Source organism: Oncorhynchus keta, chromosome 28, assembly GCF_023373465.1.
Source record: "Oncorhynchus keta strain PuntledgeMale-10-30-2019 chromosome 28, Oket_V2, whole genome shotgun sequence".
Taxonomy (NCBI): Eukaryota; Metazoa; Chordata; class Actinopteri; order Salmoniformes; family Salmonidae; genus Oncorhynchus; species Oncorhynchus keta.
This window is the reverse complement of record NC_068448.1, coordinates 47,350,949-47,620,528: the sequence shown is the minus strand read 5'-3', so window position 1 is coordinate 47,620,528 and position 269,580 is coordinate 47,350,949. Positions and strand designations below refer to the sequence as shown.

Genomic DNA, 269,580 nt, shown 5'->3' with positions numbered 1-269,580 from the left:
TTAATGGTGCTCTACAACTCGATAAATTACTTTGCAATGACCCAGTGTCACAAATGGCTTCTATTGATTGTGCAGCATGGCCTTGGATGTATTATGGCAGGGCACATTGGTAAACTAATGTTAGCTAGCCTTGCTGCCTCGTGCTAGTTGTCTTAAACCAAGCTATAGATTTCTTTCATTACTGGTAGCTAACATGTTTTATCTAACAGTGAACATTGCTTTGGTGATTGATTTGATGGGTAGTCATGGATACAGCACTCTACTGATTACACAACCAATGACGTGTGCCTCACCATGCAATAATTGCTCCAAATGCATTTTTATTAGTCTGTTGGAAATGGGATTTTCCTCCCATCCATTTTACAGTAAACAAGGGATTTATTGATGACGTGTTTCTTATCGTGAAAAAAAGTGGATTCACAGAAGGAGTACTAGTATTGAGGAAAACTTGCAAAGGAATCGATTTCTAGCTATTTAAGCAAAGTAAGTGTTTTTTGTGTGTGAACATCACAACTCATTAGCACGGACTGTTTAGCTAATACTGTTTTAGTCCCCGTTTCTGCAATTACGTGGTGATAATGGAAGCTTGAAGCAACAAGCCATACCTCCACTTTAGCATGTTTATCAGTAATTACAAATCAAAGCTCTTCCTCTATATAGACAGCTAGCTATCTACTTGGGACAAGCTAGCTACCGCCAAGAAGAGGATGAAGACCATTTGTGCCTATATGACATTCATTAGGAAAACGCTCATTATCTAGTGCACTCGTCCTAAACAAAGTAATCTCTATAAACAATTAGGTAAGTCAAGTCTACCAAACTTAGTGCACTCTGTTTGTTATAGATTCTAGTTTTGGAAACAGAAAACTGTATGTGTAACGAATGTGAAAGGGCTAGTTTAGTTAGCGGTGTGCGCTAAATAGCGTTTCAATCGGTTACGTCACTTGCTCTGAGACCTTGAAGTAGTAGTTCCCCTTGCTTTGCAAGGGCCGCGGCTTTCGTGGAGCGAAGGGTAACGATGCTTCGAGGATGACTGTTGTCGATGTGTGCAGAATGTCCCTGGTTTGCGCCCGGGTATGGGCGAGGGGACGGTTTAAAATTATACTGTTAATTATACTGTTACATATGGAGATCATTGATGAGAAAATTAGCAGAATGTCAGCCAAAATCCATCTAGCTCAATGTTCTCCCATTGCCGGCAAACGGGCTTTCTCTCACTACCATATTTGGTAGTGAGAGGAAACTCTAACCGGATGTCTCAAATGTATACATCCGGTGAAATATCTGTCTCATCTAGCTGTGATTCAACTTTGGAAAAGTAAACAGCGACATGGAATCGGAGAAAGAAGTGCAATCAATAGGTAAAAGACAAACGGTGTCTCAAGTAAATCGATACAACTCATCGAACAAAACGTATTAAGATAAGGTTATCGATAGTTCACTGGAGGTTAACAGTAACAACATCGCTAACGTAAGTTAAATAACGTTAGTGGCTAGCTAGTTTGGTTAACTATGCAGTTTAAACTAACTCTGAGCCGAACGTGACACGTTTCACTTAACTAGCTAGTTTACTGCTTCAGACCGGTTCACTATGAGTCAAATGTTAGAATAACTCGGCTGATACAAAGCAAGATCCGGTTTCAACCATAGCCACACAGGAGATGAGCTGGCTGGATTTGAATGTTGACACGAACGAATGAAAGTGATACAGTAACTAACTACTCATTGATATCAATGCAGAAAGGCAGGCTATGACTCGTTTATACACTGGCTTTATTAAAGGGATTTGAACTTGATAAAAATGATTATGCAACTAAAGATTCTGTAGCTAAACTGCGTGGTTCACTTACGGTATGGTTGTAAAGTTTCTAGCCTATAAAAATGTTGCCAGTAGTGTGACCTTAATTGGCATGTCAGTGTAATTAGTCTATCTATTTAGTTAGTAACGAACATAGTTGCCAATATTGTCTATACAGCGGGAGAGCTTTGATATGTAATTACTGATAAACATGCTAAAGTGTAGGTATGGCTTGTTGCTACAAGTTTCCTTTATCAAAACGTAATTGCAGAAACGGGGACTAAAACAGTATTAGCTAAAAAGTCCTTGCTAGTGAGTTGTGATGTTTGTACTCCCAGGAGATGTCCCTGACCCAGAGGAGGAAGAGAAGAGGCTGGCGGCAGCAGCCCGGGAAGCCAACCATCTAACTGAGTTGAGGCTGGTGCTGTTGGGCTGGAGGTGGCCTGGGAAGAGCCTGACAGGCAACACCATACTGGGCCACGAGGAGTTCCGCCTGGAGCGGGCGGCTGAATTCTGCGTCAAGCGTCAGACTGAGGTGGAGGGGCGCCAGGTGACGGTAATAGACACGCCGGGCTGGTTCTCAACACAGTCCACGCCACCAGTCTACCAGCAGGAGATGGTGCGGGGCGCCTCCATGTGCGGGCCCCTGGGCCCCCACGCTTTCTTGCTGGTCATCCCTGTGGGCATGTTTACCGAGGTGGACCGGGCCCGCATCGAGGAGCACTTGGCTCTGTTCGGGGAGCGTGTGTGGAGGCATACCATCGTGGTGTTCACCTGGGCAGATGTGCTGAGGAACATGTCCATCGAGAGGCACATCAAGCGAGAGGGGAAGGATCTGCAGTGGGTGCTGGAAAAGTGCAAGATGCGGTACTTTGTCATCAGCAACTACATATTTGGGGAGCACCCCCAGCTGCGGCAACTTATGGAGAAGATAGAGAAGGTGGTGGCGGAGGAGGGCATCTATAACCCAGAGGATGTGGAGGAGAAGAAACCTCTGGGCCAGAATCAGAACCAAACCCAGAACCGGGAGCTTGGAGCAAGGCCCAAAGTGAATTCTGCCGTAGGATTGGCCAAAATGGACATGGACCCGCCCCACAGTGAGTGACAGCTTTACTGACAACTCAGATATAGTCTTGTACCAGGTAACAGCAGTCTCATAGGCTAAACCTCACACGGGGTGAAATTTATAATCCTTGCTCTTCTCTGCAAAACTTGTACTTGCATTACTGTTGTATTATTCCACTTAGGGTAACTATTTGAATTACTCATGTGGTAGTTATGTACATTGTACCAAGTACATCCTCTCCCCCTCCTTACATTTCTTCCTTCATTTTCTTTCCCAACTATCTCTCCTCTTTATCTCGTGTCTGCTGCTTGGGAATAGAGAAGAATCCATGATGATTGTCCAGGACAAGGCAATATTCCTCTATAGTAATATCAATACTTCAATGAACGAGTCTTTAACAAGATAGTTTCACATAGATGTGAAGACAATGATAGTTATACCAATGATATTACTAGGGATGCACAATATATCGGAATTGGCTGATGTTAGCTAAAAATGGCAACATCGGTATCGACCCGATATCAAGTTTAACACTGATTGTTTTTTAACAATCAGTGTTAAACTTGATAATGTCAAAGCTACTATGCATACCTATATAATGTAGGTACATGGCGTGATAACGCCACGTAAAATGTTGCACTACACGTTCAACACAGCATTCCTAACCTTGCCCACACAATGTCTGCTGTGTGGATTGAGCAGTCAACAAGTCGAGCAGTCATTTGAAAGAGTAAGAACATTTCAACTCAAAGGCGAAATCCATGAAAGCCAAGATAATGGATTTCATTGCCTTTGACAGTCAACTGTTCTCTGTCATGGGTGCTGTTGGCTTTCGCCGACTGGTCGAGCACCGGTACACAATACCAAGTGTGCTATATTTCAGATGTTGCCCTACCTACCGGAGTTACACAGTAATAGCGTCACTGCTATTAGCTTCACGACATACATACTATGGAATGCCGTTTGGGTTTTTGCGTGTCAAAAAATATACAGTAGCACTCAAAGCTGTACAAAATAGTGTGCTAACACCGGCCACAAACGATGTGTTTACAATAGAGGTCGACCGATTAATCAGAATGGCCGATTTAATTAGGGACGATTTCAAGTTTTCATAACAATCGGAAATCGGTATTTTTGGGCGGCACTTTTTAATTTTTTTTAATGTATTTTTATTTTTACATTTTATTTATTTTAATTTTATATACATTTATTTAACTAGGCAAGTCAGTTAACACATTCTTATTTTCAATGACGGCCTAGGAACGGTGGGTTAACTGCCTTGTTCAGGGGCAGAATGACAGATTTTCACCTTGTCAGCTCGGGGGATCCAATCTTGCAACCTTACAGTTAACTAGTCCAACGCATTAATGATCTGCCTCTCTCTCGTTGCACTCCACAAGGAGACTGTTACGCGAATGCAGTAAGCCAAGGTAAGTTGCTAGTTAGCATTTAACTTATCTTATAAAAAACAATCAATCATAATCACTAGTTAACTACACATGGTTGATGATATTACTAGATATTATCTAGCGTGTCCTGCGTTGTGTATAATCTGACTGAGCATACAAGCATACAAGGATCTGACTGAGCGGTGGTAGGCAGAAGCAGGTGCGTAAGCATTAATTCAAACAGCACTTTTGTGCGTTTTGCCAGCAGCTCTTCGTTGTGCATCAAGCATTGTGCTGTTTATGACTTCAAGCCTATCAACTCCCCCGACATGAGGCTGGTGTAGCCGAAGTGAAATGGCTAGCTAGTTAGCGGGCTAATAGCGTTTCAAATGTCACTCGCTCTGAGCTTTCTATTAGTTGTTCCCCTTGCTCTGCATGGGTAACGCTGCTTTGATGGTGGCTGTTGTCGTTGTGTTGCTGGTTCGTGTCCAGGGAGGAGCGAGGAGAGGGTTGGAAGCTATACTGTTACACTGGCAATACTAAAGTACCTATAAGAACATCCAATAGTCAAAGGTTAATGAAATACAAATGGTATAGAGGGAAATAGTCCTATAATAACTACAACCTAAAACTTCTTAGCTGGGAATATTGAAGACTCATGTTCATGTTAAAAGGAACCACCAGCTTTCATATGTTCTCAGGTTCTGAGCAAGGAACTGAAATGTTAGCTTTTTTACATGGCACATGTTGCTCTTTTAATTTCTTCTCCAACACTTTGTTTTTGCATTATTTAAAACAAATTGAACATGTTTCACTATTTATTTGAGGCTAAATATATTTTATTGATGTATTATATTAAGTTAAAATAAGTGTTCATTCAGTATTGTTGTAATTGTCATTATTACAAAGACATTTTTAAATCGGCCGATTAATCGGTATTGGCATTTTTGGTCCTCCAATCATCGGCATCGGCGTTGAAAAATCATAATCGGTAGGCCTCTAGTTTACAATACCGCATTGGTAATAAAGCATAATTTGTTCGACCGCAACTTCCGAGGTAGCTAGCTTTAGCTTGGTACCTAGCTAGCACCAATACAACCAGCCTGAAAACAATGACGAGTTGAAACTGCAGACATTTTCATTATTCTTAGCAATGGTTTAGGAACCCTCTTAAGTATTAGCTAGGTTGCCACTTTTTGTTCGCCTATTGAAATTGAAGTTCAGTACATAAAAATAAATAGCTAGCCAGCTACTTAACCCTATTGCCCAAAGCTAGCGTTATAAGCAGCTAGCTAGCTTCATCTTGCTAGTGGCTCGACCGGACCAAGTAATGTGTTGTGAAGCTAGTCACTAATGATTAGGCACAATAGTGGAATTTCCCGTTTACCTTCAAAATAAAACTGTCATTGACAGTGATGCAAATGAATACAAATAGTAGAATTATGCCATACTTTTATTTTGAATGCTAGTGCACGATTGTGGCTAATCCTTATTGTGGCTAGCTTCACATAGATGGGTTCCGACCACCATTAATCAAGTAAGAACTGTGTTATAAATTAGGGTTATTTTAGATGATGACACCTAGCTATATAGTTAGCTTGCTACTGAAACAGATTGTCATTATTTGACACGTCAAATATTGTTATTTGACACGTCAAATATTGTTATTTGACGTGTATCTTTTTTTGACAAGCAAAAACCCAAACGACGTTCCATAGAAATCCTGGTTGAGAATGAAACGACTCAACAAATGAACAATGAACAGCACAGCAAGTAAGTGAAATAAATAGGTTTTGATTATGTTTTGCTGGTAATGGGGACATACGTAAATGCCCCAAAAAAATAACTTTTTGGTCAGTGTGGTGTGTGTGTAACTAGGCAAGTTAGTTAAAAACAAATTCTTATTTACAATGACGTCCTGGATGACGCTGGGCCAATTGTGCGCCGTACTAGAATGCTTAAAAGGCCGCAAAAATGTCAAATATCTGTATCGGGTTTTGTTTTTGCAAGGAAAATATTGGTATCGGCCAAAAATGTCACATCATTAGATATTACATATACAGTAACAGTCAAACGTTTGGACACACCTACTCATTCCAGGGTTTTTCTTTATTTGGACTATTTTCTACATTGTAGAATAATAGTGAAGACATCAAAACTTTGAAATAACAGATATGGAATCATGTAGTAACCAAAAAAGTGTTAAACAACTCAAAATATACTTTATTTTTTAGATTCATCAAAGTAGCCACCCTTTGCCTTGACAACCTTTGCACACTGTTGCCCTTCTTTCAACCAGCTTTACCTAGAATGCTTTTCCAAGGGGAGTTCCCACATATGCGGAGCACTTGTTGGCTGCTTGTCCTTCACTCTGCAGTCCAACTCATCTCAAACCATCTCAATTGGGTTGAGGTCAGGTGATTGTGGAGGCCAGGTCATCTGATGTAGCTCTTGATAATTCTCCTTAGTCAAATAGCCCTTACATAGCCTGGAGGTGTGTTGGGACATTGTCCTGTCAAAAAACAAATGATAGTCCCACTAAGCACAAACCAGGTGGGATGTGTATCACTGCAGAATTCTGTGGTAGCCATGCTGGTTAAGTGTGCCTTGAATTCCAAATGAATCACTGATAGTGTCACCAGCAAAGCACCCCCACACCATTACACCTCCTCCGTGCTTCACAGTGAGAAACACACATGTGGAGATCATCTGTTCACCTACACTGTGTCTCACAAAGACATGGCGGTTGGAACCAAACATTTCAAATTTGTACTCATCAGACCAAAAGACAGATTTCCACTGGTCTAATGTCCATTGCGTGTGTTTTTTTGTCCCAAACAAGTCTCTTCTTCTTATTGGTGTCCTTTAGTAGTGGTTTCTTTGCAGCAATTTTACCATAAAGGCCTGATTTACACAGTCCGCTCTGAACAGTTGATGTTGAGATATGTCTGTTACTGTAACTCTGTGAAGCATTTATTTGGGCTGCAATTTCTGAGGCTGGTAACTCTAATGAACTTATCCTCTTCAGCAGAGGTAACTCTGGTTCTTCCTTTCCTGTGGTGGTCCTTGTGAGCGCCAGTTTCATCCTAGCGCTTGATGGTTTTTGTGATTGCACTTGAATAAACGTTAAATGTTCTTGAAATTTTGACTGACCTACATGTCTTAGAGTAATGATAGACTGTCGTTTCTCTTTGTTTATTTGAGCTGTTCTTGCCATATTATGGACTTGGTCTTTTACCAAATAGGGCTATCTTCTGTATACCACTCCTACCTTGTCACAACACAACTTATTGGCTCAAATGCATTCACAAGGAAAAATTGTAGAATGTAGTGAAAATAAAGAAAAACCCTTGAATGTGTGTGTCCAAACTTTTTGACTGGTAATGTACATCTGAAGTAAACCTTGTCTGTTATTATGTGTCCATTTTCAGATTCAGTGGATGGACTGACTGACTGACTGACTGAAGGAGAGCTGGTGAGCCACCGCAGTACTGATTTCAGAGCTCTATGTCCATACGTTACCCCAACCTCAGGGCCTGTATTCGTAAAGCGTCTTCGAGTAGGAATGTTGATCTACGATCAGTTCCCCTTTTAGATCATAATGAATGAGACGGGGGGGGCATGATCCTAGATCAGTACTCCTACTCTGAGATGCTTTATGAATACAGACCCAGGTTCTTTTAAACCTTTAAGACTTAATCTCTACCATTTTATATAAATAATAGTTATCTGTAACTGGATGTGGGCTAACATGATCAGGGGTCACGTTAATGCGGAATTCTGCGTTTTATCACACCACAGGGGGGGAAAAAATATAAAACCCATAAATATCTTGCTGCATTTTGTAAACACAGATCTAAAATGCTTCTTGTAATTGCTGCTCGGCATCAGGCTTTTTTTTTTTTTTTTTGCTTCAGTTGCAATTCTACACTCCAATGAGAATTCACGAATGGGCATTCTATCAGAAGACAGCACTCTGACTGATATGTAGCTACTTTTCTTCAGTACATTTTATCGGTGTAGCCTGCTTTTCTCTGGTCAAATGTACCATTAACTTCAAGCAAAACCTAAGTAAACGATGTGGCTGCCGGCCAAATAGCATTTTACTTCTGTTGTCATCTGATGATAATGAAGCTATTTTCTGCTGAATGTGTTGCACTAATATATTTTATGTGAAGGAAAACTACAGTTGCATGTCCCTGATCACTCTTAAAGCAACAAAAGAAAACTTTTAATATAAAATAGTTAGAAACCTTGATTTTGTGATTGTCTGCGTTTTGAAAATGTAGATTTCTGAACTCTAGCGAGATCCCTGATGATGCTGTTCTTGCTTTTTGAGACTGTTAGGTCTACCTCGTACCTATGACAGTTCTGATGCAATGTATATATTTGGGGATTTTATTGTATCTGATTTGCACATGAAGTAAGAAGCAAATCACATTACGGTACCAGTCAAAAGTTTGGAGTCAACTCATTCTAGGATTTTCCTTTATTTTTTACTGTTTTCTACATTGTAGAATAATAGTGAAGACGTCAAAACTAAACTATGAAATAACACATGGAATAATGTAGTCACCAAAAAAGTGTTAAAACAAATGAAAATATATTTGAGATTCTTCATAGTAGCCACCTTGACAGCTTTGCACACTCTTGGCATTCTCTCAACCAGCTGCATGAGTTAGTCACCTGGAATGCATTTCAATTAACAGGTGTTCCTTGTTTAAAGTTAATTTGTGGAATTTCTTTCCTCCTTAATGCGTTTGAGCCAATCAGTTGTGTTGTGACCAAGGTAGAGGTGGTATACAAGAACAGCTCAAATAAGCAAAGAGAAACAACAGTCCATCATTACTTTAATACATGAAGGTCAGTCATTCTGGAAAATGTCAAAAACAAAAGTTTCTTCAAGTGCAGTCGCAAAAACTATCAAGTGCTATGATGAAACTGGCTCTCATGAAGACCGCCACAGGAAAGGAAGTACCAGAGTTACCTCTGCTGCAGAGGATGAGTTCATTAGGATACGATAAGGTTCCCGCAGTGAAGCATGGAGATGTGATGGTGTGGGGGTGCTTGCTGGTGACACTGCCAGTGATTTATTTAGAATTCTTGACACACTTAACCAGCATAGATACCATGCTGCGATACGCCATCCCATCTGGTTCGTGTTTAGTGGGACTATCATTTGTTTTTCAACAGGACAATGACCCAAAACACATCTCCAGACTGTGTAAGGGCTATTTGAACAAGAAGGATTTGATACATTGAAAGAATGCAAGTGTGCAAAGCTGTCATAAAGGTGGCTACTTTGAAGAATCTAAAATATAAAGTATATTTTGATTTGTTTAACACTTTTTTTTTTTGGTTTCTATATATGATTCCATATCTGTTATTTCATAGTTTTGATGTCTTCACTATTATTCTACGATGTAGAACATAGTAAAAATAAAGAAAAACCCTGGAATGAGTAGGTGTGTCCAAACTTTTGACTGGTACTGTACATTTATACAAGATTGAAAAAAGCCTGACTTTAGAGGTCAAATGTGTACCAATGTAGGCCCTGTATATCTACCGTTTTCTTCATGAAGTGAGGATCATGGGGAAAACTACTGTACATGACAGGTCTCTAAGGCTGGGACAGAGACAAGGAAGTCCCTTAACCTGGTGTGTACAGCACATGCTAGATTGCGCTATTATGTTTTTTACATTTTTAATAAACGTTAATGTTAAGGAAAACTTTGTTAAAAGCTACCCCAATTGTGACCAAAAAGTTGTGTAGTGTTTTATCAAGCACTTGAAGTGCAGGTACTGTTTTACTCTACTAGTAGAGAATATATACATATCTTTGTCTGGGTTTTGTATATGGGTGTGAAATGATAAATTATGCATTTTCATTTATCAGGCTCATGTATCTGTATGTATCAAACCCTACCTTCTTTGCAAGGGAATAGCTGCTGAAAATGTGTTTTTAAATGCAAGTTGGATAATGATAAATCAATGGCACATTGCATTTTAATATTATTTTGTGGCAGCTATATGCTTCCGGTGTCTTAATTATTCAGATTAGTAATTTTATTGAATAGGTTTCTTGTTTTGAAAATGGCTTATTTCTGTGGGTTGGGTTTATTTTAATCCTGCCCATATGCCTACAGCTGGCAGCACCCCAAAAATCATCCATTTGGAGCACAGCTGAATGCGACCTCATCATAATGCCAATCCTCAATTTGGTTTGACATTTTATATTCCTAAAGGGCTAGTTAGGGATCATCAGTAAATTACACAATGTACATGGGACAATATTTTTTAAAGTAAATGGCTTTAAACTTCAATGACTTAACCTCAAACCAAATATAAATTGTAGAAATGCATATACAACTATTGAATGCATTTCAGACCACTAAAAGATGTGCAACATGAAAATATTGTCCCATTTACATAGTCATATATTGTATGGTCCCTAACTATCCCCCAGAGGTAGGCTATCCAAAGTCAAACCAATTTTGCCACTGTCACACACCAACCCGGCTGAAGCTACAGTAATTGGTGAAATAATTTGTCTAACTCATCACACCTGCAAACACACGAGACACCCACATCAATCCACCCCCCGAAACCAACTCAGGTTTGAATTCAGTCATGGCTGCTAAGCATTTCTTAAATGAACCAAATCTAAATTGAAGCCAAATCAAGAAGTGCAGTTGCCCTTTACTACTGTGAATAAAGGTGGAAAAGATGTCTATTATTATGTCCTTATTGTAATCATTATAATTATGATATCCCTTTACTCTTTATAATTGCTTCCTATACTGAGAAGCAATACTACTAGTAGTAGTAGTAGCTCCATTCACTAACATCCAATGATGGGTATAACACTGACTGTTTTCTATGTTGATATGGTATACAAACTATTTTACAAACATATTCATATTGGTGATTTGTCTTGCTGTTACATTGTATTCTGTGAGTTACACTTTCGTGTAAGGGTTCTGAGTCAATAAAATAGATATGTGGTAGAAGGTGTCTTCTCTAGTCAGTGCAACTTAAGTTGTCTTTTGTTTCCATATAATTGTTTTGTTTGTTTGTGTTGTCTTTTGCTGTAGTAGACAAGTCATTTTTTTTTAAATGTAACTAAATAAAGTTCATATTTTGATGAAATGTAAGATAACTTTTGACCTGCAGTAGTTTGTTATTGTTTAGTATCTGAAGCAAAAATGTACCCGCATTGGTCATGAAAAACAGCCACAGGCTCTTTCTCAATCTTTTCTCAATTCCTTGCAATTCCTCTCTCCTCCTGAAACCCATTGGAAAAAGGTCATGGGGAAGAGACCATAGATCTTCTCTTCCAACACAGTTAAGGAGATAGGATTCGAGGAATCACATATAACTAATTGAGACAGAGGCACATGCTGATGATGGCGCGTTGTTTCAAGACTGACATCTCCTGGTCAATGTGTGGACTACAAATGTAGGGCCTGCTCGTGATTCAGCATTTTCCTCAGTACAATTTTCCAAGTATAGGTTCTCTTTTCCTTTAGTCTATTGAATTATCCATTTGTCAATCTAAGTAACAAAAACATCCTCATCAAAATCGCTCCATGATTTCCTTAAAAAAAAAAATCGAATAGTTTGTCTAATTTTAGTTTGTGACCGAACAAGCGCACGTATAGTGTAGAGAGTCATTGTACCATCTAAACCGCTGTGAAATATATTTTCCATAACTGAAAATATTGTATTTTCAGCTGTTTGAGGCTGGTATACAAAACTGAAAAAAATGACACTTAAGAATAGGAAGCATAGAAATAGCGCACAGAACAGATCTTCCGCTTTATAGAAATGCTTTCAATGAGAATGACAGATGTATAACTCACATGTTTATGTGAATTTGGTTGAGTTACCCAAAATGTTTCATAGTGCATCTTTAAAGCTGCAATAATGTATAAATCGCTCCGCCATTTCCTGGTTGCAAAAATGTGAATAGTTTGCCTAATTTCAGTTTGACGAAACGAGCAAGTGTAGTGTAGAGAATCATTATACCATCTAAACCGCTGTGGAATATCTTTGCCATATCCATATTTTCAACTGTTTCAATCTACGAAAGTAAAAGACTTAAGAACGGGAAGCATAGAAAACACATCTACCACTTCTCAGATTAGCTTTTTTTTTTTTACACATTGCAGTTTAAATTATAGATGTTTTTTTTTTTTTTTTACATGGGTGGCGTGTGAATCCACCGCATGGCGTATGTCAGCCTTCCGCATCTGTGGTGGGAGGTGGCCGAGCTACAACGGTGTTTGTGAGACCAAGAGGCATCCCGAAATTCAGTCTTCTCAAGAAATCGTCTGTAGGGTCCGAACAGTTTGGCCTTATTCTAAAATTGATACTTTTTTTTAAATCAATCTATACACAATACCCTATAATGACGTAGCGAAAACAGGTTTTTAGAGATTGTATCAAATGTATTAAGAATAAAAAACAGATACCTTATTTACGTAGGTATTCAGACCCTTTGCTATGAGACATGAAATTGAGCTCAGGTGCATCCTGTTTCCATTGATCATCCTTGATGTTTCTACAACTTGCTTGGAGTCCACCTATGATAAATTCAACTGATTGGGCATGATTTGGAAAGGCACACATCTGTCTATATAAGGGCCCACAGTTGACAGTGCTTGTCAGAGCAAAAACCAAGCCATGAGGTCGAAGGAATTGTCTGCAGAGCTCTGAGACAGGGTTGTGTCGAGGGACAGATCTGGGGAAGGGTACCAAAAAAATGTCTGCAGCATTGAAGGTCCCTAAGGACACAGTGGCCTCCATCATTCTATAAATGGAAGAAGTTTTGAACCACCAAGACTCTTCCTAGAGCTGGCCAAACTGAGCAATCGGGGGAGAAGGGCCTTGGTCTGGGAGGTGACCAAGGAGGTGACCAATGGTCTGGGAGGTGACCAATGGTCACTCTGACAGAGCTCCAGAGTTCCTCTGTTGGACATGTGAGAAGCTTCCAGAAGGACAGCCATCTCTGCAGCACTCTACCAAACAGGCCTTTATGGTAGAGTGGCCAGACGGAAGCCACTTCTCAGTAAAAGGCACATGACAGCCACTTGGAGTTTGCCAAAAGGCACCTAAAGGACTCTCAGACCATGAGAAACAAGATTATCAGGTCTGATGAAATCAAGATTAAAGTCTTTAGCCTGAATGCCAAGCGTCACGTCTGGAGGAAACCTGGCACCATCCTTACGGTGAAGCATGGTGGTGGCAGCATAATGCTGTAGGGATATTTTTCAGTGTCAGGGACTGGGAGACTAGTCAGGATCGAGGGAAAGATAAATTTAGCAAAGTACAGCGAGATCCTTGAAGAAAACCTGTTCAGGACCTCAGACTGAGGCGAAGGTTCACCTTCCAACAGGACAACGACCCTAAGCACACAGCAAAGACAACACAGGAGTGGCTTCGGGACAAGTCTGAATATCTTTGAGTGGCCAAGTCAGAGCCTGGACTTGAACCCAATCTAGCATCTCTGGAGAGACCTGACAATAACTATGCAGTGACGCTCCCCATCCTACCTGACAGAGCTTGAGAGGATCTGCAGAGAAGAATGGGAGAAACTCCCCAAATACAGGTGTCCCAAGGTTGTAGCGTCATACCCAAGAAGACTCGAGTCTGTAATATCTGTTAAAGGTTCTTCAACAAAGTACTGAGTAAATGGTCTGAATACTTATACAGTATAAAGGTAATATTTTGTTTTTTTTAAATTATTATACATTTGCAAACATTTCTAACCCTGTTTTTGCTTTGTCATTATGGGGTATTGCGTGTAGATTAATGATGAAAAAATCCCCACTTTAATCCATTTTAGAATAAGGCTGTTAACGTAACAAAATGTGGAAAAAGTCAAGGAGTCTTCCGAGTATTTTCCGAATGCACTGTATCTCTTAAATGTAGGACAGACACCCCTCCCCCAACAGCTTAGACATTGAGCTTAAGTGGTCCTTGCCTAGACTTTGAGGTTAAGTGGAGCCCTTGGAGTATCGGTCAATGTGGAGTGTTTGTCAAGAGTAATTGAAGTCAATCATGACTGATTAGCGATACCTCCAAAATTAACAGGCAGGTTGACTAATGACAAGTTGAATTTGTTATGGAAACCATGATACACTACTTGACCAAACGTATGTGGACACCTGCTCGTCGAACATCTCATGCCAAAATCATGGGCAGTAATGTGGAGTTGCTATGAAATGCTTACTTACAAGCTCTTAACCAACAATGCAGTTTTAAGAAAAAATATTTCCTAAATAAACTAAAGAAAACAAGTAACAATAAAATAACAATAATGAGGCTATGGGTACCAAGTCAATGTGCTCGGGGTAATTTGTACATACGGATAAAGTGACTATGCATAGATAATAAGTCGGTCCCGTTTTGTGAGCTTGTGCAGCCTACCACTTTGTGGCTGAACCGTTGTTGCTCCTAGACGTTTCCACTTCACAGTTGACCGGGGCGACTCTAGCGGGGCAGAAATGTGACAAACTGACTTATTGAAAAGGTGGCATCTTATGACGGTGCCACGTTGAAGGTCAGTGAGCTCTTCGGTAAGGCCATTCTACTGCCAATGTTTCTCTATGGAGATTGCATGTCTATGTGCTCGATTTTATACACCCGTCAGCAACAAATTTGGTGGGGTTGCTGAGCTATTTGTCTCCAAAACACTGTGAAGTCAATTCCAACACTAAAAACCTGTAGAGAGATTTGTTGAAGAGTCATCCTGTGAAGTCCCCCGCAAAATTACTGTGACAAAGTCATTCAAAACTTGGCATGGTAAATAATTGTATATTTGGAGAAGGTGCTTTTAAGCTGAAATGCTACTGACAAAAAAGCCACTGAAAAGCTAATAAAATGGCCTCCATTTGGGTAGTTCTATCTAGACTATCATATGAATTCAAATGTCATCCTATTCCAAATGCAGTCTCAAACCAGACCCTAGGCAACTGTGGCGTTTGGAAATTGTGGGAGGCAAGGCAGATGTCTTGAGACGATTCCAAATACACTTCTTTTCCATGAGTACCACTCACTACCACTAGATGGCAATAAGACATCATATGTGCACTTGCTGATAACACTCAGTGGACCATCCATTCCTACTGTTCTGCTCATTTTGGAGGGGTGATTGCCAGGCGGGTTTTACCAGATTATTATGCTTACGGGCATGTTATACTATAATATACTATAATACTACTATACTATATGTATAATATACACTACACTGTTGGACTGGCCACTGACTCCACTACAAAACCACTGACAGTATAGAGAAATCCTCTTGGCAGTGCACATCTCCATTCCCGCCGTTACCTAAACCCCAGTGCTCTCCTCCAGTGGCCCACCTGAGGTGAGATATGGAGAAATGGACAATGTTATTGTTTCAGAGTCCCTGGTGCTTTCTTCTGCATGTCTCTCAACCCCTTCGTGGTGTGTTACTCCAGTCTAGTGTATTCCTTCAGGGGTAGACTCGTGTTTGTTTGAATCACGCTCTGGTGACAGGCTTCTTTCTGGCTTGGTGAAGTTTCCTTTCTTTTGGCTCTTCTTACTGTTTTCCCTGAGGACGGTTACAAAGTGCTTCTAAAACAAGTATGCGCTTGCTGTTATTTGTTGTACCACATGGTTTAGCAGGGAGAATGGGATAACAATTGTGTGTGTGTGTATGTTTGTGCATGCGTGTGTTTGTGTGGTCCACACTCTGTGTGGTCCAATCCCCCCTGGCCCTGGCTAACACACTCCACCGGTCTATCGCTGTAGGTGCTAATCCTAAAAACACACACTTGTGTTCCTTGAACAAGTGTAGCAGCAGTGAATTCCCCAGTCAAGCCTGCCAGGCTGACGGAGAGTAAAACAGTCCCTCTAATCTCCCAACATCTGCTCAATGAAACCTGCTTTCAATTTACACCAAAGATCTGTCACGTTCAGAGAAGGAACAGCAACACAAACTCCTGTTTACAGTGAGAAGCATCCAGGTAGACACACACATGCTGCTGCGCCATGTGTAGTCTAGCTGTCAGACACTGGGCTGCCGAGCTCATTTGAAATCTTGGAATCAAATGTTATTTGTCACATGCTTTGTAGACCAACAGTGAAATGCTTTCTTATGGGCCCTTCCCAACAATGCAGAGAGAGAGGAAGTAATAGAAATTGATAACACAATAATAAATATACAATGAGTAATGATAACTTGGCTATATACACGGGTACCAGTACCGAGTCGATGTGCAGGTGTACCAGGTAATTGAAGAAGATACAGTGCATTTGGAAAGTATTCAGATTGCTTGACTTTTTCCACATCTTGTTACGTTAATCTTATTCTAAAAATGTATAATATCTTCTTTTTTTCATCAATCTACACACAATATCCCATAATTACTCCAATTTTATATTAAAACCCCCCAGAAATATCACATTTATATAAGTATTTAGAGTCTAAATTTTAGACCCTTTACTCAGTACTTTGTTGAAGCACCTTTGGTAGCGATTACAGCATCGAGTCTTCTAAGGTATGACGTGACAAGCTTGACACACCTGTATTTGGGGAGTTTCTCCCATTCTTCTCTTCAGATCCTCTCAAGCTCTGTCAGGTATTTTCTAGTCTCTCCAGAGATGTTTAATTGTGTTCAAGTCTGAGCTCTGGCTGGGCTACTCAAAGACATTCAGAGACTTGTCCCGAAGCCACTCCTGCATTGTCTTGACTGTGTGCTTAGGGTCGTTGTCCTGTTGGAAAGTGAACATTTGCCCCAGTCTGAGGCCCTGAGTGCTCTATAGAAGGTTTTCATCAAGGATCTCTCTGTACTTTGCTCCGTTCATCTTTCCCTCAATCATGACTAGTCTCCCAGTTCCTGCCATTGAAAAACATCCCCACAGCATGATACCACTACCACCATGCTTCACCATAGGAATGGTGCCATGTTTCCTCCAGATATGACACTTGGCTATTTGGTTAACTATTTAACTATTTAGCAGCCTTATGGCTTGTGGGTACAAGCTTTTCAGGGTACTGTTGGTTCCAAACATATTACATCGGTAATGCTTGCTTTGTGGTAGCAGAGAGAAAAGGGTATTACTTGGGAGGCTGGAGTCTTTGACCATTTTTAGGGCCCCTTCCTCTGACACTGCCTGGTGTAGAGACATCTTGGATGGCAGAGAGCTCGGGCCCAGTGATGTACTGGGGGCATGCTCAGCCCTCCGATTCCTGTCATCTAAGATCAACTCCTTAGTTTTGCTGGCGTTGACGGAGAGGTTGTTGTCCAGGCACTACACTGCCAGGTGTATGACCTCCCTATAGGCTGTCTCATCGTCATCGGTGATCAGGCTTACAACCGTCATGTCATCAGCAAACGTAATGAAGGTGTTGGAGTCGTGCTCGGCCACGCAGTCGTGGGTGAACAGGGAGTACAGGAGGGGACTAAGCACACACCCCTGAGGGGTCCCAAGCACGCACCCCTGAGGGGCCCCCGTGTTGAGGGTCAGCATGGCGGATGTGATGTTGCCTACCATCACCACCTGGCGGCGGGACATCAGGAAGTCCAGGATCCAGTTGCAGAAGGTGGTGTTCAGTCCCAGGGTCCTTAGCATAATGTTGTGCTTGGAGGGCACTATGGTGTTGAACACAGATCTGTCAATAAACAGCATTCTTGCTTGTGTTCCTCTTGTCGAGGAAGAGGGAGAGGGTAGAGATTTTGTCATCTGTGGATCTGTTAGGGCGGTATGGAATTGGAGTGGGTCCAGGGTGTTTTGATTTGTTTTGATTTTGTTGAGTTTGTGGTGTGATATTTCAATGAACCATCTCTGTTATGGGTTCTAGTGGCTTGGGGGTACAGAATAGTAATGTTTACTACAAGCCTCTCTGTCTGTCTGTGTGTCTGTGTGTCTGTGTGTCTGTGTCTGTGTGTGTGTGTGTGTGTGTGTGTGTGTGTGTGTGTGTGTGTGTGTGTGTGTGTGTGTGTGTGTGTGTGTGTGTGTGTGTGTGTGTGTGCGCGCACCATTCATGTATTAATCCACAAAAGCAGGGAAATAGGATAGTCAACAGTGAATTTGGGTTGGATGGGACAGTTTTTGCTGATGCTAGGAGGGTGTTTGCCAGTGAATAATTCGGACCAAACTTTGTGTTTGAATGATAGTATAGACTACCACCAGAATATTTCCTCTTAGCGCTTATCGGAAACTCAATTTCCGGGGAGATTGCAGTCACTGCTTTGGCTGAATTGCAATGCAAACACATTGATGGAGAGGCTAAATCCAGCAGACTACACTACTTTACCCAGCCATAGTCATTTCATCTTTCCCTTTTTTAAAAACGTATTTGACATCAATGCTCCAAGAAGGAACAGAATGAACAGCTGATGAAATACTGGCTACCCTAACACTCCACTGAGTGGTTTGTTTGTTTACTAGAATCATTGCCATCGATGGGGAACGGCCCAGTAAAATACTGTCCCCGCTGAGAGATGGAGAGCTGTCAGCACTCACACAGCAGGAAGAACCAACAGAGTTCAAAGGTGGAAGAAGAAGAAGAAGAGGGACTCTGCTGGAGGGAATGAAAACACACGTCAGGGGGAGGAGAATAAAGAGACAGACCGAGAGGGGCAGCATGGCATGGGCACCAGGGCAGTCTCTTTTGTGTTGCTACTTAAGTTTAAATGATTCATTATATTTGTACTGTGCCATTCCCCAATGTCACAACAGTAACTAAGGTTAGATGTGGACAACATAGTGGAAATGTGATTTAAACAACTTTATTATTTAAAATGCAATCAAAATGACAGTAGTTACAGAAATTACAGGCTGCTAGGGTATTGTGTGATTTTTTTTTAGGCTCTAATGTCGAGTCATCATTTCCATACAGAATTTTCCAATGAGATCGGAACAAAACAGGGTCACAGTTTAGAAGAAATTTGAATCCTCTGTCCTCCATTTTGAGATCAGGCAAACACTGTTGAGTTACATCGTTCGTTTCACCTCATTTGTCTGGAAAAAAGAGTAACAGCACTCTGCAGTAGAGTGCACCCTATCTCAACAACAGCACAATGTTGCTTTTCTCAATCTAAAAAAGCATGTCAAGAGCAAGTTGGGTGAAAGCAATCAGTGTGAGATTAGTGATGCAAGTGATTACTGGATAAACACAAATAGCTTTCTTATCACAGACCAGCTAGTTTGAAAGTGTTGCAATCGCTCTGTGTAACATAGACTGAACGCTCAGGCCTACTGAATGACAACCTTTTCCCTATATAGAACACTGCTTTTGACCAGAGCCCTATGGCTCCTGGCTGGTCTAACTAGCACACTAAATAAGGAATAGAGTGCCATTTGGGACACAGATTTGGAGTGGCTATAAAAACATTAGCAGTTTGTAGAGAATAGGGTAACATGTGGGACTTAGATGAAGATGTCTGTAGGCATGGAAAAGCCATTTTGGGGTTGTCACCAAATACTCCGTCCCATCTGCTCTTTAACACCGTTTTGGAAAATAATCAGATATTATAGGGCGTCATGAAAGGGTGGCTCTCGTGCAGGAGGCTTGAAAGCCCTTGGGTCCTACAGTAGAGTGGAGTAGTGGGTCGCTGTGCTCAGTCACTCAACCTCTGTAGATTGGACTAGTTATGAATAAAGCAGGAGTTGAGTTCTGGAGTGTGTGTGTGTGTGTGTGTGTGTGTGTGTGTGTGTGTGTGTGTGTGTGTGTGTGTGTGTGTGTGTGTGTGTGTGTGTGTGTGTGTGTGTGTGTGTGTGTGTGTGTGTGAATATAGGTCTGAGGTGGTGTGTTCAAAGTGGTGACTGCCATAGGAGATGCAGTGGTTTGGTTCAACGTTAAGTGGTGGGATATCATTTGGCTGGTGGGGAGTGGAGTGAGAGATTGGGAACATTGGGACCCAGAGAAGCTCTCACGGTACAGGGTAGAGAACATTTTAGTATGCAGACAAAATAAACAGTGTGATGGGTCTTTGGTCTCAGTGCAATGGGGGATTCATTCAAAATAGATGACGTAACCCTAAATAATTCCATCTATGATATCACTAAACCTTTGAATAATGAAACTAGATGAATGTTATATTTCACATTGGGATAATTTTCTGTAGAATCCACTTCTTTGTAATTGTAAATAGTACAGTGTTTACTATTGTAACCCGAGGCATATTTCTTAGATCAATCTACAATTTATGTTGAAATACTTTTTATTTTGTTTGTTTGGTTGGTCTTGCTATAGTATATACAGTACCAGTCAAAGGTTTGGACACACATACTCCTTCCAGGATTTTTCTTTATTTGTCTTATTACATTGTAGAATAATAGTGAAGGCATCAAAACTATGAAATAACACATATGGAATTATGTAGGAACCAAAAAGTGTTAAACAAATCAAAATATATTTGAGATTCTTCAAAATAGCCACACTGCCTTGATTACAGCTTTGTACACTCTTGGCATTCTCTCAGCCAGCTTAATGAGGTAGTCACCTGGAATGCATTTCAATTAACAGGTGTGCCTTGTTAAAAGTTAATTTGTGGAATTTATTTCCTTCTTAATGCAGTTGAGCCAATCAGTTGTGTTGTGACAATGTAGGGGTGGCATACAGAAGATAGTCCTATTTGGTAATAAAAAAAAAGAGAAAGTCAATCTAGAACATTTCAAGAACTTTGAATGTTTCTTCAAGTGCAGTTGCAAAAACCATCCAGCGCTATGATGAAACTGGCTCTCATGAGGACCGGCACAGGAAAGGAAGACCCAGAGTTACCTCTGTTGCAAAGGATACGTTCATTACAGTTAACTGCATCTCAGATTGCAGCCCAAATAAATGCTTCACAGAGTTCAAGTAACATTCACTCAACTCAACATCAACTGTTTAGAGGAGATTGTGTGAATCAGGCCTTCATGGTCGAATTGCTGCAAAGAAACCACTACTAAAGGACACCAATAAGAAGAGACTTGCTTGGGCCAAGAAACATGAGCAGTGGACATTAGACCGGTGGAAATCTGTCCTTTGGTCTGATGAGTCCAAATTTGCGATTTTTAGTTCCAACTACCGTGTCTTAGTGAGACGCAGAGTAGGTGACCAGATGATCTCCGCATGTGTGGTTCCCACCGTGTAGCATGGAGGAGGAGGTGTGATGGTGTGGGGATGCTTTGCTGGTGGCACTGTCAGTGATTTATTTAGAATTCAAGGCACACTTAACCAGCATGGCTACCACAGCATTCTGCAGCGATACGGCATCCCACCTGGTTTGCACTTAGTGGGACTATCATTTGTTTTTCAATAGGACAATGACCAGAAACACACCTCCAGGCTATGTAAGGGCTATTTGACCAAGGAGAGTGATGGAGTGCTGCATCAGATGACCTGGCCTCCACAACACCCGACCTCAACCCAGTTGAGATGGTTTAGGATGAGTTGGACTGCAGTGAAGGAAAAGCAGCCAACAAGTGCTCAGCATATGTGGGAACTCCTTCAAGACTGATGGAAAAGCATTCCTCATGAAGCTGGTTGAGAGAATGCCAAGAGTGTGCAAAGCTTTCATGAAGGCAAAGGGTGGCTACTTTGAAGAATCTAAAATATAAAGTGTACAGTTGAAGTTGGAAGTTTACATACACCTTAGCCAAATACATTAAAACTCATTTTTCACAATTCCTGACATTTAATCCTAGTAAGAATTCCCAGTCTTAAGTCAGTTAGGATCACCACTTTATTTAATGAATGTGAAATGTCAGAATAATAGTAGAGAGAATGATTTATTTCAGGTTTTATTTCTTTCATCATATTCCGAGTCGATCCGAAGTTTACATACACTCAATTAATATTTGGTCGCATTGCTCCCAAGGATGAACCAGACTTGTGGAGGTGTACAAAAATTTTTTTTGAGGTCTTGGCTGATTTCTTTTTATTTTCCCATGATGTCAAGCAAAGAGGCACTACGTTTGAAGGTAGGCCATGAAATACATCCACAGGTACACCTCCAGTTGACTCAAATTATGTCAATTAGCCTATCAGAAGCTTCTAAAGCCATGGCATAATTTTCTCGAATTGTCCAAGCTGTTTAAAGGCACAGTCAACTTAGTGTATGTAAACTTCTGACCCACTGGAATTGTGATACAGTGAATTATGAGTGAAATAATCTGTCTGTAAACAATTGTTGGAAAAATTACTTGTCATGCACATAGTAGATGTCCTAACCAACTTGCCAAAACTATGTATGGAGTGGTTGAAAAATGAGTGTTAATTTACTTTCTTGGGATCGGTGTCCCTTCCATGGGACGGTTGAGCTAACGTAGGCTAATGCGATTGCATGAGGTTGTAAGTAACAAGAAAATGACCCAGGACATAGACATGTCTGATATTGTCAGAAAGCTTAAATTCTTGTTCATCTAACTGCACTGTCCAATTTACAGTAGCTGTTACAGTGAAAAAATACCTTTCTATGTTTTGAGGAGAGTGCACAATTTTGAACATGAAAAGTTATTAACCTGTTAGACCTATAGGGGCAGTATTTCATTTTTGGATAAAAAGACGTGCCCGTTTTTAGCGCAATATTTTGTCACGAAAAGATGCTTGACTATGCTTGGAATTGATAGTTTTGGAAAGAAGACACTCTGACGTTTCCAGAACTGCAAAGATTTTCACCGTGAGTGCCATAGAACAAAATAGAACAGGCAAAACCAAGATGTTTGAGTGACCAGGAAATCAACAGGATTTCTGGAGGCACGTTTTCCATGATCTCCTTATATGGCTGTGAATGCGACAGGAATGAACGGACACTTCCTATCGTTTCCCCCAGGTGTCTGCAGCATTGTGACGTATTTGTAGGCATATCATTGGAAGATTGACCATAAGAGCCTACAATTACCAAGTGTCCCTTGGTCGGTGTCTGCGTGGAAATTGGTGCGCAAAAGTCAGGTACCAGTATTTTTCCATCCAAATCAGAGAAGAATGCAGGCTTCCAGGGACGGCATTTCAATGAAGAGATATATGACAAAACACCTTGAGGATTGATTCAAACAACGTTTTCCATGTTTCAGTCGATATTATGGAGTTAATTCGGAAAAAAGTTCGACGTTTAGGTGACTGAATTTTCGGTTAGTTTCGGTAGCCAAATGCATAGTAACAAAACGGAACGTTGTGTCCTACACAAGCATCTTTCAGGAAAAACTGGACATCTGCTATGTAACTGAGAGTCTCCTCATTGAAACATCTGAAGTTCTTCAAAGGTAAATTATTTTATTTGATCCCTTTGCTGGTTTTTGTGAATGTTGCGTGCTAAATGCTAACGCTAAATGCTAAGCTAGCTATCACCACTCTTACACAAATTATTGATTTTCTCTGGTTCTAAAGCATATTTTGAAAATCTGAGACGACAGGATTGTTAAGAAAATGATAAGCTTGAGGGCAGGCATATTTATTTCATTTCATTTGCAATTTTCAGAAATCGCTAATGTTGCGTTATGGTAATGAGCTTGAGGCTGTAGTCACGATCCCGCATGCGGGATGGGGCGGCCTAAGAGGTTTTAATAAACAAATTAGTCCCATTTGGGCAGTCCTGATACAACATTTTAAACAGAAAGCCAATGGTTCATTGGATCAGTCAAACTTTTCACATACACTGATGCCATCTACTGGCCAAAATCTAAATTGCACCTGGGCTGGAATAATACATTATGGCCTTTCTCTTGCATTTCAAAGATGATGGTACAAAAAAAATACAAAAGAACGGTTAGTTTTTTCTTTTGTATTGTCTTTTACAAGATCTATTGTGTTATATTCAACTACATTCCTTTCACATTTCCATGAACTTCCACGTGTTTGTTTTCAAATGGTCCCAAGAATATGCATATCCATGCTTCAGGTTCTGAGCTACAGGCAGTTAGATTTGTCATTTTAGGTGAAAATTGAAAAAAAGGGGCTAATCCTTAAGAGGTTTTAATGACTCAAACCTAACTCTATGTAAACTTCCCACTTCAACTGTATTTTGATTAGTTTGAAACTCTTTTGGTTACTACATGATTCCATATGTGTTATTTCATAGTATTGATGTTTTCACTATTCTTCCACAATGTAGAAAATAGTAAAAATAACGAAAACCTCTTGAATGAGTAGGTGTGTCCAAACTTTTGACTGATACTGTAAATCATAAGTATGAAGCAACAAAAAAAAATCATTTTTGTTTGATTTGATCAATGCGTGAAAGCCTTGTCCTGTATATCGATCAGCAACAGCAGATATGTAATGATTGATTCATTATTTCACATTTGAATAAAAAAAGAGGTCACTCAAAAAGAAAGACAAAATAGTAACAATCTAACATGTAATATGCAAGATTTTTCATTCATAACCTGAATCTGTACATGTTTTGAGGCAATCTACAAAGGTTTAAGCCCCTGTTTATACAGGGCCTTCAGAAAGTATCCATACCACTTGACTTATTCCACATTTTGTAGTTACAGCCTAAATTCAAAATGCTTTAAATAATGTTTTTCTCTCTCACGCAGCTACACACATACCCCATAATGACAATGTAAAAACATGTTTAAGAAACTTTAGCAAATTTATTCAAAATGAATGACAGAAATATCACATTTACATACAGTACCAGTCAAAAGTTTGGACACACCTACTAATTTCAGGGTTTTTAGTTATTCTTACTATTTTCTACATTGTATAATAATAGTGAAGATATCAACACTATGAAATAACACATATGGAATCATGTAGTAATCAAAAAAGTGTTAAACAATTCAAAAATATATTTTACATTTGACATTCTTCAAAGTAGCCACCCTTTGCCTTGATGGCAGCTTTGCACACTCTTGGCATTCTCTATTTGGTAAAAGACCAAGTCCATATTATGACAAGAACAGCTCAAATAAGCAAAGATAAACAACAGTCCATCATTACTTTAAGACATGAAGGTCAGTCAATCTGTCAAGTTTCAAGAACTTTGAAAGTGCAGTCGCAAAAACCATCAAGCGCTATGATGAAACTGGCTCTCATGAGGATCGCCACAGGAAAGGAAGTACCAGAGTTACCTCTGCTGCAGAGGATACATTCATTAGAGTTACCAGCCTCAGAAATCTGCAATTAATTACACCTCAGATTGCAGCCCAAATAAATGCTTCACAGAGTTCAAGTAACATTCACTCAACTCAACATCAACTGTTTAGAGGAGATTGTGTGAATCAGGCCTTCATGGTCGAATTGCTGCAAAGAAAGCACTACTAAAGGACACCAATAAGAAGAAGAGAGTTGCTTGGGCCAAGAAACACGAGCAAAGGACATTAGACCGGTGGAAATCTATTCTTTGGTCTGATGAGTCCAAATTTGAGATTTGTGGTTCCAACCAGCGTGTCTTTGTGAGACGCAAAGTAGGTGAACGGATGATCTCCGCATGTGTGGTTCCCACCGTGAAGCATGGAGGAGTTTGTGTTATGGTGTGGGGGTGCTTTGCTGGTGACACTGTCAGTGATTTATTTAGAATTCAAGGCAATCTTAACCAGCATGGCTACCACAGCATTCTGCAGCAATACAGCATCCCATCTGGTTTGTGTTAGTGGGACTATCATTTGTTTTTCAATAGGACAATAACCCAAAACACACCTCCAGGCTGTGTAAGGGCTATTTGACCAAGAAGGAGAGTGGTGGAGTGCTGCTTCAGATGGCCTGGCCTCCACAATCATCCGAACTCAACCCAATTGAGATGGTTTAGGATGAGTTGGTCTGCAATGCCAAGGCAGCAGCTACTCTTACTGGGTTCCAGCAGTTTATACAATTTTAAAAACATTACAATACATTCACAGGTTTCACAACACACTGTGTGCCTATGTGCATATGTGTGTATGTTGGACTGCAGAGTGAAGGAAAAGCAGCCAACAAGTGCTCAGCATGTGAGACTGTTGAAAAGCATTCCATGTGACTACCTCATGAAGCTGGTTGAGAGAATGCCAATAGTGTGCAAAGCTTTCATCAAGGCAAAGAGTGGCTACTTTGAAGAATCTCAAATATAAAATATATTTTGATTTGTTTAACACTTTTTTGGTTACTACATGATTCCATATCTGTTGTTTCATAGTTTTGAGGTATTCACTATTATTCTACTATGTAGAAAATAGTCAAATAAAAAATAAACCCTTGAATGAATAGGTGTGTCCAAACCTTTGACTGGTACTCTATATACTTCACACCCCTGAGTCAATACATGTTAAACCCCTACAACTCATCCAGAACGCCGCAGCCCGTCTGGTGTTCAACCTTCCCAAGTTCTCTCACGTCACCCCGCTCCTCCGCTCTCTCCACTGGCTTCCAGTTGAAGCTCGCATCCGCTACAAGACCATGGTGCTTGCCTACGGAGCTGTGAGGGGAACGGCACCTCAGTACCTCCAGGCTCTGATCAGGCCCTACACCCAAACAAGGGCACTGCGTTCATCCACCTCTGGCCTGCTCGTCTCCCTACCACTGAGGAAGTACAGTTCCCGCTCAGCCCAGTCAAAACTGTTCGCTGCTCTGGCTCCCCAATGGTGGAACACACCCCTCACGACGCCAGGACAGCGGAGTCATTCACCACCTTCCGGAGACACCTGAAACCCCACCTCTTTAAGGAATACCTAGGATAGGATAAAGTAATCCTTCTCACCCCCCTTAAAAGATTTAGATGCACTATTGTAAAGTGGCTGTTCCACTGGATGTCATAAGGTGAATGCACCAATTTGTAAGTCGCTCTGGATAAGAGCGTCTGCTAAATGACTTAAATGTAAATGTAAATGTTAGAATCACCTTTTGGCAGTGATTACAGCTGGATTGTACCATTTCTGTGCATTACTCTTCAAGCTTTGTCAAGTTTGCTGTTTATCAATGCTAGACAGTCATTTTCAAGTCTTGCCATAGATGTTCAATCCGATTTAAGACAAAACTATAACTAAGCCACTCAGGATCATTCAATTACATCTTGGTAAGCAACTCCAGAGTATATTTGGCCTTTTGTTTTGGGTTATTGTCCTGCTGAAAGGTGAATTTGTCTTCCAGTGTCTGTTTGATAGCAGACAGCACCAGGTTTTCCTTTAGGATTCAGCCTGTGCTTAGCTCTATTTCATTTATTTTTATCCTAAGAAAAACTCCCTAGTCCTTGTCGATGACAAGCATACTTATAACATGATGCAGCCACCACCATGCTTGAACATATGAGAGTGGTACTCAGTGATGTGTTGGATTTGTCCCAAACATAATGCTTTGTAGTCAGGACAGACATGAAGTTTATTTATTTGCCACATTTTTTGCAGTTTTACTTTAGTACTTTATTTTTATATTTTGGAATATTTGTATTGTGTACAGGCTTCCTTCTTTTCACTCTGTCATTTAGGTTAGTATTGTGGAGAAACTACAATGTTGTTGATCCATCCTCAGTTTTCTCCTATCACTCTAACTGTTTTAAAATCACCACTGGCCTCATGGTGAAATCCCTGAGCGGTTTCCTTCCTCTCCGGCATCTGAATTAGGAAAGACACCTGTATCTTTGTAGTGACTGGTGTATTGATTCACCATCCGAAGTGTAATTAATAACTTCAAAGGGATAATCAACATTATTTTATTTTTTCATCTACCAATAGGTGATCTTTTTTGCGAGGTATTGGAAAACTTCTATGGTCTCTGGGGTTGAATCTGTGTTTGAAATTCACTGCTCGATTGAAGGACCTTACAGATAATTGTATGTGTGGGGTACAGAGATGAGGTAGTCATTAAATCCTATTATTGCACAAAGTGTGAGTCCATGCAACTTATTATTTGACTTCTTAAGCACATTTTTACTCCTGAACTTATTTAGGCTTGCCATAACAAAAGGGGTTGAATACTTATTGACTCAAAACATTTCAGCTTTTCATTTTTTATTCATTTGTAATTACATTTCGAAAAACATATTTCCAACTTTGACATTATGGGGTATTGTGTCTAGGCCAGTGACCCAACATCTCAATTGAATACATTTTAAATTTAGGCTGAAACACAACAAAATGTGGAAAAAGTCAAGGCGTGTGAATGCTTTATGAAGGCACTATGCTATGCTAGGGTTAAATGACATCCATTAATATAGAACAAGAGCTGGAACAGTATGGGGTTAGATATCTGCCAAAAAATCTCCCCAAAGTGATTTACGATTCTAATGTTACATTCGTTTAACATTTTGGCAGATTTCTCACTCCATATTCTCCAGTCCTGTACAAGATCCGATTCAGCAGCAGGTCAAACCAGGGTCATCATTTCAGCTTTTTACATTTTTTATTTAACTCGGCAAGTCCGTTAAGAACAAATTCGTATTTACAATGACGGCCTAGCCCGGGCAAACCCTCCCCTAACCCGGACGGCGCTGGGCAAATTGTTCGCCACCCTATGGGACTCCCTATCATGAATGGTTGTGATATAGCCTGGGATCGAACTAGGGTATGGCAAAGTGACGGGGAGAGGGTGATTCCAAGCAATTTTCATACATTTTTAAGCTTACTTAATGTATTTCTACACAATTTAAAAAGTACGAAATGCTATTTGGAGAACAGCAAAAATGAAATTTACCTCAAACTCGTCATACAGCAATTAGCTGCGATGCCCTAGCTTAGATGTGGGATTAAAAACTAATTTCATTCCAAGTCAAACGACAGTTACCTAGCATCTTAGCCATCTACAGCAATCTTCTACCTCTACACTGTTTTAAAATGAATGTTGTGCTGTTCACCATCCCATTCCGATGGATGTTTGGTCCTAAAGCCACCCCGCTAATACTGCTAAACTGCATTTGTCTTGTAAATCGGGATTGGAATGATTTTAGTAGCCTATTTTAACTTGTTAGTATTGAGCTAGGGTATGGGGACTGCCATACCCAATTGACGCCCTTAGGTCAAACTACTTGAAAACCACATTGTACACATAAAATCAAAACCCAGGCAAACTCAAGCCAGGTATGTAAAAGTACCTCTGGTCAACCACTCAGCATCAATTACACAGACCCACCTATAAGCAGGTTGATATCCAATCACACAAAAACCACACACACACACACACACACACACACACACACACACACACACACACACACACACACACACACACACACACACACACACACACACACACACACACACACACACACACACTCACAAAGCGCCTGTCTCGCAATTTTGCAATTGTACCAAATGAAATAAAGATGTATGTGCATGAACAACTTTGTGCAAAGAATGTTGAGCAAACTCCAGTCAGGGAAAGAATGTTGAGCAAACTCCAGTCAGGGAAAGAATGTTGAGCAAACTCCAGTCAGGGAAAGAATGGCACGGCAATCAATGTTAAAAAAAAAAAAAACGTTTAAAAAAATGAAACAAACTTTATGTAAAAAAAAGAGATACCAACAAAAGCCTGCGACTCCTGGGTGGGATGAGGGGCAGTAGCAGGAGCATATCACACTATTGAACCACGCTATGAAGTAAAAAGCTACGATAAAGAAGCCTTATTATGGTAGTGGAAAGCAAGACAAAATCCCCTCACTGATTAGGAATAATAAAACCCCAGTTAAAAAAGCAACAGAAAGAAACCCAACATGGAACAGTAAATTAGCAAAACCTCAAAGGATATATAAAGGCCTATATAGCCTCACCAACATTTAAAGTCAAGATCTCTGTTCACATACTCTGTATTCTTTCTGAAAAATATACTGTATAATTCTTCCTACTTTACTCCCCCCCTCACATCACACACCACCAGTGTAGGGCAGTCACACTGTACAACCCACTCAATGACACCGTTACGTTCACTCTGTCCCCAAGAAGTCAGTCACGTTCACCACCGTGTGTGTGAAGTGTTCGAAGACTTTGGGCTTGGACTGAAGAACGGACTTGAGATCAGTTTAATGTTTCCCCACAGCACAGTCCCTCTGGCAGTGACCCTCCCTCAGCAGCTCTCAGGTCAGCTCTCTGTTGAACAAGCCAGGTTTGAAGGTTCACCGTGGTAGTCCACCAAACACAAGGCCTTACTCTCAGACCACCAGAAAAAAAGCATGGGGATTTCAAAGTGACACCACCACGATTTTCTCATCTCATTTCACAATATTGACAGTGAACGTTGAATCGACAAAACAAGAGACCAGCGTCAATCAGTCGCATTGGGGGGGGGGGAGCGGTGCATGCCCCTTAGCACTGCTCAGACTCAATAAAGCCCTCCTTCTCCTGGCCCACGGGCTCCACCTCCGCGTAGGCCGGGTGACCCGACCCTCGACGGAACTTCATGGCCGGCCACCTGCTGGGACGTCTCTGGAGAAGGGGAGAGGGATTAGAGGTCATTGAGGTGACAGACTAGGGTCAAAGGCCAAAGGTCTGCAATGCCACTGACCTGTGCCCAGGGTTAGGTCACTGAGCTGAGCTCTCTCTGTAGCTATCACGTTCTTCTTGTTTCCCCTAAACACTGATCCTGGGTTAGTTTAGCATTTCCCCCACTAATGGTTAAGGTTAGGATTAGGGGAGGAGGAAGCTGATCCTAGATCTGTACCTAGGGAAAACTTCCCCCCGGAGCTACATATGGATGTATAGCGGTAGAAATAAGCGAGCACATTGTATTACAGACAGCGAAATATAATATATGACATTTCCAGAGTTTAATAACCTCTTAGGTATGCGTGATTGAAACAGATGTATTGGGAGTGAATGTTATGACATTAATTGACACGCTCTCACCGTTTGATATATGCCATGTACTAAACCACTCAGTGAGTGATGAGAGCTCCGAGGGAGAAGCATTTGAATTCTTTCAGAGAAAATTGTTCCTTGATGAGGGATTGGCTCGTTGTGCGATAATGACCTTGAAGATTACGCATTTGTCATTTATTTTTCTCAATGTTTAAACATCAATCAGTCTCATTACGACCTCCAAACGGTACAAATGAAACCAAAACCAATTCATTGCCAAAGCTTTCGTAGGCATTTATCATCAAAGAACCATGTGGAGCCTTGTTTCACTGCCTGCGCCCTGTGAAAGTAATCATGCATATTTATGAGTTGGAGAAACAGGGATAAAGTGTAATGAACGCTGACCAGATTATGACTTCTTTTTTTGGGGGGGAGGGTCTGACAGAGCTTTGGTCCCAAATGGCATCCTATTCCCTATATAGTGCCCTAATTTTGACCAGAGCCCTGTCGACAAAGTAGTGCACTAAATAGGGAATAGGGTGTAATTAAGGATGCATGCAGAGAAACACAGTGGGAGTAGTTTGTTATTCCACTCTGACATACGGGCGTCTAGTGGTTGGCAGACATATTGCCTGACCTTGGAAGGAAGTATCTGCTGGGGTAGGTTAGGAAAGCACACATCATAATCAAACCAGAGAGAGAGAGAGAGAGAGAGAGAGAGAGAGAGAGAGACACACGCTCTTCTTTCATATTTTGCATGCTTTATGGACAGACATATGAGACACCATTAGAGACTGGCGAAGAGGAGATTCAGGGAGAAGGGAGCACACGGGGATTGAACAGCACACCGTTCGAATGTTGAGATAGCCACATAGTGGTACAGACTCACCTCGATGAAGAAGAGGCTTGCGGCTGATGTAGGGTGGTGGTAGATGTAGACAGTGACCAGGACTGCGGCTGCCATGATGAGCAAGACCACGAGAATGCCCAGGATCAGGCCAGTGTGCAGTGGGTGTGTGTCCTTCCTCTCCGCAGCACTCTCCTTTGGCATCGCTAGAGTAACACAGGAAAACTCACTTTAGAATCTCTCTCTTGAGCACAGGCCTTCCCTGCATTTCTACTATTGAACAGTAGGGGACACTCGTCATTCATGGGTGCTGCTGGTCTCTGTTTCTTCTGTTGTCACTAGGGCTTCTGTCTTAATAAACACGCCTGGCGCTTGTGATCAAGAAATGAAGTTGACCAAATGTCATGATGCACGGCCTTGTTCAGCCTCAGTCTAATCATACTTACTCTGATGGCAATTACCGTTCAACCATTTAACCATGCAAGAAACAAAAAGGGACAGGTTCAAGTTCAACCCCCCCAGAAAAGTTAATTGTGTTTTCCTATTGTCCCAAAAACAAAGCAAACCTTCAATATTATCCTTTAATCCTTACCGTCAACTAACATGAGATTCTCTTTCTTTCTGAAAACAATGGAACATTCCGGATCCGGCTCAGCCGTTAGCCGACACTGCGGTTGAATGCCTGCGTGCGTGTGCACGTGCGTGCGTGCGAGTGTCTGGAAGGAGATTAGCATTGTTGTGGCATAACCTGTTTAGCTATTCATGAGCAACGTGCTACAGCTGAGGCACAAGAGATAATCCCAAACCAAGGTTAGCTCATAGTGTTGTTGGATAGGAGGAGAGATGCATCTATGGAAGTTATCAGGCACTCTTCAGTAATGACAGTCCAGTTTGATAAGATGGATGTACGGAGAGGAGACTCCATAATGATTGGCTGTCCTCCAGAGAGCCTTAAGGAATGTGCACTGTCATCTTGAAGGCCAAGCCTAATTGGCTACCAGTAAATTCATGTGTTCTGAATCACTAAAGCCTTGTTCACATTGGCAGTTTGTATCTCAAATCACATTTTTTTGCATATCTGATTCGAATCTGTTCTTTCCCTGCAGACTGAACTGACAAAAAGCACATGGAATCGGATATTTCAAGCCACATTTCAAACCACCTTATTGGGTGGTTTGAAGTCGGACACAAATCTGATTCCTGGCCATGGGACTTGTTTCTGAATGGTCAAATCTAGTTTATTTTATCCTCAAGTGGTTTTTAGACTGTTATTTGGCATATCTTGTTTCTTGCTAGCTACTCTGTTGACAGTTTGACAAGAACATGTGGTAGCTAAGTAGCTACAACAAATTAGTGAATGACTGTGCTTGACATCTAAACTGCCAACTAGCTAGCTAGGTCACTGCTGTGGCTAGCCAAAAATGACTCGTTTTTAAAAAATCTTATCCTTTGAGGCTATAAAGGTGTTCTTACTCTGTTTTTTAACATTCAAAGTAACTAGAAAACATCCCATGGCAGGCATTGCTGTCACTGTAACTTGCCACATAACGTCTGAGTGATAGGAAGCACACGCACCACCAATCAGCCTAGACCCCTGCGCACACACCTGTCGTTACTATGTCAGCAAATGACTGCTGTCGTATCACACACAAATCTGATTTGGTCACTTGTAACTTGTTGTTTGGACAGTCAGTATTCCAAAACGTATTTGAAAAATAAGACTGATTTTAGCGTTAAGGCCTGCAGAGTGAGCGGTTAGCACATTTGGTTGCTTGGAAGTTGTGAGAATGTACAGCATTTTGGTTTCACATTGGTTGAGGGAATGAAGGCATAAGTTTCGTGACCGGTAAAACTAAACGTTTTTTAAACGTGCTGATAACAGAAGTGAACGCTTCTTATTTGGGGCGGCAGGGTAGCCTAGTGGTTAGAGCGTTGGACTAGTAACCGAAAGGTTGCAAGTTCGAATCCCTGAGCTGACAAGATACAAATCTGTTGTTCCTAGGCCGTCATTGAATATAAGAATTTGTTCTTAACTGACTTGCCTAGTAAAATAAAGGTAAAATAAATACACTTGGTTGCAGGGAGGTTCTGAAAACAATTTACTCTGGTCCTTAAGTTTTCCTGGGAGGTTTTATTCATGTTCCCGAGAATGGAAATGATAGATTATTTGGAAGTTTTCAAATAACTTTCTTAAAACTTTCACAACTCTAAGCACAGAAGGGACACATTGGAAATTTCCTCAGACATTAATCATGCAAACACATGTCTTGTTTATTGAGACACGGCATCAATGACTTATGATCAATCAATTCAAACCTCTAGATCTTCGGTTCTCTATCCATGGAATTAGTCCACTGTGCCACCAGGATGGAGCGAGCATGTCATGTTTTTTTATGTATACAAAGCTGTTCATTTTAGTCTATTCAAACAGACCCCATTTTCAAAAGAAACAAACATTCATTAAGAACAGCTGTGGCCAATTTTCTCAGTGCGGTCAACACACCTGAACACACTTAACAAGCTAGAGGAAAGTGAGAGTTTTGTTGACGCTGAGAACGGACTGTATATGCTTTTATTAAATAACCTTCTTAGAACATTATCTGAATGTTTCCTTTTCTTGTGTTTTTTATAGAAAGTTTTCTTCGTGTTCCGAGAACATCATTTTGAGCTTAATGATGTTAATGTGTACAATTACGTTTTTTGGAACATTCCCGGAATATTGCCAAGAACTGATATACAGTGCCTATAAAAAGTTTACACAGCCTTGAACCTTTTTTGCGCATTTTGTTGTGTCAGTGCCTCAGAGTTTCATCCATTTAAAGGATTTTCCACTTATCTACACACCATACTCCGCTTATAATTCATTGTTTTGTGAAAAATTATATTAAGAATACAAAAATGAAATATCATAATTGGATAAATCTCCAACCCCCTGAATTAATACTTGGTGGAAGCACCTTTGGCAGCAATTACAGCAATGAGTCTGTTATGATAGGTCTCTACCAACTCTGCACACCTAGATTTGGCAATATTTGACCATTCTTCTTTACACAACTGTTCCAAGCCCTACCCAGGGAGAGAGCAAATGTTCTATGCCAGGTGAAATCGCGCATCATTTGCTCATTTTTATGGATCCACAATGAATCACTAGAAAACAGCTTTAAACAAACGCAAATGCAGCTGCTTTGCTGTTATTTTGACTGCACTGTTTGACGTGACTGTGTTAGCCAAAGTTGGCTAGCTAGCAAGCAAGGGATGAGAATGTTGCCAGCCACCACGGCAACGGAACATTTAGAACGAACGACTGGGTCGCGCTCATAGATTTGGAACAAAAACACTTAACGAATGTGTTGTGTCTCTGGCCATCGAACCGATAGAATGAACGACTGACAAGCCAGTTTATAGGTAGCAATCCCTAGATTTGTGTTGAGACTATGTCTCGTGGAAGGATGAAATCATATGAATAAATTAATGCAAATTCAGTTTTTATTTGAATATGTTGGTAACCCATTGTATAAAAGTGGTAATGCCCTCGAAGCTGGTGTTTGGAGGATATAGTGACATGGTTTGACTTAAACTCGGGCCTAAGAACACACATGCCAATATATCCTGCACTAAGTACTACTACAACTACTACTCTACAACAACTACTACTACTACCACTAACCTGATAATAAGATAGCATTGGCAAGCAGTTCACTCAGTCACAGCATCACATGGCAATGGAACAAGTACATTGGAACACCCTGTTCTATATTCTTATGTCTGATTCCCGTGTGTGTGAGAGAGAAAGAGTCGCAGTGGCTGTCCCATCGATCATAGCAGGAGTGAGCAAATGAAATGATGGCTACAGCTTTGATCTCTCATCTCCCACAGATTTATGGCAACATTCCTTCCTGGATCTTTTTATTGATTGAGTTTGTATATTTTTACAGTATTTTTCTTATTTTCTTTTCAGTTCTCTTTCTTGGTTTAATTAGTGACTAGCCACTCATGAGTGCCCCAGCCAGCTTCCTTCTCTCATGGCTCTCTGCATTATTGATCTGCATAATTGCACAGGAAAACAGGGAGGTCCAGAGTGCTAATCACACCTGTTTGCTAAAGCGTGGCCAATCATTGATTATTAGCATACACTGTAAAAAAAAAAATGAAAATCACCCACAAATGTAGTTGTTTCAACTAATTATTATTAAGTAACTGGTTACACAGCCTTTTTTTTTTAGTTTACTCATCTTTTCGGTCAAACTGTTACCCGAATTTAACATTTTTAGTTGGCCCAAACTTAGCATGAGAAAGTGTGTGTGTGTAACCAGTTCCACTGCCTTTTTTCTTTCTTTTTTAAGGTAAGATGCCAAAATAATCCTTTCTAGTTGACAAGTCATGTTTTGCCTACGTTGAGTTGTGTTGGAGCAATGTCTGGGCCAACAAAAAAGTTCAGGTAACACACGGAAAGTTGAGTAAACAAAAGAAGATCTGTAACCTGTAATCACATTCAACCATGCAATGACCATAAAGTGCCAGGTTTAGGGCTGAGAGCAAAAGGAAAACTAAGTGCTACAGGTATCAAGATAACGTAATTGCAAAAGAGTATCTCTTAGTCATACAGACCAACAACAAAAAATCTATCTTATTTGCATTCTGAATTATCTGATAGTACATCGTCCACAGTGTTGCTGTATTTGTCTTTTTTATGTAGTCAAAGCAACTGGTAGTGCCAGCAAATAACATAATTTCCATTGAGGGATATGTGTAATGGGTGCGTGCTAGTGGCAGGGAAGTCAGACGCAGGAGAGTGAACTTGGTAGAAAAGGAACAGTTTAATAAATGCTAAAGAAACTCCAAAAACCAATATATACAAAAATAACATAAAAGGGTACAAAACCCGTCGCACACCAGAACATGACTTGCACAAAACATACAACAAACAATCACCGACAAAGACATGAGGGGAAACAGAGGGATAAATACACAACATGTAATTGATGGGATTGAAACCAGGTGTGATGGAAGACAAGACAAAACCAATGGAAAATGATAAATGGATCAGTGACGGCTAGAAGGTCGGTGACGTCGACTGCCGATCACCGCCCGGACAAGGAGAGGGACCAACTTCGGCGGAAGTCGTGACAATATGGAGTGGGATTAAGTCTTGGAAAAAGTTATATTTTGAAATAGAGCTAATCTCTTCAATTTTGAGAGTTATTTGACAATCCTCAGAATATGTTCTTTCTGATACTACACGGAACACAAATGTAAAAGTTAATATATTAGGAAATCAGTCAATTGAAATAAATGTATTAGGCCCTAATCTATGGATTTCACATGACTGGGAATAAAGATATGCATATATTCGTCACAGATACCTTTAAAAAAAAGTAGGGGCGTGGATCAGAAAACCAGTCAGTATCTGGTGTGACATCAAACCGCTTGCCCACATTGCGCCTTTGACGGGATTCATCTGTGAAGAGCACACTTCTCCAGTGTGCCAGTGGCCATCGAAGGTGAGCATTTGCCCACTGAAGTCAGATACGACACCGAACTGCAGTCAGGTCAAGATCCTGGTGAGGAGCTTCTCTGAGACGGTTTCTGGCAGTTTATGTAGAAATTCTTCAGTTGTGCAAAACCACAGTTTCATCAGGTGTCAGGGTGGCTGGTCTCAGACGATCCCGCTGGTGAAGAAGTAGGATATGGAGGTTCTAGGCTTGCGTGGACACACATGGTCTGTGGTTGTGAGGCCGGTTCTCGAAAACGACTGAGGCGGCTTATGGTAGAGAAATTTACATCAAATTATCTGGCAACAGAGCTGCAGTCAGCATTCCAATTGCACGCTCCCTCAAAACTTGAGACATCTGTGGCATTGTGTTGTGTGACAAAACTACACATTTTGGAGTGGCCTTTTATTGTCCCCAGCACAAGGTGGACCTGTGTAATGATCATACTGTTTAATCAGCTTCTTGATATGTCACACCTGTCACGCCTGCTCCCGCTTCCATGCTGCATCACATCCGACCGTGATTAGGAGTCCCATAGAGCGGTGCACAATTGGCCCAGCGGCGTCCCGGTTTGACCCGGGTAGGCCGTCATTGTAAATAAGAATTAGTTCTTAACTGACTTGCCTAGTTAAATAAAAGGTTAAATAGAATTTAAAAAATTCCCCTCTGCGCCAGGCTGCCCTTCATTACTCACACCTGTCACCATCATTATGTGCATCTGCGCTCATTGAACTCACTTGGACTCCTTCACGTTTTGATTGCCTTCCCTATATCTGTCTGTTTCCTCTGTTTCGTCCCCGTGTTAGCAGTAATGTCGTTTTGTTTTCCCCTGTCCAGACGCTGTCCGTATTCTGTTTCTGTCTGTGTTTCATTAAATGTTCACTCCCTGTGCTTGCTTCTCGTCTCCACCGTCTGTCCTCACCGAATGCTGATGCCCATATTCAAAGCTTCAAAGCGGTTTTAGTTTTTTGTTTTGTTGGGGACGTCGGGTCCAGGTGCCGCTGCCGTAGGAACCAGGGGGTGCCTCAGCTGGCTCGTCGGGCTTCCATGCCTTTGCTGGCTCGAGAGTTTTCCTTGCCTCGGTTGGCTCGGCAGGCTCCCATCCCACGTCATGCCTCAGGTTCCGCTGCCGTAGGAACAAGGGGGTGCCTCAGCTAGCTCCTCAGGCTCCCACGCCTCAGCCGGCTCATCGGGCTCCCGCGCCTCCGCCGGCTCATTCGGCTTCCGCGCCTTGGCCAGCCCATTAGGCTCACCCAGGTGCTAGAGGGGGGTACTGTCACGCCTGCTCCCACTTCTCTTCTTCTTCTCTGGTGCTCGAGGGCTTCAAGCTGCCCTTCATTACGCACACCTCTCACCATCATTATGTGCATCTGCGCTCATTGGACTCACTTGGACTCCTTCACGTTTTGATTGTCCGTGTTTCATTAAATGTCCACTCCCTGTACTTGCTTCTCGACACCAGCGTCTGTCCTCACAACACCTGTCAGGTGGATGGATTATTTTGGCAAAGGAGAAATGCTCACTAACAGGGATGTAAACAAATGAATGTACAAAATTTGAGAGGAATAAGATTGTTTCTGGGATTTCTGGGATCTTTTATTTCAGCTCATGAAACAAACACTTTCGATGTTGTGTTTATATATATTTTTTTGTTCAGTATAAATGGAAATCAAAACGTCTTACCTGGTATGTGACCTGTATGTGATCTGTATTTTTACATGTCCTCTTAAAACTTCTTAGAACACAAATTCTGCTTGTGATATCAAAATTCTAACAACTAACATGTGAAATAGACTTCCTTAGGAAAAGTCAAGGAGGGAGGGGGTGCATGACTAAAAATGAAGAGATATTTCAATGTTAAATTCATGATGGGTCAAAATGACTCACTTCGCCTTTCTACACTCTTAGAAAAAAAGGTGCTATCTAAAACCTGAAAGGGTTATTCAGCTATCTCCGTAGGAGAACCCTTTGAAGAACCCTTTTTGGTTCCAGGTAGAACCCTTTTGAGATGCATGTAGAACCCTTTACACAGAAGATTCTACTTGGATCTCAACAGGGTTCTACCTGGAACCAAAAAGGGTTCGACCCGGAACCAAAAAGGGTTCGACCCGGAACCAAAAAGGGTTCTCCTTTGGGGACAGCCGAAGAACCCCTTTGGATGTGGTGTTAAATGGGTCAATTGTGATTGTACAGGGATTTATGGTGCTGTTCACACCACTGCCCCGACCATCCAAACCCACTATTTATTTAGGACTATGCTAGCCTTATAGAACACCAAAACAAAAGCAGGTAGCCTACTGTACATTAACAGAAACTGTACTCAATGTATATGTGTAATGTATATGTTCCTAGGATTAGGACTTTTATCGTGTGTGGATGGATAAGTGTGTGTGCGTGTGAGTGTGCGTGTATGCATGAGAGAGAGCTTGAGACTCAGTGTTTGTGTGAGCCCTTTGTCTCAGAGCATAACGATTTCACCCCCACCACAGCACTACTCAAAATCTCTCCTTACAAAATTTCTTAGCCACTGTGTTAGAATGAATCGGGCAAATCCTTCATCAGTCCCTCATTGACTCATTTCGCATTCATCCTCTTCTCATTAGCAGGAGGTGTATGACCCATTTGGCTCAAGCAAAAATCCTCTTTCAACTACGTCATAAACCCTAAACTGTCTAGAAATTTTAACTGACACCCAATAAATACCACCAGCAGTGAAACTAGAGCTGGAAAGCCCCTTTCTTTTCTCACTTTTTTCCCTGGAAGGCAATTTGTCTGTGTTTGGGAGAAAAGTACAGAGTCCAACTGCCAAGCCTCACACAGTTGGAGGCAGCTGCTCCACAGTAGCAGCTAGGCTAGGCTGTTGGTCTGAAGTGTTTGCAGGGGTCTCCAGCCCAGTGCTCAGAGTGAGAAGGGAAGAGAAATCAACAGCCCAGCGTGGCTAACCAACAACCCCATAACAACCTCACAGACCAGTCTACTGCTGTGGAAACCACATTGTATCCCAAATGGCACCCTATATAGTGCACTACGCTTGACCAGGGCCCATAGGGGCATTTCACAGGGCTCTGGTCAAAAGTAGTGCACTATATAGGGAGCAGGGTGCTCTTTGGGACACAGACCCAGGATTCATCTGACTGACAGGTTAATCTGGTCTCATCTGTAGGAGGGGTGGAGGGAGATTTCCTTGGGTGTGGGTAAGCGAGAGGCACATCTAAGCCATTTGGCTGCAGAGACAGGGGTGTGAATGAATCCACATTATTCACATTGGGTCACACAGCTGAAAGCTGGCAAAAACAATAGCCTGAAAACATAGTCACAGTGTCTCGATCATGAAAGTGGATGACTATGCCTTCTTATGGCTGGAGGCAGTATTGAGAAGCTTGGATGAATAAGGTGTCCAGGTTAAACTGCCCGCTACTCAGGGCCAGTTGCTAATATATGCATATTATTAGTAGATTTGGATAGAAAAACCTCTGAAGTTTCTAAAACAGTTTGAATGATGTCTGTGAGTATAACAGAACTCATATGGCAGGCAAAAACCTGAGAGGAAGTGGGAAATCTGAGGTTTGTAGTTTTTCAAGTCATTGCCTATCAAATATACAGTGTCTATGGGGTCATATTGCACTTCCTAAGGCTTCCACTAGATGTCAACAGTCAACAACAGAACCTTGTTTGATGCTTCTACTGTGAAGGAGGGGGGAATGGGACCTGAATGAGTCAGAGGTCTGCCAGAGTGGCATGAGCTGATCACGCGTGTTCACGTGAGAGTTAGCTTGCGTTCCATTGCATTTCTACAGACAAAGGAATTCTCCGGTTGGAACATTATTGAAGATTTATGATAAAAACATCCTAAAGATCGATTCTATACTTCGTTTGACATTTTTCTCGCTAGACTGTAATATGACTTTTCGTCTGAACTTTCACCTGGACTTGCCCGTGTGAAAAATATTTATTTGGACATATTATAATATTTGGACATAAATTATGTACTTTATTGAACAAATCAAACATTTATTGTGGAACTGGGATTCCTGGGAGGGCATTCTGATGAAGATCATCAAAGGTAAGTGAATATTTATAATGCTATTTCTGACTTTGTTGACTCGACAACATGGCGGATATCTGTATGGCTTGTTTTGTTGTCTGAGCACTGTACTCAGATTATTGCATGGTGTGCTTTTTCGGTAAAGCTTTTTTGAAATCGGACACAGCGGTTGCATTAAGGAGAAGTTTATCTTCTTATGTCTTGAATCCCGCTAACGGGATCGATATGACAACAGCCAGTGAAAGTGCAGGGCGCCAAATTCAAAACAACAGAAATCTCATAATTAAAATTCCTCAAACATAGAAGTATTTTACACCATTTTTAGGATAATCTTGTTGTTAATCCCATTTCAAAAAGGCTTTACGACGAAAGCACACCAAACGATTATGTTAGGTCAGTACCTAGTCACAGAAAAACACAGTCATTTTTCCAGCCAAAGAGAGGAGTCACAAAAAGCAGAAATAGAGATAAAATTAATCACTAACCTTTGATGAACTTCATCAGATGACACTCATAGGACTTCATGTTACACAATACATGTATGTTTTGTTCGATAAAGTTCATATTTATATTATATTATTATATTTCTCAGTTTACATTGGCGCATTACGTTCAGTAATGTTTTGCTTCCAAAACATCCGGTGATTTTGCAGAGAACCACATCAATTTACAGAAATACTCATAATAAACATTGATGAAAGATACAACTGTTATGCATGGAACATTAGATATTGTGAACACTGCAGGCATGGCTTTGAAAGGTATGGGCCGTGTTCCAAGTGACACCTTATTTGTTCTATTTATAGCCCCATAGGGCTCTGGTCAAAAGTAGTGCACTATATAGGAGTGCTATTTGCAAAGCAGACATTGAAATTAAGGTTACATTGGTTTCTGCAGTATAACGAAGCAAAGTCACATCAGGACACAGCTACATGAATGGGACTGGGACTGCGGAGGTCATGGCTGGAGTTCGAACCATCTCCCTATGATCAACCAATCAGCATTCTCCTCATAAACGCTCTCGGCACATAAACCTGCTGTACTTACCGAGCCTTCAGACAGCGAAACACAGAGCCTGGGCAGGGGAGATGAACTGAATGGCCGCGTGGACCCAGACCACGCTGCGCTTTTAGCGCCACGTTACTGACAGCACAAGTGTCACGGGGCCACAGCCATCCTCTCATCCTGGCTAACGTGCCTAGTGAAGCTCGTCGACACATAGTCTCCCAAATGGCAACGGATTCACTGTATAGCCCTGCTTTTGGCCCAGGGAGAATAGTGACCGATACAGTGCACGGGTTGCCTTATGGAGACGCAACCCAAAAGGGAGAGATGACTTTGTCTCATCGCGCTCGGAGGATAAGGGGTGCCCTGTCGTCCTCGCGTAGCCTCTGCAGTGAGACAGTAGGGTGTGTCCCGGTTGTCCCTCATCTTACCACTCGGGCCAAGGCTAATCGCATTAGCGTTTTCCTGCCGTGCTCCGTGTTTCCCAAGGTGAAAGGACACGCACACCGCTGGATCTGATAGAAATCCCACTGGAATGTGAACGTGTGTCCAAGCCCAAAGCAGAGTGGAGCGGATAAGATGCACCAGATATCAAATTCTAAATCCACAGCTCACGTTGCTTGACGCACTGTATGTCTGCTGTGTAGTATTTTCAAATGCTATTGAACAGCCGGTGAGAGTGGATGACAGTGGGAAAAGCTAGAGGCTGTGTAGACCGGTTGCCAACTTATGCTGTTCGGCGTAGACGCGTGTTGGAGTCTGCGGCATTAGCGCTACACCAGCCAAGCCATGGCCACCATTACTTTAGACATCCTCTCCCTATAGTCACATGGCTGGTTTGTGGTTGTAATCAGTCACGTGCAGTGTGCACCTAAAGACATGGTGTGGTTTGGGCTGCAGCAACCTTCAGCTCTGTGGTTTCAGTGTGATCACACTGGCTCATTCCCTCCATCCCTTTTGGCTTTCACCTTAGGCCCAAATCCCTTCCCAGCACGCTTCCCACACAGTGACTAGGTCCCGAATGGCACCATATTCCCTGCATAGTGCACTACATTTGACCAGAGCCTATGAGCCCTGGTCAAAAGTAGTGCACGCCACAGAGCAAAGGGTGCGATTTGGGACGCATCCCGTGAAACAGGTCCGGTTTCTCCCAAATGAAAATGGGCACGCAGAGATTTTGTCTTGTCTGACATCTGGGAAGAGGCTGTGCCACGAGCCAGCGAGTGAGATAGGCAATGTTTGGGTAAGGACGATAAGAGACACAGATTTCCAATTTCTCTCTGGGAGGAAATTAAATATTTGTGTGGTTTACTCACGAAGTGATGGAGTTGAGACTAATTTTGGAATTCAAATGTCAGTCTAACACTCTTGCTCTCTCTCTCTCTCTCTCTCACACACACACAGAGTGGGTGTAACTAATCAGCAGAAAATGTTATTTAAACAGTTCATTTTGTTAAATAGATACCCTGCTGTGTTGAGGTGTGTGCGTAGCAGAGTCGACCATATAACCGGTAGTACCTACATCCTGTTGAAATGGAAATGTGTGTGAGATTGTTGACCACACCCACCATACTGGAATCCCCCTCAAATTCCTGATGACATTGAGTTCATTTGTCAAGGGTCCGCACTCCAAATTGTGTTTTTTCACAGTGCTATTTATTTAATTTGGAGGCAACCCACAAAGGCCGCATCCAAAATGGCACCCTGTTCCCTATGTAGTGGACTACTATGGGCCCTGGTCAAAAGTAGTGCACTATGAAGGGAATGGGTTGCCATTTGGGGGACACACGTAGACACCATGATTGATCAGTCCAATCCCCAAACTTGGTACAGTTAGCCATTTCAAATCAGCCTCTGGATGAGGTGCTTCAACACGGCTTCAATGAGCCGCTCCTTCCCTTGGCCTGTCCTCCCCAGAAAGCAGAGCAATCTGTCAGCGGTAAATACACAGACAGCAGCCTTGGATGTAAACAGAGCCGCAGATATAAACACAACATGCATCTACACAGAAAAACACAACCACTGAATAGTCAAAGGAACAGGGAAAGGGGGAAAACAGAGGCTTACCTCCATTGTCTTTAAGATGCAGAGCAATCTTGGTGTCATCTAGAGAGAGAGAGAGAGAGAGAGCGAGAGAGAGAGAGAGACCATTATGACCTCTGTTTTGTCTGTGGTTTGTGAATATCCCCACAGCCAGAGAATTACGTACAGAATCCCTATGTCTATTATATGAATTATAGGATCTCTTTGCCCACAGCTCAGAGCTGCCTGACAACAACAACTACTATTAACCTCAATACTGGTAAAGAATGTGAATCAGATATTCAGAAATAATCATTAGCGGTCATTACACAGGTTTATAGACAAATGTAACTTTTATTTTCCAGTTTATATTTCATTACTAGATCATCTTCATTTGAAAAGTGAATTTACTCAATGTCTGTTTGGAGGGGATATAATGCTCTCCCATGCATAATGCAAGAGCAAGAAGCAGTCTGGGTTTAAGCAACTATGAAACATTTAAATTCACTGTGAGAGGTGTGATATGAATTTACACACCCCATAGGATTCACATTATGCAAATGTACCACATACTGTACATGAGCCGGGATAATGCTATGGGTGCCATTGCACCATCTCAAAACGGGTCTCAACTAAGTAAATGTATTTCAATTTCCAAGATCAAAGATAGTTTAATGCATGCAACCATTTCCTAGAATAATTTCCTAGTCTAAGAAATGCCACGGTCTATGAGATAAGGTTTATGACAGCGAGGTAGGAAATCAAACTCGATAACCAATCCTGTGCCAGTGTCATGAATTTGAACAATTATCATAGGATGACATTAAACTGTGACAGTGAAGATTCCTCAAAGCCGCATCACACAGTATCTGAACTCATACAGGATACAGTATTAAAGAATGAACAGTGGGAGGGAACAAGAGAGCTGCCCACACCCCACCATTGCCTCCCAGTATCCAGCCTGACTTGACCTTGGACCTTACAGCTGAGGAGACTGGGGCGGATCAGAAAACTGATCCTCCGTGCTTGTCAAGAAGTGTGAGGCTCTTTCTGTGAGTCAGCTTCACTGCACATACCACAGACAGACAGACCTCCTGGATTTTTCATGCTAACACACGCGCACACACACGCACACACACACACACACACACACACACACACACACACACACACACACACACACACACACACACACACACACACACACACACACACACACACACACACACACACACACACTCTCTCTCTCTCTCTCACACACACACAAACACTCTCTGTTCACAGCTCACACCCCTGCTCCTCAGCGTGTCTGACCTCCAGTATCGTTGGGGTTTGTTTTCGTCTCTCAGCTGGACCTCTCTCACACTCCTCTCCACCTCTCTCCAGCATTCAAGGCATCTATGCTCATATCAGTCTTTAAAAGGGGGAAACTGGGATTGGTACATCCATTTGGGGATGTTTATATGAATGATAAATAGCAATTGATTTTTGAAGAATATCATTTAGAGATGCCTCATGAGCTTTGTTGTTTTTCATATCCCAGATTGCCTCTAACATTGTCTGAGAGAAGTTATATCTACCAAGGAGAGCATAAGAGGGTAAAGGTCAAGGACTGAAACAATAAACATAAGACAGAGATTAGGAGAATGAAACGAAACCCTGCCCTCAGATCCATGAAATGAAAACCTGCCCTCGCAGTGGAAAGCCATACAGAATCCTAGGACAAAATCCTAAAATGATTACTTTAGAACAGTGAAAAGTATAGCTGGATGTCATTGGAGTTTGTGTAGAGTGGGGTACTGAGAGCCAAAACGTTGGGCATCTGCTTTAGAGATCATCACCGACTGGAGCCGGATCTAGAACCCAGAACTCACAGGCAGAAACCCTACTGTAACTCACCACTCCAACCACATTTAAACACCACTCTGCAATAACAAAACATGCAGTCTGTCTACAGGTTTAGCCTTCATTGTTTCATCAATTCCACAAGTCTGGGAAACCAAAGAGCACCTTACCATATCAACTATTTTTCATGTCAGAGAGCACACTGAATTCTTCTGCTTTTACCACTCTAAATTAAACTACTACCCTCTTAGAAAAAAGGGTTATTTGGCTGTCCCCATAGGAGAACCCTTTTTGGCTCCAGGCAGAACCCTTTTTGAGTTCCATGTAGAATCCTCTGTAGAAAGGGTTCAACATGGAGCCCAAAAGGGTTCTACCTGCAACCAAAAACGGTTCTTCAAAGGGTTCTCCCATGGGGACAGTCAACAAATCCTTCAAGGTTCTAGATAGCACCTTTTTTTTGTAAGAGTGTATGTATGTATGTATGTATGTATGTATGTATGTATGTATGTATGTATGTATGTATGTATGTATGTATGTATGTATGTATGTATGTATGTATGTATGTATGTATGTATGTATGTATGTATGTATGTATGTATGTATGTATGTATAGGGTGCCATATGTACAATATGTCATTTGGGACCTACATCCCTCAATCTAACCTTCCTCATTGTGGTTGCATATTCCTACAATGGTGCATTCCTATAATACATCATCAGTCACCCGCACCCGTAGACAATGCAAAGCTGTTACATATCATAATGAATGCGACATAATTAGCTGTCTACACCTCTTTCTCTCTGGCGTTAGCAAGAGTGGATACTTGAGATGATAAGTTGTCCATTAGCACAGTGTAGGCTTTGTGTATCTCCCAGGCATCCCAACCCATAACACATTAGTCAATGATCAACTTCAGGATGTACCAGTTACCGGACAGAAAATACACCCTGCATAGGCTTTTAGTCATGATTAAAGTGCATAATGTGATTGTGCAGAGAGTGACAGGGGCATTAAGTTGAACATAATACTTTTCATGAGGAAGATGAATGGTACAGTTGAAGTGAATTACAGACATCTAACATTCGAGTCAATACCGTGTGTGGGTAATATGTGAAGCTGATGAAGATGAATTAGCTATTTGTTTCAATACATACGTGGCTTGACGTTTTAATTTCCCTTGACATCAGGGCTATGAAGTGTAAATGGCTGTAATCAATTCAGAATGTGCCTCAAATAGCACCCTATTCCCGATGGGCCTTGGTCAATGGTAGTGCACAACATAGGGAACAGGGTGCCATTTGGGATGCATTTTCAGCTCTAATTAGCTCAAGTTTCTCTGGGGGAGTTTTTTTAACCTTTATTTAACTAGGAAAGTCAGTTAAGAACAAATTCTTATTTACAATGACGGCCTACACCGGCCAAACCTGGATGACGCTGGGACAATTGTGAGCCGCCCTATGGGACTCCCAATCACAGCCGGTTGTGATACAGCCTGGAATCGAACCAAGGTGTCTGTAGTGACGCTTTTAGTACTGAGATACAGTGCCTTAGAACGCAGCGCAACAAGAAAGAATGATCATGATTATTTTTCTGTGTGGATGCATGTCTTTAAGATTTTAGAGATGTTTTCCTAATTCAATCTGCAATGTTTCGTTGGGTAAAACACAGCTTGCATGCCTTGCACCATTTGTTACCATCTAGTGTGCATTTGGAGCTCAAGGAAAACAATCCGGATAGTTCTATTACTGAAGAAACAGTGAAAGAGGCGGAGAAGTTATACAGAGCATTCGGGAAGGATTCAGACCCCTTGACTTTTTCCACATATGAGTATCATACCCATTGTTCCTCAACTGTAGTGTAAGTAATTCTGCTTTGAATGTTGATAAACCTCCCTTTTGAGAAAATGGCCCTTGAATGTTTTGGTACCTACTGGAGAGCTCTTCTTTGTCTACACCCATTCAGCATTGTTCACACCCTCTTAAGCTTTAGTCCCACCCAGCTCTTTAAGGATTCACATGTGAGGCCATGTACTAAACAACCAAAGATTCCAAGATTAAAGGCTGGTTTATACTACGGGTGTGTTCGTAAATTCAATCTGGAGTGCCATAATGTGCGCAGAGTGCACTCTGGGTGTTTGTAAAATCAGAGCGTTGTCAGATTGTCCGTTCGTAAATGTTGAGCATTTCGCTCTAGGGGGGTGTTCTGAGCGCACACTGGACGCTCTGGGCGAGGAGTCAGGTTGATCTGACCTAACAACAGCAGTCAAGAACCCAAGCTAACTGGCTAATGTTGGCTAGCTTGCTAGCTACTTCCAAACTCGCTCGAACCATTTTACTCGCAGTCAAGCACCCAAGCTAACTGGCTAACGTTGGCTAGCTACTTCCATACTCAAATCTGAGAATACCTCACTCTGACCATTTACTCTCCCTAACAGAGCAGGTTAGGCTGTTTTTTTGTTATCCAGAGCATTGGTGACTGCAACTGTGCTATTGGCAACAATTTAATTACGCTTTTTTGCCAACGTTTTCTGACAAAGGCCATACTAAACGGGAGCTGAGCGTTTGTAAATTTCATCAGTTATTCTGCGCTCTGGCACACAGACAAGTAATCGGAGCACTCGTCTGAAAAAAGGTTCCTTTCTTTTTCTGTGGCTTAACCAACTAGGCTCGTAATGACAAAGCAAAAACCGGTTTTTAGAAATGTTTGAACATTTATCAAAATGGAAATATTACATTTACATAAGAAATCAGATCCTTTACTCAGTACTTTGTTTAAGCACCTTTGGCAGCGATTACAGCCTTGCGTCATATTGGGCATGACGCTTCAAGCTTGGCTCAGGCTGGGCTACTCAAGGATATTCAGAGACTTGTCCCGAAGCCACTCCTGCATTGTCTTGGCTGTGTGCTTAGGGTCATTGTCCTGTTGGAAGGTGAACCTTCGCCCCAGTCTGAGGTCCTTAGCGCTCTGGAGCAGGTTTTCATCAAGGATCTCTCTGTCCTTTGCTCCGTTCATCTTTCCCACGATCCTGACTAGTCTCCCAGTCCTTACCTCTGAAAAACATCCCCACAGTATGACGCTGCATCCACCATGCTCTACCGTACAAATAGTGCCAGGTTTCTTCCAGATGTGACGCTTGGCATTCAGGTCAAGAGTTCAATCTTGGTTTCATCAGACCAGAGAATCTTGTTTCTCGTGGTCCTTCTGTGGCTCAGTTGGTAGAGCATGGCGCTTGTAACGCCAGGGTAGTGGGTTCAATTCCCGGGACCACCCATACGTAGAATGTATGCACACATGACTGTAAGTCGCTTTGGATAAAAGCGTCAGCTAAATGGCATATATTATTATTATTATTATTATTATTAGGTGCCTTTTGTCAAATTCCAAGCGGGCTGTCATGTGCCTTTTACTGAGGAGTGGCTGAGAAAATGTACTGGGTACTTTGTTTTACTTAACGTCCCAACAGCACATCCATCAAATCTTCTTAGCCTACCCTTCTGTTCGAAGGTAGTCTCAGGATTAAGACTCACTGTAGAAAAACATTTGCATCGGAAAACAAGCTTTACTCATTGGACAATTTCAGATATTGTGACTCCATTTATGTTAGTTTTATACAACGGCTGGTTTGGAATTCCCATTGTCAGAGTCTATCCTGCCCAGAATTACACTAGACAACATACACATGGCCAGCACATTCATAAGAAGTGCCATTGTTACCTAGCAACGCAGTACCACCATCACCATATCCCACCGCTGCCACTTTGTCCCATAGTAGTGAACAGGTCAGGATGAGACAGACAGGCAGCTTTTCTTAGCCACTCGAATTCATGAATCAGCCTAATTTTTTATGAATATACACTATATATACAAAGATATGTGGACACCCTTTCAAATGAGTGGATTCGGCTAGTTCAGCCACACCCGTTGCTGACGAGTGTATAAAATCGAGCGCACAGCCATGTGATCACCATAGACAAATATTGGAATACCACCTTTCCAAATAGTCAGTTTTTCAAATTTCTGCCCTGCTAGAGCTTCCCCAGTCAGCTGTAAGTGTTGTTATTGTGACGTGGAAACGTCTAGGAGCAACAACTGCTCAGCCACACAAGCTCACAGAACGGGACCGCCGAATGCTGAAGCGCTGGGGGGGAGTTAAGCTCGCCGCCATTGGACTCTGGAGCAGTGGAAACATGTTCTCTGGAGTGATGAATAATGCTTCATCATCTGGCAGTCTGATGGACGAATCTGGATTTGGCTGGTGCCAGGGGAACGCTACCTGCACAAATGCATAGTGCCAAATGTAAAGTTTGGTGGAGGAGGAATAAGGGTCTGGGCCTGTTTTTCATACAATGGCATTCTAGACAATCCTGTGCTTCCAACTTTGTGGCAATGTTTCAGCATGAAAATTCCCCCTGTGCACAAAGCAATGTTCATACAGATATGGTTTGTTGAGATTGGTGTGGAAGAACTTTTACTGGCCTGCACAGAGCCCTGACCTCAACACCATCGACCACCTTTAGGATTAATTGGAACGCTGACTGCGAACCAGGCCTAATGACCCAACATCAGTGCCTGACCTCACTAATGCTCTTGTGGTTGAATGGAAACAAGTCCCAGCAGCAATGTTTCAAGTGGAAAGCTTTCCCAGAAGATTGGAGGCTGTTATAGCAGCAAAGGGGGGACTAACTCCATATTAATTCCCATGATTTTGTAATGAGATGTTCGACGAGCAAGTGTCAACATACTTCTGGCCATGTAGTGTATATACTGAACAAAAATATAAATATAAAAGTTTTGGTCCCATTTTTCATGAGCTAAAAGAAAAGATTCCAGAAATGTTCCATATGCACAAAAAGCTTATTTCTCTCAAATGTTCTGCACAAACTTGTTTACATCCCTGTTAGTGAGCATTTCCCCTTTACCAAGATAATCCAGCCACCTGACAGGTGTGGCATATCAAGACGATGATTAAACAGCATGATCATTACACAGGTGCATCTTGTGCTGGGGACAATAAAAGGCCACTGTAGGTTTTGTCACACAACACAATGCCACAGATGTCTCAAGTTTTGAGGGAGTGTGCAATTGGCATGCTGACTGCAGGAATGTCCACCAGAGCTGTCCACCAAGGGTCTTGACCTCAAATCAAATCAAAGTTTATTTGTCATGTGCGCCGAATACAGCAGGTGTAGGTAGACCTTACAGTGAAATACTTACTTACAGGATCTAACCAATAGCGCAAAAAAATGTATTAAGTGAGCAATAAGGTAGGTAAAGAAAAACAACAGTAAAAAGACAGGCTATATACAGTAGCGAGGCTATAAAAGTTGTGAGGCTACATACAGACACCGGTTAGTCTGGCTGTACATGAGTGTATAGTTATAGTGACTATGCATATATGATAAACAGAAAGTAGCAGCATGGTAAAAAGAGGGGTTGCGGGGCTCACAATGCAAATAGTCCGGGTAGCCATTTCATTACCTGTTGAGGAGTCTTATGGCTTGGGGGTAAAAACTGTTGAGAAGCCTTTTTGTCCTAGACTTGGTACTCCGGTACCGCTTGCCATGCCAAACTGAATTAATCGTAACCAACCTCAGTGGGCAAATGCTCACCTTCGATGGCCACTTATTAGTTGGAGAAGTGTACTCTTCACGGCTGAATCCCAGGTTCAACTGTACTGGGCAGATGGCAGACAGCGTTTGGCACTTTAACTCTACGTACATGTACATATTACCTCAATTACCTTGACTAACCAGTGCCCCTGTACATTGACTCTGTACCCTCTCGCTATTGTTATTTTACTGCTGCTCTTAACTGATTTGTTCCTGTTACTGTTATCTAATTTTTTACTTAATACTTATTTTTTCTTAACGCTGCATTGTTAGTTAAGGGATTTTTAAGCATTTCACTGTTGTATTCAGAGGACGTGATTGGATGTGATTTGATGGTGCGTTTATATTTTTGTTCAGTGTACAAAGAAATGTCAATAGAAAAATAGGTAAAACAAAACAAAATCCATCTAGTTTTCTGTCTTTCCAGCTTCAGTCTGAAGTGATTGTGTTTGCTGTAAGAGGGTAAGAGCCTCCATAGCAACCATTTTTTTTGCCATAGCAACCTGAAAAGTTCTGTAACTATCAACCAGTGCTGGGGTAGTTTTACTTTACATGGCAGTCAATATGAATAAAACTAACGACCAGAGAATGCCTAAAATTGCACTTGACAACCAATTCTGGTAACCTGTTGTATAAAAGCAATAATACACTTGAGTCCATGTGTTATGACATTTTATAATGGCTTTGGTGTTCTAACCACGTCACAGCCATGATAAAAATGTCCTAACACATGGCCTCATGTAGGGCAATATGGCCAAAATATCATATCACAATACTTTTGACATTTTTGACGGTATTTTATGTTTTTGAATAATACAAGTTCTAAGTTTGCTTTATGAGTAGTTCATGACCCTAGGGTGGCAACATATAAATGATAAGTGATTTTAATCGGGATTTCTGATACTGTTTCAATCCAATCATGGAAATAGAATGAATGATTCTAATTCTATAATTGGAATATCGTGGGCAGCCCCTTGAATTCATTGTTGTTTGACATGACAACGAATGAATAAGCCAGGGAGGAATTATTGGCAGGGTCAGAACCAAAGTGTTGGTCAGTGTTTCCAGGTGACCCTAATTAGACTGTACATTGCATGTTTTCTTACCTCATGTAGCTTCGCCTATTCCTCTCTGTTTTAGAAGATACTGTTGCACAAACAACATGCGTATCTAGGCCTACACCAGCACAGGTACCAGGCTGTATTAACTAGCTAGCTATATTTGCTCTGACTCTTAGTTCATTTAGCAAGCTAGCTAGCCAGCTAACTAGCAATTGATTAGAATTAGCGACTAACACAATTTATTTTATCATCAACTTGCTAAGAAAAGACAAAATAACAGACCGTAGTTGTAGACAGTAAGATATACAAACTAATAGCGTAATTATAGAAACGCTTGTGGAAATCAGCATGTCACCAACATCTTGTTGCATCCATCTGAACATGCAGAGTGAACGGCAAGAAAGTGCCGTCGGGCAACTGCTCTTTCCTTGAGTGACATAGGAAAGGGCTTGGTGTAGTTAGTGGCACACAGCAGGAGGAGAGGGAGAAAGATGACTCAAGTAGCAAATGGAGTAAACTATAAAAATGGACATTGCACGCGCCAGAGTTGCGTATCACATTTAACAAACTAAACATTGAAATACCATTATCAAACAGAGTCACCGCCCAGCACTAGTCTCATGTATTGTTGCTTAATTATATATAAAACCCTCTTAGGCCTTACTCCCCCCCTATCTGAGATACCTACTGCAGCCCTCATCCTCCACATACAACACCTGTTCTGCAAAGTCACACTCTGTTAAAGGTCCCCAAAGCACACATATCCCTGGGTCGCTGCTCTTTTCAGTTCGCTGCAGCTAGTGACTAGAACGGGCTGTAAAAAACACTCAAACTGGACAGTTTTATCTCAATCTCTTCATTCAAAGACTCAATCATGGACAATCTTACTGACAGCTGTAGCTGCTTTGCGTGATGTATTGTTGTCTCTACCTTCTTGCCCCTTGCGCTGTTGTGCCCAATAATATTTGTACCATATGTTGTGCTGCTGCCATGTTGTGTTGCCACCATGTTGTTGTTATGTTGGGTTGCTGCCATGTTGTGTTGCCACCATGTTGTTGTTATGTTGGGTTGCTGCCATGCTATGTTGTCGTCTTCGGCCTATCTTTATTTAGTGTTGTGTCGTCTCTCTTGTCGTGATGTGTGTTTTGTTTTGTTTTATATTTTATTTTAAATCCCAGCCCACGTCCCCGCTGGAGGCCTTTTGCCTTTTGGTAGGCCGTCATTGTAAATACAAATTTGTTCTAAACTGACTTGCCTAGTGAAAGAAAGATTACATTTCAAAAATAACAAAAACGTTTTTTTGTGCCAACTGAGCAAGACACTGTTTTTCCTGACCATGTGACCTGACCAGTACTCAAGACACTGGTTGGAGTTGTCTGCTTTGGGGCATATGTTAGTTGTCTTACCTTCAGTGGGGACGCTGGTTGGGGGTCGGGATGTGGACGAGGAGGCTCCGGCTGTGGTGGTCTCTCCTCGGCTTCTGCTCTGGCCTGTTGTTTTGGCAACTAACGTGGTGATGAATGGACCGAGTTGTGTGGTGCTGATGATATCACAGCTTTTGTCTTTGGTCTGCAAGACAGCATACAAGAGTCCTCTTTCTCACGCAAGGTAGAAATACTGGTACTTTTCAAATAAGAGAGAGTGAGAGATGGATAGTTAGTTAGTTAGTTAGTTAGTTAGTTAGATAGTTAGATTGTTAGATCGTGAGATGAGTAACTGAGGCATCCCTTTCCCCCTGCATGTAGCAGACCAGAGCACCCATCAACCTGGCAGCCACACAGAAAAAAACATTACAGCAGATTCACGCGCACACACACACGCACGCACACATCCCACCATATACCCACTCACTCGCTATTCATAATAGAAATCTAGTCATTTCCATCAGCCAGGATGATATTCACCTCATCAGGACAGCTGTTATCAACCCAGTCCTGCCGATGGCGGTCAAACCCACTGGAACACCTGAAACCAGATGAGAGGATATTCTGAAAGAGCTTAGGAACATGAACACTAGACATGCATCACTAAAAAGGATAAACCGCAATCAAAGATGGATTGGATAAATTATACTAACAGATACATCCAGCTCTGTAGACCTGCAGATGTTACATGAAACCAAAATAATCCAATCAGACCCCCCCCACCTTTCTGGGATTCCAAAATACAGTAAGTCCAAAGGGGGAACAGCACATGATTATTAGAATATGGGTGGGATTTGTGAAGAGGAAGTTCACCGGGTCAAACTGCTCAGAGTACAGGGGTTGGTGGAGGGGGTGAAAGGAAATGGGAAAGGGAAAAGGTGGATGACGGAGAATAGGTCATGCCTGTGTCACGCCTCCCAACCCGAGGCGACGAATAAACTCTGTGGGCTAGCCTTTGATCAGGGGCAACTACTCATTCTTCATCTTGTTCACAGATCATAATGACTAATATCTCCCCCTTCCCTATCACTCTCTTTTCTTCTCCTCTCTTCTCCTCTCTCTTTCTCTTTCCTCTCTCTTTCTTTCTCTTTTCTTTCTCCTCTTCCCTCTCTGACATTATTTCGATTTTGACACAGAGGGAAAGTTGGTTCTCTCTCTCACTCTCTCTCTCTCCCGTCTGATACTCTGAAGTCAGAGAAAGATGTCTGCTCACCCATATCACCCAATGGAGGAGGTGGTAAGCCAATTTCATACACCTCACAAAAACCTGCAAGACTACAAACACAATAGCATAAACCCACCAAATCTAATCGACATGGAGCAGTGGCGGCTGGTTGGTGGAGATATCACACGATGGGCTCATAACGCCTGGAATGGAATAGATGGGAAGGTACTTAAGTTTCCATGTGTTTGATACCGTTTCATTTATTACAAATCTCCACCCACAAGCTACCATTGCCAGGCAGGCAGACAGGCCAAGTTATCATCCATCCTTATTCTCATCAGATCCTATAACTCCCATTAGCCCTGCATGGTGGATATTATTATGGCAAAGCTCTCTGTGTGGAGGAAGAAGAGGAGTCCATTTCCATCTCTCTCTGCTCTCTAATCAGCCCACGCTCCCCGGATTTCACAGTTTTGGCTGTTAAAATCATCTGTCCAATCAGTCGAGACAGATTCCTCCGGTAAATCCACCTCGTTTTCCCTATGTTTTCCTGGGAGAAGCGAAAGGAGAGAGGGAGAGAGTCGGAGACAGGATATCACAACAACACAGGTCCAGCCAGTCCCTCCAGATCCTTCCCCATGTAGGTTTAACCTCAATGCCATCCAGCCTCTGACACCAACTGCATCCCAAATGGCAACCCATTCCCCTATGGGTCCTAATAAAAAGTAGGGCACTATATAGGGTTCCATTTGGAATGCATACCAGACCTTCCTTCCAACATCCACTCAGACACCACACTGCTAATTAAAAATGGGTTGAGATGCCTCATTTGAATAGAAATGTATACATCTGGAAAATATTTTAGTTTGGTCTTCGTCCCCCCCCTCTTTCACGGTACAGAGGATGCATTTCTATACTGTGTTTAAAAGACTCATTGGTTTCTCTTGAACACTACAAAAATGAGTCTTTGGATCAGCCTCAACTGGTAACAAGGAAATTAGTTAGATTTTCTCAATTGAAAAATACTACATTTGTTGAAACCAAATACACTAAGGGTAAAAAACATTAGGAACACTTCCCTGGTATTGAATTGCACCCCCTTTTGCCCTCAGAACAGCCTCAATTCGTCCGGGCATGGACTACAAGGCGTCGAAGCGGTCCACATGGATGCTGGCCCATGTTGACTCCAATGTTTGCCACAGTTGTGTCAAATTGGCTGGATGTCCTTTGGGTGGTGGACACTTGCTGTTACACATGGGAAGCGTACAAAACCCAGCACAGTTGCAGTGCTTGACCCAAACCGGTGCGCCTGGCACCTACTACCATACCCTGTTCAAAGACACTGTTGTCTTGCCCTTTCACCCTCTGAATGGAACACATACACAATCCATGTCTCAATTGTCTCAAGGCATAGAAATCCTTCTTTAATCTATCTCCTCCTCTTCATCTACACTGATTGAAGTGGATTTAACAACTGACCACAATAAGGGATCATAGATTTCACCTCGATTCACCTGGTCAGTCATTCATTGAAAGAGCAGGTGTTCCTAATGTTTTGTACACTCAGTGTATACGATTCAATGCCAAATGTTTTTTGATTATTATCAAACCTATATTTCAAATTGGATTTTCAGTTAACTTCTCTGGGATATGTGGGACGGTAGCATCCCACCTCGCCAACAGCCAGTGAAATTGAAGGGCACCAAATTCAAAACAACAGAAATCCCATAATTAAAATTCCTCAAACATACAAGTATTATACACCATTTTAAAGATAAACATAATTTGAAATTGGTGTGTTATGTTCAGAAATGCATTGTCTCAAACAAACATCCGGTGAAAGTGCAGAGAGCCACATCAAATTACAAAAATACTCATAATAAACATTGATACATGTTACAATGATACAAGTGTTTAGCATGGAATTATAGATAAACTTATCCTTAATGCAACCGCTGTGTCAGATTTCAAAAAGGCTTTACGGCGAAAGCACACCTTGCTTGCATGTTAGGTCTGTACCTAGCCACAAAAAAAGGAGAGGTGTCAGAAAAGTCAGATATAGCGTTATAAATATTCACTTAATTTTGATGATCTTGATCGGAATGCATTCCCAGGAATCCCAATTCCACAATAAATGTTTGTTTTGCTCGATAAAGTCCATAATTTATGTGCAAATACCTCCTTTTGTTCACGCATTTAGCCCAGTAATCCAAATGCTCAATGCGTGATCGCTTAGTTCCAACAAAAAGTTAAAAAAGTTATATGCTCCAGGTCATCTACAAGTCCATGCTAGGTAAAGCTCCACCTTATCTCAGTTCACTGGTCACGATGTCAACACCCACCCGTAACACGCGCTCCAGCAGGTGTATCTCACTAATCATCCCTAACGCCAACACCTCATTTGGCCACCTTTCGTTCCAGTTCTCTGCTGCCTGTGACTGGAACTAATTGCAAAAATCGCTGAAGTTGGAGACTTTTATCTCCCTCACCAACTTCAAACATCTGCTATCTGAGCAGCTAACCGATCGCTGCCGCTGTACATAGTCTATCGGTAAATAGCCCACCCATTTTTACCTACCTCATCCCCATACTGTTTTTATTTATTTTCTTTTCTGCTCTTTTGCACACCAATATCTCTTCCTGTACATGACCATCTGATCATTTATCACTCCAGTGTTAATCTGCAAAATTGTAATTATTCGCCTACCTCCTCATGCCTTTTGCACACAATGTATATAGACTCTCCTTTTTTCTACTGTATTATTGACTTGTTAATTGTTTACTCCATGTGTAACTCTGTGTTGTCTGTTCACACTGCTATGCTTTATCTTGGCCAGGACGCAGTTGCAAATGAGAACTTGTTCTCAACTAGCCTACCTGGTTAAATAAAGATGAAATTAAAAATGTAAACATTAAAAATATTACAGTTCGTCGAAACATGTCAAACGATGTGTAGAATCAATCTTTAGGATGTTTTTATCATAAATAATCAGTAATGTTTCAACCGGACAATTCCTTTGTCTTTAGAAATGAAAAGGAACGCAGCTCCCTCTCACAGCCATGCGAATGATTTAGCTCATGGCATTCTACCAGACACCTGACTCAAACAGCTCTCATTCGCTCCGCCTTCACAGTAGAAGCCTGAAACAAGGTTCTAAAGACTGTTGACATCTAGTGGAAGCTTTAGGAATTGCAATATGACACCATAGACACTGTATATTGGATAGGCAAAGACTTGAAAACCTAAAAACCTCAGATTTCCAACTTCCTGGTTGGATTTTTTCCTGCCATTATGTTATACTCACAGACATTATTCAAACAGTTTTAGAAACTTCAGAGTGTTTTCTATCAAAATCTATTATTATCCAAGCTACTCAATACTGCCCCCCAGTCCCAAAGACTGCTTTTTTTCCATTGAAAATTAAACCTTTTTCAAAATATCGCCCTTTCTTAAACAAAGGTGGTGGCAATTTCAATTTCAACCTCCAGAAAAGACAGAACAAATATTACAACAAATAATATGTTTACATTCAAATATAGTAATCGATCATAAAAAAAACATTCTTTATGGGAACATTTGTTTCTTTTTTTTTCTTTGTTTGCCCTATCCAAAATTACAACCAACTGATTGCGGCATTACACCAAAAAAATGGAGGAGGCAAGTGAAGAAGGTAGAGAACTTGTTTGTCTGCCCTTTTTTAAATCCCCCCCCACAGAAAAATTATAATTATATATACATCTGTTTTACTTGAGGACCAAACTTTGACTGTGGCGCCATACAGGTTGCAAAATAGTGGGGAAAAGATTTTCGATATGCTGATTCCGGACTGGTCAAACGCACTTCAGGACGATTGCGGGGAGCAGGCACAGGACGTACCGGACTGGGGAGGCGCACTGGAGGCCTGGTGCATGGAGCCGGCACAGGAGGCACCGGACTAGTGACACGCACCTCAGGGCGAGTGCGGGGAGCAGGCACAGGACGTACCGGACTGGAGAGGCGCACTGGAGGCCTGATGCGTGGGGCCGGTACTGGTGGCACCGGACTGGGGACACGGCCCTTCAGGGCGAGTGCGGGGGGTAGGCACAGGACATACCGGACTGGGGAGGCGCACTGGAGGCCTGGTCCGTGGAGCTGGCACAGGTGGTACCGGACTGGTGACACGCACCTTATGACAATTGCGGAGAGCAGGCACAGGACGTACTGGGCTGTGGAGGCGTACATCAGGGCGAGGAGCAGGCACAGGACATCACGGACTAGGGACACGCACTTCAGGGCGAGTGAAAGGAGGAGACACAGGACGTACCGGACTAGGGAGGCGCACTGGAGGCCTGATGCGTGGGTCCGGCACAGATTGCACCGGACTGGTGACACGCTCCTCCAAACGCCTGCGTTGCCGCATTCTCCTCGCCAACTCCATTCTCCGGTATCCTTCCTCGCACTGTTCCATCGACTCCCAGGCGGGCTCTGGTACTCTCGACCACCTCTCTATCTCCTCCCAGGTTGTCTCTGGTTCACTCCTCGGTGCCGCCGACCACCCCGTATGCCTCCCCCACAAAAAACGAATTGGGCTGTCTTTTGGGCTCTCCTTGTGGCCTCGAACCCCGGGGTCGTCGCTGTCCTCCCTTCTCTCATTGCGTCTGCCGCAAAGGAAGGCGATCCTGTCCTGCCAGGATTTCCTCCCAAGTCCAGGATCCCTTCCCATCCAATATCTAATCCCAAGTCCAGGATACCCTCTCCTCCTGGGCATAATGCTTTTTCCTGTTGTGGTGTGATCTTCTGTCACGGCTGTGTGGAGAGATGGTCTAAGTTTGAAAAAGTTTGAAATATCCAATAAATGTCGTTCCACTTCATGATTGTGTCCCACTTGTTGTTGATTCTTCACAAAAAAATACAGTTTTATATCTTTATGTTTGAAGCCTGAAATGTGGCAAAAGGTCGCAAAGTTCAAGGGGGCCGAATACTTTCGCAATGCACTGTACATAGGATAAACAAACGTACAGTCAATAACACAATAGAAAAGTCTATATACAGTGTGTGAAAATGCAGTAAGATTAGGGAGGTAAGGCAATAAATAGGCCATAGTGGCGAAATAATTACAATTTAGCAATTAAACACTGGAATGGTAGATGTGCAGAAGACAAGAAGAAGAATGTGCAAGTAGAGATACTGGGGTGCAAAGGAGCAAAAAATAAATAACAAAATGGAGAGGAGGTAGTTGGTTGGGCAATTTACAGATGGGCTGTGTACATGTGCAATGATCGGATAGCTGCTCTGACAGCTGATGCTTAAAGTTAGTGAGGGAGATATAAGACTCCAGCTTCAGTGATTTTGCAATTCGTTCCAGCAATTGGCAGCAGGAAGGAAAGGAGGCCAAAGAAGGAGTTGGCTTTGGGGATGACCTGTGAAATATACAGTGGGGCAAAAAAGTATTTAGTCAGCCACCAATTGTGCAAGTTCTCCCACTTAAAAAAGATGAGAGAGGCCTGTAATTTTCATCATAGGTACACTTCATTTATGAAAAAAATCCAGAAAATCACATTGTAGGATTTTTTATGAATTTATTTGCAAATTATGGTGGAAAATAAGTATTTGGTCAATAACAAAAGTTTATCTCAATACTTTGTTAAATACCCTTTGTTGGCAATGACAGAGGTCAAACGTTTTCTGTAAGTCTTCACAAGGTTTTCATACATTGTTGCTGGTATTTTGGCCCATTCCTCCATGCAGATCTCTAGAGCAGTGATGTTTTGGGGCTGTTGCTGGGCAACATGGACTTTCAACTCCCTCCAAAGATTTTCTATGGGGTTGAGATCTGGAGACTGGCTAGGTCACTTCAGGACCTTGAAATGCTTCTTACGAAGCCACTCCTTCGTTGCCCGGGCGGTGTGTTTGGGATCATTGTCATGCTAAAAGACCCAGCCACGTTTCATCTTCAATGCCCTTGCTGATGGAAGGAGGTTTTCACTCAAAATCTCACGCCCCATTCATTCTTTCCTTTACACGGATCAGTCGTCCTGGTCCCTTTGCAGAAAAACAGCCCCAACGCATTATGTTTCCACCCCCATGCTTCACAGTAGGTATGGTGTTCTTTGGATGCAACTCAGCATTCTTTGTCCTCCAAACACGAAGAGTTGAGTTTTTACCAAAAAGTAATATTTTGGTTTCATCTGACCATATGACATTCTCCCAATCTTCTTCTGGATCATCTAAATGCTCTCTAGCAAACTTCAGACGGGCCTGGACATGAACTGGCTTAAGCAGGGGGACACGTCTGGCACTGCCGGATTTGAGTTCCTGGCGGCGTAGTGTGTTACTGATGGTAGGCTTTGTCACTTTGGTCCCAGATCTCTGCAGGTCATTCACTAGGTCCCCCTGTGTGGTTCTGGGATTTTTGCTCACCGTTCTTGTGATCATTTTGACCCCACGGGGTGAGATCTTGCGTGGAGCCCCAGATCGAGGGAGATTATCAGTGGTCTTGTATGTCTTCCATTTCCTAATAATTGCTCCCACAGTTGATTTCTTCAAACCAAGCTGCTTACCTATTGCAGATTCAGTCTTCCCAGCCTGGTGCAGGTCTACAATTTTGTTTCTGGTGTCCTTTGACAGCTCTTTGGTCTTGGCCATAGTGGAGTTTGGAGTGTGACTGTTTGAGGTTGTGGACAGGTGTCTTTTATACTTATAACAAGTTCAAACAGGTGCCATTAATACAGGTAATGAGTGGAGGACAGAGGAGCCTCTTAAGAGCGTCTGCTAAATGACTTAAATGTAAATGTAAATGTAAGTTACAGGTCTGTGAGAGCCAGAAATCTTGCTTGTTTGTAGGTGACCAAATACCTATTTTCCACCATCATTTTCAAATAAATTAATTAAAAATCCTACAATGTGATTTTCTGGATTTTTTTTCTTCTAATTTTGTCTGTCATAGTTGAAGTGTACCTATGATGAAAATTACAGGCCTCTCTCATCTTTTTAAGTGGGAGAACTTGCACAATTGGTGGCTGACTAAATATTTTTTTGCCCCACTGTACCTGCTGGAGCGCTTGCTTCGGGTGGGTGCTGCTAGGGTGACCAGTGAGCTGAGGTAAGGCATAGTAAAGACTTATAGATGACCTGGAGCCAGTGGGTTTGGCGACAAAAAATGAAGCGAGGGCCAGCCAACGAGAGCATACATGTCGCAGTGGTGGGTAGTATATGGGACTTTGGTGACAAAAAGGATGGCACTGTGATAGAATACATCTAATTTGCTGAGTAGAGTATTGGAGGCTATTTTGTAAATTACATTGCTGAAGTCAAGGATCGGTAGGATGGTCAGTTTTACGAGGGTATGTTTGGCAGAATGAGGGAGGATGCTTTTTTTGCGAAATAGGAAGCCGATTCTAGATTCAATTTTGCTTTCCAATCTTTAGGGATCTCAGACGACACGAAAGAGAGGTTGAACAGGCTAGTAATAGGGGTTGCAACAATTGTGGCAAATAATTTAAGAAAGAGAGGGTCCAGATTGTCTAGCCCAGCTGATTTGTAGAGTCCAGATTTTGCAGCTCTTTCAGAACATCCGCTACAGTATATCAATAAAATAAAATGCTGAAAAACAAAGTGTATTTTTATCCTCCGAAGAGGTGGTGGTGGATGGAGCCCCAAAAATATAAAAAGGAAATACAAAAATAAAATAGAAATTAAGATTTCACTCTGTTTTGGGCCAGTTGCAGCTTAACTAAGTCTTTCTTCGCAGCACTTGACCATATGACTGGGCAATATTCAAGATAAGATCAAGCTGAAGAACTTGCATTGTGGAGTGTGATGTCAAAAACGCAGAGCATCTCTTTATCACAGACAGACCTCTCCCCATCTTTACAACTATCGAATCAATGTGTTTTGACCGTGACAATTTACAATCTCAGGTAACACCAAGTCCTCAACTTATTTATTTATTTCAATTGACTGATTTCCTCATATGAACTGTAACTCAGTAAAATCTTTGAAATTGTTGCATGTTGCGTTTATATTTTTGGTCACCATAATTTGTTTACAGAGAAATAGCAGTGTATTTGGTCAAACACAATTTTTCCCAACAGTTTACTAACAGCTGGCAGCAAGCTGATACGTCAGCTGTTAGAACCAGTGAAGGCCACTTTACCATTCTTTGGTTAACGGAATGACTTTGGCTTCCCTCCAGGACTGAGGACTAACACTTTCCTCTAGGTTCAGATTAAAAGCTTTGACATATAAGAGTGGCTATAGAGTCAGCTAACATCCTCAGAAGCGATAGCAATATTTAGATATATTTACTTATTTCACCTCTCCCAAACTAAACAAAATTCTAACTTACAATGCTTTTCTGTCATTATTCGTTTTTTTTTTAATGCATAAATACGTTTGCTCACTGTTCGTTTGTTGGCATTTCCTACGTAAGTTTGCCCAGTTTGCCAATGAAGTAATCGTTCAAATAATTGGCAACAGCAAATGGTTTTGTGACGAATAAGCCATCTGATTAAATGAAAGATGGAGTTGAATTTGTCTACCTGCCCATAATTTAATTTAAAGTAATCCATTATTCTTTATATCATTGATCTTGGCTTCGTAATACAGTTTCTTCTTCATTTTGTTGAGTCTAGTCACATAATTTCTCAATTCGCAGTAAGTCGGGCAGCCAGATGTGCAGCCAGACTTATTAGCCCCCCCCAATCTCCTTCAACCATACAGTTTTTCAATTCCTATGCAAGCTGGGCGAGCTAGATCAAGTTGGGCGAGCTATGCAAGCTAGAGCTACTTATCTGAGTGTGTAGGAATGGTGAGACCATCATTACACTCTTGGCACGGCACACAATCTATCTCCCACAAACGATGCAATGTGATTGAATAAAATACAGTGTGGCCACAACTGTATTTTAAAAAGCAACACTCTTCGTCTTTGGAGCCTCTTCCACCTTTGATGTGGTGGCAGTCATTTTGATATTACTGTAAACAAATCCCGCACCGATCGCCTCTTCTCACCAAATTAGCGCTCAGCAATATGGGCAACCAGAGCCAGTCGCTGGTCCATAGCAATGCCTTGCATGCTTTATTAGCTCCAACACGCCTTTTTATTTTCCAACCCAGCCCAGCACTCAGCTTGCATTCATCAGAGGCAGCAACAAGCTGATTTAGCCTGAAACGCAATGGGGGAGAAAGAACCCAGCATTCACCTCTCCAGAGAGTGGGGGAGCGAGAGAAAGGGAGCGAGAGGGGAGAGAATCAGAAAGGCAGATAAAAAAGAAAGAGAGTAAAGCCAGGGAGAGGGAGATATAGTTCATTACAGGCGTTCTCTAAAATCATAGGTGTCTCTCTTTCATGAACCCGCGGCCCAACAATGCTGCAACGCATTTAAATTGGCTTGTTCAAACTGTGCATTCGTTTGCCTTTTCGATTGAAGTTTTTTGTTGAGGGATACCAAGGATGGAGCGAGCCCCAACCGCGTGATGCAGCACGCGCACATTTCTATCTCATTAAAAGGCAGCATAATTAGGCCATTATAATTCAGATGTAGATTGTTTCCGCAGCTCTGCGGGATACAGAATACATGTAGATTGTGGTCCTGTATGGCTCAATTGGTAGAGCATTGCGCTCACAGTGCCAGGATTATGGGTTTGATTCCCAGGGCCACCAGTATGTAAAATGTAAATACACATGACTGTATTATTAGTAGAGGTATAGTTTGATGGAGAGAGGAGACGGAGGAAAAAGCTAAACCCTGACGTTTTGGCACCTCATAAATTCCCAGAGGCCCTTGTAGGGATGAATGATATGTTTAAAATAACTGTGGGGTCATTCAATAATGGGTGCATAAGCCACTTAAAGGCTTCTTCACAAATGGCACCCTTTTTGACAAAAGTAGCGCACTATGTGGGGAATAGGAAGTGGTCAAAGTGTAGAGACATACAGTATGAGAAGGGGAGTAATAGTAGTCCAACTGAGCACATCATTTCCGCTAACTCCGCAGACATTTTCCAAGAACTGAGGCCCAGAACTGTTCAGTGCACTTGATAACTAATGGCTTGTAACTTGGATCAAACGCTGAAACAACGCCCCAACAGCACTCCCACAATGTTGTCCAAACGTACATCGTTCACATCACACAAGGCAGGAAATACACCATTTGTGAAATAACATTTTACACGGTCTCCAATATTTAACTTTTTGTGCGAGGGTGTGAAAGAGAAACACAAATGGTTGATGGGAAGGGGGAAGAGAAGGGAGAGGGGGGGGGGGGACAGAGTAGGTGTGAGAGAGCGGATGTCTAGGTCGCAAAAACAAGAATAATGGGTGGAATATCATGCTTTTCTCTCTCTCTGCTAATCCAACCTGCCTTTCCTTTGCACATCATCAGGAAGAGAAACCAACAGAGCATCACCAGGACTCACTGACTTCGTCCCAACTGGCACATGATCCCCTTAATAGTGCACTATATTTATGACCAGGGATTATTGTCGAAAGTAGCACGCTATATAGGGAATAGGTTGCCATTCCGGATGCCGTAATTGAGCTCAGAGGGAATAGTCCACTGGAAGGGAAGGGTCAGACTCCATATGATAGCCAGATGCGATACATACACCTCACACTCAGTAGCTAGCTAGCATGTCAGGGGTACTGAGTGACGAGAGGTAATAGCAACATTGGAAGGAGGGAGAGGGAGGACAGAGGGACTGAGCGCGCGACGGAGAATGAGGGGAAGATAAACAGAAAGATTTAGTGTTGGATGGAAGAGAGAAAAAGACATTGGCCCGTGTCCCAAATGGCCCTGGTCAAAAGTAGCGCGTCACATAGGTAGTAGGGTGCCATTTGAGAGGGAGACAAAGACAAGAGGGGTATAGAGGGGTGTCTGACCTGCGAAGGAGGTGGCACCAGCTGCAGTTGAAGTTGATCTGGGAGGAGATGCAGCTGTCACAGCTGGTGAACTGGAGACACGCTAGGGAGGGAAAATGACACACACACACGTTACAACACACACGTTGCAACACACCTGTTGTATTCGGGCGCATGTGACAAATGCATCTTTATTTGTTTTTGACATGTTACAACACACACATCACAACACACACATCACAACACACATATGTTACAACACACATATGTTACAACACACCCATGTCTGCTGACTCACAACACTGGTCCGGAGCTCTTAACAAGTAAAAATTCTACTTAGAATGTTATATTTGATGATGCAAAACCGGGCCATATTGCTGATCCAGGATCAGGTCTCCCTTGTCCATGTTATCTTGTGCATTGTGATCTAAAAGGCTAAACAACTGACGTGAAATTAGAAAACCAACTCTGAGACGCCTGATACATATGGGCCCAGAGCTGAACAAGTCAAAACCAACATAGAAATCCATATGTGGATAATTAGAAAGTTGTAGTTTGCTAATGCAAACAGATCATTCTCAAAAGAGAGGAGTTTGACACACAGGTGTCCCTGAAATGATGGGATACAGTCTGAGGAAAAATCTATTAGGCAGACATTGAACAGACCCCTCTATATTTCACCTATGACAAGGTCTAGAATCTAGACTAGTTCATGGGGGTCTACTTGTGTTGTCATCATCATATATCATATCGTGAGCCATGTCTATTGAGAGGAATCCATCTTACTCGGTAGAGGCATCATCTCCACTGCTGTAGAGTTGGTGATTTTGGTCTTTGTCAGCTCCACACGATGGTACTCATAGATCGTTCTCCGACGAACATCTGGATGTGGTGAGGGAGAGAAGGAAGGAGAGAGAGAGAGAGAGAGAGAGAGAGACAGAGAGAGAGAGAGAGAGAGAGAGAGAGAGAGAGAGAGAGAGAGAGAGAGAGAGAGAGAGAGAGAAAACACCTGTCACAAATCTTCCTCAGAGAGCTGAAACTAGGACAAATTGTCCCCAAAGAAGGGAGTGAGAGAGCGAGAGAAAAATAAGAAGAGAACAGAGAGGCAGAATCAGGCCATAAGGGAAGAGAGCTACCACAGCATTTATTTATTATTTATTTTTCCATCTCTCGGTTTGTGTCCAACAGAGAGCCTGCCACTTGGCAATTGGGTGGGAAGCAATGTCCCACTAGAGCTGATATCAATCAGAGTCCCTGTTGAAAGCCCCCAGTTCCTCCAGGCAACTTCCCAAATGGCACACTATTCCCTATATAGTGCACTACTTTTGACCATGGCCCACTTTGGTTAAAAGTAGTGCACTATGTAGAGAATAGGGTGCTATTTGGGGTGCAGGCCAGTGACTAGAGTCATCTGCAGAAGGAGACACCAGGCAAGGTAAGCGGAAGAACAGCAGTCCCTCCCTGGACCCTATAACTCAAACGCTTTTTCAATCCCACTGTAAAATGGCCCACTTGGTTTTGCAGTACACTATGCATAGGGAGAAAGGCTCAAAGTATTATATATTCATGTAAAGGCATACTGTAGCTCTACCATTGTAATCTCATAAATGTAACAGATTTGCTAGTTTATACCTGAATTCTAGTAATTTATCTGGTGTGGCTAAATCAATGTTAAGTGAATGAAATTCCTGGAATACAATGGGACGTTTATACAGTAAATCAGTGAGAATAATTATTTTATAAAGCCATATGACATTGTTCGATATATTACACATTCTATAATACACACATTTTCATCGAGCTGAGCGAGCTGGAAAATGTCAATTCAATACACAGCGCCGTGATTGTCGAACATATACAACAATAAGTTTGACTCCTAGCGACCCCCATTCATCATATGCACTTACTGTATACACACTTACATCAATGACCAATATGAAATGGACACATTTTGCCTGCTTGGATTAGTTTTGATCTAAGAGGAAAGACATGTATCCTTTTGCGTGCATTAAGATACTGCCAATGTAATGTTAAAACCACTAAATCCCCTATTCTATTCTGTCTGTCTTATGATGTTATCCATCTGCAGATGCAGAAACCTGTAGGAAATGTTGTGTTGAAATACTTGTTTCTTAAAGTTCTCTGAACAATTCGAGAACAATCCCAATGTCAAACAAGTTGGATTATTTTTTTCAACTTTTACGAAACATTCTGGTAAAGTAATGAAATACTACAAAAAGTATGTTTTTTGTTGTTAAATTTCGTCACACCAACCTTCGCTTTGGCTGCCCCTCCTATCTAGCTCAGGTGTTTGCAGTTGACGGCCTTCTAGCTGCTGGACTTGCCTCGTCATCATTACACACACCTGGTTCCAATCCCCACTCTATCACTGTATTTTTACTCCTTCTGCCATTTGTCTTTGTCGGTCATTGTAAATGTTACTTGTTTTCCTGAGAGGAATCTCTCCTACTATTTCCTGAGTACTTTATATTTTTCACTTTGGGTTCGCCCTGTGCCTTTTTGTTTATGAAGATATATTTTGAGCAAGACAACATTTGGGTTTTGTCCCACTTTGATCTATAGTGCTTACTAGGAAGATGGCTATGCTCTCTGACGAACCATCAAACAGGACTAAGATGGAATCGTACTACACCGGCTCCGACGCTCATTGGATGTTGCAGGGCTTGCAAACTATTACAGACTACAAAGGGAAGCACAGCCGAGAGCTGGTCAGTGATACGAGCCACCCAGATGAGCTAAATAACTCCTATGCTCGCTTCGAGGCAAGTAACACTGAAACATGCATGAGAGCATCAGATGTTCCAGACGACTGTGTGATCACACTCTCCGCTACCGATGTGAGTAAGACCTTTAAAGAGGTCAACATTCACAAGGCCGCTGGGCCAGATGGATTACCAGCATGTGTACTCCGAGCATGCGCTGACCAACTGGCAAGTGTCTCACTGACATTTTCAACCTCTCTCTCCCTGTCTGAGTCTGTAATTCCAACATGTTTCAAGCAGACCACCATAGTCCTTGTGCCCAAGAACACTAAGGTAACCTGCCTGAATGACTACCGACCTGTAGCACTCACGTCTGCAGCCATGAAATTCTTTGAAAGGCTGGTCATGGCTCACATCAACACCATTATCCCAGAAACCCTAGACCCACTCCAATTTACATACCACCCCAACAGATCCACAGATGACACAATCTCTATTGTACTCCACTCTGCCCTTTCACACCTGGACAGCGAGTAGTGCTTACGGCCCAGTACATCACCGGGGCCAAGCTTCCTGCCATCTAGGACTTCTATACCAGTCGGTGTGCCCTAAAAATGGCCAAAGAATCCAGCCACCTTAGTCATAGACTGTTCCCTCTGCTACCACATGTTAAGTGGTACCGGAGCGCCAAGTCTAGGTCTAAAAGGCTTCTAAACAGCTTTTACCCCAAGCCATCAGACTCCTGAACATCTAATCAAACGGCTATGCAGACGATTTGCAATGCATTATATAGGGAATAAGGTGCCATTTGAGACATTCCATGAATATTCATTGTTCTAATATAGGTGAGAATACAGAACTATAGAGACATTATGCCCTATTAAAAATGTGTGAAAAACAGTCAGTGTGTATGTTTCTTGTTTTGTTTCGGCACCAAAAACATCTGAAGGTACCGTCAGTAAGTCTAGCTGGCTACTGTATCAGCTGTCTTTACCCTGAATACCACCCCTCTCCTTGCCTTCCCTATGGCTGGCTTCCTCTTGCCCCAGGCAGTGGGATTATAAAGTGTGTAATGATAGCATGGATGGGCGGAGGGGAGGTCTCTCACTGTCTGCCTGCCTGGGAATGCTCCTCTGTGGGCAGGCTGTCTAGACTCTGTGGCCTGGCTCGGTTTTCCTCCAGGCGATGGGAAGAGGTTATATTGCCCCTAGACGCTGATCTTGGATTTCCCTCAAACAGTTAAGGATTAGGATTGGGGGAGGGAAAACTGATCCTAGATCTGCAAGTTGGGAAAACTTCACCCCATAGCCTGGGAGGGAGGAAGCTTTAATTTACAGCAAATACAGGCCGTCTCAGCCTGAGCATCAACAAGCGGTAATGAAGATTTAGCTGCCCTGCTCCGATACATCAAACAAAAGGAGCTTTGCAGAAGTGTAACATCAATTATGAACACAAAGATCAATTAGGCCATAATCTAATTAAAAGCACAGACGAAATAATGCACTGGCCCAGTCAATATCTCACCAGATGGAAAATACAATGGATAATAGGCTACTGGTCTGGTACACATCTACACTCCTAGAAAAAGGGGTTAGAAAAGGGTTCTTTAGCTGTCCCTATATGAGAACCCTTTTTGGTTCCATGTAGAACCCTCTGTGGAAAGGGTTCTACATTGAACTCAAAAGGGTGCTACCTAGAACCAAAAGGCTTCTACTTGATACCAAAAGGGTTCTCCTATGGGGACAGCCAAAGAACCCTTTTGGGTTCTAGATAGCACATTTTCTTCTAAGAAGACTCCTTTATAACAATGATCTATTATGAAAATCGGAATACCAGACCAGGAAATGATTTCTTATTCATTCACCCTTGCAAGTTGGATGCAGATCAATGGAAATGTGACATGGAGACCTTGTGCAATGAGTTAAAAACCACCGAGGGGATGAGGTAATCTAAATTCAGAATAGTGCTTTATTGCCAGAGCCTGTGTGCCTATAGGAACAATGGAGTCCAAAACTGCCGGGGGGAAGAAAATAATCGATGCGCAGGTAGATTTTCATTACACATACTGTTCCAACAGCACAGTGATAATAATAATTACTGTCTGGAACAGAATAGCACATAGGACCCTGACAGTGAGGTTAGTTCCCTATTCTTTTCCTACTCACTCAGCCGATAGAAAAGCTACAGTTCCGTGCCAGTGTATTTCCTGCCATCAACATAACAATCATGCAGCTTTCATTTCACCGTCTCATTAATTCAGAATCCTCGCTACAATACGGCGAGATCTCTAGCTTTGAGCAGATTACCTCCAATATCTGTTCCCTGAAATCTACGTAATCACCCCAAAATACAATACAAATACAGACATTGGATATGGAAATTCAGCAATATCATAAAATGAATGGATATGATGAAAACGCAAGGACCTCTATCTGAGCTCTGACTGTATAATAATGAGGTGAGCAAATTGTGGGCCGGCTATTGTACCACAGCTTCCGCAGTGAATTAGCAAAAGAAAACACAGTCTGATAAGACTTAAGAGTGCACGTCAGCAGGCAGACAGGTATTAAAATGACTGAGGCACTTCTGGTTTTGATAACCTCATCAGAATAATGCATGAGGGTGACTGGGAGTCTGGCTGTCCGTGCATCTGGCTGCCCAGGTGGCTAAATAAAAGCCTAGCACCTGACCTGCTAAATATCTTGTCTGTACAAGCATATCTTCCCCCTGCTTACCGCCAGTACAGCACAGGCCAGGCCCAAACGCCATGGCCTGGGGATAGCTAGCTAGCAGCATAGAATATTACATTTCACAACTTGAGCGTGGCTTAAGGAGAGGGTTAGAGGGATCCTCTCCGGCTGCACTAGCTGTGTGTGCTCAGCCCAATATTGTCATGCCCTGACCTTGGTATTCTTTGTTTTCTTTATTATTTTGGTTAGGTCAGGGTGTGACATGGGTGATTATATGTGTTTGTCCTGTCTAGGGCTTTTGTATGTTGATGGGGTTGCTACCAGTCTAGGGATTTTGTATGTCTATGGTTGCCTAGATTGGTTCTCAATTAGAGGCAGATGTTTACTGTTGTCTCTGATTGGGAACCATATCTACGCAGCTATATTCCTCAGGGTGATTATCTATGTCTATGGATGTTGCACTCTGTGTTGATAGCGGTCATGTTCATTTTGTTTGTTTCGTGTACTTTGTGTTATTTCATCTTACATTAAAAGAATGTATTCACATCACGCTGCGCTTTGGTCCTCCGATCCTTACTACTCCTCCTCGTCAGAGAAAGAAGAGCATGACAAATATGTGTTAATTGGCAGCAGAAACACTTATTGACTCGCATGAGTTCCCCCCTCAACACTGATTACTCAGCCCTCCAGCTGCCTGGGCTCTTCTTAACTTCTTCGAGATAGGGGGCGCTCTTTTAATTTTTGGATAGAAAACGTTCCCGTTTTAAACAAGATATTTTGTCACAAAAAGATGCTCGACTATGCATGTAATTGACAGCTTTGGAAAGACAAAACTCTGACGTTTCCAAAACTGCAAAGATATTATCTGTGAGTGCCCCAGAACTAATGCTACAGGCGAAACCAAGATGAAGTTTCATACAGGAAATGTCCCAGATTCTGAAGGCGCTGTGTTCCAATGTCTCCTTATATGATTGTGAATGCGCCAGGAATGAGCCTGCCCTTTCTGTCATTTCTCCAAGGTGTCTGCAGCATTGTGACGTATTTGTAGGCATATCATTGGAAGATTGACCATAAGAGACTACATTTACCAGGTGTCCGCCCTGTGTCCTGTGTCAAAATTATTGCGTAATCTCTAGGTCCATGCGCGTTCCATTTCTTCAGAAGAGAAAGTCAACTGCCACGAAGGATTTATCATCGATAGATATGTGAAAACACCTTGAGGATTGATTCTAAACATCGTTTGCCATGTTTCTGTCGATATTATGGAGTTAATTTGGAGAAAAAAATTGCGTTTTAATGACTTAATTTTCGTTTTTTTCTTACCCAAACGTGACGCAGAAAACGGAGCGATTTGTCAACACAAATAATCTTTTTGTAAAAACTGAACATTTGCTATCTAACTGAGAGTCTCCTCATTGAAAACATCTGAAGTTCTTCAAAAGTAAATTATTTTATTTGAATGCTTTTCTGTTTTTTGTGAAAATGTTGCCTGCTGAATGCTAACGCTAAATGCGGACCTGGCATCCTTTCGCTCCCGCCTCTCTACATTTTCCTCCTCTGTCTCTGCTGCTAAAGCCACTTTCTACCACTCTAAATTCCAAGCATCTGCCTCTAACCCTAGGAAGCTCTTTGCCACCTTCTCCTCCCTCCTGAATCCTCCTCCCCCTCCCCCCTCCTCCCTCTCTGCAGATGACTTCGTCAACCATTTTGAAAAGAAGGTCGACGACATCCGATCCTCGTTTGCTAAGTCAAACGACACCGCTGGTTCTGCTCACACTGCCCTACCCTGTGCTCTGACCTCTTTCTCCCCTCTCTCTCCAGATGAAATCTCGCGTCTTGTGACGGCCGGCCGCCCAACAACCTGCCCGCTCGACCCTATCCCCTCCTCTCTTCTCCAGACCATTTCCGGAGACCTTCTCCCTTACCTCACCTCGCTCATCAACTGATCCCTGACCGCTGGCTACGTCCCTTCCGTCTTCAAGAGAGCGAGAGTTGCACCCCTTCTGAAAAAACCTACACTCGATCCCTCCGATGTCAACAACTACAGACCAGTATCCCTTCTTTCTTTTCTCTCCAAAACTCTTGAACATGCCGTCCTTGGCCAGCTCTCCCGCTATCTCTCTCAGAATGACCTTCTTGATCCAAATCAGTCAGGTTTCAAGACTAGTCATTCAACTGAGACTGCTCTTCTCTGTATCACGGAGGCGCTCCGCACTGCTAAAGCTAACTCTCTCTCCTCTGCTCTCATCCTTCTAGACCTATCGGCTGCCTTCGATACTGTGAACCATCAGATCCTCCTCTCCACCCTCTCCGAGTTGGGCATCTCCGGCGCGGCCCACGCTTGGATTGCGTCCTACCTGACAGGTCGCTCCTACCAGGTGGCATGGCGAGTATCTGTCTCCTCACCACGCGCTCTCACCACTGGTGTCCCCCAGGGCTCTGTTATAGGCCCTCTCCTATTCTCGCTATACACCAAGTCACTTGGCTCTGTCATAACCTCACATGGTCTCTCCTATCATTGCTATGCAGACGACACACAATTAATCTTCTCCTTTCCCCCTTCTGATGACCAGGTGGCGAATCGCATCTCTGCATGTCTGGCAGACATATCAGTGTGGATGACGGATCACCACCTCAAGCTGAACCTCGGCAAGACGGAGCTGATCTTCCTCCCGGGGAAGGACTGCCCGTTCCATGATCTCGCCATCACGGTTGACAACTCCATTGTGTCCTCCTCCCAGAGCGCTAAGAACCTTGGCGTGATCCTGGACAACACCCTGTCGTTCTCAACTAACATCAAGGCGGTGGCCCGTTCCTGTAGGTTCATGCTCTACAACATCCGCAGAGTACGACCCTGCCTCACACAGGAAGCGGCGCAGGTCCTAATCCAGGCACTTGTCATCTCCCGTCTGGATTACTGCAACTCGCTGTTGGCTGGGCTCCCTGCCTGTGCCATTAAACCCCTACAACTCATCCAGAACGCCGCAGCCCGTCTGGTGTTCAACCTTCCCAAGTTCTCTCACGTCACCCCGCTCCTCCGCTCTCTCCACTGGCTTCCAGTTGAAGCTCGCATCCGCTACAAGACCATGGTGCTTGCCTACGGAGCTGTGAGGGGAACGGCACCTCAGTACCTCCAGGCTCTGATCAGGCCCTACACCCAAACAAGGGCACTGCGTTCATCCACCTCTGGCCTGCTCGCCTCCCTACCACTGAGGAAATACAGTTCCCGCTCAGCCCAGTCAAAACTGTTCGCTGCTCTGGCTCCCCAATGGTGGAACACACTCCCTTACGACGCCAGGACAGCGGAGTCAATCACCACCTTCCGGAGACACCTGAAACCCCACCTCTTTAAGGAATACCTAGGATAGGATAAAGTAATCCTTCTCACCCCCCCCCTTAAAAGATTTAGATGCACTATTGTAAAGTGGCTGTTCCACTGGATGTCATAAGGTGAATGCACCAATTTGTAAGTCGCTCTGGATAAGAGCGTCTGCTAAATGACTTAAATGTAAATGTAAATGTAAATGCTACGCTAGCTATCAATAGCTATCAATATTACACAAATGCTTGTTTTGCTATGGTTGAGAAGCATATTTTGAAAATCTGAGATGACAGTGTTGTTAACAAAAGGCTAAGCTTGAGAGCTAGCATATTGATTTCATTTCATTTGCGATTTTCATGAATAGTTAACGTTGCGTTATGGTAATGGGCTTGAGGCTGTAGTCACGATCTCGGATCCGGGATGGCTCGACGCAAGAAGTTAAAATAGTGCACTCTATATGGGAATAGGGTGCCATTTGGGATTACCTATGTTACGCTCTGAGACCTGGATGCTAAAGCAACCAAGCAATCACTCTGGTCTAAATACACAACTTATTTTTCTTAACACTACAAGAAACCGCAGTGAAGATTTTAGACATGATCAATACTAACTGTGAAAAAAAGAACCAGTCCTTAAAGTTAATCTACATTTAAAAGACATACTTTTTTGCCAGAGAATAACAAATGAGTTCCATGCAGTGGTGGGGATTGGGATATCACAGCAGGAATTCAGCTCAACGTAGCCATCTGAACCAGATCCCCCTGTGCTGTTGCAGATTTAGGCTACATCCCAAATGGCATCCTATCCCCTATACAGTTCCTTGCAAAAGTACTCATTCACCTTGCCATTTTTCCCATTTTGTTGCATTGCAACCTGTAATTTAAATGGATGTGTATTTGGATTTCATGTAATGGACATACACAAAATAGTCCAAATTGGTGAAGTGAAATTAAAAAAAAAAACTTGTTTCAAAACATTCTAAAAAATAAAAAATGTAATACATAGGTATTCACCTCCTTTGCTATGAAGCCCCTATTGGTGCAACCAATTACCTTCAGAAGTCACATAATTAGTTAAATAAAATCCACCTGTTTGCAATCGAAGTGTCACATGATCTGTCACATGATCTCAGTATATATGCACCTGTTCTGAAAGGAGTCTACTGTCTACTTTGAGCTGAATTCCTGCTGTGATATCCCAATCCCCACCACTGCATGGAACTCATTTGTTATTCTCTGGCAAAAAGTATGTATATTTAAATGTCCTTAGTGTAGTCAAAATGGCATTGAATGAGGGCAGTGGCTAGCACTCTCATGGAGTCCTTATCAAGCAGCTTGGATTTTCTAGCCAAAAACTTAGACCTGGCATTAACATTCCCTAGCACTTCAGTGGCAATGCTCACACCTCCCAACCTTCCATCAAGGATGCAACCCAGGTAGCTAACAGAGGTTTTAGTAGTCAGTACTTCACCCCCGAGCTCCAGTCTGATTTCAGAGGAACCTACACAATTTAGCTTTGGAGCCAAAAATAGTTGCCTCAGTTTTACCTAAGTGCAGGCTTATTATTATCGGGCGGCAGCGTAGCCTAGTGGTTAGAGTGTTGGACTAGTAACCGCAAAGGTTGCAGTGTTCAAATCCCGCTGTTCCTAGGCCGTCATTAAAAATAAGAATTTGTTCTTAAGTGACTTGCCTAGTTAAATAAAGGTAAAATAAAAATATCTCCAATCCATTTGCTAATGTTAGTCAGCTCTGTGCTAAGTATGCTCTCCAACATAGTTTTACTTTTATTAGTCACCAGAAGTGTAGAGTCCTCTGCATAAAGGAAAAGATGGCAAGAAAAAGCATCTTTCATATTGTTTTATATATAGTAAAAACAATAGAGGCCCAAGCACGCTCCTCTGCGGAATGCCACAACTCATTGATTTTGCCTGAGACAGTGAACCACTAACCTCTACTACTTACTCCCTAATAGGACTTTACCCAGCTTAGAGGGGTACTGCTTAACCCCAGTGCCTCCAGTTTGGAGATTAGGAGACAGTGGTTAACTGTATCAAAGGCCTTCTGTAGGTCAAGCAGTACCATTCCACACAGATTTCCCTCATCAATCTATTTTCCTGATGAAGTCAGTCAAGTGAAGTAGACATGAATCAGTGGAGTATGTTTTTCTAAAACCCGACTGAAAATCATAGAGTAGACTTTGTTTGTTGACATATTCTTAACTTTGATCTTTGATGTCATAATGGAGATAGACACAGGCCTGTAATTCCCAGGGTCAGACTTTATCCCCTTCTTATACAGAGGTATAACTTTAGCTTGTTTCATGTCCCTGGGAAAGGTGCCTTGTTCAAGAGAGCAATATGTTTATGTTTATGTATCCAGGCCTGTGGCTTTGTAGCATTTAAACTCTGCCAGCATACTGGCTATTTTTGCTGATTCTACCTTTGCAAAATAAAAAAAAGTTACAACAATCAAATTCAGTACAGCTGTGATTCTTCTCACAACACTGCACTGTAAAATGTGTAAACAAACCTGTAGCTTCAGATGCGCTCAAATATATTGGCACCCTTGCACTTTACAATGGAGCAGAATGTTCAATTTTTTGTTTTCAAAACAGGTTGAAGGGATATTTTTACCCTGTAGGCATCGCAGCTTACCACAGGTCAGAAAAATTACACAGTAAATGCAAAGCATTGCCTCCAACCAAATTAATTCGCATTTTGAAATCACGTTGTCCAGCCATACTTTAAAGTATTAAATCTCAATTTCAGTTTAGATTTTATGTCTGGGTCCTGTGCAGTTGTAAATCAAACAAATACACGTGTAAACACGCAACAGCCCTTTTGACCGACAGAAGCCCCAAGATGCTAATCCTGACCTTTCTCGACAGACAGACAGAGATATAACAAATGCTCACCCACCGAACGTCAACCTGCTCTCTCCTCTCCATACCTATCACATTCGCCACCATTCACTAGGTATATGAGATATATGATACAAATGTGTCAAACCATGTTTTTTTCCCAGGCATGGATACTGTCCAACAAGAACAGTCAGTCTTCACAACCAATCATTTGTTTCTAAGCCATTTCCTGGTCCTTCATCTTCTCATTAACTAGTATGTTATTATTATTATAGTACAGTATATTATTATCACTTCCAAAGGAGAGGCCTCTTATACAGAAAATGTGATCTTAAACTAATAGTTTACTTCCGAGGGGGCATTGTACAACTCTTTGGGCTGTATAGTATGTCCCTTAAACCAAAAGAAGTAAAGAAGTGATCCCAGTAAAGGTTTGTGAGAAAGCTGACTCAGCATGTTACATTGTTTCAAGCAGGCAGTCTTTCAGTTTACAACAGTAGGGCTTCCGGAGGGAGTTCGGAACACACGCCGCCCTGGGTGTCATCTTTCATATTTAACACTCATCCCTGCATTCCTCTCCTCCCTTCCCTGCCCCAGATAGGCCTTTTGTCTTCCTCCCTACCTGCAGTAGGAGAGCTGAGGGGCTGCATCCCAAATCGCACCCTATTCCCTACATAGTGCACTGGGCTCTGGTCAACAGTAGCGCACTATATAAGTTATAGGGTGTCAATTTGGGATGCAGCCCCAGGTGTCTGTTTTCACCAGCTGAGCGTAACAGAGGCTGCATCAAAGAGGGTAAGTCCTTTGGAGGCCTAAGAACTCTCAATACTGTCTACAGGAGTGTTATGGGAGCGCTGCTGTAGCTACTGTAACAAGAGCACCCTATTCCCACAGTCTTCAGAGAAGTAGAGAGAATCAACAACCACGGAAGATCAACACTCTCAGTGCAGCTGAGCAGCAGGTTTGAATTCCCCCTTATAACAACACTGAAACCCTTTCTTCCCGAACACAGAGGCTATGTTCCAAACGGCACCCTGTTCCCTATGTAGTGCCAATATGGCTCTGGTAGAAAGTAGTAGGCTATATAGGGAATAGGGTGACCCTTATGAAAAACCACATGATTTCCCAAGAGAAATGTCCACGTTTTGCACATTTTATTTCACATGTGAAATTATGTAAAACCGTCTGGTTTTGAAACACTTCACACGATATTTCCCATTAAGTTGTGTGGATGTTTTTCACGCGATTTCACAGGTGTTGCCCAGCAAACAAAAAAGTTGTCACACAGTCACAGTGTTGTAAATCTAAATATTTTACATAAAGGAATACATTGTGTATGTTTATTCATACAGTAATTCTTACTCAACATGTCCTCACCTTGAATGTGAACTCACAACCTCGTGGTTCACAGCATTCCGATCTCTTGCTGAGCCACCATGTCTGTGTCAGCGTTAAGTGATCGTGTAAATTCTAATCACTTTTATTAATTAAAGATGTTTACACTATTTTAACTGAACAGCATACCGCCAACAGTACCATAAAACCTGTCGTACCATTTCATTTCTTCCCTTAAAAAAAAAGTTACATGTTTTCACATATGACAATCGAACTCTCACATGTGGAATTGCCTTTTCGTTTACATTTGAAAATGTAATTAGCAGTTTTACACGTGGAAAACGTTGTCAAATGTTGTCACGTGTAGTTTCATGGTGACACGTGTTGACATTTTATATCCCCATGTTGTCAAATTTATTTCACATGAGATCATGTTTTCACGTGCTCACGTGTTATCATATTATCTTCACATCAGATCACATGTAAAATCCATGTGGTTTTTCTGAAAGGGAATCTTAAAGGTTTTTGAGTAGAGGTAATTATTACCCACAACTCAATAATTTCAGACAAAGTCCAAACTATTTTTTTTTAAATTGGATAAATAACTAGCTATAAAACTTTAAGTGGAACAAATAGATTCTTCAAATGCCAAGTCCTATGAACGTATCATCAATACACGCAATTAAACTGATGAACACAGCATTTTTGACTACTCATTATTTTAGCAGACTTGAAATTAAAGCTCCTGATGGTGTCTAGCTGTGGTTGAAAATACTCAGAGTTTCTCGTCTTTGCTCTACGTTGTATTAACTTTAATTGGCCTGAATTGGCAGGAACCTCATGCAAAGAGTCATATCTGGACCTGTGCCCATACTCACACCGTTTCTGTGAGGTGAAAACTTTGTTGGAGAGGCCGCAGCGAAAGCTTGAACTAAACCCCAAAAGGGAGAAGCATTGAGAAGAGAAACACACCAAAAGTTTAACTTGCTTGTGATGGTGTATGAGAGGATGGAGAGGGGAGGACGGCTCATAGTAATCGCTGGAATGGAAGTAATGTGTTTGGTACTCTTCCATTCCAGTCATTACAATGACCCTGCCCTCCAATCCAAAGTGACACCAACCACTACTGGTGTGTTGTGATGCAGTGAGTCATGGTGTGTGTGTGTGTGCGCGTGTGTGCGTGCGTGCGTGCCTCCGTCCGTCTCTGTGTGCAGTGGACGCAGTGCACTCTCTGCATCATGGTGACTCACTGGGTATCTGCTGGATCCTGTGGACCACCACAAAGGCATCGGAGAGGCCCACTTTGACCGGGTGATTGACGGAGCTGATCTGGGCCACCTCCATTGGAATCTGGAAGAGAGAGAGGAGGGAGACGGACATCCATCACCAGCCACCAGACCTGTCTATCTGACTGAGCCTGCTGGGAGTAGGACCCAAACAGACCTTAACCAGACAGAGGCCTGACAGTTCCTGATGCTGATGGAGGGTTGTGGGAAATGTGTCCCAGATGGCACTATTCCCTACACCCTACAGGCTCTGGTCAAACATAGTGCACTATATAGGGAGTAGGTTGCCATTTGTGAAGCATCCTACAAATAATGGGACTTAATTTACTGGAAGGAACAAAAAGCTTGTTAAAATGGTCTTAATCTCCCAGGAAATCCATCAAAATGGAGGCGCAAATGAATAAGTCTGCAAAATAAGTCTGGCGGGCTCAAATGTGAGAATGTTGAGATCCTAGGAGAGAGACATATAGTGACATATAGTTATAGTGTGGTGAAAGTAGGTGAAATAAATAAGGGAAGTAAAAAGCCACAGTGAGGGTTGTCTTTACATGGAGGTGGAGAAGTGGAGTGGAAGAGTGGAGTTAAATAGAAGTACTCCCTGATTGAAATGGAAGAGAGAAAAAAACATTTAAAAAAAATACCTCTTTTGAAAGATAACTTTTATGGGGCTTGTGATTATGATAGATTTATAACATATGTAATAATTGGATTTAATGGATTCCGTAATTGCGGACTAACACATTTAGACATTTATCTGACAGAGAAGTCACTCTTGATTCCAACTCTCTTTCACTCAGCTCCTTTTTCTCCCTCTTCCCATTTTGACATTTTAATCGGCACTGTCACAGTATCTAGTAAACATAATCTCTCTCGCATGCAGCGATGTTACAGTGATCCAAAACTTGCGACACGAGTTAGACTGTTATTAACCATATTAAACATATGGAAGCAGAATGGGGAGAGGAAGTAATATTTTCAGAGGGAGCGTCAATAAGGACGGCCATTAAATTGTCAGTCACGGTGGCGACACATCGTGCCCTGAGTGAAAACAGAGGTTGATGAGCACGGCGCTTTATTCATCAATTCAATCAAGGAGAGAATTAAATAAGTGCTCTGTCACCAAGAGAAAGTGAGGGTGAGGAAGGAGAGAGAGATAGAGAGACCAAGAAAGAGAAACAGAAAGAGACGGAGGGAGAAAAGAGAGAGAGAGCAGGGTGAGTGTGAAGAATTCCCTGCTTCTCACGAGATAGGTGTGACGCCATGTCACTCCTACACCCCTATGGGAGATACACGGAGAGATGAGCACTGAGAGTGAGAAAGAGATGGATAGAGGGAGAGGAGCAGCAAATAGAGAAAGCGAGTGGTAAATAAAGCCTAGAGAGGAACAGAGAGAGAGAGACTGACCTCTTTGTAGGCGAAGACAATCCTGCCGTCGCTGTGCAGTGTGGCCTGGAAGGTGAAGCTACCCAGGTTGTAGTTGTCTTGCAGGTGGACATGATCCCACTGGACCACCAGAGCAGTGCCTGAGAGAAAGGGACACGGTCACAACCATACAGAACTACACAGGCTACACAGAACCACACAGAACCACATGGGGCCTCACAGAACCACATAAAACTACACAGGGCCACATAAAACCACATAGATAGAACCAAACAGCGCCACACAGAACCCCTTAGAACCACACAGGACCATATAGAACCAGACTGAGAACCATACCAGACCGCGTAGAACAACATAGAGATCTGTTAGATAAAAATCAGGGAGACCAACGGCAAGGAAGGCTCCTTAAGTTTCAAACATTGATTGAGGCACCCAGGGTAGCCAAAATGAGTTGCAATGTGTGTCTTCCCTGTTACCTCTACAGACACTACTGTTAGTCTCTACAGGGAGATCAATTTCACCTTTTTTGATTATAAAGAGACATGTAGTCCTAGTGTGTTCCAGTTTAGCAAAACTCCCTATGACATAACTGTCTGCTTCAAAGTATTTTTGAAGAATCAGGTGGAAGCTCACATGGAACTCATGGCACTGTACTGTACTAGCTACCCCGGAGTGCAGGCCTCACGTTCATCTCTATGCTGTTTTGATTTAGTGTGGACTTCGGAGAGCCCTTGGACGTGAAAATGATGTCTTCGTTCTCCTGTGCAACCAGCCAGTCATTTGGCCGGGAGCCAGAGCAATAAAGGTTTGTTAACACAAGTAATCAATTTTTCCTTCACACACCCAGAGCCCCTCTCTCCATCCAAAGTAAAGTGGAGATTTAGTTTCTCTGCTGACAGCTAGGAGTACCGGAGTCTAGTGCTACAGGAAACCCCATAATAACCCACATCTGGCCTCCAGAAGGCTTCTGCATGGGGCTGATGCTGCAGGATTCGCAATGGCCTAGCGAGGGCATGGGGCTGTATGCTGGATGTAGAGAGGACATCGACATGTCTGTGATTGTTACAGTAACTCCATCCCAAATGGAACCTTATTTCCTATATAGTGCACTACTTTTGACCAAGGCACACCCTGTCTGTTCTGAATTCTCTATCTAACTGAGAATGGCTCCTGCGGGGGGGCTAGAGAGCGTGCTATGGAGTAGACTTGCTTTGCTAGAGCTCCGCTCTATTTTGAAACAAATTAATATTTGTCTTAACCTGTCATGACCTATAACTTCAAACATTGTCTGGCAATATAACAAAGGGAAAAGGCACCAAAAAAAGGGGGCGCTAAAAACAAGATAATTTGAATGAGATAGACAATGAACCAATTTTAACGTCGCTGACCCACGAGGAGTTAGATGAAGATGCTAGCTCCCAAGAGTTCCCCACAGAACCTACTGGCTGCCATAAACTCACTAAGCAAGAAGGTAGACACAAGGTTGGCTGATATATCAAAGAGTACTGGGAATTTGACTGAAACTGTGAAGGCAACTAAGGGCAGGGTGCATGAGGTTGAGCAGACAACAGTTGATCACGAGGCCAGGCTACGGGACAAAGAAACAGAGAAATCAAATCAAAATCAAATCGAATTTATTTATATAGCCCTTCGTACATCAGCTGATATCTCAAAGTGCTGTACAGAAACCCAGCCTAAAACCCCAAACAGCAAACAATGCAGGTGTAAAACCACGGTGGCTAGGAAAAACTCCCTAGAAAGGCCAAAACTTAGGAAGAAACCTAGAGAGGAACCGGGCTATGTGGGGTGGCCAGTCCTCTTCTGGCTGTGCCGGGTAGAGATTATAACAGAACATGACCAAGATGTTCAAATGTTCATAAATGACCAGCATGGTCGAATAATAATAAGGCAGAACAGTTGAAACTGGAGCAGCAGCACAGTCAGGTGGACTGGGGACAGCAAGGAGCCATCATGTCAGGTAGTCCTGGGGCACGGTCCTAGGGCTCAGGTCCTCCGAGAGAGAGAAAGAAAGAGAGAATTAGAGAGAGCATATGTGGGTGGGGTGGCCAGTCCTCTTCTGGCTGTGCCGGGTGGAGATTATAACAGAACGTGGCCAAGATGTTCAAATGTTCATAAATGACCAGCATGGTTGAATAATAGTAACAGTGCGCAACGTTCAAAAATGACGGCAAAACCCCGAAAGCCCGATTGGAAATGCTTGAGTCGCATTCAAGACGCCAGAACATCCGAATATTTGGGATCCAGGAGGACACTGAGAAAGGGAAACCCACTGAATTTGTCTCGGAGCTGATACGTCGCTGGGGAGTGAACACCATCCTGATCGACCGCGCACACAGATCACAGGCAACGAAGCCTGCCAAGGGCGCGCCACCAAGGCCAATCCTGTTACCGCTGCACTATCCCCAGACCAGGGATCTCATCCTCAAGCTGGCTAGTCAAAAGTTCCCCCTTAACTACAATAGAGCCAGGGTGTCTTTCTACCCAGATCTTACCCAGAAAGAGTATAATGAGTTACGCAACAAATGCAGAGCGGCCAACATCCGACATCCAACATCCAACATCTTCCCAGCCCAGGTTAAGGGGACAGTCGAGGGATCAGTCGAGGGATCAACACATATGTTTGACAACCTAAAAGAGGCCTGTACTTGTCTGTACTTGTCAAGCAAGCTCCCTGGCTGAGGATACTGAACGATTGTGTCAAACGTCTAAATGGCTAAATACAGGCCAGGAATGTGTTTGAATTTCATGCCTATGTCTTTTCGATCAGAAGATCACTCACCCCCTAACGTGAGAGTTAAGTGTTATTTAATATTAGTTTATTTGCTGAGCATCTATAGATGACGAGTTAGTTGAAGCTGTATGTCTAGACACCCTAAGGTTTGTGTGTTAGTCAAGGAGTGCTTCGTTTGGGGAAGTCACTCAGTAAAGTGACGAGAGGGGGGATGGGGTCTGTGTTTTATGTTCACATTTATTAATACAGGTGGCATGACGAGCTCCTGCACGGCGGGACGTTTTTCATTTTGGGCTTTGTATGACAGCAACAATTTGCTCTAAAATAAGAAATGCCACATCGTGACCGAGCACAGAGTAGACCTGGTGGAATAAAGAGGGTCAGCTGGAACTGTAATGGCTTAGGGCATGTCGTGAAACGAGCTACGTTTTTTTCTCATCTTAAATCACTGGACGCTGACATAGTGCTTCTTCAAGAAACACATATTAAACGCTCCGCTCAGGCCAAGCTACGAGTCGGCTGGATCGGTCAGACATACCAGTCTTACGTGTTATTTCTTACATTAGTACCCCAGGTCATCTTAGGTTTCATTACATACAGTCGAGAAGAACTACTGAATATAAGATCAGCGTCAACTCACCATCAGTACGACCAAGAATATGTTTTTCGCGACGCGGATCCTGTGTTCTGCCTTTCAAACAGGACAGCGGAATGGATCCCATGCTGCGACCCCAAAAAACGACTCCAAAAAAGAGGGAAACGAGGCGGTCTCCTGGTCAGACTCCGGAGACGGGCACACAGTGCACCACTCCCTAGCATTCTTCTTGCCAATGTCCAGTCTCTTGACAACAAGGTTGATGAAATCCGAGCAAGGGTAGCATTCCAGGGGGACATCAGAGACTGTAACGTTCTTTGCTTCACGGAAACATGGCTCACTGGAGAGACGCTATCCGATGCGGTGCAGCCAACGGGTTTCGCCACGCATCGCGCCGACAGAAACAGACATCTTTCTGGTAAGAAGAGGCGCGGGGGCGTATGCCTTATGGCTAACGAGACATGGTGTGATGTAAGAAACATACAGGAACTCAAATCCTTCTGTTCACCTGATTTAGAATTCCTCACAATCAAATGTAGACCGCATTACCTACCAAGAGAATTCTCTTCGATTATAACCACAGCAGTATATATCCCCCCCCCCCAAGCAGACACATCGATAGCTCTGAACAAACTTTATTTAACTCTTCGCAAACTGGAAACCATTTATCCGGAGGCTGCATTCATTGTTGCTGGGGATTTTAACAAGGCTTATCTGAAAACAAGACTCCCTAAATTTTATCAGCATATCGATTGCGCAACCAGGGGTGGAAAAACCTTGGATCATTGTTACTCTAACTTCCGCGACGCATATAAGGCCCTGCCCCGCCCCCCTTTTGGAAAAGCTGACCACGACTCCATTTTGTTGATCCCTGCCTACAGACAGAAGCTAAAACAAGAAGCTCCCGTGCTGAGGTTTGTTCAACGCTGGTCCGACCAATCTGATTCCACGCTCCAAGACTGCTTCCATCACGTGGACTGGGATATGTTTCGTATTGCGTCAAACAACAACATTGACGAATACGCTGATTCGGTGAGCGAGTTCATTAGAACGTGCGTTGAAGATGTCATTCCTATAGCAACAATTAAAACATTCCCAAACCAGAAACCGTGGATTGATGGCAGCATTCGCGTGAAACTGAAAGCGCGAAGCGTGAAACTGAAACCACCCGAGCCACTGCCTGTTCACCCCGCTATCATCCAGAAGGCGATGTCAGTACAGGTGCATCAAAGCTGGGACCGAGAGACTGAAAAACAGCTTCTATCTCAAGGCCATCAGACTGTTAAACAGCCACCACTAACATTGAGTGGCTGCTGCCAACACACTGACTCAACTCCAGCCACTTTAATAATGGGGATTGATTGGAATTGATGTAAAATATATCAATAGCCACTTTAAACAATGCTACTTAATATAATGTTTACATACCCTACATTATTTATCTCATATGTATACGTATATACTGTACTCTATATCATCTACTGCATCTTTATGTAATACATGTATCACTAGCCACTTTAAACTATGCCACTTTGTTTACATACTCATCTCATATGTATATACTGTACTCGATACCATCTACTGCATCTTGCCTATGCCGCTCTGTACCATCACTCATTCATATATCTTTATGTACACATTCTTTATCCCTTTTCACTTGTGTGTATCAGGTAGTAGTTTTGGAATTGTTAGTTAGATTACTCGTTGGTTATTACTGCATTGTCGGAACTAGAAGCACAAGCATTTCGCTACACTCGCATTAACATCGGCTAACTATGTGTATGTGACAAATACAATTTGATTTGATTTGATAAAGTTATAGCCCCAGACCCATTGATCACTCTGTTTGGTACAGCTGTACTCCACTCAATATCTATTTTTGGCTTAACTGCACTGCTTGTAATGACTATATGCTGTCTTCTTATACATGTACCACCTAATAGGATTTTGTTTTGTTTTGTGTATGTGTGAGTTAAGTTTTGTTTTGTCCTCTAAATTGGCCATCCCATTCAACAGTACAATGAATGTCAATGTTTGTATTGCTGTCTTTTTTATATTGGAAAATAATAAACATATTATTTAAAAAAAGAGAATGGCTCCTGGCTGTGTACAGGGGTCTGGGAATGCAATGCTACTCTCCTTTGACTATGTTTTGGATGGGGAGGCAGGGAGCGAGAGAGGGAGCAATTGAGGGGCAAATCAAGCAGTATAGAGATAGAGGTATAGGATGATGGGAGGAGGGAAAGTAGTGGAGAGTGGGGTGGCTATTCTTTAGTTGTCAACTGGCCATGCAAACTCCTGCCCTCCAGGACACCTACACCACCTGATGTGACAGGAAGGCCATAAAGATCATCAAGGACAACAACCGCCTGAGCCACTGCCTTCATCCCACTATCATCCAGAAGGCGAGGTCAGTACAGGTGCATCAAAGCTGTGACCGAGACACTGAAAAACAGCTTCTATCTCAAGGCCATTGTACTGTTAAACAGCCATCAATAACAATAAGTGGCTGCTGCCAACATACTGACTCAAATCTCTAGCCACTTTAACAATAAAAAATTGGATGTAATAAATGTATCACTCGTCACTTTAAACAATGCCACTTTATATAATGTTTTCATACCCTACATTACTCATCTCATATGTACAGTATATACTGTACTCTATACCATCTACTGCGTCTTGCCTATGCCATTTGGCCATCGCCTCACCCATATATTTTTATGTACACATTCTTATCCATTCCTTTACACTTGTGTATATAAGGTAGTTGTTGTGAAATTGTTAGATTACTTACTGCATGGTCGGAATTAGAAGCACAAGAATTTCGCTACGCTCGCATTAACATTTGCTAACCATGTGTATGTGACCAATAAAATTTGATTTGAAAAATAACTATCTGAAAGCCAAGCCTCCAATCTGATAGGCTGCCACCTTTACAATATATTATTAAAAAGGTTAAAAAATGTAACCCCTCCCATCACAAATAGTTTCAGGTTTGAACCTTTACATAGGGGTTCCTCGAAGACCCTTTTCAGAACTTGAAAGGTTCCGCCGGTGTGGCAACCCAAAAGGTTCTTGCCGGCACCTTGATAAATAGTTATTAAAGTGAGAGAGGCAGACTTTCCCTCCTCCAAGTTGTTGTGCGTCCCATATGGCACCCTATTCCCAACACACTATATAGGGAATAGGGTGTCATTTCAGATGCAACGAGGCAGTCGCTATGGAGGGCTAAATTTAACATAGTTGAATCAAGTTTTAATTGGATGTACATGTGAGGCAGTGAGGCTGAGGTCAGGGATGCCAACTGGTTAAGGCCCAAAAAGGTGACAAACATTTTTGGCACGGAAACACGGGGGAAAAAAACATTGTGAAGTGAAGGAAAATGTGCTTCTCTTCAGAGAATAACAAGTACATAACACACATTTAAAAATGGTGTTCTGAGGTCGGTGGGAGTTTGGGCTCTTTGGTCTGGGTTTAAGGTTTATCGTGATATGTACAGTTATGTAGAACAATTTTATGGTTCTTTATATATCCTTTATGGAGAAGGTTCTATAAAGGAACCTTTCTCAATCTGAAAGGTTCTTTGTAGATCTTTCTGAAGAACCATACAGGGTTTTTGATTCTGGTTAGCCATATTATATTGCTCAAATTCCATAGGTGTTATTATTGTGTTAACTGACACATTTAATCAAGTGAGCTACCTCTGGAACATCTGGGGGTCCCTGAGGAGAGAATTGAGAACTACTGACTGCTTCAGTCAACCGTTCTCAGTTGACAAGGCCATACGTAAGTCTTTCACAAGACACTTTCACTGGCCATAGTCAGATACTGTAAGATACTGTAAGATATATAGTGGCATAACACAACACATTAGATACATTGGAATGACAAAGATTTGTGCGCAAACCACGCCCCAAAAATATTCGACATTTTGTGAACTGTAAAGAACCATTGAAGAGCTCCAGTGATGGCTCCACGTACAGTAGAACCTTCACCCTTCTCAAAGCACCCGTAAGTAACATTTATTTTTTTTTTTTTTTTTACAATTTAGGAGCAGACACATATATTTTGGGAGCACAATGAAAGTAATTGACAAAAGGTTTTTGGAGTGTTCCATGCTCAATCAGGCACAATGTAACCTCAAATATGAATCTCTTAGGTGAAACAAAAATGTTCAGCTGCCTATTTAAGGGTGGGAGGTTACCATGGTAACAGGGCACTCACGCATCTGTGAATAATCCATAGAATGAAGAATTACAATACTAGAATGGACATTTTTTTATGATGGGATAAAGGTCAGCCATTTTGGTCAGAGGGTTAGTTGGTCAATACAGTGGTAAGATATTGTATAAAACAATACATTTGAAGAATTTATCTGCACTGTATGTTTGTTAGCTAGCTAGCTAGCCAGACCGTTTCAAATGAACTGCTTACATTCCATTTAAACAATGCAGTCAATCCACAGGCTGAAAAGGCAAGTACTGATTTTGTATCATATAATAGCATTCACAGCTTTCAATAATTTTTACATTCATGGTCTGTTAACATATATGTTAGATTATACAGAACATTGGTTGAAAACCTGTAAAAACTGTATTTATAATTATATGACCATTTAAATTGACTAATTCTTTTACACATTTTCTAATATATCACATGCTTAACTTTTATTTTCCTGCATAAGTAAAATCAGGATTATGCCTCTACTGCCATTCATCCCAATTAAATGGCACCCTATTCCCTATCAGTGTCTGTGTCCCTCTATAAAAAAAATGCTGGGTTAAATATAACCCAGTGCTCGGTATATAGTGGACAGAACACGTTGGGTTATTTTGACCCAGCCAATTGGGTTGTTTTCATTGAAGACTGGAGGCGTGGCTTAGTAAGGGATAGTTATTTTTGGTCAGACACTGTCTGTCTGACTCTACACTTCTGCTTTCAGAATACAAAGATCGCATAGAAAAGACAGGTGGAGACACACAAAAGTTGCATAGTGGTGTCACAACGTCTGCCGAGTTCCGTCCCTCTCCTTGTTCGGGTGGCGTTCGGCGGTTGACGTCACCTGTCTTCCAGCCATCGCCGATCCACATTTCATTTTCCATTTGTTTTGTCTTGTTTTCCCGCCCACCTGGTTTGCATTCCCTCATTACTCATCTTGCATATAACCCTCTGTTTCCCCCACATGTCTGTGTGTGGAATTGCTATGTGTAAATGTATGTGCACTCCAGGCTGGTTTGCGCCGGGTTATTGTAAACAGTGTGTGTTTAGTTTTCTAACCCGTGTGTGCTTTGTTCGCCTCAATAAAGGGCTCCATTTGCGACGCATTTCTCCTTCCCTGCAGCCAGTTACGCACCCCTTTACAGAATTCCACACCCGAATTATGGAGTCAGCAGGAGCAGGTACCCCTGGTAGCGGAGTCGAGGAGCTGCTTCACATCTCGGCGTAGCCATGGACCGCATCGACCGGGTCGTCCAGACGATGGACCGCAGGGACAGACAGGGAGTCCCTCCAGCGCCCTCACCAGCACAACAGGGTTCTCCACTACTCAACCCCTCCGCACCTGGTTCCAGTGGGATTCGTATCGCACTTCACAGGGAGTAACGATGGGGCGGTAGCACTCTGCCAGGGTTTCCTGCTGCAGCTGGATTTATACCTGGCGACCGTTTACCCGGCTCCCTCGGGCCGTGAGAGGGTGTCCGCCCTCGTCTCGTGCCTCTCGGGGAAAGCTCTGGAGTGGGCCAACGCTGTGTGGGGAGATGGATATATGGCGCTGGACCACTTCGAGGATTTCACCCGCCGCTTCCAGGCCGTCTTCGACCACACGCCCGAGGGTAGAGAGTCTCTTCCACCTGAGGCAGGGGACGAGGAGCGCCCAGGAGTTCGCGATTGACTTTCAGACCCTGGCCGCCAGCGCTGGATGGAACGACAGGGCCCTGATCAACCACTATCGCTGCAGTTTGCGCGAGGACGTCCATCGGGAGTTGGCATGCAGGGACACCACCCTCACATTTGACCAGCTGGTGGATCTGTCCATTCGGCTGGATAACCTGCTGGCTACCCGCGGGCGTCCAGATTGGGATCTGTCGGTTCCATTCCCCATTACCACCGCTCCGATAACATGGAGCTGGGAGGGGGGGTACGGACCTCACAGGGTAACACCACGATCCTGGTCCGGGTCGGGTCAGAGAGGTGTGGGGCCTGCCTTAATCAACAGCCATGTCATCAGTGCCCAGGGACCAGTGGTTTAACTGCCTTACTCAGGGAGAGAATGATTTTTGTCAGCTCGAGGATTTGATCCAGCAATCTTTTGGTTACTGGCCCAAAGCTCTTACCCGGCTACCTGCTGCCATGTACAGTTGAAGACGGAAGTTGGCATACACCTTAGCCAAATACATTTAAACTCAGTTTTTCACAATTCCTGACATTTAATCCCAGTAAATATTCCCTGTTTTAGGTTAGTTAGGATCACCACTTTATTTTAAGAATAATATTATCACATTCCCAGTGGGTCAGAAGTTTACATACACTCAATTAGTATTTGGTAGCATTGCCTTTAAATTATTTAATTTGGGTTAAACATTTCGCGTAGCCTTCGACAACATTTCCACAATAAGTTGAGTGAATTTTGGCCCATTCCTGCTGACAGAACTGGTCAGGTTCTGAATGAGTCAGGTTTGTAGGCCTCCTTGCTCGTGCACACTTTTTCAGTTCAGCCCAAAAATGTTCTATAGGATTGAGGTCAGGGCTTTGTGATGGCTACTCCAATACCTTGACTTTGTTGTCCTTAAGCCATTTTGCCACAACTTTGGAAGTATGCTTGGGGTCATTGTCCATTTGGAAGATCCATTTGCGACCAAGCTTTAACTTCCTGATTGATGTCTTGAGATGTTGGCTTTTTTTGTCTGGCTTTTTTTGGAGCAGTTTCTTCTTCCTTGCTGAGCGGCCTTTCAGGTTATGTCGATATTGGACTCGTTTTACTGTGGATATAGATACTTTGCAACCTGTTCACTCCAGCATCTTCACAAAGTCCTTTGCTGTTGTTCTGGGATTGATTTGCACTTTTCGCACCAAAGTACATTCATCTCTAGAAGAAAGAACGAGTCTCCTTCCTGAGCGGTATGATGGCTGCGTGGTCCAATGGTGTTTGTACTTGCGTATTATTGTTTGTACAGATGAACGTGGTACCTTCAGGTGTTTGAAAATTGCTCCCAAGGATGAACCAAACTTGTGGGAGGTCTACAATTTTTGGCTGATTTCCTTTGATTTCCCCATGATGTCAAGCAAAGAGGCACTGAGTTTGAAGATGGAAATACATCCACAGGTACACCTCCAATTGACTCAAATTATGTCAATTATCAGAAGCTTCTAAGCCATCATTTTCCTGAATTTTCCAAGCTGTTTAAAGGCAGAGTCAATTTAGTGTATTTTTAACTTCTGACCCACTGGAATTGTGATAAGTGAAATATTCTGTCTGTAAACAATTGTTGGAAAAATGACTTGTCTCAAGCACAAAGTTGATGTCCTAACCGACTTGCCAAAACAATAGTTTGTCAACAAGAAATGTGTGGAGTGGTTGAAAACAAGTTTTAATGACTCCAACCTAAGTGTATGTAAACTTCCAACTTCAACTGTAGATGCATGATGTCTTTGGAATTCCATGATACAAAATCTGCATGAGCTGTCAAGTTTAGACTTGAGAACTTGTTCTCAACTGGTCTACTGGTTAAATAAAGGTGAAATATATATATATTTTTAAATTGGGTTGAGGTCGGGTGATTGTGGAGGCTAGGTCATCTGATGCAGCACTTCATCACTCTTCCTTAATTTGTCAAAAAGTGTTGGGTCATTGTTCTGTTGAAAAGCAAATGACAGTCCCACTAAGCGCAAACCAGATAGGATGGATCGCTGCAGATTGCTGTGGTAGCCATGCTGGTAAATTGTGCATTGAATTCTAAATAAATCACAGACAGTTTCACCAGCAAAACAACCCCACACCATCACGCCTCCTCCTCCATGCTTCACAGTTGGAACCACACATGCAGAGTTTCTTGGCACAAGTAAGTATCTTCTTCTTATTGGTGTCCTTTAGTACAGTAGATGTGACTTTGCAGTAATTTGACCATGAATGCCTGATTCACGCAGTCTCCTCTGAACAGTTGATGTTAAGATATGTCTGTTACTTAAACTCTGAATAATTTATTTGGGCTGCAATTTCTGAGGCTGGTAATTCTAATGAACTTATCCTCTGCAGCAGAGGTGACTGTGGGTCTTCCTTTCCTGTGGCGGTCCTCATGAGAGCCAGTTTCATCATAGTGCTTGATGGTTTTTGCAACTGCACTTGAAGAAACGTTAAAAGTTCTTGACATTTTCCGTATTGACTGACCTTCATGTCTAAGTGTATGTACACTTCCAACTTCAACTGTAGATGCATGATGTCTTTGGAATTCCATGATACAAAATCTGCATGAGCTGTCAAGTCTAGACACAGCCTTTTATTGTTTTCACATATTAAGGTTGGGCACTGAAGTATCTGAAAGCCACACCCCCCATAGGCCATGCCTCTTGAAAATAACCTATGTATTACATTAAAAAAGACCCAGCTGCTGAGTCAAGCCAGCCTGAAAACCCAACTGATGGTTAAATTAAGCCATGTTTGAAAAATTGGGTTATTTTCAGGATGCATTGGCCTATTGAGGGCATGGCTTTAATTAAGATGGTTATTTTGGCCACCTGTGAGGGTAAATGTCATTGTTGTTCATCATGTCAAGTTTGCACACTGCAAATTCCAATGTCCTTCTATATTTTTGCACATGACATATTTCAATGTACATTTTATAACATTATTTAAGCATTATAACAAAGTGGTGACTCTTGCAGCATTAGGATATGGCTTTTATGATGCTTACACACTTGTGTAAGCATCATAAAATCTACACAAGTGTCTGTGCTCAACCTTAACATGCGATAATAATACAACAGAACATGAACCGGAATGACATTTGCGCTTACAAGTGGCCAAAAATAACTAGCCATGCCCCTACTAAGCCACGCTTCCAGTCTTCTATTCTTACCCGGTGGGTCATTGCTCAATAAGCCAGAATTAATAACCCAACAACCCAATTTAGTGACCTAACTGGCTGGATTAAAATAACCCAACATGTGTTCTGTCCAATATTTACCCATATTGGGTTGTTTTTAACCCGGCATTTGTTTGAGTGTAACGGCACCCTATTCCCTAAATAGTGGACTTCTTTTGACCAAGTCTCAAAGGGCTCTTGATTTGAATATGTTTTTGTGGTTGCTACAATATGAAGAAAGACAGAAAATACATTGAATGCCATGTGGGGCGGCAGGGTAGCCTAGTGGTTAGAGTGTTGGACTAGCAGCCGAAAGGTTGCAAGTTCAAGTCCCCGAGCTGACAAGGTACAAATCTGTCGTTCTGCCCCTTAACTGACTTGCCTAGTTAAATAAAGGTCAAATAAATACAATTAAAATGTACCATTGTCGAAGTAGATGACGGTTGAGTTCCTGGAGACACTAGGGTCAAAGTTGGCCATGAGGGGGGCGATGTACTGGGTGGCCGTCAGCATTCTGTGGACCACGTCCCCTGTGTAGATGAACCCTGAGTGAGGGGGAAACATACAGCAGATATTACTCATTAAATTACAATAGTCGCCAAAACACAACAATCCGCATGTCCATGTCATGTTCCCAGGCTAAGCTTCCTTCTCTGCCTGACACTCAAACCACACACGTACAAACACTAGCAATTACTCTCACAGTTAGAGCGTTGGCCAAGTAACCAAAAGGTCACCAGTTTCGAATTGAGCAAGGCATATAACCCTAATTGCTCCAGGGTTGCTGTTGATAATGGCAGAGCTTGGACGTGGTCCCACTCTCCACGGGTGTCTCACGGAGAGTGGGGATATGCCAAAAACACATTTCCAATTCACACGTGAAAAAGGACAAATATAAGCGCAATGTTTGAAGTCCCTTGCAAAATCTTTTCAGCCTCCTGAGGGAGAAGAGGCACTGTTGCGCATTCTTCACGACTATGTGCGTGCGTGTGGCCCATTTTAAATTGTATTCTTCAGTGATCCAATACGGAATATAGAACACTTATCTTCATTTGGTTGTAATCTAGAGGTTAGAAAAAAAATCTAGATCCTCTATGAGGCTGTGGAGGGATCCAAGTTGTGGATTTAAAAGAAAACATGAATCATTAGCGTACAGTATCATCATATCACCTTTTGGCTGCTTTTTCTTCACTCTGCGGTCCAACTCCCAAACTGTCTCAATTTGTTTTTATTTTTTTCTATTGTGTTATTGACTGTACGTTTGTTTATTTCATGTGTAACTCTGTGTTGTTGGTTGTGTCGAACTGCTTTGCTTTATCCTGGCCAGGTCGCAGTTGTAAATGAGAACTTGTTCTCAACTGGTCTACTGGTTAAATAAAGGTGAAATATATATATATTTTTAAATTGGGTTGAGGTCGGGTGATTGTGGAGGCTAGGTCATCTGATGCAGCACTTCATCACTCTTCCTTCTTTGTCAAAAAGTGTTGGGACATTGTTCTGTTGAAAAGCAAAGGACAGTCCCACTAAGCGCAAACCAGATAGGATGGCTCGCTGCAGATTTCTGTGGTAGCCATGCTGGTAAATTGTGCATTGAATTCTAAATAAATCACAGACAGTTTCACCAGCAAAACACCGCCACACCATCACGCCTCCTCCTCCATGCTTCACGGTTGGAACCACACATGCAGAGTTTCTTGGCACAAGTAAGTATCTTCTTCTTCTTAGTGTCCTTTAGTACAGTAGATGTGACTTTGCAGTAATTCGACCATGAAGGCCTGATTCATGCAGTCTTCTCTGAACAGTTGATGTTAAGATATGTCTGTTACTTGAACTCTGAAGAATTTATTTTGGCTGCAATTTCTGAGGCTGGTAATTCTAATGAACTTATCCTTTGCAGCAGAGGTGACTGTGGGTCTTCCTTTCCTGTGGCGGTCCTCATGAGAGCCAGTTTCATCATAGTGCTTGATGGTTTTTGCAACTGCACTTGAAGAAACTTTAAAAGTTCTTGGCATTTTCCGTATTGACTGACCTTCATGTCTTAAAGTAAAGACGGACTGTCGTTTTTCTTTGTTTTTTGAGCTGGTCTTGTTATAATATGAACTTCGTCTTTTACCAAATAGGGCTATCTTCTGTATAACATCCCGACCTTGTCACAACACAACTGATTGGCTCATACGCATTAAGTATAGAAATTCCACAAATTAATTTAACAAGGCACACCTGTTAATTGAAATGCATTCCAGGTGAAGCTGGTTGAGAGAATGCCAAGAGTGTGCAAAGCTGTCATCAAGGTAGAGAGTGGCTACTTTGAAGGATCTCAAATATTTTAACCAGGGTTCCCGAGTGGCGCAGTGGTCCAAGGCACTGCATCTCAGTGCTAGAGGTGTCACCACGTCCCTGGTTCGAATCCATTACATCTGGCTGTGATTGGGAGTCCCATAGGGTGGTGCACAATTGGCCCAGTGTTGTCCTGGTTTGGCTGGGGTAGACTATCATTGTAAATAAGAATTTGTTCTTCACTGACTTGCTTAGGTAATTAACGGTTACAAAATTGTTTCAAACTTATTTAGCTACTACATGATTCCATATGTGTTATTTCATAGTGTTGATGTCTTCACTGTTATTCTACAAGGTAGCATTTCTATGTTGAAGATTTTTTTTTTCCCCATACACCATCCAGTTTGCCTAATTTGTATAATATATTAGACTTGATCTTTCTTGAATAAGTTCTTCCTCCTCCTTTCTTTTTGTTTTTCCTCTAAATTATTATCAGCCTCTATGGTACAGTTTTATCGCTTTTGTTTTAGAGATGAGTAATGAATTGCATGGCCTCTAAAGCCACATTTAAAAGTTTCCCATATAATAAGGGGATTTGCTGTACCTATGTTAAGTCAGTTATAAATTCCTCTGTCCTAGTTAAAAGCAAGTTATCATCCAATAGGCCTTGATTACATTTCCAACATCCTCACCCACGTGGAAATTCAGTAAGAGTAATGTATATGCCAATTATGCAATTTATGTGTCCTTACAAACAGCATTAAGGATAAATATATACAGTATGTCTGCTGAGCACACCATACTCAATCAACACAAAGTAGACCTGCATAATTTACTGCTTATCAGCCAGTTGCCATTGTTATTAATGTTCTCCTGTGAAACAAAAAGTCCTGGCTATTCATCTTAAGGAAATATTCTTTACATAGAGAGGTACATTAACATTGATGATGCCAGAAAAAAAAAAATTCTGTGACAGAGAGGTATAGCAAAGTCAGCTGCTGTGAAGATGCATTAAATAAATCAAAATGGCTGCATGTCCTCATCTTCCCTTTCCTTCTTGCTTTTTTTTTTTGGGGGGGCGATTTGAGACTGACTGAAACTTTGACAGTAAAAGCCACAGAGAAAAATAGCTAAAAATAGCAAAAAAGCATTCTTAAAAGGTCACACGTAGCTGCAGTCAATTCACCGCCACTTTGTGTCATCATGTGTCTTCAACAACGGCTGTAAAAAAAAAAAATACATCACGAGAAAGGCCAAGAGCACAGTCCCTCCCAGTGAGGAATCAATTCTGCTCTTAAGGACCTCAAAGTCAAGTGTAGCCCCCACTCAGCACAGTGGGTGTGTGTGTATCTGCGTGCCCCCACCAGTGCAGTCAGCAGAACTCAGAACTGTGGAGATATGGTGGAACAGGAGGATAGAAGTAGGAGAGGAGCAGGGGGTTGAGTCTACCTGGCCATGGAGGAGGGGAGGATGAGAGGTATTGAAGGAGGAGGGGAAGTTGAGTCTACCTGGCCTGTGTTTGTCTCCAGTTGGCATACCTGTGGGCCTACTAGGTAAACATGGATGAGGGTGGGTGAGAGAGAGAGAGCCAGACATTCAAGGAAAGGAGAGAGAGGAGATTGAGAGGGGAGGGGGGATATAGTAGTCTACCTAGCCTTATCCTTTCATCTAACTGCTCTTGAATGATTGCTTTCTCTCTCTTTCTCTTTCTCTCCCTCTCTCTCTCACACAACACACTGGGGGAGTTTGACACCAAATTATTTAACTCCGACTCAATCGTTGCATTCCATCAGCTCTAGTGTTTACCCAACAGCAGCCCAAATATGTACCTTATCTAACTTTCCTTTTCTATGCCACACCTTGTTTCCCCCATCTTTCTCTCTTTTCTTTCTTTCTATCTAGAAACAGCACATAGGGGCCCAGACTAAGAAGTACAGTGCAGGCCTGCATCATAACCACACAATGACCATCAGGGACACACACAAACAAGCACACTTTCACGCACACACACACACACACACACACGCCTCTATGTTAAATGCTGTAAAGCTGTTAGGAGACTTTTGGCTCTGTGCCTGCTTCTCTGGGTAAATGAGAGAGACTTCTCTAACAATCTATTGCGAACAGAAAAACAGCCATCCGACAGCCTGGTTAGAAATCAGTCAGTCTCTCAATACGCTTAAGAACAGACACCCAGAAAGAGAGCCATTCAATAGGGAAGCGGGATACCTAGTCAGTTGTGCAACTGAGTGCATTCAACTGAAATATGTCTTCCTGTATTTAACCCAACCACCTCTGAATCAGAGAGGTGCAGGGGGGCAGCTTTGATGGACATCATTGGTACCCAGGGGGAAGTTGTTATGGGGGTTAATTGCCTTGCTCAAGGGCAGAACCACAGATATTTCCACCGTGCTAACTCTGGAATTTGAACAGTCAACCTTCTGGTCTACTGTCCCAACGCTCTAACCGCTAGGCTACCTGGCAGGCGAACTTGTTATGGCCATCACTTTAAGGAGGGGGACTGGACAGTAGATGATGAACGATTCAGCCAGGACAATTGGTAGCCGAATGAAAGAGCGATAAAGAGGGAGTGTGAGAGACGGAGAAGGCAGAGAGAGAGAGGCGGAGAGAGCGGGATAGAGGGTGAGAAAGAGAAAGAACAAGAAAGAAAGAGAGAGTAAGTGAGAGATGGAGAGACACAGAGACAATGCCAAATAGAGAGGGGGTAGAGGTGAAACAAGGAGATTGTTCCATTTTCAGCCCTGTTTATATACTCTGGTATCAGAGAGTACTGTTCTGTATATACTGGAGGAATCATTACCACAACCTCTTGACCAGCCGTTCTACTTTATTGGACATTCTGTCCAAACAAGCTAGTCGTTTCTCCATACTGAGCCTATGTTAGTTCTGGAGAGATTTCAGAGTTTAAAACAGCTGCCTGGAACAGGGAGCAGCCAGGATAGAAGGAACACATGCACACAGATACGCACACACACATATGTCCGACACAAACATCTGCAGTGTATCTGGCCATTATCTTGGCTTATCTCCAAACAGCGGCAGAGAAAACCACCTCTTCAATTAAGATAGAGGCTGTCCTCATTGGTCCTGTGTAGTCAAAATGACAGGGGCTTTATGACACGCATAGAGAAGGCCAGACAGGAAGAGAGGAGAAACAACTGGTCTCTCTACTGTCTCCCCACTGGGCACATACTGGTTGAATCAACATTGTTTCCACATCATTTCAATGAAATTACGTTGAACCAATGTGGAATAGACGTTGAATTGATGATGTCTGAGCCCAGTGGGTGCATACTGAGTAACCACCTTGTGTCTTTCTCCTTCCGCTGTTTGCCTGTCAGTGTGCAAGTGTGTGTGTGAGTGGAAGAGGATTTAATTAAGTGTGTGTGTGTGTGTGTGTGTGTGTGTGTGTGTGTGTGTGTGTGTGTGTGTGTGTGTGTGTGTGTGTGTGTGTGTGTGTGTGTGTGTGTGTGTGTGTGTGTGTGTGTGTGTGTGTGTGTGTGTGTGTGTGTGTGTGTGTGTGTGTGTGCATGCATGCGTGTGCGTATGTGTTTACTAGCTGCCTTGTTGTTGCACTGCATCCCACACACTCCTCTGGGGCTTCTGTGACGAGCATCTACATCAGCCCTGTGGCATCCCCATCAAACAAAGTATTTAACCAAAATGTGCCTGGAGAAAAACAGAGACGACAAGCCCGAATACTTGTGCACAGAGGAATCTGGCGCTGAGGGTGAAATGTGTGTGTGTCCGTATGGGCTGTTTATGTCAGGGGTGCTGTCCTAGTAAAGATACCACACAGCTGCATTTCTACCGTGGGTCTCTCTGGCAGCTGGGGTTACAGAGGGATCAGATCGCATATCACCACTCTGCTTGTGCCTCAAATGACACGATATTCCCTATATGGTGTGCTACATTTGACCAGGGCCCATAAGGCTCTGGTCAAAAGTAGTGCACTATATAGGAAATAGGGTGACATTTGGAACACATATTCTGACAGACAGTGCCTGTCGTTGCCGCTACAACCTCCAGCCGCCAGACGCTGCTCAACGCTTGGCCCTGACAGCACCAGCAACACTTTATAGAACAACAACACCTCTTTTGTTACGTCTGTTATGAGGTGATTCATATCAAAGAGTTGACGCAACACATCATGTCACGACACCACGTCCTATGTCACTTTGTTTTGTGTTGTCATGTGATTTATTTCAATGTGTCAAATCAAATGTTATTTGTCAAATGCGCCGAATACAACCTTACAGTGAAGTGCTTATTTACAAGCCCTTAACCAACAATGCAGTTTAAGAAGAATACCTGTTTAGAAGCCTCTTGGACCTAGACTTGCGCTCCGGTACCGCTTGCCGTGTGGTAGCAGATAGAACAGTTTATGACTAGAGTGGCTAGAGTCTACCACCGCCTGGTATAGAGGTCCTGGATGGCAGGAAGCTTGGCCCCAGTGATGAGGTGGGCCCTACGCACTACCCTCTGAAGTGACTTGCAGTCAGAGGCCGATCAGTTGCCATACCAAGCAGTGATGCAACCCGTCAGGATGCTCTCGATGGTGCAGCTGTAGAACCTTTTGATGATCTGAGGACCCATGCCAAATCTTTTCAGTCTCCTGAGGGGGAATAGGTTTTGTCGTGCCCTCTTCACGACAATCTTGGTGTAATTGGACCATGTTAGTTTGTTAGTGATGTGGAGGCTAAGGAACTTGAAGCTCTCAACCTGCTCCACTGCAGCCCTGTTGATGAAAATGGGGGCGTGCTCGTTCCTCCTTTTCCTGTAGTCCACAATCTCCTTGGTCTTGATCACGTTGAGTGAGAGGTTGTTGTCCTTGCACCACACAGTCAGGTCTCTGACTTCCTCCCTATAGGCTGTCTCATTGTTGTCGGTGATCAGGCCTACCACTGTTATGTCATCTGCAAAATTGATGATGGTGTTGGAGTCATGCCTGGCAACGCAGTCATGAGTGAACAGGGAGAACAGGAGGGGACTGAGTACACACTCCTGAGGGACCACCGTGTTGAGGATCAGCGTGGCGGATGTGTTGTTACCTACCCTTACCACCGGTGGGCAGTCCGTCAGGAGGTCCAGGATCCAGTTGCAGAGGGAGGTGATCAGCCCCAGGGTGATGAGCTTAGTGATGAGCTTTGAGTGCGCTGTGGTTGAACGCTGAGCTGTAGTCAATGAATAGCATTCTCACATGGGTGTTCCTTTTGTCCAGATGGGAAAGGGCAGTGTGGAGTGCAATAGAGATTGCATCATCTGTGGATCTGTTGGGGAGGTATGCAAATTGGAATGGATCTAGGGTTTCTGGGATAATGGTGTTGATGTGAGCTATGACCAGCCTTTCAAAGCACTTCATGGCTACAGACGTGAGTGCTACGGGTTGGTAGTCATTTAGGCAGGTTACCTTAGTGTTCTTGGGCACAGGGACTATGGTGGTCTGCTTGAAACATGTTGGTATTACAGACTCAGACAGGGAGAGGTTGAAAATGTCAGTGAAGACACTTGCCAGTTGGTCAGCGCATGCTTGGAGTACACGTCCTAGTAATCCGTCTGGCCCTACGGCCTTGTGATAGTTGACCTGTTTAAAGTCCTTACTCACATCGGCTGCAGAAAACATGATCGCACTGTTGTCCGGAACAGCTGAGGCTCTCATGCATGTTTCAGTCTTACTAGCCTCAAAGCGAGCATAGAAGTAATTTATCTCCTCAGGTTGGCTCGTGTCACTAGGCAGCTCTCGGCTGTGCTTCCCTTTGTAGTCTGTAAGGGTTTGCAAGCCCTGCCACATCCGACAAGTGTCAGAGCCAGTGTAGTATGATTCGGTCTTAGTCCTGTGTTGACGCTTTACCTGTTTGATGGTTCGTCGAAGGGCACAGCGGGATTTCTTATAAGCTTTTGGGTTAGAGTCCCGCTCCTTGAAAGTGGCAGCTCTACCGTTTAGCTCAGTGCAGATGTCTGTAATCCATGGCTTCTGGTTAGGGTATGTACGTACGGTCACTGTGGGGACGACGTCCCCGATGCACTTATTGAAGAATCCATTGACTGATGTGGTGTACTCCTCAATGCCATCGGAAGAATCCCGGAATGTATTCCAATGTGTGCTAGCAAAACAGTCCTGTAGATTAGCATCTGCTTCATCTGACCATGTTTTTATTGACCGAGTCACTGGTACTTCCTGCTTTAATTTGATCTTGTATGCAGGAATCAGGAGGATAGAATTTGCCAAATGGATCGCGAGGAAGAGCTTTGTACGCGTCTCTGTGTGTGGAGTAAAGGTAGTCTTCTTTCCCCTCTGGTTGCACATTTAACATGCTGGTAGAAATGAAGTAAAACTGATTTAAGTTTCCCTGCATTAAAGTCTCCGGCCACTTGGAGCATGGACAAACTACAAGGAGACAGAATGTGTCTCCTTCCTGTGCGTTATGATGGCTGCGTGGTCCCATGATGTTTATACTTGCGTACTATTGTTTGTACAGTTAAACGTGGTACCTTCAAGCGTTTGGAAATTGCTCCCAAGGATGAACCAGACTTGTGGAGGTCTACAATTTTTTTCTGAGGTCTTGGCTGATTTCTTTTGATTTTCCCATGATGTCAAGTAAAGAGGCACTGAGTTTGTAGGTAGGCCTTGAAATACATCCACAGGTACACCTCCAATTGACTCAAATTATGACAATTAGCCTATCAGAAGCTTCTAAAGCCATGACATCATTTTCTGGAATTCTCCAAGCTGTTTAAAGGCACAGTCAACGTAATGTATGTAAACGTCTGACCCACTGGAATTGTGATACAGTGAATTATAAGTGAAATAAGCTGTCTGAAAAATGACTTGTGTCATGAACAAAGTAGACTTGCCAAAACTATAGTTTGTTTACAAGAAATTTGTGGAGTGGTTGAAAAACGAGTTTTAATGACTCCAATCTAAGTGTATGTAAACGTCCGACTTCAACTGTATGTCTCCTCTCATAGACCTACACCATGCCACACTGATGGAAAGGTCAACACTCCCAGGAAGATAACATGATTACAATGGAGGGAAGTGTACAGTTGGAGAAGGGCAGGGCCAGGAGGGGAAAAAGCTAGCGAAATGGATTGATAGGCTGGGAGGTGGAGCAGTAGCGGATGGAGAGGGTAATGAAGGGAGGGGTAGACGCTGAAACTGAGGGGTTTGAGCTCGGATTTACAGAGGCAGAGTTCTTTGTCCTGCCGTTCCTCCTCTCCTCCATCACACTGTCTCTGTCTGAAGGACTCTTTATCTCCTCTGGGCTAGCTGCTAGCTGCTAACAGCCTCTATGCTGTATGTGTCCCATATGGCACCCTTTCCCCTTTATAGTCCCAAAAGTTGCGCACCAGATAGGGAATAAGGTTCCATTTGGGATGCACCCCTATTCATCACAATAGGCCGTCATTGAAAATAAGAATTTGTTCTTAACTGACTTGCCTGTTTAAATAAAGGTAAAATAAAATAAATAAATAAATCTCTCATCACCACAACACTGTTCTGGCTGTTCCATGCTTTACAAGCTAGCTCTGAGGTAGTTGGATATACTGAAGCTAGGGAAGAACATTCACTTTGCCCAATAATAGTCATTTGTCCTATAAAGGTCCATAATAAATCAAGAAAATGATATATTCGGATGATGATGATAATAATAATCATAATGATGATGATGCTGATTTATATTTCTACCAGTATTGTAACAGTCTAATGTGAGCAGACGTTGTTGGAATAGTTGGGTATGGTTTACTCATGACTCTCTGATGTGATAATTGCCACTGCAGACGTTGTGGTTTCACCCTCATTCTCAGTGGAAAATACTCCTCATCCTCCCTCCTCCCTAGCGCTGTTGGAACATTTACTAACACACTCGCCTCTTTTCTAACGTGTTTGACTCGCTCTGGTCTGTTGCACACATGCTTGCACACATACTTGTTCATACTGTCATATCACTCCTAATACACATGTACGTATATCAATAGGTTATTATTACAGCACTTGGCAGTGTAGGTCATTTTCCAAGTCCAAACCCTGGTCTGGTTTTTCCCTGCAACGCGCCCCTGTGGGCCCTGGTCAAAAGTAGTGCACTATGTAGGGAATATGGTGCCATTTGGGATGCATCCCAGGACTGGTTGGTATTGCTGAGTGTTGGGGACTGGGAGTGGTGGTGGTTTCCCCCCCAAAGTCTAGCAGGCTGGCCATTGATGCTGAGTGTTGTAGGTGGTTGTGTACCAACTGCCTGGAGGACATGTGCTGAGGGCTGTTGGTGGTTTTGTACTGCGGTCTGTGTCAGACGAGGGTTTTCAATCCTCCCTCAGCTCGTTTGGCTGGGCTGGCAGTAACTTCCCAGTCTACAGACTGAGGAGGCAAGATAAACATGGTGCCGGAGGGGATGGCTGCCGTTTTATGGGCTCTTAACCAACTGTGGTATTTTATTTAATTTATTTGTAACTTATTTTGTACATAATGTCGCTGCTACCAACTCTTCTGGACATCAGAACAGTGATTACTAACCTTGAATTGGAGAAATCATTTTTCTTCAATGAGTCAGACTAGAGGGATTTACTCCAGACACCCGAACAGGCCCTCATCTCCGTCATTAGCAGTAGGAAGAGACTAAGGTTTTGCAAAAGGAGATCGGGGTGCCTTGTGAGGATCAGGCGACGAGTTGCTAATCTGCCTGTGCCATCGGTAATATTGGCCAACGTACAATCACAGGATAATAAAATGGACAAACTAACAGCATGTATATTCTACCAACGGGACATTAAAGACTGTAATATCTTGTGTTTCACCGAGTCATGGCTGAACAACGACATGAACAACATACAGCTGGCGGGTTATACACTGTACTGGCAGGATAGAATAGCAGCCTCTGGTAATAAATGGGTGAAAGTCTATGTATATTTGTAAACAACACCTGGTGCACGATATCTAAGGAAGTCTCAAGGGTTTGCTCGCCTGAGGTAGAGTATTTCATGATAAGCTGTAGACCACACTATCTACCTAGAGAGTTTTCATCAATATTCTTTGTAGCTGTCTATTTACCATCACAAACCGATGCCGACACTAAGACCGCTCTCAATGAGCTGTATAAGGCCATAAGCAAACAGGAAAACGCTCATCCAGAGGCGGCGCTTTCAAGGAGCGGGACTCTAACCCGGAAGCTTATAAGAAATCCCGCTATGCCCTCCGACAAACCATCAAACAGGTAAAGTGTCAATACAGGACTAAGATGAAATCGTGCAAAACCGGCTCCAACACTCATTGGATATGGCAGGGCTTGCAAACTATTACAGACTACAAAGGGAAGCACAGCCGAGAGCTGCCCAGTGACACCAGCCAACAAGACGAGCTAAATTACTTCTATGCTTGCTTCGAGGCAAGTAACATTGAAACATGCATGAGAGCATCAGCTGTTCCGGATAACTATGTGATCACGCTCTCTGCAGCCGATGTGAGTAAAGCCTTTAAACAGGTCAACAATCACAAGGTCACTAGGACGTGTACTCTGAACATGCGCTCGGCAAGTGTCTTCACTGACATTTTCTAACGCTCCTTGTCGGAGTCTGTAATACCAACATGTTTCAAGTAGACCACCATAGTCCCTGTGCCCAAAAACACTAAGGTAACCTGCCTAAATGACTACCAACCCATAGCACTCACATCTGTATCCATGAAGTGCTTGAAAGGCTGGTCATGGCTCACATCAACACCATTATCCCAGAAACCCTAGATCCACTACAATTTGCATACCTCCCCAACAGAACCACAGATGATGCAATCTCTATTGCACTCCACACTGCCCTTTCCCACCTGGACAAAAGGAACTCCTATGTGAGAATGCTATTCATTGACTACAGCTCAGCGTTCAACAACACAACGACCTCAAAGCTCATCACTAAACTAAGGACCCTGGGACAAACACCTCCCTCTGCAACTGGATCCTGGACTTCCTGATGGACTGCCCGCCTGTGGTAAGGGAAGGTAACAACACATCCGCTATGCTGATTCTCAACACAAGGGCCCCTCAGGGGGATCCTGTACTCCCTGTTCACTCATGACTGCATGGCCAGGCACGACTCCAACACCATCATCAAGTTTGCTGACAACACAACAGTGGTAGGCCTGATCACCGACAACGATGAGGCAGCCTATAGGGAGGAAGTCAGAGACCTGACTGTGTGGTGCAAGGACAACAACCTCTCCCTCAACGTGATCAAGACCAAGGAGATTGTGGACTACAGGAAAAGGAGGACCGAGCACGCTCCCATTCTCATCGACGGAGCTGTAGTGGAGCAGGTTGAAAGCTTAAAGTTTCTTGGCGTACACATCACCAACAAACTAACATGGTGCAATCACATTAAGACAGTCGTGAAGAGGGCACAACAAAACCTTTTCCCCCTCAGGAGACTGAAAAGATTTGGCATGGGTCCTCAGATCCTCAAAAGGTTCTACAGCTGCACCATCGAGAGCATCCTGACGGGTTGCATCACTGCCTGGTATGGCAACTGATTGGCCCCCGACCGCAAGGCACTACAGAGGGTAGTGCGCCCAGCCCAGTACATCACTGGGGCCAAGCTTCCTGCCACCCAGGGCCTCTATACCAGACGGTGTCAGAGGAAGGCCCTAAAACTCTCTGCTACCGCACAGCAAGCGGTACCGGAGCGCCACGTCTAGGTCCAATTGGCTTCTAAACAGCTTCTACCTCCAAGCCATAAGACTCCTGAACATCTAATGAAATAACTTCCCAGACTATTTGCATTTCCCCCCTTTTACGCTGCTGCTACTCTCTGTTATTATCAATTTAATAACTCCATCTACATGTACATAATCACCTCAATTACCTCGACTAACCAGTGCCCCGCACATTGACTCTGTACCGGTGCCTCCTCTATATTGCCTCGCTATTGTTATTTTACTGATGCTTTTTAATTATTTGTTACTTTTATTTATTCCTTATGTTTTTTGTATTTTTCTTAAAACTGCATTGTAAGGGCTTGTAAGTAAGCATTTCACTGTAAGGTGTTGTATTCAGCACGTGACAAATGACATTTGATCCGATTTGAAAAGAACCTGTTTGACCCTTTGCAGCATCCCTTTACAGCATCTCAGACACACACACAAACACAAACAGCAGTGACACAAACAGCTAACACAAATACAAAATCAAAGACACAAGCGCGCAAACACACCGTTATCTACAGTTTCGCCAGAATACATGCTTCTGTCCACCAGATAATGATTTCTCTAAACTCATTACATACTCGTCTCAGCCGTGGAACAATAAGTGAACGGCTGTTCACAGGATTGGTTAACTCTGGACACTACGTTGGTGTCTAGAGAGTTAGGAGGTAAATCAACCTTTAACTTGTTCGGAATTATGTCCAAAAGACATTTCGATTGGATGCTTAGATGTCCCTTCAGACAGCTGAAGGGCAATTCAGACAGCTGTCTGAGTATTTTTATAACAAATAATAATATATATTTTTTAATTTAACTGTGTTATCTTAATGTGTATTTAATGTGTGTATATATCTATACCTGCCTAATGATATGTTTGTTTTTGTATTGTGCTATGTATAATTCCAATGCTAAGCAAAAAAAATTAAAGCCAAGCACACACACACACACACACACACACACACACACACACACACACACACACACACACACACACACACACACACACACACACACACACACACACACACACACACACACACACACACTCACACACACACACACTTCCCCCTCTGCTCGCATCAATTCCATCTCCCTCAATCACATCAACACTGTAGCTCAGGAAGAGGTTGTTCACTTACCACCAGTTGCCACGGTGAGATCACGCAGGAAATGTCCATAGAAGGGAAAATCGAAGGAAAGATTTACTCTCTGCATGAAAAAAAACAAACAAACACAGATGACGCAGGTCAGAAAGAGAGCTCCGAAAAGACAAAGAGGCACTCGGGAGAGAGACAATTCCCAAACTCTACCTTTTTCAGTCCTTGTGGTAGTTGACTTTAAATTTGACCACAAGCCAAGTTGTGAATTGTTTTCAAGCAAATGTAAAACTCCCAGGATAAAATACGCACCATTGTGGTTATGAAAAGAAAGCATTTATGAGTTTCATAGACCTTCATGAAGTTTGATGAAACATGTTTCCCCAATGGAAAACCTTGTCTTCCCCCAAGGGCAGACTCAGCCAAGAGCTCGAACATAAAAGTAGATGTATTTGTCAGTCATTTTTCAATAACATTTTCTGGTCAAAACAAGATTAGTACTAAAACGTGTTGATAACAACCAGTAAAAAAAAGCCTGAATGAGCTGACTACAGTATATTCCTATATAGATTTCTGAATTCATATGCTAGTTGGATTTTACAGTCTACCACACTGTTTGGTACTATTGCTGTGTTAGATAGAGTAACTGAATCGATTACAGTGACAAGGTGAATGTTTACAGCACTGCTTCGAGGAAGCAGGACACTACACTCACTTGAGTCACTATACAGGACTCTACCATGGTATGTGTCCCAAATGGCACCCTATTCCCTAGCGCACTTCTTTTGATCACGGCCCACTCCGGTCAAACGTAGGGCACTGTGTAGGTAATAGGATGTCATTTGGGGCGTATACATGTTGCTTCAATAGCATATGCTGGGTATGATAGAGAATAGAGAGCATAACTCCATGGCAAACGCAGCTGCATGATCCAGGATTCAACCAGGGGAAGTAATGCTGCGGCCCACCACAGTCAATTACTATGACTAAACACAGTCTTTCAACAGCCGAGCTTCTCTGCTTCATTTTGATGAACTCGACCTCTGTTTTTTTTGTGGTTTTTTTACGAACCTATTGACTGACTATGCTATGTGGGTATTCCAACACGCTGGGACTGGCACAGCATAGTGCCAGAAATCAACACTACACATACTGAAACATATTTCTGCCACCCCTAGCCCCCTCATGGTGTCCTCTGTGGGTGTCTCCCAAGTGGCACCGTATTTCCTATATAGTGCACTACGTTTGACCTATGGGCTCTGGACAAAAGTAGTGCCCTGCACAGTGAAGGTCCTTGTTTGGTCTGAATGGGGTTTGGTACCGCCGGCTGGGCTGGCTGGCACAGATATCCCCAGGCCAAATGGCCCGTGCCTGATGTGATGTAGCGCTCAGTTTAGCCTGTTTCCCTCAGTCTCCTCTTCTCTCCTGCCTCAATGACCATTCACTTTCAAATGACATATGAGAGGAAAGAAGGGAGCATTTATGTCCAGCATCAACATATTGATTCTCTGGACACAGCCAAAGTCTGAGCGCACTGTATGTCCCAAATAACCCTATTCCCAATGTAGTGCACTACTTTCAACCAGGGCCAATAGGTCAAAGGTAGTGCACTATGTAGGGAAGAGGATGCCATTTGGGACACAGCCTGAGAAAACTTCCCAATCCCACTTCCTCTCTTCTTTCACTGTGGAAGAAGAATAAAAGCTGCCCTCTTCAGTTAAAAGGGAAACTGTGCCTCAGTTTGTATAGTTCAATCCATCATCTAGTGATTGAAGGTGGTTGGGGAGAATACACAATGTGAAACTCCATTTTGTGTCTTTATTTGTTGTGGTCGGGCCACTGTTCCATTGTTTCCCCGGTTACACTTTTATAAGTGACTTCATCCACTCTCCTCCCTCTTGTCATTGCCACCCTTTTCTCTGTCTCCTGACCATACAAGGACCTGTGATGCAAATCCCAAAGCATCTGGGAGACCTCAGCAGTATGCGCCTCACACGGTGCACCTGTTCGTGCAGAGGTAGTGTGCTCCGGAGTGAAGCTTTTCTTAGGTACAGATCTAGGATCTCCCCCCAATCCTAACCTTAACCATTAGTAGGGGAATGCAAAACTGACCCAAGATCAGCGTCTAGGGGCAATTTCACCCGACTGCTGCAGGCGTTCATCTCCCCCTGCAGAGTCTGACCAATGCCCCATTGATGCCAGTCTATATGATATCATACAACTTCAAGGTGTCTACACTTTTAATCAGAATCTGAGAGGAAGGTTGTCTTACCGCAGCTTGCCTGTGAGTGTTGGACAGGATGCCATGGATCTTCACCTTGTCCTTGTCCATCTGGTCAACGTTTACCCACAAGTCTTTGCTCATGGGGTCCGTGGGGCCGTAGGTCTTCGATGTGTAGTAGTTGTGATCTGTGTCCTCCTGTTGGACACAAAACAAAAGCACTGATTGGTTACACTTGATTTGGAGTATCCCTTTACAGACGGTCTATAGAAGTTATATTAGAACCCGAAACGAAAAGCATCCATCCAATAAGTTACCATTTGGTCGACAGCAAGATAGTAAGAGACGAGAGTTGTTGCTCGTAGTGTGGGATTTAAGAAAGGCAGAGCGCTCAAACGTGGTTGGGCAGGGAGGGATAGTAGTGAATGAGAGTGGATGTAACCCTGTGCCTTGGGTGACTTATTCAAATAGAGCCTCTGCTCCTCCATGTACATTAACTCAGCTGTATGACGAGACGTGCTGTAGCAAGAGAGGGACATCTCTCTCTCTCTCTCTCTCTCTCTCCTCTTTTCTATCCCGTGCTCTCTCTCTCCTCTTTTCTATCCCGTGCTCTCTCTCTCTCTCTCTTCCTTTGCTGCTCAGACCCTAACAGACTAAATCAAATCTCTCCTCTGCACACATTCTGTCCGAGGCAATTTCCAAACCCAGACAAATTCTTTCCAAACTTGAATTTGAATTTAGACATCCACTCAACAATCTCTGGATGTATTGTTATTGTGCAGTACATATACAATTCATATAGACTAGCACTAACAACCATGGAATAGTATTATTATACAGAATTCATTTATAGAAAGTTATTCCTACATCTCATTAGGAGATATCAGCTTTATTTCATTTATTTTTATTTTTTACTTGTACCCCTTTCCCTACCCAATTGGTAGTTCCAGTCTCGTCCCATCGAAGCAACTCAGATTCGGGAGAGGCGAAGGTCAAGGAGTCCGCTGCGCCACTCGGGAGCCCCAGAATTCAGCTTTTCAATTAACATTACTTTTGCTGACAGGTACTGTCTATGGAACAATACGGTTGTGTAGGCTTGCATGGCTTTTGAATATTATCTGCATAAAACACGGAAGACTAGTCTGAAATGATAAAGGTTATAGTTAAATGTGTGACTACGATTGCAACTGAGTAAAAACTGTAGAACTGAATTGGTATCCTTGATACCTTGGAACAATGATATTGTATAGGCTGGAGAGGGGAATGTTGTGTGTGTGTGTGTGTGTGTGTGTGTGTGTGTGTGTGTGTGTGTGTGTGTGTGTGTGTGTGTGTGTGTGTGTGTGTGTGTGTGTGTGTGTGTGTGTGTGTGTGTGTGTGTGTGTGTGTGTGTGTGTGTGTGTGTGTGTGTTGTGTGTGTGTGTGTGTGTGTGTGTGTGTGTGTGTGTGTGTGTGTGTGTGTGTGTGTGTGTGTGTGTGTGTGTGTGTGTGCGTGCGCGTGCGTGTGTGTGTGTGTGTGAGTGAGTTCTGTAGGCTTCTTCACTCAGAAGTGGTCGTAATGGCAGCTAATCAAATTAGGACAGGCAGAAAGCATGACTTCCTGCACTCCTAAAAGCCTGGCCCATAGGTTAATGGAGTGAAAAAGGCCCGTTCACGTTTTTTAACAGACACATTCATGAGAGTTTTTACGAGCGATGTGGACGCTGCACGACTCCTTTTACTGTTTCCTGTATGGAGTAACCCGAACGCCCTGCACTGGACCCATATCTCTGCCTGTGTCCCAAATGGCATGCTATTATGTATATAGTGGACTACTTTTGACCAGGGCCCATAGGGGATAGGGTGTCATTTGGGACAGACCCTGTAACAGCCGGTAGAACGTTTTTTTTAATGGGACATCTTCTCTGGGCCTCTCGTAAACCCCAAATACAAAATATTGCCTATCATCCCCTGGCCAATAGTAGTGTAATATAAATGGAATAGGGTGCCAAAAGGGTGGAATAGGGTGGAATAGGGTGGAATAGGGACGTAACAAGATGTTTTTGACTATAGACAAGTGAAATGTTGCTTAAAAAAACACCGTAACCACTCTCTCCAAATGACAAGTCAGCAGACATCATGCCAAACAAAGACAACATCTTAGAAAATATGCTGAATCTCTACTTTGAACTTTGATAATATTCAGCAGCTTTGGAAGTTGCCCAATTGTGCTGCTTGGAGAGAGAGAGAGGAGGTTTTTCAACTGACCTCTATCAGACTGATAAGTAGGACATGCTGAGCTTTGTGCTTCCTCTGATAATATAAACATTGTGGTGTGTGTGTGTGTGTGTGTGTGTGTGTGTGTGTGTGTGTGTGTGTGTGTGTGTGTGTGTGTGTGTGTGTGTGTGTGTGTGTGTGTGTGTGTGTGTGTGTGTGTGTGTGTGTGTGTGTGTGTGTGTGTGTGTGTGTGTGTGTGTGTGTGTGTGTGTTTCACTGAGGTGGTCTAATCAAAGAGCTGTGAGAAACGCTGCACGAACTAAACCAACACAAATAACTCTTTCATTGAAAATAAACACTTAATATTATTTTCCTTGGAGAACAGTAATCTGAAAGATGTGTGGGCCTCAATACAACCCATACTGTAATACTAGAGTGTAGAATAGAGAGAGAGACTGTTCTGGCTTTACATAGCCCTAGTGGGATTAATACATATTAAAACCCATTAATTCAAGCTCGGCATCACAGATGGGATATTGCTTTTGATTAATTGGTCGACCTTAAACACACGTCACCAAAGATGTTGAATCGCATTTGCGAGCGACCCGTGCAGACAAAGCTTGTTAGGAAAACAAACACCCTGTAGTAGCCAGTCAGGCTTACTCAGCAGATTTGTTTTGGGGGTTCGGAAACAAGGACGTTTGTAAAACAAAAGAAAACGAGTACTGCTAGACACAAACAGAGCCTTGTTACGTTTCCTACTAATCAGCACAAGATGTGTTGGCTATTTCAGGCCATCTTTGGAGAGGCGGAGAGGATGGAAGGAGGGAGGAACTCCTTGGAGGTAAGAGGGGGCCAGCTGGCTGTTCTCGCCCCAGGTTCCCCTCCCCTTCCCTGGGGTGGAGGGATCAGAGGGTTGGGAAGGCTGCCATCCTCCAGCTGGGCGTCAGGGGGAGGCAAAGAGGGACGCTGGATGCCAAGGTCAGAGAGCAGAGACACAAGGGGGTACATAGACGGGGTGGATGGGAATAGGTTCAAAAGGCCATAGGAAAGATGGCGGAGCATTTGACCCATTAATTTTAACCAGAATTCCTATGTACTGTTTGTTATATTGTGTATGCCCGCAGGCTGAGAAATATATGTATCTTGACAGATAGAAGGGGAGAGGAAGGAAGGGTGGGTGGGTGGGTAGGAAGGAATGGTTGAGTTGAGGTGACTGGCAGATGGATGGATGATGGGAGAGAGAGAGAGGAAAGAGAGATTGAAACCCAACCAGTCAAACCTGAATACATTCCCTACTCTGTCCATCACAGCCCAGAAACAAGATGAAGAAAATATATATAGTCAATGTCGGTGTGTCACTGACATCGAATCCAGTTTTGCGGTTGTATAAATTCAGAATTTATGAGGCAACAAATAAACCCACATACAGTATGCTGTATGAGTTGCATTCAGTGAACCAAACAATCTCCAATTCACTTTCCAATTTAATGTTCGAGGCATTTACTCAAGTTCAATAATAATGCATTAAGGCGGAGTCTGAATATCTTTATACCAATGTTTTACGTTTCAGAATGCCTCTGTCATCTCTAAGAGATTCTGACAAAGATATGTATTGCCATGCTGGGGGATTGCTCCAAGCATTTCAGCAAAGTAAAAGAAGCTGAGATGTTAGAGAAATATTTCTCAGCCAGACATTTACCTGTGGGTATAATCACTTAGCTCAGACCAGGGACAATGTTTTCATGGTGCAAGATAGTTCAAATCTGTGCAAAATACACATTAAAAAACTCTTTAGAAGCTAAATAAATGTTTTAAGTGCCAACTGTATATATATTTTTATTTAAAAATAAAAAATGTACATCTGGGTTTTGTGCCCACCACAGAGCAGAGACAGCATTAGTTAAAGTGATACATGATCTTAGAGCCAGCTCTCTGTCCTGGTACTCTTGGATTTAAGTGCTGCATTCGACACTGTGTGTTATTTTAGATTCTGAACTCAATTTCGAATCACACATTAGGAATGTGACCAAAATAGCTTCTTACCACCTGAGAAATATTGACAAGGTAGGGTTGTTTCTCTCTGAGGCTGATACAGAGACTCATCCATGCTTTTTATTACAATCAGGCTTGACGACTGCAATGCTCTCCTGTCTGGTCTACCGAAGAAAGCCATTGTTTTAGAATACATTTGAAGATTATTCTATTGGTTTTTAAATCAATCCACGATTGTTCACCCCAATACAAGTCAGACATGCTTTAAGTTAAAAGTTACAGTTCCTTCGGAAAGTATTCAGACCCCTTGACTTTTTCCACATTTTGTTAAGGTACAACCTTATTTTAAAACGTATTCACTTGTTCCCCCCATCAACACAATAACCCATAATGGGCAAAGCAAAAACAGTTTAGACATTTTTGCTCATTTATTAAAAATAAAAAAACTTAAATAAAAAATGTACATAAGTATTCAGACCCTTTACTCAGTACTTTGTTGAAGCAGCTTTGGCAGCGATTACAGAATCGAGTCTTCTTGGGTATGACGCTACAAGCATGGCACACCTGTATTTGGGGAGTTTCTCCCATTCTTCTCTGCAGATCCTCTCAAGCTGACCATTCCCCATATTCTTACGTTAGAATTATTGTTCCAGTATCCATTTTTGACGATGTTATAGTTTCGGCGGGAAAAGCCTGTTAACACAGACATTCCTCTGGTGGATTTAACTGGAGGGGGAGAAAGAGCCCCCCTTTCTCTTGTAATTTACAACAGGGTGTGAACTGTCAAACGGGTCCAGTTCCCTCCACGCCTCTTCTGTGGGTGAGAGAAGGTCTGGTTATTGTCAACCATTGCCAAGCTGATCTGACCCCATTGTGATCCTCACAGGACAGTCATGACAATAGACAGGTGTGTGCCTTTCCAAATCATGTCCAATCAATTGAATTTACCACAGGTGGACTCCAATCAAATTGTAGAAACATCTCAATGATGATCAATGGAAACAGGATGCATCTGAGCTCAATTGAGTCTCATAGCAAAGGGCCTAAATGCTTATGTAAATAAGATATTTCAGTTTTTAACTTGTAAACTTTTCTAAAAACCTGTTTTGCTTTGTAATTATAGGGTATTGTGCTTAGATTGCTAAGTGCTTTAAAAAAAAATACATTCTACCATTCGGCTGTAACGTAACAAAATAAGGAAAATGTCAAGGGGTCTGAATATTTTCCGAAGGCACTGTGTGTACCCAGTAGGTCCCTCAGGTCCTCTCGCACTGGCATTTTAAATACTCAAAAGCCTAGGACCATAAGGCATGGAGGGGCAGCCTGGAATAGCCTGCCAGAGAACCTGAGGGGGGCCGAAACTGTGGACATATTTAAAAGAGATCTTAAAACACACCCTTTTAACTTTGCTTTTCCTTAGGCTTTTTTTCAGTTTTTATAGTTATTATTTAGTTTTTTTATCCTCTTTTGTTTGTTGTGTAGTAAATATTTCAGTTTTCATTTTCATATATATATATTTTTTCATGTGAAGCACATTCCGTTGCATTCCATGTCTTAATGTGCTGTATAAATAAAGCTTGATTTGATTATAATCGGGCAGTGTGATTACATTTGTAATTTTTCTTTCTCCATTTACTAAACTCTAGGTAAATAACCACAATATTGTTTAAAAAAGTGTCCAAGTAAATCCCACTGTCAGATTATAATGAGTTTTACAGTATTTTTGTACAGATTTGAACTAATTTGCACCGTGATATCGCCCTACAGCTCTGAGAAAGAATCATCTTTCTGCTTTAATTGGGAAAAGAACAAGGCAATAAAGTTGAATTAAATCGTTTTAATGTCTATATCATTTCACAATGAAGCATATATCCCATTGGTGTCGCATTACTGAATAAGAAAAGTACAGGGAACTGTCGTCTCATGTCTTTGAAAGAATGGAATTTGAAGATTCACAAGATCTTTCCCTACTCTACAGTATGCATGAGGCCCTATATCTCTTATATCACACACACACACACACACACACACACACACACACACACACACGCACGCACGCACGCACGCACGCACGCACGCACGCACGCACGCACACACATCAGGGGCCCTGGTAACCATCTGCACTTTAAAAGGAAGGCATTAGTCATGTGTGCCACTTGCTCTCACATTGGCTGATAACGTCTATGGTCCATTATTCATCACTCATCCTCTCCCCATTGGAGCAGCATTAGTGGAGTGTGTGGTGAAATCCGACGAGCATTGGATGGAGCTGAGGGGTGCTGCACCTGCTTCCTAACAAAACCGATAGGGCTTGCCGATTTGAACCCATCCAGGTATGAAAGAAAACGGGAGTCAACAAAATATAAACGGTAAACATTAAATCGTGAAACACATGGATAGAAAGTCCCGCCTTTTGAGACTCTTGTTTTCTTGTTTTAAAAAATGAACTCAAGCTTTTACGCCTACGGGCCTTTTAAGTCTTACTGTAGGCCGAAGCCTCTACGTCTACGGCCTACACCCACCCTCATACAGAGTGTTGTTATTGAAGAGCTCTAGTGTTCCAAGGTTTAGGGTTTCTCTGTGCTGCAGATAAACATGTGGTTTGGAGCCCCCTGGTTTAGCAGCTTCTAGGCCAGGGACACGGCCCAAACGACCCCCTATTCCCTAATAGTGCACTTCTTCTGACCAGAGACCCGGTCAAAAGTAGTGCACTGAATAGGGAATAGGGTGCCATTTGGAATGCCGACTAAAGTTTATTTAAGGACACAGAGATGAGGAGACTTGTCCCTACCTGAACTGTGAAATGGACCCAAGGGAACTAAGGGAGTGAATTATTTATAATTAAGGGGTACATGGAGAAAATCTGACCTGTCTGAAATGGAAATGGATGGCCCTTCCTTCAGCAAAATATACTTGACCTAAACCCTAACTGAACACTTGAAAAAAAACATGACCATTCCCCAATACCAAAAATTATAATTAAAACAAAGTGGATAGCAGGGAATGTTTGGCCTCACTTCTTGGCCAGACCAGAGCCTTAGATATGCAGTTTTAGGAACTGTTCTTCATCTTGTAAGCATTACATGGCAACGCAAGAATTTTGATAGCACACAGGGTTGCGGGCCAGAAGGTTGTAGATTCACAGACTACCGTGGACAAGAGTAGGGGTGGATTTATCTCCTTTATATCATTGTATTTTATAAAAATGTAATGTAATTCTAAATTTTTATATCTTAGCAAAATCCTTATTAATACCACTCAAATTATGGAAAATGGAGGCTAAGAGTGGACAGAGACATAGACCTATGTGTTCATCTTGTCATATTTCTCCAATGCCAAATCAGCGTGCCTTTTTTGCAATAAAACCGTCCCTGTTTGCAAATAATTTAATCTGAGAAGTCATTAGGAATCTGAGCATGGTACTTTCAAAGTTAGGTCTATCTTTCCAACCCAGACAGAGTAGGCCTACTCTAATCTAAGCTTTAACTGCTAGCTACTCTTCTTCCATGGCTTAACCCAACAAGAGAAGGTCACAAGGGTTTCCCTAAAAAGCTGTCTAGGTTTGAACATCTTCTATTGTACAGAAAGTGAATAGCTTAAATCAATTGATAGTGACATAATTAGATTACTTCCCAAGCAAACTCAACAAAAAAAATGATCCTCGGATAAAAAAGTTTGTATAGCTCAGCCTCAGAAAGTCAAAGAAATTAAACAATGATATCCCCTCTGAGTCACGTCTTTCCCCGGGTATTTTACATACTGTTTATAGCATAAAGCATTGCAGACCAAAGTGCTGTTATAGCTCACTGTTGCATTTGATTTCCTTAAACTAATAAGCGGTAGGCCTATGCTTTGGACATTTTCTTTAATAAAAAAGGTAGGCCTATGGCCAATGTTCCCTCTAGACTGCGAGCGTGCGCGCACTTCCTCCAGGACTGCTGCACAGAAGAAATGCCATGCTGGGCAGAGACACAGGAGACTGAACCCTATTAGTTTGCACTATATAGATCAACGTTTTTGTTGCTGCTGATCGAATCGACATTATATCAGCCCCTTTTTTAATGCAACAAATCAAATCTAACCTTGCAAGACTGGAGTCAGGAATATATCCATGGTTAGCAGATGTGAATGCGAGTGTAGCGAAATGCTTGTGCTTCTAGTTCCGACAATGCAGTAATAACCAACCAATCTAACCTAACAATTCCACAACTACTAACTTATACACACAAGTGTAAAGGGATAAAGAATATGTACATACAGATATATGAATGAGTGATGGTACAGGAGGGCATAGGCAAGATGCAGTATATGGTATAGAGTACATTTACATTTAAGTCATTTAGCAGACGCTCTTATCCAGAGCGACTTAGTATATACATATGCGATGAGTAATTTAGGGTATATAAACATAAAGTGGCATAGTTTAAAGTGGCTAGTGATACATTTTTACATCAATTTCCATTATTGAAGTGGCTGGAGTTGAGTCAGTGTGTTGGCAGCAGCCACTCAATGTTAGTGGTGGCTGTTTAACAGTCTGATGGCCTTGAGATAGAAGCTGTTTTTCAGTCTCTCGGTCCCTGCTTTGATGCACCTGTACTGACCTCGCCTTCTGGATGATTTCGGGTTGAACAGGCAGTGGCTCGGGTGGTTGTTGTCCTTGATGATCTTTATGACCTTCCTGTGATATCGGGTGGTGTAGGTGTCCTGGAGGGCAGGTAGTTTGCCCCCGGTGATGCTTTGTGCAGACCTCACTACCCTCTGGAGAGCCTTACGGTTGTGGGCGGAGCAGTTGCCATACCAGGCAGTGATACAGCCCGACAGGATGCTCTCGATTGTGCATCTGTAGAAGTTGGTGAGTGCTTTTGGCGCTGCTGCGCCTTCTTCACAATGCTGTCTGTGTGGGTGGACCAATTCCGTTTGTCCATGATGTGTACGCCGAGGAACTTAAAACTTACTACACTCTCCACTACTGTCCTGTCGATGTGGATAGGGGGGCTCCCTCTGCTGTTTCCTGAAGTCCTCAATCATCTCCTTTGTTTTGTTGACGTTGAGTGTGAGGTTGTTTTCCTGACACCACACTCCGAGGGTCCTCACCTCCTCCATGTAGGCCGTCTCGTCATTGTTGGTAATCAAGCCTACCACTGTAGTGTCGTCCGCAAACTTGATGATTGAGTTGGGAACGTGCATGGCCACGCAGTCGTGGGTGAACATGGTGTACAGGAGAGGGCTCAGAACGTACCCTTGTGGGGCCCCAGTGTTGAGGATCAGCGGGGTGGAGATGTTACCTACCCTCAACACCTGGGGGCGGCCCATCAGGGAGTCCAGTACCCAGTTGCACAGGGTGGGGTCGAGACCCAGGGTCTCGAGCTTGATGACGAGTTTGGAGGGTACTATGGTGTTAAATGCTGAGCTGTTGTCGATGAACAGCCTTCTCACATAGGTATTCCTCTTGTCCAGATGGGTTAGGGCAGTGTGCGTCATCTGTGGACCTATTGGGGTGGTAAGCAAATTGGAGTGGGTCTAGGGTGTCAGGTAGGGTGGAGGTGATATGGTCCTTGACTAGTCTCTCAAAGCACTTCATGATGACGGAAGTGAGTGCCACGGGGCGGTAGTCGTTTAGCTCAGTTACCTTAGCTTTTTTGGGAGCAGGAACAATGGTGGCCCTCTTGAAGCATGTGGGAACTGCAGACTGGGATAAGGCTTGATTGAATATGTCCGTAAACACACCAGGCAGCTGGTCTGCGCATGCTCTGAGGACACGGCTGGGGATGGCGTCTGGGCCTGCAGCCTTGCGAGGGTTAACACGTTTAAATGTTTTACTCGCTTCAGCTGCAGTGAAGGAGAGCCCGCGGGTTTTGGTAGCGGGCCGTGTCAGTGGCCCTGTATTGTCCTCAATGCGAGCAAAGAAGTTATTTAGTCTGTCTGGGAGCAAGACATCATGGTCCGCGGCGGGGGGCTGGGTTTCTTTTTGTAATCCGTGATTGACTGTAGACCCTGCCACATACCTCTTGTGTCAGCAGGTACATTTCACATGTCACCCCCAAAGCCAATTCCTCTTTTGGCCACCTTTCCTTCCAGTTCTCTGCTGCCAATGACTGGAACGAACTGCAAAAATGTCTGAAGCTGGAGACTCATATCTCCCTCACTAACTTTAAGCACCAACTGTCAGAGCATCTCACAGATCATTGCACCACTTGCCCATCCAACTACCTCATCCCCTTACTGTTATTTATTTTGCTCCTTTGCACCCCAGTATCTCTCGTTGTACACTCATCTTCTGCACATCTATCACTCCAGTGTTTAATTGCTATATTGTAATTATTTCGCCACTATGGCCTATTTATTGCCTTACTCTAATCTTACTTCATTTGCACACATTGTACATAGACTTTTTTCTATTGTATTATTGACTGTATGTTTGTTTATTCAATATGTAACTCTGTGTTGTTGTTTGTGTCGCACTGCTTTGCTTTATCTTGGCCAGGTCGTAGTTGTAAATGAGAACTTGTTCTCAACTAGCCTACCTGGTTTAATAAAGGTGAAATAAATACATTTTAAAAGTCTGATTTTGTTGTAGGCAGAGTCAGAACACAACGGAGTAGAAATCTTTTTGCAGGGGTAGCCCAGGAGCGGTCTTTCAATCACCCAAGACTGAATGAATGAGCTTTTCAGATCCGTTTAGATCAGAGTGCAGAGCCAAGCGTGTTCACGTGTTGATATTCTTTGATAGTTAGCGAGTTATTAGCCCAGTTATAGCTAAGTATAGGTCAGCCATGGGGAGTTACTGATTCCTACAAGAGCACAACATGTGTAAGCTACATTTCAAGCGGTCTTTGAAAGGCCAGTCAGGTAAAAAAGCTTAGGTCTTAATTAAAGGGACAATGTTGTATTTTGTGACAGACTTGAATATGCAAATAAGCCAATAGGCAGACGGGTAGGCTAATGTACATTGTCTAATTCTCTGTATGTTAATAGTAATTAATTGTATTTTGTAAAGTGGTGTCTTGTGCCATACAACACAATTCAATTTACAGTCACCTATTTGGCCCATTGTGTTACAGACCAAGTAAAAAATATTTAATTAATGTCAAGCCCTTTATAATGTAAAAACAATTTTTAAATTCTGCAATGTAGGCCTGTATTTAACACCACATATAGGCTACTGTAGGCTATATCATAGAAATCAAAAGCTATTTCCATGTGAAAATGTTATGAGATTTGCTCCATTAGTTTTGTTGGTAGGACAACTGTTCATTATGCTCAAATAGCCACAATAGCCTATTGGCTACTGTCTAAAAATGTAAGGGTACAGCCTCAGTGTTCACTGTAAATGTACGCAGGAAGTTGCAAAAAAGTCTCACCATGTTCAAGTTTCCGCTCACAAGACCTAAAATGTGCTTAGTGCCCCAAGAAATTAGAGGGAAAATTGCCTATGGCATACCTTCTCATACCCCCTCAATTCGAGTTTTGGTTTTAACTCAGCATTCCTTTCACTGACACGGAAGTAGACAATTTAAAGAGTGCATAGTGGGTGGAGGAATTAACAGACAAATCTATGGATGACGGTTGAAATGAATTATGCCGACCCTAATTTCCGAGGTTAAGAACTCTCATAAACACATCATGAGCAAGTAACATATTGTTTTCAATCAAAACAATTGTAGTAGTAGCAAGCTCTAGGCAAGATCTTTGGGAATAGGCCTAATAAATAAAACCTTTGGAAGAAGCCTTTGGAAGAAGCCTTTGACTCTCCTCCTGAACTGCCACTGTAGGCCAACACAGCACAGTCAATTGTTAGGCAGCACACCAAACCCTATTTCATCAGCAAGAGCAGAGCAGGCCGGAGCTCAGTGTTACAATATTCATTGCCGTGTGTAATGCAGCCTATCCCAGCAGCTACCTTAGAAATAGAACTGTGCTTCTCCCAGCATGCACTTCGTAGCCTATAGGGTATGGATAATTTGATTGAGACCACACTAAATAGCCTATGGGCGCACTTGATATTGCACGCTCAGCCTAATAAGCAACTCATTCTAAAACACTGAGAAATATTGGAATTTCATCAATTACATGACCCTCCCCTGAACAAGATTTAAAAAAAATACTAAACCCTCCCCTTTGACTGAAATTGAAAAAGCATGACCCACCCTCATTTTCCTCCAGGTAACAATTATGTAAATGTCGATCCATCCCTAACTAACACGATATTGGTAACTTCCCTCATCTCAAGATATTGACTTCCAGTGCTTTAGCCACAAGATGCGTTGGAGGCTGATAGAAAAACAGCGTGTTGGGGGCCTCCCGGGTGGCGCAGTGGTTAAGGGCGCTGTACTGCAGCTGTGCCACCAGAGACTCTGGGATCGCGCCCAGGCTCTGTCGTAACCAACCGGGAGGTCCGTGGGGCGACGCACAATTGGCCTAGCTTCGTCCGTCCGTCCGTCAGTCCGTGTTAGGGAGGGCTTGGCCAGTAGGGATATCCTTGTCTCATCGCGCACCAGCGACTCCTGTGGCGCGCCGGGGGCAGTGCGTGCTAACCAAGGTTGTCAGGTGCACGGTGTTTCCTCCTACACATCGGTGTGGCTGGCTTCCAGGTTGGATGCAAGCTGTGTTAAGAAGCAGTGCGGCTTGGTTGGGTTGTGTATCGGAGGACGCATGACTTTCAACCTTCGTCTCTCCCGAGCCCGTACGGGAGTTGTAGCGATGAGACATGATAGTAGCTACTAAAAAACAATTGGATACCACGAAATTGGGGAGAAAAAGGGGTAAAAAACAAAAAAACTGTGTGTTAGCACTGCTACGCTAGCAACCACAGTAGAGGAAGGTTTGGCAGAGAGAGACACGCTCCACAGGTGGGACAGTGAGAGAGGGTAGGCAGGCTAAGGTCAAGGCAGACCTGCAGGTTCAGCTTGGAGAGCAATAACTGTGCTGAATTAAGCACATGAATTAAGCTATTTCCTGATACTGTCATATACTATATTAAACATTCATTTAGAAATGCATCGCTCTCAGATAATCTTTTAATAAAAGGCAGTGTAAAAGCATCACACTAAAGCATTGTTCTGCAACTGAATATGAGAAGGAAATCAAATGAAGCAATGAAAAATGTAAGAGCCAAGTCAATTCCCAGAGGGTTTCCTTTCCCTCGCTCTCTATCTCCAACTAAACAGACATGGATAATGTAATATGCAAACCTCCCCTGGGATTATTTTGAGCAATCAGACACAGACAGCATAGACCAGCTTTGTATCCAGCACGAGGGCCAAAATAGGGAGGGGGGGCTACATGAAATCCTCCAAAAAGCAACGCTTGTTTTCTATTACAAAATGTTTTGCAAAGATGTGCATTCATGAATATGACCCTGGCTGGACAGACATCAAAAAGCAACACTTCATCAAACAACTCCCCATGCAGCGGAAAAGGCTAAGCTACGCTAACAACACAGCGAGTGCACAATATCTTGTAATCACAGAAACAGAACGTACAGTATAGGGCATGCTCCTGGTAACTCTGACATTTATAGGGCAATATGTGATAATAAACCACCGAGGCATACTTAAAACATGAACACTTCCTTGATTTATTTGGCCATACACACAGTCAGTTCAGAGGAAGAAACATGACAGGAAAGGAGGCTGAGTAGTTGTAATAGCTTGACCTGGGTTTTATGGTCTTGGCCTTCACGATACTGTGTGCCAGGAAGATATAACGGAACAGTTATAGAACTAGAAAGTGTCATTTTCATGAAGGGAAATTGTGTACTTGCTTCGAATCGAAGCAAATCAAACTTGATTTAAATTGCATTTAACGTCACAACACATACATTAAAACAATAAAAATGTATGGTAGTGGAAGAGGTTTATAAGTTTAAATAAACTAACTAAGGAGTGTGGCAATAAGAGATAATCTAACATCCAATGAGTGGTATTATATTTATACTGAGACTTGTCCGTGTGTCTGTTTGTTGACATACTGCTGCTATCAAGGCACAAGGCGAGACCCAGATGCAGACACAGGAGGCAGATGGTTGGAGTCTTACAATGTTTATTGATCCAAAGGGGTAGGCAAGAGAATGGTCGTGGACAGGTGAAAAGGTCAAAACCAGATCAGAGTCCAGGAGGCACAGAGTGGCAGACAAGGCAGGCAGAATGGTAATGCAGGCAGGTATGGAGTCCAGGCAAGGGTCAAAACCGGGAGGACTGGAAAAGGAGAATAGCAAAAGGAGTATGGGGAAAAACACGCTGGTTGACTTGACTAAACATACAAGACGAACTGGCACAGAGAGACAGGAAACACAGGGATAAATACACTGGGGAAAATATGCGACACCTGGAGGGGGTGGAGACAATCACAGGAACAGGTGAAACAGATCAGGGCATGACAGCTGCTTCGTTCCGACGAGCTGCTCCAGTCTTTGATAAGGTAATGTGGAATTTAACATGGCGTGATTGTGATAATGATTCACATCCACAGCAATATCACCAGTTAAAACAACAACAAAGAACACTACAACAAACCAATGGTTTGTACTTCCATCAACAAGTACTTACTGGTTCAGTGCTTCGCTACTCGTAACAACGAACGAGAAATTCGTCACACAATCAATGTGTCGATATCAATAAAAGGTCACAATAAGGTGCAGAGCATTCTATTTGTCTGTTGGGGGGGGGGCAAGGAGAACCCCTGCTCCGCTTAGTAACTGACAATTAATCTGTCAGTCTATGTTGTTGGTTTTTGTTTGAATTGTTTATGTTTTCACTATGCCGGGGAAATGATGAGACAAGCGGAACTACGTGGCTAACAACTGTTGTAACAGGGATTATTATCGTAGCAACACACTTTTGGAGTGAAGGCAATCCCATGCTGTTTTAGCTAGGTTTAAAAAATTAATAAAACATTTTCCAAATCCCCAATTTCGTGGTATCCAATTGTTAGTAGTTACTATCTTGTCTCATCGCTACAACTCCTGTACGGGCTCGGGAGAGACGAAGGTCGAGAGCCATGCGTCCTCCGATACACAACCCAACCAAGCCACACTGCTTCTTAACACAGCACGCATCCAACCCAGAAGCCAGCCGCACCAATGTGTCAGAGGAAACACCGTGCACCTAGCGACCTGGTCAGCATGCACTGCGCCCAGCCCACCACAGAAGTCGCTAGTGCGCGATGAGACAAGGATAGCCCTGCTGGCCAAACCCTCCCTAACCCGGACAACGCTAGGCCAATTGTGCGTCAGAGAGCCTGTGCTCGAACCCAAAGTCTCTGGTGGCACATTGCGATGCAGTGCCTTAGACCACTGCGCCACCCAGGAAGCCTGTTAGCTAGGTTTTTTTGTGTCTTCGGTTGAAGTGTGTATGTTAGGATGGTAACGTTATAATAATTAAGGAAGAAGTGTGAATTCATGTCAGGAATAAGAGTGTGAAGGTTTTGGATTTCCTCCCTTCTGTAATAAGCAGCCAATGAGGTATTTGTCCTTTATTCGTGTGTTTAATCTGATACCGTTATATCTCCTGCTAAACTGTTTTTATGTATGTAAGGCACTTCAGAGCTAATAAGTCACTCATAAGACAAGAAATTTGTAAGAGTGTGCTTAACTGTATTTTCATTTACTTTATAGTTCGCACGGGAGGTGATAATTCTGACTAGAACTACAGAATAAAACCTCCAGTTAAAATCAAAGAACAGTTGTGCTCGTGGTTCCCCGAGGGAGCTACACCTCTAAAACCATTGTCAACTGCGCGCCGTTTTCAAGGGATTGTGAAATAAATGTTAACTATTTGTTTTTAATATCATCACCTCTTGAAGACCATAGTCAGAACCACAAACGTATAATTATTCCATGCAAAACAACTGTACCCATTGAGCTCTATCGCCGGAGTTATACAGCAAGTACCTGCACGCTTTCCATGATCGGCAAACCATCAACTGATCATGTAATTTCCAGATGCGTAGGGCAGCCTCACGATATCTCTCAATCTTGGCCACCATTAATTGGACTTGAGGGAAATAAAATAGAAAGTTAAATATACCTGACAAGTATGGGGGGGTTTAGGTTCATTTCCCATCCATTCTTCACTCTGTCTGTCAAGCAGCAGAAAGACGCATTCGCCGATGTACTGTTAGCTGATCAGTTTTACTTCGCAAGCTACCGGTAGAAACCTTGTACAGTTGACTAAACATAGTGGTAAAGGAGACCTAATGTACTTTTGTACTCCAGCCAACGTAGGCCTACCTAGCGAAGTTAGCCGACATTATCCCCTTTTCAACATTGTTTTTAAAGTGTTTAATCACAATTGCTGCAGTGCTGACAGACATGATAGGCTATTGATTGATGGGCCACGTCAAATTGGCCGGCTAGCTAATAACAGATCACGTCGATATAGCTAGTTAACAATCTAAATAAACTAGATGGCTATATCCAAATGTTGTTTGATTTGCATTCCATCAATAATGGTGATGACAGTAGTCTGACTGGCAACTTTACCAGGACGAGGACTCGCCGACGTCAAGCTCTTTCTAAAAGCCTAATCTCTGATGAAGAAAGCTAAATGACACGCTTTTTGCTTAGCTAGCTAGCTAGCCACACGCCAAATGGACATGTCTACCCTCACGTATCGGAAAACACCTGATCAATTGATATTTACTGATGATGAAAAGTATGCAGTTACTTGCTGTGTAAATCTGATGATAGAACTAAATGTGGAATAATGGGAACTCTGTAGTTCTGACTATCCTATTCAAGAGGTGATGACATTAAAACCAAATAGTTATAACATTTATTAAGCAATCCCTTGAAAATGGCACATAGTCGTCACCGGTTTTGGCGGAGCTGGGGGGTCTCCTTGCTCCCCGGCAGTCAAGTCAAAATGTTCTGCACCATATTATTTATTGATAAGGACCGATAGATTACGAGGTTAATTCAAATTGTTTTAATGTTAGCTCGTTCCAACGCTTTGCAGCACGCCTGAGTGGCATTGGGTTTACCTGAGGACAACTTTTATACACGCACACACATTATCTGGTTTGTTTGATCGGTTGCAGTGATCCGAGGCTCCAAGGAGAATGTCTCTGTCATCTCTAAGAGATTCTGACAAACAGATTTATTGCGGTGCTGGGAGGTTCCAAGCATTTCAGCAAAGTAAAAGAAACCGATGATAGAAATATTCCCACCTATGATGATGAATGCTCACTCTATTCCTCCCCTCCTTTACTAAAAACACCATCCTTCCTTCTTCCCTTTCTTCTGGGCATATCTCGGACGAGATGAGACAGTCCCTTTCCCACTGGGCACAGATGTCAGTTCAACGTCTAGTTTTGATTTACAGTTGGTCGAGTTGACACCTAAAGTGAATTTAATGTGAAATCAACCAAAAAAATGTCACCGTGTCATTAGATTTGGGTTAAAAGTTGGGTGGGAAAAAAACGACGAAATTCCCTTACATTGATGACTCTTTGCAAATCCAATCAGTTGATTCAACATCATCACATTTTTGGGGGTTGAAATTACATGGAAACGACATTGATTCAACCAGTTTTTCCCGAGTGAGTATTGATAGTCCGACCAGAGCTGGGCCGGAAGGAAGGTGTCAGCAGCCTCTTATTAATCTAAGAATGTGAATATAAAAGACTTTAGCCTTCCTCTTGAAGACAGAGAGGCATACTGGAAGGGGGAGGTGGGGTGAAGGGGGAGTGAGACTATAGTGGTGGGGGTGACATGACAGAGGAAATGACGGGGTATTTGTGCTAAAAGCCTACGCTGTCCCAGACACACAACGCAACGATAAATGAGCCCAGGAAGAGGGAAGAAAACAGGGAGTGAGTGTGTGTGTGTATGCATGCGTGCGTGTGTGTGTGTGTGTGTGCACGCGTGTGTATGTGTGCGGGTGGGTGGGTGCATTTGTGTCTGTGTGTGTGGAGTGATCAACGTGTCGTCTGTTATCACACGAAGCGACACTGGGGCTGTAGACCTGAGATGATTAGAAGGCACAGGGTAACTTAATAATCTGTCTGGACCAGATGCGCCACCGCCATCGTTACGACTAAACACCTGAGTGCTAGGCTGCAGTGCTGAGCTGGGCTAGTAGGAACAATAACAAGGGACCCAGGTTCTTGCCTTTTATTTTGTTTCATGGGGACGGAGTGACAGACCAAGAGCCAGCAATTAATCTCCATATTTTGTGACTGTCGAGAAGGTCAACGAGGTCTAAGTTAATCGGTTGTTCTGGGCTTCATCCCAAATGCACCTAATTCCCTATATAGTGTACTCGTTTTGGCCTGGCCCCATAGGGCTCTGGTCAAAAGTAGTGCACTTTGTAGGGTATAGGGTGCTATTTTGGGACCTAGCCTCTTTCTGAGATGCTTTCATGTGACTCACCCTCAGTCCGCACACAGACGTTTAGGATGAATATCTACTTGGGGGATGTGCTGGGCGTTAATTAGATATTAAGTATTCATCTGCCAAAAGCACCCCTAGTCCAGTTTTTTATCATCATCTAATCACTCTGTTCTAGGGAGGTCTATTTTCTCTCCTTGGGGAGTTGCCAGGGAATATGTTTCAAAGTAGTTTTAGATTGAAGGGTATTGTCACGCTCTGGTCGAAGTATTTTGTGTTTATCTTTATGTATTGGGTCAGGCCAGGGTGTGGCATGGGGTTTTTGTATTGTGGTGTGTTTTGTCTTGGGGTTTTGGTGTTTATCTATTGGGATTGTAGCTAGTGGTGTGATCTAGCAAAGTCTATGGCTGTCTGGAGGGGTTCTCAAACAGAGGCAGGTGTTTATCGTTGTCTCTGATTGGGAACCATATTTAGGCAGCCATATTCTTTGAGTTTGTCGTGGGTGATTGTCCTTAGTGTCTTTGTTCCTGTCGCTGTGCTAGTTCACACAAGTATAGGCTGTTTCGGTTTTTTGTTTTGTTATTTACGTTCTTTGTTTTGTAGTGTTTGTGTTAATTCGTGTTTACGTTGTTTAATAAACATGGATCGCAATCTACACGCTGCAGTTTGGTCCGACTCTCCTTCACACCTAGAAAACCGTTACAGGTATTGAGGAACTAAGCAGTTTAACTTGTGTTCATATTCTAACAGAGAACATCTGACATTCTTCCTTCCTGTCTCAGATTATCTGGGGTGTTCACTCTGTGCGCACAAGTGTTTCCCCGAAATAGTTTTTCCTTAGCAGAACACCAGGCCCCATGAAGTAACATTCAGTGCTACAAACACCAAACGTTCAGTTCAAATCAATAGTAATCCATGTAGGGTCTATTCTGTTTGTTGGTGTTCATGTTTGTGTTGTGTGGGAAAAATCTATAAAAACACAAAACAATTGAACCACTTTTTTTGTTTTTTAAGGGGAGCAACAAAGGTATGTAGGGAGGCCGGCCCTCCTTGGGTTGGGGTAACACTGTTCATGGACTGTACCTCTATCTGGGAGCTGTTGTCAGTGTCCTGGCTGTCCTCTGCTGAGAGCAGGCCTGGGAAACCCCCATCAGGTTGGTCTTGACCCTGATCCTGACCCTGCTCTTGGTCCTGGCTGGCCCTGTTGCTGTCCCTGTTACGTGGCTGTTCTGGGGACAGCCACCTCCTCCACCGGTGACTGTACAGCTTCACATCAACCGCCATGTCCTCCTTATCCAGAGGCTGCCCTTGCACGTAGGAGTAGGAGTCCCCTGGGGTGCACAGAGAGAGAGAGAGAGAGAGAGAGAGAGAGAGAAGGAGGGGAGATGAGTACAAGACGAACAGGCTAGTTGCAGTGACATATTATAGGTATGTTTATTTGGATCCCCATTATCTTTGGCAGAAGCAGCAGATAATATAAAGAATAAATATATGTACAAAATTGACTATATATTAAAATGATTCACATTTATTTAAAAGCCACGAGCCATTTGTCATCATATCCAATATTTTTCTTTGCTCTGAAATGGAAAAGGTGATGACAATACAACTCCTTTAATATCGCAATCACTCCGCTCTCTCCTCAGTATCATTTGTATACCAAGATATTCTCAATGATTGACTTTTTTTTTTTTTTTTTTTTAAGTAGTCAGACTGGAATGAGAAACTATATTGTACACCAGTGGAGCGTAGCAGCGTGATGCTTGCTGTGCTGGGTTTCTGTACAGCACTTTGAGATATCAGCTGATGTACGAAGGGCTATATAAATACATTTGATTTGATTAATTACACAGAACAATCATGTTTTTAAGGTCAACAAGGCAGAGGTTTAGTGGTGGAGCCAAAACTCTGGTCGGGTCATTAATTGTCTGCCACTCTCATAATTCACTATCTCAAGGGACTGTTCCTCGTTGCTTTATGGAGAAATTATACTACTTCGGATGAAACAGGTGCATATTAGCAGTGAAGCCGTTTTAGACACACCAGAGGCCCACAGTCACACCTAGTACATGGAGTTGTTCCTGAACATGGGACCTGACCAGGACCACGACAAACTCTGGTCAGGAAAAACTCTGGGCCCGAGTTATAGCTGGTTAGGTCATGTGTTGAGAAAAATCCCAGGGCCAATTGTCATACCTTATCATCCCTAATGCGCTGAGGTGGTAAACTGAAGACATGAGAGAAGCTGCGGTGTTATTAGACACAGACACTTGAGTACAGTTCCAGACTGCTGTGCTGACTGACTGCTTTCTCTCTGCAGATGGCAGTTGGTTCCCTGTGTTCAAACGTGGCACAGTGAGGACAGGGCACACACGCCCAACACTCACAGGCACACACACGACATAAGGCAGATTATCACTTCAACGTGTCCTAGAGCCTAGCCTAGGTTTGTCCTTTAAATCACTTTCCCAACTAAAATGTAAGTTATGACCATTAAAGGTCATTACAGCTATGCTAATGAAATGTAAAAACACACAAAATCTCTCAGAGACCAGCAGCGTTCCCCAGGAGAGCAGGGGGTGCTGTGTTTCCTCTGTTGCTGACTTGTGTCCACGGCTGTCTCTCATTTAGTCTTCTCCCCAGAGACAAGCAGGTGTGTTAGTGCACGCAAAGTGGATGCTGACAGATTCACTCTGAAATTAGCATCCACAGAGCAAACAGCCCAGAGACCAGTTGCTGCAAAGACAAGAACAGGGAGACTAACTAACTCTCTCACGCACACGCAGGAAGAACTGCAAGAATTCCAAAGTTAGTGCTGAGAACACTACACAGCGCATAAGTCCAAATGTACTGTAAAATACAGGTTTGACACATGGTTTGACATGATTATGATTACAGGGATCAACCAGGACATGTATAGTACCAGTCAAAAGTTTGGACACACCTACTCATTCAAGGGTTTCTTTTTTTTCTACATTCATAATAGTGAAGACATGAAAACTATGAAATAACACATATGGAATCATGTAGTAACCAAAAAAAGTGTTAAACAAATCCAAGTATTTTTTATATTTGAGATTCTTCAAAGTAGCCACCCATTGCCTTGATGACAGCTTTCCACACTCTTGGCATTCTCTCAACCAGCCTCACCTGAATCATTTTCCTGCAGGAATACCTAGGATAGGATAAGTAATCCTTCTCAACCCCCCCCCCTTAAGATTTAGATGCACTATTGTAAAGTGACTATTCTACTGGATGTCATAAGGTGAATGCACCAATTTGTAAGTCGCTCTGGATAAGAGCGTCTGCTAAATGACTTAAATGTAATGTAAAATGTAATGTAAATGTCTTGAAGGAGTTCACACATATTCTGAGCACTTGTCTGCTTTTCCTTCACTGTGATCCAACTCATCCCAAACCATCTCAATTTGGTTGATGTTGGTTGATTGTGGACGCCAGGTCATCTGATCCATCACTCTATCACTCTCCTTCTTGATCAAATAGCCCTTACACAGCCTGAAGGTGTGTGGGGTCACTGTCTATTGTCCCACCAAGTGCAAACAGATGGGATGGTGTATAGCTGCAGAATGCTATGGTAGCCATGCTGGTTAAGTGTGCCTTGAATTAAAAATAAATCACAGTCAGTTTTACCAGTGGTCCTTCTGTAGCACAGTTGGTAGAGCATGGCGCTTGTAATGCCAGGATAGTGGGTTCGATTCCCGGGACCACCCATACGTAGAATGTATGCACACATGACCTGTAAGTCGCTTTGGATAAAAGCGTCTGCTAAATGGCATATATTATTACCAGCAAAGCACCCCAGACCATCACACCTCCTACTCCATGCATCACGGTGGGAACCACACATGCAGAGATCATCCGTTCACCGACTGCATTTCACAAAGACACGGTGGTTGGAACCAAAAATATAAATTTTGGAATCATCAGACCAAAGCACAGATTTACACTGGTCTAATGTCCATTGCTCGTGTTTCTTGGCCCAATCAAGTATCTTCTTCTTATTGGTGTCCTTAAGTATTGGTTTCTTTGCAGCAATTCGGCCATGAAGGCCTGATTCACACAGTCTCCTCTGAACAGTTGATATTGAGATTTGTCTGTTACTTGAACTCTGTGAAGAATTTATTTGGGTTGCAATTTCTGAGGCTGGTAACTCTAATGAACTTAGCCTCTGCAGCAGAGGTAACTCTGGGTGTTCCTTTCCTGTGGCGATCCTCATGAGAGGCAATTTCATCATAGCGCTTGATGGTTTTTGCGACTGCACTTGAAGAAACGTTTACATTTCTTGAAATTTTCCGCATTGACTGACCTTCATGTCTTAGAGTAATGACCCTGAGTAGGTGTGGCCAACCATTTGACTGGTACTGTACATGTCCTCGTTGACCCCTGTAATAATAATAATGTCAAACCACAGGTCACACTATCAATACATTTAGTCAAATCTTTCCAGAAGTGCTTAAATTCAAGGAATTTGGATGCTGATCATGTTGCTAAAAACACTCCTCTCATTATGGAGTCTAGTCAGCGATGTCTGCTTGGAGCACATAGCATGCTACTATTTGCTATGCAGAGCTCAATTATGTTCTTCTTAGGTGTCTAACTCTGCTCCTGTAGCCAATCATTCACTCACCTCTCCATCTCTCTCACTGTCGCCTCCAACCAACTCAAGTTCATGAGCTACGTCTACCTAGACAATGGATGCTCGCGAGATTCCCTGGCAACCAGCACTGTATATTCCGATCCAAAGGGAACCTGTACTGTACATTCCAGGAACACTTACCTTATTTCTTACCCACCAAAGGACCTTTGTTAGACACGTCAATGTATATGGTGGAATGTTGCCAAAAGAGAATGCCACGTAACAGAAGTAAGGTTGGACCCAGGTGCAGAGAAGAGACCAGATGAGGAATCAGTAGTTAAGGATAAACATAATGCTTTACTGAGATATGGTAGCCTCATGAACACAATTCACTTGAAAAAACAACAAACACTAAGTCTCAAAAACTCACTCAGGAAATGAACACGCACTGTAAACAAAAGACCAAAGAAAACACACCTATTTTAGCAGGGACTCAATCATGAAACAATAAGACACACCTGAGTCCAATAAAAGTCTCTAGGGTGGTCTCAGCCGCCTTCTGGTGCCAGGAGGGACCATGACAACTTCAGAATACACCATGGCTGGACAAAAGATACTCTGACCAAATGTATTGTATTTTTCACAGAATCTCTCTCTCTGAGTCACCATGCAGAAAAAAAACCTGCGCTGTGGTCTGTTCATCACTCTCTCTCTGTAATGGCTCGATACTTCTCCCAACTGATTTAGGGTTTGAGAACTCTCATTGTCAAGGAAATACTTGCTCTGTGTTAGTCATTTCAGAGGGGAGAGTACGGACCCCTGAGGAACACCACAAATACATTCGCAGCAGGACAAGACTTCCCCCTGGATGAGTGTGTTCCTTTAGCTTTTGTGTGAGAGGAAATCTTTCCCCTCCTTTCCTCTTTCACTCCCACTGAATACCCTGCAAACCTTCGCTGTGACTCTCAAGAGCGGCTCTTCTCGCCCGATTTACGCCTGTCAACACGACTAACCCACAAATGCCAGAAGAACTGTAATTCGGTTTAACCTACAGCTTTCAAGGACATTTAGGAGATCATAAAATCACGGTGTAAAGGCGTTGTCTGCCCCCCTTCTTTTCATTCTGTCTGGGTGTTTGGGTCCTTCTGGTTGACCCCTTTCTCTGGGTGTATATCTGACTCAATGGCACTGACAGGACACTTCCGTACAAGGCTGGCTTGATACGGGAGAGAGCAATGCTGTGTGTGTGTGTGTGTGTGTGTGTGTGTGTGTGTGTGTGTGTGTGTGTGTGTGTGTGTGTGTGTGTGTGTGTGTGTGTGTGTGTGTGTGTGTGTGTGTGTGTGTGTGTGTGTGTGTGTGTTAGTGCATGTTGGAGGAAAGCCTTTTGGCATAAAGGCTCCATTGGTTTCCTAAGCTGTGTATAACTCTCTTTTTCAGGGGTGTCTTTTCCACCCTTCTCCCACTGAAAGCTGCTTCATCAATGTAGCAGGAGCCCCTGCCAAGCACCCTGGAGACACTACCCTGGGGCCCTAGGGTATCCACAGAAACTCTGGACACATGAGCACCTATCTGAGGTGGGGCTGAGAAGCCATAGATATCCTATAAGACACTATAAGACAAGGTCTACTGATGTACCTAAAACTCAGTGCCGTTTCATTTAGATTTGATTTAACCAGGAAGAAACCAGCCTGATCTTGTGAGCACACCGGTCAGTCTCCTTAACCTGGCTATCAGGAAGTATCATTGAGGTCAGAAAACCCAAGGGTGTCTCCTCCTGGGCTCTCCCACAGTTTAGTTTGTGCTTTCCTCTGAAAACTATTTTGAAGAAAAACGCTAAAGGTAATCATCTAGTCAGAGAAATGTCATTGGTTGCACACAGTGTGAAATCATTAGAAATGAACAAGGTTTCAAATATTATGATTCCAATTTAATGGGAGTAAATGACAATTATTTCTATAATCGTTCCGGCGGGTTCCCCTCATTAGTGATCCTTCAGTGGGTGGTGATGTCAGAAGTGCTCTGTCATGATCCACAGACACAGCTGGAGGCCTGGGAAATGTCCGGAAATAACCTCAGGCTTGAGCCGCAAAGTTAGAAACAAGAGCAGGAAAAGACAGAAAAGATGATGATGTAAAAAGAAAAAATGGCTCTGCAAACAACCTTCCCCCTACAGTTCCTCCCTCCAATTGGTCCTCATTAAAGTTTCTGAGCACAACGGGAGATCCGGGTGATCGCGCTGGATGACAGTCAAGGTCTACTTGATATATTAATCTTAATGAATCTCCTGATGAAGAAAACAAACAGTGAGCTTGGCCCTTATGGCTGGGTCAGGAAGTGAGAGAACGGGGAGCGAGGGAGAGAGCGATGGAAAGGCCAGCGTGACGGGGAGAAAATGCCCCCCCCAAAATAAAAAAGGACAGAGCTTTTCTGTCCTGAGGGAGGGAGAAGGGAGAACTGAGGGAGAAGAGAGTGACAGAAAGGTTCAAAGTATTCTATGAGTATGACTTCTGAAGTCGAACTCTCCTCATGGGTCTGTCTGGCATCGCTCATCCAGGATATCGATTCACAAGATCAACACTATACTACAGGCCAGAAATCCATGAAACACATCAGTAAAACCAGCGTGGCACAGAGTACAGACACTGCCGTTGCTTGGCAGAAAACAAATAATAGATAAAGGTAAATAATTACATAGAAGACAAAAGCAGTGGGTGACTGCTTGGATGTTTATTTCCCAAAAATTAGATGGGGAGGGAGGAGAGGAAAGATGTACACTCCTTTAATTTTCTGTCAGTCAGTGACAGCAGCAAACAGCAAAAATGGCCTGTGCTCTGTGTCAAGACAACTTGAACCTTCTCAGATATGTCCACAGGTCCAGATGGGGTGTCAGACAGAAAGGTTTGACCAGACCCTATCACCTGATGAGAACATACACGGTTATCCAAGTACAGTGCTGAGGGATTAACCAACATTTTTGCTATTTTTTGTTTTTTAAACAACTAATTGACCAATGGTTCAATTATTTGAATTCCATTTCCTGTTTTTTTTTCTGCACAGTTTCTCTAGAGATAAAATCAGATCCTTGCTGCAATGTTGCAGCCTCTTGCTGCAATGTTGTAGGGAGTTGTAGTTTCCAACAGGCCAATATTTTACATAGTTTAGCACATAAAACGTTGTAATTAACAACAATGACCATAATCCCATGCGCATCTACTTGTCCGGTCTGTTTCTTTTACGCCTGCAACCGAAGGGACAAGAATGCAGATTCTTGATCGCATACAGCGAGCAGCTGTTGCTTTGCGAGGCATTTCTACAAAAAAAGAAACAATCAAAGTTATTAATAGTTGGTCTTCAGCAGTCACAAAAGTATGCCTTAATTACTTTGAAGAACTACAAAATAGTGATTTTGTAACAGTATTGGCAGCAGTTCTATAAAGATGAGATAATGACTTGGGATGAAATAATAAAGTCATTAAATAAAACGAATGTAATATACACAACAAATAAAATATTTTATTAAAGTACTGTAATTTGAAAACAAAACCGATAGTTAATAAGTGAAATGGCCATTGGTAGTGCCATCATGGGACAATTTATTAATTGTTTTATTCTGTGCCGTCACAGCATTCAACCCAAAAATCGAAAATCGTGATTATTTAAAAAATAATCCAAACCGAAACCGAACCGACCTTAAAAAAAGCAGTAATAGCTCCGTGCTACCCAAGTGCAATGGGCAGGGGTATGGACATACTGACACATAGTGAGGGAAACAACAAGAGAAGAAAACAGAGGGAAAACATTAGAACGCGTCCAAAATAGCAAGCTATCCCTATATATGTAGTGCACTACTTTTGAACAGAGCTCCATGGGCCCTGATCAAAAGTAGTGAACCATAAGGAATAGAGTGCCGTTGGGGATGAATTCATAGATCGAAAAACTTCCAGGAAAACACTTAGCAGCCACGGTCAATCTAAGCAGAGGGAGTGGTAAGCAGAGAGAGGATTTGACTTAAGTGTTCAGAAAGAGAGTTTTAGTGAAAAGTGCTGACGTGATATCACATCAAATATGAGAAGGTAAATGAGGTAGGGAGGCTCCTTCACAGACTTCCTCTGTAATCTCTCGGATAAAACTCTTCACAGCCAACTCTCAGTTAATTTCGTCAGTTACAGCTGATATTATGAAAAGGCAATGTGTTGATTTGAATTACACTACTGGCTTTGATTATAATGCACGTGATCCTTACAGTAGTTCAGATTAGTCATAGTTGATGCTCTTTGACGGAGTCATTGTTTTATGCTGTAGACGTGTCGGAGTTGTCTGTTCTAGAAGGTGTGGCGACAAAGAGGAACATTAAGAGTAACAAAGACATGAAAGCCATGCATGCACCCTCGGGCCTCTGTAATTATACAGAAGAAAGTGTGCTGTTCTCTCTACCTGTTTCAACATGTCCTTATTACCCCAGAGAGAAGACATGGGCAAATTAGTAGTCCCCCTGGGGCAAACAGCACCTGTTAATGGTACCCTATTCTCTATGTAGTGCACCACTTATGACCAGGGCCCACATGGAATAGAAAATAGTCGTGCATACACATAAAGATGAGCAGAAAATACTATAAAATAAATCATACAAATACTGAGCAATAATGATCGAAAAGGAGATGGATTGTGGACTACAGGAAAAAGAGGACCGAGCACGCCCCCATTCTCATCGACGGGGCTGTAGTGGAGCAGGTTGAGAGCTTCAAGTTCCTTGGCGTCCACATCAACAACAAACTAACATGGTGCAAGCACACCAAGACAGTCATGAAGAGGGCACGACAAAACCTATTCGCCCTCAGGAGACTGAAAAGATTTGGCATGGGTCCACAGATGCTCAAAATATTTTACAGCTGCACCATCGAGAGCATCCTGGCGGGTTGCATCACTGCCTGGTATTGCAATTACTCGGCCTCCGATCGCAAGGCACTACAGAGGGTACGGCCCAGTGCATCACCGGGGTCAAGCTTTCTGCCATCCAGGACCTCTATACCAGGAGGTGTCAGAGGAAGGCCCTAAAAATAATCAAAGACTCCAGCCACCCTAGTCATAGACTGTTCTCTCTGCTACCGCACGGCAAGTGGTACCGGAGCGCCAAGTCTAGGTCCAAGAGGCTTCTAAAAAGTCACTACACTGCTGCTACTCTCTGTTATTATCTGTGCATAGCCACTTTGACAACCCTGCATGTACATAATTATCTCAAATACCTCGACACCGGTGCCCCCCGCACATTGACACACTGATCTATAAAAAATAAAAATCTTGTCTGTAACTTTTTTTCTTTCTAGGTATTTTCTTAAAACTGCATTGTTGGTTAAGGGCTCGTAAGTAAGCATTTCACTCTAAGGTCTACTACACCTGTTGTATTCGGCGCATGTGACAAATAAAATGTGTTTTTGATTTGATTTGAATGCATGCTCATACAATACAACTTTATCAAGGGTACCAATAAATGATGGCCCTGCCTGGATATATCAAGAGGGACATTTGGTTATGCAGTCCTTTTAAAAACATTAAAAGTGGAACAAAGTACTCTCAAGAGTCTCGTAACATGTTTGGGGCTGTCGTAAAAAAAAAAAAAATAGTGTGTCGCATGCCGAGCGGAAGAAAGAGGCGAGAAAAACGGGCCATGAATAAAATAAAAACTATCTCCACCCGTCCAAAGTGTTAATTACATCCGTGCAAAGAGCTGGGAGATGATCAAGACTAATGTTGCGTTCACACTGGACCGCTGTGTCAGGGGAAACTCTGTTCCAATGAAGAGTCCTGTCAGTGCATGAGGGCGTTGGGAGCTGGTGTTGGTGTGTGTGTGTGTGTGTGTGTGTGTGTGTGTGTGTGTGTGTGTGTGTGTGTGTGTGTGTGTGTGTGTGTATGTGTGTGTGTGTGTGTGTGTGTGTGTGTGTGTATGTGTGTGTGTGTGTGTGTGTGTGCGTCTGTGCGTGCGTATTTGTATTTATTCAGAATCCCCATTAGCTGCTGCACTCTTTTGGGCTCCAAACAAGAATAAGGCAGTTACATCACAAAGTCAATATAACAGTACATCATACTACTCATTTTTACACCATTACTTTACCACTACATATCTACAATCTACAACATTACAATGTACATGTGTGTAGAGTGTGTGTGTTAGCGTGTATGTGTGAGTGCATGCGTGTGCCTGTGTGTGTCTCTTCACAGGCCATACGTTTCATAAGGTGTAGTTTTATCTGTTTTTAAATGTAAAATAAAACATTTTACTGCTCGCTTGAATTACTTGATGTGGAATAGAGTTCCATGTAGTCAGAGAGAGAGAGAGCATAAGAACGCTAGAAAGAAAGAGTGAAAGAAAGAAGGAACAGATTAAGAGAGAAGGATGTGGTGGAGAATAACAACAATAAGTGTATTCCTGGGTATCATGACTGTACAGATTGAGTTACAGAGGGCTTGTGGAATTCCACATTCTGGTCAGGAATCCATTTATATTATTTCACCTTTATTTCACCAGGCAAGTCAGTTAAATACACATTCTTATTTACAATGACAGCCAACCAAAAGGCAAAAGGCCTCCTGCGGGGACGGGAGCCTGGGATTAAAAAATAAAATATAAATATAGGACAAAACACACATCACGACAAGAGAGACCACACAACACTACATAAAGAGAGACCTAGACAACAACATAGCACGGCAGCAACACATGACAACACAGCATGGTAGCATCACACAACATGACAACAACATGGTCGCAACACAAAATGGTACCAACATTATTGGGCACAAACAACAGCACAAAGGGCAAGAAGGTAGATACAACAATACATCACGCAAAGCAGCCACAACTGTCAGCAATTGTCTTAGAATGAAGAGATTGGGATAAAACTGTCCAGTTTGAGTGTTTGTTGCAGCTCGTTCCAGTCACTATCTGCAGTGAACTAAAAAGAAAAGAGACCCAGGGATGTTTGTTCTTTGGGGACCTTTAACAGAATCTGACTTTGCAGAACAGGTGTTGTATGTGGAGGATGAGGGCTGCAGTAGATATCTCAGATAGGGGGGAGTGAGGCCTAAGAGGGTTTTATAAAGAAGAATCAACCAGTGGGCCTTGCGATGGGTATACAGAGATGGCCAGTTTACAGAAGAGTACAGTGATGTGTTCTATAAGGGGCATAGGTGGCAAATCTGATGGCCGAATGGTAAAGAACATCTAGCCGCTTGAGAGCACCCTTACCTGCCGATCTATAAATTACTTCTCTGTTATCTAGCATGGGTAGGATGGTCATCTGAATCAGGGTTAGTTTGGCAGCTGGGGTGAAAGAAGAGCGATTACGATAGAGAAGACCAAGTCTAGATTTAACTTTAGCCTGCAGCTTTGATATGTGCTGAGAGAAGGACAGTGTACCGTCTAGCCTTACTCCCAAGCACTTGTATGTGGTGACTACCTCAGTCTCTAAACCCTCAGAGGTAGTAATCACACATTTGGGGAGAGGGGCATTCTTCTTACCAAACCGCATGACCTTTGTTTTGGAGGTGTTCAGAAAAAGGTTAAGGGTAGTGAAGCTTGTTGGACACTAAGAAAGCTTTGTTGTAGAGCATTTAACACAAAATCCGGGGAGGGGCCTCCTGAGTATAAGAGTGTATCATCTGCATATAAATAGATGAAGTGCTGCGTCTGGCTCATTTTTAGTGATAGAGTACAGGACAGAGTACTGGTTGTGTGTGTGTGTGTGTGTGTGTGTGTGTGTGTGTGTGTGTGTGTGTGTGTGTGTGTGTGTGTGTGTGTGTGTGTGTGTGTGTGTGTGTGTGTGTGTGTGTGTGTGTGTGTGTGTGCGTGTGCGTTTGTTTGTGTGCGACAGAGTGCTGGTTCTCATTCAGAAGCTGAGGTAATGTGCAGGTCTGCTCCACGGCCTTGGGGCACTTGAATAATTCTGCCATGAGAGAGAACAGGGCTGGCAAGCAACGTATAAGTAAGAATTACACACCAGCTGTAAAACATTACACCACATCGCTATTCACTGCAGTGTTATGAGCACACGTGGTGTTTTTGTAGTTCACTGCTGAGAAAGCAAGACAAACATTGTTACGGGATCTTTTCACACTTTTCACATAAAAAGGACTTACATCTCTCATCTGAGTGACCTCACTCTTCTCTTCTCTTCTCAAATATTGCTCCCTCAGAGGTCTTGCTCAGCAGAGCCCAAAATTTAACGTGGTCAAAGCTGTAGCAGTGAATGGACTGGGTTAGGATGTACAAAAAGCCCTGAGTTCCATTCAGACACGCCACTTCACAGACAATAGCAGTTCCTTCATCCCCTAAGCTTTCACCTATGTGTGTGTGTGTGTGTGTGTGTGTGTGTGTGTGTGTGTGTGTGTGTGTGTGTGTGTGTGTGTGTGTGTGTGTGTGTGTGTGAGTGCGTGCGTGCGTGCGTGCGTGCGTGCGTGCGTGCGTGCGTGCGTGCGTGCGTGAGGATGCGTACGATAGTGTGTATGTGGGTGTGTGTATTAATGTGTGTCTGGGTACGCATGTATTTCTTCCGCTTCTCACACAATATTTCTCCTGCTTCATCTGCTTTTCCCATCAATGTGAGACGTTGTGGGAACTAAGATCACATTTTCCCATCACTGATGGAAGTTACGTTAACTAAGATAAGGATCATTAGAGCAAGAGAACAGGTAGGGACAGATTCTATCTACCTGAGAACCAGAGGTGGACTCTGTTCCCACGTCTCTACGGCGCAGGAGTTGGAACAGCACCATGAGCCCAACCTTTTCATTTATCATCCATTGTTATTTTGAAAAAACAACAACTGTTGAGCAGTCGAGTTTGATATGTTATCATAGTGGCATATCTAATTATTCAATTAAAAACTGTTGGTCTATTGATGTGTGTGTGTGTGTGTGTGTGTGTGTGTGTGTGTGTGTGTGTGTGTGTGTGTGTGTGTGTGTGTGTGTGTGTGTGTGTGTGTGTGTGTGTGTGTGTGTGTGTGTGTGTGTGTGTGTGTGTGTGTGTCTGTGTGTGTGTGTGTGTGTGTGTGTGTGTGTGTGTGTGTGTGTGTGTGTGTGTGTGTGTGTGCCTGTGTCTGTGTGTATCTGGGGATTGACTGTCTCTGTGTGTTTTGCCAGAGGTTCTTCTTCCTCTGAGGGGACATAAAGGCCCAGTGAGGGCCCTTGGACGTTCAAGAAGCAAATTGTAATTTTCCAAATCATCATATGATGCAAAACACATCATCGAGAAAATCCTATACTTGACTGCTGTCATGCGAAATCTGTTGGGACTGTATCAACAGTGGAATGAGGAGGAGAAGAAGAAAAAAAGTGAAAACGTCATTTTTGAGTGGTGTTTTCCTTTAATTAGACAGCTTCTATCTCTCAGTAAGCCATGGAGCGCTCAGTAGCTAACCCAGAGTGACAGACACACACACACAGAGGGCCAGCTTATACCAAGCATACAGCTAAGGGGATATCCTGGACCAAGCAAGGCTTATGCCTCTTAAATCCCACAGCGTTTATTCAGGGTTGTCTCTTCCCTTTGCACAGTTAACACACATTTTTCTGATGGGTTCTTCTCTCTTGGTGCCTGTACCATTTTTACATAGAAAACCTGGTCAAGATTATACTCATGAAATTCCTCATGTTTGATTAAGTTGAGACGTAATACCTTCATCAGATGAAGGGGTAAGCTAAGATAGCTAAAATAGACACAAGCATCACGTGTTTCCAAACACTGTGTCCAGAATGTGGAGAGTTCCAGAAAAACAAAAAACAAATGCACACGCACGCACACAAACACACAGACGCGCAGTATGGATAAGTCTCCCAGGTCAAGCACCCAAAGCCAGCCTTTGGTGGAATCTGTCGACAAGCTGTGATAGAAAGCCACATCCCACTCACATGGAGTCTATAATTGCATCCAGTTCAGTCACTCTCCAAACAAAGCTGAACATTGTCAATAGCAAAGCAGCAACGTCTTCCCGGGAACTTTACAGTATGAGACACCAGTCAATGAATGAACTTTAGAAAAACAGTGGAGACCAGGTCCGATAGGAAACTGTAAACGTGCCTTTTGTTTCACCAGGAAGACTTCATATAATAACATGAGATCATGCATTAAGTAGATGCTTTTATCCGAAGCGACTTACAGTCATACATTTTTCCAGCAGGAATCAAAGCAACGATCCTGGGGTTGCAAGAGCCGTGCTCTGCCGACTGAGCCACACAGGACCATACTAAACCACACTGACAAAGCGTATCACCGTGCTTCTCTTCAATGTGAGACAGCAGGAAATGGGCCCTGTTCATATCTGCATTGTCGTTTGAATAATACATAGGTTTTCTAATGACTCCTTGACTCACTCACAGTCAAAGGTTAATTCAACTGAAAAACAAAAGCTCTCCTGTTTCCACCATACCTAATTAATGTTCCAAACACAGAGAAAAAATATGTATTTTCAGGTTCACGTCACAAACGAAACAAGCCCTTTGAGCATGCTTCAAACCGACATCAGCCTCATTCAGTCAGCGATTTATGCAAATCCCCATTTTCACTTAGTGTGCACATTTTCCTGTAATTGGATGCCAACATTAAAGGGCAACTCCACCACTTTTCAACCTAATTTCATTATCTCCATCACAATGCCAGTGTCAACATATGTGAAAAACGGTGCACTTCTACGTTTTGTAGAAAAAAATACGGTAAAAAAAATTCTAACCGATGACATCATCAGATTTGTACAAAATCACTGTGTTTAACCTTTCTTTTCTTTTTAAACCGCAGATCATAGAAACTCCGTTTTCACATAAGTAGGCATTGGTTTGGTGCGGAGATGTTAAATGTGGGGTTGAAAAGTGGCGGAATTGCCCTTTAATACAGGCAGCGCTGTAGACCTTAGCTAAATTAAAATAGCCTAAGTTGGTAAGAATAGTACAAGACTAACTAGGAATCACAATTTGCTATGTTAATCAGTCATTTCATCCACACTGCTCGCGCGTGAACGAGCGTTTGCAATGCCGAATGCTGAAATGGAACTTGAATATCTATAAAAGTTCTGCCTCTCCCATCTCCCATCTCCTTTTCACGAAGCTACAACACCATGTGGTTGCTTGAAAGACGAACGAGGAAAACAAACTAAAAACCAACTAGGTTTCCCTTTTTATCTTTCAAATTAATTGTCCGAGTAGAGAAACACATGATTTTTGTATAATCCAGAAAAACATTCTACAAAGAACATGCTAAAATGGTGGATCGTGATCAGGTAAAACAACAACCCAATGTTCATCTCCCAGGACAAACTGCTATCTAGCTTAATGTCCATGAATGTTTCATTCGTGTTTCGACCTGTTCCCAAATTGATATAGGTTTTGGTATTTTTAACCTGCTGTCTGTCATGGTCACGTTTGGTGGGGACCTGCTAGCTACCACAGCTAAGAGAGGCAAAAACAACAGCAGCCAAAAAGACACCAGCTGTAGAGAGGGGCCAGTGGTGGCCAGTGTATGCACAATAAGCATAAGGGCGAAGGGGAACGTGCCACACGTCAGTGGCGTAAGTAGGGGGCTGGCACGGCCCTGTATGTCATATCGAAGCCTGAGTACTGATGGCAGGTTGACATGAGTGTTTGTTTCTTTTCTCCACGTAAATGAAGCCGTGTCAACACCATGATGGAGGAGTTCCAATTAGCCAGCCCAACAAGTGTTGCTACCTGAGTCAGCTCCCACAGGAATTTCACATGTGATCTTATGTGAAAGTTAAAAGCAACATCTGAAACTACACATGTGAAAACCCTTGAGCATATGTGAAAACCAGGGTTGGAAATGAAGACCTGCCACCTGAAAAAATGCGTGTAGATTTTGTCATTGGCAGGTAAGAATGTCACACAGAGCATTTTTTTTTCAGTCAGATCCACATGGATCACTCCTAAAAAAACTTTTAGTAATTTCTTAACATTAAAACACACAAATCCTTGAATTGTTCTCCTAGATTTATTTGTGTGACACTACATTTCTACTTAGGAGCACATCACATATTCCTAGTAGAAAATGTCAGTGTATAGAGCCCTGAATGATGTGGCAGCATAGGCACTTTGTTGATTCTTGATGTTCAGTTGAAGAACTAAATGATTTATTTTAACATTGGTTTAAAGACGCAGGTCACACAACTGAAATTAATTTATTTAATGTACCCCAATACTTCTTAATAGATTTCTTGTTTTAGAAAAACAGACATTTTCAACATGTGGTAGCATGACACTACATGTAACAACAAAAACATTCACGTGTAAAACTGCAAATGTGATTTTTACATGTGAATGTTTTTCACGTGATAGTGTCAATTCGATTTTCACATGTGAAAATGCAATTCCACATGTGACAGTTGCGTTTCAGTTCTCAGCTCAACATGTGAAAACAGCTATTATTATATATGTAGAAATTTAATTTCACATGTTTTTTTTGTAAGGGAAGTAATGAAATGGTGTGGGGGTTTTAAGTTAAGTGATACACTGTTCAGCTAAAACAGTGTACACATCTTTAAGCAATATGATTACATTTGAAATGATCACTTCGTGCTGACTTTGAAATATGACCCCCACCTGGGATTTAAATTCACATCTCTGGATTTGGGATACGCTGATCTTTCTGCTGTGCCACAAAGTCAGTAGAATTCTCAGAAGTCCCCTCATTACCAATATTACATCTCTGCACTTAGCAAAAGAGGACCATCTGCACTATTACTTTGGTTATTGACTTATTTCAGCAATTTGAGGGTTTTTCTCTATAGTTGTCTAATGTTCGTGGAGCATATTATTCCATTTTAATTTTACCCCTGAATCACTATGATAAATACTGTATAATAGCTTTTCTTGAGTGTATTTTTAACAAAGCTGAGATGAATTTGAAGTTCAATTGCACACTTCAGGACTGATGGCACCATCCATCTTACGCCGGAGCACAGTCTACTGCGCTGATGGAATCCTTCATAGAAATAGACAGTCAGGCGAACAAACACAGCCAGGTAGGCTTGAATCTGCGAGGCTAGAATGCAAATGGGGTTATATTCCTGTATTCCTCCCCTCCAAAACTATTCTCGCACTCGCCTTCTCTTCTATCTTTCTTTCAGAGTTTCAAGAAAAGGTAGAGGTGGGAGTGCTGGTGGGTGCCTTCTAGCACTTCTAGAGGGATGGATGATCCTTGGCACCCACACACCCCATCAATCACCTCTCAAGGCCGCAGACCTGATGGGGATAATGTGTGTGTCACATCGGTGCCATGCCGCCGGGCTCTCTGCCATCAGCTCCTTGGCCCTAGCTCTGCCACTCTGGGCTCCATTAAAGGCCAGCTCTAGCCTTTTGGGGGCCCTAAGCTAGATTTGGTTGGGGGCCCCCCACCTAGCAGCAAAACATTTTAGAGGCCCTCCTCTTGATGGTGGCCCTCCTCTTGAAAAATGTCACTTTTCAAGTTCATTCCCTGCAATTCTACACCTTTTGTAACGACTTATGCCATGTTATCATGATATCTAATCAAATCAATGGGGGTACCCTTGAGGTCAGGGCCCATGGCCCCTGGCTCCATTGATCAAACTCACAGGCCTCTCAGACACATCAGTGACTGCCAGCCCTAACCAGCCAGGAGAGAAGAGAAGGAAAGGTAGTGCTACCACTCAAAGGAATAGCACCTCTCCTCTCCTCCACTCTGGAGTTGCCAACTACAGTATGGGGAAGGGAGACATTGTAAGGTAATTGCATACAGACAGCACCAGAGGAAGACTGGAGTACGTAAATAAAACATTACAAAATGGAGTATTGTAGTAGTAACAGCAGTGCTGTTTGCCATTTAAAAAAAACATCTCTGACATTCTCCCCTTTCAACTCAACCTCCCTCTGACCTTATTATGGATCATCTGTCACAGGTATATCTGCAGTGTATCACAAATAAGACACTAAATCCAGTCTAAAATGTCACTGCACTGAGGCATTCAAACTGCATTGTCCTGACAATGTGCCTCTGCAACCAGTAGGTTTTGATGAAAGAGAGAGCGAGAGAGGGAAGAAATCAGTCAGTGGTATGGAGGAATGAGGGTAGAAAATCCCCAGGGGAGATACGGCTGGAACCGAGGCTGTACGTGCACAGCTGTCAGAGAGAGAGAGAGAGAGAGAGAGGGGGAGAGAGAGAGACCTGAAGCTACCTGAAGCTCCAGGGGATATTACAGGCTTCTCCTCTAGCCTGCTCGTCTCTGGGGAGAAGACGAAATGAGAGACAGAGAGACAGCCTTGGACACAAGTCAGCAACAAAGACACAGAGGAAAGCTAGAGATATGAGCTTTGCTCCCTCTACATCTTCTGTGTGGCAGCCAGGACTGAGAGAGCGGTCTAATATGTAGGTTCTGTCCCAAATGGCAACCTAATCCTTATGTAATATTAAAAAGGCAGTTAACCCACTGTTCCAAGGCCGTCATTGTAAATAAGAATTTGTTCTTATTAACTGACTTGCCTAGTTAAATATAGGTTAAATTAAAAATAAAAATAAAATCTAGCGCACTCATTTTGACCAGAGCCTATGGGAACAGCGTGCCATTTGGGACTCAACCATAGAGTCCTACAGGGGACCAATAGGGGAAGGGCAGCCAATTAAATGGTAGCCATTCTTCTGTGTTGATATTGCAACTCACATGCTTCCCTAGATGAATAGCTATTCCAAAGTAAATTCACAAAATGGAAATGTCCTTCAAAACATGAAGACAAATTAAAACTTTTTGATGATATATCAACCGATTATAGCATTAGGATACCATTATAGGCTAAGAAGTAAAGCAAACTAGAGAATCCATCTTGGATTTACTCCAAATGGAAAAGAGTTGGGAAATAATGAGCGGAGATAGTTTACACAGATTTTCTATGAAGTCAAACAAATATTTATTTATATTTGAAGTTAGGCCTAATTCAAATATTTGTTCCTCCTGGTTATTGCCTTGATATTTATCCCAGCGGCATGAAGGAAAATCAATGCGGAAAGCAGTTCAGGGTCAAAATATCGGAGTTCTTTGCAGCGCGAGAGAATGAAACCACATGATACACTGACACTTGAGAAAAAGAGCCAACATAACAGTACTGAGTATTCAAACAACACTTGTCATCCTCATCAGCAATAATAGACGCATAGATGCATCCACAGACATTTTAATTGCATCAAATATTAAATTGACAGTATTTAATTTAATGTCACACATCCTGCTGCAAACTCTGGTAATTGGTGTTTCTTTATAAACTTCTTATGGCTGCAGGGGCATTATTGAGTAGCTTGGACAAAAGGTGCCCAGAGGTGCCCAGATTAAACGGCCTGCTCCTCAGTCCCAGTTGCTAATATATGCATTAATATATGTTTTAATAGTATTGGATAGAAAACACTCTGAAGTTTCTAAAACTGTTTGAATAATGTCTGTGAGTATAACAGAACTCATATGGCAGGCAAAAACCTGAGAAGAAATCCAAACAGGAAGTGGGAAATCTGAGGTTGGTCGATTTTCAACCCAGCCCCTATTGAATACACAGTGGGATATTGGTTATGTTGCACTCCCTAAGGCTTCCACTTGATGTCAACCATCTTTAGAAACTTGAATGAGGATTCTACTGTGATGCGGGGCCAGATGAGAGCTCTTTGAGTCAGTGGTCTGGCAGAAAGCCAGGTCCTGGTTATGCGCATTTCACATGATAGCGACCTGCGTTCCATGGCTTTTCTATAGACAATGGAATTCTCCGGTTGGAACGTTATAGAAGATTTATGATAGCAACATCCTAAAGATTGATTCTTTACTTAGTTTGAAATGTTTCTAAGACCCGTAATATAACTTTTAGAAGTTTTCGTCCGACATTCGGCTGGACCTGCACGAGCATTTGGATTTGTGTACTAAACGCCCTGACAAAAGTAGCTACTTGGACATAAATAATGGACATTATCGAACAAAACAAACATTTATTGTGGAACTAGGATTCCTGGGAGTGCATTCTGATGAAGATCATCAAAGCTCAGGGAATATTCATAATGTTATTTCTTATTTCTGTTGACTCCAACATGGTGGATGATTGTTTTTTTTCTGAGTGCTGTTCTCAGATTATTGCATGGTTAGCTTTTTCCATAGTTAAAAAAATATCTGACACAGCGGTTGCATTAAAGAGAGGTATATTTATATTTCCATGTCTAACAATTATATTTTCATCTACATTTATAATGAGTATTTCTGTAAAATTATCTCTGCAATATCACCGGATGTTTCTGGAACTACTGAACGTAACACGCCAATGTATACTGAGAATTTTTATATAAATATGAACTTTATCAAACAAAACATACATGTATTGTGTAACATGAAGTCCTACGAGTTTCATCTGATGAAGATCAAAAAGGTTAGTGATTAATTTGATCCATATTTGTGCTTTTTGTGACTCCTCTCTTTGGCTGGAAAAATGGCTGTGTTTTTTTTCTGTGAGTTGGTGGTGACCTAACATAATTGTTTGTGCTGCTTTCGCTGTAAAGCCTATTTGAAATCAGACACTGTGGTGGGATTAACAACAAGATTACCTTTAAAACAGTATAAGATACATGTATGTTTGGGGAATTTTAATTAGGAGATTTCTGTTGTTTTGATTTTGGCGCCCTGCACTTTCACTGGCTGTTGTCATATCGATCCCGTTAACGCCTTAAGAAAGTTTTAAGAAGAAAAGGAACAGGTTTCTTTTAGGGGTTCACAGCAAAGCTGTGAACGCCTATTGGTATCTTCTGAATTATTTTTTTCCATTTCATTTAAGTGAAGAATAAATGTGTAACTTTTTGTCTAGTATAGAACAAGAAGGCCCGCACACTGTTAATTAAAGATCCCAATTCACCGCTTTATTTACAATGTTTCGATCCGAAGCGGATCTTCATCAGGTCAAACACACTGAGCGTAACATTTTGTCTAATTTGGCACACAGAAACTACAGGCCATGAGTAACGTAGCCAAAAAGAACGGCAGCGATTGCCCTAAAGGAGCACTGTTATAATCAGTATTACTTAAAACCCTCATATCCGTCGCCCCATTTGACCTAGAGACTTGAAACATTGTATGTAGGTGTCTTTACTCATGCTGAACAAACGTGCCTCAAGGACCAATAAGGTCAGTCAGATTGTCCTCCATTGGACCTTTTAGAAAACCTTTGAATACAAATTTGGTATGTGGTGTACATCCTTTGTAAATGTACTCCACGATGGTCAATTAACTTGAAATGTTTTAGGATCCTCAAAGACATTACCAAGATGAACCATGTTAAGTTTGGCATTGATATGTCAACAAATAAGGAAACTATAGAGCTGTTTGGGCATCAGTGTCTGCGTCCCAAATGGCACCCTATTCCGTATATAGTGCACTACTTTTGACCAGGGCCCATAGGGTCAAAAGCAGTGCACTATAAAGCTCACTATAAAGCTCAGACAGTGTTCCCGCAGTGGACCACTCTTCATTTAATCCATTGTGTTATTGAGGCTATGACAAAAACGAGTGGCTCTCGGGGACTTTGAGTCTGGTGTGCTTATCAGTGTGTCTGCACGTGTGTGTGCGTTTTGTTTCTGTGGGAGTGAGTGTGGGCGTGCGCTCTCGGGTGCCTGAGTGGGCTTGAGGTAACAGTTGCCACACAGACACGCAGGCACACACACATACGCACACATGCACGGGTGCAAGCATGCAGCACTTGTATACCATCTGTCTACGTGGTAATTAACATACACACAGCAACATGGCATCCTAATAATGTGCCGTGGGCAGTCTCACGCACCTAAACCTAGTCTGGAGAGGAAGAGGCTACAATTCCCACATTAGCGCCTTGAAATGGTTCATAAGTGACTTAAATTAAGCTTTTTAAAAAACTTTTATGCTGTCCATTTATTGTTATCCAGTCCATAAATCCATGTGTCATTAAAAAGCCTATCACTGTGTAATTATTGAGTTGACTCCAATTATTGAGTTTAGCTTTTTACTGCAGTGGGCTAAATCAGGGTCACACAGTGTTTCTTGGTAGGCTTAAGTAAATCTACTTTGAAACAAAAGTATACACCTCACACACATAGTTATGGGCTTAAAAAAAGAAGACACCTGTACCATGTCAGATATAGAGTTGAAATGTATTCAATTTTGAGTTTGCATCCCAATATTACACTTTATAATACATCACATAAGCCTGAAATATAACAAAATAATTTGAGGTAGAAAAACCAGATTTTCAGCAGGTTTTTTGAAATAGTGTTTATTAATTATAAAATCAGGAAAAATAGGAATAATGTTCCCCCCCCGTGAGGCTACTAGAGGGCGATTTGCTCATTTGACTGCAGGAAAATGCTACACTTTAGGGTGTGTGACAACCAAAGGGAGAGTGTGTGGTGACCGCGAGAGAAAGAGAGCAAGTGTAACATTATTTCTTCCGTCCCTCTCCTTGCCCCTACCTGGGCTTGAACCAGGGACCCCCTGCAGACATCAACAACTGACACCCTCGAAGCATCGTTACTTATCGCTCCACAAAAGCAGAGCAAGGGAAACAACGATTTCAAGGTCTCAGAGCATGTGACGTCACCGATTGAAACGCTATTAGCGAGCACCCCACTAACTAGCTAGCCATTTCACACCAGTTATACAGCAAGGGACTGAGAGAAAGAGTCACAGTCAGCCCACTGACACCCCTATCAGATCACAGCTAAATCAGTCTACCTGAACAGAGCAATCCTCAATCTTGAGCCATCAAAGCCAAAGGAACGGAGTAATATTAAGAAATGCTATAGATGGAAGGAATGGAGTGTGGAAACCTACCAAAAACAATTAGGCAACAACAAATTCAATCCCTTCTAGACAACTTCCTGTACAAAAAGTTCCACTGTAATAATGAAGATGTAAATTTTGCAGTAAAAAATGTTAACAGTATATTTCACCTCTCAGCTTCCCTATCTAATCTAAACATTTTAAACAGAAAACCGAAGAAAATGAACAACAATGTCAAATGGTTTGAAGAATAATGCAAAAACCGAAGAAAGAAATTGAGAAACCTGTCCAACCAAAAACCTAGAGACCCAGAAAACCTGAGTCTACGCCTTCACTATGGTGAATCACTAAAACAATACAGAAATACACTACGGGAAAAGGCACAGCACGTCAGAAATCAGCTCAATGTAATTGAAGAATCCATAGACTTTAACCACTTATGGAAAACACTAAACAAACAACAACACAAAGAATTATCTATCCAAAATGGAGATGTATGGGTAAACCACTTCTCCAAACTTTTTGGCTCTGTAACAAAGAACAAACATCAAAAACGTATACATGATCAAATACAAATCTTAGAATCAACTATTAAAGATTACCAGAACCCACTTGATTCTCCAATTACCTTGAATGAACAACAGGACAAAATAAAAACCCTCCAACCCAAAAAGGCCTGTGGTGTTGATAGTATCCTCAATGAAATGATCAAATATACAGACAACAAATTCCAATTGGCTATACTAAAACTCTTTAACATAATCCTTAGCTCTGGCATCTTCCCCAATATTTGGAACCAAGGACTGATCACCCCAATCCACAAAAGTGGAGACAAATTTGACCCCAATAACTACTCTGGGATATGCGTCAACAGCAACCTTGGGAAAATCCTCTGCATTATCATTAACAGCAGACTCGTAGATTTCCTCAGTGAAAACAATGTACGGAACAAATGTCAAATTGGCTTTTTACCAAATTATCATATGACAGACCACATATTCACCCTGCACACCCTAATTGAAAAACAAACAAACCAAAACAAAGGCAGTCTTCTCATGCTTTGTTGATTTCAGAAAAGCCTTCGACTCAATTTGGCATGAAGGTCTGCTATACAAATTGATGGAAAGCGGTATGGGGGGAAAACATACGACATTATAAAATTAATGTACACAACAAGTGTGCAGTTAAAATAGGCAAAAAACACACACATTTCTTCCCCCCGTAGGCAGACCTGGCTCTCAAGAGAAGACAGGCTATGTGCACACTGCCCACAAAATTAGGTGGATAATTAGCTGCACTTCCTAACCTCCTGCCAAATGTATGACCATATTAGAGACACACATTTCCCTCAGATAACACAGATCCACAAATAATTTCAAAACAAACCCGATTTTGATAAACTCACATATCTGGGTGAAATACCACAGTGTGCCATCACAGCAGCAAGATTTGTGACCTGTTGCCACAAGAAAAGGACAACCAGTGAAGAACAAACACCATCGTAAATACAACCCATATTTGTGTTTATTTATTTTCCCTTTTGTACTTTAACCATTTGCACATCGTTACAACACTGCATAAATACATAATACGACATCTGTAATGTCTTTATTCCTTAGGAACTTCTGTGAGTGCCATGTTTAACTGTTCATTTTTATTGTTTATTTCACGTCTGTATATTATCTACTTCACTTGCTTTGCCAATGTTAACATGTTTTTCCCATGCCAATAAAGCCCATTGAATTGAATTTAACCGAATTGAGAGAGCGAGAAAGAGAGGACAGGAGCGAGAGAGAGCAAGCAAGGGACTTGAGAGTGAGAGAGAGCAAGGATAAGAAGCGAGTAAGACAGGAACGCAGGGAGAACATCTTGCTGACAAATGGTAAGCAGGAGAACAAGCTACAGAGAACAATCATAGAATCTACACAGAATCTCCTTTAAGGCTGTTTGTAAGCCCCGGCCTATCCTCAGTTTTTCCTCTGCCTCTCTAACATACACTCTCCTAAGAGCAGCTGAGTCCATCATCAAGTCAACCATCTCAGACCTTCTCTCTCTCTATGTGTGTGTGGGTGTGTTGGAGGGGGGCAGGGGGGTACTTATAACCATTTCAGGTGTTGGGAACCGTGTGATCTGAGCCTTTACAACTATCTTATTAGCCGTAATTATAATAATGTTACTCTAGGGATTATTCTGTTGTGGTTTTACGTTGCTGTGACTGGGAGGTTTCATAACTCAGTGTAATAGACATGTGAGCCGTACTAGTACGTGATCTGTCTAAGTTGCTTTCCTGTTGTGCACATCAAGAGAAGTAGAACAGGATACCTCTCTGGGTCTGAGGTTGGAACCTATGTCTGAGCTGAACCGTTCATCTGTGTCCTTCTGGGTCTGTACCTGAAAACCTAACACAGGGAAGTGAAGGGGTTGGATTGGGCTGGATTAATTTTGCATTTACATTTGAATAATTTAGCAGATGTTCTCATCCAGAGGAATGTACAGTTAGTGCATTCATCTTAAGATAGCTAGGTGGGACAACCACATATCAAAGTCATAGTAAGTACATTCTTCCTCAATAAAGTAACTATAAGCCAGGTCAGAGGGGGTGGAAGGGGGTGGAAGGGACGGGGACGTTAAGTGCGAGTGTTAGTTCATGAAAGGCTTTCTTTAAAAAAAAAAGAATGGTTATGAGTCTGATCTTGGGTAAGGGTTGTCAGAAGGATGCGGGTGTTGGGGAGTAGGGGTGTAGGTTCCAGCTGTTTGACCTGAGGGTCGCCTCCATCAAACCTTCTGGTTGTTCCTCACCAGTCCTGTCCTTATGGCCCTCTCCCCTCCCTCCCTCCTTCCATCCCTCTCTCTTTTGTTTATTGTCCTCTTTTACAAGGCTGGACCTGTTTTCCTTAACACAGCTGTGTGGTCCTGACCGGAATCCACATCCCTCTGTCTCTCCATCCCCTCTCTCATTCATAGAGAACGCAGGGACTTTCCAATGATACCGGATTACACCTGACTATTGGGAAGTGGGACCAACCAGGTGTAAAACAAAACAGAACGGAACTCCAAAAATTGCCTGACACATGACTTTGCACCTGTCTATTCCAATAATGACATTGGGTAAGTAACTTTCCCCAAACGTGCAGGTTTTCCAGACATCCCAGTTGAAAGATTCCCGAAATCTTGAGGGATTGAGGGAATGAGCAGGAAATCAAGAATCCTCCAAGCAAAGTTACCAGAAGTTTGCAAAACCAGCGGCGAGACGACCAACTCAATCTCAAGGAGCTGGGTTGAAATATTATGACAATAGTGTGTTTCCATAACTTGCATACATATTGCAATCTAAACAACTATGAATCTTGTTTACCGTATCGTATATCGATCCCCCCCCCCGAGACCTTAACTCATAGATCATTTTGACATATGAACTTCATGGGTAATCGTATCTAATAACCTGTGACCGGGAAAAAGCTATCCGAAATCCAATGTCCAAGGTAGATGTGTCACTACAGAGAGAAAGAGCTCTGTGACAGACAGGGTCATATTATCACCGTCAATCACACTGCAATCCATTTTAGCGCTGGCACCTAGCGGGACAGCCATGGTGTCAGGGGAGCCGAGGCCCCCTTCATTACCTGCCTGTCAGCGGAATTGTGCCCTCATATCAGGCTTCATGTTTCGCCTGTCATGTATAGGCAGGGGCCTGTCACTGTGAATCTGCCACAGGACACAAACACACAGGCACAAACAAATGTATGATGAGATGGTGAGGGAGGCTGTGTCATTGGGCCTGTTTCCTCATCCTCGCCCCCCATCGGTTCCAGTGATTTAGCACCCTGTGGTACATTACAGTAAAATACAGCTATTCATAGCAAACACATCAGAGACAGGGGTCACAGACCCTTGGCACGGCTCTAAAAACCACCAGATCTGACCACAGAATTGGAATAGACAGGCAGTAACAGATGGAATGGCTGACACTTAGCCTGCTATCCACTACTAGACATCACATGTTTCTTTTCGGCTGCATAGACAGAAGCTGGATCCCAAATGGCACCCAATTGCCAAAATAGTGCACTACTTTTGACCAGAACCCATAGTGCTCTGGTCAAAAGTAGTGCACTATAGACTGCCATTTGGGATGCAGAAGACAGTCATCCAAATTGCACTGAAGTGACCTCAAAGTGTCCTGTGCCAAAAACAATAATAATATTTTGACCGTATAAGCTTTTAAAGCTTTTTATAATGCCCCACTTCAAATGCAGAACGCTGTATTCAACCTGAGTTTATGTCTCTTTGAAAAAAGCAAGAACGTCAAAATGCAAGATGAGGTTATTCCAGGTTACCTCATAGAGAAGGCAGCAACATAAACTGAAGTCCCTGGGATTAAATCATCAAAACAAATGCAAACATATGCCAAGTGAATGCTCCATGGCTGCAACTAAAATGGACTTTTGATCAAAAGTAGTGTACTTTATAGGAAATAAGGTGCCATTTGGGATGGAGATGACCATTTATGGGTTTGACTGACCCTAAACCCTAAACCATTTGCTATGTGGTTACAGCAGGCCCTAACACTGTGTGGCAAAAACAATAATCTACATTCTAGACCTCATGTTCAGACTTGGCATGGTCCATCACCAAACATACAACCATGAGTGAAAAACCACGTGTGAAAAAGTGATTTACTCTAAACCCCATAAAGGACCTGAATCCCAGATTGCCCAGATTGCTATTTAAATCTATTAATAGTTTGATTGTTTTCCATTATACCTGCAATGTTTACCTACATTTTCTTCTGGTCATTCATGTTTGTGTCTGAAATCCGATGGCTGATCAGTAATACGTTTCTATATTGGTTAACTTGACCCGACCATTTAAGAGTTTGAAGGTGGAGCCCCAGGGAGTAATGTGTTTGTCTACGGGTCAGTGGAGTATTTGACCAATGTCTTGTGTCTATGCTGGCAGTAATATGTCTGTCTATTGGTCAACGGGGTATTTGACCAATGCCTTGTGTCTACACTGTAATGTGTTGGTTCTTCGTGTAGCTCGGAGATGAATGTGCCCTGGGGGCTGTGGTATGTCTGGGAGCTGGGTTGGGGTATTTTATTGGGAGAGTGGTCAAAGAGCATATTGGGGACGTGCACACTCTCTCTACATTAAAGCCAATGAGAAATGCTTTTGTCCTACACAGAATACAGACGCCAGGGGCAGAATGGTACCAGAAATAGGCCTTGGCATTTCTAACACACTGGCCCATTTTTTCCCTCAAGGTCTCCATTATTATCCAAATAATTATCATTTTGCGCAAAAACCCTAAATTCAAACAAATCCACTGGGCTAAAGATGGACCAGCCCATCTGGCATTTTCCCGGACTGCCCTATGGCTAGTCCATTTCTGCCAGACACTGAGGGAGCAAGAGAGCAGTGTTTTAGCTGCACGTTAATCTCCAGAACACTTGCAAAGTCACGCACGCCACTGTGTCCAACACAGTGAATAATATCCCATAAAAAAACATAGCTAGCTTAGGTGTCGCAGCCAAACACTATGACACCTGCATGCTCTAAATACTGATCCATTGTCCTCTAGGGCTGAACATTGGGGATTTAGTCCTTGGTTAGCTCAAGGCCTGGTGTGCTTCTCAAAATGGCACCCTATTCCATTTATAGTGCATTACTTTTGACCAGGGCCTATAGGGAGTAGGGTGCCATTCGGGACGCACACCTGGCTTTCTTACTCTTCGATCATCTGGAGGCTAAATAGAGCGTTGCGATATGATGACGTGAGAACGTTTCCGTCCAACAACTCATCAGTGATGGTATCGATTTCTGTACGCCTCCAGAAAATTGTGGGTGTGATATTGGTGGCGGTGCAGTGGTGATTTCATGTTGTTCATCTTTAGCGTGGCTATTGATTGGTTCACTATTTCTTCCAGAACTTGATGTTATCAGCCAGGTATTGATCTCTGGCCTCTTCATCACTGCTGGGAGCCACTGTGAGTCAGTCAGAAGTTGAAGAACAGACCAGTAAAGTTGTATCAATTGCACTCATAACAGTTCAGGAAGAATGGAGCACCAGTGACAGGCACAGACACGCAAACGCACACGCCACCCGCCCCCCCCCCTCTCTCTGCAAAGACTAACCTGTCACAAGCCTAGAGAACATCAGACACACGGGACAACGAAATAGTGAGAGGGGGAGAGTGAAAATTATATTCAGAGTCAGGGAGATGAAAACAGATAGATGTCGAATTAACCAGAGGGAGAGAGAGGGGAATGGAGAGGGGGTGGGGGGGGGGGGCTGTTCATATATGCTGTTCATATCCGAGGAAAGCCAGGAAAGCCGAGGAAAGCCAGTCGTGGCTGGGTGTAAGGCAGCACCACTGAGGCCCATGTCTACTGTACGATACATCCCCGGACAAGGACTTAGATAGGAGAACACATTGGGAGATGGCGCCCCTACCACAGTGGTTTCTCTTCGATGAGTCCCTTTGTCTCTCTTTCTCTCTCTCTCATCTCTTTCTCTCACCATCTGTCTTCTCCCTCTCATCATTATCCATCTCTCTATATTGGTCTCTAAAGAATTATGCCAAAATAACTCATCTGTCCTGTCAGTTTACCTGTTAGGAGAAACAGCGTCAGACGTTAGCAGGTGTGGTTGTCTTAGTGTAGAGTGACTGCTCAATATTCTCTGTCGCGCTCTCTCTCTAATAAGCAAGAACACACACAGAGACACGAGCATGCACACAGAGACACGAGCATGCACACAGAGACACGAGCATGCACACACATGTGACTTGTTTCAGGAAACTAGGTGTATGTCTCAAGGCACTACTTCACAGGAGAGGCATTTGAATGTAAACATTTACTTTTGATCAAAATCTGTTTATTTGGGGGCAGAAATGCCTTCTAGAACATGTGAACTTTCATGTGCCTTAATAACAAACTTGTATTCCATCCAAAAATACAAATAAATTACAAGCCTGGTTGGTTTAGCCATCGAAAAAGCTACCTGCAGATTAATTCTGCAGCTACGACAATGGTTGTATTGGTAGTAGTATGATTTGGGATTATGCCGGTTGATTGTTTAGCTAGCTAGCTAGCTGTACATATCTAGACAATAATGACCCATCCAGTTAGCTAGATGTGTGTGTGGGATGGTTTCTTTCACACAACCCATCGATTTAGACAAGAGTGATCTAATAAGTATAACCACTGGACACTTTCTATTTTTCATATTGCTACTATGCAAGTAACCATTTCACTGTAATGTTTACACCTCCTGTATCCTGTGCACGTGACAAATAAACTTAAATTTTATTTGATATAGTGTGTGTTTACCAGACACAGTAATGTGAAGAAGAATATGACCTGTACCAAAGTCAGATTAGGATATAGGCCAAGAACTAGATCGTTTTTTAAAAATCTGTTTTTCATTATTGTAGGTTACTACTTTTACAACTATCAGTCTTGAAATCTTTGGTTGTTTACTAAACTTCTCGCTCATAAGATCGAATCGATGCAGTCGGCCACAAATGTACACATTCACACAGAAATGCATGCATATACTCGCACACCCACACACACACACACACACACACACACACACACAGTCCGCCGATGCCATCCGAGTGAGGGCGGCCAATCTCTGTGTGTTCATCCATTCAGTTTGTCAAATCATAATTACTAGCAGAGATAATGTGCAGACAATAAACCAGTCTTTACCTCAGCACGTGGCTTTGTTTTTCTCTCCAGGCTTTAGTTTGGGCTCATCTCCCAAACAACTCATTGAGCAAAATCACTTTTCCACATACAGGTATTTTTGGGGGGTACAGAAAAAGGGGTAAATAGCTTCTACAGTGGGTATTTTGTTGTCAATATCAAAGAGAATCGCTCATTTGCTTAGAAAGCATACACTTTTATATGCAAAATACTGCACTGATTTGGGGGAAGGCAAAAAAAGAATGCCAAATAATGAATTTTTGTTCTGTCTCCTCTTCTCACCTTGTCAGTCTGTCATTTTTTTTTCTGTCAACATCAATAAAAAAGGCATTTAGAATATACATCAAGGAGCAGACAGCCCTTTGGATAAAATGCTTGATGTTTGACCCAAAAAAAAACGAAAACAAAGAAGAAATTGATAGACTGACAGATCTCGGATTAAACCCCCCCCACTAGCTTTTATTTATTGCATGTTTTATAAAGTAGCTGAGATGGAGTTTGGTTGGCAGCTCACAACTCCAGAGCCATGATAATGCACATTGCTTTGGCACCTTGGCTACTTTACCCGTCTGTGCTATCAGAAGGGAGAGAAGAGGGAGAGAGAGAGAGTTAGGCTGACATTTCATCAATATCTGGATCCTCTCCCCCAGACACCCATAACCCCCTAGGCTCAGCGGGAAATTGATGATTTGAGAGACGAGTCATCCTCTGTCCCCATAGGGACCAATAACAGGAACAGCCAGGTCAGCTCATCTGAAGAGTGACATTTAGGGCTGACTTACCTAGAGGGACAGATCAGAAGACGCTGGTGGGGATAAGGGAGTGAGGATGGCTAATAATAATGGCTGGAACGGAGTGAAGATTGAATGGAATGCTATCAAAAACAAGGAAACCACGTCTGATGTGTGTGATGCCGTTCCATTTCAGCCATTACAATGAGCCCGTCCTCCGATATCTCCACCCACCAGCCACCACTTAGATGCTTCCTTCCCCTCACCGCCCACAGACAAGTCAGTTCTGATGGTTGAGTGACGTCACGTTTGCAACCTTTCGTGATCCCTTCATTGGAGGAGGGTGCATCAATTACTGGTGTGCAATGCCATGAATAATGAATTCCTAATTAATCTGCCAGGATTCATTTACTTTCCATCACAATTAGTGTAATCTGGGGTCCGGTAGATAAAAGACAGTTAATGAGAGTCAATTAGGAGTATTGTTGGCTCACCACCACCTGAGAACACACTTCAAAACAACTTGAAATAGAAACAAGACCAGAGGGACATTAAAGCAACAGAACTGACACAAAGTGTGTATGCCAAATGGCACCCGATTCCCGACATTGTGCACTATAGGGCTCGGGTCAAAACTTTTCGAAATAACATAATGAATGGACTCAGAATGCACAGAATGCACCAACATTCCATGCATATGAATGCCGAGCACACAGGGCTACTCCTATGACTCCCATGATTTATAGTGCTTACACTGCACTTGAACAGCTCTCTTCTAATATGTGACCTGTTTCAGGAAGCTAGCCATATGTCGCACGTCACTTGAACATATTTTGAACACACACACATCCCTGGGTCACTCCTCTTTTCAGTTCACTGCAGCTAGCGACTGGAACGAGCTGCAACAAACACCCAAACTGGACTGTTGTGGCTGCTTTGTGTGATGTATTGTTGTCTCTACCTTCTTGCCCTTTGCGCTGTTGTCTGTGTCCAATAAAGTTTGTACCATGCTGTGTTGTGTTGGTGCTTTGCAATGTTGTTGTCTTAGGTCTTTCTTTAGGTAGTGTTGTCTTTCTTGTTGTGATGTGTGTTTTGTCACGTATTTATATTGTATTTATTTTATATTGTTAATCCCAGGTCCCCGTCCCCGCAGGAGGCCTTTTGCCTTTTGGTAGGCCGTCATTGTAAATAAGAATTTGTTCTTAACTGACTTGCCTATTTAAATAAAGGGTAATAAAATAAATAACAATCCCTGAATTAAGTAACAACATTTTAATTGAACCAGAGATTGTAGAGTCTTCTGATGACAGTGATGGGGAAGAAATGGCGAGCAACAGTCTTTGTTGCCTTGGACCCAGTTTTGAAATCAGTGGAATGCCCGGTGGAAGCAGAGTATGAGAAGGAGATGGAGAAAATTCTGACATTTGATTGTATCTGTGACAGAGAGTGATAAAGATGTGATGATTGCACACAATCAGTGTGTCATGCCCTGGCCATAGAGAGGCTTTTATTCTATATTTTGGTTAGGCCAGGATGTGACTAGGGTGGGCATTCTATGTTCCTTTTTCTATGTTTTTGCATTTCTTTGTTTTTGGCCGGGTATGGTTCTCAATCAGTTGTCAATCGTTGTCTCTGATTGAGAACCATACTTGCCCACATGGGTTTTGTGGGTAGTTGCTTACTGTTTTTGTGTCTGCACCAGACAGAACTACCCACCACAAACGGACCAAGCAGCGTGGAGAAAAGGAGGAATGGACATGGGAGGACATTCTGGACGGGAAGGGATCCTACACATGGGAGGAGATCCTGCCTGGAAGGGATCGCCTCCCATGGGAACAGGTGGAGGCAGCAGGAGAAGGGAACCAGCGTTACGTGGGAACACGGCTGGCAAGGAAGCCCGAGAGGCAGCCCCAAAAATGTTTTGGGTGGGGGCACACGGGGAGTGTGGCAGAGTCAGGTTGGAGACCCGAGCCCACTCCCCGTGCTTACCGGGTCGAGCATGTGACTGATCAGGCCCTGTGCTATGGGGTGATGCACACTGTGTCTCGGCCGAGCAGTCACAGGCCGGTGTGCTCGGTGCCAGCGTCCCGCATTTGCCGGGTGGAAGCTGGCATCCAGCCAGAACGGGAGTGGCCAGCTATGCGGTCGAGTCCGCCAGTGCGCCTCCACGGCCCTGTGTATCCGGTGCCTCGGCCAAGGAAGAGGCCGCCTGTATGTCTCCCCAGCCTGGTGAGTCCTGTGCCTGTTCCCAGAACCAGGTCTCCTGGGTCTCCCTCCTGTCCGGAGCTGCCAGAGCCTCCCGTCAGTCCGGAGCTGCCAGAGCCTCCCGTCAGTCCGGAGCAGCCAGAGCCTCCTGTCAGTCCGAAGCTGCCAGAGCCTCCCGTCAGTCCGGAGCAGCCAGAGCCTCCTGTCAGTCCGAAGCTGCCAGAGCCTCCCGTCAGTCCGGAGCTTCCAGAGCCTCCCGTCACTCCGGAGCTGCCAGAGTCGCCCTTCACTGCCACAGTCGCCCTTCACTCCGGAGCTGCCAGAGTCGCCCTTCACTCCGGAGCTGCCAGAGTCGCCCTTCACTCCGGAGCTGCCAGATTCACCCTTCACTCCGGAGCTGCCAGAGTCGCCCTTCACTCCAGAGCTGCCAGAGTTGCCCTTCACTCCGGAGCTGCCAGAATCGCAGCCCCTCAGTCCAGAGGCGCCCCTCAGTCCAGAGGTGCCCCTCAGTCCAGAGGCGCCCCTCAGTCCAGAGCCACCCCTCAGTCCAGAGCTGCCCCTCAGTCCAGAGGCGCCCCTCACTCCAGTGGCGCCCTCTACGAGGCTCTTCAGTCCGGGGTCCGCTGCGAGGGTCCCCGTTCCGCACCTGAGCCGCCACCGTAAGGAAGGCCCACCCTCCCCTTTAGAGTCAGGTTTTGCGGCCAGAGTCCGCAGCTTTGGGGGGGGTACTGTCACGCCCTGGCCATAGAGAGGCTTTTATTCTGTATTTTGGCTAGGCCAGGGTGTGACTTGGGTGGGCATTCTATGTTCCTTTTTCTATGTTTTTGTATTTCTTTGTTTTTGGCCGGGTATGGCTCTCAATCAGGGACAGCTGTCTATCGTTGTCTCTGATTGAGAACCATACTTAGGTAGCTCTTGCCCACATGGATTTTGTGGGTAGTTGCTTTCTGTTTTTGTGTCTGCACCAGACAGAACTGTTTCGGTTGCTCTCTTTGTTGTTTTGTTAATCAGTGTTCAGTTCCATTAATAAAAGGATGAACACGTACCACGCTGCACCTTGGTCCTCACCTTCTTCCACCAACAGCCGTGACACAATGTGAACTGGAGGGACTTGACACAAAGCGACAAGCAAGCTGTACAAACAACAGAAATGACCCTGGACGTCTTACTTAGTCAAAGGGGATCCAGTATGCCATGAAGCGTTCGTCCATGTTTACGGGACAAAGTATGTGCGCCGAGTTGAACGGTCGGAAATCCCGGTCATGCACACTGCTCCGGCACTCCACGTCTTTTCCAACTCCTATTTTTCTATTTTTGTGACCTAAATTTTCTGGACCTACCATTTGGTTTTGAAGTATTGAAATCAAACTATATGATTTGAATGAAATTTATTTCATAAACAACAGGGAAAGGTGAGTGTAAGATGCGCTCATAATTTGAAAATGGCTACACGTCGTATAAAGCAGCATATAAACACTCTAAATATGTCAGGAGCCAGACAGGGAGCCTAAGAAGGAACACAAATGAATTATTTAGGCTACATTATTTTTTTATTTTAAAAAGTGACGTTGCGTCTTGTAAAGGTGAATTTTCCCTGGATCAGACCGGCCTTCATAAAATGACATTTTGGCTATACAATGACGGATTTAATCGGGAAAAATACCCAATTGTGATGTTTATGGGACATATAGGAGTGCCAACAAAGAAGCTCGTCAAAGGTAATGAATGTTTTATATTTTATTTCTGCGTTTTGGGTAGCGCCGGCTACCGCTAAATCTTTTGTTTAGGTCTCGTTCAGGTATTTTGGGGGTGCATGCTATCAGATAAAAGCTTCTCATGCTTTAGCCGAAAAGCATTTTACAAATCTGACATGTTGGCTAGATTCACAACGAGTGTAGCTTTAATTGAGTACATTGCATGTGTGTTTTAATGAAAGTTTGAGTTTTATCGAGTACTACAGGTGGCGCTCTGAAATTTCACGGATTTATGTTCCTGCACAGGAACTAAATTCCGCATCATCCCTAAGAGGTTTTAACTTGGGTTAAACGTTTTGGGTAGCCTTCCACAAGCTTCCCATAATAAGTTTGGTGAATTTTGTCCCATTCCTCCTGACAGAGCTGGTGTAACTGAGTCAGGTTTGTAGGCCTCCTTACTCGCACACGCTTTTCAGTTCTGCCCACACATTTTCTATAGGATTGGAGATCAGGGCTTTGTGATGGCCACTCCAATACCTTGACTTTGTTGTCCTTAAGCCATTTTGCCACAGCTTTGGCAGTATGCTTGGCGTCATTGTCCATTTGGAAGACCCATATGCGACCAAGCTTTAACTTTAACTTTAACTGAAGTCTTGAGATGTTGCTTCAATATATCCAGAGAATTTTCCTGCCTCATGATGCCATCTATTTTGTGAAGTACACCAGTTCCTCCTGCAGCAAAGCACCCCCACAACAAGATGATGCCACCCCTGTGCTTCACGGTTGGGATGGTGTTCTTTGGCTTGCAAGCCCTTTTTTCCTCCAAACATAATGATGGTCATTATGGCCAAACAGTTTCTATTTTTGTTTCATCAGACCAGAGGACATTTCTCCAAAAAGTACGATCTTAGTCCCCATGTGCAGTTGCATACCGTAGTCTGGCTTTTTTATGGCAGTTTTGGAGCAGTGGCTTCTACCTTGCTGAGCGGCCTTTCAGGATATGTCGATATAGGACTTGTTTTACTGTGGAAATAGATACTTTTGTACCTGTTACCTCCAGCATCTTCACAAGGTCCTTTGCTGTTGTTCGGGGAATGATTTGCACTTTTACTGGAAGTTCCTCTCTAGGAGACAGAAGGTGTCTCCTTCTCCTCCTCAGACTTGTGGTGGTCTACAATTTTCTTCTGAGGTCTTGGCTGATTTCTTTTGATTTTCCCATGGTGTCAATCAAAGAGACACTGAGTTTGAAGGTAGGCCTTGAAATAGATCCACAGGTACACCTCCAATTGACTCACATGATGTCAATTAGCCTATCTGAAGCTTCTAAAGCCATGACATCATTTTCTGGAATTTTCCAATCTGTTTAAAGGCACAGTCAACTTAGTGTATGTAAACTTCTGACCCACTGGAATTGTGATACAGTGAATTACAAGTGAAATAATCGATCTGTAAACAATTGTTGAAAAAATGACTTTAGATGTAGATGTCTTAACCAACTTGCCAAAACTATAGTTTGTTAACAAGAAATTTGTGGAGTGGTTGAAAAACGAGTTTTAATGATTCCAACCTAAGTGTATGTAAACTTCCGACTTCAACTGTAGGCTGTGACTTACTTAGAAATAAATACAAATTAATAATAATAATAATATATGCCATTTAGCAGACGCTTTTATCCAAAGCGACTTACAGTCATGTGTGCATACATTCTACGTAATTAAATTAAACGAGAAATGCCTTATTAGGCTCCATCTACAGTGCCGTTTAATTAATTTTTAGAAACATGAGTTTGGCTTCAGGCTCATGCGATGGTGCCTGGAGAGCAGGCCAGCAGCGGAGAATACCCTCTCAGTGCTTGAAGAGCCACTGGGGATGCTAAACACCCTTCGGGCCAACAGCTGGTTGGGAGAATGCCAAGAGTCTGCAAAGCTGTCATCAAGGCAAAGGGTGGCTACTTTAAAGAATCTCAAATATAAGATATATTTTGATATAACACTTTTTTGCTTAATACGTGATTCCATGTGTGTTCTTTCATAGTTTTGATGTCTTCTCTATTATTCTACAATGTAGAAAATAGTAAAAATAAAGATAAAACCCTGGAATGAGTAGATGTGTCCAAACTTTTAACTGGTACTGTACGTTTCCAAATTTGTCAGAAAGTTGTTTTCAGTGCAAGTTAAAGCATACTGTTAGCAGCTAGCTTACGGTAGTTGGCTGGCTTGCTAGCTAACGTAATGTATATGATTTGTGTAGTAATGTTATTAGTATCTCAGAAATCCATTTCTGTTGCTTGTTATAGCCTTATGTTAGCTATCTTCCTGACATTGAACCTAGTTGGTTGTCTTCAGCTACCTGCAGACTCATACTACAGCATTGCATGCATGGTGACTAGTTATGACAATCCCTCTTTGTTGGGATTATGGTTCATTGTTTAGCTAGCTTGTCTAAACAAAAGACTCCAAGTTGCAAGATGATTACATGACCCATCAAGTTAGCCAGGTGTGTCTGGCAATGATTACAGCCATCTATTGTATTTCATGAACATGTGAACTACACTACCTTACTCACTCTGTTTAGCACATGGCCTCACATGTGAATCCTTAAAGAGATGTGTGGGACTAAAGCTTAAGAGGGTGTGAACAATTCTGAATGGGTGTAGACAAAGAAGAGCTCTCCAGTAGGTGTACCAAAAATTCAAGGGCCATTTCTCAAAACTGGGGTTACAAGTTTATCAACTTTCAAGGCAGAATTACTTTCCCATGTTTCCTCAACTGCAGTGTATAATATACCATCTTTACTTTTATCCAATGTAAAAAACTATATTTCAAATTTTGCAACATAAGAATAAAAAGAGGTGGTTGGTCACATCTTCAACAGTACACGCCCAATACTGACAATATCAATTACCTCAGGCAAATAAAGCCACTAGTTACTAGGAATAACAACCAAGGTTTTCACAACCAACGTTTCTCACACAGACCAGACAATTTATTATGAAACCTCTCTGCACTGAGCGCACTCCACCACAAACTATATCACACGATCTAGAGGGGTGTTGGATTGTTTGTTTTAGACTGTACAAAGGTTATGTGCCAAATGAAACACTATTCCCAAATGAAACCCTATTCCCTATAGAGTGCACTAATGTTGGACCAAAGCACTAAAGTTGTGCACTATATAGGGAGTAGGGTGCCAACTGGAACGAAGGGTCTATCCAGAGAACACAATTAACTCTCAGACACGCCGCGGGGCATTCCAGCGGATTAAACACAGGCCTCACTGAGAGTCTTCAGTTACCTGGGCGGAGCTGCCTGCCAGTCGCTCCCAGCTACCAGCTACCAGTCACACACGCACACACATACCCACATATGCACGCGCGCGCACACACACACTCACACACACGCTGACATTAACTTTATATGGACACACACTGGACTTTACCCACACACTCAAACATACTTACACTGACACCCCTACACACACAGACACTTTTTTGCACTAACTCTCCTGCACTGACTCTATGCACACACACTGGACTCTACCGACACAACAGAGTTTCAGTTAGCCAGTAAATGCCGGCTTTTAAACAAAAACAAAAATCAAATGTCGATAAATACAATTGTTGCCGGCCAAATTCCCCGGGAGGAAGCACTTATTCATTGGTGGAAAACCAGTCTATGTGTTCCAACTTAATAGGCAAATATACTTCATATGCATATAAATCCTCAAGCTGCTTGGAAATTTGTAGAGGGGGTGTGTGTTTCTATTTTTACTCACGCAAATGACGTGAAGTCCTGATAAGGGACTTCAGCCAAGTGTACCCCGGCTGGACAAAATTGCCCGAAGATTGTGTTAATTATCGCCGTTTCCATTGTGGCCGCCGAGAGGGAAGTCTTTCTCCAAAACAGAGTAACGGCCTCAAGATCGTGCCTTCTTGCGGACAAAGTAACAAAGCTGATGCGCATCGCAAGCTGCTCCAAAGACTTGGACAGTTTTGACTAAGCAACAGCAGCGGTTCACTTTGAGCGGGCGAAGGTCCACCGCAAACGCAAGTAAATTAGAGGCAAGTTATTGTGTTTTTCAGGCCCAGTCCTAGCAGTTCTGCTGCTGCCCTAGGCAAGATGAACAAATGCAGCCCCTGTGTCATGTATAGTATAAAGAATAGGAATGGATTGATAGACTAGAGCAGAGTAATGATGTGTTTCATGCACAATTGGTGCATTTCAATTGAGCTTATTTAGTAGCATTTGGAAAAGAAACATCGCGGTCAACTATTCACAACAGAGAGTTACAGTGTTGCAATCACTAGGCAGCCAACTGCCTATAGTAAGAAACCGAGAGGTTAACAATAAGCCACGCATATCACACATGACACGAGTCACAGCCCCATGATAGTTCAAATGACAATGAACATAATATGTATTAACATCATCCTGTAGAACTGTAAAAAGAGTGAGATATCATTTGAACTTTGAAAACAAGTGCTTTCACAAATGTATATGGCGGGTGACTCGTTTCACGGGAGCTTTGTAGAAATACGCTTTCTTTCAATGAACCAGCCTTAACGAATTTCGTTTATTTAAAGATAACATTTTATTGTACAACATCAGTTTTATAATTTATTCATTTTGTGGCCGCCAAGACAGTGTCCTCTTTCCACTACTGTGGTGCAGAATCGCAGCGTTAATGGGGAGTGGGGCAGCCGCCTGGATCATTTAAATTTGTATTTTTATTTCACCTTAATTTAACTAGGCAAGCCATGGCTAGAATGGCTCCAGCTTTCGTCAAATGATCGTCAAAAGTTAATTTTGTGTAGCATTTTAGCTAGCCCTAACCATTTTCCTAATCTTAACCTAATTCTCCTAACCTGCTACGTAATTATCCAAACCTGCTCCGTATATTATCCTAACCTGTTACTAAAAGTCAAATCTGATGTTAATGTGACAAAAGCTGCATCCCTTCTAGCAATGACCGGGCTGCCCTGGTGTTTTTGAAGTTGTCTTTTATTACTGTGTTAGTGACTGGTTCGTCAAGGCTAAATGTGTTTTTTTTATGTATATATATATATATATATATATTCATTTATGATTTATAGCAGGGATGAAGACGCAAAGGGCAATGTTTTGCTTTTCAATAAAACGCACATTTCTATTCTGTTAAGGTGAATTACAATAATCTAAATGTGATTTTGAGCACCCTGGGTGGACGCCCTAATATGTTTTACACCCAATGCATATGAAGGTCCGGTAAATTTGACAAATGTCTGGTAAATGAAAATCTTGTCAGTCACGTTGTCTGGCGCCAAATGTTAATAACGGAAACCCCTGACACACACACACACACACACACACACACACACACACACACACACACACACACACACACACACACACACACACACACACACACACACACACACACACACACACACACACACACACACACACACACACACACACACACACACACGCTGCTGCTACTGTTTATCATCAATCCTGTTGCCTAGTCACTTTACCCCTACCTATATGTACATAGCTACCTCAATAACCTCGTACCCCTGCACATCGACTCGGTACTGGTACTCCCTGTATGTAGCCATGTTGTTTTTTACTCTTTCTTTCTATTCGTTATTCACTGTGTATTTATTCCTTGTGTCATTATTTATATATTATTTTTATATTTAACTCTGCATTGTTGTTAAAGGATCCGTAAGTAAGCATTTCAATGTTAGTCTACACATGTTGTTTTCGATTTGAGCTATCGTTACAGTACAAAGCCTGAAAACAAGGCTCTAGGGCTGGGAATTGCCAGGGACCTCACGATATAATATTGTCAGGATACAATATATATTGCGATTATCACAATTCTATAAAGTATGTATTGCAATTCAATACTGTGATTTCATGTTCCAAACATATTGCTCACCATACGTCTGCTGTAGTGGGACACGAGAGAGCCATGAGAAAATTCGTTTTGATCAATTATGGAAATAAAAGTTCATTTAAAAAATTGCCTCCTTATTTAAAAATAAGATGGAAAACAAGCCATGAAGGAAAAATACTGGAGTCTTGGTGCAGGTACAAAATATAATAATGCGATATTGTCAAAACGACACGATATATCGTCAAAATAATAAACCGATATGTAACTGTAAAGGTTTATCCCCCCATTGCTATCTGTGTCTGAGTTAAGCTCCAGGAAACCTCACAGGAAGACAGTAGGCATCCAGTAAGGAGAGGGGTGAGCTTGAGAGCACTCAGCCTTTACCAGAAACTCATGTTGTTGATTCCCATCTTAACTGAAAAGCACTCATTTTCATTTTCTTTTGCAATAATTATTTTTACAGTGTGCCCTAATGAATATGACCCAGGTAGATAATCACAGTCAGCGTGTTTAATGAAGACTTCCAGGGAACATAACAAGGGCAGAAAAACTGCCCCACTTCTCAGTTTTAAGTTCCACCAGTCAGTAAACTCCCAGAGTTGATGGTGGAGTCAGAATAGAACACATAGAACACATTCTATATATTGTGGAGGGAGGAAGGGATGAGCTCGCTGCAGACACAGACAGTGCATCCCAAATGGCACCCTAGTCCCTATTTAGTGGACTTCTTCTGGCCAGAGCCCTATTGACCCTGGACAAAAGTCATGCACTACATAGGTGATAGGGTGCCATTTGGGATGGAGAAATACAGGCAGGGCCCAAACAGCTGGGAGACATCAGGACATATCAGGAGTGCCAGGCAGTGAGCCTCCAGCCTCTGCTCAAACAAACACTGGTGGCTGATGGGAAGAGTCCTTGAACAAAGGTCCTGCCTTTCCAGTCAGCTCCTCAGAGTTCCTAAACATCTGCTGATCTGCTCGACAACACCAAAAGAGACACCACTAAGTAGATCACCAGTGCAACTATCACTGCTTTAGAATAGGGGCAGGAGTTTTTCCTGACCCTGTGACTAGGCACATTCCAGCCCTAACATGTGAAAATAGTGTTGGGAATTGCAAGTTGAAATTTGAAAAAAATTAACATGTGAAAATCACATTTACAGTTTAATAAGAAATAGGGATGTTCTCCTCACGTAAAAAAAGGTGGTTTTAACATGTTGCAGTAGCAATTTTTCCACATGTGGAATTGCTAATTCTGTAATGTCATTCTATAAAAATGTTACTTAGTCTACCTGAATATAATAGCTAAAATGCTAAATCAGAGTCACACAGAGTGTTTCTTGGTAATCTTAAACAAATCTACCTTGAAACAAAGGTATTCACCTCATACACATGGTTATGGACTTTAAAAAAGAAGACACCTGTACCATGTCAGAGATAGAGTTGAAATGTATTACATTTTGAGTTTTCATCCCAATATTACACGTTATATACAACACAGAAGACTGAAATATAACAAAGACTGGATTTTCAGCGCTTCCCCAAAAAATATGTTTGTTAATTATGAAATTATGAAAATATGAATAATATTCCACCTATGAGACCACTAGAGGGGGATTTGGTCATTTGACTGCAGGAAAAGGCTACAAATAATCTCTTCTTCGTACATTTGTCCATGACTGTTGGAAGAAGCCCAGTGAAAAGAACAGAGAAGCTAGTGCTTTGTGTCTCCTTATTTTTCATTTTTTTTTTTTTTCGTTTTTCTGGTTGGTACGCATGGTTACATTTTCAAAATGTAGAGATAACATGTTAACTAAACTGTGGTGAGTTTTCTGGTCATTTAGATACTAAACAAAAATATAAATACAACATGCAACAATTTCAAAGGTTTTACTGAGTTACAGTTAAAAATAAGGAAATCAGTCAATTTAAATAAATTCATTAGGCCCTGATCTATGGATTTCACATAACTGGGCAGGGGTGCAGCCATGGGTGGGTCTTGGAGGGCATAGGCTCACCCACTGGAGAGCCAGGACCAGCCAATCAGAATACATTTTTCCCCACAAAAGGTGCGAATGGACAATTTCTGGGAATCTCAGCTTATGAAACATAGGACCAACACTCTACATGTTGCGTTTATATTTTTGAATTGTTTAGACCAAATGAAAAACGAGTGAGATTTTCCCATTTATATGTGTGTAGCCAAGCTAAGTAGCTAGCTAGCTCACGTTTGTATGCGAGTCAATCAAATCAAATCACATTGTATTTGTCACATTCTTTGTAAACAACAGGTGTAGACTAACAGATAAATGCGTACTTATGGGCCCTTCCCCAAAATGCAGAACATTTTGAGAATAGAAGAAAAATTGAAAAATAATAACATGAGGAATAAATAGAAAAATTATAACACAATAAATAAATACACAATGAGTAACGATAACTTGGCAATATACATGGGTTACCAGTACCGAGTCGATGTGCAGGGCTACCAGATAGTTGAGGTAAATATGTACATATAGGTAGGGATAAAGTGACTAGGTAACGGTATCGATAATAAACAGTAAGCAGCGTATGTGATGAGTCAAACGAGACTAGTGCAAAAAGGGTCAATACAGATATTCCGGGTAGCTATTGGTTCACTACTTAACTAACTATTTAGCAGTCTTATAACTTGAGGGTAGAAGCTGTTCGGGGTCCTGTTGGTTCCAGACTTGGTGCATTAGTACCGCTTGCCGTGTGGTAGCAGAGAAAACAGTCTATGACTAGGGTGGCTGGAGTCTGACAATTTTTGGGCCTTCCTCTGACACTGCCTGGTATAGAGGTCCTGGAAGGTAGGGAGCTCGGTCCCAGTGATGTACTAGACTGTACGCACTACCCTCTGTAGCGCCTTGCAGTCGGAGGCCAAACAGTTGCCATAAAAAGCAGTGACGCAGCCAGTCAAGATGCTCTCAATGCTGCAGCTGTATAACTGTTTGAGGATCTGAGGACCCATGACGAATCTTTTCAGCCTCCTGAGGGGGAAGAGGCGTTGTCGTGGACCTGACAGCTTATCATGAGGTATTCTAAGTCAGGCGAGCAGAACCTTGAGACTTCCTTAATATTAGAGATTGTGTACTAGTTGTTAACAAAGAGACACACACACCCTAAGAGTAGGGTCACAGTCTTTCGGTTACTAGCCCAACATTCTAACAGCTAGGTGACCTGATGCCCGTTATAAATGGTTTGTCTTTTAAATGGTTATATTTTTACAAAAGAGTACTCATATTTAGTGTTTTTACATATGAACCACACTAGCTATGAGTATTTTATGAGGTTACTTTTTATTAAATGTTTATTCAATGGTTGCATGCTAATTGCTAACTGCTAGCTAGCATAGGGACAGTCGATAGCTAGCCTTCCATTTCACCCGAGCTAGCTGTTGTTGTTTTTTAGGCCTAAAATACATTTTTATTTATTTGAAAATGTGTGAATGTGTTTGATTTTTGAAAAAAAAAAAAAATCTGATTTTAAATTAGGGGTGTCAGTGTTAGTCAGTTAACGTGAGTTAACTATTTGACATTTTTGTGCACTTATCTTTACAGCTAAATTGTGATGTGTTCATATATGAAAAATGTTCATTTGAAAAATCCATGTAAAACTTCCCAATTGTGTCCGAAAACCACACCTGACTATATATATATATATTTTTCCACCACATGACATTTTTCACATGTGATTTGTTCATACACGTGTGTTCATACATGAATCCGAAAACCACATTCCTCTTACTTTCCCACGCACACACACATTCTGCGACACTTCCTCAGTTTCTCCCCCCGAGGCAGCCCGCCAATAAATCAGAGATAATTTATTTCTTCAGCATTTAGTATTCCATAAAATCAATTCGTGTAAATTGTGTTGAACCCACCCATCTCTGTGAATGGAGAATCTGACGACAACACAATTAACAACCATACAGTAAACACCCATATGACAAATACCACCTCAAAGCTAACGGAGCATGGGAATCGTCCTTATTATCCTTATTAGAAAGGTCGATATTTATCCATTTCCGGATAAAGGTCGTAGTTCACGTAAACATGAATTTGATTTCAACTTCAAAGTCATGATCTGTCCTCCCCATTTCTGACCCCAAAATGTACTTGTGGTAGTGTGAAGTATTTTTATTTTAACCCGAGACACTTAATTGACTGTGGTTTCTGCAGGGCATGGCTGCTGGTTGTAAGGATGAGTTTGCTTGGGAAAGGGAGAGACATTTGGACCGCGACACAGCCTCTTTCCATGCACAGAAACAAAGACTGTGTTGTTGCACTCAAGTGAGGGAGTCCCATAATTCTACTTAGACTTGCAGACGGTTTAAAACATCTTTACCAGACACAAATATCAATGAGTACATTGCAGCATCAACAGTAGAACAATTGTAAGTAAGATGCTGGCAAGCGGCATGTCATGTCATGCCATGATCAGGATGGGGTTGGCATTGGATAAGGAGAGAGGTTCCTGTTGAACTTGACAGAAAACGTTCTCAGGGCTAGAGAAAGAAAGAGGAAAAGGAAATATGAGAGAACGACAACACCAAACACACACCTAGAGAAACACTCTCCCCCTTACATACAAACACACACACATGCTACATAGGCATTTAGCAGCATATTGGTAGCGCCAGTGAGTGACACAGTCTGGTCTGGTACAAAGGAAAGCCGCTGCTCCTGCTGGGCTGGGGACATGAAGCCTACTGACAGGCCAGGGTAAGAGGGTCCTCCCCTGGCTCTTTGTCTTCTGTTCAGCATGCCTGGACACATTGAAAGACCTGTGGCCCTCCTTCATGACACACCCAGAGGGGGTTCTTCAACTCTCCACACTCACTGGCGACTGTGAACACTCAACACACACACACCAAATCCAGAGAGAGAGAGAGAGAGAAAGAGAGAGAGAGAAACACACAAACACACACATAACAAACAAACATTGCAGAGTCCCATCTGTGTTTCACCCCATTACCTTGTTGAGGCAGAGCGCTAAAGGCTGTAACCCAGCGGGGACCACTGATTCAGAGTAGACCACACAACACATTAGTGACTGATGTATCCAGTGCATTTGGAAAGTTTTCAGACCCCTTGACTTTTTGTTACGTTACAGCCTTATTCTAAAATTGTTTAAATGTATTTCTTGTCCTCATCCATCTCCACACAATATCCCATAATGACAAAGCAAAAACAGGTTTTTTGGATTTTTTTTCAAATGTACTAAAAATTTAAAAAACAAATTTACATAAGTATTCAGACCCTTTACTCAGTACTGTTGAAGCACCTTTGGCAGCAATTACAGCATCGATGTCTTCTTGGGTATGACGCTACAAGCTTGGCACACCTGTAAGCTTGGCACACCGGAATTTCTCAAATTCTTCTCTGCAGATCCTTTCAAGCTCTGTCAGGTTGAGTGGGGAGCATCGCTGCACAGCTTTTTTTCAGGTTCAAGTCTGGGTTCTGGCTGGACCACTCAAGGACATTCAGAGATTTGTCCCGAAACCAATCTTGGTTACATCAGACCAAAGAATATTGTTCCTCATGGTCTTAGACTCCTTTAGGTGCCTTTTGGCAAACTCCAAGTGGGCTGTTGTGTGACTTTTACTGAAGAGTGGCTTCCATCTGGCCACTCTACCATAAGAACCACATTGGTGGAGTGCTGTAGAGATGGTTGTCCTTCTGGAAGGTTCTCCCATCACCACAGAGGAATTCAAGCTCTGTCAGAGTGACCATCGTGTTCTTGGTCACATCCCTGACCAAGGCCCTTCTCCCCCGATTGCTCAGTTTGGCCGGGCAGCCAGTTCTAGGAAGAGTCTTGGTGGTCCTGATCTTCTTCCATTTAAGAATGATGGAGGCCACTGTGTTCTTGGGGACCTTCAAAGCTGCAGACCATTTTTGGTACCCTTCCACAGATCTGTGCCTCGACACAATCCTATCTCATGGCTTGGTTTTTGCTCTGACATACACTGTCAAATGTGGGACCTTATATAGACAGATGTGTGCCTTTCCAAATCATGTCCAGTTAATTTAATTAACCACAGGTGGACTCCAATCAAGTTGTAGAAACAACTAATGTCACGCCCTGACCATAGAGAGCCTTTTATTCTCTATTTTGGTTAGGTCGGGGTGTGACTAGGGTGGGTGATCTAGTGTGTTTATATCTATGTTGGCCTGGCATGGTTCCCAATCAGAGGCAGCTGTTTATCGTTGTCTCTGATCAGGGATCATATTTAGGCAGCCATTTCCCCACTGTGTTTTGTGGGATCTTATTTTGAGTTAGTGCATATAGCACCTCATATGTTACGGTTCGTTGTTTGTTTCCTTTTTGGTTTTGTAAGTTTCACAAGAAAATATAGATGTGGAACTCAGAGCACGCTGCGCCTTGGTCCGTCTCTCCACACAGCCATGACATCTCAAGAATGATCAATGAAAACAGGATGCACCTGAGCTCAATTTCGATTCTCATAGCAATGTGTCGGAATACTTATGTAAATAAGGTATTTCCGTTTTTTTCTTTATAATAAATGTGCAGATATTTCTAAAAACCTGTTTTCGCTTTGTCATTATGGGGTATTGTCTGTAGATTGATGAGAACAAAAAATAATTTCATCAATTTTAGAATAAGGCTGTAACGTAACAAAATGTGGAAAAAGTCAAGGGGTCTGAATACTTTCCAAATGCACTGTATACAGACAGCCAGTTACACTGAGGGAGCGAGCAGCTCTCTCTGTTCTTGTAAAACCCAGCAGTCTGCTGTGCTGACTCTTAGGTTGGGTAACTCCGTGAAACTCGTGACACTTGCTGAAGTGTATGATGTTTTAGGGCTTTACTCTCTAATCCCTCTGTGACTGGCTGCTCCCTCCTCTCTTCTTGAACCTTGGCTTGTTTCAGCTGGTATCAACGTTACAATGTGTCACTGCCAGAAGAAAGCCTTTTTTACATTAAGTGAATGCAGTAACTCCCTTGTATGCAATCTGAGAACATAATGACTGTAGGACCACAAACATGTATTCAAAATATCCCTGAAGTGTCATTGTTGTATGTTCAATATATGACACGTTACATTTTTGGAGATGACTGACTGGTGTGTTCAGGTGCTGTTTCTATCCGAACTGACATTTCCAGCAGCTATGAGGTATTTGAGAGGTCAGTTTCTTCCCTTGGTTGTGTTGATAACTGAGAACGACAACATGCAACCTTACATTATTTAGTGTGAACCTGGCTTACACAGACCAGACTATAAAGGTACAACATACATCCCCGGATAGCCCATACTATTACCATGTGGTCTTGCATACTATCATCCCTAACTCACTCCACACTATCACCCCTCTACGCTAGCACTCTTGCCAGCCCATGACAAAAAGCAGAAGATGAGGGGCGAAGTAAGGGATTGCACTCTCCCCAAATTTCCTCCCCTCCTTAATCATCACACACTCACCCCTGCCCTGCAGCCGGAAGGAAGCTTGGTGGAAATCCCTCCATCTCAGAAACACACTTACCTTTCTTGTTAAGACTATCCAGCTCAGCCAAAGGAAGCATTGTACAGCTGCTTGGACAGCCAGACAACAGATCAGGCTCTACCTGTGAATTAATCTCTGCTTCAGATGCTGGTCTGAGATCAGTGTTCATAGACAATGATAAGCCTACCCTGCCGGGCTGTTTATTAAAGGGTTTATGATGCATGGTAAATTGAATTCTCGATATTCAGTTCTCTTCAAAGAGCACTCAGTTAAGCCCATTCAGATGCATGTTGTCAAGAGACTGGACATTGGCGAGAAGAATACTAGGGAGTGGTGCACGATGTGCCCGTCTCCGGAGTCTGACCAGAAGACCGCCTCGTTTCCCTCTTTTACGGAGTCGTTTTTTGGGTCGCCGCATGGGATCCATTCCGTTGTCCTGGTTGAAAGGCAGAACACAGGATCCGCGTCGCGAAAATCATATTCTTGGTCGTACTGATGGTGAGTTGACGCTGATCTTATATTCAGTAGTTCTTCTCGACTGTATGTAATGAAACCTAAGATGACCTGGGGTACTAATGTAAGAAATAACACGTATAAAAACAAAAAACTGCATAGTTTCCTAGGAACGCGAAGCGAGGCGGCCATCTCTGTCGGCGCCGGAAGTACAAGTCGTTGTAATGTTCTTTGCTTCACGGAAACATGGCTCACTGGAGAGTCGCTATCGGAGGTGGTGCAGCCAGCGGGTTTCTCCACGCATCGCGCCGACAGAAACAAACATCTTTCTGGTAAGAAGAGGGGCGGGGGCGTATGCCTTATGGCTAACGAGACGTGGTGTGATCAAAGAAACATACAGGAACTCAAATCCTTCTGTTCACCTGATTTAGAATTCCTCACAATCAAATGTCGATCGCATTATCTACCAAGAGAATTCTCTTCGATTATAATCACAGCCGTATATATTCCCCCCAAGCAGACACATCGATGGCTCTGAACAAACTTTATTTGACTCTTTGCAAACTGGAATCCATATATCCTGAGGCTGCATTCATAGTAGCTGGGGATTTTAACAAGGCTAATCTGAAAACAAGACTCCCTAAATTGTATCAGCATATCGATTGCGCAACCAGGGCCGGAAAAACCTTGGATCATTGTTACTCTAACTTCCGCGACGCATATAAGGCCCTGCCCCGCCCTCCTTTCGGAAAAGCTGACCACGACTCCATTTTGTTGATCCCTGCCTACAGACAGAAACTAAAACAAGAAGCTCCCACGCTGAGGTCTGTCCAACGCTGGTCCAACCAAGCTGATTCCACACTCCAAGACTGCTTCCATCACGTGGACTGGGATATGTTTCGTATTGCGTCAAACAACAACATTGACGAATACGCTGATTCGGTGTGCGAGTTCATTAGAACGTGCGTTGAAGATGTCGTTCCCATAGCAACGATTAAAACATTCCCTAACCAGAAACTGTGGATTGATGGCAGCATTCGCGTGAAACTGAAAGCGCGAACCACTGCTTTTAATCAGGGCAAGGTGACTGGTAACATGACCGAATACAAAGGGTGCAGCTATTCCCTCCGCAAGGCTATCAAACAAGCTAAGCGTCAGTATAGAGACAAAGTAGAATCTCAATTCAACGGCTCAGACACAAGAGGTATGTGGCAGGGTCTACAGTCAATCACGGACTACAAGAAGAAAACCAGCCCAGTCACAGACCAGGATGTCTTGCTCCCAGGCAGACTAAATAACTTTTTTGCCCGCTTTGAGGACAATACAGTGCCACTGACACGGCCTGCAACGAAAACATGCGGACTCTCCTTCACTGCAGCCGAGGTGAGTAAAACATTTAAACGTGTTAACCCTCGCAAGGCTGCAGGCCCAGACGGCATCCCCAGCCGCGCCATCAGAGCATGCGCAGACCAGCTGGCCGGTGTGTTAACGGACATATTCAATCAATCCCTACACCAGTCTGCTGTTCCCACATGCTTCAAGAGGGCCACCATTGTTCCTATTCCCAAGAAAGCTAAGGTAACTGAGCTAAACGACTACCGCCCCGTAGCACTCACTTCCGTCATCATGAAGTGCTTTGAGAGACTAGTCAAGGACCATATCACCTCCACCCTACCTGACACCCTAGACCCACTCCAATTTGCTTACCGCCCAAATAGGTCCACAGACGATGCAATCTCAACCACACTGCACACTGCCCTAACCCATCTGGACAAGAGGAATACCTATGTGACAATGCTGTTCATCGACGACAGCTCGGCATTCAACACCATAGTACCCTCCAAGCTCGTCATCAAGCTCGAGACCCTGGGTCTTGACCCAGCCCTGTGCAACTGTGTACTGGACTTCCTGACGGGGCCCCCAGGTGGTGAGGGTAGGCAACAACATCTCCACCCGCTGATCCTCAACACTGGGGCCCCACAAGGGTGCGTTCTGAGCCCTCTCCTGTACTCCCTGTTGACCCACGACTGCGTGGCCACGCACGCCTCCAACTCAATCATCAAGTTTGCGGACGACACAACAGTGGTAGGCTTGATTACCAACAACGACGAGACGGCCTACAGGGAGGAGGTGAGGGCCCTCGGAGTGTGGTGTCAGAAAAATAACCTCACACTCAACGTCAACAAAACTAAGGAGATGATTGTGGACTTCAGGAAACAGCAGAGGGAACACCCCCCTATCCACATCAATGGAACAGTAGTGGAGAGGGTAGTAAGTTTTAAGATCCTCGGCATACACATCACAGACAAACTGAATTGGTCCACTCACACAGACAGCATCGTGAAGAAGGCGCAGCAGCGCCTCTTCAACCTCAGGAGGCTGAATAAATTTGGCTTGTCACCAAAAGCACTCACAAACTTCTACAGATGCACAATCGAGAGCATGCTGGCGGGCTGTATCACCGCCTGGTACGGCAACTGCTCCGCCCACAACCGTAAGGCTCTCCAGAGGGTATTGAGGTCTGCACAAAACATCACCGGGGGAAACTACCTGCCCTCCAGGACACCTACACCACCCGATGTTACAGGAAGGCCATAAAGATCATCAAGGACAACAACCATCCGAGCCACTGCCTGTTCAACCCGCTATCATCCAGAAGGCGAGGTCAGTACAGGTGCATCAAAGCTGGGACCGAGAGACTGAAAAACAGCTTATATCTCAAGGCCATCAGACTGTTAAACAGCCACCACTAACATTGAGTGGCTGCTGCCAAAACACTGACACTGACTCAACTCCAGCCACTTTAATAATGGGAATTGATGGGAAAGGATGTAAAATATATCACTAGCCACTTTAAACAATGCTACCTAATATAATGTTTACATACCCTACATTATTCATCTCATATGCATATGTATATACTATACTCTATATCATCTACTGCATCCTTATGTAATACATGTATCACTAGCCACTTTAACTATGCCACCTTGTTTACATACTCATCTCATATGTATATACTGTACTCGATACCATCTACTGTATCTTGCCTATGCTGCTCTGTACCATCACTCATTCATATATCTTTATGTACATATTCTTTATCCCCTTACACTGTGTATAAGACAGTAGTTTTTGGAATTGTTAGTTAGATTACTTGTTGGTTTGTCGGAACGAGAAGCACAAGCATTTCGCTACACTCGCATTAACATCTGCTAACCATGTGTATGTGACAAATAAGATTTGATTTGATTTGTTATTCAATAAAAGTTACGTACAGCCAACACCATTCCTCCAATTCCTGCTTTCTCAGACTTTTACAGGGGCCCCAATAAAGTACTTATATTTAAGGCCCAGTGCAGTCAAAAATGTGATTTCCTGCGTATTTATATTTATTTCCACACTGTGAAGTTGAAAAAATACTGTGAAATTGTGAAAATTGTGATGATGTACTTTGAGTGCAAAAATAATTCTGCCTGTTTTGGTTGAATGGAGCTTTGGCCTTTCCATCGTGGAATCAGTTAATAGACCAATAAGAAAGAGAGTATACAAACCTCTCTGACAATAACAGCTAGTTTTCAGTTTTCCACTCACTCCCAACTTAGACCACTCCAGACAGTCTTAGCAAAATTATTGCTTGAGAAAATGTTCTTTGCCAAGAAGCTATTTTTGTTTATATTTGACAATTTTAATTGAAAAAACATCTCAGTAAGGTACTTAATTGTTACCCAGAAATGATTTGATTTTGAGAGAAAACGGCTGCATTGGACCTTTAATCTAATACACACAATACAAAAGCACAAAACATACCCCACTGAGTGATTACTACAATTCTAAGAAAAGGCTAAGAAAATCGAAAAGCCCCAATGAGTGTGCGAGACAAAGGGCAAAGATGGACATGAAAGAGCTTGAAAATGGCATGAAAGACAATATCTGTACATAAAGAGCAGCTTAACTGCACCGGGGTTTCATTAACTATAGGCCTCTTTGCTTTGTCTCCGTGCCTATTGAGCCCCTCTCACCCCTCTCTTTCTGGCTCTACCCTCTATCCTCTAACACATGCACCATACCCTCTACCCCCCCTGTATAAGGGTCCTTCACAGAGCAAAGGGGTGGACCTGAGATTTCAGGGTCTGGGGCATGACTAACGAAAGAGCCTGGTGTTGCCGTGTTGCGGTATGGGACCATACCATCCCGGTCCTGTGCGGTATAGAAGACTTGTCACCACATATAGAGCAAGACAATGACCGACACCAACCACAACCCCCTCCCCGGCTCATACCACCCCACCCCTGTCATCCTCCGTCCATTCAAGGAAGCTTCTTTCAGGAGGTAATTCAGAGAGCCACTAAAGAGACTTTGATTCTGACCAGTTAGAATGTGCAGTGTCACAGAGAGAGAGAGAGAGAGAGAGAGAGAGAGAATGGAATTCCTTACCAGAAGGCTTATAATCTTCCTGCACTTCTCCTCTTTCGTGCTCAACACCGTCTCCTCTTTCAGAACAGATACACAGAGCTCTCTTGTGCACCATTTTGCCAGTAAGACTTGTGTCACACAGCCCGACACTTCACCAGACAAGTCAGATAGGCTGTGTTAGCCTCGAAGGTCAAACTCAGCCTTTTGAAGTGTGGCGCTGCTAAGAAACCACTGTGTTAACTCAATGTCTATGTACGTACATGCGTGGCTTGTATTTGTGTGTGTCTGTGTGAGTGAGAGGGAAGGCAGCCTGTGGTATTAGAATGGATGAGAAGCAGGGTCCGCAGAGCTCGGGCCGTGGATAACTGCCTGGTTAAGTCACTCGCTACCTGAGAATCCATTCAACTCTGCACAGCACAGTGTAGAAAAGCACAGCACCGTGCCTGAATCCCATACAACAGAGCTCTCCACTAACACATGGCATTCCGTACACAACCACAATCTTAGCACATTTAAATGCTCGCATTGAGGGCTGTTAAATCAGACCGCATCGTTAGTGAGCAGATCAAGACTGACTGCAACAGCACACACTAAGTGGCCTATACAGTATCTCTCTCTGAGAGAGAACCAGAGTGAGAATTAACCCCAAAATCTCGATGAAATCATACCTCTATATTCTGTACTCATCAGTGTGTGAACGTGCCACTGGCCATCACCCAGAGGCGTCACATGACGGGAATGTTTGAAAGAATTATGTTTAGCCCATGAGATCTTCTAATGTCGTCCAGATATCAGGCACTGCTCTTCTCATTTTTAACTGTGAGAGGAAGTGTGTGTGTGTGTGTGTGTGTGTGTGTGTGTGTGTGTGTGTGTGTGTGTGTGTGTGTGTGTGTGTGTGTGTGTGTGTGTGTGTGTGTGTGTGTGTGTGTGTGTGTGTGTGTGTGTGTGTGTGTGTGTGTGTGCGCGAACATGTTTAACTATACTTGTGATCAGAAGTCCCCACAAGAATAGTAAACAAACAGAAATGTGAACATTTATTTTGTCCCCTTAAGGTCATTTGCTATTTCCAGGGGGTTTAAGGTTAGAATTAGTGTTAGGGTTAGAATTAGGTTTAGGGTTAGGAGCTAGGGTTAGGTTTAGGGTTAGGTTTATGGAAAATTTGATTTTGAATGGGACTGAATTGTGTGTCCCCATAAGGTTAGTTATCTTATTTTCGGATCGGTGTCCCGTCAACGGGACGGTTGAGCTAACATAGGCTAATGCGATTAGCATGAGGCTGTAAGTAACAAGAACATTTCCCAGGACATAGACATATCTGATATTGGCAGAAAGCTTAAATTCTTGTTATACAAAACTGTGTGTGGGTGTGTGGCTATAGCCATCAACATTTGTATTTTTTCCCTGTCATCTGCTGCTGTGGAAGCGGGCCAATGAAAGAACCAGAGAGTGTGAGTCAGTCTCCACAGTGAGTTGTACACAACAAGGTCCCAGATACCCAGTGAACTTCAGAGTGAACAGCCTTTGGGTGCACCCACACCAACCCCACGGCTGACGTTTGTTAGGGTGTTTTTGTCCTTTACTTCCTGTTTATTAATAATGTACTATCCCGGAAAGGAGAGAGGCACTACTCACCATAAATATGGTCAGTTAATGCTAAGACAAGGGAAGCGTCTCACTGGACAGCTACTCTAAAAATAATATCCTGTATAGAACAGAGGCAGAGAGAGGTGCACCTGGAAAGATCTCCTCTAAAGTTGCAAATCTCTACAAGCCTTTTAGACGTTGACAGCTGGATCCCTGTCCATGTGTTTGCAAATATCTGTTGAGGTTGGAGAACTTTGCTTCATTTGAGGAAAAACGGGTGGTGGTTTGAATCAATGAGAATGTGAATTATTTTATTCCATAACCTCTTCAGAAACAGTGTGACACTTCAACCCAGAGCGTACCTCTGAAAGGTCCAGATCATGAGTTTTCAAGATAGAATGTGAGCTCATGATAATTCTAGCAAGGACCTAAGTTCAGATGATCCATGTGCAGCACTGGCTGGCCAAGGAGATTCATTGGCTCCATAAACTAAGACAAAGTACCTGATATGGTGAATAGCACAGTAACGACAACACAATGTCTATGTGCGTGTGTGCGTGTACGTGTGTTTGAATCTCAAACAATAACATACTCATAGCAGTTTTTCTCTCTAAAACACAGACACCCATTCTGAAGAGCTCACCACTAGAGCCCTTGGTGGACAGTATGGACTCATCCATCTACTAGAGCCCCTGGTGGACAATATGGACTCATCCATCTACTAGAGCCCCTGGTGGACAGTATGACTCATCCAACTACTAGAGCCTTTGGTGGACAGTATGGACTCATCCATCTACTAGAGCCCCTGGTGGACAGTATGGGCTCTTCCAATTACTAGAGTCTTTGTTGAACACTATGGACTCCTCCAACAACTAGAGCCCTGGTGGACAGTATGGGCTCTTCCAATTACTAGAGCTTTTGGTGGACAGTATGGGCTCATCCAATTACTAGATCTTTTGGTGGACAGTATGGACTCATCCAACTACTAGAGCCAGTGGTGGACAGTATGGATTCATCCATTAACTAGAGCCCTCGGTGGACATCATGGACTCATCCATCTACTAGAGCACCTAGTGGACAGCATGGACTCATCAAACTACTAGAGCCCCTGGTGGACAGTATGGACTCATCCAATTACTAGAGCCCTTGGTGGACAGTATGGACTCATCCAACTACTAGAGCCTTTGGTGGACAGTAAAGACTCATCCATATACTAGAGCACCTAGAGCATCTACTAGAGCATCTACTAGAGTATGTATAGGCCACCGTCTACCAAAAGTGTGTTTTTGATCAGTTTAATAACATGCTTAGGGAATGTGACTTTGGGAAAGAGTTAATCTTAATGGGAGATTTTATGAAGACAAGTTTTGAAGGAAGACCCTCAAACGGATCACTAAAATACCTTTGACCTTACACAGCTAGTTAGCTAGGGCCAACCAGGGTGACTTGTTGCTCTAAAACACAGATTGATTTGGTGTTCAGTAATAAACCAGAGAGAGTGACTAAATCATTCAATATGGTTACTGGGCTATCTGATCATAAACTGACACTTATAGCCAGAAAGCTGTCTAAGAGCAGGTTTAACCTCTCTACTGTTAGAAAGCCGGATCAACTAAGAATATCTAAGAGTGAATTAAGCTATTATGAAAATTCAATTAAAGGAATTAACTGAATGATCTCTTGTCCTATACAGACGTGGAAGCTGATAGTCAAGTTTTTCTATCCACAATCCAGACTACAATAAATGGTTTCCTAAAGAAAATCAAATCCAAACCTGGCCAAAAGAGCACTCTTCCTTGGCTAAATGGAGAAATCTGGAAATTGATGAAATAATGAGATTATGCTCTAAAAATAGCCCTAAAATCCAAATTAGAGCATGACAGACGTAGGTAGGTTCACCATGTTGAGAAATAAGGTGATGAAAGAAATCAGACAGGCCAAGGCAAACTTTTTTATTAACATAATTGGTGAAACAAAGGGAAATTCTAAACTGGGAAAGACCATAGTAACACTGCAAAAAGACTAGAAATCATGGTGAATAACAATCTAACACAGGATGCAGTCAAAATAGCAATAGCCTTCAATACCTACTTTATTGACTCTGTCAGGGTACTGACAGAGAACCCCTCCACTGGTTTCTTGGGCTCAGTGCTAGTAAATGATGCTCAACCTGTCTTCATCATAAGGGAGGTTTCTGAGACTAAGGTGAACAGGGTGATTAGCTCACTAAAGAACTCTAAAGCCAAAGATGTGTTTGGGCTGGACTCTACCTTTCTTAAAAACTACAAAGAGTCACTCATTGGCCCCATTACTAAGGTCACCAACACATCTATCGGTCTCGGGGTGTTTCCAAGGGTATGGAAGTCGGCCATAATACCGGCCATCTTTAAATCGGGGTGACCCTGCTGACGTGAGTAACTACAGGCCCATTAGTATACTACCTGTGGTGTCAAAGGTTGTTGAAATGTGTGTAGCAGAACAACTGATTGCCCACCTCAACAACAGCCCCTTCACATTACACTCCATGCAGTTTGGCTTCAGAGCGAAACAATCCACAGAAACGGCCAACTGCTTTCTTCTGGAAAATGTAAAGTCCAAGATGGACAAAGGGGGCGTTGTTGGGGCTGTGTTTCTGGACCTAAGGAAGGCATTTGATACTGTTAACCATGAGATTCTCATCACAAAATTGTCCAAGTTCAACTTTTCCCCTGATGCCTTGAGATGGATGAAATCATACCTTGAAGGCAGAACTCAGTGTGTCAGAGTGAGCAATGAGCTGTCGCCCACTCTTAGCTATGATGTAGGCATGCCCCAAGGGTCAATACTGGGGCCCCTCCTGTTCAGCCTGTACATTAATAATCTGCCTTCTGTCTGTACTGGGTCTGAAGTTCAAATGTATGCAGATGATACAGTGATATATGTGCATGCAAAGAGCAAACAACAAGCTGCAAAATAACTCACTACTGTAATGGTCCAGGTTACAAAGTCGCTCAGTGACTCGTGTTTGTATCTCAATGTGAAATTAACTGTTTGCATGTTCTTCACAAAGAGGGCAACAGATGCTAAATGTCTATGTGTCAGGGGAGAAGCTCTAGGTGGTATCTGATTTTAAGTACCTTGGCATCATACTTGATTCCAACCTCTCTTTTAAAAAGCATGTGAAAAAGGTCATTCAAATAACCAAATTCAACCTAGGTAATTTCCGATTTATACGAAATGGTTTGACTACAGAGCTAGCAAAACCGTACTTCAACTCTATGATACTCCCCCCACTTAACATACTGCTTGACTAGTTGGGCCCAAGCTTGCTGTACAACATTAAGACCTATTCAGTCTGTCTACAAACAGGCTCTCAGAGTGCTTGATAGGAAGCCCAATAGCCATCATCACTGTTACATCCCCAGAAAGCATGAGCTCCTGAGTTGGGAAAATCTTGTGCAATACACCAACGCATGTCTTGTATTCAAGATCCTAAATGTTCTGGCTCCCCCTCCACTCAGTATTTTTGTTAAACAGAAAACCCAAACATATGGCAGCAAATCCACAAGGTCTGCCATGAGAGGTGACTGTATAGTTCCCTTAAGGAAAAGCACCTTTAGTAAATCCGCTTTCTCTGTGAGAGCATCCCATGTCTGGAATACACTGCCATCAGACACAGATAACTGCACCACCTATCACACTTACACAAAATGCTTGACGACATGGCTAAAGGTCAATCAGATTTGTGAACATGGTCCCTAGCTGTGTGTTGCCGCTTTCCATGTTGTCTGTTGTCTGTAGCTTGTGAGGTGTGGAAACACTTTGTTGCTTTTCTGAATTTTGTGTTGCTGCTTTTTGTTCTATGTTGCTATGTCTGTCTGCTACATCTTACTTGTCCTATGTTGCTCTGTCTGTATGCTATGTCTTGCTTGTCCTATGTTGCTATTGTCTGTATTATAAGTGTTTTTAATAACCTGCCAGGGACTGCGGTTGAAAATTAGCCGGCTGGCTAAAACCGGCACTTTTACTGAAACGTTGATTAATGCCCACTGTCCCTGTAAAAATAAAATCAACTCAACTCAACACCTAGTGGACAGCATGGACTCCTCCACCTACTAGAGCTCCTGATGGACATTATGGGCTCTTCCAATTACTAGAGCCTTTGGTGGACAGCACGGACTCATCAAACTACTAGAGCCCTGTTGGACAGTATTAACTCAACATCTTCCTTTGGGCCCTGGTCAAAAATAGTGTGTAGGGAATAGGATGTCATTTGGAATGCAGGCATCAACTGTAGACACCTTGCAGAATAGTGTGGATCATCAATGTTCCTCCGTGTTTGGTTGTTGAACTTTGAAGAAGTTGAGACTGCCAGATTGGTAGAGGTTTTTCTACACTTAAAAAAAGTACTGTGGTTTTTACAGTAACTTACTGGCAGCCAGTTACCTGTAAATTACTGTAATAAAAAAGTTACAGTCTTAAGACTGGTTCCAGATCAGATAAAGCAAGGTCCTGGTAGACAGCACCTGCACTGACAGAGGGACAAACTCAATCAGATGGTTGAAGGGGCGCACCACTGCCAAAATCATATCTGTGTTCTTTCCTATCATGGAGGTTATCATATTCTTTAAGGAATGTTAATAGTTGGGTCAAAGAATACAGGCTGTTTGATTTATAGGATGCCACAGCTAAGTAAAACGCAAAAGATGATCTTTCTCATTTGTTTTTCAAAAAATCCTACCCTAAGGCCATGTTCATCAAGTCGTTCATGATTCACCAAATCCCAACTAATTTATATAAAACATTGAATGTGATAAAAACGAGGAAAAGAAACACATTCACAACCTCTTACAATATGCCCTTATATTAATAAAAGCATGATAAAACGTTGGGACGCAGACTGTGTTATACACATGTTTATAGTAAGGATAATAAATGATCTGACATAGCCTATCATAAAGTCTCCGACATAGGGTCGCTGAAATAAAAATAGTGGAGAACAATAGCCGTGCACACATCCAAAACCAGCAGCCTTCAAATCCCCCTCACAAGCGCGGACGCGCGCAGTACACGCACGCACGCACACACACCACGAACCTCAGCAACCCTCACTCACGAGCGCACAAACCGTTATAAAACACAATATCATAGCAATAATGAAAACCATGTAGCATGTAGTTGGTATTTAGTCACCATACAAATTCTTATTTGACAGTTATAAAGGCAGTACAAGATACTGGTAAATACGTCTACAACAAACCTTGTTTCATTATATTACACCATGAAAGTGATGGCAGCATTGCACCTTATTACACCAAACCACACTAAATAATAAATAAAGCACTGTAAACGTTTCTCCGTACAAGACATCATGCATAGTGTTTTATTTTGTTATCATGAAATATCTCCATATTAGATATTCATGGTGCAAATATAAGAGGTACTATGGGGTCTTACCGTTTGTCGGGTCCTGTCCGGGCTCTTGAAACGCATTTCCAAGAGACAGAAAAACTAAAACAACTCCAACAACAAGGTCGAATGTCTTCACACCTGCCATATCCGAGATCCACGATTGATTGTACTGCTCCTCTTTATAGAATGTTTATTTTTTTCATACACCAAAAATCGTAGGGGATAAGTAGAGTACACTCCGTAACTCTTCTCGAGTGTAGTCTGCAAGACAGCCTTTCGCAGAGCAAAACCTGTCTGCGCTGTTCGTTGGTTTGCAGACGCGGAATATGATGTGTGGTGTTTTGTTTATGTGTGTGCGTGAGTGAGTGAGTGAGTGAGTGAGTGAGTGAGTGAGTGAGTGAAGATATGCGTGAATGCGCGCATACGGTCCGAGAAGGTCCCGGGCCACCACAAAAAAAAGCAAAACGGTTCAGAATATTGGGGTCATCCCAGCTCCACACACATAGGTCTCATTCCTACCCGGGAAAGAAGAGGTGCAATGTGAGTTGGGTTCTCAGAGAGGACTCCCTCGTCACCAATCCAACACCACCAATAGTACGTAGTTTTTTACAGTCAGTGCAAATCACCAGTCTGCAACAATACAGTGTCAGATGCTGCTGGAATATGTTATCCACCCGTAACTAACTGGATAATAATGGACTTTTCTGTGACACAAGACAGACAAGAACTTATTACACTATGAGACAGTTTTTTAAAGTAAAAAAAAAAATCAACCATAACATCTTTGTTGAAAACACCCTATCCTATACAGTGCATTCCTAAGGTATTCAGACCCCTTGAGGTTTTCTGCATTTCGTTATGTTACTGCCTTGTTCTAAAATATATATTTTTTAATTCACTCATCAGTCAACACACAATACCGCATAATAACAAAGCAAAAACAGGTAAAACAATTTTGTGGAAATGTATTGAAAATAAAAAACGTAAATATCAAATATACATAAGTTTTCAGACCCTTTACTCTGTACTTTTTTTGCGTCCTACCTGACAGGTGGCGAATCGCATCTCTGCATGTCTGGCAGACATATCAGTGTGGATGACGGATCACCACCTCAAGCTGAACCTCGGCAAGACGGAGCTGCTCTTCCTCCCGGGGAAGGACTGCCCGTTCCATGATCTCGCCATCACGGTTGACAACTCCATTGTGTCCTCCTCCCAGAGCGCTAAGAACCTTGGCGTGATCCTGGACAACACCCTGTCGTTCTCAACTAACATCAAGGCGGTGGCCCGTTCCTGTAGGTTCATGCTCTACAACATCCGCAGAGTACGACCCTGCCTCACACAGGAAGCGGCGCAGGTCCTAATCCAGGCACTTGTCATCTCCCGTCTGGATTACTGCAACTCGCTGTTGGCTGGGCTCCCTGCCTGTGCCATTAAACCCCTACAACTCATCCAGAACGCCGCAGCCCGTCTGGTGTTCAACCTTCCCAAGTTCTCTCACGTCACCCCGCTCCTCCGCTCTCTCCACTGGCTTCCAGTTGAAGCTCGCATCCGCTACAAGACCATGGTGCTTGCCTACGGAGCTGTGAGGGGAACGGCACCTCAGTACCTCCAGGCTCTGATCAGGCCCTACACCCAAACAAGGGCACTGCGTTCATCCACCTCTGGCCTGCTCGCCTCCCTACCACTGAGGAAGTACAGTTCCCGCTCAGCCCAGTCAAAACTGTTCGCTGCTCTGGCCCCCCAATGGTGGAACAAACTCCCTCACGACGCCAGGACAGCGGAGTCAATCACCACCTTCCGGAGACACCTGAAACCCCACCTCTTTAAGGAATACCGAGGATAGGATAAAGTAATCCTTCTCACCCCCCCCCCCCCTTAAAAGATTTAGATGCACTATTGTAAAGTGGCTGTTCCACTCGATGTCATAAGGTGAATGCACCAATTTGTAAGTCGCTCTGGATAAGAGCGTCTGCTAAATGACTTAAATGTAAATGTAAATGTACTTTGTTCAATAGCCTTTGGCTGCTATTACAGCCATGAGTCTTCTTGGGTATGACGCTAACAGCTTGGCACACCTGTATTTGTGGAGTTTCTCTCATTCTTCTCTGGAAATCCAATCAAGTTCTGTCAGGTTGGATGGGGAGCGTAGCTGCACAATTATCTTCAGGTCTCTCCAGAGGTGTTTGTTCTGGTTCAAGTCCGGGCTTTGGCTGGGCCACTCAATGACATTCAGAGACTTATCAACACTCCACAATTGTCTTGGTTGTGTGATTAGGATCGTTGTCCTGTTGGAAGGTGAACCTGGAGCAGATTTCCATCAAGGATCTCTCTGTACTTTGCTCTGTTCATCTTTGCCTCGTTCCTGACTAGTCTCCCAGTCCCTGCCACTGATGCTTCCACCACCATGCTTCACCGTAGGGATGGTGCCGCTTGGCATTCAGGCCAAAGAGTTCAATCTTGATTTCATCAGACCAGAGAATCTTGTTTCGCATGGTCTGAGAGTCTTTAGGTGCCTTTTGGCAAACTCCAAGCAGGCTGTCATGTGCCTTTTACTGAGGAGTGGCTTCCGTCTGGCCACTCTACCATAAAGGGCTGATTGGTGGACTACTGCAGAGATAGTTGTCCTTCTGGAAGGTTCACCAATCTCAACAGAGGAACTCTAGAGCTCTGTCAATGTGACCATCGGTTTCTTGGTCACCTCCCTGACCAAGACCTTTCTCCTGTGATTGCTCAGTTTGGTCGGCCAGTTTTGGTGGTTCCAAACTTCTTCAATTTAAGAATGATGGAGGCCACTGTAATCTTGGGGACCTTCAATGCTGCAGACATATTTTGTAACCCTCGACACAACCCTGTCTCTGAGCTCTATGGACATTTAATCCAACCTCATGGCTTGGTTTTTGCTCTGACATGCACTGTAAACTGTGGGACCTTGTATACACAGGTGTGTGCCTTTCCAAATCATCTCAAATCAATTGAATTTACCACAGGTGGACTCCAATCAAGTTGTAGAAACACCTCAAGGACGATCAATGGAAACAGGATGCACCTGTGCTCAATTTCGAGTCGCATAGCAAAGGGTCTGAATACTCATCAATCTGTTTTTAATTTGTAATAAATAAAATAAAACATGTTTTTCACTTTGCCTTTATGGGGTATTGTGTGTAGATTGATGAGGGGAAAAAAATGTAATAAATTTTAGAACACGGCTGTAACGTAACAAAATGTGGTAAAAGTCAAGGGGTATGAATATTTTCCGAATGCACTGCATGTAGTCTAGGCAGCCCATAGTACATGGACGATAGATCTGCACAATTGACTAGGCTTGATGTGCATCTCTGGTAATACACTCATGTCCCCCATGGACATAAAGCATCATCCATTCAGGCTGCAAGGGCATCATTTTCTTCATTAACTATTTTTAATGGTGAGAAGGTGCAAAAACATTTCACATTTTAATTTTTAGGATGTTGCTCACCGTGTTCAGCCTAGAGGCACATGCACAGATAGGGAACTACCTGGGCAGAGCACATTCCCCTTTGTTCTTCCAGTTTCCACAGTGCCCCTTACAAAAAAGTCCTGCAGGATATCCCACAGGATCCTCTTTCCTGTAGGATCCTGTAGGAATCATGCATGGTGTCCTTCATGAAAGCAATCCTGAAGGAATATACCACAGGATGGGCCACTTTCCTTTAGGACAACTCCTGTAGGAATCATGCAGTTAGTCCTTCAGGAAAACAGCCTTGCAAGAATCCTGCAGATAGTCCTCAAATAAATCCTGCAGGATTTTTCCCTGAAAAACGACCTGCAGGAATTGGCCTACACCAAATTGGCCCCAAAGTCCTGTAGGTAAGATTCTTGCAGGTAATTCCACAAGATTTCCAGGGCCATTTTCCTGTAGAATAACCTTCTGGATTCCTTTCTTATCCTTCAGAGAATTTCATGTAGGAAAATCCACATTCTTTCAAAAAGAATGGACAGATTGCACAAGATATCAGATTGAATTGGCAATTTTATTATCCAATGAAGCAACAGCTAACGTTTACACGTTGTCGATTGTCGATTTCACCAGCACAGCATAAAATATGATTCCTAGGAGAAAGAAAACATGAGATTTTGAATAAATATGTAAAAGCATATTTGTAACAGGAGTGAGAGTAATGGTGACATCACATGAACAGCTTATGTGTATTGGTGTGAAGGGAAACGGTTGTCTGCAATGGTAAACATCTCTGAGTATGTGTTTTAGGCTTTGTTTTAAAAGGACAAATGAGAGGCTGAAATTGTGTTATGATGTTACCTTCGCTTGCATGGCGGTCCAGTGTTGCCTTCTGTGGTAGTCAGTCTCACTGTTGTTTGCAGGCTCTGTCTTAACTGGGGAGGAGAGGAGAGAGATGAGAGTGGCAGAGTTCAGAGTATAACATCTGAGTGTTACATGAAAAACAGCAACAAAATAGTGCTAATTATATATTGTAGTATTGAAAGACAACCTACTCACCTTTAACTAGTAGACCACTGGACTAATGTAGCTGCAAATGAGACAAAGAATCCGAAACAGATTCATTAGTAAATGTATTATTTTCTCATGCACTCAGAAACACAAGGTAAAGAATTAAAGTGAAATGCTAGGTGTGTTTGAAATGCCAGGTGTGTGTTTTCTCTGTTCTCTGTAGTCTAAGCTGTGAGGGAAAAGAAGAGAACTCACATGGTTGTGGGAAAACTGTTTCAAGCGAACTAAAAGTAAAACGGAGAGAAAGTTCCAAAATTCCATAAACTTCTGAATTATTTGCAGACTCAAGTCCCTGCTTGGGAGAAAATGTTCCAGAGGAATAAGGAATAACTTTGTGAAAATGTAAGTATTAGGTTTATTTATTCACCAAATGATGTTAGAATGTTCTACAAAATACTTTAACATGAATTTTGAATACAAATGCACATGAACAAAGGTAGCAACTTGAACCAGCACTGACATTATGAGTAGTGAGGTTGATTTCTCTTCCCTTGGCCTTAAGTTTCTGCTCTGTTTTCGTCAGGTTGAAGCACATCCCACCCCATCACCCAGACATATGTAAAGAACTTAGGAGCCTCCCGTCCACCAGGAAAACTACACTATCCCAGGAGTTTAGTCGGGGGATTATTCAGCAGTGTGCAACGCCACTATGTTAGAAGTAGATCCACACGTCATTCTTTATCATGCAAAATTGGAAGCTCATTCTAAAATACAGACGTGGGTGATTTATTCCCCAAGGTATTGCACCGTGTTCACATTTTTATTCCCGCCCAGCAAACACTATGTTCAACTATTCACTGTCTACAACTTAGACCACAATTATTTGAATGAGGTGTACTAAGCAGGCTTTTGAATGTTAATCTCCTTGATGTCTATCACTTGTGAATGCTAAAATGTTTTCTATTTTCCTGAGCCATTTACTCTATGCTTGTATTATCTTTTATTTCTTATTGTTGTTGCATTGTCGAGAAGCAACCTGCATGTCAAGTATTGATGTCTCCCCATAGTCCTGGTTAAGGCTTGCGCTTCAGGGGACTGCAGTTCATCTGTCTAATCACCTGCACGGAGAGAGAAAGGCATGCTAGTGTTTGTTTTGTATCCAATGCATTTAGCTTTCATTAGTATGTAGTAGTCTAGGCCTTCTAATCACATTGTATTGCCTCCTATCGCTGTATGGATCGAGGCTGGAGATGAGAACGTAGAACAGGCCAGCGTCTGGACATGAACACATAACGACACCAATGCTGACACAGGGAACAAACGGAGGAGCACACAGATATAGATGGGGTAATCAACAGGGTAATGGAGTCCAGGTGAGTCCAATATAGTGCAGCTGCGCGTAATGATGGTGACAGGCGTGCGTAATGAATGGCAGCCTGGTGCCCTCAAGCACCGGAAAGGGAGATCGGGAGCAGGCGTGACAGTACCCCCCCAGGTGCGCCACCCAGCGTCCCACCTGGGCGAGCCTGACGAGTCGGCTGACGCAGGGAGCTGGACAAGCTGGCTGAGGCATAGAAGCCCGACGAGCCGGCAGAGACATTGGAGCCCGGTGAGCCCGCTGAGGGATGGGAACCTGACGATCCCGCTGAGGCTTGGGAGCCTGATGGGCCGGCTGAAGCATGACGTGGGGTGGGCACCTGCCGGGTCCACCGAGGCAAGAAGACCTCTTGTGCCTGCTAACACAGGCAACAAACGGAGGAGCACACAGATATAGAGGGGGTAATAAAAAAGGTCATTGGAGTCCAGGTGAGTCCAATAGAGCACAGCTGCGTGTAATTATGGTGCCAGGTGTGCAAAATGAAGGGCAGCCTGGCGCCCTCAAGCGCCAGAGAGGGAGAGCGGGAGCAAGCGTGATAATCGCCTATCATTTAGTTATCACTGAATAAGGTGAATATAAAACCAAGCTAGAGCGAACATCAGTATCATTCAATAATATGCATGGGTGTTATAGTTGTATGAATTTATCACAATTGCAAGCCTGCTAATTGCTAATTTTTCTATTTCAAATTTCTTTTCACTTCAGCCTCTGTACAATGCATGAAAGCTTAACTGTCATACGTCCACAACGATGTAGCTGCAGAACAAGCAATTTGTGAGAGGAGGACCCCACGTAAAATTATTCTAGTCGTGTCAGCTTAATTCACTAACAGGTACTGAGAAAAGCGATTCTGTTACTTACTTACTTGTTATTCATGTTAAATAATTCCATTCTGGGATAGTTGTTCACTGAATTGCTAGCACTAAATCAAATCTAGTTGCTCACACTGCTACATTGGCTACAACGTAAACAGACGTAGCTTGCTAGCATAAAAGCTAGCTTTGTTGACACCGTCTGCGTGATTATGCAGTTTCCTATTTAGGTAAAAGGTCTATTTAAGTACTGTATGTTTCAAATTTAGCGGTATGCTCTCTCAGGTGGAATATCACCCTTGAAAGAATGGGAGAATGCAAGTCTGCAATTTGGTACACAGCCAATGTTTTAAACCCTCTTTACTATTCAAATGCAATCACTTCCTTATTTAGATGACAGATCATGTGTATCAAGGCGAGACCCAGTTGCAGACACAGGAGGCAGATGGTTGGAGTCTTACAATGTTTATTAATCCAAAGGGGTAGGCAAGAGTGGTCGTGGACAGGCAAAAAGGTCAAAACCAGATCAGAGTCCAGGAGGTACAGAGTGGCAGACAGGCTCGTGGTCAAGCCAGGCAGAATGGCAGGCGGGTACAAAGTAACAGGCAAGGGTCAAAACCGGGGGGACTACTAAAAGGAAAATACAAAAAGCAGAAGGGCCTCCCAGGTGGCACAGTGGTCTAAGGCACTGCATCGCAGTGCTAGCTGTGCCACCAGAGATTCTGGGTTTGAGTCCAGGCTTTGCTGAGACCGGGAGGCTCATGGGGCTGCTCACAAGTCATCCGGGTTAGGGAGGGTTTGGCTGGCAGAGATATACTTGTCTCATCGCGCACTAGCGACTCCTGTGGTGGGCCGTGCGCAGTGCACGCCGACCAGGTCGCTAGGTGTATGGTGTTTCCTCTGACACATTGGTGCAGCTGGCTTCCGGATTGGATGGGCATGGATGGGGATAAATACACTGGGGATAAATACACTGGTTGTCACGTTCTGTACATCGTTCGTATGTGTTTTCCTTGTTTTAGTGTTGGTCAGGACGTGAGCTGGGTGGGCATTCTATGTTGTGTGTCTGGTTTGTCTATTTCTATGTTTGGCCTGATATGGTTCTCAATCAGAGGCAGGTGTTAGTCATTGTCTCTGATTGGGAACCATATTTAGGTAGCCTGTTTTGTGTTGGGTTTTGTGGGTGAATGTTCCTGTCTCTGTGTTTTGCACCAGATAGGGCTGTTTTTGGTTTTCCACGTTCATTGTTTTGTAGTGTTCATGTTTATCCGTTTTTGATTAAACATGAGTCAATATAACCACGCTGCGTTTTGGTCCTCCTCTACTTCACCACAGGAAAACCCTTACAGAATCACCCACCACAACAGGACCAAGCGGCGTGGTAACGGGCAACAGCAAAAGCAGCAGCAGGAGAAGGAACAGAGGCAGCAGCAGCAGGAACAACAACAGCGAGGTCAGGATTTCGGGACATGGGAGCAGAGTCTGGACTACACAACTTGGGAGGAGATAGACAGGTGGGCGGTCGACCCAGGGAGAGTGCCGGAGTCCGCCTGGGATTCGATGGAGCAGTGTGCGGAAGGTTACAGGAGAATGAGGTTTGGTCGAAGCAAGCACGGCGGCGCGGACGGAAGCCCGAGAGTCAGCCCCAGAAATTTCTTGGGGGGGGGGGGCACAGGGAGAGTGTGGCAGAGTCAGGAGTCAGACCTGAGCCAACTCCCCCTGTTTACCGTAAGGAGCCATGGATGGAATTGGAGCTGTCGGCGAAGCTGAGTGCTGAGTCTGAGAGTGTTGAGGATGTATTGGACAGAGTAGAGAGAAAGCTGTTGGTTTGGCATAGTATGCACGGCATTCGCCCTGAGGAGCGTGTTAGCTGTCCGATGTCACCCGTGTCAGTTCCTTGTACTCAGCCTGAAACGTGTGTTGGAGTACACCTTCACAACCCGGTGTGTCCTATTCCTTGCACTCACCCGGAGGTGCGTGGCCCGGTACCACCAGTGCCGGCTCCCCGCACCAGGCGGTTTCTCCGTCCCATCAACACAGGTGCTCCCGCCTGTCCGGCGCTGCCAGAGTCTCCCGCTCCTCAGTCCAGAGGCACCAGCGCTCCTCAGTCCAGAGGCGCCAGAGTTCCTCAGTCCAGCACTGCCAGAGCCTTCCTCTCCAGCGCTGCCAGTGCCGCCAGTATGCCCAGCGTCGCCAGTGCTGCCAGTCTGCCCAGCGCCGCCAGTGCCGCCAGTCTGCCCAGCGCCACCAGTGCCGCCAGTCTGCCCAGCGCCGCCAGTGCCGCCAGTCTGCCCAGCGCCGCCAGTGCCGCCAGTCTGCCCAGCGCCGCCAGTGCCCCCAGTCTGCCCAGCGCCGCCCCAGTCTGCCCAGCGCCGCCAGTGCCGCCAGTCTGCCCAGCGCCGCCAGTGCCGCCAGTCTGCCCAGCGCCGCCAGTGCCGCCAGTCTGCCCAGCGCCGCCAGTGCCGCCAGTCTGCCCAGCGCCGCCAGTGCCGCCAGTCTGCCCAGCGCCGCCAGTGCCGCCAGTCTGCCCAGTGCCGCCAGTCTGCCCAGCGCCGCCAGTCTGCCCAGCGCCGCCAGTCTGTCAGGATCAGTTAGATCCGCCATTCAGCCAGGATCCGCCAGTGTGCCAGGATCCGCCAGTGTGCCAGGATCCGCCAGTGTGCCAGGATCCGCCAGTCTGCCAGGATCCGCCAGTCTGCCAGGATCCACCAGTCAGCCAGGGTCCGCCAGTCTGCCAGGATCCGCCAGTCAGCCACGATCTGCCAGAACTACCAGTCAGCCATATCCGCCAGATCTGCCAGTCGGCCAGGACCTGCCAGTCGGCCAGGATCTGCCAGTCAGCCAGGATCCGCCAGTCTGCCAGGATCAGTTAGATCCGCCATTCAGCCAGGATGCGCCAGTGTGCCAGGATCCGCCAGTGTGCCAGGATCCGCCAGTGTGCCAGGATCCGCCAGTCAGCCAGGATCCGCCAGTCTGCCAGGATCCGCCAGTCTGCCAGGGTCTGCCAGTCTGCCAGGATCCGCCAGTCTGCCAGGATCCGCCAGAAGGGTCTGCCAGTCAGCCAGGATCCGCCAGTCAGCCAGTCTGCCAGAACTACCAGTCAGCCAGGATCCGCCAGAACTGCCAGTCAGCCAGGATCCGCCAGTCAGCCAGGATCCGCCAGATCTGCCAGTCGGCCAGGATCCGCCAGTCGGCCAGGATCCGCCAGTCAGCCAGGATCCGCCAGATCTGCGAGTCGGCCAGGATCTGCCAGTCGGCCAGGATCTGCCAGTCGGCCAGGATCCGCCAGTCGGCCAGGATCCGCCAGTCTGCCAGGATCCACCAGTCAGCCAGGATCCGCCAGAAGTGCCCGTCAGCCAGGATCTGCCGGAACCACCAGCCAGCCAGGATCTGGTAGATCCATCAACCTGCCTGAGCTTCCTCTCACTCCTGAGCTTCCTTTCACTCCTGAGCTTCCTCTCACTCCTGAGCATCCCCTCGGTCCCGAGCTTCCCCTCGGTCCCGAGCTTCCCCTCGGTCCCGAGCTTTCCCTCGGTCCCGAGCTACCTCAGTCCAGTGGGGCCCATTGTTAGGTTTCCTAGGCCAAGGTTAGCGGCGAGGGTCGCCACTCAAGGGACACTAAGGAGGTGGACTAAGACAATTATGGAGTGGGGTCCACGTCCAGCGCCAGAGCCGCCACCGCGGAGAGATGCCCACCCAGACCCTCCCCTATAGGTTTAGGTTGTGCGTTCGGAGTCCGCACCTTGGGGGTTCTGTCACGTTCTGTCCATCGTTCGTATGTGTTTTCCTTGTTTTAGTGTTGGTCAGGACGTGAGCTGGGTGGGCATTCTATGTTGTGTGTCTGGTTTGTCTATTTCTATGTTTGGCCTGATATGGTTCTCAATCAGAGGCAGGTGTTAGTCATTGTCTCTGATTGGGAACCATATTTAGGTAGCCTGTTTTGTGTTGGGTTTTGTGGGTGATTGTTCCTGTCTCTGTGTTTTGCACCAGATAGGGCTGTGTTTGGTTTTCCACGTTCATTGTTTTGTAGTGTTCATGTTTATCCATTTTTGATTAAACATGAGTCAATATAACCACGCTGCGTTTTGGTCCTCCTCTACTTCACCACAGGAAAACCCTTACACTGGTACAGAGAGATAGGAAACACAGGGATAAATACACTGGGGAAGACAAGCGACACCTGGAGGGGGTGGAGACAATAACGAGGACAGGTGAAACAAATCAAGGTGTGACAACGTGACAAACATCAAGCGCTTCAAATCTGTCACATACACATGGTTAGTAGATGTTAATGCGTGTGTTCCGACAATGCAGTAATAACCAACGAGTAATCTAACCTAACAATTTCACAACAGCTACCTTATACATAAAAGTGTAAAGGGATTAAGAGTATGTACATAAAGATATATGAATGAGTGATGGCACAGAACAGCATAGGCAAGATGCAGTAGGTGGTATAGAGTACAGTATATACATATGAGATGAGTAATGTAGGATATGTAAACATTATAAAAAGTGGCACTGTTTAAAGTGGCTATTGATACATTTTTTACATGTATGGCAGCAGCCACTCAATGCTAGTGATGCTGTTTAACAGTCTGATGGTCTTGAGATAGAAGCTGTTTTTCAGTCTCTCGGTCCCTGCTTTGATGCACCTGTTCAGTTTCGTGTGAATGCTGCCATCAATCCACGGTTTCTGGTTTGGGAATGTTTTAATAGTTGCTGTGGGTACGACATCGCCAATTCATTTGCTAATGAACTCGCTCACCAAATCAGCGTACTTGTCAATGTTGTTGTTTGACGCAATGCGGAACATATCCCAATCCACGTGATCGAAGCAATCCTGAAGCGTGGAATCAGATTGGTCAGACAAGCGTTGAACAGACCTGAGCGCGGGAACTTCCTGTTTTAGTTTCTGTCTATAGGCTGGAAGCAATAAAATGGAGTCGTGGTCAGCTTTTCCAAAAGGAGGGCGGGGGAGGGCCTTATATGCTTCGTTGAAGTTAGAAAAACAATGATCCTGGGTTTTAACGGCTCTGGTAGCACAATCAATATGCTGATAGAATTTAGGGAGTCTTGTTTTCAGATGAGCTTTGTTAAAATCCGCAGCTGCAATGAATGCAGCCTCAGGATATGTCGTTTCCAGTGTACATAGAGTCAAATAAAGTTTGTTCAGGGCCATCGATGTGTCATTGACTGGGTGAGTTCCAGATACACTGTCTAGATGGTCTGGTTGGTCTTGGGGGGGAATATATACGGCTGTGATTATAATCGAAGAGAATTCTCTTGGTAGATAATGCAGTCGACATTTGATTGTGAGGAATTCTAAGTCAGGTGAACAGAAGGACTTGAGTTCCTGTATGTTGTTATGATCACACCATGTCTCGTTAATCATAAGGCATACCACCCCACCCCTCTTCTTACCAGAAAGATGTTTGTTTCTGTCTGCGCAATGCGTGAAGAAAACAGCTGGCTGTATCGACTCCGATAACTTGTCCCGAGTGAGCAATGTTTCCGTGAAGCAAAGAACGTTACAGTCTCTGATGTCTCTCTGAAATGCTACCCTTGCTCGGATTTCATCAACCTTGTTGTCAAGAGACTGGACATTGGTAGTAGTATGCTCGGGAGCGGTGAGCGATGTGCCCGTCTCCGGAGCCTGACCAGAAGACCGCTTCGTCTGCCCCTTTTACTGAGTCGTTGTATTGGATCGCCGGCTGGGATCCGATCCATTGTCCTGTGTGCTGGGCAAAACACAGGATCCGCTTCGGGAAAGTCGTATTCCTGGTCGTAATGATGGTGAGTTGACGTTGCTCTTATATCCAGTAGTTCCTCCCGACTATATGTAATAAAACCTAAGATTACCTGGGGTACCAATATAATAAATAACACGTAAAAAAAAAAAAAAAATACTGCGTAGTTTCCTAGGAATGTGAAGCGAGGCGGCCATCTCTGTCGGTTCCGGAAGCCAACTGCCTGGCAGCCATTTCCTCAACTGCCAACTCCCAACTGTTGTTGTTGTAAATTGTAAAGGATTGTTTAAAACACATGTTTTTTATTTAAAAAATAGCTATCTATATATCAAATGATGTGCCCTCACCTCCAAACACACTTTATCTTCTCCTTCGGCAGTTTGACTATCCGATATGGCCCTAGGAATATCAAAATGATGATGATTGACAATCCAAGTAAATCCCAGCATAAATCTGCAGAACTGAATCCTGCAGGATTCGTGGTGGGATTTACTTGGTCCTGCAGGAATTGCCATATCCTGCATGTATATCAAAATCCTGCAGGTTTCGGTCCTGTAGGATTCCTGCAGGAATTGTCATGATTGTGCAGGATCTTTTTACATTTCTGCAGGACAAGTCATACTCTTGCAGGATTCCTTGCACAACTCCTTCACAAAATGTTGAATTCCTGCAGGAAAGGGTTGGATTCCTGTAGGACTTTTTTATTAAGGGCCCTTTGGGAGGTGGTATAATTTCCCCTAAAATGTTTTTTTTTTGTAACCTAGAAATACCTTGTCATTGTTGTTCGGAACCTAAAGACATTATGAAGTTCGCCAACCCGCCCCACCATGTCTGTTGGTTGCGCCTGTTGATCTTCCTTGTATGGATGTTGCACCTTTTTCCCAGTCTGCCCTGTATGGAGGTGGGCAGAGCCAAGCACGAGCTAGAGTGAGCCTATTGGAGCGTTTTAGCATGTGTTTGCATATGTCCGCAAGGAAACGCCTACTCTGTGATGTACAATAACGCAATTCGCCCTAGCACTCCTTCAAAACAAAGCCATTTTTTAAAACTTTGGCAAACGGTGAATTCTATAAAACTTTGTCCACTCTGTTCGTATCAGATTCTAGTTTTGGAAACAATCAACTGTATTGAGATGAAATGTTTAATTGATGAGAAAATTGGCTGAATGTGTCAAAATCCATCTCGCTCCATTTTCTCCCCCTACCAGCCACCGGGCTTCCTCTTACCACCATATTTGGTAGTGCGTGGAAATGCCAACCGGATAGTTCACATTTATACTTCCACTGAAATATCTGTCTCATTGTTCTAATAAGTCAATATTCAGTCTGGTTGGCTGATATGAGCATTAGAAAGAGACAGAAAGACCTAGAGGTGAATCACAATCAGTAAATGAAATCAAGCTAGCTAAACAACAGATGTTCATCAATCATCAACATCAATGATCCGGTGATTGCCCACCCTCTTTTCCCAATGTCAATCATGTCGTTAGGGGGCACTGTAACGAGCTTACTTAATATTTGTGACGATGAGTTAGTGTGTTGTTTCATAAATAGACCTATGATAAAAAAAAATACAGATTCATTTGGTATGTTATGAATTTCGAAATATGAATTCTTATAGCACTTTTTTTAAGGGGTGGCATTTTTTCATTTTGAGCACCTCCCCCCTGAAAGGTCTGTGAAGTTGTCAGAAAATTAGGAATGCTGATATACACATATTTTCGCTGTTTTTTTCCACAACTCCTCGCCATTAAAGCTAGGGGGCAGAATTTTGTCTTTTGGATAAATAGCGTGCCCAACTTCAACTTCCTGCTACTCATACCAAGAGTATAAGATATGCATATTAGTCATAGATTTGGATAGATGTGAAGTTTCTAAAACTGTTTGAATCATGTCTGTGAGTATAACAGAACGTATGTAGCAGGCAAAACCCAGAGGACTAACTGTTCAGATTTCCCCCCCCCTCTCTGTTCACTATATTGTCTTTGCCATTGGATATTTAATAGGAACCTATTTTCAGTTCCTACCACTTCCACACGATGTTGCCAGTCTTTGGAACATGGTTGAGGTTATTTCTTTGTGCTATGAAGAAGTAGGCCAACTCGGAACTGGGGACACTTTTGTGAGTTGCTCAAGACGTGAAAAGCAGTGCTGGTTCCTTTTCGTTCCTGTATTGAACACAGATTGCCCCGTCTACAATTTGATTGATTATTAACGTTTAAAAATACCTAACGTTGTATTACAAAAGTAGTTTGAAATATTTTGGCAAAGTTTATAGGCAACTTTTGAAATATTTTGTAGTGACGTTGCGTTTTTGTAAGCTGTCTTTTTCTGGATCAAACGCGCTTTATAAATGGACTTTTTCAATATATATGGACGGAATTAATCGAACAAAAGGACCAATTGTGATGTTTATGGGACATATTGGAGTGCCAACAAAAGAAGCTCCTCAAAGGTAATGCATATTTTATATTTTATTTCAGCGTTTTGTGTAGCGCCTGCTATGCTAGCTCCTTCAATTACTGCTGGTGCAGATGGGTGCAGGCTATCAGATAATAGCTTCTTATGCTTTCGCCGAAAAGCATTTTTAAAATCTGACATGTTGGCTGGATTCACAACGAGTGTAGATTTAATTGAGTATCTTACATGTGTGATTTAATGAAAGTTAGAATTTTATAGCATTTTATTTGAATCTCGCGCTCTGCATTTCCCCTGGCAATTGGCCAGTTGAGACGCTAGCGTCTCCCATATCCATAAGAGGTTTTAAGGAGGGAAATTATGTCTTTGCAGCCTGAATGGAGGATGCTTTATGTAGCCTACGAGTTGGTCCACTGGGAACAGGAGTGTATTACCAGGAATGTACATCAAGCCTAGAGCCTTGTGCAGATCTAGCTCACATTCTATCATACTGTATGTATATATACACTACACCCCACTGGGCACACACTGGTTGAATCAACAAGTAGAAGAAAGCCTGTAATGTCTGAGGCACACCGATCTTCTGTAAAATATAATGCATTGAAACCGTGTATTGAGATGAAGAAATGCCAACAGAGCTTTCTCAGCAAACAAATAAACCTTTATTCGTGCATCTGAAATTGAACCACATTACAAAAGTGTCTGCTGAGAACCGACATGTGAAAGTGTCTACAAAGTAAAAACGTAAGTGTCAGAGTGTAATTACAAATCTTTCTGATTAGAAATGTTTCTGAACAATAGTACAACAGTGTCTGTTATGAACAGACATGTAAATAACAAGTGTCTAAGGAATAAAATAAGTGTCTAGTGTCTGACTCCTGAGATGTCTGAACAGCAACAAGTTGTTCATTTCACTATGGTCCCAGTCGTTCGGTCCATGTGCTGGGGGCCAATCACCAGTCAATAGTGCTTGGGGCTGGTGAACAGGTAATGCTGGCCCGCAGAGAATAAAACCAGGTGCTGTATCCATTCACTCGTGTTTGTGCCTTGAAATTAAAAAAGTATAGAGGGCTATTTAGTACACATATCTAAAACATGAATGATCATCAAATATCATCAACTGAGACTACAATAGACTATATAATGTTGCAAACAAATGAGCTTAGCTACTCAACTCTGCTCAAACGTTTGAAACATTTTTACTTGCTGGACCTTGTTATCAAACTTTGACTTTGGTGTTACCAATGTGGGAGCATATGATTTTCTTTCTTTTACAAAATTATGTTTGATCAAAAATTGTAAAGAGTTTAGTTGGTTGGCTTGCTTTCCCTGCACGAGTATGCTGCTAGGCGAGCTAGCCACTAGTTAGCCTAGTAGCTAGCGCTAGCTGGCTAGCTATTGTTAGCAAAACATGGCTACTCTTTTCATCGACTACAATAGAAAAGAAAATATACCCCATCCTTTCGTGAAGACAGCGTGTTGCTTTCAACCGAACTGTCCTTACCCCTCTTGCTTCGTCTCTTCCTCTCTGATTAATGTCTGTGCCCGGTAATTGTGCTTGGGTAGAAGAAGAAGAAGAAGAATAAGATGGCGGAAACAGAGGATTGGTTTGAAACTGCTAGTGTGTCGGGTGAAGCTAATAGTACAGAAAGTGAGAATGAGTGGGTTACAGTGGCGAGGAAAAAGGGAAGCGAGAGAAGTAAAGCGGTGTTGGAAAATAGGCAACCACTCGACTCGTTTTTAATTTGGATCAATGCTACTTGGGAAAACCGTTTAACGTCCCCAGGAAAATCTGGAACGTGTTGGAGGAAACTTGTGGAGTCGGTGAGAGTCACAAGAAGTGGGCTTATTTTGATGTTTTGTGTGTCTGCAGAAGAAGTGTGTTTTAAGACTCAAAACGATATCGGAGTGGAATGTTTCTGTCTGGATTTTTGTAGTAGGGCGCCTATCAAGGGGGTTATTTCTGGGGTGGAGCAAGAAATAAAGGCAGAGAATTTAACTGAAGACATCGATGGAGTGGTTGGTGCATGTTGACTGACCTGTATGGTGGATGGAGAAAATAAATTCACTTCATCCATGCTACTGTTCTTTGATGAAGAGTCTCTCCCTGTCACGACTTCCACCGAAGGTGGCTCCTCTCCCTGTTCGGGTGGTGCTCGGCGGTCGTCGTCGCCGGCCTACTAGCTGCCACCGATCCATTTTTACTTTCCGTTTGTGTCTGTCTGTATTGTTTACACCTGGGCATATTGACCATACTCGCTGCCTGCGAGTCTTTGTGCGGGACTGTTTTCTGTGGTGACGTTATTTAGGGGTGCGTGTCTGCACCACAGGGTTTCTTTTCTCTCGGCAGTTGTGCCGTTTTGGTATGGCGTTTAGTAGTAGAGGTTTCTCCTCCGTGAGTGTCACGCTTTATTCCCTGTGTTCCCTCTCGTTTTGGCCGTGTTTTGGTCCCGTGTTGTAGTTGTGTTGGGACTGCTCATTCAACTTTTGCCACTGGGATTTCTTTGCTCACCTGCTCCTGATTCCTGCACCTCCCTCCATTAGGAGGCACCGTAACACTCCCCTCTCATATAAAGTTAGGATTTGTGACATGCCCTGTCAGAGCTTTTTGTGCGCAAGCCCCTTCAGTGTCATAAATGTAAAAAATGTGGTCATGTGTCAAGTGTGTGCAGAAGGGAAGAGTGTCGTATGCCAGATGAAGGGAAATGCTGCAACTGTGGAGGCGCCTGAATTCCTGGACTGCCCTGTTAGGGTGAAGGAGAATGAGGTGGCAAGGGTGAGGAGTGTCTAGTGTGTCTCCCATCTGTAGGCGGTGAGAAGATTGGAAGGAACGATTGGTGTGGAAGAAGCAATGTTAGCAGAGTCACCACGACCAGTGAAGCTTTCTCATCAACTGAGGATAGTGAAATGCTACATGTTAAAAAGGTGGACTTTGTATTACTTATTGCAATGGTCATAAAGAGGAGAAGAAGTCTAAGAAAATGTAATCGTTGTGAATGCCGCTGAACCTTTTTTGGGGTCTTCGTGATTTCACAGTCGAGGCTGTGCAAAAAAAATCCTGTTGGTGAATGTACCGCCATCACAGGCCCCTGAGCCAGTGTAGGGATGCATTTTGGAATGTACTGTGACTGAAGAAGTGGGTTGGGTTTTATTTTGTAGATGTCGTTTTCCCCCTTCCCTGCAAATATTTATTTGGTTTCTTATTCAATACCCTGTCCAGCTGGTGGCGGTAATGCACCATTAACATTGGACGCCAACCGCCGTTAAACCCCATCGAAGAAGAAGGGTTGTGCTTGCACGCTCACATTGCATGCTCCTAATGACCTCGCCTAATGTTCTGACATTGGATTGTTTAAAATGGGCTATTTTCATAAATACTTAAATGCATTTCTATCATTATTTTGTGTCAACATATTTAGTCATAACAGTCTAGATTAAGCCAACCATGCACAACTCTATTGTTTGGTGGTATAGGTAGGACCTGATTGGACGGTAATGGCGCCATCTTTTGGGGAACAAGTGGCCAATAAAAAGGACAGGACAAATATGTGTCTAGCCCCTTCCAATAAATCCTGAGGAAATCATTCAATAACATTTAGGCTATTCTTTCAAGGTAACAATACAGATCACCATAAAACATAGACCTTTACGGTGCCCATATAAGGACAGCGTCAGGCTCAGCAGGACTTGTTTCAATCTCAGCAGCAGTTGTGCTCTAATCAATGGGACAAGGTTGTATTCCTCAGGAGTTTGTCGTTTCACCTTTACATTTTTTTTTTTGTTTTAAACATGCAGCCATTATTACAGTAACTTGTGTCTGGCAGCAGGGTTGGAAAGCCTTGTTTCCTGCCTTTGCCAGACGCCTCATGTGAGTCTTTTGGTCTAAAATGGCAGAGCTCCATGTCTTAGAACTCTCAGTCTTTTTCTCCCCATGTACTTGGCTCGGATTCTATTCAGGAAGGACAAGTTGGACCACAGAATATTTTCCAATTAAGACATTTTCACCATGGGAATTCTGAGGGCTTGTGCGACTGTAGGCCACTGCAGTCATGGAAAAGCTTAATGGAGAACAAATCATTTTAGTTTCATAAAGGGCTCCTTTTACATGTGATTTGGGAGGCTTACCGGTATATGGAAATAATAATTTAGGCGGGTCATGATTCCCCACACAGCCTTTTATAGTAGGCTCTTCATATGAGTCATTAGGCAACAGTTAAATGATGTGAAGTGAAACATACATCATTTTCGAGCTGTATTGTAGCCTGCAAGTCATCCTTTCTATATTTACATTTACATTTGAGTCGTTTAGCAGACGCTCTTATCCAGAACGACTTACGGGAACAATTGGGGTTAATTGCCTTGCTCAAGGGCACGTCGACAGATTTTTCACTTATATGTTTTCACTTCGATGTACATCACTGATCTATACTCCCACATCGAACTGTGCTGCGCACCAGGTGTATGGGCTGACTGAGTGTCTGCCAACAAAGAGAGTGTAGCAGTGCTAAGGGGATTTATCTCTGAAAGCCTGCATTAAGAGAATGGGGCTCATGGTCTGTGCCAGGCTCTGTAAGTGTCTGTGGCAGGTAAGAGTCCTGGAGCTGAGGGGAGGGGTGCATGAATTTCACTTTAGCTTTGAGAAATGTACCTTACCATGGATTGTGAGGCAATGTATACACTGCACCACCTACAGCAGTGATGGGCTCTTACCCCGAGTCTGACTCGTTTTGTAGTACTGCATGTGTTACATTGTGTGTTACGTTGCTTTCTGTTCTGCCCTGAGCAGGGATCAAACTATTGCTCAAGTGCAGCCTGGACTTGAAATGAGTATATGAGGAAACTGTTGGTGAGGATATTAATTTTGGTAAATTTCTTTCACTTCTCTGTGGTAACCCAGAGACGGAGTGTTTTGATGACCAGACACGAGGTCAGCTCGTAATATGACCTGGTAAAATAAGGGTTAAATAAATAAAAAAAGTCAACTCAGAACTCCTGACCAGGTTCCTTTTAGATTATCTCTCTCACAGCTTCGAAATGCATACATTCGGTGTCGGGTGAAGTTGCAATTAGTTGCTGAACTTTGGTTAGTTTTGTATTTTCCTCACTAATGGTTAAAAGTCCAATGCAGCCATATCATTTCTGGGTAACCATCTCTGGTTAACAATTAAGTACATTACTGGGATTTTAAAAAAGAAACATAAATAGCTTAGGCAATTTCTCAAGCAAGAATGTTGTTAGGTAGGAGTGGTCTGGGAGTGGTCTAAGTGGGGAGGGGAAAACTGAAATCTGTTATTGGCGACGAGGTTTGGAACTTTATTTCTTAGTGGTCTATTAACTAATTTGCAGCTCCATCCCACCAATACAGGCTGAAAATTCAGGTGGTCTTTTCAAACAGCTCTTAAACTAAAAGGGCATTATCAAGGGCATTATTTTAACAGTAAAATTACAACCTCATAATGTGGAAAGACTGTGTGTGTATATATATATATATATATATATATATATTTATATTAGGTTCCTATATATATATATATATGAAAAACGCCAAGGAGGATATAGTGCCTTGCAAAAGTATTCATCCCCCGTTATTCCTATTTTGTTGCATTACAACTTGTAATTTAAATCAGATTTTAATTTGGATTTCATGTAATGAACATAGACAAAATAGTCCAAATTGGTGAAGTGAAAAAAATACATGTATAAAATATTTAAAAAATGAAAAGTTGTGCGTGCATATGTATTCACCCCCTTTTCTATGAAGCCCCTAAATAAGATCTGGTGCAACCAATTACCTTCAGAAGTCACATAATTAGTTAAATAAAGTCCACCTGTGTGCACTTTGTGCAATCTAAGTGTCACATGATCTCAGTATATATACACCTGTTCTGAAAGACCCCAGAGTCTGCAACACCCCTAAGCAAGTGGCACCATGAAGACCAAAGAGCTCTCCAAACAGGTCAGGGACAAAGTTGTGGAGAAGTACAGATCAGGGTTGGGTTAAAAAAAATATCTGAAATTTTGAACATCCCACAGAGCACCATTAAATCCATTATTAAAAAATGGAAAGAACGTGGCACCAAAACAAAACTTTCCAAGAGATGGCCGCCAACCAAAACTCACGGACCAGGCAAAGAGGGCATTAATCAGAGAGGCAACAAAGAGACCAAAGATAACCCTGAAGGAGCTGCAAAGCTCCACAGCAGAGATTGGAGTATCTGTCTGTAGGACCACTTTAAGCCGTGCACTCCACAGAGCTGGGCTTTATGGAAGAGTGGCCATAAAAAAGCCATTGCTTAGAGAAAATAATAAGCAAACATGTTTGGTGTTCACCAAAAGGAATGTGGGAGACTCCCCAAACATATGGAAGAAGATACTCTGTTCAGATGAGACTAAAATGTAGCTTTTTGGCCATCAAGGAAAACGCTATGTCTGGCGCAAACCCAACACCTCTCGACCCCCCGAGGACACCAATCCCACAGTGACGCACGGTGGTAGCAGCATCATGCTGTGGGGATGTTTTTCATTGGCAGGGACTAGGAAACTGCTCAGAATTGAAGGAATGATGGATGGCGCTAAATACAGGGAAATTCTTGAGGGAAACATGTTTCAGTCCTCCAGAGATTTGAGACTGGGATAGAGGTTCACCTTCCAGCAGGATAATGACGCTAAGTATACTGCTAAAGCAACACTGGAGTGGTTTAAGGGGAAACATTTAAATGCCTTGGAATGGCCTAGTCAAAGCCCAGACCTCAATCCAATTGAGAATCTGTGGTATGACTTAAAGATTGCTGAACACCAGCTGAACCCATCCAACTTGAAGGAGCTGGAGCAATTTTGCCTTGAAGAATGGGCAAAAATCCCAGTGGCTAGATGTGCCAAGCTTATAGAGACATACCCCAAGAGACTAACAGCTGTAATTTCTGCAAAAGGTGGCTCTACAAAGTATGGACTTTGGAGGGTCAATTGTTATGCACGCTCAAGTTCTCTGTTTTTTGTCTTATTTCTTGTTTGTTTCACAATTTAAAAAAATATATTTTGCATCTTCAAAGTGGTAGGCATGTTGTGTAAATCAAATGATACAAACCCCCCAAAAATGCATTTTAATACCAGGTTGTAAGGGAACAAAATATGAAAAATGCCAAGGGGGTGAATACTTTCGCAAGCCACTGTATATATATATATATATATATATAAAAACACAGGTAAGTCATGTTTAGGATTGGTGGAGGGAAAGCTGATCCTAGATCTGTACCTAGGGGAGACTTCACCCTAGATGCACATTATTTATAGTACTGGGATGAGTGCCCCAAAAAACATAAATATAATCTTTAGTATTAAGATCAAACCCCTTGTCCTTTTGATGTAAGATCATTTTAGTGCTGAAGATGATCTGTATACGTTTTTGGGAAACTCACCCCTGTATGGTAGACTAGTGGCTAAGAGTGTTGGGCCAGTAACCTTAAGGGCAAATAGTTGAACAAATCTGCCGATGTGCCCTTAAGTAAAGCTCTTAAGCCTATTTGCTCATGTAAATCGCTTTGGACAAGAGTGTCTGCTAAATGACTAAAATGTAAATGTACACTTTTCCAACATGCAGTCATGCAAACACATCCAAACACATCCAAAATAAGCATCAGTTAGTTTGAATTATATTCACCCATAAAACATTAGAAATTGGACAGACAGTATTTAGGCCATAAAGCTGATTGAGATCAGATTATGCTTTCTAATACCAGGAGTGACTTCACTCAGTAGCCTACCTAAACTCAGCAAAAAAAAGAAAGCATCACAGCGCTAGCTGTACCACCTAAGACAGCGCTACAGGGAGACAGGACGGACAGCTGATCGTCCTCGCAGTCGCAGACCACTTGTAACAACACCTGCACAGGTTCGGTACATCCAAACATCACACCTGCGGGACAGGTACATGATGGCAACAACAACTGCCCGAGTGACACCAGGAGTGCACAATCCCTCCATCGTGTTCAGACTGTCTGCAATAGGCTGAGAGAGGCTGGACTGAGGGCTTGTAAGCCTGTTGTAAGGCAGGTCCTCACCAGACATCACCGGTAACAACGTCGCCTATGGGCACAAACTCACCGTCGCTGGACCAGATAGGGCTGGCAAAAAGTGCACTTCACTGACGAGTTGCGGTTTTGTCTCACCAGGGGTGATGGTCGGATTCGTGTTTATTGTTGAAGGAATGAGCGTTACACCGAGGCCTGTACTCTGGAGCGGGATCGATTTGGAGGTGGAGGGTCCGTCATGGTCTGGGGTGGTGTGTCTACACTTCCGGGTTGGAGCGAGCGGTCGCATTCGCACTTCGCTCTGCAGGTTGTATAACTTTTTCATTACATTTCATTATAGTACAACGGTTTGATTTGTCTAATCTTAGCAATTCTTCTTAGCTAGCTACATAGCCGTCCTTGTATCAGAGATAATTGCATAATTATCGTATTTCGTCGCCCTAACGTAGCCTTCACTGCTATTCGCCCAGGAGCTAGCAAACGCTAGCTAACGCCCACAGATTAGCATCACTGTAGTGCTATTCACTCAACTGAACGACTTGATTAGTTTAGTGTTAGCTAGCTACACAGCTGTCTTTGTTTCAAGATAATTGTGTAGTTTAGAGTGTGTAGTCTTGGAGTGATTATCTTAATTCACTGAGGTTCGCTAGCCAGCTATTTGTCATCCTTAACGTAGGAGACTCTGCTAGCTAGCCAACAGCTAACAGCTAGCCAACGTCACCACACACACGTTACTGAATCGAATTCAACAACCCGGTCAGGTAGTATCACATTTTCATTTCATTTCATTACAGTACAACGGTTTGATTTGTTTGATCGTAGCTAGCTACATAGCTAGTTACATAGCCGTCTTTTTTCAAAGATAATTGTGTAGTCTAGAGCGATTTCCTAGGTTAGCTAGCCAGCTATTGTCGTTCTTTTAACGCAACGTAACGTAAACAACACTGCTAGCTAGCCAGCTAGCCCCGAATAGTAGCACTGTAGAAACTATTACACTCAACGGAACGACTTGATTAGTGTAGTGTCAACAACGCAGCTACTGCCAGCTAGCCTACTTCAGCAGTACTGTATCATTTTAATCATTTTAGTCAACAAGATTCTTGCTATGTAAGCTTAACTTTCTGAACATTCGAGACGTGTAGTCCACTTGTCATTCCAATCTCCTTGCATTAGCGTAGCCTTTTCTGTAGCCTGTCAACTATGTGTCTGTCTATCCCTGTTCTCTCCTCTCTGCACAGATCATACAAACGCTCCACACCGCGTGGCCGCGGCCACCCTAATCTGGTGGTCCCAGCGCGTACGACCCACGTGGAGTTCCAGGTCTCCGGTAGCCTCTGGAACTGCCGATCTGCGGCCAACAAGGCAGAGTTCATCTCAGCCTATGCCTCCCTCCAGTCCCTCGACTTCTTGGCACTGACGGAAACATGGATCACCACAGATAACACTGCTACTCCTACTGCTCTCTCCTCGTCCGCCCACGTGTTCTCGCACACCCCGAGAGCTTCTGGTCAGCGGGGTGGTGGCACCGGGATCCTCATCTCTCCCAAGTGGTCTTTCTCTCTTTCTCCCTTACCCATCTGTCTATCGCCTCCTTTGAATTCCATGCTGTCACAGTTACCAGCCCTTTCAAGCTTAACATCCTTATCATTTATCGCCCTCCAGGTTCCCTTGGAGAGTTCATCAATGAGCTTGATGCCTTGATAAGCTCCTTTCCTGAGGACGGCTCACCTCTCACACAGTTCTGGGCGACTTTAACCTCCCCACGTCTACCTTTGACTCATTCCTCTCTGCCTCCTTCTTTCCACTCCTCTCCTCTTTTGACCTCACCCTCTCACCTTCCCCCTACTCACAAGGCAGGCAATACGCTTGACCTCATCTTTACTAGATGCTGCTCTTCTACTAACCTCATTGCAACTCCCTCCAAGTCTCCGACCACTACCTTGTATCCTTTTCCCTCTCGCTCTCATCCAACACTTCCCACACTGCCCCTACTCGGATGGTATCGCGCCGTCCCAACCTTCGCTCTCTCTCCCCCGCTACTCTCTCCTCTTCCATCCTATCATCTCTTCCCTCTGCTCAAACTTTCTCCAACCTATTTCCTGATTCTGCCTCCTTAACCCTCCTCTCCTCCCTTTCTGCATCCTTTGACTCTCTATGTCCCCTATCCTCCAGGCCGGCTCGGTCCTCCCCTCCCGCTCCGTGGCTCGACGACTCATTGCGAGCTCACAGAACAGGGCTCCGGGCAGCCGAGCGGAAATGAGGGAAACTCGCCTCCCTGCGGACCTGGCATCCTTTCACTCCCTCCTCTCTACATTTTCCTCCTCTGTCTCTGCTGCTAAAGCCACTTTCTACCACTCTAAATTCCAAGCATCTGCCTCTAACCCTAGGAAGCTCTTTGCCACCTTCTCCTCCCTCCTGAATCCTCCCCCCCTCCTCCCTCTCTGCAGATGACTTCGTCAACCATTTTGAAAAGAAGGTCGACGACATCCGATCCTCGTTTGCTAAGTCAAACGACACCGCTGGTTCTGCTCACACTGCCCTACCCTATGCTCTGACCTCTTTCTCCCCTCTCTCTCCAGATGAAATCTCGCGTCTTGTGACGGCCGGCCGCCCAACAACCTGCCCGCTTGACCCTATCCCCTCCTCTCTTCTCCAGACCATTTCCGGAGACCTTCTCCCTTACCTCACCTCGCTCATCAACTCATCCCTGACCGCTGGCTACGTCCCTCCCGTCTTCAAGAGAGCGAGAGTTGCACCCCTTCTGAAAAAACCTACACTCGATCCCTCCGATGTCAACAACTACAGACCAGTATCCCTTCTCTCTTTTCTCTCCAAAACTCTTGAGCGTGCCGTCCTTGGCCAGCTCTACCGCTATCTCTCTCAGAATGACCTTCTTGATCCAAATCAGTCAGGTTTCAAGACTAGTCATTCAACTGAGACTGCTCTTCTCTGTATCACGGAGGCGCTCCGCACTGCTAAAGCTAACTCTCTCTCATCCTTCTAGACCTATCGGCTGCCTTCGATACTGTGAACCATCAGATCCTCCTCTCCACCCTCTCCGAGTTGGGCATCTCCGGCGCGGCCCACGCTTGATTGCGTCCTACCTGACAGGTCGCTCCTACCAGGTGGCGTGGCGAGAATCTGTCTCCTCACCACGCGCTCTCACCACTGGTGTCCCCCAGGGCTCTGTTCTAGGCCCTCTCTTATTCTCGCTATATAGCAAGTCACTTGGCTCTGTCATAACCTCACATGGTCTCTCCTATCATTGCTATGCAGACGACACACAATTAATCTTCTCCTTTCCCCCTTCTGATGACCAGGTGGCGAATCGCATCTCTGCATGTCTGGCAGACATATCAGTGTGGATGACGGATCACCACCTCAAGCTGAACCTCGGCAAGACGGAGCTCCTCTTCCTCCCGGGGAAGGATTGCCCGTTCCATGATCTCGCCATCACGGTTGACAACTCCACTGTGTCCTCCTCCCAGAGCGCTAAGAACCTTGGCGTGATCCTGGACAACACCCTGTCGTTCTCAACTAACATCAAGGCGGTGGCCCGTTCCTGTAGGTTCATGCTCTACAACATCCGCAGAGTACGACCCTGCCTCACACAGGAAGCGGCGCAGGTCCTAATCCAGGCACTTGTCATCTCCCGTCTTGATTACTGCAACTCGCTGTTGGCTGGGCTCCCTGCCTGTGCCATTAAACCCCTACAACTCATCCAGAACGCCGCAGCCCGTCTGGTGTTCAACCTTCCAAAGTTCTCTCACGTCACCCCGCTCCTCCGCTCTCTCCACTGGCTTCCAGTTGAAGCCCGCATCCCCTACAAGACCATGGTGCTTGCCTACGGAGCTGTGAGGGGAACGGCACCTCAGTACCTCCAGGCTCTGATCAGGCCCTACACCCAAACAAGGGCACTGCGTTCATCCACCTCTGGCCTGCTCGCCTCCCTACCACTGAGGAAGTACAGTTCCCGCTCAGCCCAGTCAAAACTGTTCGCTGCTCTGGCCCCCAATGGTGGAACAAACTCTCTCACGACGCCAGGACAGCGGAGTCAATCACCACCTTCCGGAGACACCTGAAACCCCACCTCTTCAAGGAATACCTAGGATAGGGTAAGTAATCCTTCTCACCCCCCTAAAAGATTTAGATGCACTATTGTAAGTGGCTGTTCCACTGGATGTCATAAGGTGTATGCACCAATTTGTAAGTCGCTCTGGATAAGAGCGTCTGCTAAATGACTTAAATGTAAATGTAATGTGTGTCACAGCATCATTGGACTGAGCTTGTTGTCATTGAAGGCAATCTCAATGCTGTGCGTTACAGGGAAGACATCCTCCTCCCTCATGTGGTACCCTTCCTGCAGGCTCATCCTGACATGATCCTCCAGCATGACAATACCACCAGCCATACTGCTCGTTCTGTGCGTGATTTGCTGCAAGACAGGAACATCAGTGTTCTGCCATGGCCAGCGAAGAGCCCGGATATCAATCCCACTGAGCACGTCTGGGACCTGTTGGATCGGAGGGTGAGGGCTAGGGCCATTCCCCTCAGACATGTCCGGGAACTTGCAGGTGCCTTGGTGGAAGAGTGGGGTAATATCTCACAGCAAGAATTGGCAAATCTGGTGCAGTCCATGAGGAGAAGATGCACTGCTGTACTTAATGTAGGTGGTGGCACAAGATACTGACTGTTACTTTTGATTTTGACTCCCCCCCCCTTTATTCAGTGACACATTATTCAATTTCTGACACATTATTCAATTTCTGTTTTCAATTTTTTCTCAGTTGTTGTATCCTGTTATGTTCATACAAATATTTACACATGTTAAGTTTGCTTGAAAATAAACACAGTTGACAATGAGGCCATGTTTCTTTTTTTTGCTGAGTTTATAATGGGATCTAGGCCTCATCAATGTTGCTGCCCAGGCCAACGCATGGTGCCAAGATGCCTGCCTGCCCGTTGAACCCAAAGACACCATCGTTCCCTGCTAATGAGTGAGCACTTCTTCTTTTCTCCCCCCTCACTCCTTTTTCTTTTTCTCATCGCTTTGTAAATCACTTCTCTTTTCAAGTACTTAAATCATCCCACGCTGGCTGAGACGCGACAGTCACAGTCGCTCTGTCGGCCGCCCTAATTGCTGTGTTCCACAACTCAGGTAGAAGGAAGAAGACACGGGTGGATCAGTGAGGTTATAGGTCAGACACCCTCTGTTTTTATTTTTGTTTCACCTCTTCCTCTTTGTCTCTCACGTCCTGTATCATAACACTGGCCTTTCTCTCTTTCTTCTATTTGCTCTCTCTCCTTTCCTCGACATCAGGAAGATCAGTGACTCATTCCATTAACTTCCGCTCGGGGCTGGAGATAATCTGAGGAGGCTTAGAAATAAATAAAGTGTGACGAAGTTAAATTACATCTAAAAAAGAAAATCCCTGTAACTCCCAAACTCTATACGCCTGCTACTCAGGGTGGCCTTCAGGGGGTTTCCATGAGAGTCCCAACTTCTGACACCATCAGCAGTAAAAATAAATATTTGAGGTTTCCACAACACTAAGACCTACTGGTTTTGAGGCCAAGCGGAAAGTGTTAATTTTCCAGAGTCAGCTTATTGTTTGGAATGGGTTGTACTTGGTGAGTGTCAGTGCTGCATTTCGCCTTGCTTGGCTCCTTAGCTAAAGGAGAACAGGAGTTTCAGTCCCAAATAGCACCCTATACTCTATATAGTTGCAGCAGTGTCACGGTGGTGTGCTCCGTGGCCCGTGGGCTCTGGCCAAAAGTAGTGCACTATGTAGGGAACAGGGTGCCACTTGGGATATGACCCCATGACTGTGTGGCAGAATCATAGCAACAGCAGCCACCGTAAAACATGCTAACGATGGTTAGCCACAAATGAGAACAAGGTCCGCTCTGTCTTTTTCTTTCCATTTTACTGTTGCCTGCCCACTATTAGCTTTTCCGCCTTGGGGAGGTTGGGGAGTCTATCATTTCGGCTCGTTTGACTGGAGATGGAAACTTCAGACACATTGTGGTCTACTTGGGAAAAGCCCCTAATCTGTGAGTGGTGTTACATTGACGAAACAAAAACACACAATCTTCTATTGACTTCATTGTCTTCGAGCAGCTAAAAAAATAAAAACCTGTATAATCTTGTTAGATAAGTCCTGTCAGGAAACGATTCCTGACTACATAGGAAGTAATTCTCAATGATGGTATCCTTATTCCATTGGACAACAATAGGTCTACCGGATTAGCTGCACATAGTGGCATCTGTCTTATTGATCTAGATAGATTACTGGTCAAATATCAATCAAATTGAATGTCTAATAAAAGCACAGCTGAATAAACTGTCCTGTAAGGACCCTTACCCCGCCACTCAATCACTCTGTCAGGCCTCATTTGTGGGACCCTCTGAAAAAAACACGAATGGTAGACCACGGCAAAAACCTCAAAATCACGTTAGTTAAGGAATGGCTTCCGACTCACACTCTCGAACGCAACTAAACTCTTCAGGTCCCAATCACCTGAATTCTGATCACCTGTTCACACACCTGCATGTCATTTACACACACTATTTAGTTCAGTTCTTTGCACCCCATCATTGTGAGCTTTAGCTTTTTGTTGTTGTTGTTGTTGTCCACATTCTATTCTGAGCTCTGTTAATTTCCATATTAGACCTCCTGTGTATCGTAGTTGTTGGCCCTCCTCACTAACGATGCCTTTTTGCCTATTCCCCGCCTGTACTTTTGCCTATCAGATTTCCTGTCGTCAACCTCTTGTCTGATCTCCCTGACTACGTTATTAGCCTTTTCCCTGCCTGTACTGTTACCTTTTTGGAGACCTTGTGTACGACCGTCTGCCTGTCCCTGGACCCAGCTACCTGCCTCCTCCTGTGGTCCTTTGCTAGTAAACACCTGCTGCGCCCTGCGCTTGAAACCAGCACTCTGTCTCCCATCGTATTCATTACAATCGACTTATTTGTGTTTTATTTAGAGAGTTAATCAAGCAGTGAGGGACAATGGGAGAATGCAGCGGACCATCATCGCCGTGTCAATATTTAGGGCACGCTGAAATGGATTGTAATTGGTTATGCACATCACAGAAAGCGATTTACATTTGAAGGAATGATTAACCTTTACGATCCACTGTTGGAGGCAGTTAAAAAGCACCTAAAAGTTTACTGACTGAAACCTGGCCAAGAGCTCTCGTTTTATCTTCCTCGTGCTGTCTTGTAGACTGAGACAGTGGGAGCTCCAATCAAAATCAGCCCTGTAGCATTCTCTTTCTAGTGCTTTCTTCTCTTCATATCATAGTAGTTTCTGCAGCGAAGACCTGCAGAGTCTTACCGGGACCTTTAGAGGTGAACAACGGTCAAAGGACTCCCCGTGGGCAGATAAGCATAGAGACTTACGGCATACTGATACTACAAGGTGGCGTCCCAAATGGAACACTATTCCCCTATGGTTCCTGGTCAAATGTAGTGTACTACAGTATATGGAATAGGGTGCCATTGGGGACGTATCCCTAGATATGAAGGAAGTGCCAGAATATGACATTATTCTGGACAGAAATTAAAGAAGAAATCTAGAAAATCTTTGGGTTGAATCTTTTCTTGGACCCTCTTCACTGTATCTTAGGCTCACCGTTGAAGACGAGGGACAGTGTGTACAGAGGCAGGTTGGAGTTGTGAGAGAACCAACTCTGAGCATAGTGAAAACAGTTAGAGAAGGACATGGTGCTTTCCTGTAATGTACAGAGTGGCAACAGGTCTGCAGCCCATAGGGTAAAGAACACACAACAGGTGTCTCTCTGAAGGTTGTCGGCTCAAGTGATTTTTTTCCCCCATACGCCTCCTGTATCTTTTCATGTTTATTGGATAGAGATAGAGGTGAAAGATCAGAGAGTGTGCTGGATTCTAAACCATGCTGGCAGCGGTACATTGTACATGTGCTCCAGAGGCAGCGACTTAGACCACCACCCCAGATCACCCTCAAGCCTTTTATGCAGTTATACTAATGCAGCAATGGTAAACCCAATTATGTTCTGCTTCATTTTGCTAAGAGGTACAACACAGCCAAGTTTAATTTCTAATCCGCTTCTGGGGTTAGAAATCAGTTCCATTACCCACGTGTCTCGGAGCGAGGGCATAAATAAAACAATGACCTTTTAGTTTCACTCCATTGCTAACATAATTGGAACAACGATAGCCCCATTTGAAAAAAAGTCTGACTATTGTTCTTTTACAAAGAGACGACAACAAGCGGACAATGGCTTTCTATGCTGCCCTTGCTGCAGCACGCTTCCAGAAGCAGTCCTCTCTCCTATTCAGCACAGTAATGACTAACCACGCTTCCAGAAGCACTCCTCTCTCCTATTCAGCACAGTAATGACTAACCACGCTTCCAGAAGCACTCCTCTCTCCTATTCAGCACAGTAATGACTAACCACGCATCCAGAAGCACTCCTCTCTCCTATTCAGCACAGTAATGACTAACCACGCTTCCAGAAGCACTCCTCTCTCCTATTCAGCACAGTAATGACTAACCACGCCTCCAGAAGCACTCCTCTCTCCTATTCAGCACAGTAATGACTAACCACGCATCCAGAAGCACTCCTCTCTCCTATTCAGCACAGTAATGTCTAACCACGCCTCCAGAAGCACTCCTCTCTACTATTCAGCACAGTAATGACTAACCACGCCTCCAGAAGCACTCCTCTCTCCTATTCAGCACAGTAATGACTAACCACGCATCCAGAAGCACTCCTCTCTCCTATTCAGCACAGTAATGACTAACCACGCCTCCAGAAGCACTCCTCTCTCCTATTCAGCACAGTAATGTCTAACCACGCCTCCAGAAGCACTCCTCTCTACTATTCAGCACAGTAATGACTAACCACGCCTCCAGAAGCACTCCTCTCTCCTATTCAGCACAGTAATGACTAACCACGCTTCCAGAAGCTGACAGACGGACTGACAGAGGCAGAGAGAGGCAGAGAGAGAAAGGAGGTTAGAGAAAATGCCAGATGGCTGCACATTCCCAGTCAGCTGAGTATCATGTGAGGGGTGGGTGAAGAGAGAGAGAGAGGGGGGCTTTGTTGTTTGTGTTGTTTTGTTCGGTCAAATGTCAGTGGGCTGAAACAAATGCTAACGTTAAACAGCGGCATCTGAGAAAGGGCTGAGCTGGTGTTTTTTTGTAATTGTGAAAGGAGGGAGAGAGAGAGAAAGAGAAAGAGAAAGAGAAAGAGAAAGAGAAAAAGAGGTGCCCTTGAGGTTATTGGCTTGGCAGTACCTGAATGGAATGTCGGCAATCTACAGTTGAGCATGAATGGAAATACAGTCAAGAGGGACAGACAGGCAGGCACACGGACACACAGACAGTCAGACTGAATTACACTTTGAACTCAGCGGAGGCCGATAAAGACCTTTTTAAATACAACAGGATGAGAGGATGACAAATACAACAAGTGTGTGTGTAGCAGCAGCACTGGTAAACAGTAAACAAAACAACAGTAAAGCAGTGCCAGTGCCTTTGACACCATAACCTATCACTGGACAGGGGGCATTTCCCCTCCAAAATGAAGTCAATGGCACCCTATTCCCTACACTGTAAAAATGCAACTTAAAGTCAAAATAGCTTAAATATCCAAGTTGGCTGGTTTTGAAATTGGGATATTGTGACACCAATACAATGAGTTTTCCTCAATGGGAGTTGAATTTTGAAAAACAATGTTGTGTAAATTTAAATATTGAAGAGTGCAGTTACAATGTAAATAGATGAGAGACCACTTTACAATTAAACACATATTTCTGAGGGAAAAATATGATGCATTAAACTAGATACAGCAAAAAAGTGAGAGGATTTGCTCTTTCCATTAGTGAGATTGTTGGGCTGTGGTAAGTCAGGATAGGTTTAAAAATGAAAAACACGGTCTGGACCAATAATTGGATCATCACTGAAACTGGAGATGAGTCAAAACATCAAAATACATAATTTTCATAGTTGAGAAAGCATGTTTATTATAGTTCATCCAACTTAAAATGTATAGTTCAGTTGATGATATCCTTAAATCTTTACGGATGAGAGGACTTTAAAAAGAGGACAACCAGCTGCAACACGATTTTTTGTTTACTCAACTTTGGCAAATGTGTTGAGACAACTTAGGAATGTATGTTAGTAGAATGTTCCTGCCCCTAATTTGAGTAAACAAAAAAATGTGCTGCAGTTGGTTGCCATTTAAGTTGTCTCAGCTTTTACATGTATTTTTTAGAGTGTACATCGTGCACTACTTTTGACCGGAGCCCTATGCCGTTTGGGATGCACACTATATCATGCAGAGAGGTGAATACTGTGTGTCGATTCACAACAGTACAATACACAGTAAACAGTCTAGAAATGTGGATCACTGACCTAAATGTCAATGCTATCTCTGCTATCTACTGATATCTCTGTGATTTCCAACCAGAATGCCCTAGTACTGTGAAATTGGCAGAGATTTTGGTAATTTGTTATGAATTGGGTGGAGACATCATTTTCAAGATTGGAAAGGAGTCAGAAATTGCGCAATGCTTTCAAACCGCCAATTTCCCTTCCCTGTACCAAAACACATACAAAGTAAAAGCAAACAATTCAAGACTAAAGCACATGAAGCTTAACACCTGCCACCAACTGTAGTGATCTTATATTTGATTCATACAGCATATGTCTGTTTTTAAAAGCTAAGTCAACTTATTCCAGTCAGAATTGTTTTTTTCATGCTGTCAGATGTTAGACATATTGTAATTTAGTATGTATCTGGACCCGTCTGGACTCCTACAGCAAAGCCAATGACAGCAGATATTAAGCTAAATTAAATATAGTAATGAAAACAGAGAAATTGTTGGTCGGAGTACAGAACCACAGTTCCAAGAGCATAACGAGACAGAGAGAAAGAGAAGGCAAGATGGCCAAATCAAATTGTATTGGTCACATACAGTTCAAGTCAGAAGTTTACAAACACTTATGTTGGAGTCATTAAAACTCATTTTCAACCACCACAAATTTCTTGTTAACAATCTATAGTTTTGGCAAGTCGGTAAGGACATCTACTTTGTGCATGACACAAGTAATTTTTCCAACAATTGTTTACAGACAGATGATTTCACTTATACTTCACTGTATCACAATTCCAGTGGGTCAGAAGTTTACATAAACTAAGTTGACTGTGCCTTTAAACAGCTTGACAATTTTCAGAAAATAATGCCATAGCTTTAGAAGCTTCTGATATGCTAATTGACATCATTTGAGTCAATTGGAGGTGTACTGGTGGATGTATTTCAAGGCCTACCTTCAAACTCAGTGCCTCTTTGCTTGACATCATGGGAAAATCAAAAGAAATCAGCTAAGACCTCAGAAGAGAAATTGTAGACCTCCACAAGTCTGGTTCATCCTTGGGAGCAATTTCCAAACGGCTGAAGGTACAAACAATAGTACACAAGTATAAACACCATGGGACCACACAGAAGGAAGGAGACACGTTCTGTTTCCTAGTGATGAACGTACTTTGGTGCGAAATGTGCAAATCAATCCCAGAACAACAACAAAGGACCTTGTGAAGATGGAGGAAACAGGTACAAAAGTATCTACATCCACAGTAAAACGAGTCCGATATCGACATAACCTGAAAGGCCGCTAAGCAAGGAAGAAGTCACTGCTGCAAAACGGCCAAAAAAAAGCCAGACTACGGTTTGCAGCTGCACATGGGGACAAAGATTGTACTTTTTGGAGAAATGTCCTCTGGTCTGATGAAACAAAAAATATAACATTTTGGCCATAATGACCATTGTTATGTTTGGAGGAAAAGGGGGAGGCTTGCAAGCCGAAGAACACCATCCCAACTGTGAAGCACGGGGGTGGCAGCATCATGTTGTGGGGGTGCTTTGCTGCAGGAGGGACTGGTGCACTTCACAAAATAGATGGCATCATGAGGTGGGAAAATTACGTGGATATATTGAAGCAACATCTCAAGACATCAGTCAGGAAGTTAAAGCTTGGTCACAAATGGGTCTTCCAAATGGTCAACGACCGCAAGCATACTTCCAAAGTTGTGGCAAAATGGCTTAAGGACAACAAAGTCCAGGTATTGGAGTGGCCTTCACAAAGCCCTGACCTCCATCCCATATAACATTTGTGGGCAGAACTAAAAAAGCGTGCACGAGCAAGGAGGCCTACAAACCTGACTCAGTTACACCAGCTCTGTCAGGAGGAATGGAGCAAAATTCACTTATTGTGGGAAGCTTGTTTGACCCTAGTTAAACAATTTAAAGGCAATGCTACCAAAAACGATTTGCGTGTATGTAAACTTCTGACCCACTGGGATTGTGTGAAAGAAATGAAAACTGAAATAAATGTATTTGGCTAAGGTGTATGTAAACGTCTGACTTCAACTGTAAGTCTCCAACTCCAGTGATTTTTGCAATTCTTTCCCGTCATGGCTGCAGAGAACTGGAAGGAAAGGCGGCCAAAGTAGGTGTTGGCTTTGGGGATGACCAGTGAAATACACCTGCTGGAGTGTGTGCTAGTTGTGTGTTGCTATGGTGACCAGTGAGCTGAGATAAGGTGGAGCTTTACCTAGCAAGGACTTATAGACGACCTGGAGCCAGTGGGTTTGGTGACGAATGTGTAGTGAGGATCAACCAACGAGAGCATACAGGTCGCAGTGGTGGATAGGGCTTTGGTGACAAATGGCACTGGATGGCACTGTGATAGACTGCATCCAATTTGCTGAGTAGAGTGTTGGAGACTATTTTGCATGAAGAAATCCAGTGTCTGTACCGACTCTGACAACATATCCCGGATGAGCCGTTTATCTGTGAAACAGAGAATGTTACAATCTCTGATGTCTTTCTGGAGGGCAACTTGTGCCCTAATTTCATCCACCTTGTTGTCTAGAGATTGGACATTGGCGATATGCTCGGAAGCGGTGGATGGTGTGCTCGCCTTCTAAGTCTGACCAGGAGGCCGCTCCGTCTGCCTCTCCTGCGGCGTCAACGTTGTTTTGGGTCTGCCTCTGGGATTAGTTCCAGGGTGGAGGCCCAAACAAAGGATACGCTTTGGGAAAGTCGTATTTCTGGTCGTAATGTTGGTTGACATCACTCTTATGTCCAATAGTTCTTCCCGGGTGTATGTAATAACACTTGAGATTTTCTGGGCTAGCAATGTAAGAACTAATACATTTTTAAAAATACTGCAAAGTTTCCTAAGAACGTGAAGTGAGGCGACCATCTCAGTCTACGCCATCTCTCAAAAAGTCCATATTATTATGTACAGTATGGTTTTGTTCATTTCTATATTTTTATTACCTAAACACAATGATCCCAGACTTGTAAAACGTTATAAAAAAGTCAAATGCAGTGAATGTGAATGCATGCCATTATAAAGCTCAGAATGAAAGGCTCAGCCCAGTCCAAGGTCTTCTCTGTCCTGGCATCCCAATGGTGGAACCAGCTTCCCCCTGAAGATAGGGAAATAAGAGCTGCCCATCTTCCGCAAACATGTGAAACCTTACCGCTACAAAGAGTATGTTAAATAATCCAACAGCCCCCCCCACACACACACACATAAAAAATACCTTTCATGAACTAACACAATTTACTTTTTTCCCCACCTACTAGCACAGACTTTTCTGATAGTTAGCTACTTTATTGAGGACAAATGTACTATGACTGTGATATGTGGTTGTCCCACCTAGCTAGCTAAAGATGAATGCACTAACTGCAAGTCACTCTGGATAAGACTAAATGACGAATCTGGTGAATGACTCAAATTGTGTGTCTGGAAGGAGCTAGCAAGTTAGCCAATTAGCTTGGGTGCTTGACTGCTGTAGTTAGTAGAGAACGCTCGGATCAACCCTTAATAAAGAAATGGGTGGGGCTAAAGCTTAAGTGGGTGTGAAAGATGCTAAATGGGTGTAGACAAAGAAGAGCTCTCCAGTTGGTACCAAAAAATATTCAAAGGCCATTTTCTCAAAAGTGAGGTTACAAGTTTATCAACTTTCAAAGCAGAACTACTTTCCCATTGTTCCTCAAATGCAGCGTATGATATACCATTATGTAGCTCTGAGTCTCTGCTTGTATCCAATGTTAAAGCAGAGACACATAAAACTGAATCAAGGTGGTCGGTCACAAATATCAAATGTAAAATGTGGTATAATTCCATTTGATCTGTGCTTTGAGAGACATTATGTTGTATGACATGCCCACATCGGTAACACACACCACATGCACTGGAAGAGTCAGCTGAAAACCAGCACTGTAAAACTAACGTGCAAGTTATATTCCAGGTTTAATGAAAAGGGACATTTAATGTACATGCACACTCATGTTATCCACAAGCATAATGTGGTCTAAAGAAGTAAGTCGTGTATACATCTCCATTGACATCACCGCATGCAAAACGGAATATCTTTACGAGCCGAACAGACTGACGATTCCTGCTAAGAGGGCCCATAAACCCAGAGATCATTTCCCATGCCGTGGCATACAAGACAGCGAGACTGGACTCTGAAATCGTAGTAGGGTATTGATCTCACTTTAAACGATAGCATGTTTAACTGTGTACACTTTGTCTTCTGCAGCATAAATTCAGACAGGAAGGCGGGCAGGAAGACAGATAAACAGGCAGGCAGACAAGCAGACGATTGACCAGGGTTAAACTCTGCTTCCCTCCTCCAGGGATAGACTCTGATGGCAAGCCCAGGACCATCACTCTTCCTGGGGTTAAGTTGAGGACAAGTCCCGGGCTTCACATCCAGGATGGGGAGCTGGAGGGAGAGAAATAGATAAGAGATAGAGGAACAAAGCCTAGGCTTAAAAAAGAGGAACGCAGCAAAAATAGAGAATGCTCTGAGGACATATATTGATCCCATAGGTCTCTGGTCAAAAGTGAACTATAAATCGGGAATAGGGTGCGATTTGGGAGGCAACCATTGAGTCCTCTGTCCACTTCTCTGTGGTAAGTGAGTGTTGGTGTGTGAATCGCTGTGTGAAGCCTGTGTTATTGAGGTACCCTCTGTGTTGTAGCCTGTTATCGTCTGCACAGTGGAGAGGCTGATGCACCACACATACCTCTACAACTAATGGCAACAATCAACCCCCTCCCGCTCACACAGGCACACACACAGACGCATGCTAGCTAGCATGCACACACACACAGGTCACTGACCCCCATCATCAGCACTGTGAAAGTGTTGGCTCTCACAATCACTCTTGCTTGTACTACCGCTAAACACTCAGTACATACACACACACACACTTCAGAAAATGACAGCCATCTCCTGAGAGAAATTGCTCTGACGATATCTACTCCCCTGCAGGGTACCTTCTCAGTGGGGATTGAAGAGAGAATTAGTACACGCAGGCATGCTCTCTCGCACGCACGCACGCACGCACGCACGCACACAGAACATAATTGAAGGAGCTGAGGTGAAGGGGTTTGCAGACATTTACTGACCACAATCACAATAATGTCAGAGACAGATGTCGTCCATCCACACACTAATTACATTTGTATCTAGTGAATTCTACAACATAGGCCTTTAGAATGATCCATTTCACATAGAAGCTTGATTCCTATTGGACAGAAAAGGTGTGCTAACTTCTGCCTTCCAATTAAAAGGCTGGATTATCCACTACCCCAAAGTCCTTCAGGTCAGGTCGGCTGTGGAAGCACAAAGTAATCAGATTAGTACTGAATTTTAAATCAGTAACAGGCGTTTGATTGGAGTCACAATAATTTTGATGTCCAAGACTTCATGAAATCATCATGATCTTCATCACCTTCATCATCGTCGTCACCATCGTCATGCTCACCAGCATCAACTTCATCAACACCCTAACCTCAGCAGGGCCAGTCCAATGGCTATGCCAGCCTACATAGCCTCTATAGGAGAGACAAACACATGGATTTATATTCAATATAGTACAATATAGTCTTTAGTTTTTTATTTTATTTTTCACCTTTATTTAACCAGGTAGCCCAGTTGAGAACAAGTTCTCATTTACAACTGCGACCTGGCCAAGATAAAGCAAAGCAGTGCGACAAAAAACAACACACATGGGATAAACAAAAGTACAGTCAATAACACAATACAAAAATCTAGATACAAATGTAGTAAGATTAGGGAGGTAGGCAATAAATATGCCATAGTGGCGAAATAATTACAATGTATCAAATAAACACTGGAGTGGTAGATGTGCAGAAGATGAATGTGCAACTAGAGATACTAGGGTGCAAAGGACGAAAAAAACAAAAAACAATATGAGGATGAGGTAGTTGGGTGGGCTATTTTCAGATAGGCTGTGTACAGGTGCAATGATCGGTAAACTGCTCTGACAGCTGATGCTTAAAGTTAGTGAGGGAGATATAAGACTCCAGCTTCAGTGATTTTTGCAATTCATTCCAGCAATTGGCAGCAGAGAACTGGAAGGACAGGCGACCAAAGAGGAGTTGGCTTTGGGGATGACCAGTGAGATCTACCTGCTGGAGCGCATGCTACGGGTGGGTGCTGCTATGGTGACCAGTGAGCTGAGATAAGGCGGGGCTTTACCTAGCAAAGACTTATAGATGACCTGGAGCCAGTGAGTTTAGTGACGAATATGAAGCGAGGGCCAGCCAACGAGAGCATACAAATCAAATCAAATCTTATTTGTCACATACACATGGTTAGCAGATGTTAATGCGAGTGTAGCGAAATACTTGTGCTTCTAGTTCCGACAATTCAGTAATAACCAACAAGTAATCTAACTAACAATTCCAAAACTACTGTCTTATACACACAAGTGTAAGGGGATAAAGAATATGTACATAAAGATATATGAATGAGTGATGGTACAGAGCGGCATAGGCAAGATACAGTAGATGGTATCGAGTACAGTATATACATATGAGATGAGTATGTAAACAAAGTGGCTAGTGATACATGTATTACATAAAGATGCAGTAGATGATATAGAGTACATTATATAAGTATACATATGAGATGAATAATGTAGGGTATGTAAACATTATATTAGGTAGCATTGTTTAAAGTGGCTAGTGATATATTTACATAATTTCCCATCAATTCCCATTATTAAAGTGGCTGGAGTTGAGTCAGTGTGTTGGCAGCAGCCACTCAATGTTAGTGGTGGCTGTTTAACAGTCTGATGGCCTTGAGATAGAAGCTGTTTTTCAGTCTCTCTGTCCCAGCTTTGATGCACCTGTACTGACCTCGCCTTCTGGATGATAGAGGGGTGAACAGGCAGTGGCTCGGGTGGTTATTGTCCTTGATGATCTTTATGGCCTTCCTGTGACATCGGGTGGTGTAGGTGTCCTGGAGGGCAGGTAGTTTGCCCCCGGTGATGCATTGTGCAGACCTCACTACCCTCTGGAGAGCCTTACGTTTGTGGGCGGAGCAGTTGCCGTACCAGGCGGTGATACAGCCCACCAGGATGCTCTCGATTGTGCATCTGTAGAAGTTTGTGAGTGCTTTTGGTGACAAGCCAAATTTCTTCAGCCTCCTGAGGTTGAAGAGGCGCTGCTGCGCCTTCTTCATGATGCTGTCTGTGTGGGTGGACCAATTCAGTTTGTCTGTGATGTGTATGCCAAGGAACTTAAAACTTGCTACCCTGCTAATTTGCTACGCTCTAACTTGCTACCCTCTAATCCACAGGTCGCAGTGGTGGGTAGTATATGGGGTTTTGGTGACAAAACGGATGGCACTGTGATAGACTGCATCTAATTTGCTCAGTAGAGTGTTGGGGGGCTATTTTGTAAATGACATCGCCGAAGTCAAGGATCGGTAGGATGGTCAGTTTTATGAGGGTATGTTTGGCAGCATGAGTGAAGGATGCTTTGTTGCAATATAGGAAGCCGATTCTAGATTTAATTTTGGATTGAAGATGCTTAATGTGAGTCAGGAAGGAGAGTTTACAGTGTAGCCAGACATCAAGGTATTTGTAGTTGTCCACATATTCTAAGTCAGAACCGTCCAGAGTAGTGATGCTAGACGGGCGGGCATCGATCGGTTGAAGAGCATGCATTTAGTTGCATTTAAGAGAAGTTGGAGGCCACGGATGGAGTGTTGTATGGCATTGAAACTCATCTGGAGGTTTGTTAACACAGTGTCCAAAGTGAGGCCAGAAGTATACAGAATGGTGTCGTCTGCGTAGAGGTGGATCAGAGAATCACCAGCAGCAAGAGCGACATCAACGATGTATACAGAGAAAAGAGTCAGCCCGAGAATTTAACCCTGTGGCACCCCCATAGAGGCTGCCAGAGGTCCGGACAACAGACCCTCCAATTTGACACACTGAACTCTATCTGAGAAGTAGTTGGTGAAGCAGGCGAGGCAGTCATTTGAGAAACCAAGGCTGTTGAGTCTGCAGACCATGGGAGACGCAGACCATGGGAGAGGTGGCTGTAAACAGCTGAGGGGAGAGGATGTGGAAAAACCTACAGTAGGTAGAGGAGGAAGGGGAGATGGGGGAGTGTGAAAATACAAATGTAATTGCTTTTCTCCCCTACTGCTTTCTCCTCTCCGCCAGCAGCTGACCCAGACTCCACAGTGAATTTATACAGGCCCTGCAGGCCAACAGACTGCATTAATTCACTACGCCACTCTACTCTCCCACTGGCACAATGGAACCGGTTTATAGTGAGCAGGGAGGAACAGAGAAGGAGGGAGGGAGGGTGGGAAAGAGGGAACAAGCTGAGAGAGTGACGTGATCATTCAAGGAAATGGCAGGGATGTAGAGTGTGGAGTTGGGAAGAGGAAAGGAAAGGAGCAGAGGGAGGAGAAGGAGAGAACGGAAGGGGAGCGCAAGAAAAATAGAGGAGTCAATTGAGAGCGAGAGAGAACCTGTGAAAGTGGCTGACCTCCCACCACACACTCAGTGGTAAAGGAGATGTCATCCAGGGCGATGTCAGTCCACACGTCACACCCCCCCACACTTCTGCCTGGAAGGTCACTCTGAAGGGGGCCGTGTTGGACAGGATCATACTGGCATAGAAACACCGATCACCATGGTTACTGCTGGCGGCCCACATCAGCAGGCGGGTCCCACTTGGACCAACCATGTAGATCTGAGTGACACCCCACGAGATTTCAGCACTATAAATGTCACTTAGCCATGACTTAACAAGGGAGACACACGGTGAGTACAAGGATGCACAACTCAAGTTTAAGTTATTTATTAGGACATGACTTAAAGGGAGGTTCAGGCTTTTACAACTTAATGTTAGATGGTTCCTCCCCCTGAAAGAGGTCTATGGGCCAGGAGAAACTATAATCCATAGTTCGGTTTTCTTTAAACAGCTAGCAATACATCTATGGATGTGATGGGGGAACCATTTAACATTAAGGTGTAAAATACTGAACTTTCCCTTTAAGCTTTAATCCTACCTTTAATGTCCCCATCCTGTCTGATCCATGCAGACTCATAGGTGACCCAATCCAATATTGGCTGGGGATGGGTTACGTGTTGTAACCTCGGCGATGTCACCTTCCCTTTCTGTGGCACAGTGCACATACAGAAACTTCCCTTCTCCACCTGTGGATCATGGATAGAAATATGTAGACACATTATCTAGTCATTTCTCAGCTAGCGAGTCAAATCAAATGTGCAGTATTGGGACCTAACAGTATATCTTCCTCACTCACAATTCCTTATGGGTCCCTGATCTTGCATCCTATGTCTCGTAAACACACGCGACAGGCCTCTCGATACCGCCTTAGCCAGCTATGGCACCGAAAAGCTAGCATTGTGGCAGCGTGGGTGGTAGCATTTTAAGCTAAGGAGGGAGGTTACCAATCCAACTACGGTTACATAAGCTTATTGGTTCTAACACGGACTCAGATCATTTTCTGGTGAAGTGACATGGGCAGGAAAATCTCTGTGCCCTAAATGTGATTATTCTGCTTGACGAGGCCACTGAGGCCACTCCAGAACAAAGTGGACGTTTTCCATATGTGCTAGATGGGATTTGGTTCACACACCACAATATTCCCACCCGGAATACTGTATCTCCCTGGAAAATGGTCCAGAATCTTCCGCAGTCCTTTATTCCTCATCCCTGTCTCCTTCATTCTAGGAAAGAGCTGTATGCTGGTTTTTGTTATGTTTTCTAAACTTTTAATCAGCTTTTATGTGCAACAGTAAAGCAGCTAATGCGTGATTAGGAATTTAACATGTCCATGAAGTCTGTCTTTATAATCACTGCAGCCACTCATCTGTGTGGCTCCTCAGTCCCCTCCACCATCACCATTCTTTTGTATTCTCTATTGTAGAGTCCATAAGCTGTGTGTGTGTGTGTGTGTGTGTGTGTGTGTGTGTGTGTGTGTGTGTGTGTGTGTGTGTGTGTGTGTGTGTGTGTGTGTGTGTGTGTGTGTGTGTGTGTGTGTGTGTGTGTGTGTGTGTGTGTGTGTGTGTGTGTGTGTGTGTGTGTGTGTGTGTGTGTGTGTGTGTGTGTGTGTGTGAGAGATCTGTTGGCTAGGTCCATCGATCTGCCTCCCCAGTGAGATCATAAGGTCTGCCTGTGACACAAAGCACTGCCTGGTGTCCACATTCATCTCCACGATCAATGAGCTGGGTGGCCAGTCACGGGGGGACACACACTCTGGCTTCGTCCCAAAGGGCATCCTATTCCCTCTGTAGTGCACTGTTTGACCAGGGCCCATAGGGCTCTTTTCAAAGTTAATGCACTATATAGGGCATAGTGTGTTGACACAATATGTTTTCCATTTTGGATAGGTGTGTTCCACTATTACAACAATTGTTCTAAAGTTCATGGGTCAATTTGTTGCGATGTAATGCATCAGATAATGGTGTAACGATCGGCTTTCTACTTGGTTTGTGAACAAGTACACAAACACACACAGACACAGAGAGGCACATAGACACACACAAACACTCTTCCAGCCCAACACTAGCCCCGGCAGCCATGTTTTTAACAGCACACAAACCAAACAGCTGTAAATACCCCCTTAAGATTACCAATAAACAGAAGAATGCTGGAATTTCCTGTGTGGAAATCCTCTTATTGCCACGGGAACATTGTCAATCTGCTTCAATGCTTTGGGAGAGTCTTAAATCTGCCACAGAAGATTGTATTCTGTGTGGTATACAGAGCTAATAAGTAATGGACCCAGATGACTCCCTGAACTCAGGCAGAATGATACTCCATGGGGTGTTTCCCAAATGCCACCCTATTCCCTTTTTAGGGCATTATTTTGACCGGGGAACATATGACCCTGTTCAAAAGTAGTGCACTATATAGGGAATATGGTAACATTTTGGTTGATCCCATTACTGTAGTGGTATAGGACCCAAGTTTTCCCTGGGCATGTGATCTGTTATTTATTTTTATTTTTTATTTAACCAGTCAAGTCAGTTAAGAACACATTCTTATTTTCAATGATGGCCTAAGAACAGTGGGTTTAACTCCCTGTTCAGGGGCAGAACAACAGATTTGTACCTTGTCAGCTCGGGGGTTTGAACTTGCAACCTTTCGGTTACTAGTTACTAATCCAACGCTCTAACCACTAGGCTACCCTGCCGCCCCCTAGGAATTGAACATGTCCATGAAGTCTGTCTTTATAATCACTGCAGCAATACTACAGACTATTTTTCTCATCTTTTGGTCAGGAACAACTCCGGGCCCTAGTTATATTCTATTCTACCTGTTCAGACCACGTGGTCAGTAAAACCACAAGGTCCAAGGAGGGCAGTACTGACCAGGGCTGTGGTCAGTGAGGAGTCCAGTTTCATGGGTGACTCTTCTGGCCAATCCTCCAGTCAAGGTCATTATCGGGGTTCTGAGTCAGCCGGCAGGTCTCCTCCCACATGTCCTCTGGCAAGTAAAAGTTACAGGAACCTGGTAGGCTTATTATATGGCCTGGGAGAGAGAGTGATTGGGGAGAAAGAGGGAGGGAGAAAGAGGCAGAGAGAGAGAGAGAGAGAGAGAGAGAGAGAGAGAACTTTTGTTGAGTGGAATGTTTACTGTTAATTTCTTTATTGTTTATTTCACTGTTGTTTATTATATATTCCACTTGCTTTGGCAATGTAAACATATGTTTCCCATCCCAATGAAGCCCGTACATTGAATTGAGAGAGAGAGAGAAAAGTTGCAGATGACTCATGTATCTCCCTATATCTCAAACGGACCTCCCCACAGGTATAGTGCAGTAGTCCCTAGCTCTGGTCCAGATACTGAGCTGTCAGCAAGCCATACATAACTGCTGTAACCAGTACTCCCCAGCTCTACTCGCAACAGTCCACCTCGTACTGTATGTCTCGTCTGCACAGCCGGCCTCACTGTCACACACCAGGTGGGACTCGATGCACTGGCAAACAAAGTCTGTGACCACTGTACAGGATAGTGGCACCACTGCACCTGGAATACACACTAACGCACACACACTGGAGGGAAGTGGGTTCAGAACAACAACAAAAGAAAACTGTATATAAAATGTTTTTTATTATACCACCACCGAAAAGGGCACTTGGCGAGTAGGGGTGCAAAGGTGCATGTGCTCAGCACAGGTAGACTCCGATCTGTGCACGTGCCTGTGTGTGTATGTGCTTTTGGCTTTACTATCGTTGTGGGGACCACAACGATCCTCGCAAGGATAATAAAACGAGGACAATCCGATTTTGCCGGTCTCCACAAGGAAAAAGGCAATTTTAGGCTCAGGCATTAGGTTTAGGCTCACAATTATTTAGAATTAGGGTTAGGGGTTAATTTAGGAGTTTGGTTTAGGCTTAAGGTTAGGGGTTTGTGGTTAAAGTTTTTTGAAATATGCAGAAAAGGAGAGTAATTGCCCATAATTCTGCTTCCAATTTTGATCATCATGATTTAGTTACTGAAAAGAAAATGTTTTGATCTACAGGGATTTTTTTAAAGACCGACTAACTTTGTTTTGTCTGCTTGGACTTGAAATAAGTATAATTACATTAATCTTTTTGCAGGCAATCATGTTCTTTTGGTGAATCTATTTACGATTCTGAGAATGTAATGTCGTTTCGATGAATGTTTTTATGTTTTGAGAATGCAACATTTTGAAAAGGCATTTACTGTTTTGCAAAAGGCCACAATGTTTGTCTTGTGAACTCTGTTTTAAAAATGGACAATATTGCTCCAAAAAATGCTTGTACACAATTGAGAAACTGTAACTCAAACCCTATCTGCTCTCAAATTCCTTTTCACTTGCTATTATTCTGGTTCTTTAAAGGCACAGTCACATTTGTTTTATTGTTTTCTTGTGGGGACCAAACAATTTATTCCTATTCAAAAAACTATTTTCCCTAACTCTTAAAGGGATACTTTGGGATTTTGGCAATGAGGCCCTTTATCTACTTCCCCAATCAGATTAACTCGTGGACACCATTTTTAAGTCTCTGTGTCCAGTTTGGAAGTTGCTAACACGTGTTATTGCAGTCGCTAGTTAGTATCGGCTCGCGAAACTACCTCTAACTTCTTTCATACTGCACGCAAAGACATACAATTGGTATCCACGAGTTAATCTGACTCTCACTGCCAAAATCCCAAATTACCCATTGAACCCTAACTTTAACCACAAACCCCTAACCTTAAGCCTAAACTAAATTCCTAAACCTAACCCCTAACCCTAATTCTAACTAATTGTGAGCCTAAACCTAATATTATTCCTGATAAAGAAAAAATGAAATAAGCACATTGTGTGCAGGATTCATTCGTCGGTATCATCACTATCCAATTCCATGTATTCAATACAAAGGCTAGTTTGCTAATTGAAATAAGGAATTGTCCATTGAAATAAGGAAAGGTGAATACAATGGAGGAACACAACTGATATGAATGTATAGACCACAATCCACACCGAAAGCAAAGCTCTATGATGGAAGGAAACAGTGGTGGAGATGTTGACTTAGGAGTAACCCAACTTCATTATCTGCATCACTGTCCGCAATACTGTAAAACATCATAACAATTAGACAGTTCCCATTACCTAGATCTTTCCATATATTGTACTGTCAGCCTGTTATATCTGGAGTATTTCTCCTGTCTTATCCGGTGTCCTGTGTGAATTTAAGTATGCTCTCTTTAATTCTTTCTTTCTCTCTCTCTCGGAGGACCTGAGCCCTACGTCCATGCCTCAGGACTAACTGGCCTGATGACTCCTTGCTGTCCCCAGTCCACCTGGCCGTGCTGCTGCTCCAGTATCAACAGTTCTGCCTGCGGCTATGGAACCCTGACCTGTTCACCGGACGTGCTACCTGTCCCAGACCTGCTGTTTTCGACTCTCTAGAGACAGCAGGAGCGATAGAGATACTCTGAATGATCGGCTATGAAAAGCCAACTGATATTTACTCCTGAGGTGCTGACCTGTTGCACCCTCGACAACCACTGTGATTATTATTATTTGACCCTGCTGGTCATCTATGAACATTTGAACATCTTGGCCATGTTCTGTTATAATATCCACCCAGCATAGCCAGAAGAGGACTGACAACCCCTCATAGCCTGGTTCCTCTATAGGTTTCTTCCTAGATCCTGGCCTTTATAGGGAGATTTTCTGAGCCACCATGCTTCTACACCTGCATAGCTTGCTGTTTGGGGTTTTAGGCTGGGTTTCTGTACAGCACTTTGAGATATCAGCTGATGTAAGAAGGGCTTTATGAATACATTTGATTTACTGTAGGACACTGATGGGATGATTTAGAATTTTTTGCAGTAGTATTTGCCAAAAACATTCAACACAATTGCACACATTTCTTATATTCTGAGAACAGAACACTTAACACTTGTGTCTTCACTGATGACATTTGTATTTCAAGTTTTGCAAAAAGTGGTCTAAGATATGCAAGTCAGGTATTAAGGCATGTTTTTGCGCCCCCTCGGGCTCGTGCTGTGGAGGAGATCTTCATGGGCTATACTCAGCCTTGTTTCAGGGTAATAAGTTGGTGGTGTGTTGATATCCTTCTAGTGGTGTCGGGGCTGTGCTTTGGCAAAGTGGGTGGAGTTGTATCCTGCATGACTGGTCCTGTCTGGGGGTATCGTCAGACAGGGCCACAGTCTCCAGAATCTATGCTGCAGTAGTCTATGTACCGGGGGGTCAGTCTGTTATATCTGGTGTAATTCTCCAGTCTTATCTGGTGTCCTGTGTGAATTTAATGTTCTCTCTCTCCCTTCACAGAGGACCTGAGCCCAAGGATCATGCCTCAGGACAACCTGGCCTGGTGACTTCTGACTGTCCCCAGTCTACCTCGTCGTGCTGAAGCTCCAGTTTCAACTGTTCTACCTGCGGCTATGGAACCCTGACCTCTTCCCCGAACGTGCTACATTGACCCAGACCTGCTGTTTTCGGCTCTCTTTCTCTCTACCCCACCTGCTCGGCTATGAAAAGCAAACTGACATTTACTCCTGAGGTACTGAACTGTTGCACCCTCTACAAGCACTGTGATTATTTTTTTGATGTTAATCTATGAACGTTAAACATCTTGAGGAACAATCTCCATCCAGCACAGCCAGAAGAGGATAGGCCACCCCTCAGAGCCTGATTCCTCTCTAGGTTTCTTCCTAGGTTCCTGCTAGTCTCGTGAGTTTTTCCTGGCCACCGTGCTTCTAAATCTGCATTGCTGTTTGGAGTTTTTTGCTGGGTTTCTGTGTAGCACGTTGTGACATCTGCTCATGTAAAAAAGGGCTTTATAAATACATTTGACTGATTGATTGAAAATTATCTGTAAATATATTTGAGCATTTGATCATTGCTGTTCCGCTATAGATATGTTTCAACACAGATCCAAACATTGCTTGTAAGTGATTGAGAAAACATGTAATAACGCTGATTTGATGAAAATGTGTGTGTGTGTGTGTGTGTGTGTGTTGGAGATGGGCAGTGCAGGGGTCTGGCCAGTTGCACACACTGCAAGGCAGCCCATGCTTATTGTAAGGTTGATCTAATGTGGAACACCTGTCTGTGGAAGAGCCTCTAAATAGAAGGCTCTGGCATGACAGAAAATACAACAGGGATGTATTCGGTAAGAACCAAACAGAAGCAAACGAGCTGAAACAGGGAGGGACTCAGCTGAATTTGTCCAATAAGAAAAGCTTGTTTTCATTTCTCGTAGTGTGCACTAATGAATACAAGCCAGATTCTGTGAACCCTTTCAACTAAGAAGCACCCAACACACAAGTATAAACAGACATGAATCTATATATTAGATTATCTGCTAACTCTGATAGCATATCAGGACTAGGCTACATAATAACAGAATGGATCGAAGAAAATGAAGCTATTTTGATACTCCTGTGTGTGCGTGCTTGCTTGCTTGCGCGTGGTGGGGTGTTAGCAATTGAATTGCTCATTTTCCTCACACAGCAGCTGGTGTGTTGAGTGTGTTAGACTGTCAGTATCAAAAACAATTTAATAAGCCAGTGTTTGACTGAGGAAGAGCATCACAAGCATTTCTACTCACAGGTGTTAAATTGCGGTGTGCTCAAAAGGCAACTGGAAGAGCTAACTCAAAGAGAGATGCACATTTAAATGCTGCTGGAGCACTCGCATCTCTTTAATACATGTTATTCAAATCGTGACTCTAGCCTAAGGTGCTATTCCTAGATTTGGTTGTTTTTCTCTACAGGTTTCCATGGGTTAAGCTCCAATTTCAAGCATAGAAACTGACATGACTTGAAATGAATTACATTTCTTTTCATTGCAAGGGAATTATATATTTATTTCCATATTGTCCCGAGAGCTATGCAGGAATTATACCAATGAACATCTGTTCACTTAAAATGAACTTGTACGTTTCACAATGTAATCCCTGAATCTTGGTGTAATGGTTTTTAGAGTCACGTTCCGTTTGCAGAACATCTTCAAAGACAAGACGAGAGACTTTCTGAAAAGAATCACCCCCCGCGGAAGGAGTTCAGTAGAGAACAGTGTGAGTACTAACTCTAGGAATAACACCTTGTACAAGGAATAACAAATTCAATCCTGATAGGATGTTGCCTAGAAAGACATACAGTATACCCCAGGCATGTGTGTATTAGCATGTAAGAGACAGATTTAATACAAGGTACACTGAGTGTACAAAACATTGCTCTTTCCATGACAGACTGACCAGGTGAAAGCTAGGATCCCTTATTGAGGTCACTTAAATCCAACTTCAATCCGTGTAGATGAAGGGGAGGCGACTGGTTAAATAATGTTTTTTAAGCCTTAAAACAATTGAGACATGGATTGTGTACGTTCAGAGGGTGTACAGGCAAAGAACAAAGATAAGTGCCCTTGAACGGGGTATGGTAGTAGGTGCCAGGCGCACCGGTTTGTGTCAAGTACTGCAATGCTGCTGGGTTTTTCACACTCAACAGTTTCCTGTGTGTATCAACAATGGTCCACCAACCACAAGACATCCAGCCAACTTGACACAACTGTGGGAAACACTGGAGTCAACCTGGGCCAGCATCCCTGTGGAACACTCTCGACACCTTGTAGAGTCCATGGCCATGCAACTCAATATTACGAAGCTGTTCCTAATGTTTGGTATACTCAAGCCCTGCTGGGACTCAGGTTGTCCTAATATGGAACCTGTATACAAATGTTGTGGGTGCATGGGGTCACTTACTGGGATCACAGTCTGAATGACAGGCCTTAGAGAGCAGCCAGCTCCACTCATGCCTCTGGAGCGTATCCCCTCAAAGATCACCTCCAAGTTCCTACGCTTCCGCAGAAGAAACTCGCCCCCCCTAGTTCCCAGTCTTGTTCCACACCTACATCAATCCATTGTTCTCAGTCTGTGGAGAGGTGTAGGGGTCAGATGTGAGAGGTCAATCATAATATTCCATGGAATACATTGGTAAGGTTTCCGTAGGAACTCCTACTGAGCATATCCTAATATGGTTATTCTATACAGTGGCAAGAAAAAGTATGTGAACCCTTTTAAATTGCCTGGATTTGTGCATAAATTGGTCATCAAATTTGATCTAATCTTCATCTAAGTCTCAACAATAGACAAACAGTGTGCTTAAACTAATAACGCACAAATTCTCTTTTTCTTGTCTATATTGAATACATTATTTAAACATTCACAGTCTAGGTTGGAAAAAGTATGTAGGCTAACCAGGCCCTATAGGGTATAATGGGTCACGTGTTCAGGAAAAGCTCTGGGCACTAGTTATTCTGTCGATAATAGATAATATATAATGAGAGAAGCAAGGAATACTCATTTTGATCCAGCTGTCCAATCGGGCCTAATAAAAAGACACTTGCGGCATGTGCTTATTTCTTTGTCCCGCTTCAATTAAAGGGACAATCCGGTATTTAAAGAACAAAGTGGTCATTCTACTTAAAACAACAAAAATGCATGTACCATTCCCAGATCACCCCTTTAAGGCAGGAGAAATGTTGGAACAAACACACAATATATTTCCTCCCAGTCTGCTGCCAAACTACGTAATCGTGGACTAATTGGAACACGAGTGAGGAGGAAGTGGTATGGACTGAATAGTTGTCCCTGATTGAGACAGATGGAATATAGATTTTTTTGGGAGGGGTTGTTTGGGGTCGTTTTTGGTTGTTTGGGGTACATGTTTGGTGTCGTTAGGGGTTGTTTGGGGTACCTGTTTGTAGATGTTTGGGGTTGTTTGGGGTACCTGTTTTTTTTGTTGGTGGGGTAACTGTTTATGATTGTTTGGGGTACCTTTTTGGGCTTGTTTGGGGTACCTGTTTGAAGTTGTTTGGAGTTGTTTTGGTTGTTTGGTGTGATTATCTTGTGGTTAGGCTCTCGCTGGCCATTCCTTAAATATACATGTCTCATCTATGATATGTGATTGATGGTCATTGCAAGGACAGAGGTAATCTCATACAAAAACCCTGAGGTACAGTATAGTCAAAAAACAGAAGTTTACTGTAGCTTCTTGGACTACCAAATGTTTGCCAAGGGTCTCCGTTTTCATAGCCACTGCAATGAAAGAGCCTGGACCTAATCTACTCAAAACAGATGACAGATGTTATTTTGTATTCAGAAGTTTAAAAGCATATTAAAATGCACCCTAGGGTGAGCCGTTTTCTTTCTACCAGCCTACTATATGCCAATGAAGTCCTTGATAGAAGTAATCTTGTTACGGAGAGGGTAAAACATAGATTAATAGCCAGTTTTACCACAGGATTGATCTAGATTTATGTGCGATATAGGAAGGGAGCTCCATCCATAAAACGAGTCTCGGCACTGCAGCTGATGAGTGGATCGTACAGGCACGGTTCATATTTGATGCCTCGATGCGATATCAATTGAGGCACTTATCAGATCAATTTCAGAGTTTATTCGAAAGAGTTCACACTCTCCGCAGCCAAACCCGTAAATCCACTTTCTGCATAATGAGGCCGGCTATACATTTACATAATTGTATCATTGGTATAAATTATATCACATTTGATGATGGACTCAGGACCCTAAACGGACGGCGAAAGTTGTAATCGCCATTAAAATAAATATTCAATCCATCTCCCCAATGTCTTACTATTAAGACAAGATGAAATCCAATTTATATTCATGGCCTTTTCATTTTATGGGGCCGCCGGCAGCTGATTGGCTATCGGCTCACCTTCAAATCAGAGAGCATTATGTTTTTTTTCTATTCTGTACAATGTTCCGTTGTTGAGAAGTAAGGTCTATGGGTAAAGTAATGCGTAGGCAGATGTGTTACTATGGCTGCATTTACACAGGCAGACAAATTCTGATATTTCTTTCACTAATTAGTCTTTTGATCAATCACATCAGATCTTTATACATCAATTAGTTCTAAAAAAATATCTAAATTGGGCTGCCTGTGTAAAAACAGCATGTACACACACACACGTACACACACACACACACACACACACACACACACACACACACACACACACACACACACACACACACACACACACACACACACACACACACACACACACACACACACACACACACACACACACGTCTCTACAGACACCAGCAGAATATTTTTCACCAGCAAAAGACCAATCATTCAAACATTGTATAACTTTTGGCCTATTGGACACTATAATGAAGATACGACCAGTCAAGACCAGAACCGTGGACACCAAGGCTGACAACTGCTGAGACTGAAACTGTCCTAATATGGACACCGTACCTATGGAATCTCTGGGTCCAATTAATTGGGATTTCATCTGTATGAGAGGCACTGAGATCTTGACAGAAGCAGATAGGCACTACAACAATTCAAACAAGCATTCTGACTCACTGAGTAATACTCTACTACAGTAATACCAAGGAACTTACATGCTAAACTCTGGTAGAGGAAAGTATTGAACGTTTGGTTGGGGGCACCTAGATTCACCAAATAAAACAGCAATGATTGAATGAAATCACAGCCGCAGGAAGTAGGAGTGCTGAGGGTGCTGCAGCGCCCCCTGAAAATTCTGAATTAAAAAATCTATATTATAGAAAATAAAATGCTAATTTTAATAATAATAATCATCGTACTAAAGTAGTGCACTGGGCCTTTAATAGTCCTGTTTTAGCGGATATATCTGTCTGCAGCGCAGGCAAAAAGATTTGTCCAGCAGGTCAAAAGTAGCGCACTACATATAGTGCCATTTGGGATGGGCCCAGTGTCACAGACTCCCTAAAGTGTTTGTTACCTCCCGATGGGCTGAGCCATTGTTAGTGGTAACAAGTACGATCATGACATAACTCAGAAGTTCCCAATGCTGATATGAATAGACAGCTCAGTGGCGTAAACGTTACGTGTTTAGTGTGTAAAGCCAGGTACATGCAGTCCTCCCTACCTATCAAGGACTCCTGAGTCAACTACAGTTCCCTTTGTCCTGCAAACACCTTTGAAGACAGACCGCCTCTCTGTTGATATTGTATTTACACTGTCCTTCAGAATGGTGTGTCGGTCTCTCTCTCTCTGTCTGTGTGTCTGTGTGTGTGTATATGTCCTCTCAACATGCATGGCCTGTACGCTGATTTACATGCCTTGGCGACAATCCAAATGTGACCCATTTCCAAAAACTGGGAGTGTGACAGAGGTCACTACTTCACAGGAGAGGCATTTAAACGTAGAAAACGTGCCTTTTTGAACATGTGAACTTTTATTTGCCGTAATCACAAACTCGTATGTAATCTGTAAATAGAAATAAAATATGAAATCACGAAGACATGGAGAAAATACACAATCGTGCCTAGTCCTGATTGGTTGAGATAATGAGGGGGCTGGGACATTCACGAAAAAGAGAGTCCCATGCTGTCACATCCTGCTCTCCTCTACCGCTGATATTTGAAATATCTAATTGGATTTACTCATATTTTCATCATGGACAACATGCAAAGTGTAGCTACAGCTATCAATAACAGTGTTGTCCTGAAAACTGCTGCTGGTATCAACAAGGCTCTCTGTCTTCTGTGGCAAAAGCAGTCTGGACTGGTCGGAGCTGAGTGGGAAGGATTATTTTTGAAAGTGTTTCAGTCTGCCTTGAATCATCATAATCCATACACAGGTAAGAGTCCACAGTTAAAATGCCAAGGGAGCTACATGTGCATATGGTATTGTCTCAACTGTATCCAAAAGTTGTTTTCATCAATAGCTATTGTTAGAAATATACAGTTGAAGTCGGAAGTTTACATACATTAGCCAACTACATTTAAACTCAGTTTTTTCACAATTCCTGACATTGAATCCTAGTAAAAATTCCCCGTTTTAGGTCAGTTAGGATCACCACTTTATTTTAAGAATGTGAAATGTCAGAATAATTGTAGAGAGAATCATCATTATTTCAGCCTTTATTTCTTTCATCATATTCCCAGTGGGTGAGAAGTTTAAATACACTCAATTAGTATTTGGTAGCATTGCCTTTAAAAATGTTTAACTTGGGTCAAACGTTTCGCGCAGCCTTCCACATTTCCCACAATAAGTTGGGTGAATTTTGCCCCATACCTCCTGACAGAACTGGTGTAACTGAGTCAGGTTTGTATGCCTCCTTGCTCAAACACGCTTTTTCAGTTCTGCCCACAAATGTTCTATATGATGAGCTCCAATACCTTGACTTTGTTGTCCTTAAGCCATTTTACCACAACTTTGGAAGTATGCTTTAGGTCATTGTCCATTTGGAAGACCCATTTGCGACCAAGCTTTGATGTCTTGAGATGTTGCTTTAATATATACACATAATTTTTCCCCCTCATGATGCCATCTATTTTGTGAAGTGCACTAGTCCCTTCTGCAGCAAAGCACCCCCACAACATGGTGCTGCCACCCCCGTGCTTCACAGTTGGGATGGTGTTCTTCGGCTTGCAAGCATCCCCCCTTTTCCTCCAAACATAATGATGGTCATTATGACCAAACAGTTCTATTTTTGTTTCATCAGACCCCAGGACATTCCTCCAAAAAGTATGATCTTTGTCCTCATGTGCAGCTGCAAACCGTAGCCTGGCTTTTTAATGGCAGTTTTGGAGCAGTGACTTCTTCCTTGCTGAGCGGCCTTTCAGGTTATGTCGATATAGGACTCGTTTTACTGTGGATATAGATACTTTTATAGCTGTTTCCTCCAGCATCTTCACAAGGTCCTTTGCTGTTGTTCTGGGATTGATTTGCACTTTTCGCACCAAAGTACATTCATCTCTAGGAGATAGAACACGTCTTCTTCCTGAGTGATATGACGGCTGCGTGGTCCCATATTGTTTGTACAGATGAACGTGGTACCTTCAGGAATTTGGAAATTGCTCCCAAGGATGAACCAGACTTGTGGAGGTCTGCAATTCTTTTTCTGAGGTCTTGGCTGATTTCTTTTGATTCTCCCATGATGTCAAGCAAGGAGGCACTGAGTTTGAAGGTGGGCCTTGAAATACATCCACAGGTACACCTCCAATTGATGTCAATTATGCTATCAGAATCTTCTAAAGCCATGATATCATTTTCTGGAATTTTCCAAGCTGTTTAAATGCACAGTCAACATAGTGTATGTACACATCTGACCCACTGGAATTGTGATACAGTGAATTAAGTGAAATAATCTGTCTGTAAAAGATTGTTCGAAAAATTACTTGTGTCATGCACAAAGTAGATGTCCTGAACATCTACAGCAGAGGGAACACCCCCCTATCCACATTGATGGGACAGTAGTGGAGAGGGTAGTAAGTTTTAAGTTCCTCGGTGTACACATCACAGACAAACTGAATTGGTCCACTCACACAGACAGCATCGTGAAGAAGGTGCAGCAGCGCCTCTTCAACCTCAGGAGGCTGAAGAAATTCGGCTTGTCACCAAAAGCACTCAAAGTTCTACAGATGCACAATCGAGAGCATCCTGTCGGGCTGTATCACCGCCTGGTACGGCAACTGCTCCGCCCACAACCGTAAGGCTCTCCAGAGGGTAGTGAGGTCTGTACAACGCATCACCGGGGGCAAACTACCTGCCCTCCAGGACACCTACACCACCCGATGTCACTGGAAGGCCACAAAGATCATAAAGGACAACAACCACCCGAGCCACTGCCTGTTCACCCCGTTATCATCCAGAAGGCGAGGTCAGTACAGGTGCATCAAAGCTGGGACCGAGAGACTGAAAAACAGCTTCTATCTCAAGGCCATCAGACTGTTAAACAGCCACCACTAACATTGAGTGGCTGCTGCCAACACACTGACTCAACTCCAGCCACTTTAATAATGGGAATTGATGGGAAATGATGTAAAATATATCACTAGCCACTTTAAACAATGCTACCTAATATAATGTTTACATACCCTACATTATTCATCTCATATGTATATGTATATACTGTACTCTATATCATCTACTGCATCTTTATGTAATACATGTTTCACTAGCCACTTTAACTATGCCACTTTGTTTACTTACTCATCTCATATGTATATACTGCACTCAATACCATCTACTGTATCTTGCCTATGCCGCTCTGTACCATCACTCACTCATATATCTTTATGTACATATTCTTATCCCCTTACACTTGTGTCTATAAGGTAATAGTTTTAGAATTGTTTGCTAGATTACTTGTTGGTTATTACGGCATTGTCGGAACTAGAAGCACAAGCATTTCGCTACACTCGCATTAACATCTGCTAACCATGTGTATGTGACAAATACATTTGATTTGATTTGATCGACTTGCCAAAACCATAGTTTGTTAACAAGACATTTGCGTAGTGGTTGAAAAATGAATTTAATGACTCCAACCTAAGTGTAGGTAAACTTCCAACTTCAACTGTAAGATAGCTTACAAGACAATTACATACTGGTAACGTTAACAGTATAGCTAGCTGAACTGGACAGTTTCATTCTGCTGTTATGGTTGATTTCTGGTGTGCTAAACCATGCATGATATGATACTTCTTTTCATGTTTGTCAGTTTTTCATGTATAAATAGGGAGCTACTGATAAATATTGGTGCAAATGCTAATATATTAGCAAGCTAATCAAACCCCATGTTAAATGATAGGGACATATGCTAAACTGACTAGCTAGCTAGCCACAATGAAATTATAGCTAAATAGATGGTTATTGGATTATAGATTGAGGCATGGATATTACATGTCTTACTGCAAAGGGCAGCACAGAATTATGCTCTCAGGCTAGATTCCTTTGTTCATAACATGACCTGAACCAAAGTCACTCAAAGGATCGTATGATAGAGGCCTAGATCTAGATCGTTTTTTTTACCTAAGCCTTTGTGTTTGTGTGTTATGATTTTCCCATTTTTTCCCCCATTTTATTTTACCAGGTAAATTGACTGAGAACACGTTCTCATTTACAGCAACGTCCAGGGGGAATAGTTAAAGGGGAGAGTAGAGGGGATGAATTAGCCAATTGTAAACTGTGGATGAGTAGGTGGCCATGATGGTACAAAAGCCAGATTGGGAATTCTAGCCAGGACACCGGGGTTAACACGCCTACTCTTACGATAAATACCATGGGATCTTTAGTGACCACAGAGCGTCAGGACGCCCGTTTAATGTCCCATCCGAAAGACGACACCCTACACAGGGCAATGCCTCCAATCACTGCCCCTGGGGAATTGGAATATTTTTTTTAGATCAGATGAAACGGTGCCTCCTATTGGCCCTTGTAGGTTACTACCTTTAGCACTTGAAGTTAGAAGTATTTTAATGTTGAATAAGCACTACCTCACTGCTTTATCATTTTACCATTTTAATATGTGTATTCTTTGAGATTTGTGGGTCTAAGGCTTTAGAAAGTGTGCTAATGCTAAGCTAATGTGAAAGGTTGTCTTTATTACTCAACAATAGGCAACTTAACACTTAATGGTTTTCCTAATGGGGGGAACTTGGTGAGAATGTTCAGAGTATCCATTTTTGCAATTTGGTGAAATTATTCCATTTTTTAAACTACAGTGCCTTCGGAAAGTATTCAAACCCCCCCATTTTTCCACATTTAGTTACTTTACAGACTTTTTTTAATGGGGGGGGTAAATCAGCTTTAATATTAGAGATAGATTGTATCTTCCATCAATGCAATTGTCAGCATCATTTCCATTCCCCCATATATATTTTTTGTGAATATTTATTTCTATATACACACATACACACATACAGTACCAGTCAAAAGTGGACACACCTACTCATTCAAGGGTTTTTCTTTATTTTCTACATTGTAGAATAATAGTGGAGACATTAAACCCATGAAACACATATGGATTCATGTTGTAACCAAAAAAGTGTTAACGGTGACCAAGAAGCCGATGGACACTCTGACAGAGTTCCTCTGTGGAGATGGGAGAACCTTCCAGAAGGATAACCATCTATGCAGCACTCCACCAATCAGGCCTTTATGGTAGAGTGGCCAGACGGAAGTCACTCCTCAGTAAAAGGCACATGACAGCCCGCTTAGACTTGACCAAAAAGGAACCTAAAGAGTCTCAGACCATGAGAAACAAGATGTAACTCTTTGGCTTGAATGCCAAGCGTCATGTCTGGAGGAAACCTGGTAGCATCCCTACGGTGAAGCATGGTGGTAGCAGCATCATGCTGGGGGGAATGTCTTTCAGTGGCAGGGACTGGGAGACTAATCAGGATCGAGGGAAAGATGAACAGAGTAGTACAGAGTACAGAGAGATCCTTGGTGAGAACCTGCTCCAAAGCACTCAGGACCTCAGACTGGGGTGAAGGCTCACCTTCCAACAGGACAACAACCCTAAGCACACAGCCAAAACAACACAGGAGTGGCTTCGGGACAAGTCACTGGATGCCCAGCCAGAGCCCGGACTTGAACTTGATCGAACATCTCTGGAGAGACCTGAAAATAGCTGTGCACCAACGCTCCCCATCCAACCTGACAGAGCTTGAGAGGACCTGCAGAGAAGAATGGCTTTGTCTCTATGGGGTACTGTGTGTAGATTGATGATTTAAAAAATATATATATTTTAGAATAAGGCTGTAACGTAACAAAATGTGGAAAAGATTAAGGGGTCTGAATACTTTCCAAATGCACTGTTTTCCCCAAGGATTTATATAGAGCAAGTGTGAAAATCGAAGCTAAATGTTTGAATTCCTTTTTCTCCTAAATGGGATTATAAATGTATCAACATTTAAAGCAGCATTACTTCCTCAACTACACAGTGCATGATATGCCATTTTGAAGCTCAGAGTCTGTACTTTTATCCAATATAAAAACACATTTTCAAATTTTGGAACATACGACCGAAAAGAGAAGGTCGGCCACATTTGAATCTCAACAGAGCAGTCCTTAGTCCACAGTGGCAAGAGGTACTCCTAATCTAAGATGATTGTACTGTGACCTTAGAACTCGTGTGAGACACTTTCCCCCTCATCTCCATGACAGTGACCTTTCAGAAAGGTCATGTTCCATCTCCGTGAAAGAGGGCGATATGTAAAGTAATCAACACATCTCCTCAGATCCTGCAGGTCAGTCTGCCATTCAAAGTCAGACAGTCAAACAATCAGTGGGTTGGAGTCAAATTCCGGGTCCAACTGTGCACAGTCTGGGGTCAAAGCATTAATGCTCCCGTCTTAGACAGAGACTAGGGTTTTATCCCCGTTCTATCTGTTACTGCCCGTCTCCCCCTCTGTCAATTCATAACTGTCTCAATAATGTGGAAAAAGAATCCCAGGTCCAACACTAGCATGCTGCACTATCCTGAGGCCAATCAAATGCCTGTTTGGCTCAAAATCCAATCGATGCAGCTCAGTTAAACGAGCGGGGTAGTAAAATGAGAATAATGTAGGGTATTACGTTCATACATGGAACTGCACTACTGCACTTTACAGCCCCATATGTGATTCCTGATCTGTGATGTGAATATTTTAATTATAATTACCTCACCCTGTACAGTCCTCTATCCCCATGTGTTTTGTATGGTGTCTGTTGCTGGTTTATATGTCCTGTAATGTGTTTTTGTATGGTGTCTGTTGCTAGTTTATATGTCCTGTAATGTGTTTTTGTATGGTGTCTGTTGCTGGTTTATATGTCCTGTAATGTGTTTTTGTATGGTGTCTATTGCTGGTTTATATGTCCTGTAATGTGTTTTTGTATGTGTCTGTTGCTAGTTTATATGTCCTGTAATGTGTTTTTGTATGGTGTCTATTGCTGGTTTATATGTCCTGTAATGTGTTTTTGGTGTCTGTTGCTAGTTTATATGTCCTGTAATGTGTTTTTGTATGGTGTCTGTTGCTGGTTTATATGTCCTGTACTGTGTTTTTTTTATGATGCAAGACAGATTTCTAGAGAATAGCCTACAATTCTGTTATCTTTGCTTATTATAGCCATCTAGTGACATCACAGAGATGACACCATTGAGAGCCAGAATGGATGCTGTGGGGGTTTAGATGATGTTTTTAACAACCATCCCCTCAGTCACCAACTTCTGACAAGGCACACAATTAGCTTCAGGCTCTAATGGGTTGGACTCGTAATGTGCGTCTCAAATGCATTCTACTCCCTAATAGTGAACTGCTTTTGAGCAGGCGCTGTATAAGGAATAGGGTGCCATTTGGAACGCAGCCCACTCTCATTGCCTGTAGCTATCCTTCTCACACCTCCACCGTGAGTTCTGTTACGCTAGCTTGTGCTAGCAGCCCAGCCTCTTGCATAACTGTTGCCTCCTTTATCAGGGGAAGCTTAATGAAATGCTAATTCCAGTAGGTGGGATACTACCCCTCACATCTAGAAGAGGAATAAGAGGCTTTGCTGGAATTTACATGACTTTCTGACCTGCTTTGCAAATGAAACATAATGGTTCCTGCTGTATGTGCAAGCTCACACACCAACAGGGAACCAAACCTGTAACCTGTACACTAACACACAAACACAGGATGCCACAAGTGTATGGGAACACACAGAGCAGTGTGTGTGTGCTCAACATGCACAGCTTGTACTCGATCTACAACCCACACAAATTTGAATCTAAAAATAATTGTCATTAGTCCTCACCCTTCATACAAACATAGTGATAGAGGTGACAGTCTCTCACACACAGGGAGAAACATCTGTACACTAACACACACACACACTTTTGAGCACTACCTTGCCAAGTTTAATCATGTTTGAGATTAAACAAACCATGCACAGTAAGAAACAAGAGATCTCTGCCAGGTCACACTTTATTTGGATAGTCTGGATAGTCTATCAACAAACTATGTGTTTATAACCAACTGCTTGCTGAGGTTATGGTTAGGTTCAGAATAAGGGTTAAGGTTAGGGAAACACGCCGCAACAACTTGCAAATGAAACAAGCACAAAGTTTTAAAAAAAAAATAAAAAAAACAATTGCAGGATGTCAGATTAAAAGAGGAGCAGCTCGGCCCAGATGGTGGGGTCTGCCCTGGTCTGGGACAACCCTCACACCTTCCGTGCCCCCTCGTCTACCCTCCTGCAGATTTCCAGGTTGTGGAGCACTGGCACGGAGAGTGACAGGTGTCTGTCTTGCACCTCTGAAAATGACGGTGAACATGGCAACAGGACTGCAGCTCTAACATGACATTACAGTACCTGACACCCTATTCTCTTTGTAGTGAACTACTTTTAAGAAGGGCCCATGGGGTCAGGTAAAAAGTAGTGCGTTACAGTGCATTTGGAAAGTATTCAGACTCCTTAACCTTTTTGACTTTTATAATCTTATTCTAAAATAGATTTAATGATCCCCCCTTCATCAATCTACAGACAATATCAAATAATGAAGAAGCGAACAGTTGTCATACATTTTTGCTAATTTATTAAAAACAGAAATACCTTATTTACATAAGCATGCAAACCCTTTGCTATGAGACTCGAAATTGAGCTCAGGTGCATCCTGTTTCCATTGATCAGCCTTGAGATGTTTCTCCAACTTGGAGTCCACCTGTGGTAAATTAAATTGATTGGACATGATTTGGAAAGTTACACACCTGTCTATATAAGGTCTCACAGTTAACAGTGCATGTCAAAGCAAAAACCAAGACATGAGGTTGAAGGAATTGTCCTTAGAGCTCCAAGACAGGATTGTGTCAAGGCACAGATCTGGGGAACCGGATGGTCACTCTGACCGAGCTCCAGAGTTCTTCTGGAGATGGAAGAACCTTCCAGAAGAACAGACATCTCTGCAGCACTCTGCCAATCATGCCTTTAAGGTAGAGTGGCTTGACGGAAGCCACTCCTCAGTAAAAGGCACATGATAGCCACTTGGAGTTTTCCAAATGGCACCGAAAGGACTTGCAGACCATGAGAAACAAGATTCTCTGATCTGATGAAACCAAGATTGAACTCTTTGGCCTGAATGCCAAGCGTCACGCCTGGAGGAAACTAGGCACTGGTCACCTGGCCAATACCATCCCTACGGTGAAGCATGGTGGTGGCAGCATTATGCTCTGGGGAAGTTTTTCAGCAGCAGAGACCGGGAGACAAGTCAGGATTGAGGGAAAGATGAATGGAGCAAAGTACAGAAAGATCCTTGACAAAACCTGCTCCAGAGCGCTCAGGACCTCAGACTGGGGTGAATGTTCACCTTCCAACAGGACAACAGCCCTAAGCACACAGCCAAGACAACGCAGGAGTGGATTTGGGTCAAGTCTCTGAATGTCCTTGAGTTGCCCAGCCAAAACATGGACTTCAACCCAGTCGAACATCTCTGGAGAGACCTGAAAATAGCTGTGCAGCGACGCTCCCCAGGGACGCGCCCCATCCAACCTGACAGAGCTTGAGCGGATCTGCAGAGAAGAATGGGAGAAACTCCCCAAATGCAGGTGAGCCAAGCTTGTAGCGTCATACCCAAGAAGACTCGATGCTGTAATCTCTGCAAATGGCTCTTCAACAAAGTACAAAGTAAAGGGACTGAATACTTATGTAAATGTGATGTCAGTTTTATTTTTTTGCAAAAATTCATGACCTGTTTTTGCATTGTCATTATGGGGTATTGTTTGTAGATTGATGAGGGGAAAAACAAATTTAATACATTTTAGAATAAAACTGTACTGAAACAAAATGTGGAGAAAGTGGAGGGGTCTGAATACTTTCCGAATGCACTGTATACAGTCTAGGGTAACCATGGCAACAACTCCTAATTATCTATGCATCAGTAAAACTGCACTTACTAACTTTATCTGCTGACATCCTGTGGACAACCAATGCTTTTGGTGGAAACAAAGCTACTGTATTTTCTGCTGTAATCAATATATTTGCTAGCCTGAGTGTCCGTCTGTTCGTGCTATCATGCCAACTCATTGTCACTCATTGTCATGCCAAACATGTTAGAGTTGGCAAAAGCACAAACAGATCTGGGACCAGGCTATGGAATTGCCCAACTCTATTCCATATGTCCATTCCTTAACATACTGTAGCTAAAATAATGAATGTTCCATACCTTTACCAGGAAGCCTATTGCCTGATGCTTTTGTGGGAAATGTAGTACCAGAATTGGGAGGTTGTAGGTGCCAGGAGACTCCTTCCACACAGAGCTCTTCATGTGAGCCTTATCACCTTTCAATCCCACTCTATCGGGCTCCAGATAGACAAAATTACCTGGGAGAGAAAGAGCGAGACAGAGAGAGAAAGACAGACGGACGGAGAGGGAGGCGTGAGGCAGATTGATACCAGCCTCCTCAGGTTGCTCTTGCTGCTGGCGACAAATTACAGTGAGGTGGTCGGGGTGCGAGGGAGAGGGGTCAGTGGGTGGTGGTGTAATCACTGCCACAGGTGCCCCCGGATGTGTGCCATTTCAGAAACAGAAAAAGAAACAGAAAAAGTTTCACGGGTCAATGATCAAACATCCAAAGACAGAAAAGAAAGTTTTGGATTGAACATGAGTCAGTGATCTAAAACTGCGAGAATTAACCCCTTCTTACCAGGGGCGAAAATTTGATATCAACTTTGGACGGGACAATTACATGACATTTTTTCAAGAGCAATTCCTGAGAGGGACACCAAAAGTAGTGCTGTAGCCTACGTTGTAATATGTTAAATGTATATTGAGGAACCATAATTCCTACAACTGGATAATTTATAGGTACAGTAGTTAACTGAAGGGTTGTCCCAACTTGTTAAAATGTTTAAATCATTATAATACTACTAATAATAATTGTTACAGCAGTGTTCCTTATCAGTCCAGTATGTATGCAGGTATTTGTATTTACAACCAGAAATACCAAGCAAGGCCTGTAGGTGGTAATGGTACTGTACACTGTACGGGTGCAGGTTTCATAAATACAATGAACATGGTGCGATCTCATCTCAAAGAATCTCCATTGAGAACCATCACGAAGTTGGTCCATGCACTGAACTGACCTTTTTATTGAACTTTTTCTGATTAATTTATATACTCATTAAATATGTGCCTCTGGTTTGAGTCTATTACAACATCTTTACAAGAACAAAACGCTCAGAATAAGTAGGGTTCTAAAAGCAAAATAACTACTTCAATGAAAAACCCAAACAAAATCAACCAAAATATCCTTCAGAAATACTTAGTTATTGTTCAGTCAGTGTCTCAACTCTTCAAACAACAGCCATGGACAAGTATGTCACACAAAGTATGCAGTGACAGTAAGTAAGTAAGTGTACTGTCATGTACTAAAAACTACTAAACAAAATAACAAATATCATACACCAAAGGTTCTCAAACAGGGTAGGTGGACCCCTAGGGGTCCCTGGTGTAATGGCAAGGGTTCCATGATATAAAAAAGTGTAATGAACGTGTTCAGCAGCACAAGGATTCCACTAACTTTACATATAATATAGAGGGGGTGGAGGTCCCTGAGGACCACTCAAAACCTTGCCTGCCTTTTCTCAAAATATGCAGGGGTTCCAGTACTCAAAATAGGTTGAGAACCACTGCTATACACACTACTGAACAAATGAACCAAACATATGTTTGAGGGTTTCAATGGATCCAACAAATTGCTGGCAGATATTTTCCCTAAAGCTCTGTCCAGCCTGTTTTTATGTACATTACAGACAAAATTCTGATCAGCACCTCAACTTGGTCAACCAACCCCTGCACCTCCACTGGAAGCCTCCTGAGGACCTCTGCTGCCTCTCAACTGCTGCTACAGGGGTATTTGTTTGCGAAAGAGAGGCAACTGCACTGAAAGAGAATCTACGTTCAGCTCAGGGTACTGATCTAGAGACTCATCCAGCTTCCCCGTGAGAAGCACTCTTTCAAACTTTTGCAGAATGTTTAGACTGTCCTGGTCAAAACGGTCGCCAAACTGAACCTCCACACCATCCAACACTTTAAAAAATTCTGCCCTATAGTGATCCACTGCTTTGCCATCAAATCGTCTTGAGTGGATTTAATCAATGTTGTTGCTTTCTCATACAGTGCAGGGTAGCTTTTGTCATTTCTGCTGTTTACCCCACGCGCTGGATAACTGGACACCGATTGGATTTAGCTGGTGTGCTGTTACAGTTACACAGTGACGGTGGGTTTGGCAGTTTTGATGTGCTGTGAATTTTACAATGGCTTTTCTCCCGTTCCTAAATCGTGCACTAATGAAGGCAGCATCCGCTCTTTGGCCAAAAGATGGCTGGATTGAAAACCCTTGGCTACAGTGAAAACACAAAACTCTTGTTCATGGATTATAAGGTAGCCAGGGGAAATCGCGAAACCATCTCTCTTGAAACGTCAACACTCTGTTGGCAAGAGTTTGCGGTTCTATAAATTGTGGGTGTGGCTGATATGGTTTTGTGCCATCACTGAGGTAACTGGACAATGCTGTGCCACTGTCCCCTATACTGGTGCAGCTGGCAATAAGGGTGACACCTGGTCCTGCCGTGGCTGTGCCACTGTCCCCTATACTGGTGCTGCTGGCAACAAGGTTGACACCTGGTCCTGCTGTGGCCGTGCCACTGTCCCATATACTGGTGCAGCTGGCAACAAGGTTGACACCTGGTCCTGCCATGGCTGTGCCACTGTCCCATATACTGGTGCTGCTGGCAGCAAGGTTGACACCTGGTCCTGCCGTGGCTGTGACACTGTCCCATATACTGGTGCTACTGGCAACAAGGTTGACACCTGGTCCTGCCGTGGCTGTGCCACTGTCCCATATACTGGTGCTGCTGGCAACAAGGTTGACACCTGGTCCTGCCGTGGCTGTGACACTGTCCCCTATACTGGTGCTGCTGGCAACAAGGTTGACACCTGGTCCTGCCGTGGCTGTGACACTGTCCCATATACTGGTGCTACTGGCAACAAGGTTGATACCTGGTCCTGCCGTGGCTGTGACACTGTCCCCTATACTGGTGCTGCTGGCAGCACGTTTGATACCTGGTCCTGCCGTGGCTGTGACACTGTCCTCTGAAGTCTCTCTCCCTGGCTCTTCCCCTTTCACCACCCTCACTGTCTGTCTCCTAGAAAATAAATAAGGTGTTTAACATACTCCTAACTGCCGGTACCCAAAACACACACAATTAATCACAACAGCAATACCATTGCCTTAAACAAATCTTAGTTCAGTCACCAGTTTAAGTTGAGAGAGGGGGTATCCATGGCATTTTCCAATTATGTCCCTATTATACAAGTCAAAAAAATTGAGAACCTTTCATAATGTTGCCAAACAAAGACTCAACAAACTTACCTGAGTCTCCCTGTCTCTGCCAGTCCCTCCCTGTCTCTGTCAAATGCAGGTATTATATGCCATGGAGGGAGCCAATGCCCAACGTCCAATCAAAGACGTTGGCAAGTGTGCTCTTCCAACCACAGCGACCATGCTCGAAGGAGCAGGAAGTGCTACAGTCCTTTTCATCAGTGCCGTCACCACAGTCGTCTTGAAGTCACTTGTCTGGATGGAAACACTGGTCATTCTCACACTGTAGGTGACCAAGAGGACACAAGCCTTAGGGACAACACACACACACACACTTTAATGCAATATAGAAGCATGAGACCGACAGACACTGATAAAGTGAGAGGCCATTACACAAGATCAATCTACACTGAACAAAAATATAAACCAACATACAACAATTTCAAAAGATTCTACTGAGTTACAATTCATCTAACTCAATAATAAAAAATGACGTAGGCCATGGAAGAACTGGAACATTTTCAGCTTCTAAGAATTGTGTACAGATCCTTGCGACATGGGGCCGTGCATTATCATGCTGAAACATGATGATGAACGGCACAACAATGGACCATAGGATCTCGTAGGGGATCTCTGTGCATTTAAATTGCCATCAATAAAATGTTATTGCGCTCTTTGTCCGTAGCTTATGCCTTCCCATACTATAACCCCACCACCACCACCATGGCGCACTCTGTTCACAACGTTGAGATCAGCAAACCGCTCACCCACACAATGCCATACATGCTGTCTGCCATCTGCACGGTACAGTTGAAACCGGGATTCATCTGGGAAGAGCACCCTTCTCCAGCGTTCCAGTGGCCATTGAGGTTGAACATTTTCCCATTGAAGACGATTACGATGCCGAACTGCAGTTAGATCAAGACGAGCGCGCAGATGAGCTTCTCTGAGACGGTTTCTGACACTTTGTGCAGAAATTCTTCAGTTGTGCAAACCCACAGTTTCATCAGCTGTCCGCGGGCTGGTCTCTGATGATCCAGCAGGTGAAGAAGCCGGATATAGAGGTCCTGGGCTGGCATAGTTACGCGTGGTCTGCGGTTGTGAGGCCGGTTGGAAGTACTGCCAAATTCTCTAAAACAACGTTGGAGGTGACTTATGGTAGAGAAATTAACATTCAATTATCTGGCAACAACTCCGGTGGACATTCCTGCAGTCAACATGCCAATGGCACACTCTCTAATAACTTGAGACATCTGTGGCATTGTGTAGTTTGTCAAAACTGCACATTTTAGAGTCGCCTTTTATTGTCCCCAGCACAAGGTGCACCTGTGTAATGATCATGCTGTTTAATAAGTTTCTTGATATGCCATGGATTGTCATGGCAAAGGGGACATTTTCATTAACAGGGATGTAAACACATGTGTGCACCAAATGAGAGAAATACGCTTTTTTGTGCATATGGAACATTTCTGGGATCTTTTATTTCAGCTCATGATACTTGGCACCAACACTTTACATGTTGCGTTTATATTTTTGTTCAGTGTATTATATAGCACTGAATGGCTTACACATGAAGGCCTGGGGAAGCAGCAGTATCAGGGTCTGTGTAGTTAGCATGATGTTGGCATGCATCATGTAGAGGTCAAAGTTTTTTTTATTTTATGATTTTTTTTGTTCACCGTATTTAACCAGGTAAGCTAGTTGAGAACAAGATCTCATTTACAACAGTGACCTAGACTAGATAAAGCAAACCAGTGTGACAAACAACACAGCGTTACACATGGAATAAACATACAGTCAATAACACAATAGAAAAAAAATAACGTTTATATACAGGATGTGCAAATGGCGTGAGGAGGTAAGGCAATAAATAGGCCATAGTAGCGAAATAATTACAATTAAGCAGATGATGTGCAAGTAGAAGTACTGATGTGCAAAAGAGCAGAAAAGTAAATAAAAACAATATGGGGATGAGGTAGGTAGATTGGGTGGGCTGTTTACAGATGAGCTATGTACAGCTGCAGCGATCAGTTGGCTGCTCAAATAGCTGATGTTTAAAGTTAGTGAGAGAAATATAAGTCTCCAGCTTCAGCGATTTTTGCAATTCGTTCCAGTCATTGGCAGCAGAGAACTGGAAGGAAAGGCGGCCAAAGGAGGTGTTGGCTTTAGGGACGACCAGTGAAATATACCTGCTGGAACAGGTGGATGTTGTTATCGTGACCAGTGAGCTGAGATAAGGCGGAGCTTTATCTAGCATAGACTTATAGATGACCTGGAGCCAGTGGGTGTGGCGACAAATATGTAGCGAGTGCCAGCCGATTAGAGCATACAGGTCGCAGTTGTGGGTGGTATAAGGGGCTTTGGTGACGAAACAGATGGCACTGTGATAGACTGCATCCAGTTTGCTGAGTAGGGTGTTGGGTATTGAGTAGAGTAAGGGTCAGGCGTAAGTAGAGTGAAGAACCACTCAGTTGAGAGGGGGTATGTAAGGTCAGGCTGCCAAGCACTAGGGCTTATGTCCAAATGGCACCCTACTCCCTATATATACTACTTTTGACGAGAGCCCTATTTGCCATGGTCAAAAGTCGTGCACTACATAGGGAATAGGGTGCCAGTTGGGACACATTAGTGTCTTTAGTGCATTAGTGTATCGTGTTATGGGTCATGCTACAACATGCAGCCAGGAGACTAGGGAAATAAACACAGCCCGACTGGACAAAGGACAGTGAGATAACTAAAAGTCTTATCCAGTGCAAAAACAACAGCTGTGCGAATTCCCTGTGAGATTCTGTTTGGCTCTTAAGCCCCTAGCAACTATCACACACACCACACACACATGCTAGATAAACAGCTGTAAGATGGCAGTAAAGTAAAGAAAAGGGAGCTCACCTCTGCATGATCCAAATTTCAACTTCATAATGTAGGGGGGGAATCACATGCAGCAGAAACTGTCAAATCCCAATGCACACAACTTAGTCAAGCAAGCCCTTCCTAAGAACTTAACCAGATAGCCAGGACACAAGACAAGCAAAGAGACCTAAAAAGACAATAATTAACGTTGTATATGAAAAGTAAGCCAAGCGAAAGCAAGCAGCCCATCTGAATGATACATTAGCATCTCTTTAAGTCAATGTCTTAGGAGGACAAAAGGAGGGAGCAGTTAGGCATTGTATCAGAAGGAGGGGGAGTAGAGGGCTGAGGAGAGGGGGTGTTGGTGCTGGTTTTAGGCTGTATAGGAGCCAGGCATTCCAGTGGGGTCAGACTTGGGGTTTGAGAGTATTAAAGAGGGATATGAGGTGTGATGAAGAAGGGTGGTCCCAGTAATTAAAGCAAAGAAAGGGGGATACATCCCCCATAAATCCCCTTAATCCTTTGTTCCCCTTCTTCAGGTGCACAGGACCAGAAGGAATCTGCTACCACCACAGTGACATGGGATGCATTCCAAATGGCAGCATATTCCCTCTATAACGCACTACTTCTGTGTGCCATATAGGATCGTGATATGGAAAAGCAGGAAGCCATTTCTCCTCTGGAGGTAACGAAGAAAGAGTTTGGTCTACCATGATAGTCCATAGGCTACCCTGTCAACAATTTCCAAAAATTCAAGTCATTACAAATGTTGAAATTTGTTTCTGCCTTTGTAATGTAAGGAGTTGATGATGTACTTGTATGTTCCAGACCTGGTTTCAAATAGTATGAAATTGTTTAAAACACTGCGTATGTGCTTGATTGAGCTTTCCTGGCTTAATGGACCAAACAGAATAGTCCAAAAACCGCAAACCACCTGGCACACAAATTGTTTTTGAACTCAGGTCTGATATGTTCTACCATAACAGCAAAGCAAGACTAGTTTATTCCACTCTTCAACTCTTCCTCAATCATTCCCACTGTAGAAAAGGCCCATGGAGTTGGTGGAATAATCCTTTAATTCATTGCCATTTACTGGGCCAGGGGCGCTTTAATTAGGTCAGGTGGAAATGTCTGACAGATCTCAACTCCATAAAAGGAGGAAATTGCCATTGCCTGATCTCGCTGCTTTCTCTTCCTTAACTCCGTCTTATCCAGAAGTTCTGTGCGTCCATGAATCCACGTAAGTCCACCGACTCTGTTACCTGTCATCTGAACTATCTGTGGCGATCGGGGGTGTGGGCCATCAGTTATTGCTTATAGTTATTACCGCGGAGCGCGGCTTGGAGCGCGGCTTGGAGCGCGGCTTGGAGCGCGGCTTGGAGCGCGGCTTGGAGCGCGGCTTGGAGCGCACGCTTCAAACAAATTGTGTAATGTGAATTGTCAATGATCATGGCCCTACGGATCCTCATAGGCAAATTATGCAATCGATATGGTTAACCTCTTGAAGCTAGGGGGCACTATTTTTATGTTTGGAAAAATAGCATTCCCAAAGTAAACGGCCTATTTCTCAGAACCAGATGCTAGAATATGCATATAATTGACAGATTAGGATAGAAAACACACTAAAGTTTCCAAAACTGTCAAAATATTGTCTGTGAGTATAACAGAACTGATATTGCAGGCGAAACCCTGGAAAATCCAATCAGGAAGTGCCTCTTATTTTGAAACCCTTCTGTTCCTATGCATGTCTATCCTCCGTTTAAAGGGATATCAACCAGATTCCTTTTTCTCTGGGTTCCCTAGGGTGTCAACAGCCTTTAGACATAGTTTCAGGCTTTTATTTTGAACAATGAGCGTGAAAGATCACATTGCGTAAGTGGATAGGTGGGGGTTCTCAGAGTGAGTTTTTGCGCTACAGAGTAAAGCCGCCATTGTTCCTCCCGCTGTTATTGAAAAACCTACACACTCGGTTGATATATTTTAAAAACAACCTGAGGAATGATTATAAAAAACGTTTGTCATGTTTCTGTGGACATTATGAAGACTATTTGGAATTTCCGTCTGCGTTGTCGTGACCACTCTTTCCTGTGGATTTCTGAACATAACGTGACAAACAAACGTTGGTATTTTGGGTATAAAAATAATCTTTATGGAACAAAAGGAACATTTGTTGTGTAACTGGGAGTCTCGTGAGTGAAACCATCCGAAGATCATCAAAGGTAAACGGTTAAGGAACAGGATTGTTGCCTTCCCTAATGATGTTAATCATGAATGATTGTTATGATATGATCTTTGGGATGAGGAATTTGATCGGATACATGTTATTTGTTTTCTTTGTGATGCAGCACAGACTACTCAGTAAATATACCACTTTATGGGTAAAGGAATTCCTGCCTCAGTCTCATCCATTCCTCTGTCACCTGACACGTGACCACCTGTTCACCTTCACTGTCAGTCATCCTACCTGTCCAGCTACCCACACAGATTCCACTAATCTTTCAATGGTCCTTCGAGCCAGATGATGACTGAACTAAAGGCAGGTGAAAAGGAAATGGAGGCGGAGAGGGAAGAATTGTCTCCACTGGAAGGAAGAAGAGAGGAGGAGAGAGCAGCTGAGGGCAACAAAGGCTTCATCCTCAACCACCAGCAGCACCAGAAGAACCAGTCAAGCACCTGGTTATCTTAAGGATTACGTGGTCAAGTTTCCGACATCAAAGGGAAAGCCCACCAGAGCTCAAAGTGTTGAGGCACTCTAGACGGAGTGAGAGTTCGACCAGTGGATACCCCTTTGGAATTGGCCATGGCAGCCGCCATTCACTAGCCCTCAGCGATTCACAGACCGCTGTCCTACAAGAGGATACAATTAGCTTTGGAGGAAATTGAGCGTCAGATTGAGGAGGAACGACAGGCTGACGAACGATGTCACCAATTGGATGTGCAGGCCCATAGAGCTCTACAGGAATGGGAAATCATTGCCAAGGACCTGGCACAGAAGCGACGGCACCGTCAAGCCAGAAGGGAATTGGAGGAGGCGCGGATGGTCTCATCCTTCCTGGAAAGGAACGAACAGGGAGTTGACCTGACCACCCCTCCACATGAACCTGACCTGTTTACATTTTTTCCCCAATCTGCCCCTCTGGTACCGCATGGCACACAGTCCCCGGAGGCTCCGGGGTCAACAGACAACGAGAAGCACGGGGGACAGGTCACTCCACCAACACCTTCTATGCCAGTGACACAAGTTAGCATTCCTCCATATGGACAAAGCATCACTTCTTCGCCTTTCCGCCAATTACCAACCACGGAAAATCGTTCCTCTCATCCAGGGCCAGGCCAGTCCTCAAACATCAGGTGGGAGGGCTCTCACCCAATTCCGGCTGCCACCATTGGAGGGTCTGGGACAGTAGGGGACCGGCCCAATGAGGCCACAGTGGGCTCATTAGAAGTCCTGGGTTTATCCTTCATGCAACCAGAAGAGGGAGCGAACATTATGAAACTACTAGTAGCCTCAGCCTATGGAATTCCCAGACCCAAACTGCCATACTTTGAGAGCGGAAAGGAGCGTGAATTTGTCCTTTTGGAAATGGCAATGGAGAGCCTACTGGTTATTCACAGTAATCTGTCAGAACGCTACAAATACCAAGTACTAATGGATCATTTGCGGTTTCCCAGTGCATACAGGCTGGCCCAATCCTTTATGCACTCCGCTACACCATACACTGCCGCTCTCCAGGCCCTGAAGGCCAGATATGGTGAGCCACGCCAGCTCGTCCAGAATGAACTAAACAACATCCGGAACACGTCTCCAATTAAATGGGAGACCATGCTGTCTTCCAAGAGCTCTCCCTGGCTGTCCAATCCCTGACCTCGATGCTCCAATCCGTTGAAGGAGAAGACGGGAACGAGCTGAAATGTGGCTCCCACGTGGACAGGCTTCCAGGGTACCTCAGAGACAGTTTCACTGAACATTGTTTGAATAAGGGCATCCTGAAAGAGGGCTCAAGAAGCACCTATGCTCTCAGAGATCTGACCACAAGTTTGGAGGTGAAGGCAAAGGCGAAGAGCATCGCTCACCAAGCCACAATCTCAGCCATAGCCACCGGGGGAAGGAAAGAGTTTGAAAGCCAGGAGGGACAGAAAAGGCCGAATCCCACTACCATGTACTTAAATAGTGAAGCCGGGGAGGAACCCGGGAAGAAGACCGAACTCAAGAGCAAGAACATCTAATTCCAGCCTTACTGCCCATATTGCAATAGTAAGGGGCACTTCCTCGGCTCATGCCCCAGGGGCATCCCAAATGGCAGCCTACTCACTCAACCTCAATTGAAAGCCTAGATCACTTCAGGCGAGCGATGCTACAAGTGTGCCCGTAGCCATAAGGCGGAGATCTGCACATTGAGGAAACCCTGCAATCGCTGTCAGGAAATCCATCTCACCGTGTTGCATGATGTAATTCCCCAAGCACAGAAGGAGCAGAGTTTGCTCATGGTAGGAGCTACAAAGGAGCTGTATCTCGACCAGCATAACCGGTCTCAAAGGGTCATGTTGAAGGTGGTCAAGGTCACTCTGCAAAGTGAAGGGAGAAGCATTGATACATTCACCGTTCTAGATGATGGGTCAGAAAGAACAATCATTCTCACGGCGGCAGTCACCTGTCACCTTAACATGGAGGGGACCCCGGAGACCGTTAATCTCAGAACGGTGCGACATGATGTTATCCAAATGAAAGGCCCTGCTGTGACCTTTAGAATTTCACCTTCAGGAAATAGGGACATGGCCTATAACATCACCAATGCCTTCACGGCAGATGGATTGAATCTCGCAGAGCACTCCTGTCCGGTAAGTGTTCTACAGAAACAATATCCTCATCTACGAGGATTGCCTCTTCCTAACCTGGCCAGAGTAGCACCACTTGAGATGTGGGTGGTCTGACCCAATCATGATGTCACCCCAACTGAGCCTATACGAGCTGGACCAGAAGGAGGGCCCATTGCTGTTCATACATCCTTGGGTTGTTGCTGTGCAAGGTCCAGCCCATCTATTTCTCTCCACCAAAGCTGTACAGTCACAGCAAGTCCTCTTCACCAGAAGCAATCCAGATCCATCCCCCTGTGCAGCCACTGACCTCCTTCGGAATGTTGAGATGCTCTGGAAGATGGACACCTTCTCCAACCGGAAGCTACAGGAGGTCACTCGCTCGAAACATGACTCCTATGCATTAGACCTCCTGGAGAAGAGCACCACCACCACTGAAATGGATGGCATTCACATGTATGCGACCCCACCACTACGGGTGCCCAACCATCCTCCTCTGGCAACCACGACACGGGCTGTACTCCCACTACTGCGTGGAACGGAGCGACGCCTGGTGAAAAATCCTGAGCTTGCAGAAGTTCATAACCGAGAGATTTATAACCTTGTGAAGGCAGGCTATGTCACGAAAGTGACAGCTCATGAAGAGGGAAACCCAAATGGCAAATCCTGCTATCTCCCTCACCATGTTATCCAGCAACATGGTGGGAGGTATAGACTTGTCTTCAACTGTTCATTCCAAGCTGCTGGTCAAAGCCTGAATGACTGTCTACTCCCCGGACCAACCTTAGGCCCTTCCTTGCTCGGTGTCCTTCTCAGGTTCCGGCAGCACTCTACAGCCATCAGTGGAGACATTTCATCAGATTCGACTGCTGCCTTCTGACACCACACTGCTCCGGTTCATATGGCGAGATATGGAACGAGATGCAGAGCCCACAATCTATGAATGGCAGGTACTCCCATTTGGCACCACCTGCAGTCCTTGCTGTGCCATATACGCTGTGCAGAGACATGCACGGGAGCATCCAGACAGTGACCCAGAAGTATTGGATTCAGTGGAAAATTCTATGTGGATAACTGCTTACAGAACGTCCCATCCACGGCAGAAGCGAAAGCACTCCTTTATAAAGTACAGAATATCCTGTCCAAAGGGGGATTTGAGGTCCGACAGTGGGCTAGTAACAGAGCGGAGGTTATCCAGCACCTCTCGCCACAAGCTAGGTCCAGTAGCAGTGAACTATGGCTAACGCAGTCTGGTGGTAACCCAGAAGAGCCCACTCTAGGACTGAGGTGGAGCTGCATACCGGATACTCTGGGGTATAAGCAACGCTCATCCTTGAGTACCGAAACCCCCACCATCTATCGGACCCTGGCCAGTCAATACGATCCCCTTGGGTATATCCTGCCATACACAACCCGGGCCAAAGTCTTAGTCCAGGACCTGTGGCAGACCAAGAGGGACTGGGATGAACCGATCCACACGGCTGACCTAGTGGAACAATGGATCTGTTGGGAAACAGAGTTATCAGAGCTCTCTGAAGTCCAAAGGCCAAGATGTTATGTACCACCCTGTGCTGACCAACTGGGATCATGCCTGGAACTACATGTGTTCTGTGACGCTTCGGAGCGAGCTTATGGGGCTGTTTCCTATCTAAGAGTGGAGGATAAGGCAGGCCACACCCATGTCTCCTTTGTCATGGCCAGGTCCAGGGTCGCACCCAAGAAGCAGTTGTCAATGCCTAGGCTGGAGCTAGTGCCCCCCTTTCCGGAGCCCAGTTGGCCTCTACGTTGCAAGCCGAGCTCACCTTGCCAATCCAAAGGGTCATCTACTGGAGTGATTCGACCACTGTATTGACCTGGCTCAAGTCGGAGTCCTACAGGTATAAATAAGGTGTTCGTCGGAACTCGCATTGCGGAAATCCAAGACCTAACAGAAGTCCAGGACTGGAGGTATGTTGATAGTATAAACAATCCTACTGATGACGTTACTCGTGGTAAAACCCTTAAGGAACTGGCTCAACCCCATCGCTGGAGCTTGGGAACACCATTCTTGTCCCAACCAGAGAACGAGTGGCCGACAGCCCCCAGGTGTGCGGCCCCTCCGCAACCAACTGAAGCTCATGAGTCCGCCCAATGCTACAGCATCTCTACGGAACCAACAACAGCTCTCCCTGACCTAGCACAATCCCAAACACTGCCGGATCTGATCGCCGCCACAAACCAGACCTCAGATGGGGTGGCTTCAATACTCACCTCCCTCGCGGCAGAGAGACTACTCCTCCAGCAAGCACAAGCAGTTAGCTTCCCTGAGGAGTTAAAAGCTCTGAAAGCCGGTAGGGAAGATACTAAGGAGAGCCGTCTTCTCTCTCTCACCCCAGAATATGATCAAATCCTTGGAGTGATCAGAGTTGGAGGGAGGCAGCACCAAGCAGAAGTTTTGAACCCTGATGCTATCCACCCAATTACCCTTGACTCCAGACACCCTCTTACCAGGCTCTTCATTAAGAGTTATGATGAGAGGCTTCTCCACCCAGGGCCAGAGAGGGTCTATGGGGAGATGAGGCAGAAGTACCAATCGTCTGCGTAGAATGTCAGAGATGGCGGGCCAGAGCCACGGTGCCCAAAATGAGCCACAGTGCCCAAAATGGCAGATAACTGATTACCCCCTGCTCGCTTGCACCTCCTTAAACCACCCTTCTGGTCAACAGGAGTCGATTGTTTTGTCCCCTTGATGATCAAGCTAGGTCATCGTGTGGAAAAGCGCTAGGGCATTCTATTCAAGTGTTTGACAACTAGATATGTCCACCTGGACCTACTGGAGAGTTTGGATACTGAAGCCTTCCTCATGGCCCTACAGCGGTTTATCTCCCGACGGGGGAAACCCTACGTGATCCTGGCTGACAGAGGTACGAACTTCAAGGCAAGGAGAAGCCAGGTTGGAGGAAGCTTTCCAAGCCATGGAACCCAGCCTCCAGGATCAGCTGATGGACCAACAAATCTCATTCAAATGTAACCCTCCAGGAGCTCCTCATTTTGGAGGAGCATAAAGAGTCGTACTAGGGGACCAAACTGTCACTGAAACTGTCTTTCGGACCGTCCTGATAGAGGTGGAAGGGATACAGAACTCCAAACCCTTGGGATATGGTCTCTGCAGACATCGCTGACGCCGATCCGGTTACACCGAATATGCTCTTGATGGGACGCCGAGATGCGTCACTTCCTCAAGCCAAGTAATGCTGATACCAACCTCGTTGGCAGACGCCGGTGGCGACACAGCCAGATCTTAGCTGACCATTTTTGGGCCCAATTTATTCGGAATTACCTACCAAGTCTACAGCACAGAGGGAAATGGCGGAGAGAAATGGCCAGCCTGGAAACTGGCCAAGTAGTAATGATGGTGGACCCTCAGCTGCCTCGAGCCTCCTGGCCGGTGGGCCGTATCACTAAGACCATGCCTGGGACCGATGGTCGTGTTAGATCAGTGGAGATCCAGGTGAAGAACCGGACATGTATCCGGCCAGTTGCCCGACTAATTCCTCTCCCTGAGATGACAGCGGACGGGGAGCAATGAGCCTTTTTTGAGAAGTGTGGAATTTAACAAATTTCCAGGGTGGCTGTAGAAAAGGCCCATTGAGTTGGTGGAATAATCCTTTAATTCATTGCCACTTACTCAGCTGTGCCAGGGGCGCTTTAATTAGGTCAGGTGGAAATGTCTGACAGATCTCAACTCCATAAAAGGAGGAAATTGCCATTGCCTGATCTTGCTGCTTTCTCTTCCTTAACTCCGTCTGATCCAGAAGTTCTGTGCATCCACGAATCCACGTAAATCCACCGACTCTGTTACCTTTCATCTGAACTCTGTGGCGATCGGGGGAGTGGGCCATCAGTTACTGTTTATCGTTATTACCACGGAGCGTGGCTTGGAGCGCACGCTTCAAACATATTGTGAATTGTCAATGATCATTGCCCTACGGATCCTCATAGGCCAATTATGCAATTGATATGGTTAATATGTAATGAAATTAATTACATGTACACATGATGACACTTGAAAGGGGTGAAATGAGAAATGTCATTGCTTGCTAACTGATCGACATTGATACCAAACTAATGGGGATTATAGATTGAATAACCATTCACTGTTTGTATTCTTTCATGATTTATGATAAATAGTTACGAGCCTAAATGACTCACGGATGATTACTATTGACTTCTTAATGAACTGGATTGTTGACTTCCCTAATTATGTTAATCATGAATGATTGTCATGATATGATCTTTGGGATGAGGAATTTGATCAGATACATGTTATTTGTTTCCTTTGTGATGCAGCACAGACTACTCAGTAAATATACCACTTTATGGTTAAAGAAATTCCTGCCTCAGTCTCATATATTCCTCTGTCACCTGACACCTGACCACCTGTTCACCTTCACTGTCAGTCATCCTACCTGTCCAGCTACCCACACAGATTCCACTAATCTTTCACTCACCCTCTGTATCAGACTGAATGTAGTGCAGATTAAACAGAGGATTAATGGACTTTAATATGGTGATCATTATGGGATATGTCAGCTCAGAAGCCTGCACTAATTTAGATATTATTTTTTTTTACTAAGAGCTGCTGAGCTAACCACTCTTTTCACCCTGTCTAGTGCCTACCCCACTTTTTACTGAGGCTGTCCTAATATGGACACCGTACAGAGGAACTGTAATGACCCACTGCCCTCCATCCCTATACTCACTTTGCGTAGGATATTGCCACCTGGTGGATTGGGGAGTAGTAGAATCTGTGTTTGGTAGGCTGTGTGTTACAAGATCACTCATAAGAGCAACCACATCTCACAGAGCAACCACATCCAGTGCCTTGGAAACATCAAGCACACGCCATTCCTGACTCACTTGCCTAAAGTGGCGGATTCACATAATGTATGTAGACCCATACGCATACACACATGCGCGCGTACACACGCTGGTACACACACAAACACGCAGACCCACGCACACACGGACATACACACA

At 43.4% G+C, this 269,580-nt stretch overlaps 2 protein-coding genes across 6 annotated transcripts; one reads left to right on the top strand and one right to left on the bottom strand.

Annotated features, from left to right (window-relative positions):
• The first annotated feature begins 1,277 nt into the window (after nucleotides 1-1,277).
• Nucleotides 1,278-11,438, top strand: LOC118361511 (GTPase IMAP family member 4-like). Of its 4 annotated transcripts, XR_008083499.1 has the most exons (5): nucleotides 1,278-1,361; nucleotides 2,137-2,895; nucleotides 3,183-3,229; nucleotides 7,684-7,727; nucleotides 8,170-11,437. XR_008083499.1 is itself a non-coding variant. In XM_035741514.2 (4 exons), the coding sequence occupies exons 1-3, from the start codon at nucleotides 1,331-1,333 to the stop codon at nucleotides 3,194-3,196; spliced, it is 804 nt and encodes a 267-aa protein (XP_035597407.1). In that variant the 5' UTR covers nucleotides 1,278-1,330; the 3' UTR covers nucleotides 3,197-3,229; nucleotides 7,684-11,438. The 4 variants fall into 4 exon arrangements, 3 of the variants coding, with proteins under 3 accessions (XP_035597407.1, XP_035597406.1, XP_035597405.1); XM_035741514.2 differs by having other exon boundaries at nucleotides 7,684-11,438; XM_035741513.2 differs by lacking the exon at nucleotides 3,183-3,229.
• Nucleotides 11,439-29,273: 17,835 nt separating this feature from the next.
• LOC118361510 (plexin domain-containing protein 2-like) lies at nucleotides 29,274-190,609 on the bottom strand. 2 transcript variants are annotated; one of them, XM_035741509.2, is made up of 14 exons: nucleotides 190,094-190,605; nucleotides 130,201-130,448; nucleotides 110,652-110,798; nucleotides 108,422-108,491; nucleotides 94,723-94,845; nucleotides 81,895-82,013; nucleotides 80,455-80,554; nucleotides 67,062-67,157; nucleotides 66,297-66,378; nucleotides 54,751-54,811; nucleotides 54,253-54,415; nucleotides 44,376-44,414; nucleotides 31,809-31,972; nucleotides 29,274-30,547 (listed from the first exon to the last, which is right to left on the bottom strand). In XM_035741509.2, the coding sequence occupies exons 1-14, from the start codon at nucleotides 190,191-190,193 to the stop codon at nucleotides 30,428-30,430; spliced, it is 1,632 nt and encodes a 543-aa protein (XP_035597402.1). In that variant the 5' UTR covers nucleotides 190,194-190,605; the 3' UTR covers nucleotides 29,274-30,427. The 2 variants fall into 2 exon arrangements, with proteins under 2 accessions (XP_035597402.1, XP_035597403.1); XM_035741510.2 differs by lacking the exons at nucleotides 29,274-30,547; nucleotides 31,809-31,972 and adding an exon at nucleotides 41,193-44,238 and having other exon boundaries at nucleotides 190,094-190,609.
• Nucleotides 190,610-269,580: the final 78,971 nt, after the last annotated feature.

Excerpts from the sequence above, each read along its gene's own strand:
- LOC118361511 (XM_035741513.2), top strand. The coding sequence starts at position 1,331 with ATGGAATCGGAGAAAGAAGTGCAATCAATAG. Across the intron at positions 1,362-2,136 it reads GAAAGAAGTGCAATCAATAG|GAGATGTCCCTGACCCAGAG; the intron begins GTAAAAGACAAA and ends TTGTACTCCCAG. Across the intron at positions 2,896-7,683 it reads GGACATGGACCCGCCCCACA|ATTCAGTGGATGGACTGACT; the intron begins GTGAGTGACAGC and ends GTCCATTTTCAG.
- LOC118361510 (XM_035741509.2), bottom strand. The coding sequence starts at position 190,193 with ATGGCAGGTGTGAAGACATTCGACCTTGTTGTTGGAGTTGTTTTAGTT. Across the intron at positions 110,799-130,200 it reads ACAACAGCTCCCAGATAGAG|GAGGACACAGATCACAACTA; the intron begins GTACAGTCCATG and ends TGTGTCCAACAG. Across the intron at positions 66,379-67,061 it reads GGAGATGATGCCTCTACCGA|CGTGTCTCCAGTTCACCAGC; the intron begins GTAAGATGGATT and ends TTCCCTCCCTAG.